The 288,358-nt window shown below is 36.0% G+C and overlaps 3 protein-coding genes and 1 pseudogene across 3 annotated transcripts; 3 read left to right on the top strand and 1 right to left on the bottom strand.

Annotated features, from left to right (window-relative positions):
• Positions 1 to 57,314: 57,314 nt before the first annotated feature.
• On the bottom strand, positions 57,315 to 208,061 carry RPS1 (ribosomal protein S1). Its single transcript, XM_089819690.1, has 7 exons — positions 207,561 to 208,061; positions 127,418 to 127,693; positions 59,096 to 59,176; positions 58,723 to 59,007; positions 58,505 to 58,615; positions 58,327 to 58,413; positions 57,315 to 57,957 (listed from the first exon to the last, which is right to left on the bottom strand). The coding sequence occupies exons 1-7, from the start codon at positions 207,885 to 207,887 to the stop codon at positions 57,853 to 57,855; spliced, it is 1,272 nt and encodes a 423-aa protein (XP_089675816.1). The 5' UTR covers positions 207,888 to 208,061; the 3' UTR covers positions 57,315 to 57,852.
• LOC149566283 (protein THYLAKOID FORMATION1, chloroplastic pseudogene) lies at positions 94,353 to 106,111 on the top strand (annotated as a pseudogene).
• Positions 180,143 to 181,113, top strand: LOC149566282 (uncharacterized). The gene is made up of 2 exons (XM_089823362.1): positions 180,143 to 180,254; positions 180,477 to 181,113. The coding sequence occupies exon 2, from the start codon at positions 180,505 to 180,507 to the stop codon at positions 181,111 to 181,113; it is 609 nt and encodes a 202-aa protein (XP_089679488.1). The 5' UTR covers positions 180,143 to 180,254; positions 180,477 to 180,504.
• Positions 208,062 to 251,412: 43,351 nt separating the features above from the next.
• Positions 251,413 to 253,955, top strand: LOC149566280 (pentatricopeptide repeat-containing protein At5g18475-like). Its single transcript, XM_089819689.1, has one exon. The coding sequence runs from the start codon at positions 251,789 to 251,791 to the stop codon at positions 253,145 to 253,147; it is 1,359 nt and encodes a 452-aa protein (XP_089675815.1). The 5' UTR covers positions 251,413 to 251,788; the 3' UTR covers positions 253,148 to 253,955.
• Positions 253,956 to 288,358: the final 34,403 nt, after the last annotated feature.

Raw genomic sequence — 288,358 nt, 5'->3', positions numbered from 1 at the left:
CATGTGATATAGAAAGCAACTCCCAATATTCAACGTCATTTATGATGAGCCTGCCAAAAAACCTTTGTCAACTAGAGATCATTAAAGATTCTTTACAAATAAAACAAGGATCAGTTGACATGGCAGCTTGGCCACCCATAAGTTCAAGCCCCATTAATGAGTACACTATTGAGTGTAACATCAAGATTATTCTACATCTTTATGTAACATCAGGTTATTCTACAATTACAAATCAGCTGAATTTAATATTCTAATTATATGATAAGATATATCTAAACTAATATTGAAGTTAATCTAAAACTCTAAATCTATTTTTATTACTGATTATTAAATTTATTCTAATGTTTAAGAATATTGAATTTTAACTCTATTCTAAATTATTGTTAGAAAACTGCATCTAATATACTTAAAGAATCAATTTATGATACATCTAATTACAGGGAAGAATCTATCAATTATATACATATAGAAATAAAGAAAAATAAAACAAAGATATGTACTAATTTACTTGAAAGACTTTTCCAATTAATTGACCAAGCTTTGACTTTGGTGAGAGGAGATGCATTAACATAGGCTTAACCTCCCAATCGCAGACCTTTTTACTTATCCCCCACAAGTTCTAAATAAATAGAATGGCCCTCCCTACCCTAAGGTTAGGCTTGGGATGTCCATTGATCCAGTCATCGAAGTACTCAGGTGGGTTGAGGTCCCAACAACTATTCGATTGAATAGTTGAAGTATCAGGACAACAACATGATCATTGTGTTGTGGCATGTTTTCCCTTTTATCGCCCTAGCCAGGGATTTCAGAGGTGGGTTTTTATAACCCGGTCTCCACTGCTCAGCTTCATAATTAATTTTTCAAAGTGGGTTTACATGAGCTAATTAGATTATTTATTTATTAACAATTACTAATAATCTTTCTTATTTTTCTTGTGACAGATTCATCTACACTTTTCACCATCAGCAGATCTTTAGATCGGTGATTCCTCGGTGCCTAAATCCATTACATCTTAATCATAAGATTTTGGTTCTGCCTACTCAAATCTTCCTTAGTATTCATACTTGATCTTTATTACTGGTTTTATGGATTGATACAGAACAGTTTATAACATAACTCCACAAATTTATGTCATGGGTTGATATTGGTATAGTTTCACACAAGAAAGAAATATCATTGAGGTAAAATCAGACAATAAAAGAGATCAAAGGTCTTATTAATTTCTTTATCAACTCTGTCTTAGACACTAATTACTGTTATTGTTGAACAACATTTGCAAAACTCGATTGATATTATACTAACGTGATAAGCACAAGTGTGGAAATATGACTCAATCTGTACATTCATCTTTTTCACAGTGATTTAACTTGGCTCAGAAAAGAAGACAGGAAAAGAGATGGAAATGAAACGTATGCAAAGAAGATATAAACATTTCCAGTTCACCCTTACTTTTCTGTAGTATATTGTGCATCCTGATTGGAGAAGTCTTCAGCCTACACTGAAGTCCGTAGCTTAGACTGTATTCAAGGATGGCTTCACATAATTACAGTTGACTGATTTTGTAATGGAACCAGATTTTCAAGCAAACGTTGGAAGCTGAACAGAGAGGTTGATGGATATTTAGATGGAAGACCTAGGGTCGATTACTTACAGCAGAGAGACTTTCTTTATGCACTAGCTCAGGTTATAGAAGAACGATATCTTAGACCAAGGTAAGAACGTGAATAGGCGGGTTTCTTCTTCTTGTTCCCCGAAAATGACAAAGACAACATATAAATTGATATGCATGGCTTTACAACTTCTGCCGTTACAAGAATACATTGCAATTTGAATTTCCATCGATTGGAATATGAATCGTTGGAACAAGAGGTGGATAAAGGTTTTACTAATATAATTTAATGTTGTATTTTTATTTTGGTTAAATTATAATTAAGTATATATAAGGTGACATTATTGTATTATAGATCTAATATAATAGTGCCACTTTACAAATATTTAATTATGATTTTAATCAAAATAATGATATAATATTAAATGATATTACTATTAAATAAAGGTAAGAATTTTCTTATTTAGTTTTTAAAATCTTATATTATTTTTAGCTCATGTAACTTCCCACTTTGTTATTTGTTGTCAAGCTTTAACAATCCTGCCATGGCAACTTTTGATCAACCTTGATATTCCTGATAACTATATCATATGATCATTCCATTTTCGTATGACCTCATTTCGTAATGCTTCCCCTCCTTCTCGAGTCTTTATCCTGCAACTTTCAAAACAATCATTCTCGCCAAAACATCAATTTCATAATTAAATAATATCATTAGGAATTTCATCATACATAATAACTAATTGAACAATGGTTAAAGAAAAATTATATTTGTTTCAGATATAAACTATATTCATTTCATATGAACACAACGGCTATAAACTATATTCATTTTGCATGAGCACAACAGCTATAAACTATATTCATTTCACACGAACACAACGGCTATAAACTATATTCATTTCACATGAGCACAACGGCTATAAACTATATTCATTTCACATGAACACAACAACTATAAACTATATTCATTTCACATGATCACAACGACTATCATTTAACTAAAAATAAATTAGGGCAAAAATTGGGATGTAGCACTGAGGGTTTGTTTGACATGGCCTTTCCCAATCTTTGTCCAAATGGTGTTGCATTACCCATGCAACCTCAAGCTAGAGAAGTTAAAATGCATGAATATGCAGTGGATCTTATGATTTTCATGATAATAGGTTTGGCCAACATCCACGCTTTACATACTTCCTCTTGAATCTTATGATGCTCATTGTGACCAATCTACTGCAAATATTTTTATGAAATGAAAAGTTGAAGACAATACACCATCCAACATTGAAGACTACTACTCCCACTTAACTAACCTACCTAATAATCAATGAGTAGAAGAACTTATGCACTTTGGGTCTACTTTATGAGGAACAAGAGCATTTTGGAATACATGTTGCACAAAATTGACAAGTTTGATTACCCAAATTGGTCCCCCAATATTTTTATTTACATTGAGTGTGGTAGACACTAAATGGCCTAATTTGCATAGTGTTCTTTCCCCAAATATTGCATCTTTGTTACTTTCCAACAAACAACACATTGACAATGTGAATACAGTGTCACTATATCTACACCAACGATTCACAATTTTCTATTAAGAGATAATTGAGAATCTCATGGGGTCAACTAATTATTGGTATCACTCAAAATGGTAGGTAAGAGGTTCTACACAAATACATGGTGTCATTTTGGTGAAGAATGCCCCAAATATGGACTTCATTGATTGTGATGGCCCTATCACAGTAGAACAAGAAAAAACATTCTTTGAGAAATATGTCATAGCTATGAACCCTCGCTCAAAATTTGAAATAGACAACATGCAACATAGATATCCAATAAAGGATCCATGCCTTCTAAATACATCTGAAATAACTTGTACTTATCCTTTTTTTGTTATGAAGAATTGTTAATTGTGTGCAAAGGCACACTAGATGTACTGAGAGGACATGCATATGTAAGAAAGGTAATAATGTGCAATGTAGGTACAAAGCTCCATGGAAAGAATGTGAATAATCATCATTACATTGTGATAAATCTAGACACACATCCTTTGAACCAGCTAGAAATGATGATAGGTTGAATATCCATAACCCTTAGATGTTAGCGATATGGAGAGAAAATATAGATTACCAACCTACTAGATCTCGAGCTTTGGTTCTCAAATGCATTGCCAAATATGCCTCAAAAGATGAAAATAATATGAAAGTTGTGCTTAGATGTTGGGAAGAATTTTTTTAGATTCAGGACCAGATAACAACATTGTTAGAGAATACCATAAGTTTATAGCTAAGATTGTTGCCAAAAGAGACATTAGTATACAAGAAACATGTCATATGCTTCAAAAATTACCTCTTGTTTATTGAAATCACTAGTTTATGTCATTGAATGTGGAGAGAAAAATGTTGCACTATCTTAAACAAATAATTGATGGTAGTAGAATAGAATCGAGCTACATACAAGCCTACATGGAATGTCCAATTGACCTAGAACTACTTACACTAATTGAATCAACAAGATCTTACACATATATTGCATCTCGAAAATGAGATAAATGGAGAATACAAAAAGAACTAGCAATAGTACAACTATTTCCAAAAAAATTTACTATTCCAGAAGAAGACTCTAAACATTTTGAATCCTTCTATTGGAGTGAACTTCTTCTCTACAAACACTTTCATTAGATCCTCATAGATATAAGCTTGAATAAATAAGATATTATTGGATATTAGAACCAATTGAATATAGAATCATATAATGTTTGGCATGTCAAGCGGACTAGTTAGGTTGAAGATGTCCTAGAAGAGGATAATAAATTAGATGGTAAGATGGATAGGCATGATTCATTACAATATAATGAGGTGGAATTTCTATCATAGTTGGGCATTTCCCATGGTTATAACTTAAATTATCTTGATATGTTGGGCAAACATGAATTTGACAACAACCACCCATTGGAAGAACAGAATGTTCCTTCGAATTTGCATGACCATGCCATTCAATTTATACATAGAAGAAAGATGGCTAGATCAGTTTCTCATTCCACCTCTATCTCTTCCAACAACTATAGTTTATCACATCATCAATAATTTTCACTTTCTATCATTACAAACCACTCTGCATCTAATTTCTCCATGTAACCTTTATACATGGCCATACAAGGAATTGTTGGAACTCAAAAATCATACCTTATTAGTTGCATAAGGAATGCACTACACAATTTAATTCTCAACACACTAAACCCACTCCTTGTTCTTTCACCAACAAGCATTGTGGCTTTTAATATCCATGCATCCACCATACATGCGGCCCTCAAACTTCCAATTTGAGAAATGAAATCACTACAAGGACAATCATTGACAAAATATTTAGAAGGCATGAAAAATATTAAATAAATTTTAATAGATGAGATGAGCTTCATAGGTCCTAAATTAATACTAAAAATTGATTCTAGACTACATGAAGCTATACCCCAAAAACAACACCTTTGCTATGGTGGCATGTCAATGATTCTTGTAGGAGACCTAGCCCAACTTCCACCTATTGTAGATAAACCTATCTATGCATCTCACACCAATGCCAAGAAAATGTTACACAATTTTAATACAGTTGTAACATTGCAAATAATAATTAGACAAATAATTGATGATCCACTTCAAATACAATTTCGTCAAGCACTACAAAACATACACAATGTAGAACCAATGCTACATGACTGGGAGTTGTTAATGACTCGTACAAACAAAAACCTTACACCAAATGAAAAACTTGAGTTTGACAAAGCAACACATTTTTTTGCTACGAATGAGCAAGTTTCACTCCACAACAAAAAAAAAATGCTAAAAGACCTAAATGTCTCAATTGCACTTTGTACTGCGATAAATGCACCTTGTAGTATTGAAGAATTTGTTGATGATGACCAACTACCTAAAGAAATCTTATTATGTAAACACCAACATGATCTGCTTACAACAAACCTCTGGATTTATGTTGGTCTTTTTAATGGATCTCTTGGAGAGGTAAAAGACATAGTGTATGCAATGGGTTGTAAACCTCCTTTGTTTCCTTCCTATGATATGGTAGAGTTCAATAGCTATAGTAGTCCACCATGGGATACTAATAGCCCAAAAACCATTCCAATATAACCCAAATCTCGTGGCACTCATACACAAATACCCCTCACCATAGACTGGGCTATCACTATACACAAATCACAAGGCCTTACCCTATCCAAAGCTATAACTGATATAGGTAGAGCTGAAAGATAGGGCCTCACCTTCACAACAATCTCCACAATAAAATCCATCCAAGGACTTCATATAGATCTTTCCTTCTCTTTTGAACGCTTTTGCAAGATGCAAAAAAATTGATACAATATTATTAGAAAGAAAGAAGAAGCATGTTTGCAATTAATTAATGTCGCATACAAACCACATCTATGAAGCTACTTCTACAGAAGATGGTAATGTTAACATTCTAAAATTCTTCCTTTCTCATTTATTGGTTTATTTTTTTGTTTCTAAAGTAATCCAATTCTCTTATCTACATATTGACATTTATTGAATTTCAAAGAAGATGTTCATCCACACAAAAAAAAAGATCAAAACACTTTGAAGTATGTCAACTTACATATTTAATGCTTTTTCTATTTGACTAATCGTATATTTTTATACAACTAATTTGTATGTACACCTTGTTATTAATTAATATCATTTTCTTTTTACATATAGTCTTTTCTTCCAGCCACAAATATGACTCCAATTAATTTTTTTCGAGACAAAAGAAATTATTCCATAAATTGCATACTTCATCCCAACTCTTGAATTGGAGGGTCTTAGATTAAATAAAATATTAAATTGTACAATTTACATAGTTTTTCATGTGTATATATTAATTAATCTCATTTTCTTTTTACATACAAGTATTTTCTTTCTAGCCACGAACATGACTCCAATTATTTTGTCTTTTTAGACAAAATAAATTATTCCATAAATTGTACACTTCATATCAACTCTTGAATTGGAGGGTCGTAAAACTTTTTTTTTTTTTTTGATAAAGGTGGACAAGCCACCAAATATATTATTAATAAATTGATTCAAAGGGCTCCCCCATGGAAGAACTAGAAAGAAACCCTGGGATCATAGCCCTATGCAAAAAATACAATATAGGATATTTTTACATAATCAGGAATCTTGAAATGATTCTATAAAACCTTGACTTCCCAAAGACCCAATAAAACAGTTAATAAATATTCCTTTAGAATATACCATAATTCAATGTAATACATTTTTGAATGAGCATGTTTTCACATCTTTTGTATCCTTCCCACATATCTACTCTCATCTACACGAAAATCATCCTCTGTCTAATTTTCCTTCTTCTTGATAGCTAAATCACCCAAAAAACCATCAAAACATATGGCAATTATTCCTCCAAATCTACATAGTCAGCAGCACTAGGGAGAATAGGATCACATGAAAATGGAGAACCACTTTCCCAGCTAGAGGTTTGGGGGAGAGGTTTCGCAAACTCCCACCCTGAACCACTATTTCTTCTATCTGTATCCAGATCCCCATTGATTGGTTGAGCATGAAGATTTAGCATATTCTAACCCTGTCCAACCACCTCAGCATCCGGAACAAGTAGCCCAGCCTGTGTGCAATCCTGAACATTAGCACATTCCACCTCATGTATGCCCACAATCACCACACGATATTAACAATGTTGAGCCAAAGACGAGGGACCAAGACTCACATGCTGATTATAGTTTTTATTTGAAAGAGCCAACATATCCAGAAGGGCATACCCTGTGTGCTTCACCCTTTCCTCCAACTGAATACCCAAAACCCACACCATGGCTTTCAGACCAGATTTCATGTGAAGCATGTGAATGGATCAAATCATCATTCCATTAATTCAAACATAATCAATACTTGTAATGCATCATGTTGCTCAATGAATGACACTGGTTGGTGCATATTAACTATGATGCCAACACATCCTAAATTTGAAATGTAATTTGCTACTTTATTTCCTTCTCTTAAAGTATGTGAAATAGTGACCTAAAATTGATCAATCAAATGCCATATCTTCTTTAAGATATAATGTAGATGCCACAAATGAGTCTTTCTTTTGATATATGCATTAATTTACAATTTATATAGTTTTTCGTGTATATATTAATTTATCTCATTTTCTTTTTACATACACATTTTTTCCTGCTAACCATGAATATGACTCCAATTATTTTGTTTTTTCGGACAAAAGAAATTTTTCCATAAATTGTACACTTCATACCAACTCTTCAATTGGAGGATCATAGATTAAATAAAATATTAAGTTCTACAATTTTTATAGTTTTTTGTGTCTATATGCTCCATTCTATATAAAAACTTAAATTTTGTCCTATCAATTTTAAATCCTTCTTTGAATTATACAATCTCTACAATTTTACATTTTTAATAATAGAAACTTAATCCTATGCTATCAAATATAAATATTTCTTTGAATTATACAATACCTTCAATTTACCTTTTTAATAATACCTATCGATGTATCCCTTGCACCTCCTTCTAGTGTAATTGCTAGTTATAAATTTACAAGGAGTGTAGACTCATTGATGACATCATTGCATTGTTTGATAAAATGTCTCTCAAGAAATGAAACCCATGAATACAATAATGTGGATTTTGTAGAAAAGCTTTAATTTCATGAATGAAGTGGTTGGAAATCACAACATTAAAATTGTGAAGAGGATCTACTAATAGAAGTTTATAAATACAACCCACACATATGGAAAGGAACATCTAACAAAAACATCATATTCACATATTTATGGTTTTGAAAGGCTCCATGAATGTAGGGATGGTATAACACAACAAAAAATGAAAATTTAAAATCATGTAATAACGAGAACAATTTTATTGTATTAACAAGGGGATCGATGACATGTTCTGAAAAGTTGAACAAAGTTTTGAGCAAGCATTTATGTATATATCAGATAGTTGTACCCCCTTATTCCTTTCAAGCAAGAAAGATATTGGTAAACATATTGGATAGGATAATAGATGTTGCTTGAAATAATTGTAGGGTTTGTTTGGTTTGTGGAAATGTAGAAATTGAGATTTCTACAAATCTCGATTTAGCCAAATTAACATTTTGTAAATCTTCATTCCTATTTTTTGGGATTTTACTTGAACCATTTGTTTCACTTGGAAGATGAGTGAGAAGATACAATTTTTATGTGTAAGCTTGGAGTTGTACTAGATTCCCAAAAATAGTCAAATCTATTGATTTTGCACTCCTCAAAAAGCATAACTAGGTTTTGATTTTCAATTCATAGTTGCTATTGGGAAGCCTTATCACCTAGTTTTGAGATAAAATTAGAAGTCTAGTATTCTAATTCTATTTTTCCAATTTTGAAACAAGTGCAAAAAAATTCAAATCCAAATTATGAAAAAGCCAATTCTTGTCACCTTCCAAGAACCAAATAGGTTAAGGACATCATAAATTGCTATAAGAACATGGAAAATTTCTCCCCTCCCCAAGACCAATCAGTTGATTGAAGGAAGGATAATCATTTTCTACAATTGAAGGTCATGTTCCTACAAGATAAATTGTCAATTCATGAATGACTTTTAGATTGAAAGAAGACTTAGTCATTATTTCATGAAGATAACCTATGCTTAAAAATGTATAAGATTTCAAGTTGTACTTTTGTAAGTTGCAACTTTTATCACTTTTGGTCAAAGGTTAATCAAAATTGTGAGGTTAATTAACCTCTTCAAAATATGCAAAAATAAGTTAGTTATTAACTTAGGAATCACAATAGTTATTTTTGTAAGTCTATAAATACAAAAAATTGTTATTATAAAATGGGGGAATGAAGGGGAAATGTTGGAGAAATTTGTAAAAGGACTTTTGGATTTGCATTACATACTGATTTTTGTTGAACTTGTAGATTTTCAAGAAAATAATGAAGAACTCATTTAGTTATATGTCTTGAATGTGTTCATTTCATGGTATCTTGTTGTGAATATATCAAAATAGCATATATTTTTGTATGTTAAGTTATGTTATTTATTTATTTTCAGCATCAAGTATTTATCTACTTGAACCCCCTTGTAATCAATTACCCAATGTGGAGTGGCATTCTCTATGCATATGTCCATCGTTGGGATCTTTGTTATTCACTTTGTTTAGCTTTATACTTTCTCCTTTATGTACTTTCAATTAAAAGTGTATAAACATACAAAAACACCCATCATACGAGGGAGTTGCCCCTCTCAAATAGGCAGCTTAAACATCACACACTAGGATTTACTCATAGGCTAAAAGTGTTAAATAGTCAAAACTTACTTTTTTGAAGCTTAATTTTTTCTTTAGTGTACTATTGACCCTCTCCAACATGCAATGGAAAATTGTAATCTGATAATGATTGGATTCAATCTTATCCAAATGTTGACATAATTGTCACTACACACCAGGTGAACAATGTCATTTTCAAAAGAACACTTATTGTCTATTTACCAATAGGATATATTGCACTAATATGTGAAAAAGTTGTTTGCCGCTATGTGAAAAATATTTGCATACACATGCTTTTGGCTAGTCATATCCTCGTGAAATGTACCCCCATACCAATAGTAGCAAATATGTTACAAAATAAACAAAAAACACATTTTAATAATATTTGTCTTATTGGAAATGTAAACTATAACATTTGTCAATTTTATTTTATTTTAGTCATCTAATAATAATGTTATAGATAATTTATTTTCAATATAAAATTTGTTTGTTTCCACCATATACCATCCTCTCCACACTAGCACTAAGTTCTCACTCTCATTGGAATAACAAGTGTGACTCTCAATGTTATTGCAATATAAAATGCTACATAATATAATTTAATAGATATAAGATATGTATATTAATTATAATATAATGAGTAAATATATCATATAAATTAATTTTTCACTAAAGAAAAAAATTAATTAATGAATCTTTTTTTCAAAACTATATTATTGTTCCTATTTTTATTTTTTATTTGTTATTATTCAGAAACCTAATATTTCCAACATATTTGCAAAAGCAATGATTAACAAACATACAATGCCCCTGTTGTAATGCCAAATCTTCAAACAAAATGAGCCATTAATATGTCTTCTTAAGTCAATTTGACACCCCACACAAGAGATATAATTCAATACTTATTAGCATGTGTTATTGAAATTAATGCATCATTAAGCATATGCTTTCAATTTGATAGAGTATCTTGTGTGATTATGGCAAAACATGTCTATTCATATGTGAATTAATCATATTGCAATCCAAATGTGCTACATAGCTCTATGCATCTCCTCCCATTAATTGATCTTTAGATCATTTTTATTATATTCAAAATGAAATGTTAGCTTCAATAATTTTCTCCATGTTAACAATCTGTATCAAATTAGGATAATCTTGAAGGTCAATGAAAGGAATTGAGGAATTCATATGTTCTCATTGCCTAGATTGGTTAACATATGTGCAAGCTTATTGTCCTCCCTATATGTATGAGAAATGTAGCACTCAAAGAGTCTATTAAAGACCAAATTTTAAAAATATATGCAATCTTCCAATTCATTAATTTTCCTAATTATGCATGTATTAACAATCAAGATTGAATTTCTCTCTATATGTATCTATGTGTATTCTAACTTTTTAGCTAATACTAGGCCATTTAGCAGGGGCAATAACTTCAACTATATTATTTGACCCTGGCGACATGTTAGAGGATTTCAAAGCCAACATGTTACCTAAATGATATGTCAATAGACTGTTGATGGTGATAGATTGAACTAGAGAGATACAGGAGCATATACTTTTCCATTCTCTAGTTATGAAACTATTCCATGGGGTAAAGATATGATTATATAATATTACATTTTATTATTAATTTGCATAATGTTGTTTATAATTTATAATTTTTAGTTTTTTGTTTTTCATTTATGTACAATAAAGTAAAATGTATATGAACAGTGTGATGCGTAATAGTTTTCATTATTTAAAGTTAAATACATTTAGATCATAATTTCATGACATGGCTATGAAATTTGTAATGATTCTATTTGATTTAACCCTTGGAATTAATATTTGCATTGAGATTTATTTTTAGGTTATACAATTAAATATTTTTCTTTTGATTTCTTTTTAAATTTCTATAAGATATATAGATTGTAATGTTATATATCTTCTTATCAAGGATGAATCAAATAGGCTAATTTTATTTGTATAAGAATCAATTATAATCAAAACTTAAACCAAAATAAATCTATATACATATATTTGAAATTAATTTATTATAATATTAATAGAAATTATTAATATAATATTTCTATCACATCGTTATATGTAAAATAATTTAACAATAAAATAATACAACAAATAATAATAAGAATAAAAGATAATATATTAATATCAATTAATTATAATTTGATGTTTATAGGTGTATTGTAATATTAATAATTTAAAATATTAGTTGCTAACTAATTTATTGCCTTCTCTTTAATTTTAAATAATTTGCAATTGTCACTTTCTTTCCAATTTTAAACTCTGTAATTCTTATGGCCAATAAAAAAGTGTGGGCAAGTCATGTTTCCAAGGGGCCTCCTGCAGTTGTTGCAAATGTATTTCTCAATGAGGGTCTCATAGACTAGGTACATGATCATGTTTTGGTGGGCATTGATTCCATCCAAGGATGTAATGACAAACTTTGTTAGGGATTTTGAAAAGTCAAAACCTATGCAAATAATGGTTATCAACCCAATTGGTGGAAGCATGCACTTGGTTAGAACCATAGAAACGATGAACAAGATCTATGTCACAAGTGCTCACAAAGAGAGTGAGGAACTTCCATTTTGTAATTCAGCTCTATGGTGGATCATATTATTTCCTATATGAGTAATAAATTGGCCAAGATAATTTTCTACTTTATATGGACCATTGACACGATAAGAAAATGGACATCATAAAAATTTAGGCAAAAAGGGAATGACACAATTTTTTGGATTAAGGAAAAGATAAAAAATAAAACTGCTAACCATCCAACAACCAAGAAAGATAAATACTAGTACACTAATATAGAATAAAACTAGTAGGAACACTGAAATAGAAAAACAATAGAGAAAGCAAAGATAGCCCAAATCTAGACAATCTTCTTAAGAGATTTAGTTGTTTATATCTCCATCACATCAAGTTCATCTTTAGTATTCTTCAAGGCTTTGGAGATGCTAACATTTTTCCAATTGAGCCTAACCCTTGTAATTTTGAGTCCCTCTATAGCCTCTAAATATTTTCCTTTGTTGTTGAGATCAACACTAAGCTCAATACCTTCCTTGTTCACTTTCTCTTTGTCATTCATCAATTTAGGATGGAAGAATGAATTTTTTCATCATTTTCCTTAAGGATTTTTTTAATCTTGTGCTCAAAATCCTTAATTTGATTTGGTATGTCATCATAATTTCCTTTCATCTTCGTCCTTAATTCACTTTCCTCTTACAATTTTTTCTTCGAGATATTAACTTTATTTCTAAGAGAGTGGATTTCATTGTAATTCCAGCTATCAGTAACCAATGATAAATCAAATTTGTCCTTGGATTTGATAAGAAACTCCAAGGAAGAAGGGGTAGTATTAGTCTCATGAGTCAGAAAAACTTCCTTATCATGCCCTGGGTATAAATGCTCAAAATTAGAGATGGGATAATCAACAATCCTAATAGGAGAAGTATCCTTTGATATCATTTTGTTTCACCTTATTCCCTTGTGTATCTTTACCTTTATTTGATTTCTTTTTAGGGGAAGGGGAAGCAATGCCCTTATGAGAGTTGATAGGGGAACGAGTCAGTCTTATTATCATAATTATTAGGGTAGATTTTCTCCTTAGAATCATCGGTTGTTTCCATGTCATCCAAGTTATTTTTCCATCAATCCTCTAAGACCCTTTCTTCTTATGAATCAATAGAGATGGCATTTTTCTCATCACTCATATCCATCCCACTATCATCATGGTCCTTATTGTCCTTAGTTCCTTTGATAATCCATGAGGCTTTCCTTTTTTCTCACTTCCCTCTTCCTTTTTAATGTTTTCCAATGCATATTTAGGGTTTTGGGCCTTATAGTAATCCAAAAATAGAAGGATGAGCCCTTCATGTAGAATGGGCATGGAAGACTTCTTTTTGTGTTTAGCCACACTCGTATTCATAGAGTTTGGACTATTAAAAGGAAAAAATATTTTGTCCCATACAACAAGTGATAAAGGAAAAATATGGACTCTCTACTTCCCACCATCCATGATAAAATAAGCCCTAACACAATTAAGAACATTCCTCCAAATGAGCTTAATTTTTTTATTCTAAAAATAATCATCCACCTTGACCAACACCTCCCTTTCATTTTCTATCTTGGGGTAAAAGCACATATCTGTGTCACCATTCAGGATACCAAAACATGTTTTGGTCAAATCTCATTTTTCTATCAAAATTAATTTTTTTCAAAAACTAAAAATACCCTTTTCTAGATCTTAAATTCAATATCATCATTATATAATTTTTTGAGTGTTTTGATTAGTTATAATATGTTATAGTTTCAAAATATTATAAGTCAATATTTCAACATTTCAGAAGATGCTCCTTCAAAAAAAGGACAAAAATAGTAATCATATAAAAAAATAAAAGAATTATATTTATCTCTAGAGGAGAGAGTCCTCTTCATGAATACGTAATTTTTTTGAAGAAGGTGTAGATTTGATAGAGAAATTTTGACGGGAGGAAAAAATTGTTGGATTCTGATAAGGTCGAGCTTGAGCACTTATAACTAAGAAAATATACATTAATAATAATTATTTCTTTTTTGGTTCCCTAGCTATACATGTCATCTGTAAGATATTTTCAAATTAGAACAAAAAAATATGATTTGCATATACTTGTTTGACAGGAACTACACCCTATATTTTTTACAGTTAAAAAAGGGACTTCAAAATAAAAGAAAATGAACAAATTCTTACTCAAAAAAATTATAAAAATTATAGCCATTAAATTCATACAATTCTACACATTTCATCAGCTAACATCATCTTCAAATTCTAAACACAAATACCATTTTTTTTGGTCATTAATTTTCAATTGTTGCATTTTGATATCTCATTTCTTTATAAAAGGTGACAAAGGTTTGTGCTTTTACCCCTTGGTGAATTTTTCCAAAGCTTTCTTACTGATCTTCCTCTCCTTCAATAAATGTAAGCCTTCACCTAGGAGCCCAAAAATCTCAATAATAAAATATATATTAAGAGGTAAAGAGTTTTCATACATTTTTAAAAAGTTCACCCTCGAAGAACTCCAACATAGCCTCAGGGTTAAAGCCATGGAGCCTCTCAAGATAGGTGGTGTTCCCTCCTTTGTCAAGATGCTCCCAAACCTCTAGGATGTCTCTCTACTTATCGCAAGACTTTGGCTCCTATCTCTTTGGTTAGGCCCCCCATTTCGAGATGCAACTACAATTAGTAATATGTGTGGTGTTCTATTTCTATTTTCATTTACTATAAAGGATGATTTAGTTTTTTTCCTTTCATGGTCTTGGCCTATAGTAATCTCTCTCTCTCTCTCTCTCTTTCTACACACACACACATAAGTGCATGTTGTAAGATCAAGGTACTAATACATTTTAACAAGTGTTTTAGGGTAAATCTCTTAAGGTAGTGATTCTAACAAACCTATGTAAATCTCCTAACAGGGTGCTCACTTAATTGTGTAGTTAAAATTCATTAATCGAGGTAAACCTAAAACTCTTGTAAGCTCTTAACAAGGCCAAGACTCCTCATAGGGTAGATCATCAAAAGTGATCAGATATTGTAGCCTTAATAGGAACACTTTATTTCTATAGTGGTGAAAATTTTGCGGGTGTCATTCTCGCCGCAATTTTACCTTCACCTTTAAGGGTTTTTGTGTTATCAAATCTTTGCTTCAAATGCTTTATGTGTTTGTGAATTTGATTCATGCAATTAGATGTTAGATATTATATTATAATGTAGTGAATGTATGATTTGGTATAAGGTTGAATTAAGATAAAGATTATTGGTGAAGATATCAAATATGGTTCAAGTTTGAAGTATTAAGGTAGTTACTCTGCATGCATAAGAGCCCTTATCCCCAACTCTAAGTAGATAGTTACTTGTCTGAGGACTATCCATCGAATATCATGATCTAGAACCCAATGCTAAATAGATATGTTCAATGCTTCCAAATGTCTCTCTTAATTCCAGGTGAGCCGATGACCCTTTACCCCCTACCCACCCCCCCCCCCCCCCCCCCCCCCCCCACCACAATCCTCCCAATCAATAAGTTGTCACCCATTAGAATGGTAGGGGGAAGGGGCGCCTTAAAAAATCTAGGCTTGTCTAGGGCATGAAGGTGAGGGCTAAGGGTAGGGCCCCGCCCTATAGGGCTAGGGGCATGTGATGTATAGAATCCTCTTTTTCGAGTAGGTGGCACGGCTGCCCCTATGGCAGGAGGAGGCTATGGATAGGGGTGAGCACACATCAGTTGGAGGAGGGAGCACACACACATCTATGGTGGGGACAGAGCACACACATCTATGGGGGAGAGGAATATTCAATTCATTAGTCGAAGGAAGAATCATGCATTGCCTAAACCCATTCCAATTTCTGCCCTACTATTCTAAGTAAGGCATAAGTTTTCCCTTGTTAGAATAGTAGGGCTAGTCAAGTCATGGTATGCGTTGACATTTTTTTTTGAAGCCTGAGAGCCCATTCCTCATCATTTTTGGTAGGGGAGAGAGAAAGGCATAACTCCCATAGAATTGTAGGGGCTACTAAACTAGATCCATAAGCTAAAGCTAGCTGTAGGGGCAATTTGGCAAAAGTGGACCCCAGTTCCAATTCCTTTTGATTCAGTTGATCCAATAATCAATCTATTTTAAGGGGAGGGGCCTAGAATTTTATGGGTTATAGGAAATTCAAGGCCTACAATTCTATAGGTCGATGTCTCAATGGTCGAAAGGATTATGAATCACTTGTCGACAAGCTCACATGGTGAGCAGTAATTTTGTAGATGGACATAGCAAAATCGGGTCAAGTTGAACCAGAAAGAAAAGTTTTGGTGGGAAGTTTTATAGATCGCAACTGAACACCTCCCCCCCCCCCCTCTTAATATCTTACTTTCCCTATTAGGTTTTTAACAATTGATATTAGAGATAGGGTCTCTTAGCAAGGTCTACCCACTTGAGAGTAAAAGATCTTAGAGATGGAATCGTACAAAATGGGAAAGATCGTTGAAAATCATAAGCTTAATGTTCAGCTTACATTTGAACAATTTAAGACTACAAAGGAGACATTGAGGAAATCCTTGAAAATATGTTAGGCCTCGCCCCAACCCTTCGTAGCCTTAGTTGTTACACTATTATTTTGATACTCACGACTCGAGATGTCGAGACATTATCTGATGCTTAGAACATATTATATTATTTCATGCTATGTGATGTTACTTCCAAATATTTGATGTTCATCATTTAAGGTTTTAGGTATAAGTATGTTGATGAATTAAGTAAAATGTAGGATTAACACATTGATTTTGGAATCTTTATGATTAAGGATATAAGTAGGATGAAAGAAACCCTGATTGATGTATGTTTCAATTTATGTGAATTTCTTATATATATATATATATATATATATATATATATATATGTACATGTGATTTTATGGGATGACTGATGTGTGCAATGAGTATGCAGATATTTTAGCTGAGAAAACCGATGGAGGAACAGAACTGATCTCTATGTGCTAATTTTGGAAACCTTGTTGTTTGTAATTTAAGTATTGTATTGTGAGATGTATGTATGTATCTTTCTATGTTCAGTGAATGTCAATGTTCCTAACTATGTTCTTTTAGTGTCACTTGACGCTTGTGAATTGTTTATGTTCTTCAGTGTGTTGATTAGGGTTAGTCGTGTAACCTTTGGACCTAAGTCAGATTAAGTTAGAATCTTTGCTAATTTGGTTCTTAATTGAGTTTAGTCATCCCTAATCTGGATTAGTGCTTAATCTGCTTTGTTAGAGTTGTTAGATGGTCCTATTTAATTCCTAGCTTTTGTTTGGCTTATAACCTATTCCTAAGGATTTAAAACATGAAATATTTATACCCAAGGGGTATGGGTATGGGTTGGGGGTCTTTTCCAACCCCTAAGCCCCTTTTATTGACTTTTGAGGTCACTCAAAAAGTCTCTTTTTGCCTTTGTGCGAAAATTGACTATGGCTACCATGAGTTGCATCACCTCACCTCCATTTAGTGATTAACCATAGTGTGGGTTGAGTTAGGAGCTTCTAGATTTGTAGGTGGGTGGGTGAAGTTATTGATCCCTTTGGTGGTTGAGTTTGAGGCTTATTTAGAGGCCCTTCTTGGTCTAGTGTGGGTTGTTACCCAATCTCTACATTTAGAGAGGAGTCTTGGAAGATTGAAGCAAGGAAGGGAAAAGCTCTACTCAAACTTGTTCATTTGCCATTAACTCTTTGTGAAGGTAGGAATTCTCATCTCCCTTGTTCATATTTTCATGTTTATTTCATGCTTATGCTACCTTGTTGTTGTTTGAATGCTTGTATGTTTGTGGGTATGTTGGGTTGATTTGAAAACCATGTTATTTTGAATGATTTCTTTTCATGTTTATGTTTGCAATTTTGAAGCTTTCTTATATGGGTGTTTTGGTATTACTCACCCTTGGATAGGGTAGAAGTGACCAATTTTGCGAAAGGTCTTTTTAGTTGGACTCCAACCAGTGCAGAGTCTCTTCTCAGGATGAGAAGAGGGAGAGAGGGTAGGGTATTATGGGCCCCTACCTGTCAGCACAAACCACGTATGAGTTTTGGCATGTAAGAATGGAAGAACGGAAGTTCTTGATTTATAGCCCCGATTGAGCACTTGGTTTGGTGTTGTGTCTGACATCTCCTATTGGAAAAATTCACCTTTCCCTAGTTTTGATTCATTTTGAATCCTATTGTGAAAACCTTGTATGAATATGCATGTTTGAATTGTTTCTTGGTCATGCTTGTGGTCACTTGATCAGATTCTGTTCCCTCCATGGTTCTAGAAATGTGTTGCAGAAATTGTTATGAATCCCTTGATGAGGGTCATGAAGAAAATTCAATTAAATTGCTGTAATTTGGGATTGATATCCTATGTAATTTGTATTTCAAACTTTTTTGTAATGGTAATGACATCGAGTTTTCTTCCTGGTTCTTTCCCGGCTGAGCCTTTGAATCAGGTTTGCCTATAAAAATGGTGATTGAGTATAATTTCTTATCATGTGATTTAATCATAATTTTTAGTTAGATGGTTGCACATAAGAAATAAGATGATGTGATGATGGTTTAATTGAGCAAAATTTTCAAATTTCTCTATATGTTCAAAATGAAAATTATGTTAAGGAAAGAAAATAATGGCTAAGGTTGATATATTTCAATTCTAGTTGTATAGGAGATCAAATAAATATGGTGTTAATGTGTCACAAACTATTGTATCAATATTTTAAATCTATTCAATGTATTTTTTTTTAAAAATAATAATAATCCCCCCCTTGGTTATTAACCAACTAAAAATTTCATACTTAGAAACTATAAGACAAAAAAAAAAGTGTATCAAGAGAGCAAAAACTCTCTGGCTTTTGTATGGGGAGCAATTTAAATGCTCCCCTTGAGACAGAGAATATAAGAGATTCTCTTATTATCCTTTTTGCTTTTTGAATATTGTATTTAAAATTAAAAATAGTAATTAAATAAACAAAGAAAAATAAAAAGAAAAAATTTTAACTAAGCTAAATATCCTAATTATCTATTTTCTTACCTAGAAAACTTTATGTGTTTAATGCTTCCATTCCTCCTTGGGCGTCAGATCCCATGATGCTCTTTAAAAAGGTTTGTTGCAAAGTTATGTTTGCAAAGTCTTTTGTCATCAATAGGATGATGTCACCCCCTCCTATCCCCTCCTTAAATTCCGTAGACTTGATCAAGAGTTCAAAATTGGTTTTAATATTTTCTTTTTCCCCCTTGTTTTTCTTGGGTTACCCATCTTTATGGGAAGGTCTATGCTGATTTTTATTTTGGGCCTGCGTGCCATGCACAAGGACGGGGCTCGACCTGCCATCCCTAGGCCTTGGGCAGCGCATGCACAGGTCTAGGGGAAGTTTGAGAGAAGAGTAGGGTGTAGGGGGGAAGTAGAGTGTAGGGGGTAAAGGGTTAGTGTAGGAATGTTAGAGTTAGGTGTTAGGGGTTAGTTAGGTGTTAGGTTAGTATGTAGGTTAGTTTAATATTTAAGTTTTTAAATTGTAGTTTAGTATGTTTTTAAATAAGTTAGTGTTAGATGTTAGTGTTAAAGTTATAATAAGTTTAGTTAGTTTTAATATTGTGTTTTGATTTTGTTAATAGTCTTGTTAGTGTGTAGTTTAGGTTAGTTAAATTTGGTTATATTAAATTATATGTTATTCTTATTATTATTGGTTATCATTTGTTTGTATCATTTGAAGTTTCTTTAATTCAAGATTAGTTTTAGATAAGAGGGATTAAATGTTATAGTATTAATTTAGTTATGTTAATAATTGTTAATATAGGCTTTGATTTAACTTGTTGAGTTAGTATTTCTATAGAAAGTTTAGAATAATGTTAGTAATAAGTTTGGTTTTGTAGGTATGTTAGTTTTGGTGTTAATTTTTAGGATAAGTTTAGTATATGATAAGATGAGTCATATTTAAATTTGGTTTAAGTTTTATGATTTATGTTAGAGTTAGAGTAAGTTTGTATGTTTTAAATTAAGTTCTTAAATTATTTAGTTAGCTTAATTGTTTATGAAAGTTAAGAAATATGTTTTCGTCTAAATATAAGTTATGTAGTATAATTAGTTGTAGTTTAATTTTGTTATAGTTAGTTTTAATTTTAAGTAATTATTATGTGTAATGCCCCGCTCGGGAACCCAAGAGAAATAAACCTAACATGTTACAATGTTTACTGAACTATTTTTTTTTTATAAGTTTAAACAACATCAAGGTAACATTAATGTGGAAGCAATACGAACATACACATCAAATACACATTTGCAATTACAAATTTAGTTTTCAATTCCTCAAGGGTTCCTTTACATTGAGTCACGTTTAATAATTTTAAATTAAATTAGTTTAAGTTACAAGTACAATGTCTCATGATCACAAAGAAATAACAAATTCGTAATCGCATAAGAAAATGCATAAGTATAAACAATACAATGAAAGTACATCCAATCAATAACATCCACTGCACATGTTGCAGGGTATGTGAGAATAGATACAATACATCATAATACATTATAACATATATACATCATCTAAAAAGAAGTCTCTGAGATAAGAAATAAGAATGATAAAGGTACATCTCCTGCAATGAACATCCAACAGCTGGCAATGTGAGGGGGACCCAAATGGTAAGAAGACACTACCTCCCGACCGTGTGGTTACCTAGTCAGGCTTCCACTCCCACCGTGCAGGGAAGATAATGAACAATCCACAAATGGCTATCAAACATAAAACATTCCTAGGCAAGGTACCCCTAATAGCCAAAACTACCTCAAAGGTAACACATGCTACTCAAGAAGATAAAATAATCCAAAAGTAAGAACACTCAATCCAATACCAACTCCACATAACCAAACATCATACACGAACCAAGTATAAACCAAATACCATGATTATAAGATAAAGTCAATGAAAGATAACCACCTCAAGTCAATAACCACATGTCAAAAGTACATCATCCATGAATCACCAATCATCATCAATGAAAGTAATAACCACAATAAACACATCCAAAAATAAGTACACCACCAGAGGCACACAAAATCCATAAAGATCTATAGAGAAGACTCAGGCTACATACTAGGGAGTGTCATCACATGGTTTCTTGAGTTACCCTGGACTGATCTCTTAATAGACCTTGGACCCTCAAGCGTTGAGTTACCTTGGACTGGTTACTCTGAACCTCGGACCCTCAACATCACACATATGGAAACCAGAAAGCCCTCTCAAAAAGACAAGGCACTCGTCCCATTCCCATCCTTAGTCTATACAAGCACTCAAGGCATGGGTGGGTCAAATATCTCTAACTTATCTTTTTTAGTGTGTTTCCCCCCCATAAATTTTAATTACTAGATTATCACTTATTACATAACTTGCATTAGGTTACCCTGGCACTAACCACTTTGGGTCCCGGACCCCTATGTAAGCCACTCCCAAAGTCATGTACCTAGACAACCTCTCCTAAACACATAACTACACAGTTGTGTCTCATACCACAACACCCATAATGATCAAGCTCGGTTCCTTAACGGGCAACCCGAAAATAAGATGGCAAACCCAAGTACACATAAATGCTCCACAAAGTAAATCTCATAAATATAATTTTTAGTTTGAATCACAAGAATATCATGACGTCCAGCCACATAAATGGTATAAAATAAATCTCTCAAAGCCTCTGGTGTACACCCTAATTTGGCCAACTAAACAGGAAGAACCATCATGAAAATAAACTACAACACTTCAAATGAAACACATAAAACATACAAAGTTTCATTTACAAAATAAACTCATATCATGACTTAGAAGTGATAATAATCATTTATTAAATTATTAAAATAATAATAATAATTGATTATTAAATAGAAATATTCCCAATTCCATTTATAATAGAATTTTTTTTAAATGATTTATATTTATTATTGGTTCAACCTACTTTTATTAATTATCTTCATTAATAATTATTAATTACCTAATAATTATTAATTAGTTAATAGTCAAAAGTTATTGACGAAATCTTTTGATAAATGATACTTACTAACATTAATAAATTTATTAATTAATATTTAAACCACAAAATAAATCCCCTTTCTTTTAAAATAACAATTACTAGTTCAAAAATTAATTAAATAATTAATAATAAAATTATTAATTACTTAATATTTAACAAAACTATTTAATAAAAATTATTAATAATTAATTAAAATAAACTATATTAAATTTCATTAACTATTAATTAAATTAACAATTATTAAAAAACATTATTAACAATTTAAATTTAATACATATAATATAATATAAATATTATTTATTATAATAAAACAAAATTAATAATAAAATCAAATAATAAACATGCCCCCCCTTTATATAAGTCATGCGGCTAGCCTTAAAGGCTACCGCAGGCTTTGATGTCATCAGCTATAAAAGCCAGGCTGTGCAATGTGAATCATAGGCACACATAGGCATGGCTTAATCAGCCGCCAAGATAATGGGGTAGCCCCAATTTAATTTTTAATTACACACACACACACACACACACACACACGCACACACACACATATATATGTATGTATATATATATGTGTGTGTATATATGTGTGTATATATGTGTGTGTGTGTGTGTGTGTGTGTGTGTGTGTGTGTGTATAATTTAGTAAAATGTTTTCTTTATAAAATAATTTGTTTAATTTATAAAATTTATATTTATATAAAATTTATTAAATAATTCTTTTCTTTTCTTTTATTATTATTAAAATTAAATAACAGTCATACAACATGAACTCCATCAAACATATATTTAGAATTTTATAATAATATAAATATATATATATATATCATTTGTAAATGTAATCTGATAGAAAAATTACCATCAACCAATCAAATTTCACATTTAAAATTTTCTTTTCTTTCAAACCCTATGTGATTTAAATTAATTTTCTCTATGATTTTCTTTGTAAATATGAATAATGAGAGACTAATTTCAATCAATCAAATCTGGACAACAATCAAGACGACAAATAGAATTTCAACCACCCAAACAAACACGAAGCAAACAGATATTTTCCAATTTGAAAATGCATTCACAGGATTTCAAACCCTACCTCGTACTGATGCTAAACTTTGACAATAAGATGAAAATTCTTATGCAAAATCCTTCAAGCCACGAGAAATTCTTTTCTTTCCCAAACCCTCTGAGTTGCTCTCCAAAACCTATGTGTGTAATAATGACTCCAAAACCCTCTAATATAGAATCTAATTACCTTTTAGGGTTTCTGTCTCCACAACTCTAAAATTATAATTAATTTATTTAATTAATTCTTTCATGCACAATTAATTTCCTTTTTAATTAAGACAAAAGAATTATTAAATTACTTTATTTAATTTTCCACTTGACTTCACTTTAATAAATTTATAACTTTAATCTCATGCACACTTTATTAAAATATCTTAATCAAGTTCACATACCTTTGTTAAATTCACATATTTTATCTTTTAAATTAATTTCTATATTTTAAACTCATTCATGCGAACTTAAATCTTTTTCATAAATTAGTATCTTTTCACTTCTTAATTTATTTTTGAACGTTTAATTTGATAAATATTTATTAACTTAAATAACAATATATTTAGCATTTATTTAAAAATGAACTCTAAATATATTATTATTAAATTAAATAAATATTATGACGTTCTAAATTTAATCTTATAAGTTTTATCTTCAAATTCAATTCTTTTTATTTAATTAATTTCTCAATTAATTAAATATAATTAAATATTAAAATGTTATAATAATTTCCATTAAATTAAGTTATTAATTTAATCTTTTAATTAGACTTAATTAACAGAAAATTCACCAAAGACTCACAAAACAACATACGCACAAAATACTCACGGGTTTAAAAAGGGTAGACAGTCTATTACAAGTCCTCCTTGCAGGACAAGTATTTTAGGCTATGGCTAAGATTGGACCTAATCATAATCTTCTCATTCTCACCATTTGAGTATTTGTAATAGGGCACGCTCATCCTAGCAATTCAGGGAAGTCGATGCCCGGTACTTGCATCCTACATAAAAGACGAGCATGTACATGTATATAATATATCTAAGCTAAATAGACAATGGCGGGGAGTGGTTCATCGTGTAGATCCCGACTAGCAGGTGACTACGACTCCCTCCCTTAACCACACCAAACACGTCAAACAAAAAGATAAAATAAACATGCACACCATACACATGCAAGTATGGGGTAAGTATCGTAAAAAAATCACAAGTCTAACATCAAATGCATACATATAATAATGCATCTCTATCAATACAACATAATCATCATTAAAGACATCATGTTAACATTTTTATGAAAGAAACCACACTTACTAACTAGGAATCATCAAAACATCATTAACGTCATGTGAAATGAAATCAACTAAACAATTATAACCGATATATTTGTAATCAAAGTCATGAAATAATATCATAGTATTGTAAATCCAATATCTCTAAACTAATCAATGCACAAAATCAAACTAAAGCAAATTGACAATGATAACAGAAATGTGAACTAGGGGCAGGCACTGCATTATGTCTTGTAACTTAGTTTTATTTTAAATATATAAATTAGCTAAGTTAAAGTTTTAGACTTAATGATAAGATTAATGAAATTTCTTCTTTAGAATTTATTAAAAGCTTGAGTTAGTATTAGTGTGGAATACTAATTAATTTTGGAATATTAATTAGTTTCAATTCAGATATATGTAAAATTGAATTTAGTATTTAATTTAAGTTAAATCTTGTTTTTTTAGTTAGTGCTTAATCAAAACTTTGTTGTGTTTTAAGTTAATATTTATTTTTAAGATAGTTGTTTGATTAGTATTAAATTAGGTTAGTTTAGTATGAAATTAATATTAAATTTAATTTAGTTTAGATTGAATTTAATTTCAATTAAATTTTGTTTAGATTTAAGTTACGTTTTAGATTTTAGAGATGTTAGTATTAAATAGTATCTTGTTCATTTGGTTTTAGTAAATTGTTTTATTAAATTAACTTAGTTTAAAGATAGTTAGCATTAGATGTAAATATTAATTGATTTAATTAAAGATGGTTAGTTCCATGTATTTTATTTTACTAGCTTAATTAATAATTTGTTTAATTAATGATCTAATATCTAAAGTTATTCGAATAATTTAAAGATATTGTATACAAGTATATAAAATTACCAATGTGATAAAAATTTTAAATTAGAAATTTGATTGTTAAAATAATTAACCGAGTTAATGATGAAAGATAAATTAATGATTAATTCATGCGGGAAGATTATAAACTTAAGATGAAATGTAGAGAACCTTTACTTGAACTGTGATCACAACCTTATCGAACTTAGAGCATTCTAATAATTATAATTTAAAAAAAAAAAAAGATTTGTGTGTTTTGCCTCATAGTTTGGGCATGACAAAAGAAGGAAAGTGATGGCAATTCAACAAAATGACACACAATGCAAAGAAGAAACTATTGAAGAATTAGTTAATGAAGGAAGATCTAGTAAATTTGATGCAGTAATAGTGGATATGTTGGAGAAAAAAAACATTTTGAATGAAGTAGCAAGAGCATTAAAAAGAGAACATGAGATACAAGCAGTAAGACTGTGAAGTTACTAAACAAAATAAAAAAGTTGATGAAGACACAACAAAGGCTAAAGAATACAAAGCAATGGTTGATGGAGATAAAAGATATATGGCTACAAGACTTGATGAAAGGATCAATGAAGTACAAAGACTTACTCATAATCAATTTGACATGGTTAATTAGTTACTAAGTGCAAATCATGAGATTGCAAATCTAAAATTAGAGAATGATAAACTAAAGAATGAATTGAGAGCTAAAAAATAAGTCATTGAAAGGATGAAAAAAACCTAAAGAGGTTATCAGATTACTTAATGAATAGATAAATGCACCAAGGAAACCTCATGACACTTTTGGATTACGCTATGTCAAGTTCCTATCAGATAGTGAGCAAGGAGAGTCGTCAAAGCAAGGAGAACAAAAGAATGCCAAGAACAAGATGTTAGCATATTTAGAATAGCTAAGAGGGGGGGTGAATTAGTTATCCAAGGTCCAAATGTACCAATTGAACAAACAAGCAGTTAAACAATTTCAAATCTTATAATTCCATTTCTTGACCTCTACTATAAACTATTAGCAACATTAACTAGTTGTCCACTATGAATTCAATAAATAACAGACTTACAAAATGTAAACTTAAATCAATAAAGAATCACAATAACATTCACACAAATCTAAGACTGGGATTTTATGTGGAAACTCAATTTGGGAAAAACCATCAACAACATGTCACCAATTTTTACTCTTCTAAAGTGAGACTTATTAGGAGCTAACTCGGTTAAAGGTTACAATACATACTATTAAATGTGACTTTGTTAAAGGATTTAATCACCCCATTAGGAGTGGCCTTGTTAGTGGACTTTAGAACATTCCATTATAATGTCACTCGATTAAAGGATTTGCATAGACTATTAGGCCCTTATGACTACTAGGTCAACCTTGATTAAAGGATTTCAAATATTGTTCACAATGGTTAGAAATTAAAAATAAGTTTGATCTATTTAGTACAACTCACTTTGCATGTTCAGATCTCTAATCAACTCCTAATACTAATCCATTGTCTGACCTCCATTGTCTTTTCAATATCAAATTCTCTTGGAAGCCCTTCAATCAATCTCTCTTCACTTATTCTCAACTCAATTAAGCCTTTTGCTTTGATTTGACAGTCAACAACATCAATAACAACTCCAAATTTTTGGAACTCCTTCAAACACACACAACTCTTCACTTCTCTGTTCCATATGAAAACTCACGCACAACTACAAGTTCTCCTATGTACCTCTTTAAATAGGTAGTTCTTATCTTTTGCCATTTAGTCAACACCATCGATCTTAGGGTTCATGATTCAATCAATCAAATATAATGTATCTAATTGTCATTATGCTTATCTCTTCTTTTCTAGAAAAATCTCTTGGAATTCATCTCTTAGATCATTTACCTAATCCTCTCCTGAAATTAAATGATTCAAATCATCAAATCTTATCTTCAACATGTTTTCCATATCTTAAGAAATCAACTTAGTCGATTGGAAATTATGATTCCTCACAAACAATTAAAACATTGTTCCTTGGCCAACACTAAGTTCTGACACTCAGTCATCACTAAATCACTTGGCCACTATAGAACTTCTTACTCAGTATCAACATTGTCACTCAGTCGATACTGATGCTTGGTCAACACTAAATTTTCTCAGCACTTATTGTGGCTCGATTGATACTAGCATCACTCGGTACATACATCAAAATTCCTTATCTTTTAATCTATTAATTGGTCAAGCCTACATAAGTGATTTATATTTTCTTATACTGTCAAGACGTGAACATTACTATCTTCTCCTCTATCAACATGATTTAAACAATCACTTCATCTTGTCAAAGTCTAACTAATTAAATGTCCATTTGTAGTTTCCTCTTCATAACTCAACCTTTTCTCTAGATATTTTTGTTATGAAAAAATTCTCAAATCCTCTTCATCAATCAAATAGATATGACATTTAGATTAGATAGAAACTTTCTCACCAATAGATTTGACATCAATGACAACACAATAATTGATCCAATTGTAGTTTCCAACAATCTCCCTCTTTGGCATTGATGGAAACACCTCAAAAAAAATATTTGCAAAAATACTTTAGGTTACCATACAATCCAAAATGTATAGAATTCAAGTAATAGTCTCAATGTGTCATATATTTTATTAATATCCTTAGTTTTATTCTTAACTCCCTCTAAGTAATCACTCCCTCTTACTTATCATATCTCTACCAGAATCCAATTTCTCCTTGCTTGAATGAACTCCCTCTTTGAAGATAATCTCTCTTTTCATGTTTATGCAATCTCTCCCTCTTAAATATTTTATCTCTCTTTCTAATATTTGATGTTTATGCAATCTCTCCCTCTTTGACAACAATGCCAAAGACACTAGCTCTTGCTCATACATCTTGATTATGTAGATTGACTGCATGTTAGGTTTGAATTCTTCATCTGTCATCTTCATATGATTGATCTGTTATTTTGTTCTTCTTCTTCACTACTACCTTAGGCAACTCCTAAAGTATAATTGACTGCATTAATGTGTAAGATAGTCTCAACACATATGATGCAATGCTTCTTTGCAGCTTAAGTATCTTTGTCTAGGGAAATCACCCCTAGTTTACCTCTAAGATATTTCTTGAGAATTCTTAGGTAAATATTTAGTGAATATGTTAGCAATTTTCTCTTTTGTGTTCACATATTCCAATTCACTTTTGTCTTGAACTAGCTCTCTCAAGTAATGATACTAGATAGCAATGTGTTTTTTCTTTGTATGCATAACAAGTTTCTTTAATATATTAATAGCACTTGTGTTATCACAATAGATAACCAATGGATCAATAATTTCTTGCTTCATACCTTTCAAAAATTGTTTAATCCAAATGGTATTTGAACAATTTATTGTTTCTTCCTATACTCAGCTTCAACTGTTGATTGGGAAATGCAAATTTGATTCTTGCTTGTCCATGAAACTAGTCTCTTTCCTAGAAAGAATGCACCACCACTTGTTAGTGTCATGTCATCAACATTTCCTGCCCAATCATAATCAATAAATACCTTTAGTTCAAACTTATCATTCTTCTTGTAATACAATCCATAGTATTTTGTTCCTTTTAGATATCTTAGTATTCTCTTTACTACCATCATATGATTGTCCTTAGGACTTGTTGAGAATCTAGAAACTATCCCAAAAACTAATGCAATATTTAGTTTTCTGTAAACAACATATTGCATTTTACCTATCATTGATATGTATTGTGTCTAGTTCACATCAGCTAAATTATCATTCTTAGATAGTTTGTGTATAGTGACCATATGTGTACCCTCTAGTTTGGAATCTTCCATCACAAAAGTTTTTAGTATCTCCTTGATATATTTGGACTAAGTAATAAAAATACCTCATTTCACTGATATGCTTGTAAACCAACAAAGAATTTGATCTCACCAAACATTCACATTTCAAATTCCTTCTTCATTTCATCAACAAAAGTTTTACATAATGATTCCTTTCCTCCAAATATGATACCATCAACAAAAAATTCAGATAACAATACCTCATTGTTCTTTCTAGTCTTCAAAAATAAATTGTTGTTATCATTTGTCCTTGCAAAACCAATCTTCACCAAATAAATATGTAGTACTTCATACCATGCTCTAGGGGCTTATTTCAAACCATATAAAGCTTTGTGTGATTTGCATATCATCTTCTTCTTGTCAAGATGCACAAATCCTTTAGGTTGTTCTATGTATACTTCTTCTTCCATTATCCCATTCAAAAATTAAAATTTGACATCCATTTGATATACCTTGAATCTTTTATAAGAAGAATATGAAAGCAATGTTCTTAATCCTAATCTTTCTATAGGGGAAAAATGTTTCACCATAGTCAACACCTTCCTCTTGTGCATATCCTTTGCATACCAATCTAGCTTTATTCCTTGTGACTTTACCTTTTTTTCATTTAGCGTGTTCTTGAATACTCACTTTTTTCCAATAATATTATTTTTCTTTAGGTCTGGGTACTAGAAACCATGTTTTTTTCTTTTCAATATATTCAATTTCTTCATTCATAGCTTGTATCTGATCTTCATTCTCCAAAGCATCTTTCATATATTTGGGCTCAAACTCACAAAGTAAGCATGTATTACTTCTAAGTCTTTTGCTTGTCATAACACCAAATTCTTTATCTCTAATTATTTTTTCAAGTGCATGATGTCTTCTTTAAAAAAATTCTAATAGAGGCTCTTTCCTTCTTTGTTCTTCAATAGGTTCATGTTGAAAAATGATTTCAAGATCATCATCTCTTTCTTGTTCGGGTTCTAATTCAAGTTCTGCATGTTTGACATTGTCTTTTGGTTTTTTAGCTTCCTATATTTGTAACTTAGCATTATTTATCTATTTCTCAGCATCCACATTCTACTACTCAACAACTAGTTGTTGCAACTCAATGCTCCCAATTTGCTAAGGATCTACAACTTTGATTTCTTGTTCAAGTTGAGTGCCTAGAAAAACTATCATTCACATAAATGAATGAGTTGTAATCTTCAAGTTTTGTCGTACATTCAACTTAATTTTTCTTTGTGTATTCATCAATTTCCACATTTTCACTTTCCTTAAATTTGGTAGTATTATAGTTCAAACACTTATAAGCTTTACTCTTGGTGGAATATCCTAGCAATATACCTTTATCACTTTGAGCATCAAGTTTTTCATTCCTATTGTCTTTAAGTATGTAACGTCTTCTTCCAAAAACTTTGAAATATTTCACATTAGGTGCATAACCATACCATAATTCAAAAGGTGTAGCATTTGTACCTTTCTTGACTTGAACTTTGTTTAGAGTATAAATAGTTGTACTTATAGCTCCTCTCTAGTATTTTTGTGACATTCTTCTCGATGATCATTGTTCTAGCATAATCCATAATTGATATATTTCCTCTTTCAGCTATTCTATTCTGAGGAGGGGTCCTATGTGTAGACATCTTCCTTTTGATTCCTCTATCATTATAGAATATGTTGAACTCATTGGAAATTAATTCACCACCTTTGTCAAATCTCAAACACTTCAGAATCTTTCCTCTCTCCTTTTCAAGTCTGGCCAAATATAAATTAAACAACTGAAAAGCATCAAATCTTTCTTTAAGAAACATCACAGACATTATTCTAGAATAGACATCAACAAATATAATAAAATATTTGTATCTATAGGAGTTGATGAAATCCAACTCCACAGCTCGCCAGGATCACCTGCATGCAAATAACCTATTGAAGGCAAACCAAGAAGGAAGAGGTGGAGCTTGGGAAAACCTTAAATGGACATGAGAGAGAACATAATGCAAAACGATGAAAATGTATTTACAATGAGAATGGAATAGAATACAATGAGAGAGCCCAAATATAAAGGCCTCATGGAAGCTTGTAGAACAAGCTGGAAAGAGGTAGAAGATAAGGTTGACAACTAAGCACACTTCCACAAAAAGGTGGAACATGCTAGAAGGGAACAAACTCCCATGTTGTCAACAACTCATCACTACATGCATAAATACTAAATATTAAATAAATGCATTAATCTAAGTAAGCTTAAGTAAATAGAATAAATAATTAATTATTTAATCTAACACCCCCCCTTAAGTGCAACTTAGGGGAATGCCTTAAGCTCACAAAACTAAAATGAAATGTAGAATAGGTCCCAGCAACAAGGCCATGTTAGGTACCTATGTACAATGCAAAGAGATGCAACCTCTGAAAATGGGGAAAGAGAGAAAACCACGTGAGAAAAACCCTCCCCCAAAAAGAGATAAGAACCTAGTGAAGAACTAAAGAAGTCTCCAACTAGGGGAATGTCCCCTAAAACAAGAAAAAAAAGTGATCATGAAGAGCATCACTGAAGCATGAAGAAATCGCAAAGTCTGCCATCTGAAGGAAACTACTGATTTGAAGAACCTCCATGGAAAAAGAAGGCACAAACCAAGTGTGTCTATACGGTAGATGATCCATCTCACCAAAACGCATAGGTAGCCAGCCACTACAATCACCTCATATATAGGATCAACCACTGAATACATAGTTCACACTATCGAAGCATCAAACCAAGGATGCACTAGAACAATAGCATAACCCCCCCTTAATGTAGATGGGGTGAGATGACAGGAAACTGAGAAAGTGGGCCAAAACTCCTGCAAACAAAACCAAGAACGATGAGAGAGGAAGAGGTACAAATACCTATAAAGACACGATCACAATGATGCTACATGGGGCTAATTTCATGGAAGGGACACTCACTTGACAAAGGGAGAAAGTCTAAAACAACAAACAACTATCCCCCTTATGGTTCTTTATAAAAATAGTGCATGTACAACTGTTTCAAAAAACAAAGTTCATGAACCCGAAATACAAAAGTGACACTTTATCTCAGTGTGTATACAAAAGAGCTTATAGATGATGTCTATAATTGTCAAAATAGGAAAAAAGCTAACACAAAATATAGTACAGCCTAAAACAAAAGAAACCATGCCAAGAAAATGATCTTAGCACCTAAAACACCCAAGATATCCACCATAGAGCAAAAATGCCAAAAATATGATAGAAAGAGCATGGGCTAGAATCTAAGGAAAAAGACTACATTTCTAAAAAGGTGACAAAACTAGCTTTCCAAAAATATAATGTTTTCAAAAAATGACATGGGATGAAAAATATATGCATGCCGGAGTCAAAAATAGAACTTCAAACTTCAACTAACAAAATGAGCAAGTAAACTGCATCAAACCTGAAAATACCTAACCAATGTCTCCATCTTGGAACTAGCTTTTTGGCACTTCTTTCAGATCGGAAAAATACCTTCGTATGCTCAAGTTATGGCCAAAAATTTGAAGGTAGGTCCAAAATGACCCTGAAGGAGAGGTGCAAGAAGGTCTGCTAATATAGTGATGATGTCATGCTGACATCAACATTTCATTTGATTAAAATTGATGACTTGTTAGTTGTCATAGCAAAAAAGAAGGGTGCCATGTGGCAACCACATGGCACATGCTAACATGGCATGGGTGATGTGGCATGTCCACGTAGTAAAGTGCCACATGGCACCTATGCCACATGTCACCCCTGTAATTAGCCAAGTGGTAGTCAAAAGCTGACTCGATGCTGCAAATTACTCCATGCACCCTGCTGACAGTTCAGACGACTATGTTGTGGAAAGGTTGCTGACTCAGGAAAAACTACACACGCAGGCACTAACTTGACAGGAGTGAAGAGGCGGCATAGGAGCTGGAGAATCTGGCAGAGGCGGTGTTAAGAAGTGGTGCCACTGCAGTGGGTGAAGCTAGGGTGGACTGCCAGTGGTGATAGTGCTAGAGCAGACAAAGGGAGGCGCAACCAAGCCCTGGCTAGGCGCGAGTTGTGTGCGGGCGGCCACTGGGTGGTGTGGTGGTGGCTACTTAGCAACCGGCCCAAATTATATTTATTTTTTATTTTTTAAATGCTTTGTGTCTGTATGACTATATGAAAGGGCCTACTACCAAAAAAAAATTTGCCTCCTAGAGCTTTGTCTCCAAAATCGACAAATTTTATATGAATCGTAGCTGAAAAATGTCTTCTAAATCTAATGGTAGAATCCATTGGGCCCAAAGTGCTGCAAAAAAATGCTCTTCCCCCGATTTGAAGAAAAAATCACAAACAAACTAGGGTTTGTGTCTCTGAATCGTGGCTTCAAAAAACCTTCAACGAAGTAGTAGTAGGGAGGCTCTGATACCATGTAAGAGTTGATGAAATCCAACTCCATAGCTTGCCAGGATCACCTACATGCAAATAACATGTCAAAGGGAAACCAAGAAGGAAGAGGTGGAGCTTGGAAAAACCCTCAACGGACATGAGAGAGAACATAATGCAAAACAATAAAAATGTATTTACAATGAGAATGAAATAGAATACAATGAGAGAGCCTAAATATAAAGGCCTCATGGAAGCTTGTAGAACAAGCTGGAAAGAGGTAGAAGATAAGGTTGACAACTAAGCACACTTCCACAAAAATGTGGAACATGCTAGAAGGGAACAAACTCTCGTGTTGTCAACAACTCATCATTACATGCATTAAATACTAAATATTAAATAATGCATCAACCTAAGTAAGCTTAAGTAAATAGAATAAATAATTAATAATTAATTAATTAATTACTCTAACAGCATCCACAATAGCTTTGAACTCCAATAGTTCTGCATAATTCAATATGAACCAATTCCAAAATGTCATCAGATGAATATGTTTTTCTCTTGAAACTAGATTTTGTCATCTTTCCCAATCGACATTGTCTACACATAACATTGATAGGTTTCTTTAGTTTCTTAAAACCTCTTACTTTTTTCATTTTACTAATGCTAACCAAATTGTCAAAATTTTCATGACATAACCTTTTGTCCATAACCAAATATCTTCATATTGTGCAAACAAACATGTCTCGTTAAATAAATCTAAGTAGAACAAGTTACCTCTTGTTTGGTTACTACTTCCAATCAGTTTACCATCAGCATCAAATATTTTTTCCTTTTATGATGGAATTCAACTTTTTAGCCTAATTTGTTAAACTATGAAACATTCAACAGATTATAGTTAAGTCCTTCAACCCAGTAAACATTTATGTCACATTTAATTTTATCATTTAGTTGAATTCTCTCTTTACCTTTCACAAGACATGGAACATCATTACCAAATTCACCAGAGCCACCCTTGTATGGTCCAATGTCCTCAAATTTACTTTTATCACTAGTCACTTGATTAGAGAAACCACTATCAATTATCTATCTATCACTTTTGTTCACATAAGAGATTAAAGAAATTTTATCATCTTCATTAGAATCTTCTTTCATAGCAACATAAACTACATCTTCACCATTAAATTCAGATTTGGTATTAGTTTCTTCTTCAACAATATAGCAAGATTTCTTATTCCTCGTACTCCTTTTTCTTCTTGAAGTCTCAGTCATCTCTTCTTCCTTGGTATTTCCTTTGGTCTACAAGCACCAATGCTCTAATACCAATTGTTAGAATATTTAGAATAACTAAGAGTTTGGATGAATCAATTATGCAAGTTCCAAATGTAATAATTGAATCAGCAAACACTTAAACAATTTCAAATCTTATCATTCCATTGCTTAGCATCTACTATAAACTACTAGCAACATTAATTGATTGTCCATTGTTCAATAAATAACTTACTTAGTAGAATGTAAACTTAAATCAATAAAGCATCATAATAAAATTCACACAAATTTGACACTATGACTTTACATGGAAATCCAATTCAAGAAAAATGACCAACAACATGTCACAAATTTTCACTCTTCTAAATTGAGTCCTGTTAGGAGCCAACCCAGCTATAGGTTACAATACAAATTGTTAAATTTGACATTGTTAAAGGATTTAATCACCCTATTAGGAGTGTCCTTGTTAGACGACTTTAGAACATTCTATTAGAATGCCACCCAGTTAAAGGATTTACATAGACTCCTAGGTCAACCTTGATTAAAGGATTTCAAATATTGTTCACAATGGTTTGAAAGTAACAAGTTTGATTTGTTTAGTACAACTCACTTTGCATGTTCAAATATTTTTCAGCTCCTAATATTGATTCACTTTCTAGCCTCCATTGTCATTTCAATATCAAATTTTCTTGGCAACCCTTCTAGAAATCTCCCTTCACTTCTTCTCAACTCAATTAAGCCTTCTACTCAGATTCGCCAGTCAACAACATTAGTAATAGCTCCAACTTTCTGGAACTTCTTCACACATGCACAACACCCATGCACTTCTCTCTTCCACACGCATGCCTACACACAGCTGCAAGTTCACCTTTCTAGCTCTTTAAAAAGGCAACTCTAATTTTCTAGTGCTTAATCAACATCGTAGAGCCTAGGGTTCATGATTTGATCCATTTGATACAATGTATCTAATTGTCATTTTGTTTATCTCTTCTTTTCTAGAAACTTCTCCTTGAATTCATCTCTTAGATCATTACCTAATCATTTCCTGAAATTAAATGATCCAACCCATTGATCCTTATCTTCAACATTTTTTCCATATCCCAAGAAATCAACTTAGTCCACTAGAAATTATGATTCCTCGCAAACAATTAAAATGTTGTTCCTTGGCCAACAATAAGTTCTAACACTCGATCATCACTGAATTACTTGATCACTATAGAACTTCTGTCTCGGCATCAACACTATCACTTAGTTGATATTGATGCTCAGTCAACATTGAATTTTTTTGACACTTACTGTGGCTCAGTTGACACTAGCACCACTCAGTACATACATCAAAATTCCTTACTCTTTTAATCTGTTACTCAGCCAAGCCTACATAAGTGATTTATCTTTGCTTACACTATCAAGACTTGAACATTACCATCTTATCCTCTATTACCAAGATTTAAACAATCACTTTGTCTTGTCAAAGTCTAACTAATCAAATGTGCATTTGTAGTTTCCTCTTCATAACTCAAACTTTCCTCTAGATGCTTTTATTATGAAAAAAATCTCAAATCCTCTTCATCAATTGAATAGATATCACATTTAGATCACATAGCAAACTGTCTCACCAATAGATTTGACATCAATGACAACATAACAATTGTTCCAATTGTAGTTTCCAACACAAGAAGCCTAAATGCTACCACTATGAAAAACCAAGCCATACTAAACATTTGTAGGAGCAAAACTAGTAAGTCAAATATTAAGCCAAGATTCAATGTTAATAGTTTCAATTGTAATAAGCATGGACACCAGACACATGAATGTAGATCAAAGGTCAGTAAGACACAAGATACATCTAGATTTGAAGGCTATTGTCACACATGTCATAAATATCGTCATAAGGAACAAGATTGCAGATCTGAAGGAAAAGAACAATTGGACACCTAAAGGTCGAGCAAAACAACCTAAGAAATGTAATACTATAAATAGGGATTACAATACTTGGGTTAATTGTCAATTTTGTAGAAAGTATGGACACATTGAAAAAAATTATGGTAGGATACATCTCAAAGGAAGATCAGGAAATTGGAAAAACTTTGGATAGGTGTATTTTGTTAGAAGGTCGATCACCTAAGAAGAGATTGCATAAACTAAGAACCAACACCTAATGTTGAAGAGAAGAATGGAAAAGAAAAAGTCAATAGTGAAGAAATGAGAAGCCAAATGAATCAAACATGGAGAAAGAAAAATGGAGATAATAGTTCAAATGGTGAAGCTGTGATCACCCAATCCAATGGATTAGGTGATTCTCCCACCTAAAACTAAGAAAAGAGGTATTTATGGAACTAAATATAATTTGCTAAATCATACATTTGTTCCTAAGATGTTTGAATAAAAGTCCAAATCAACACAATATTAGATGCATAACGACAGTAATGAGATTTGAAGTTTTTAATGTATTTTAGTGGCAAGTTGAAAATTTGGTAATGACCAAGTGTCAAGTTTGAAATCCTAAAGAGATCAAGCCATAATGTAAGCTATGACCAAACTATGGCATTGACTAAGTAAATGAAAGTTTTGATGTGCGATAATCAAGTTTTATAGAGATGACAGAGATAGACGTATATCATCTACTATGTGTACAAAGCATTGATGAGGCCCTAAATTTGAATTTCTACACTATATAGAGGATTTTATAAGTCATTTTTGTGCACCTTGTATTTGAGTTTTCATTGAATGAAAAGATATGAAGAGTTTCTATTTGGCATGATCATTACATAGAGTTGTCAATATCTTGCACACAAAGAAAAAATACACACTGAGGAACCAAATGTCAAGTGTTGAAATATGCTTCCAGATCCCTAGTAGAGTCATAAAAAATCTATTAGTAAATTGATTTTTTCTTTTACAAATGACTCAAAATTACCCGAATTCAAGGAACAATGTTACTAATAGTTGAGTCACTTGCAATGGCAATATGTAAGTGCTCTCTTCATTTTGATATGAAAACTCAACTCCCTTCTAAAAGATATTCATTGAATTAAATAACTAGATATGTCTTTAACCAAAAGAAACTAAGGCATATTTACACCCACACATAGACATGAAATGAGTGCGATTATCAGATTTATGGATTATAAATAGAGAAAAAGATCAACAAACATCCTTAAGAATTCTTATCAAACCTCTCACATTAAAGAGGAGATGGAAGGAAATAAGTATCTTACTCTGCCATATATGAGTAAGTAAACAAACTTATTCAAACACACACACACACTCACTCACACACACACACGTATTTGACATGATAATGTGGAATAATATTCAAAATAGGAAGGAAAGGTTGTACGACTAATTGCAACTAGAAAATAAATCCTTGGATCTTATAATATAATGTATATAAATTCCTCTTAATCTTAAACACAAAACAAAATAACCATATGATCATTTTGCCCCTACAATTACAATCAAAATTCAGTATATAGAACTAAATCCTTTTCTTTCACTTTGTTATAATTGACATAGATCTATTCTAATCTACTTTCTCAACAGCCACATGAATGCCAACAAGAAGAAGGCCTAGCCTCTCCAATATTTTGCAATAATTAACTTTACAAGCTTACTATTCAATTTCATAACTAAATGTTGGAAAGATGAATAATTAATCTTTCATCCATAGTTCATTCTCTTCCCAATGATTTTTACTCACTTGCAATATATTATAATGTTCTTTGTAGATACTCTTTTAGTAGAAATGCAACATCACAACAAAATTAATGTTAAAGTGACTAAAATTGATTAGTCAATATTACAGGCAATCTAATCAGTCCACTTGAGTAATAAGTCACCAAGTCTTGATGGACGTTCATAATTTGATCTTAGTAGACATCTACACCAAAATTTATAAACATCCAATATATCTCCTGAGGACTCGTTATTGCATATGGAGCACTAGTTCTTTTTATTTTGGCACTCTCATCTATCTTTGTTCTAAAATTTGAATATGTTGGTTGTTGGCCTCCTTTAATAGACTTGCGTACAATCTTCTATAACTTTTTACCCTGGCCATATTTTGAAAATTACATTGGTGAGATTTTAGAGAATTTGATTTTGAAAAACATATCCAAAAATTAAAAAATATCCAACGATGGAGATAAAGTTATTCCCTCCACACTAAGACCCATGTTTTCAATTTTAGAAAATCTATAGTTACAAATTTTTGTTATTAAAACTGAACATGTTGAACTTGCATATTGTTAAGTTGCATATTTTGAACTTGCAAACTTGAACCTACAAACCTAAATTTTGAACATGGGATCTTGAACCATGAGCATTCAAACTTTGAACTTGAACTTTGGGTTGTTGATCTGCATTTTGAACCTTAAAACAAGTCATCACTTTGAACTTTGAACTATTGATTCAAAGTTCAAGTTCAATACTTCTAGCTAATGTTATCCCAAGCATAACTTAACAAAGCCATCATTAGGGAATATCCTTATAAGTCATGAAAGCTTTTGGGAAATTTTCTCCATGGGGCTCAGTTTTCAAAGTTTAAAACATGGGTGATGAAAGCAGACTAACAATATCCATCAAATTTAGTATGGCAAATGATATGTTTCTACCTTGAGAACTACCAATTTTCTCCCCTTCTTGAATTAATAGTTTCTTCTTGAACTTCAATAGGTTGGTTTTGTTTACATTTTGTATGATCTTTCATTTTGTCATCTCTTTCTCAATCATATTTCCTTAATCTACCCCTTTTCTCCCCATTGAATACTTCGATTTACAAAAACATATATAATAATGTTTCAACTTAAAGAAAATAAAGAATAAAAATAACTTGGCAAAAAAAACCATACCTTATTGATGATCCTTTGCAATTGCCTTCCCAAGCTCTTTACAAAAATACGATCAAAACCGCTTGCAAAAATAATTATATATCAAAAATTGGCTAATTTTAGTTACTTTTGGTTAGATTAATTAGATTAAAAGTTAGTTTAAAATAAATTTATTTATATGAACATAAAGGCTTGGTCATCATGCAACCATATTCAAAAACTACTTATGTGGCATCCTATGTGTGAACCAAACAAGCAAAAATTGTAGATTTTTAAACTTCCCATTTCTATGACTCATTTCTCTATCAAAAGTCAAGTTTCTTCAAAAATTAAAAATACCCTTCTATAGATCTTAGATTCAAGATCATTGACATATAAATTTCATAGTGTTAAGATTAGTTATAACATGTTATAATTTTAAAATATCGCAAGTATTTATTTTAACATTTGAGAAGATGCTACTTCAAAGAAGAGAAAAAATGCTAAATCATATCAAAAAAATGAAACTCACTAGAGGAAAGAGTCATCTTCAAGAATATGTAATTTATTTTCAAAAATGAGTAGATTTTAATGGAAAAGTTTGGTAGGATAAAAAAGTTGTCAATTTCTAATATGTTCAACTTCAAGTACTTATAAAACAAGAAAATATACATCGGAAACTAATCTTTCTTTTTTTGTAAAATAGCTATACATGTCAACTATAATATATTTTGAAAGCAAAGCAAAAAAAGATCATTTGCATGTATTTATTTGGCAAAACTAAACCCTATATCTTTAGCATTTTTTAGCAATTAAAAAATGGAATTCAAAATTTGAAAAATGCATGTATTCGTACTTAATTTTTTTTAAAAAAATTAAAAGCATAAACTTCATCCAATTTTACACATTTCATTAGTTTGCATCATCTTCAAATTCTAAACACAAATTATGTCAAGTTAAAATTGAACTATTTGTTTGTTGTCATCATTTTCCCTTTATAAAAGTCTGACACAAGTTTGTGATTTTACCTTTTTGTGCTTTGAGACTAATGCCTCATCAAAATTCTTGACACAAACAATGTCAAATAGTATCCACTAACCAATAATATTGTTTTCCACTCATGTAATGAGTATTGCACCCAAACTCAAAGGGAAATATTATTACCATAATAAACATGTGTATGTCATGATTTTCAAGGTTATAGCAAAAGAAATGTTCATCAAGATAATCACCAAATTCTTTTACAATTTCAACATTGATCAAGTGATTAGCCTTGTATAACTCAATTTACCATTTTCAACTTATCACTTGATCCTTACGAGCCTTGTATCCACTAGATCATGAATAATTTATACATTTTGTATGTAATAAGACATTAATATCTCATCAATGAAACATGGATACAACATTAATGTCTTATAAGAAACAAAAAAATGTAAGAGAGTAACAACTAATGTAAACAAAGATATATATAGTATCAAATAACAAGAATGAATATTAAGTAATCATGAAGAAATGATAATATATAAATCATATACAATTATACGAAAAGAAAAGTATGTGAAAGTGATTTTCCAATTTCTATACTTGTTCACATCATGTCCACTATAATATACCATATATCAATGCATGTATTTGAGATGATGATAAAAAAACCAACTAAATATAGTACTAAGTAACAATGGCTAATCAAATAGACATATTTGAATGTACCATGGTAAGTGAATATACCTATCCAAATGTATCGACCATAGTATCAACCTAAGATGACCAATATCATCATTGTGTATACCTTTAAAGTTGTATCAAAATCTTATGCATATTATAATATCTTCAAAAAGAGAATTTGAATGCTATGATCAATACAAAATAATGTGTGTCAGTATCAAGAAGGAATAATAGACAATAATAGATCAACAACACTAATGAATTTCTATCAACATCAAGCATAACACCAACTACTTGTTAGGGAGAAATGGATGGTTCTACTTCAGCTAGGGTTTCTACTAGTGTTGTGATGATTTTTGGGGCTTCAACTAGAATTATAGCATATGTTGATGTTGTGATGTTTGCTAAGGTTAGTAGTGCTTTGGTCAGGATTTCTCTTCCTATTGGTGTTGTATCAAAGGATGGGGCTTCGATTGGATTTTTTATTGTAGTTGGTGTTGATTCGTCTGCTGAGGCTACTTCATTTTATGTTGGGGCTTCAATTTCTTCTAGTTTCATGCAGTTTGATTTTGGTTGATGATTCTCCTAAAAAAAAAATTGGTTGTTGGAACAACTATGGGTGCAATAGGTAGGGTTTTATTGACTACTAAAGCTTCTAATTTTATTCAAGCTTTGCATGGTTCTCAAGTTAGATCTTTAGCTAGGGCATCATTGTCTATTAGAGCTTCTTTGTCTACTAACACTGTGTTTCTTGATGTGGGGATTCTACCTTGGTCCATTCCTTCGACCAGTGGTGATGGGACCTTGCCATATGTTGGTATGGTCTTGGTTGGTGCTACGGCCAATCTTTCTAGGGCACTTGGGCTTGGTGGTGGATCAAGTTTGAATGCAAAGAAATATTTTCCTAATGCTAGCTCCATTTGGATTTCTTTGGATAGGGAAGTGATGACATAAATTGAGGAGGCTTCTTATGAGTTCTCTTCTCATGGGATTATGTGTCACTTCATGGGTCTATGGCCAAGCTTTCCTAACTTGAATTAGTAGATCTTTGTTCATTGGGAACCTCGTATCTCAGGTATTGTTCACATTTTCCCAATGAATAGGGTTTTTTTGGTTGCTAAATTCAAAAATGTGGAAGATAGGAATTTGATTCTGTTTAATTACTCTATTATTTGGGAAAACCATTTTATGTTGGTTGTGAAACCTTGGTCCCCTAATTTTCCCCCTCTTCAAAAATGTTCAACAAGATTTTGATTTGGCTTAGGCTTCCCTATCATCCTCTTCATCTTTGGGTTGATAAACTTTTTGAATCTATGGGAAAGATTCTTGGAGACATTTTGATGGTGGATAAGTTATTTCATGATATGATGCACTCTACTTATGCACATATTTTAGTAGAGATGGATATCTCAAAGGGGTTAAAAAAAATGATTATATTGGAATATTATGGGGGGGTTCTTAGATTATGTCTTTGGACTATAAATGTATACCCTTTAGGAGTAGGAAGTGCTTTAAAATGGGTCACCTAAAAGCTCAATGTGGTTTACAGAGGGATAGGAATAATTCTATTGAACACTACACTGTTTATAAGTAAAAAAATATTCTTAGAGGTTAATGGTGTTGATCCTAAACATGATTTTATTGTTCCTATACTCAAACCTTTTAAGGCTATGAGCACTACTCATGTTACTAATAATTATAATAGGAAGCCTAGTGGTGTCACCTCTGCTAGAAACTTTGTTGGTGTTTCTATTGTTGTCTAGCATGTTGTCATTTCTTTTGTTGTAATTGGTCTTGTTTCTAATTAAGGTATACTTTCTATTGTTGCTAGTTTTTTTGGACCTCGGACTTTGAAAGTTGGTTTTGTCTAGTCTTCACTTTGTAATCTTGCCCAGAATACTTTTGTTGGTTCTATTGTTGTTAGTTTTGTTACGATTGATATTATTGTTGTTGGTTATGCTAATGGATTTTCTATTGTTGTTGATTCTTCTACAGTTGGTTCTTTTTCTGTAGAATTTGGTTCTAGTACTATCGGCTCTATCACTAGATCTATTATTATTGTTGTTGGCTCTATTATAGATTTTTTTTTTTGTTGGTGCTAGTTTTTCTATTGGATCTATTATTTTTTATCAGTCCTTATGTCATTGGTTCTTCTTCTATTATCTTGGGGTCTCAAGACTTTTTTCCATAAGACTAGAATAAGAAGGCCTCTATGGTGGAGGAGGGGTGGACCCTAATAATTAGAAAACATCATTAAAAAAAACCTTTGCAATTTGATATGGTGTTGTGCTCTCAAATAAGGGAGGTAAAGGAAAAGCCTAATCTTTTATGTGTTCCAATCAATTTGTACACTAAATGGGCTTCATTTGTTGTACATTTCTTCTTTACCAGCTTCTTTTAGTTTGATCTATGGAGCGTTAGGGTCCCTTTAAAAAAATTTATTTGTTAAGGATGTGTATTGGTTGTATCCCTTGTCTTCTTTTTTGTTGTGTCTTGTCTTGGTCCTATTTCTTTGGGTAGATCTTATTGAATATCTTTTGATGTGGGTTTCAGTCCCTTTGTTTAAAATCTGATTTGTTCTAGGTTTCAAGGTCCCTTCAAAACATGTTTTACTTAATCAAAAATGTCAATTACTTGTCACAATAAATGGTAATTGAAGTGCAATGGCATCAAGAATGAAAAATGAACAACACTCAAGTATACATATATCATTTAAGTTTTAAATGTACCCAGAGATTTGTGGCTTTCTCATCAAGGAAAAAAACTAAGAGGGAAACACACTTATGAAACACAAGCTCTCTATAAGAACTCCATCTGGACAAGCATCTAACTGCACATCATATCCCATGTTTCAAGCCTTCACAAATGCTAAACAAAATATTTTATAAACTAGTGTAGGAACACTTAAAGCATAGGGGTCACCATGAGACCCTAATGAATATCTAATAATTCATTGAGTCCATAAGGTCTATAATGACCATTTTATAATATAATCATAGCTAATAAGGATATCTGAAGTGATGGTGAGTCATTGTTAATCAATATTAGTCATATTTCCATGTAAGGAAAACTAAGCCTAATGGGCTATGTATAGGCTTGATGTGATAAAGTTGAAGTTTGTTTTAATGTTTTTGTGTTACATAAGGTATTCTAAGATCATTTTAATGTACTCAAGAGGATAGATAAATATATAAGGAAAAAGAATTAAAATTTTCCACTTGACAACTAATTTTTTTTAAGCTAACAACCATGCTTAATGGTCTATAAATTAACCAAAGTATAAAGTAAGATATCAATAAAGAATAATTTTTTATGATATTTCATGATTCTGTCCAGTATTGAAGTTATTTGGTAGGCCATTTTTTGTGATAATTCTATTGGTAGTTCATCCAAAAAATTAGTTTATCTTTTAAAGATGTTAACCTTCTTGGTTTTGGCCTTTGAATCATCCAATTTGGTTAAGCATTAACAAATTTATGTCATTTTTGGTGTAGGTTGTCCAAACCTTTAGTAGGGTATCCAACAAATTAACAAAATGTAAAACCATTGGATTAAACATGTATAGAGGCCCCAAATTTGAATTAGAGATGGAATAAGACATGTAATTTATGTTGTCAAGTATGTGATCTCCATGCATAAGTCTAGATGTATTTTTTCAAGTGAAGGATGATTGGAAAAGTTATCTCTGACTGGGCTATGATAAAGGCATGGAAGATTGGTTATGTCTTGTGTATTCAGGGATTTTTAGGATGGATTTGTAAATCCATTATCATGTAGTACAAAGTCATTGGTGTAGCCTAGTGTTTAGAAGGTGAAGGGAAACATTACTTTTTTGTTTATAGCAATTGTCTCAATGGTAAGTGTACAACTTTCATAGTTGCACAAAAAATTACTATTGAATGTTTGAGTGATTCAATATTGCATTGGTTGGTCTATGGAAGGAAGACTTAGTGTTGGGATAAGTGTCTCTAAGAATGAAACATTGGGATAATCTCATAGAAATGGATAGGGTCTACTCAAGTGTCAAGAAAGGTGTAAGTTGAAATGGTTGGAGTATGCGCAATGTAGGGATGGTCGTAGTCCAATTGTTTACACATAGTGTTAGTAAGGTTTGAAATGTTGTCAAGGATCTTATAAGGTTGTGGAAAGTGCCTAAGAATTATCAAGTCTCATTAGAGGATTAAAGGTCATCATTACATGGTAAGGGGATAAAAGATGTTAACCTTCTTGGTTTTGGCCTTTGAATCATCCAATTTGGTAAAGCATTAACAAATTTATGTCATTTTTGGTGTAGGTTGTCCAAACCTTTAGTAGGGTATCCAACAAATTAACAAAATGTAAAACCATTGGATTAAACATGTATAGAGGCCCCAAACTTGAATTAGAGATGGAATAAGACATGTAATTTATGTTGTCAAGTATGTGATCTCCATGCATAAGTCTAGATGTATTTTTTCAAGTGAAGGATGATTAGAAAAGTTATCTCTGACTGGGCTATGATAAAGGCATGGAAGATTGGTTATGTCTTGTGTATTCAGGGATTTTTAGGATGAATTTGTAAATCCATTATCATGTAGTACAAAGTCATTGGTGTAGCCTAGTGTTTAGAAGGTGAAGGGAAACATTACTTTTTTGTTTAGAGCAATTGTCTCAACGGTAAGTGTACAATTTTCATAGTTGCACAAAAAATTACTATTGCATGTTTGACTGATTCAATATTGCATTGGTTGGTCTATGGAAGGAAGACTTAGTGTTGGGATAAGTGTTTCTAAGAATGAAACATTGGGATAATCTCATAGAAATGGATAGGGTCTACTCAAGTGTCAAGAAAGGTGTAAGTTGAAATGGTTGGAGTATGTGCAATGTAGGGATGGTCGTAGTCCAATTGTTTACACATAGTGTTAGTAAGGTTTGAAGTGTTGTCAAGGATCTTATAAGGTTGTGGAAAGTGCCTAAGAATTATCAAGTCTCATTAGAGGATTAAAGGTCAGCATTACATGGTAAGGGAATAAAAGATGTGTTGCATTCACAAAGGGCATGTGTGTGGATAATTTTGGAAGGGTAATTGGTCATGGATGTTTGGTGAATCAGAGAACGTTTATTGAATGGATTGGAGTTGTGAAGAGGTTTTTGAAGTCTTTCAAAGGAAAGGTGTTGATGAACAAAAGAGAGACTTGTGAGTAGAGTGGGGGTAAATAACCATAGTTTGAGCTTAACTAAGTGTATACTCTACATCATAGTGCCATCAGAACAAGGGAATAGGTCTTTGTGAGGGAAGAAGATAATGAGGAAGGCATTTGCAAGAAGAGGAAGAAATGAAAAGGGGGATGAGACAAAAGAAATTAGACAAAGAAATAGCAAGATTGAAGCAAGAAATGAGAAGAATGAACTTAGAGTTCTAAGAAATAAAGAAATGATTTGAGAATTTTACAAGAGGCTTTTGAAGAAGCTTTCAATTATGCAAAGGAAGACTTCAAAGATGAAGAAGAGAAAGATATAGAAACCAAGAATGAAGAAGAAATTGAGATGAAAGATACTTCAAATCTTGAAGATGACAAAAATGAATGTGTGCATCAAGTTAGTGATATAAAAATTAGACCTGAAATAAAAGAGAAAAAGGAAGAACTCCATAAGGAGCAAAGTGAGTAGATCGGGTATGAAGAGGAAGAAGTACATATTGTAAGTTGAAAAAAGGTCTCAAAGGTGAATGAGACTAGTGAGGATGAAAAGTTATTAGTATTGGCCATGAGAAGGCTAATGAATATGTGTGGTCTCCAAATGAGATGGAGAGAGGGAATACTAATTTTTTAGCAATAATTTATTTTTGCGTATTGAGTTTGGTTGTGGGACAGATTTATGATTTCCTAATAGAGCTTCAAAGCATGGGGAAGTTGTAAGTTGAAAAAGGTCTCAAAGGTGAATGAGACTAGTGAGGATGAAGAGTTATTAGTATTGGCCATGAGAAGGCTAATGAATATGCATGGTCTCCAAATGAGATGGAGAGAGGGAATACTAATTTTGTAGCAATAATTTATTTTTGGGTATTGAGTTTGGTTGTGGGACAAATTTATGATATCCTAATAGAGCTTCAAAGCATGGGGAAGTTGATAATGAATATGAAGAGGAAAGGTGGAAGGTAGCAAGTCAAGATAATGAGTTATTTATTCTTATTTTTATTGATTTTGTTTGTGAGTAATAAGACAAAGGTGAAAAGGATGCATACAGTCAAAGTTTGCATTTTTTTGGCCTCAAAGGAGTTGACTTATAGGTTGGAAACATGTGGAAGAAGGTAGATCAAATAAAGGCAAGGAAAATCAAGTAAATGGAGAAGAGTAAAGGGTTATTATAGATAAGAAGGGATTGTAGACACCTAAAAACCTTTAGAAAATAAAGTATTTTTATTTTCTAAAAAATTCCTGATGACATCATCTTTTATTAATTAATTAATTATTTTATTTATTTATTTATTTTTATGTCATTAAGTCCCTTTATCTTAATTAAAAATATTTAATTAAGGAATCCCTCCCAAAAAATGTTTAAATCTTATTTAAACATTATTTCCTTATTTATTAATTATTTAATTAATAAATTGACCAAAAAACCCAAAATAAATAAATAAATTATTTTTTGCCCAAAACTTGGCCAATTTCCTTAAGACCACTAACCTCTTCCAAAATCTTCTAATCCTTCTTTAATTTTGATTAAAGGCTAATCCCATCATTTCCTACCCCTAATCCCAACTCAAAATATTTAATTAAGATTAAATATTAATCCTCATGTTTATTAAAAAAGTTTTAATAAATATCTCCTCAACCCAAACCCTTGAAATAAATAAAATTTTATTTATTTCCTAAAAATCTAATTTATCCTCATCCTAAGAAGTTCTAGACTCTTCTAGAAAGTCTTCATCCTCATCCTAGGAAGTTCTAGACTATTCTAGAAAGTCTTTATCCTCATCCAAAGTCTAGACTCTTCTAGAAGATGTCTTTAAACCTAATCCTAATCCCCTCCTAACCTTGTCACATTCTCTAAAAATGGGTTAAGACTTACTAACCCAAGCCAAAGTTAACAAATATCTCCTCCTTCACCCACCCTCATTAAATGCCATCCACTTGCCTATCCCTAAGCTAATCCTAAACCATCCTCTAATCATTTGCACAATCCTAAGCAAGCTTAAAACCCTCCTAATCAAGCCCAAGTCGAAATTGCTCTCGTCTCCCTCAAAATATCTCAACCATAAAACTTTATGAAGCCCACTAGGTCATAAATGACTCTTCCAAGCCCTTTTATTGCTCTTACAAGCCATTATGAGGGTCTTTATGAAGATTTTATCCCTTGAGCCTCCTTTGTTGACTCATCCTTCCCCTTTCCTCCATCCTCTCACCCTGTGACATGTGTCACTCCCTGATTGGCTATAAGGAAGCACAATCCATGTGCTCTCCTCTCATGCAATCTGAGCCCTCCATGAGCTTTTTCCCATCCTTGCATATTAGCCCTCAATCCCTCAAGCCTCTTACCTATAAATTGGATCCTTCCCCTTTGCAAAATAACACAATCCATGAAGTAAAGTCATAATGCCATTTTAAGAAGCCATTTTACATCAAAACCATACACTCACACCCAAATTCCAACTCCATTTGAAGCCCTTTTTGAAGCATAAACTTGAGCATACATCCTATCTATTTAGACAAAGCCACTCAACAAGAGAGCTTCTCATTGAGAGAGTCCATTAATGACTCATATTCTCAATTGAGAGTTCATCTTAGTCTATCTTGAAGTTTATGAATTTTGTTTAGTTTGTAGAAGCTTTATTTAAATTTGGTTTCTATTAGCATACTAACATTGCTCATATACAGGGATGACATGTCAAGATGAAGAAAACACAAAGTTCAAGATGATGGCTATGTTTTCTAAAAATTTGTTTTGCGAGTGTTTCCAAGGAACTTGGAAACTTTTCAAACCCAAAAATATGGTGCAAGACCACCTAGAGCATATGGGTCACCAAGAGACTCTAATAAAGATCCAAGAAGGAATTGAGTCTATAAGGTATATAATGACCATTTTATAGTGTTGCATGGCTAATAAGGCCATTTGAAGACATAGTGAGTCATTGGTAATATATAGCTCATATTTCTATGGGCTTGAGAGGATAAAGTAGGAAGTTTTTTAATATGTTTTTGTAGTGTGTCATAAGGTCGTATTTAACCATTTTTATGTAATAAAGGGGATAATTAAATCTATGATGTAAAAGAATTGAAGTTGTCAAGTTAACAACCATGCTTAATGGTCTATAAACCAACCAAAGATGACTGTGGGGGATAGTTGGTATTGTGTGTCAATTAGTGGGGTGAAGAATGGTTTAAATATACTTGAAAAAATAAATATAGAGATATAGTCAATGTAAGAGGTAAGATTTCAATAAAGAAGTTAGTTGCAATATTTTATGATTTGGTCCACTTTTATAGTCAGTTTGTAGCCTATTTTTGTGATAATTATATTCATATTTTATCCATAAAAATATTGGATCTTATAAAGATGTGAATCTTATGGATTTTGGCCTTTGAATCATTCGATTTGGCTAAGTATTAACAAAGTTATGCCATTTTTTGTGTCGGTTGTCCAAACCCTTACTAGGATAACTAGCAAGTTATCAAAATGTAGTAACTTCATAGAAAACGTTTATGAATGCCCAAAATTGGAATGGTAGATGGGGGAAGACATGTAATTTATGCTCTCAAATATGTATTTCTCCATGCATAAGTCTACACATGTTTTTGGAGTGAAGGGTGACTAGAAAAACTATCTCAAACTGGAATGTGACAAAGAGATAGAAGAAAAGTGATGTCTTCAGTATTTAGGGATGTTTGTGATGGATTTGCAAATGAATTATTATGTAGTAGAAAGTCGCTAATGTGTCCTAATGTTTAGAAGGTGAAGGGACATGTTAGTTTTATTTTTATATAGACTGTATCAAGGGTAATTATAAAACTATCATAGTTGGATAGAAAATACTATTCTATGTTAGAGTGAGTCAAGATTCTGTTGGTTTGTCTCTAGAAGGATGGTAGTGTTGGGATAATTGTATACAAGGGAGAAGCATTAGGATAATCCCTTAGGAAAGGATAAGGTTTATTCAAGTGTTAAGAAGGGTTTAAGTTTAAGTGGTTGGAGTATGTGGGATGTAAGGATAGTCATAATCCAATTGTTTGCACAAAGTATTGGCAGGGTTGGAAATGTTGTCAAGGATCTTATACAAGTATGGGAAGTGCATAAGAAGTCTTGAATCTGATCAAAGGAGGATCAATATTATATGGTAAGGGTCTAAAAGATGCATTACATTCATAAAGGGGATATGTCTAAACAATTTTGAAGGGTAAGCGATCAAGGAAGTTTGATGAATCAAAGAACATGTATTGAATGGATTGGAGTTGTGACTAGGTTTGGGAAGCATTTCAAAGGAAAGGTGTTAATGAAATAAGGAAGAGAATACATTGTGAGTAGGTTGGGGGTAAATAACCCTAGTTGATGGTTAACTGAGTTGATGCTCTACATCATCAACCCTTTAGCCAAAATTACCAATCAACCTTAGACACCTGCCCTTATATTTGGACAGAAGTGTCTACAATGTTTAACAGCTATGTTATTTGCTCTATTTCTTCAAATCTACCTACATTGGATAATGGCTTTGTGTCTAGTTTTGGAGCCCCTCCATTGCTCAAGCTTCTACTAGGTGCATTGTGGCTCCTTAAAGGGTCTATGTTCCTTGCAGTTCACCTTCTGTTGACTTTGTTATATTAGCTAATGTGATATGCAATCCCTTACAAAGTATGGTATCTTCCCAATATGGACATCCTAGCAATGTTTTCACTACCAAGGGCCTCACTCCCTTCTCATCAAGTGGGCCGTCCTATTGGTCATGCTACTTTCATCTCAGTGTGTGTTCGTGTGGTTGTTGGCCTTCCTATGAGTTCACTAGAAGCCTTGCTCGGATCAACCTATGCACTAGTCTTTAGAACAATTGTTATGGGGTCTTCTAGTGCACTGCTCATTCTAGATTGAGGAGCAACAATAGGTGTTTCCTTTGTGACTACTACAGAGTGAGTTCCACCAAAATATATTGTTTCTAGTGGCAAGAGCTATGATTGGGTTACCAAGTCTACTACTACCATCCCCTCTAGGGAGAAACCTCTACCTGTCACCTATGCTAAGGGCCCCCCTATAGTGATCTGCAACCCTCAATGATGCAGAACATGGAATACTACCAGCATCATGATTTGATCTATAGGTTTCTGTGTCTTTGGCCCTCTTTTCTTGGTTTACATTATTGGGTGACTAGTTCTTAAGGACCCTTGACTTATGGTTACATTGATCTTTATCCTTGTGTAAGGGTTTTTTTCTATGGCTATGTTTTCCTATTCTAAATATTTTGATTTGCTCTTGGACAAGTTGTGCATTTGGGAAAAGCATTTCCTTTCTTCAAAACCTTGGATTGTTTCTTAAAACCCTCTTATTGAGCCACTCAATGTGTACTCAATATGTGTGCATCTGCCTAATATCCCACTTGATATTAGGATATGTGTACTTAATGTGTGCATCTTAACAAATTTATTGTTGTAGTAGACCATTTTAGTGTTGCATGTATCTTGATTGATATGGATATCTCCACCCCGCTTCCAAGGGAGGGGATGTTGATGGTTGGTGAAAGGCCATGGACTCAATCACTGGATTATGAGGGCCTTCCCTTCTTCTTCTTTTTTGTGCTTCTCTACGGGTTACGTGACTACTAATTGTGTTCTTCTACATAGGAAAGATGTTGCTAAATGGTAGAGAGATGCAAGTGATGATCATTTGGTTGCTTGTGCTTCTTATTCTATCTCTAGTTCTTATTTTAAAGACTTTTAGACTACTGATAACGATGAAACCCCTATTAAAATTTTGTTGGTTCTCATTTCATTGATTAGATTCAAACCTCTATTGCTTGTTTTCCATTTGCTTATGCTACAAAATCTATTATTGCTCCTGCTACTTCAGATGCAACCCCTTCTTGTTTGGTGGCTCATACAAATACTACTACTTTTTCTCCTATGTTGCAACAAGTTTTTGTTGACAATGCTTTGTATCTTTGGCACTTTCAACCCAATGTTGATAAATGTCATAGTAGGGGTCTCCTTTGTTGGTGAACCTAAGAATAATGTTGTCTATATAGTTTTCTAGCATTGTATGAAGAATTACTCTTGCAACTTTTTCACATCTCCTTATGGGGCATGCACTTGGACTTTTTCTTGAAGGGCCCTAATCTTAGTGTTGTGTCTTTTCTTTCTTGCCAACACCTATTGTGTTGCCTATGTGTTGTTAATGGCTTGTGTTTGTCTTTGGGCCTTGCTCATCTAAAGGACAACCCCTTAAACTACCCCTATATTTTCTTTTATAGAAAAAAAAAAACTCACACAAAACCACTAAATGGTATCACATGAAACTATGTGACTAATATCTTGAAATTAATAAACCATTAACCTGTCATTGTTGGGTTCTAAGTTTTCATTTTAAAAATAATTCTACAACTTTAAATTAGTTATATTTCCCATGTGAAACCCCACATTAAATGTATTTACCAATGTCGCATACAATGCATAAAGTGGCCCCAAGAATGTGACCTCTTAGTTATGCATGTATCAATAGTACCACCTAGATGCACCACACACAATAATAAATTAAACATTATAAATTTATTGTGAGGTATAAAATGCCTAATTCCTAAAAAAATTGTCCCCATGACATACATCGCCAAAACCAAAACACTATTTGTAAGCTACTACAAAAATGGACCCCACTCATCATAACACAAGATGCTTCACCCTCTCACCTAGTGCAAAAGTAGTGCAAATGCATTCAAAAAGACTATAACTAACTTTATCAATATAACACTCCTATAAGTCTCGTCCCACCAATTCAACATTTTTACAACTAATATTCACTTCTGTTAAGAGAAAATAATGAACAAATAATTGGCCCAATCACCCACTAGGTGTCTATGTACGCATCCTAAGGCATTGGAGATACATAAATATATATTAGGATAGAAAATTCAATACCAACTTATCCCCAACATATGATATCTTCAGCATGATATTATTATTATTGTATCTTATTTTCATGAAATATTGGGGATGAGGCAATGTACAAAAGCATTTTGTTCCTTCCTTATATTGGCCTACATTTGTCTTGTCTATTTTAACTCTCTATTATATCACACATTTTTCATTTTATTTCTCCTTTCATGATATTATTCCACTCCAAGTAGAATGATGGCATTTTTTACTAACAATTAACATGTCTTACTAATTTTTTTTTCCTTACCTTGTTTGTAGATTTGCGCATGTCATGGAGATTCCTATACAATGTTATCGATTCTATTTTCCCTCTTCATATATATCATTGTTGCTATCCTAGTATATTTTCCATCTTATAATATATATTTTCTTAGCTAACACTTGTTTTATTCACGAGGAAAACTCTCTATCTAGTTTCCTTAGGGTCATTTTATCTTCTACTAGTTGAGTATATTTTCTCTCATGTCCTCATTTTCATTTAATGTATTTTTTTCATCTTCTATTACAAGTTTTATGGCCCTTTGATATCTAAATCTTTAAATTTATGTTGATCCTGGCATGTTTTTCTCATACTGTGTTATGGTCAACCTTCTCTTGGAAGTATTTCATCCTCCTCTAATCTAAGATTTCAAGGAATCACCTTCCCTAAATTTTTCCCTCTTTGTTAGTCTATTTCATAATTTCTTGTTTGGTACATCAATATATTTACCTAGTCACTTCATTTATCTTTCTCATAAATTATGATTTTAGTCAAAACTAAGTGTTTGAGAAGGGAATCCTTCACCATGACACTATTATTTATCTCATTCACAACATATGCTTCTCATCTCTTTAGTAATCCTTCATGAACCTCTCTCCATTAGTCAAAATGACTTCATTGAGCATAAGTAGAACTAATGATGTGTGTGTCTTATGATCTCACTTCTATGTTATACTTTACTATATTCTACTAGTTTCTTTTATAGTATATTTTTCATCTAATATAAAAATAGTTTTTAATGTATCTTGTAATAAGTGCTTTACAAGAAATGAGCAAATTGAAATGGAGGAGAAAGTTAAGAGTAGCAATGGAATGATCTCATATATGCATACCATTTTTATCACTATGTTTTAAGTTGGTTATTTTCTTTTTAAATTTTGTTATTTACTTTATTGTACATTTTCCTCTAGTTGCTCTAACCAACTAAAGTGGGGACAAAATATAAAGTTAAAAACAACGAAAATTTTAGGTGTATTATAGGATTGCCTTAATCCCTTTGGCATATCTAAAGTTCTCATCTAACATGTAGTAGCCCCCAAGCCTTTTAGAACCAAGAACCTATTCTATATATTTTAGGAAAATCTCAAAATCAAAGAAAAATGTGTTTTAGTGATAAGGGATGAAAAGAAACTAGATGTTAGAATCCAAATTAAATCCAAAGCTTTCCAAATTTTTAGTCCCAAAATCTTAATCCCTTGTTCAAGTTTGTTCTTAATTGGTCAAATTTCAAATTAAGATTGGAATAAAAGACCAAAACTCTCTTAATTTTTAAAACAATACTTGTAGACAACTCGATTACTGATATTTCATTTCTATCTTCTACAACAAGCTAATGAATTCTATAATCTATATTTGAAGCCTACTTTTATGTTTCACTATTGCTTGTGTTACTTTGGCTATTTCTAAAAGTGCCAACTCATGGCAAAGAAAATAATCTAAAAGTGCATTTAGCGCTAACAAAGTTTTAAAGAAAAATCTCCCCAATATATCAAATGTATTTAGTATTGAAATACCTAGCGTCAAACTACAAAGTTGCTTCTATGATGCCAAACACATTTCTTCCTACAGAGGTGTCCTATTTCAGCCCTAGAATCTTGTAGGTTACGATTGCCCTAGCTAGGTGTCGGAGCCTCACACTCCTCTTGCACCTGAGTCCTATAAAGTAAGGGTCCACAATACCTCAAACCACCTTGAACATGTTTAAATTAGATACTCTATGATTTATGTTTACAATTTTTGTACTTTAATCTCGTTTCTCAATTTCTCTTTTGCCTTGTCCCTTCTTTGGACGTGATCCCTATCCCTATGTTAATCGTTCCCATAAAGCATAAAATTAGATAAATTTAAAATCTAAATTAAATATTACATGTCAGCAAATTCATTACTGTTATTATTTAGGTCTAAATATTATATATCTACAAAGTTTGATACAAAATGCTTACGTATCAATGTTAATTAGCTTAAAACTTAAGCACAATATGAACATAATTAATATATATAGACATTCAACAATATGGATATGATTAAAACCAAGCAAATTATATCGTTAATAAATTAACTAAATCAACTCCATCTCATTTATACTAAAAAAAAAAATCTTTAAATAATTAATGAGTTTGTCACACGTAAAACAAAACAAAACAACAGTGATCTTCACATTTGTTAGGCAACCCTAAATCTTTTAGTTTCCTAATGATTTTCTTCGAAAGGTCGAAATCCTACTTTCAACATTAAACAAATCTATATTGTCCATTGTAATTTTGAACCTTTCTATTGTTATTACCAATAACAATTGTGCAAAAAGCGTAAGTGGATAATAATTATATCTCGTACTATTTCTGTCAGGTCTTACAGTGTGCTGAGACTATAATATATAAAATAATGATTTAATTGTTGTGGATTGTTCTAGGATTTAAGCTTAACAATCCTTCAGCCATAAGCAATAGAATCTTTTGGTCTGTTTGGTGCATTGCAAAAAGTGTCTTGTACGCATATCATCTAATTACGAATTAGCATTCTACTAGAACAAAATGATCATTGCTACTATTTTGTCCAATATTTCCTTAGATAATAGACCTGACCTGACAGGCCATCAGAAATCTCCTCTAATGACACCAACGTTCAGAGATGTGAAGTCCAAGAAAAGTAAAGGTGACAGTATTGGATATGAAGAAATCTCAAGCATCTTTATTTCAGCACTTTATGAAGATTTTGTATTGACTATTCAGGTAGTCTGCTACTGTGAAAAAGCCCCGAATACAGAGGCAGCTGTAACATTCTGAGTGCAATTTTTTGATCCTAGTATTCATAGACTCCCTCATATATTAATAATTTTATTAATGTATCAGTCCTGTGATTGTAAAACCCTCGAGCTCTGTATTTGACATATCTTGCTTCATATTTATATACTTTTTATATATTGCCGACTGAAAACAACTGTAAACCAAATAGTTCCAGTACATTATGGAGATGTCTTCTGATCAAGATACCTCACAAAACGATTGTCTGATTACGAAATATCAAAAACAATCAACATGCCATGCAGCACATGTTGTTGCACATGTTTAGTGCTGGAGTAATTAAATACAAAATCCTTTACTTTATTTTACAAAGGAAAAATGCACTGCAGAAACGACCAACCCAGATTTGACCTTATAAAACTTGGGTACCTTAATGTGAATGCCACTCTCCCAAACATAAGCATATAATATAACCCAGATAGAAACACAGAGATCATCTTGATAAAAGTTTCACAGCATGACTAAACAAATACTGATAAAAACCTCACATTCGGACTTAACAGCTACTGATATTAACTTTGCAGAACTGTTAATGAGGGTAATACTCTTTCACCAGATGAAGCCTGCTTGATGAGACAGATTTACCAAACCTCAAATCAAGATAAGGTACAAATTTAATAACCATAATTTATTGAAGCGATTTTTCGACCTCAGATTTATGTGGATTGCATGTGCCGTTTCTAGCCTCTAATCACATTGACATCAGCCACTGAGAAGCATGGGACCATAAAATCTATTTCAGATAGCACAGAAGTGTCGCCACATAAAAATTAAGCTGCCCTTTCCGATTTACTAGAATCAAATATCCTTATTGTGCAACTTTACAGTACATGTATACTACATTTTCAACTCAGTAAATCCAACTTCTCCCACAAACTGACGATAAACAGAAGCCTTGTAAGAATAAAAGAGGAATGTTCTTGGGCAACTTTTCAAACCATTAATGAACAGATAACCTTCACAGCCTCTTAAAATTGGCATCGAAAATAAAACAGGCAAGCAGAAGATGAACTTCCCAACTTGATGTCAACTATACTAGAGTACTTTAATTTCCACAAAGAAATGCATACAAGCAGCTAATGTTTAACATGCATAAAATGAGAACCTTTGTGCATCTGTCATTTCTGGTCTTCTTCTGCAGGAGAAAGATCCTCAAGGCCTAGACTGTCAACATTCAAGGTTGCAGATCCCAAAACCCCATCTGAGCTAAGACTCAATCCCACCTGCAAGTTCAAGGCTAGTTGATCAGCTGTAAACATTATTTAAAATCTATTATTTCCATGTTCAAGGATATTGAGAACTACTTTTAGATAAGGTAGGTATAGATGGATTGTATCTTTCAAAATAAGACCATGTTCAGGCAATAGAAAGAGAAAGGCCAAAAAGTAAAAGAAATCCCTAATATAGAGAGCATAGGAAACAAACAAGAAGTTTATGGTAAAACATCACAACCAAAATTCTTAATATGGTAATATAATGCTTTTAGTTCTTTTTGGATTTTAAAGGGGTTTAAACTTTACGGAAGGCTGGGAAAGCCCTAGAAAAAGCAATCAGAGTCTTTCTTGCATACAAGCTAAAACTATGGTCCATACCTCTTGTTGGAACCGAAGCATATCAGCACGAGCCATGGCTTCAGCTTGAGCTATTCTTTGTCTAAATGTTTGAGCCATCTCATCAGCCTGTGCAAAATTAAGTTGATTTTCAAAAATATGGAATGCATGACTTGATTTTCTTTAATTCTGGAAAGCAAATCATTAGTTAGGCACTTACCTTTTCATACACAAGCTTTGGGTTGCGAACCATATCACCGGGTGTAGGCTCCAATTTCTTTGTTGAGAGGGATACCCTGCCTCTTTCACGATCATGACTGAGTATCATCACCTTCACCAAACCAAAAATATAAATTTAGAGTCTCTTCCAAATAATTCTGAATGGAAAAAGAAAAGTTCAGGACATTTTCTTCCAAAATTCTGAGGGAAAGAAAGTACCTTGAGAGTGTCACCTGGCTGCAACACTGTGCCAACATCTAAAACACGGTCATGGCTTATTTGACTGACATGCAAGAGGCCATTAACGCCTCCTCCAATATCTACAAAGGCACCATAGGGTTTTATAGTTTGAACTGTCCCAACAACAACAGAACCAATTCCCAATGGAGCCTGATTATCTGATACAGCTTTTCGATTACTCAATACAAGGCGATCTTGTTCCTCGTCTGCTTCCATAAATTTCAGAGGTATTTCCAAGTCAATTAGCTCTTCTGAAGGTAAGTTCTGCAAAGACACACAACTTCATATGGTCATAGTCTAGTCTTGGCACCAAGTATAACCTTTTGATTCAATAGTAAGAACAAGAACTCACAGTTGACACTTGTGAAAATGGGACAAACCCATAGAGGCCTTCTACCATTGCAACAAGTCCTCCTTTGTTAGAATCTACCACCTGCAAGTAAAATCTGGCATTAGATTGCAACAATTTTCCAGAAACATTTATAATACATCTAAAGTAGACTACAGAAAGGGATTTGCAGCTTAAAATTTTAAATATAGCCAAGAATTTTGGACAAGTGGACCACTAAATCCTACAAATGTATTACAACTAGCCAGAAAATAGTGAGGTAACTTGTTAACAGATTTTATTAAAACAGATATCAGTCTCCGAGTGTAGTAAAAGTGACAGAATTCTCTATGGTTAATATACAATTTGTTGTTTATTTAAGTTGTTTTTGTTTTTGTTTTTCCTTAAATAGCAAACTCTTGTTTTTAAGTTTTTCATTAAGAGCAAACTATGCCACACAACAGTAGCAAAATCAGCCTTTGGATGATGTTGATGTTGCTCATCTCTCAGCAAACAGTCTGTAACATGTTGTAAACATGAAGTACATAAACAACCAGTGTAAATGCATGTTGGAAGGTAGATTTTAACATATAAAACCTGCAGACTGCAAACAAGGGATGTTCTGATTTTCTATTAAAAGTAGCATTGATGCAGGGGCATCATCTTTCACTGAATTTCGGTTTATTCATGTTTTGCTTCTATTTTTTGGTTTTTAATTAAGCAAGTTTTATTTTGTTTTCTTTTGTATTTGGTCAGTTTTGTCAGTCATGGCAATTAACAGTTACGGGAATAGGTTGGAGATGATAGTTGGAGGAATGTGTAGACACCTAAAAAACCTTTAGAAAATAAAGTATTTTTATTTTCTAAAAAATTCCTGATGACATCATCATTTATTAATTAATTAATTATTTAATTAATTAATTAATTTTTATGCCATTAAATCCCTTTATCTTAATTAAAAATATTTAATTAAGGAATCCCTCCCAAAAATGTTTAAATCTTATTTAAACATTATTTCCTTATTTATTAATTTTTTAATTAATAAATTGACCAAAAATCCTAAAATAAATAAAAAATTTATTTTTTGCCCAAAACTTGGCCAATTTCCTTATGACCAATAACCTCTTCCAAAATCTTCTAATCCTTCTTTAATTTCGATTAAAGGCTAATCCCATCATTTCCTACCCCTAATCCCAACTCAAAATATTTAATCAAGATTAAATATTAATCCTCATGTTTATTAAAAAAGTTTTAATAAATATCTCCTCAACCCAAACCCTTGAAATAAATAAAACTTTATTTATTTCCTAAAAATCTAATTTATCCTCATCCTAAGAAGTTCTAGACTCTTCTAGAAAGTCTTCATCCTCATCCTAGGAAGTTCTAGACTATTCTAGAAAGTCTTTATCCTCATCCAAAGTCTAGACTCTTCTAGAAGATGTCTTTAAACCTAATCCTAATCCATTCCTAACCTTGTCACATTCCCTAAACATGGGTTAAAACTTACTAACTCAAGTCAAAGTTAACAAATATCTCCTCCTTCACCCACCCTCATTAAATGCCATCCACTTGCCTATCCCTAAGCTAATCCTAAACCATCCTAATCCATCCTCTAATCATTTACACAAGCCTAAGCAAGTTTAAAACCTTCCTAATCAAGTCCAAGTCGAAATTGCTCTCATCACCCTCAAAATATCTCAACCATAAAACTTTATGAAGTCCACTAGGTCATAAATGACTCTTCCAAGCCCTTTTATTGCTCTTACAAGCCATTATGAGGGTCTTTATGAAGATTTTATCCCTTGAGCCTCCTTTGTTGACTCATCCTTCCCCTTTCCTCCATCCTCTCACCATGTGACATGTGTCACTCCTTGATTGGCTATAAGGAAGCACAATCCATGTGCTCTCCTCTCATGCAATCTGAGCCCTCCATAAGCTTTTTCCCATCCTTGCATCTTAGCCCTCAATCCCTCAAGCCTCTTGCCTATAAATTGGATCCTTCCCCTTTGCAAAATAATACAATCCATGAAGTAAAGTTATAATGCTATTTTGAGAGCCAAATCCATACTAAAGCCATCTATCCACACCAAAAATCCACAATCATCCATTGAAGCCTTTGGAAGCATATTGAGCATACATCCTATCCATTTAGATAAAGCTACTCAACAAGAGAGCTTCTTATTGAGAGAGTCCATTAATGGCTCATATTCTCAATTGAGAGCTCATCTTAGTCTATCTTGAAGTTTATGAATTTTGTTTAGTTTGTAGAAGCTTTATTTAAATTTGGTTTCTATTAGCATACTAACATTGCTCATATACATTTTGGCACGCCCGGTGGGACCCCGCATGGGGTCATCTTTATTAGCTTTTTTAGTCAAGTTTTGTATGTCATTTGCTGATTTTGGCTAATTTTGCTTGTTTTTGTGATTGGTAGGATTGTATAAATTGGTTTTGTAGCTCCACATGAGCATGAAGAAGACAAAGGAACTCATAGTATATCTCATAGTGTTTGCAGATTTTTCAAGCTTATAGATGGACAAAGAACTTGGAATTCTTCTTCCTCTTCTTGTCTATATTCTTCTTATTCCATCTACTTCTTCTTCTTCTTCTTGTGGGAGATCTTGGCCATTTTTTTTTAAGGAAGCAAAATCATACACACTTCTTTTTAGTGCTTAAAATGAACCCCCAAATCATACTTAAATCCATTAAAAAATTTAAAAAATTGCAAAAAAGAAAAAATCTTTTAACAAGTGAAACTAAACCAATCTAATCATTTGCATCCTTGCAACATCAAGGTTTTAGATGCATTCATGCAAAGTTAGGAACACTTCATTTTTGGGAATTTAAAAAGAACTTCAAGTTTCCATTTCAAAAGGTTCAAAATCAACAATAAGTGCACACTAAAATCTAAATCAAACTCAAAGCATCAATCAAGGATAAAATGAACCTCATTTGAAAATATTTTAAAGCTCTTTTAAAAATCTCATGAAAACTATGAGTCCTAAATGGTTGCCAAAATTGTCCTAAAAAGCTTTGTTATTTGTTTCAAACAAATGTCTTGTTGCAAAATCTTGAATGTTTCTTAGATTTTTCATGCATCAAAACAGTCTAGGAATATCATTTTTGGGCTTAAAACATGCAAACTAGAACACAAAATCTTGAATGAAAAGCAAAGTCCAAAGAGTCATTTTCACTTTTGAGTCCAAAAACAATCTTGAATGATCTAAGGTTAAAACAAAGCACTTCAAAGTTCTTAAAACAACACACAAAATCTCAATCTTGAATGCTCAAAAGAAAAAACTTGAATGTTTAATCACTTGTCTTTGAATGCATGTTGCTAAAATCACTCTTGAGTGCCATGGATTAAAATCTAAGTTTGTTTTTTTATAAATGCATGATTAAAACAACAAATCCAATCTTGAATGCCATAGATCAAATAATCATCTTTTCGAGCATAAAAAGAATCTACATTTTTGTAATCTTTTAAGTTATAAAAACAAATAAAGACGCTTTGAGTAAGTTTGTAGTTGGACTGACCCTCTTTAATCACCCATCAATTTAACCATTGGTTGCAATCTCAGCGCCATCTATGCGGATGGGTCCACCTAAGAGGGTGTTAAGTGCTCCACGCAAATCAAACTCCACTCACTTGGGTTTTTAGTGGTTTTTCTAAGTTAGAAACTTCTTTGAATGCGCATTAATCTCGCTCACACTTCATTTGGGCATAAAAATTGGACTAATCTTCACATGGAGGGCCTCCGGGCGCGCGCTTGAAATCGAATCTCATACACCTTTGTTTTGGGCTTAAAATAAACTCACACTCAATCTTGAATGCCTTAAAGAAAAATCAATCGATACTTGACGTGGAGGGCCTCCGGGCACACGGGTTTACCTTCTTGTTGACCCTAACTCTTCTTCTTGTTCGCATTCTTCGATCAATTTTATTTTTGTCGACGCTTCAAAGTTGGAATAAACATTGTATCTTAAACATGAGTGCTTGCAAAGTCTAGATCAGAAAACTTAAGCGTCAGTTGGTAAAAGAACAAGCGTGTTTTTTAGCCCAAGATCATCCAAGTCTTCTCTCCCCTTGTCGTCTTTCGAGGCCATCTTGGGTGCATAAGATTAGGATCCAAAATCTTGTCTTAGCTTTTTAGGAGGCCTACTTGGGGATTTCATCACCCCTTGGGACGACCTCAACTCCAGCGTTCCGGCGGAGTATAAAGATCGGGAGGTGAATCCAAAGACACCTCTCTTGGGATCAAAATTTTGTCACTCGGGCTAAGCCTCAAGGAACTTTATACCCTTGAGAAGTGAAAGAGGAGAAGTGGGTTACCGCTCCTCTCGGCTGTGTGACATCTTTTTGGTTTCATCTACAGATTTGGGCCTCACGTACCTTGTGTATATCGAGGACTCCCTAGCTAAACCAAATTTCATCCTTGTAGAAAGCTTCCTAGGATGTTGGTGTGTTTGACGTGCTTGCTCAAAACTTTTGTCTGCTTGTTTGTTCATAGCTTTTGAATGAATGTTTGCCAATTTTGGTCGAAATCCCAGAAAAGTAGAAATCTCCCAGCTCAAGGCATACTTAGCGTAGTCACTGCCTCATCAGAAAATCATCCAAGCTCCCCCGCTACAACCAAATCTATCTAGTTCATTGCCTTAGAAAAATCCCAAATCCAAAGTCCATCCAAATCATCCCCCCAGCCAGCTAGCAACCCAATCCAAAATCACACCCAAGCCTTTAGAGAGTTGTTGTCATTCTGCTAGAATTTGCTATCCAATCAATCTGACCAATCCACCAGCCTCACCAAGGTTATCCCTTTGACAGAGCTTTGTCTAGGGTAATCTAGCTTTGTCACTTGTTATCCCTCATCACCTTGAGCTAAAGGTTGGGATCCACAAGTGGTCAATCTCGTGTCATGCCCATAGGATCATTAGTCTATCCTTAAGTTGACACAATCTCCACCAATCCAGCGCATAGGAAAGCAAAACTCTCATTTTTTGATAGCATGCCCTTGAAGTCTTCCACCCACAAGAAAGCCAAAAATCTCTAGCCAATCCTCCTTAGGTCTGTCATGCAACTTTGACTCTCCCTAGGAAATCTTTCATCAGCCAATCCAAAATCTGTGCTTAACCCAAATCCAACCATGAGCTTCCGTGTTCATCCATACGCAAGACCCCATCCCCATCAAACTCATCATCAAAGCATGAAGTACCAATCCTATCATGATGTGTTTGGTCGCATTGTCCTTGCTCCTGCCACCTCCTATTCCAATGATGATGAAAATCTTGTTGACTATGACGGGTATATTGAAAGCCTTAGAAACATTCCCCCAAGCATCCCCCAAAATCCAAGAGTTATTCCAAACTATCTAGTCATGCCATCCGATATTCCAGCTTCCCCTCCATCACCCCATCAACCAAGCTTCCAATCTTCCACCCCCATCACACTAGCTATTCCTGTCAATCCACCTCCACCTTCGACACACGAGTCTCCAAGGAATCTCCTAGAGGAAATACAAGAAAAGTCGCCTCCAACAGTCGATAAGCCATGTCATCTAATCCAACCATGTGAAGTAGTCAGTGATGAAGCTTCCCCATCTATAATATCACCTCCATCTCCCATAGCTATCATCCCCATACCATCCATCAAATTGCTTAAAATCCTTCCACTTCCCGCAAGCATCAAAATCCCACCACCTATCAAATCCCTCCAAATCCTATCCACATCGCCTCCAAGCATTTCCCAAATCTCTTTATGCACCCATCTTCTACTCACCCATCTCCACTACTGAATCTCCCATCTATCCATCTGCTGCCTTTGAAGAATCCATCCCTTCACCTCCTATCGCACCATCCACTCCAAACCAATCCTATCAAGATCCTGCCCAAAAGCATGTTGACATCCCCCAAAGCATAAATGAAGATATCATCGTACCATGTCTTCAATCCATAGTGCAGTCACCATCTCCTCCATCTCCAAAACCTCGAACCATATCTCCTCCACTACAAGATATCTTGTCATCCCACCAGCTACATCAAGATCCTATCCTTCCATCTCCCCCGCTCCATGCTTCCATCTTACCACCTATCCAAGCTATTCCACCATCTATAATCTATCCTCTTGGTTCACTTACATTCATCCACGGTGGCCCTCTCTCAGCAGAAGAATTAAAAACAGTATCTCCCCATTGCAATACACCTAATAAATCACTTCTACCATTTTCTACAAACAAAAAGTTTCCTCAGCTTGTTCAAATGCTCAATCGATGGCATTATCAAGGTCAAGGTTTAGGACCACAAGAGCAAGGAATCAGAGAGCCTATTATTGCACAAAAAAATCTAGGATTTCATGGTCTTGGATATGTATCCAAAGGCTCACCATCTAAAGGTGTTGGTACACCACACCCCCAACCCAAGCCTATCTCCAAGCCCACCATGCCAGCCTCCCATCACTCCTTCAAGAAATCTTATGTCATCCCCCCTCCACCATCTTTGCAACCCAAAACAACCTACCATATCCCCCCTTCATCCGCTAAATCCATTTTGAGTCCCTATGTCCCAAAATCTACCATCCTCCATCCTCCTATCAGCCATCATAAAAATCCTATTCCATCCATTTCTATGCAAGATCAACAAAGGCACATATCAGGGCACATCATCCATCATCATCCCCCTACATGCTCTTTCATATCCTCTCCATCTCACAAAGCTTCTCCTAACCATCTTCCCAAAGCTTACCACAACAATGTAAATTCCAACTTCAAAATGCATAAAGCTAAAAATCCACATCCTAGGCAATCATATGTCTATTCTAAAAGACATACTCCAAAAAGGCAAAATCCAATCAAAGAATGCAAAACAATGCAAAAGCCTATGAAAAGAAAATCCAAAACCATGTGGATCCCCAAGAAAAAAGTTGAAACCCAATGCATAATGGCATCCACCATTGCTAATCCCCCATCTAGTGACTCATGTCCCCCATCTCCTAACTCCATCTTGGGTGCCTATATCCCCAAGCACGCTTCCACAAATCCTCCATCATGCCCACATCTACCATCTATCCCCCATATGCTCTTTTCACACCCGTTCCAACATGTGCCAATGTTGCTCTTGCAAGCATCCCCATCTCATGCTCCTTTCCAGCATTTTCATCCCTCCATCTCCTACCATCAATCCCATCTAATCCGATCTATTGCATAAATCACACATCCGGTGTACCAACAACTAGCAACAAAATTGAACATTCCAACAGCTAGTGAAAAATCGCAAAAAAGCCAAAATAGCTGAAGAAAGCCAAAATCATTCCAGCTAAGTCCAAAGTCAAAAAGTCAAAAAAAGAAAAGAAAAATAATGCATCCACTGGTGAAAACTTGGCAATTCAAGCACCTTGGACAAGTACCATGATGAAAACTTGGCAAACAAGAATCATGCGTAATCCTGCCATCCCCAGCTTAGCCTATCACCCTCATGCTTTTGGTCATCTCTTGACATCCACCTCCATCTTCCAATCTATCCACCTATCCTCCATCCTCCAGCTTCCATCTCACACCATCCACTAATCTTATGCAGCTTCAGCCAATCATCTCAGCTATCATCCATCTCCCTAGCCCCTTCAGCTTTTTCCATCCTAGCTTCAATCCTATCACATCCATCATAAGACCTCCTTCCGCATGTTATCTTCTGATTGGGGGCACTATATTCCTTGGAGATCTTGTCTTGTCCATCCTCCCTTGTCATTGGTATCTAGCTCTAGGCTATCCTCATGCAAACCCAATGTCATCTCTTTATATCCATCATAATCCTAGCTATCTACCATCCTATCCAGCCATCTCATCCTGCTCCTCTAGCTATCCTTGGTCACAAAATCTCTCATCATCATTGGATGCATCCTGCCAAATCCATATCTTTCGCTATCACCCCACCCTTAGCTTTCACATCTTGCACAACATCGAACCATCCCACTGTCCTATCATCCTGAACTTTTGCCTGCTTGTAACTATCTTGGTTTGTTAGCTTGTACCATATCTTGATTAGCCCGCTTGTAAATATCTTGGTCTGTCAGCTTGTACATCCTCTTTAGCTTAGTACCATTGTATCTATCCAGTGTTCGTGTCAGTTTGTCCTTGATCAGCATCTTGCACCCATCGCACATCTTGGTTAGCTATTCCAATGCATCCTTTAGCTAGATTTCCTGTCACCAAAGTGTTATCTTTCTTAGTTCAGCTTGCCAGACGCATCACTCATCCAAATCCACCAGCTTAGGTGCTCTCCGATAGGTCCTTGCAGGATATAGCTTTCCTCATGTCTGATCTTGGTCCGTTAGTACCTCGTCCTACCCATCTCGTTGGCAAATGGTTCTCTTTTGGATTTTTGCTTTCTTTTGATTTGGACTCTTCCCTGTTGGGTCTTGAAATATCTTTTCCAAGCAATCTCCTTGTTCCCTCCTCAAGGTTTCCACAATCTTCCATATCATGGTATACTGTGAATGGGGCAATCAGAGCGTAAGGTCTTGATCATGTCTTTTGCTTCTTTTCTTTTCTGCTTGTGAGTTACCCAGTGTCATTTCCACACTCCTTCCTCTGGGATTCATGTGTGATACTGGGGCAATCCTTGCGTGTTTGTTTTGAGTCAGTCCGTCAGTCCTCTGGACAGTTGGTGAAAAGGCCTTGATGTTCTTGGTAACCTTGGCAATTAACCAATAATCCTATAGCAAATCTAGTGCTCAACTACATGGTGGTACTTCTCTTTGAAGTACCCCCCCCGCTCAAAAAGCTTCAATGGTTTTCGTTCATCTCCATTATCCCCCATCCATATCCAGCATCCGTCTCGCCTACCCCAACTTATGCATCAGTATCTCTTTGAATCACTCCTCACCTTTAGCTTTAGGGATCCACAATCCTAGTCTTAGGGATCCGCCAATCCAAATCAATCCATCAAGCCTCATCTTTCGAGATCCACAATCCTAGCCCTAGGGATCTCCGAAACCCATCTTCCGCCAATCTGACTCTTTGAAATCCTGTTGCATCAGCTTTTTTAATCCCCTCATCCATCTCCCCATCCTAGATTCCTTTTATAGCGCTCCGCTCTTTCATCCTCTGCAATCCCTGAGATCTTAAGCTTGCTTCCTCTTGTGCCTCTGATTCTCCCTTTATCATTCTCCCATAGTGAGAGTTTGAGCTAACCAAACCTCTTCTCTTAAGCAAATCTGAGTCTTCTTGCTCATCTCGGATTCTTGTACTTTTCAAGAAGTCGTCGAGCCTCGCTTTCTCTCCCCACCGCCTTCTTGAAGGGGCATCTCACAGTCCATTCTCTCCTCTTCTGCTCTAGCCTTGGGCATCTTATTTTCTTATCTTTGATGTCATGCCACTTGCGGCATCACATCAAAGAGGGGCAAAATGTAGACACCTAAAAAACCTTTAGAAAATAAAGTATTTTTATTTTCTAAAAAATTCCTGATGACATCATCATTTATTAATTAATTAATTATTTAATTAATTAATTAATTTTTATGTCATTAAATCCCTTTATCTTAATTAAAAATATTTAATTAAGGAATCCCTCCCAAAAATGTTTAAATCTTATTTAAACATTATTTCCTTATTAATTTTTTAATTAATAAATTGACCAAAAATCCTAAAATAAATAAAAAATTTATTTTTTGCCCAAAACTTGGCCAATTTCCTTATGACCAATAACCTCTTCCAAAATCTTCTAATCCTTCTTTAATTTCGATTAAAGGCTAATCCCATCATTTCCTACCCCTAATCCCAACTCAAAATATTTAATCAAGATTAAATATTAATCCTCATGTTTATTAAAAAAGTTTTAATAAATATCTCCTCAACCCAAACCCTTGAAATAAATAAAACTTTATTTATTTCCTAAAAATCTAATTTATCCTCATCCTAAGAAGTTCTAGACTCTTCTAGAAAGTCTTCATCCTCATCCTAGGAAGTTCTAGAATATCCTAGAAAGTCTTTATCCTCATCCAAAGTCTAGACTCTTCTAGAAGATGTCTTTAAACCTAATCCTAATCCATTCCTAACCTTGTCACATTCCCTAAACATGGGTTAAAACTTACTAACTCAAGTCAAAGTTAACAAATATCTCCTCCTTCACCCACCCTCATTAAATGCCATCCACTTGCCTATCCCTAAGCTAATCCTAAACCATCCTAATCCATCCTCTAATCATTTACACAAGCCTAAGCAAGTTTAAAACCTTCCTAATCAAGTCCAAGTCGAAATTGCTCTCATCACCCTCAAAATATCTCAACCATAAAACTTTATGAAGTCCACTAGGTCATAAATGACTCTTCCAAGCCCTTTTATTGCTCTTACAAGCCATTATGAGGGTCTTTATGAAGATTTTATCCCTTGAGCCTCCTTTGTTGACTCATCCTTCCCCTTTCCTCCATCCTCTCACCATGTGACATGTGTCACTCCTTGATTGGCTATAAGGAAGCACAATCCATGTGCTCTCCTCTCATGCAATCTGAGCCCTCCATAAGCTTTTTCCCATCCTTGCATCTTAGCCCTCAATCCCTCAAGCCTCTTGCCTATAAATTGGATCCTTCCCCTTTGCAAAATAATACAATCCATGAAGTAAAGTTATAATGCTATTTTGAGAGCCAAATCCATACTAAAGCCATCTATCCACACCAAAAATCCACAATCATCCATTGAAGCCTTTGGAAGCATATTGAGCATACATCCTATCCATTTAGATAAAGCTACTCAACAAGAGAGCTTCTTATTGAGAGAGTCCATTAATGGCTCATATTCTCAATTGAGAGCTCATCTTAGTCTATCTTGAAGTTTATGAATTTTGTTTAGTTTGTAGAAGCTTTATTTAAATTTGGTTTCTATTAGCATACTAACATTGCTCATATACAGAATGCACCAAGAGGAAGAGGGGACAGGCCAAGTTGGCGGAAGCAGGAACCCAAGAAAACTATCAATTATTGTGCGCGACTGCATACAGAAAGAGAGAGGGGAGTTTGTTAGTTCTATTCTGCAATCCTTAATAGGTTTCGTTCTGCAGTTCTTGCCAATGGAAGGGCCATCACCTTGGACAGACAAAGTTAATGGTGCGCATAGAGCATAGAGGGGGCATCCTCCCACGTGGGATCCTCAACCGGCAAGTCCTTCCACCTAACAAGATACTCCTTGATTGCCTAAGCCTCCTCTCCCCTCAACGCAATGACCTCTACAAGTTCCATCATGAGTTTTCCCTCCACATAAAGTGGTGAAAGCTCCTCTAAAACTGTGACTCTTTGTCCAAGAACCTTCTCTAATCAAAAGACATGGAGTACATTGTGAATTCAACTGCCCTTTGAAAGGTCCAACTCATATGCTACCTCTCTTATTCTCAAAGTCACTCTGTAAGGTCCATAGAGGCAAGGCTTAAACTTCCCTACATAACTCCTCATCAAATAAGGTTGCTTGTAGGGATACCATCGAAGATGATCAAATCTCCAAGCTCAAAACTATTCTCAATCAAGTGCAATCAAGCATACATCTTCCACTGATTTTGGGCTCATTGTAGAGTATCCTTGACTAATCGAAGGATATCTAGACTCTCTTACAGCCTTGGCCTCAAGCACTCTACTGTCTCCAATGTCAGATCTACAAATGAGGCAACCTCATAACCACAAAGTGCCTTGAAAGGTGACATCCCTATCAACATGTGGTGATCTGCAGATGTCGATGTAGATTTAGCATATCCAATAGGGTTCAGAATGCTAATGCTGATGTAAACCTTGATGAGGAATTGATTGTTGTGATTACAAATTCCAAATACTGCCACCTTATGATATCGCTAATCGTTTACTCTATATCTGACTAAATAATTGGCGGTGATTATAGCTCAAGTATTGGACTCTGATGTTGATGGTTGCATGGTCATGGTTAGCGCCAAGACAAATGTGCAGTCCTCAATGAATATTGATACACAGTGGAGAATGACTGCAAATCAATATAAAGATTGTTGATCTAAGTATGATGTATTCGCCAATGTTGGGGGTTGGTATCAAAATGATTCCGCTATTCCTTTGTGTATAAAAATGATTCCACTATCTCTTGTGTGATTGTCGATCAAATGATGTCAATGTTATCGCCATTGCATATGGTTGTTGCCCCAAGTGAATGTGATGTTGTTCTGTTCAAACACATTGGACTGATGTTTGCAAATGCGATTGCGTTCTTCTTGCTAAGTCATTATCATTGTCGATGGTTCGATTTTGAATGGTTATTACTCGCAGGAATGAATTGTTTACCTCAATGAATACGATCGCACATATAATGTCACTGAATGGTTGCAAGCCTAGATTGATCCAAGGAGGAATCGTTGTTCTTGAAGTCAAGATGTTGCTGATCTGCAAATAAGATGTATTGCTAATATTAGTCCAATTAGGTCACAACGTGACTTCACCTAATTGGAGAAATAGTATACTAGAGATGATATTTCACCTTTGAAACTGCACTCCAATTTGAATTACGAAATAGGAATCACAAACACAAGATGTAAAGCTAAATGATAATAATGATGAACAATCAAATGCATTTTGATATGAATCTCTAAAGCATAAAGCTAAAAGGGTTGGCTAATCCAAATGGGCATCCAAAGGACATGAATTTCAAAGAGGCCCTAATTATGCAAAGGTGGTGCAGAAGGGCAACCCCTTAATAGGCTAATCAGCTCTCAAGGGACCAAAAAAGATAACAACAAAAAAGAAATAAGTTTGGCTAAAGAGGGGACATGACAATTTACATGTCTTTGTCTACAATATTGTCATCACTTTGCCCTAATATTACTTGATATTGACTTGTTGCCTAGAAGACAATTTTTTCTTTTGCAGAGGGATGGTATAGTTAGTGTACGTCTATTATTATGTTTCAACAACATTGGTTATCTGATTATGTATTAGGTGTTTGTTAGCTGCAAGTGGTTATACGCATTGGCTGGTCAGTAGTTGTGTTCATCTTAGCAACCATCATGTCTTTTCAATAGATTATGTATCATCTATTAGGATGTAATAACTGCAACCAGTTATAACTTCATCAAACACCAAATTCTTTTATAATTCAGTCGTTTGAAATTTCATCAAACACTTTGCAAGCAAGTTCTGATACCACTGTAATAACCTGACCAACTCTAAAACAATTTGTGCTGAAGAATTGATTTCCTTTTTTTGGTTCTTGAGGTTTTTCAATTTTGATACAACAACATAGCAGCAAACTAGAAGATTTTGCAATAATAATTTCAACATAAATATTTATATATTATATAGGGAATATACAACTGAAAAAATCCAGATTTCAATATCAACTTAGATACTGAGTATTTTCACAAAATACCAACAACCCTGTTGATAAAATATCCCTATTATCTAAGTCAACAATACTCAAAAAAAATAGAAGATACAATCCATGAACTTACAGGTAAGACATGACTTGAAACCCTCTGAAATGAAGACTAGCAGCAACGAAGAATTCTTTGACAAACAATTGCAACTGCAAATTTGGAAAATGTTGCTCCCAAAGTGCAGATAGAAAATAACACCCAGCAACAGATATAAATTGGTGCTTAACCAACTCCAAATTAACCAGCACATGATTTGATATAACAATTCCAGTGAATCCCTTCACAAATTCTAGAACAACCTCCAATAGCAAGAAAAATTAAAATTCTCCTTAGCAACAATTAATACAGTAGGAGAAATGACAAATCATATACCTCGATACAATTTGCCAAGCAATCTCAGAATTGAATCTACAATACTTCAGCTATAGATCCCAAACCCTTATACTGCAGCAAGGGCACAAAATTTTAAACTTCAAAAGTGTCACAAAGACAACAAAGAAAGATAAGATAATCAAATAATTGGATGCTTTACTCATCACATGGGCTCATATTTATAATCTCCAAATGGCACAAAGTTTCCCAAATAAACTTCACTTAAGAAGCTTCTCACACACCATTAAAATATAATAAAGTGTCATTAATATAATTTACTAATTGCTTTTGGCTCCAAAAATGACCTTTTCCACCATAACGTAATATTTTGACACACAAGGCCACTATTTTTTGTTCCCAGGATTTAAAACTTTTCATCCCGGTTCCAACGAGCTATGATACTGAGGTGACCAACCAACAACACCAACAAAAGTAGCAACCTCAACATATTTAGATGACTAATAATAATAATTCAACCATCTTGCGAAAACCACTGAAGAAGCATCAGAATCAAAATCTAACAACACCAAAGTCATCCTGATGATCAAAGACGATGAATGAACCTGATAGGGTGACTTATTATAAATAGACGCTCCCTCCAAGATTCTTGGAGCTCAAACTAGAAGCCCCAAATAAAAACTGAGAGCATCACCCAACTCTTCTAACTCAATTGAGCTCATTGGAACCAACAGAATGACTTGCTATAAATAGTAAGTCTCTCAAACAAAGCCAAAACACACCATAATCTACTGGAAAGCCTATAACCACACAAGTAAGACCCTCAAATCCCATTGTCAGCTCACGAGGGTTGCGATGGTGACCTAACCTAGCCAACTGTAGGAACCTGCGAAAAAAGGGGACATCACATAGGATAATAGAATGTTGCTTTAATGGTCATCTACTCATTTTTAGTTTGTTTAGGAAAGTTTCCTATTCTATCTTTTGTTAATGTTTGTTTCTTTTAGAAACATCTTTGTAAATCTATATAAGGAACTTTTGCTGCTCTGTTTAATATAACATACAACATCAACTTACCCTAACAAGGCATCAAAGAGGATTGATGGGATTTTATAAAATTCGGTGATTTTTTTAAGAAAAATTCAAGCCTCTTCTAATTTGTATTTTTTTCAAAAATATGATTTTCAATTTTTATGAGGTCTTTTATGAAACTTGTATGGTTTGTCTTCAAAGAATTTTTGTTGGAAATTGCAAACCTAGTCGAAATTTTTGATCACACAATTTCTTAGTTTGAGCAAAAGTCTCTAATTTTTTAGTATTGCATGTTGCTTGCATGTGCTTTTTGTGAGCTGCATGTTCTTCACGTGTTGTTTTACCACACAGTCTCATGTTTTCTCACATGATGATTTCTCTAATGGGTTTTCATAAATTTTCCCCTAGAAAATTTTTGATGGACTTTCATGATTTTTTCCTTCAAAAGTTATTTATAGGGTTTTCATAATCTTTCCCTTCAAAAATTATCGATTGGGTTTTTATATTTTTTTCCTAAAAAATATCTATAGGTTTTAACACTTTTTTCCTCAAATATTATCTATTCGGTTTTAATAATAATTATTTCCTCAAAAATTATCTATTGGGTTTTAATCATATTTTCCTCAAACTTTATGACGGATTTTAATATTTTTTCCTTACAAAACAATTGTGTTTATAATTTTTTCTTCAAAATTTATCTCTTTGGCTCTACCATTTTTTCCTCAAAAATGATACTTTGTATGTTGATGTGTGTCTCGGATTTTGTTGTCTGGTTTTGGTCAAGTTTTCACCTCAAAAATAGTGGCTAGTTTTTTCATTATTCTTCTAAAAAATTGTGGCTTCTTGCAATCTGTTTTGAGTTGTAGTGCTCATTTGCAAAAGTTCTTGGTGAATCATCTTGCACTCTATTTTGGGCATAGTGCTCATCTGCAAATGGATTTCTTGATTTTCTTCAAAACTGTGGTTTCACTTTCATCTCAATGTCTTTGGCTATACGGAGTAGTACCTTTGTTTCAACATCAGATTGGATAGCTTCTTTGTCATTAATGTTTTGCAGATCCAAGGAGGCCCAACAACAGCAGAATGTTCTAAAGAATTATGATCGCAAGACATGTAGTCTTATGCAGGGTAGTTAGACAATGACTATTAAGGGAGGGTATATACAACATCGATTTACCATAAAATCATCAAGGAAAGTAATATTGTCTAGATGGATCAACTCTGATCCTTGGCTGATCATCTCTAGCTTGTTCTATAATAATTTCATGTATGAATAAAAATATATTTTAGTCCTAGATCTAGTGTGCAATATCATTTACATGATTGATTTGTGCATTTAGTTGATTAAATAGAGCAGTAAACATTAGTCTTAACATTGTTTTCACATGCATTATAAAAGACAATTGTATTATTGTAATGTGGGGAGAAATGTTTCACTAGCTTATGCATGCAAACTAGTACTCTTGAGTCTACTCCCTTTCTTATTACATTACGAGGGGACTGATCCACTTGGCTCGAGATATTAGGCACAAAGTGGAGTCAACAACCCCCAATAAGAAGTTGAAAATGATACTGCTATTACATAAAATGAATGTTGGCTCTAGGGCTAAAGATTAAAACTGAAGATTTTCAGCATATAGGGGGATATCATAGGTAGATATGCAGACACCAAAAGTAGATCTAGGGATGAAAGGTAAAGAGGAAAAGGGTGCTCAAATTTGGGAGCGAATTAGGCAGGTTACATTGTTTGGCACAGCCATGACCTAAGAGCATTGGATGCAAACATAACTAAAAGATTTAGGGATCGGGATGTTGCTCAAAACGCTCGTGTAAATTTGGTCAAAAATGTTCAGGATGTCACCAGCTGAGGCAACCTAAACCTTGCTTTTCCCAGTCTGCAAAAGGTGGATTTGTAGGTCTCTATCTCAATTTGAATTCAAAATCATGCCTTCATAGCTTGTCACCAGCACATAGAAAAAGGGAAACTTGTTGGGTTGATGTGGGTTTCCCCAAATCAAACCCTAGTTTTGGAATTAACCATGAAACTGAAACAACTTGAATTGGAAATGAAAGCATGCTATGAGGCTAGATCTGAAAATTGAATTTATTATAACTTCAAAAGTCTTCTACGTCAAAATCTTTATGAAGATGTTGATGTTGACTTGTACAGTTGACTTTATGAAGACATGATCATGAATGCATCACCCGACTCCCAGCAAGTCTTTGAGACAGCCCAGGACCCACCCTCACCTAGGCAGTACCCCTCAATTCTTGACTACTTCTCGCTTGTGAGGAATAGTTGGGTGGTTTCTCCTCCTTTGGTTCTTGCTCTTATGCTTTCTTGTCTTGTTCTTTTTGCAGACATTGTTTGATACTCCTGCTGCTGGTCGTTTTCTCTTGTATGGGCTTTAGTCCCTTAGACCGTCGTGCTGTCTTGTTGGACATAAATAAATTTATCTTCTCTTATTTTGTCCTCAATGTCTTGGATGATGCATGATCACTTTCTCTTAGAATGTACTTGAATTGAATTTGAGACTGGGTTATAAAATGGGGAAGGCTAAGCTCATTAAATACCTCTACTCATGATCGGGTTTGTAATTTCGAAACAGGCCAACACAGAAGTTTTCCTTCTCCTACAAGCTAGTTGTTAAGGGCCTGTTTGGTGAGCGGAATAGGAATACGTATTCCTGTTCTCCGTTTGGTTCAGCCAATATTTGATGGGAATTCACGGACCCGAAAATTTATGTTTTCTAAAATAAAATAAAATGGAATAGGCATACGTATTCCAATACCACCTATTTGAATGGAATTGCAAAACCCCATTCTTGGGCCAAAATTGGAATACGTATTCCTATTTTACCTCGTATTCCAATCCCGTTTTGGTGCATCCAAACAAGGAATTCAAATTTTTTGGAATACGTATTCCTATTCCGCTCACCAAACGGGCCCTAAGTGATTTGAATTTGGAACCTTTCTATCAAGACAAAGTCATCTTAGGTCAAGGTTACCCCAAGCAACCCTAAACTCCAATTCAAGCAAGGTCAAGGACCTAAGATCCGAACTACCATGACTATGTCATAGATGCAAGTGTTGAGAAATGTATAGGAATAAATTGTCAACATGTTTGCAGGATTAGAGAAGTGAAGAGCTTTGGCACAATATGAGAAATACCATGCAACACTTCCACACAATACTTCTCATTTTGAGTCATTCTCCTCAATCTTTCAATCAAGGGGATTACCTCTTATTGAAGTATTCTTGACCCATCCATTTTCCAAGCTTATCCAAGTCACTACCAAGCTTTCCCAATTGGTCGGGATATACTTGTATATCATCCTCATCATGAGAAGTGTGGGAAGAATGGTTCTCCACAATGTAAAGTATGTCGTGTAAGCATAGAGGTTTCACCTAAATCCCAATGGAGTATGCATGTTGACTTGGGCTCTATACCCTTGGTATTTAAACAATGGGAAGCCATGAGTCTATAGCTTCTCCTTACAGGCACATTAGATGTAGGACTAAGGGTCATTAAACTCATGGACAAAGCTCGATATAAAATAAATGACTAAACAAAGAAAATCCTTAGTTTATTTATTGATTAACCATTTGCATAAATGAAATATGATTGTTAACATCAAAAAGATAATGCAAGCATATGAAAGCTTCACCAAAATGTAATGGGGGGTAATAAGGTTCACTTGCTTATGCATGCAAACTAGCAATCTCAGGCATATTCTCTCTTTGAATAGATTAAGAGGGCAATCATCCACTTGGCTCAAGATATTAGGCATAAAGTGGATTCATGGGTTCCTTGTGAGGAGTTGAAAATGATATTGCTGTTATGTAAAGTGAATATTGGATCTCAAGCTAAAGAGAAAAGTTAGGGTTTTCAGCATATACAAAGATATAGTCGCCAAATATGAAGACAACAAAAGTTGAGAAACATAGGCAGAGAGGAACTTGTTGCTGAAATCTGGACCGGAATCAACCAGATTATAACAGCTAGGGCGACATTGACCTAAGAGCACCAAATGCAGACATAATTGGAAAACCTGGTATCAAAATGTTGCTCAAAAGGTTCTCTCCAAATTTTGTTTAATAATGTTTGGAACATCATAGGCCAAGGTGACCTAGACCTTGCTTTTCAGGAACTATGAAAGGTGGATTGTCGATCTCTATCTCCTCAATGCGAATTTAAAATTGTGTCTTTGTAACCTATCACTTCCACATAGAAAAGGGGAGACTTGTCGAGATGATGAGGGTTTTCCTAGGTCAAACTCCAGTTTCATAATTAACCATGAAATTGAAATAGCTTGAATTGGAAATGGAAGCATGGTGTAATGTAGTAGAGACCAGACTTGAAATTGAATTGATTATACCTCCACAAGTTTCCTCTGTCAAAATCTTGAAGATGTTGATACTGACTTGTAGGCCTAACTTTGCGAAGATTTGTCTTGGATGATGCTTGACCAACTTGCTCTTAGGATGAACTTGAATTGAATTGAGAATTTGTGTTATTAAATGGGAAATGATATAGTTTTACCCTAACATAAGTCAAGATTCTCCTAGCTGACCCTGACCTCCAAATTCCTGATTTGAGATATTGGTTAGGTCCAACTATGGGCCCAGATAGGGTTTGTGCCACACATGCCTGGTTTGAACCAAACCACGAGTCGGTTGGACCCAGATGGACCACCTCCAAATCAGACGAACTAACATGGAACTCGAGTGAATTGGGGCCAACGAACGACAGCCAAATTGGTTATTTTTGCAAATTTAATTATTTCTAACATCTACAACCCTAAAAAGTGGATTTGAAAGGCTTTTGTTGACTTTTGACTCTCATTTGTGGTGTGCAAATAGGTTATTTTGTCTTAAGTTGGAACAAATAGGTGGTTGAGCAAGAGTTTGGTTGCGCAAGGAGGAGTTGGAAGATTGATTGTGGATCTCCAAATGCTTGTGCGTCATTCCTACACCTTTGCAAGCTTACAATGAGTGGAAAAGGTAAGTTCTTGTTCCATTTACTTCTATTTTTGTTTAGGTTTTTTTATTGTGTTTTTCATTTCTCTTTCACTGTCCATAAGATCTACCTTTTTTAAACTTTTTCTTTTCTTTCTGTTCTATTGAATATGTATACAATTTTTTTGTCGTGAGAAAAGGAACTACAATGGCATCTATCTCTTCCTCTATAGGCAATACTGAACAAGGAATAGAACCTCATTCTAACTCTCTTTTGTGGAAGGATGTTGATATTATAAGACACCTTTCAAGAGGTCATGCATTCCATTGGAGATGTTGGGCACGTGATGTAGAAAGGAATAGTTCATATATTGTGTGGTAGGCTGTTTGTGTGGAACCCTTGGAAGAGGAGTCACAAAATGCCGTAGAAAAAAAATTTGACCTATACTAAATGCAACAATACTAAAATATATTGCAAAGCATGAGGCAAAAGAAGAGAGAGGACGTAGGCAAAATACAACCATTAGCAGTAAAAGTGAAGAAAAAAGAGAAGGGAATGCCACCCTCGTCTACAAACGTTGTGATAGAAGACCGTCCCTTTTAAACTACCTTAGTTTGCCTTGATACTAAAAGTAAAGCACCCCTTACACACAAAGAAAGGGACCATTGGAAGCTGCATTTCAAAATAAAACTCAGGAAATTGCCAATATTGATGTGGCAAGATGCTTATTTGCAAATAGGCTGCCTTTTAGTGTTATTGCTCTCCATACTAGAAGATGTTGAAGTGTGCAAATGAAGCTCCATGGGGGTATAAGGGCCCCAATTATGAGAGTACAAACCACCTAGTTGGATAAAAAGTGTTACATCCCAATTTTGGCTCAATTTAAAATTGTTCATATAGTCATTGAGGTTTCCTATGAAGTCAGTGGACAGGTAAAATTAGTTACGATCATGTGAAATGGTAAGATGGTTAATCATTATAATTTCATATGAAGTTGGCATGCTAGTTAACCGTTATGATGATACTTTAATGTTATCTTGGAAAGTTGGTTATTCATCATGAATTCATGGGAAGCGAAAAGGTGGTTAGCTGTTATGATAGTTTATGATTAATAACTTGTTATGGTAATTATTATTATATTGAAAATATGGTTTAACTGTGGAGAATTTCCTTGTAGGGAGCACGTCAAAGGGGTGGAAGCATTGTTAAAAAAGAATTAGGCATTGGGGCACCACCATCACTAGGCAAGCAAGAGAGTATGTTGGGAAATACCATGAGCTACTTGGTCAATTTTATAACAAGAAAAATATTAAACATTCAATATCATGATAATAACTATTACCTCTCTGTTGTTATGAGACACCGGCAATCTTAACATTAAGAATATATATATATATATATATATAATGTATGATGCCGCCATGATACTAGGATGATATCTATAAATCGTACTTACAAATATGTGTGTATATATATACATGTGCATATACAAAGAGAATATGATGTTAGAAATAAACCATGTTTCTCTAAACTACACATGTATATAGATGTACGTATATTTATAAGTACAATTTTAGATATTAAAAATAGCATGATGAAATCATATATTTAAAATTATTAAAAATTACACACACACACACACACACATATATATATATGCATATATATATATATAATGTTTTGAGAAAAGGAATTTTTAATACTTTAAAACTTATAATCTCTTCACAAGAAGCGACCATGTACAGTTGGCGCCACCTTTCAGATTCGCTGACCTTGAAACTAAAGACCTTTGAAACTATCATCTTGAGCAAAGCGGATGATAAAGGCCGCGGCTTGCTTGAGCCGATGGGAGATATATTTATTGAACGTCTCGCATCAAATGATAAACAATCTTCATCTCACCAGAAACAAATTCTTCTTCTTATTCTTGGACTGCCAAGTTTTTCCTAACTCTTTTGCCACCATCAAGAATCGGCGATCAAGCCATACAACTTGGAAAGCATCAATCTCCTTGGCATAATCATTACCAATCAGGTTACGTTCTAAGTCCTTGTATTTCAATTTTATTATGGCCTGTTTTTGTTTTATATCTCTGCAAATTTTTCAATCGACCATTTAAAGGCTCGATATACAGAGAGCCCGAATTTACTATCCATCTTCTTTCTTCTCTGACATATGAGTTTGTTCTTAGAAGAACACTATAATATAAGTTTGGTAACTGAAACAAAATACATCATCGCACATGTGCTTGTAGTGCATCCATCGATGGATAACAATCCATGATTATTATGAGGTGTTATATCATAATGAAATTACATTCTCCAAGGACTCACCCTGGCTGGTATAGCCAATGGAGGGTGGAGAGGAGGGAATCCCTGCACGGGAAAATTAACAGCAAGTCAAAACTTCCATGTATAAACATTTGAAAACTTTATGATGATTTCTAAAAAGATCCAAGTTAGCGCATGATTGTCCAAGTATACTTATTGTCAAGTCGAGTGGTAAAATTAAGTACCAAGATGCTCAGTGGCTAGGCAAGGTGTTTCCATGTCTATTCCAGGTAGGGAGGGTCTTTCACCGATGGGAATATGTGAGGATATTTTAAGGGTCCGCAGTTGGGATGTTAAGCCCCTGACAATGTCCCCCCTCCACACCAGATGCCAAGACATGCACAAGATAGAGACAAGTTATGCATTCAACATCTATTGGTAACAAGTATTTTACTTTTATGATATTTGAAATTACAAGTAAAAGATATGTTAGATTGATTTATATCGTTGAATTAGTTAATTCCTTCAATGAAATCAGTTTTCCTCATCAATGTATATGGTAACCAGTTCGATCAGTTGATCTTCCATTTTGAACATAAAATGTATCTGTAGGCATGAGATAGGCTTATCTTATGGTTGTTATTTTTTTCTTTCATTTATGTGAATAATGATTATGAACGTATCTTCTAACTATATGTTATTACCATAGCAAAAGAAAGAAAATGGATGATACAGTACTAATTGATGCCCTAAATGGTATTTGTCATCATGATACAGTGGTATTTGATGCCCTAAATGGTATTTGTCATTATGATATAGCGGTATAACTATTTGTGCCCTAAGTGGTGTATGTGGATTAACCTAGGTTTTGCAGATGTTGCCCTGGGCGGATTACGATTTTGGAATTTAAGGTATGTAAAACTCAAATTCTCTATTTAGATTTAATGATGATGCTATCAATTGTTAGTTATGAAATTTTCATTTTAACTGATTGTAACCATTAATCTCATTCACATGAACATAATTGTTATAACTACCTTCTCATGGATATGGACTAGTAACTGTATTTTTATGTCATGCTAGTTATTAGTTAAGACCCGGAAAAAGCGAATGTTACAAAAAAGTCAAGGAAATTGATGATCAATTGAAGCCCATAAGGGATTCATGGATTGAGATAAGGGTATCAATTGTTTTAGATGGGTGAAAAGATCCAAGAAACCATCCCTTGGTCAATGTCATGGTAGTGTCCCCTAAAGGGGCAATGTTTTTGAAATCCATGGATTGTGAGGGGCAAGAAAAGATGGGTCATTTGTTGTTGATATTCTCATATCTGCCTAGAATGTCCAAGTAATAACAGACAACGCAAACAATTGTAAAGTTGTTGGTTTGTTGGTTGAAGAGCAATATCAACGTATCTTTTGAACACTTTGTGCAGTCCATCCACTCAATCTTATGTTACAAAGGACAAATTGGATGGATCAAAGAGGTGGATGAAGAGGTTGAGGACATTCAGACGTTTGTCACAAACCACCACATAACTCAAGGAATATTCAGAATAATCTCAAGTTTGGAGCTATTGAAGGTAAGTGAACTTGAACTCAAGTTAATAATTTAATTTCAAAAAATATTACTATCTTACAATTTCTGATTTTCATATTTTGATTGTGTGATGTGTATTTTTTTTTTAAGTATGTCTAATGGTTGTATTTCTTTTGCTCTAGTTTATGTTGTAGGCTGCTGAGACCCATTTCACATCAAATTTAATTGTCTTGAAACAACTTCTGCAGGTGAAAGAGGCACTCTACAACATGGTAATCAGCAATAATAGGTCTATACAGAAGCAAAGCAACATCAAGAGGGCAACCACAATAAAGCAAAGGATCTTAAATGACTTATGGTAGGAATATGTGGAATATCTCATTTAGTTCACCACTTCCATTATAAGCGTGCTCCAGTACACTGACATGGATATGCCTTGCCTTGGAGAGATCTACGATGGCATAGACTCAATGCATGAGAAGATCAAGAAAACTGTAAATGAAAAAGACTAAGATCCCCAGGAAACCTTCTTCAAACAAATTTACAAGGAATTGTTGTAGAATGATGGAACAAAATGACTTCTACTCTACATTTGCTTGCCATTGCATTGATGCCCGAATACCATAGCACCCAATATACTGATCTACCAAGAAGGATGCCACCATACAGAGATTTTGAAGTGTCTGATGGGTACAAGGCAGAATTTGAAAGAATATTTCCTAATGATGATATACAAGATTTAATTATGGATGAGTTCATAGAGTTGTTAATGCAAGAGGTCTAAGTAATGATGCTCTTTGTTATTAGTTTAGCAAGGATGCTCATTATTGGTGGTACCTCCATGGCCAAAGATTCCAAACACTGCAGCCCCTTGCAATCAAAATTTTATCACAAGTGTTATTTTTTTTAAAATAGCATACTTTATCTTCATGAATTACTACCAATTTTTGTTTTATATGATCAATAATTTTATTTTAATTTACTTTGTCTTGTCTTCATAGGTTGCTAGTTCATCTGCATTATAAAGAAATTGGAGCACAAAATCTTCCATCCACTTAATGAAATGCAATAGGTTGCAATCAAAAAAAGCGAAGAACTTGTTATTCGTGCATTAAAACTTGTGTCTCGTCTCGCACGAGTAAAGAATGCAATGAAGGGAGACAAAGAGGTGAGATATAGATGCAGAGCTTGCGGACTTGGATTCTTCCACTTCTCAGGTTACACTTGATGAATTTGAAGATCTTCACACCAATTATATTATTGGTGCAGCTGATCCCGTTGGGCTTAGCTTTGTTTGTGAGTCAACTAATGGCAATGAAGAAGGAGAAAAAGATGAAGATGATAATGATGATGAAGAAGAATATCAATAAAAAAATTATCTATTAGTTGAACTTGAAACAATGATACTAGAACTTGATGTTATGGTTATCACCTAACAATCAACAATTTACTATGTTGAATCTTTGATGTTGAGCTGGAAGTATATGATGTTATGATGGTATGATCATGTTTCATGATGCTATGATTACAAATTTATGGTGTTTTTGTCATTTAAATGTTTTTATGATACTATGTGGCATTCTAGTCTTACTCATACTTCTAGGCTTCATAAATATGTATACAAAATTCAAATATATAATTTTTACATGTTTTATACAAACAAACTGAAACCCCTTTTTTAAATTTTGTCGTACCGGAAAACCAGTCCTTTGTACCTGAAATTGAACCTGAACCCGAACTAGCATCCCAGTATGTTATGACTTAATAATTGCTTTCTTAAACTAATTTGATTCAATTGCGTAGTAAAGTATATTAAACATTGAAAATTGACAGCCTCCTTGTAAGGGACATTACAATTGGTACCAAAGCCTCTTTCATGTCATCCTATAGAAGATGGTTGATGCAAACAAACCAAATGGCTTAAAGGGTATTGGAGAGAGAAGAAACAAAACATACATCTACCATGAGTGAAAAAATGAGCAATGAGTTGAGAGTTCATGGAACAAGTTGTTTACCACTTCAAGTAACAAGTTAATACATACAAGAATAGATAGTATGCTACATCCCAATTTTTGGCTCAATTTAAAACTGTTCATATAGCCGTTGAGATTTCATGTGAAGTCAGTCGACAGGTAGAATTAGTTATGATCATGTGAAATGGGAAGTTGGTTCTGTTAGGATTATAGTCTCCTTCAAATTGGAGGTTCTGAACATTTATCTTATATATATTTATATATTTATATTGATCTCCTTAAGATACATATATAAGATAAATATTGTAATCTTGATGGTTATCGAATAAGTAATTGGAAGTCACCCTTCGGTGATTATTAGTTATGTAGAGTCAAGCCACGTAGGGCCATGACTCCTCGTGGCATATGCCATGGGAGAGTCATGTCCCTCCATGGACATTGACTCCCATCATAAGTATTAATATGACGTCGATGACTACTGTAGAAGATAATGAATTACAAAGGCATTATCGACAATCAGCAGTCACATAAAGAAATCAAATCAAATACAGTTCAGTCATTGCATAAGTTAAATCAAATCCAGTCTTAGCATATATTCTCAGTCTGAAATAATATGTGACAGTCCTCCAAATATCAAACTTATATACAAGAGTTCTGATTTCCTCTATAAAGATCTAAATATATATTTTAATATGGTATTAGAGCCTTGTTAGAGGAAAATCATTGCAAACAAACTGAAATAAAGTTTTCTCTTATTATATCAGTCAGATTAAACTAAGGCTGTAATGGTGAATGAGATCAAAGTAGAAGATAGATTGGAAGGCGCCGAAACTTCTCTTCATGGAAAATACGAATTATAGCCTTACTTGATGAACTTGAATTAGAAACCTTTGTAGAAAAATATCTAAAGATGCCTGAAGAAGAACCTGAAAGGACAACTTGGAACAGACAAAATAGAAAGGCCAAGAAGATTATAATCGATGCCGTTAGAGATTATATTCTTCCTTCAATAGCAAGATTGAAAACAGCTTATGAAGTATTTAATACCATAAAGGATACATTTGAAATAAACAATGCAAGCAAGATACTTACATTAAAGCAGCAACTCATGAACATGAAAATAAACAAAGGAGAGGCAATAACATCTTACTTCTTAAGAAATTTTGAAATAAAGGATCAACTTGCCACCATTGGAAACAATGTAGATGACTCTGAGTTTTCTCTAATTGCTCTAAGAGGACTACCTATATCATGGGAATCATTCATCCAATGTGTAAGTCGCCCTACACTTCCAAAATTTGATCAACTAAAGAACAAATGCACTCAAGAGGAGTCACAACTAAGATCAAGAGGAATCTGTACAAATAAGGAAGGAGAGATCCAAGCACTACATACAAACTCAAGAAACAAAGGAAAGAAGAGGAAGTTCAAATCAAAGAGAGAAAACAATTCTCAAAATTACAAGGAAAGAGACCTATTCAAAGTGCAGTGCTATCAATGTGATAAGTTTGGTCACATTCGAAGATTTTGTCTAGAAAGGAAGGAAAATCAAGCTACCCTAGCTGAATCTTATGAAGTGGAAAATCCTCTATTCTATTTAGCCTTGTCAAATTAATTAATACAAGTAAAAATACTTGGATAACAGATAGCTGAGCTTCAGGACATATAACTGGATTTAGAAATCAGTTTGAAACCTTCGAAGAGTATTGCACAAAAGAAGTCACAATTGGAGATAATTCTACTTACCTAGTAAAAGGAATCGGGACTTGCTCCTTACAAATAAAAACAAGAGAAACTCTTCAATTAAAAGATGTGTTATTTGTACCCAGGATAAAAAGAAATCTAAACTCCATTTCAGCTCTAGCTGATCAAGGATTTCGTGTCACTTTTAATGAGGATAAAGTGATACTATGACCTAAAAACTCCAACATAAAGAATGCCACTAATATAGGATCAAGAGATGGAAGCTTGTAAAAATTAAGTACTAAAGCAAAACAACAAGCTCTAAATCATGAAGTTCATAAATCAATTGAACTTTGGCATAGAAGATTAAGGCACCTTGGCTTTAGTGCCCTTGCTACCATAGGAAAATTCACTGCAGGTATACCTAATCTCAAATCTGATCACACTAGTATTTGTAAAGAGTGTGCCCTAGGAAAAAATAAAAAAGGGTATTTGCCTTTAAGTAAAGACAAGTCTAAAATGGTACTAGCACTTGTTCATGTTGATTTGTGTGGACCCATGTCAACACCCTCTCCAGGGGGATTGTTGTACTATGTGACCTTCATTGATGATTACTCTAAAAAAACATGGATATACTTACTAAAACTTAAAGAATCTAATGAAGTTTTACGAAAATTCAAAGAATTTAAAGCTCTAGTGGAAAATCATACTGGAAAGAAAATAAAAACATTAAGATCAGATAATGGGGGTGAATACACATCCGACATCTTCAAAGAATTTTGTATTTCTGTTGGAATTAAGAGGGAGACTACATTATCTTATAATCCTCAACAAAATGGGGTTGCAGAAAGAAAAAATAGAACTATTATAGAAGCAACAAAAGCCATGATTCATGACCAAAATCTCCCTATGTCTTTTTGGGCCGAAGCAGCAAGTACAATAGTATACATACAAAACAAAAGTCCTCATGTAACATTAGAAAATGTAACTCCCAAAGGAGCCTTCGTAGGGAACAAACCAGATCTTAGTCATATAAGAATTTTTGGTTGTCCAGTCTATATTCACATTCCGAAAGAGAAAAGGCCTAAATTAGAACCTTCCAGAAAGAAAGGCATATTGGTTGGTTACAGTGAAACAACTAAGGGATACAGAGTACATATTCTAGGACAAAAGGCTATTGAAATTACTAAGGATGTTTAGTTTGATGAAGATATCGCTTTCAAAACATCCTTAAAAAAAGAAGATGAGGAAATTGAGATTCAGAGCGAGTACATCATAGAAGATGATTATAATACTAAAAATCAAAGGGAGAACACTATAGAAGATACTACAACTAGAAATTTGAGGGAGAGTCCTTCAGAAGAACAAAACACATCTGCACCTAATGCTGAGAATGATGAAGTTTTAAATCATAAGAAAAGACCACTATGGGCCAGGAAAATGATTGAAGAGAACAATGTAGAACCAAATGAGATTTCTAAAGAAAATAAGCAAACAAGAAATCAAAAATGTTATGTTTCCTTAGTAACAAAACTCACAAAAACAGAGCCAACTAATGTTAAGGAGGTCTTGAAATGTCAAGCATAGAAAGATGCAATGGTGGAAGAATATCAATCAATTATAAAAAATGATGTCTGGGATATCGTACCCAGACCTAAAGACAAATTAGTTGTATCTTCTAAATGGTTGTTTAAAATCAAGTATGCACTTGACGAAAGCATTGAAAAACACAAGGCCAGATTTGTTGCAAGAGGTTTCTCTCAAAAGGTCAGAATTGACTATGAAGAAACATTTACTCCAGTTGCACGCTACACCTCAGTAAGAATGATTATTGTTATTGTTGCATCCAAAGGATGGAAAATACATCAAATGGATATAAAGACAGTTTTTTTAAATGGCATCATTAAAGAAGTATATATAGAACAACCTGAAGGATTCACCACACATGACAGGAATCTTTATGTATGCAAACTAAAGAAAGCTCTCTATGGCCTTAAGCAAGCTCCCAAGGCTTGGTATGAGAGGATAGACAGCTATCTCTCCAAGTTAGGATACTCTAAAAATGAAGATGATCCTAACATATACTTCAAAATATCTAATAACAACATGTTAATTCTTGTTCTTTATGTTGATGATTTATTGATAACAGGTGCAAACCACCTTATAGTCAAATGCAAACAAGATCTCATAGCTGAATTTGACATGGAAGGATCTTGGACTTCTACATTATTTTTTAGGTTTAGAAGTGAGGCAGAAAGAGAAATATATTTTCCTAAACCAAGGAAAACACACTACTGATAGATTGACCAGATTTGGGATGATGGATTGTAAGCCTCTTTCAACTCCAATGGAAACTAACCTTCATAAGTTTAAAAGTAAAGCAGTAGATTCAAAACCTGTAGACTCTACTCACTACCGTCAAATTGTTGGATCTCTTATGTACCTAGTAAATACACGACCAGATATCTACTATGCTACAAATATGTTAAGTCATTTCATCTATGAACCCAAGAAGATTCATCTAATGGCTGCCAAGCATACTTTAAGATATCTATGAGGAACGATTGGACTCGGACTAAAGTATACAAATACAGAGTTACCACTTCACAAGTATTCTGATTGAGACTGGGCAGTCAACTCTATTGATCATAAGAGTACTACAGGATGTTTTAGTCTTTGGATCAGCTATGGTATCTTGGTTCAGTTGAAAACAGTCAACAGTTGTCTAGAGCTCCACTAAAGCTGAATAGATGGCTGCCTCTATGGAAGCACGTGAAGTAGTGTGGCTAAGGAAACTTTTATTTAAACTATTTGGAAAACCACTAAAACCCACCATAATCTACTGTGACAATCAAAGCTGCATTAAACTATCAATTAACCCAATTTTCCATAATAGGTCCAAGCACATAGAAATTCCTTACCATTATTTAAGGGGCATTGTGGATAGAGATGTTATCAAATTGATCTAAACTAGCATTGAAGAACAAAATGCAAACATTTTCACTAAGCCTCTTGCAAGGTTGAAAATTGAGTACTTCAGGAAGAAACTTGGTATGATAAAATTATAACCTGAGATTAAAATCTCGTATAATGTAAATTATTCATGAATATTTAATAAAATCAATATTGCGATATTGTGGATGTATTGCGGCATAAAAGATGACGAATTTTTATACGGATATGGTTGCTATTATAAGGTGACGATCTTATCAATAGCTTGACCTGTCATCATGTGTCAATAAATTGATTTAAACACTTGATGGCAGATGTATCAAGGTTGACTACATTAAGATGAAGTCCTTGTGTATCTTGACACAAGTGTTATCACTGGATCTAGTTCTAAACTAGTTAAAGATTGCAATAATTGTTTTGTTATAATTGAGGTAGACTGAAGACCTTGTTACCCTCAATTGGTTTTATTGCATTCCTAGGCTTGCACTTTCAATCCTCTAATCATCTAAGAGGGAGTTTAAGATTATAGTCTCCTTCGGATTGAAGGTTCTGAATATTTATCTTATATATATTTATATATTTATAACGATCTCCTTAAGATACATATATAAGATAAATCGGATTAATATTGTAATCTTGATGGTTATCAAATGAATTATTGGAAGTCACCCTTCAGTGATTATTAGTTATGTAGAGTCAAGTCACGGAGGGCCATGATTCCTCGTGGTATATGCCGCAGGAGAGTCATGTCCCTCCATGGACATTGACTCCCATCATAAGTATTAATATGACGTCAATGACTATTGTAGAAGATAATCAATTACAAAGGCATTATCGACTATCAACAGTCAAATAAAGAAATCAAATCAAATATAGTTCAGTCATTACATGAGTTAAATAAAATCTGGTCTTAGCATATATTCTCAGTCTGAAATAATATATGTGACAATCCTCCAAATATCAAACTAATATACAAGAGTTCTAATTTCCTCTATAAAGATTTGAACATATATTTTAATAGGTTCATTGTTATAATTTCATATGAAGATGACATGTTAGTTAATCGTTATTATTGTTATTTTGAGGTCTTGGAAAGATGTAGTAATATGGTGGTTAGCCGATGTGATAATTTATGAAGAGTAATTTGTTATAGTAATTGTAATTATATTGAGAAATATGATATTCTTGTGGAAAATTTCTTTTTTGTAGGAGTAGGTTGAAGGGGGGGAAGCATTGCCAGAAAGGAATTGAGCATAGGGAGCACCCCCATCACTAGGCAAATAGGTACAAGCTGTAAACCACTATGGCTAAGGGAAAACGGCTAGACAAGCAAGAGCCTACGTTGGACGACCATGAGCAAACCAGTTAAATTATATATATCACTTAATAATAAAAGAAATCATTAAGCATAAATCAAACTATGAACAAGTTGGTACCTAGTAATTGAGTTATCTTGGTTGGAGCCTCCTAGTGTATAAGCATGTCCTAACATATCGACAACATGATACCTACTACCTGCACATGTACATACATTTATGTGTATATACGTAAACCAATTAAATATATGTTTAAGAACGTATATGCATACTTGATATTTAACGTATACATAAGAAATATATGGTTGGGGTTTCTGCATGTACATGTATAGGTGTTTATAGATACCATGATGTTCTATGGTAAGATAACACTATTATTTCTTTGACTTTGGCCAAAGTCTTATTTAATTGTCTTGAGTGGCCACTTTGCTTATTTCTTCATTAGGATTTTAAGTCAGATCAGTGGCCAAATTTTTAATATTATAATTCCCACATACGACGATGATTCATTGTTTTGTAACTCTCATTGCCACTTTTTTCTTGCTCGCAACCGAGCATATAAGCATATATGTAGTGGTTTTCTTTGCAAGAGGTCGATTCTCTTGCATTGTCGACCGCAATAGCTCTGCTAATATAATTCTTCAAGATAATGTAGCTCTGTAAGTTCATATCTCAGTCGTTTTCTTGTTTCTTTACATAACCATACTTAAGTATCCATAGCCAAAAGGTGATAAGAAGTTCACTCCATTCTACCCTTGTTGTGGGGTTTGAAATCCTTTTCAATCTCAGTTACATATCTTGGCAAGATCTACTATCTTAGTCGCCTATTTCAGCAACGTGCATCGTTGATGGTGCAACCCATCACACCATGAGTCAAAGCAAGGGTTGTGCTTTATAAGAACTCCATCACGCTATTCATGATTGTTGCAACATAACCTCTGCAAATGTCGACCAGATATCACAATCTCCTCTACCACAGGAAGTCGGTAGTCTTCCAGGTCATGCATTCTTGTTTGGTATTTTATCTTATTGAAGTTCGATATAAGAGGTTCCGAATTTTTAGTTGGAAGAGACGGGAATGTTGTTAAGCATAGAAAGAGTCTAGCTCGGAAGGAATGACATTTACTTACTCATGCTTGATTGAATTATATGCATATGAACTGAAGAACATGTTATAATCAGAAATTGTTTTCTTATTTGAACTTTGTTTAAAACGAATCCAATCAGTGCAAGCTTATATAGAGACATCTTCCATAGGCCTTTGAGAAAAAGAGACAACACACTCAAAAAGAGCCTAATTTATAATTTTCAAACACAACATGATTCCTTTAAAATGCCATGGCCCTAGTTGGGCAGATGCATTGGTGGTGATTACAAATGCCTATGCATCCACTTAGGGATTCATCCAAGAAGACCAGCATGGTCGAGATTAAGTGTGTGAGATGGCAATCATTGAACTATGGTTTATTCATGCATGATAAACAAAAAGAAAGAACAATTAATAACTTAAACAAGTAATAAAACATTTTAAAATCTGAATCAGCTCATGGTAGCCCAAAGTTTAGATCTTATTGTCTAGTTGAACGGTGGGTTGACACTCTAGCACTAGTATGCTTAGTGGTTGGACAAGGTGTTCCATGTCTCTTACAAGTAGGGAGGGCCTTTCTCAAATTAGATTGTGTGGAGGTATTTAAGGGTCCGCAGTGGGAGGTTAAGCCCTTGACAACGCATCTCCTCTCCACCAAATGCCAAGGCTTGCACAAGATAGAGATACAATCTGCATTCAATATCTTATAGCAATGAGTATTTTACTTTTATGATATTTGAATTTACAAGTTGAAGATATGATAGATTGATTAATATCATTGAATCAGTTATTCCCTTCAATGAAATCAGCTTTTCCTCTTAAATGTAAATGGATAAATAGTTAGATCAGTTGATCTCCCACTTGAGCATGAATTGTATCTGTATGCATGAGATAGGCCTACTTGGTGGTTGTTATATCTATCTTACATTTATGTGAATAATAAATATGAACGTATCTTTTAACTATATGTTATTGCCATAGTTAGCAATAGGAAAGAAAAGAGATGAACTAGTTGTATTTGATGCTAAAAATGGTATTAGTTATTATGATAGAATGGTATTGGATGCCCTAAATGGTATTTGTCATTACGATACAATGATATAACTTTTTGTGTACTAAGTGGTATAAGTGAACTAACTTGGGTTTTGCAGATGCTGCCCTAGGCAGATTCTGGACTTGGAATTTAGGGTTCGGAAATCTTAAATCCCTTATCTATATTTATTGATGATACCTTCAATTGTTAGCTATGATATTTGAGTTAAACTATTTGTAACCATTAATCTCTTTCGCTTGAACATAACTGTTATAACTACCTTCTCATGAATGTGAAGTAGTATCTGTAATTCATTGATTTGATAGTTACTAGCTAAGGCTGGGAAAAAGGAGATGTTACATCTTAACAAAACAAAATGCAACGTTACACAATTACCAAAGAACTTGCCAAGCCTTCTTCATTAATATCAAGAAATGCTTAGAGACATGTATTCATCAAACTCACAATGCCAACACAAGATAATTCACAATCACCATCATGACTGGATACAACTACATAGCTTATAAAGTGCCAAAGGGGTGGGACTACCAACCGTCCCAACCAATACAAGCTACCAACCCAAACAACTTATCCTTGTGGACACCCTAACAAATGTTAACAACTAGTTTTACCAACATCATCCCCCCCAAGAGAGTCATCTCCAGACGACATAAAACAAAACTGACACAACCAACCATACAAGGAAAGACATCAAAAAGGGGCTAAGGAAGCATCCATGAAGGAGTCAGTGATGTAGAAGCTTCTAATAGCTCTCTCGACTTATACACCTACTTGCTCTTGATGACATCTGACCCTCCCGTGCTAACTTCATCATATAGGCAGCCTTCAAAATCTCCTTATTGTTAATTCTGTAACTTGTTATCATGTTGGTCTGCTAACAGATCGATTTGATCTGATATAGCATGATAAGAATAGGACAAAGTCTTTGCATTGTTCCCCTTATAAGATCGGCGTCTATCCTTAGGTTTTGGTTTAAGACTAATCTAAACTGCATTGTTTATGTTTGTAATTAAACTTAATTATTCTTGGAAAGTTTCCGACTTCTAGAGGTTGGGCAAATAACTTTGGAAGAGACATGTCCTTTCTAAGGACATGTCCTTTGATTCCTATATTTATAGAGGGTAAGGATGAAGTCTAAGAGCACACAAGAACAAAGACAAGTCTGCTCCTTAGTCATTACTGCCCACATACGAATTGCAGAATTAAAAGAAAAAATTCTGAATTACATTTCTAATTCAATTGAAGGCAATACTTTGAAGTTATTCTCAGCAAATTACAAGGAGAAGAAGAAGAAGATCGAATCTAGTCTATATTCAGTCATAGAAATTGCAGAAACTTTACATGGTATCAGAGCCTAGTTCCTTCATGGGAAGCTTAACCGCTTGAAGGTAAATCCATTCAGATTTATGGGCAATTTATTATTGAATCATATGTTGGGCAAAACGAAAGAATTAAATGATGTTCTCATCGTTTTTTCTGGAGTTGCTCAGAATAGATGCATCACCTTGCGGATTATGATACGACTAAAGAATGAGTGTTGAAGAACTGCAGAAATAGAGAATTGGAAAATTGTAAACGTTAAAACCTGTTAGGAACTCTCGATAACTAGATAAAATAGATGTGAGTGGTGATGGATGTGATGACAAAATTTGACAAGTCCGCCAGTTGAAGAGCAACTGTACGGGGAGTTAATTTTCTTCAACTTGAATCTTCCTCAAACATGGCAGCTGCCTTTGCATTTGTTTCTATTAGCAGATTCACAAAACTAACAAACAGGTTGGCCTCTCGAGCAGTAGTATCTAATAGAAATCGTGGCGGGAGCATTAGATGGCGAATGATCACGGGAATCGATCAAATTGGTGATGTTTCATGGTCATTTGGTCATCCTTTGATCTCTATAATTCATTGTTCCACGGCTATGACGACAAATATACCTATGGTTGGAGATAAAAAGTTGGTTATCATAAAATCATACTTGCGGTCTATTCCAAACATATACAATAATGTTATATAGGAACTAATTATACAACATTTGATGCGATACAAGATGACATATCAATTCGATCCAGTATTTTCCCTTGGCTTTATCACTGTTTATGACCAATTCATGGTTGGATACCCAAGTGACGAGGATAGTGAAGCAATCTTCAGAGCATACATAAATACATTGAGGGAGGATCCTTAACAGTACATGAATGATACTAAAAAGATGGAAGAATGGGCAAGTTCACAGAATGCAAATTCTATTGTTTTATGTCTAGAGATAGTAAAGTTGAGGGGATATTGAAAGATATTTCTGAACAGGCAAAATCTATTTGAATAGGCAAATACAACTGAACCTGCTGTCTTAGAGAAGCTATGTCAAGCCTTGAATATAAGCAATCCCAATGTGGACAGAGAACTTGATATTTACTGCAATATTCTTTCAAAATTGGTTAAGTCAAAGGATCTCTTGAAGGAGTATGTTGAAAGAAAAAGGAGGATTGATATCAAAGTGCACAGAGGCAACCGTCAAATGTCAAAAGGAATCATTTCCAAAAGCATTCGAACATTTCCAGGTGCATTCTAAACATAGCAGAATACTTTTATGTTTAAGGTTGAATGTCAATAGGGATATTACATTATATTCATTTCTGAGTATGAGTTAAAGAACTAAAACTGGTTAAACCATTAATTCTGAGATAAATTTGGACTAAGTGACATAAACAAAAAAATTCTCATGGTTTGATAATGGCTCATAACCCCTTGAGAAGTTATCCGTAAACTTTGGCTAGATAACGGGAGAGGATCTTATAGTGTACATATTGAGAGGGAGTCCTACCAAAAGTAGTTAACCCTAAACTTCAGAGGAAGCAGATAGGAAACTTGTAAACTCTTCACTAAGAGAGTAGATCACATTAAGTGTCATGGACTTCGATTACTTCAATTTGGTTAAATACAGTCATGAATAAATTGAGAACTTACATACGTGGATTGAATCCACCTTAGAGATGCTCGAACTTAAGAGGGAATTTATATATGGGCTTACTTTCACCTAGGTTTGCATTATAAACTCTTTCTTTGAGGATTTATATGTACTAGCATTTCTTTTCAAGACTATATTTAGCCTAGGCTACATTATTGGTTGTGTTTGTTATAATCATTGGCTATGTTATAGAAAAGACTAAACCTCTTTTATTTACTTGAGTCTATTATTGGATATTTTGCATGATCATGTATTTGATATGTGAATATAGCATAGACCATATTTGTTGCATATCTGGCTAAATTTATCTATGTGATTATATTTTTGATTTGTGGATAGTAGCGATCCATGGTTTGAGTCTTCTCAACTCAAGGATTGAGTACTTGGTGGACTTAATGTCTAGATACTAGTACTCGGAGCACTTGGTGAATATCATGTATTTGATATTCAGATACCAGTGCAGGTGACATCATGGATTAGATGTCAGATTTATTACCATCTAACCAAAACCAAAATGAGTGATTTATCCAAAATAGAACCAACCAATCCTTCTGATGCTATTAAACATACAACGTGGAAAGAAGCTATGACAGAAGAACGCCAATCTATTATGAAGAATGATGTTTGGGAAATTGTTCCAAGACCTAAAGGTAAATCTGTTGTTTCTTCCAAGTGAATATTTAAAATAAACCATGTTGTTGACAGTAGCATTGAGAAGTATAAAGCTAGATTTGTAGCCAAAGGATTTTCCTAGAAAGAAGGGATTGATTATGAAGAAAGCTTTGCTCCTATTGCCAAATATACCTCCATACGAGTAGTCTTAGCAATTGCAACATCAAAGGGTTGGAAAGTACATCAGAGGGATGTAAAAACAACATTCTTAAATGGAAAAATTACAGAAGTATATCTGGAGCAACCTAAAGGATTTGAAACTCATGATCCTAACATTTTTGTTTGCAGGCTCAAGAAAACTCTCTATGACCTTAAGTAGGCTCCAAGGCCCTAGTATGAAAGAATTAATAAGTATATCACCGGCTTAGGATTCTCCAAGAATGAAGCCGATCCAAATTTATATTATAAAAGAGATAAAAATGATATGGTAAATCTGATACTGTATGTTGATGATTTACTAATAACAAGTGATGATCATCTTATAGATCAATGCAAGAAAGATCTAACTAGAGAATTCGAGATGAAAGACTTGGGACTCCTTCATTACTTCCTAGGACTAGAAGTACGGCAGGATTCTAATAGTATCATATTTAATCAAGGGAAGTATACATCAGACATTTTGAAGAGATTTGGAATTGCAAGTTTATGTCTTCTCCAATCAAGACTAATCTACATAAACTTAAAGAAGCAGCAGCTGAATCACCTTCCCTAGATTCTACTCTCTACAGACAGATGATTGGGTCCCTTATGTACTTAGTAAATACAAGACCTGATACTTTCTATGTTAATGCCTTAAGCCAGTTTATGTGTAAGCCAAAGGAGATTCACCTAGTTGCAGTTAAACACATTAAGAGATACTTACAAGGCACTCTTAATTTTGGACTCAAATACGAGAAGGTTGACTTAGATTTACATGGATTCACTAACTTAGATTGTGGTGGAAGTGTTAAAAAAAGGAAAAGTACTTTAGGATGTTGTTTCAGTTTAGGATCAGCAATGATATCTTGGATATGCAGAAAGCAATCTTCAGGAGTTCAAAGCTCCACAGAAGCTGAATACATTGCAGTAGCAATGGCCTCTCCAGAAGCAGTTTGGCTAAGGAAGTTACTTGTGGGATTATTTGGGCAAGCCATGAATTCTACAATTATTCATTGTAATAATCAGAGTTCCATCAAGCTTTCAGTGAATCCAGTTTTTCATGACAGGTCCAAGCATGTTGAAATTCCTTACCATTATGTAAGAGATATGGTAGACAGGAATTCTGTAAAATTAGAATACATTTGCACTGCAGATCAGATAGCAGACATACTCACCAAACCTCTACCTAGAGTAAAGATAGACCACTTCAAGAGAAGATTTGGTATGGTTGAATTGTAATTTATTTGTATTCTTTAAATTATTTTATTTGTCAGGCTATTGACTGTTATGGGCTCCACCATTTGTATTCATTATTTAAGAGGTGACGATCTCTGAGATAATGAATACTTGTATAAAAGACATTATGAGAGATGACGATCTCTTAGATAATGCGCTAAACAGTAGAGTTCTACTGTAAGATCTAGACGAGTTCAAGATCGTATTGTGATGTTGACATTGCTATGTCAAAAAGTCACAATTTGGATAAAGGAAGAATTTTATTATTCTTCGGATTTATCCTGTATTCTGGTAGATCTTAAAACTCAGGATCATGTTGTGATATAGAAATACCAGTATCTATAAGTCACAACTTGGATAAATGAAGAAATTAAATTACTCTTCAAATTTATCCTGTACATTGTATTCTTTACAATATTGTTATCACTGGTAGCAATGATTTGTCATACTACAGGTTTAGTAATATGACATTGTATCATGTGTTCTATGATACCACATGCTAAGGAGATTCAGATAGATATTGAGTATCAATTCTTGCTTGTTCATCTTTATTGATCTCTCAGTATGATTATCAAGTTAAGAGGGAGTGTTAATTATATAACTTGTTATCATACTGGTCTAATAACAAATCGATTTGATTTGATATAGTATGATAAGAATAGGACAAAGTCTTTGCATTGTTCCTTTTATAAGATCGGCGCCTATCCTTAGGTTTTGGTTTAAGACTAACCTAAACTGCATTGTTTATGTTTGTAATTAAACTTAATTATTCTTGGAAAGTTGCCGACTTCTAAAGGTTAGGCAAATAACTTTAGAAGAGACATGTCCCTTGATTCCTATACTTATAGAGGGTAAGGATGAAGTCTAAGAGCACACAAGAACAAAGACAAGTCTGCTCCTTAGTCATTATTGCCCACATACGAATTGCAGAATTAAAAGACAAAATTCTGTATTACATTTCTAATTCAATTGAAGGCAATACTTTGAAGTTATTCTCACCCAATCCCAAGGAGAAGAAGAAGATCGAATCTAGTCTATATTCAGTCATAGAAATTGCAGAAACTTTACACTTATCCTTCTTATCTGCCAACTCTATAGATACAACTACATAGCTTACAAAGCGCCAAAAGGGTGGGACTACCAACCGTCCCAACCAATACAAGCTACAAACCCAAACAACTTATCCTTGTGGACACCCTAACAAATGTTAACAACTAGTTTTACCAAAATCATCCCCCACAAAAGAGTCACCTCCGGACGACACAAAACAAAACTAATACAACCAACCATACAAGGAAAGACATCAAAAAGGGGCTAAGGAAACATCCATGAAGGAGTCAATGATGTAGAAGCTTCCAATAGCTCTCTCGACTTATACACCTACTTTACCCAGTATTTCAAATTGCTCTCTATGACCATCTGACCCTCCCGTGCTAACTTCATCATATAGGCAGCCTCCAAAATCTCCTTATCCTTCTTATCCACCAACTCTATAGGGGTAGCAAGATGATTCTCCAACATCGACCGCTCAACACTCTCCTCAACCAATTGTGCCTCTCTAGCTACCAACTGGGCCTCTCTATCTACCAACCTAGCCTCTCTCTTTGCAAGCTAATCTCTGCACTGGGCCAACTCATCCTCTACCTCCTGCAAACATCTAGTTAGCTCCTCCCAAGCTATAATTGATGCCAGTCATTAGGCTTCAGCCCTTAAGACCACATGTTAAGTCTACCTCCACTCATAATATCCTTCGTGGAAATTCACTCAACTCTTCAGAAGGAGGTGTAAGTGTGACTCTCCTGTATGCTCACGCAAAGCCCAATCCTCCAACATCTTGAGGGTCTCAGTAGTAGGCAACCCTCAAGACTCAAAGGACCTAGAAAACTCCTCAGCAAAAGCTTTGCTAACAAACCCCAAGAGGTGCTCCACCTATTGGTCTATCCCCTCCCGACCTCATAGCCAAACTAAAGCCACTACCCTCCTGGAACCTGCCATCATGTCTGCCAAATACTAGTCCAGGTCTAGATCACCAAACTCTCCCTAAGCCTCCTAATGAAATGATATCTATGAAAGGGATGTCTTTATTGTGCCCAGATATCCTTCCTCTCTATCCACAACATAAGCCCTCTCTAGCTTGAGCTCCCTCATATTGGAGCGTCCACCCTCCAAGTCTATGATATCACTAGGTAGGGGTATCTGCCACTATGGTGAACACACTATAGGCCTCACAAGTGCAAGGAGAGCTAGTTAGAAACAATTGAACCAATTGTTTATGTTCAGCTCTCACTCAGTACCGACATTAACTAACATCTCCACCACAAAATCCCCATCAGCACGCTCTGCTACAAGAATCACATCCATCCTCACTGCCTCATTAGTCTACACTAGCTCTCGAACCCACTAGCTTGCACCTCTAACATATTCTATTGCCATCGTTACTGGCTCCAATGGTGGCACTTGCACTATCGCACTTATGTTGACCGATGTCCTCACGTGACCAAACCCTAGCATAGGCATCGTGGGCAGCAATTCAACAGTTGTCGAGGGAAGAGTCAAACAAGATACCTCAAAGTAGTGGTGGAATAAAGAGAACTCGATACTTGCACCACCAACTAGTGCAGATGTGGCCACCAAATCCACAACCTCTACCTTGATTCCCTGACTATCACCTAATTCCTCCAACCTTTTGTTGGCCTCCTCTCTACTATTGTTTATCTCCATCAATGAAATATAGGAGGTTCGCCAAGTGCCAAAGTACCCTTCGGCTTCACTTCTATTCGGCATGTGGGATCTGCATGTGGGTGGCAATCCAAAACCAGCCCAATAGCATAGTGTGGCATATAGAAAGCCTTATGCTAAAACGTGAGAAACTCATGAATCCTCTCTGCGAGTGCAAGTGCCTAGTTGCACACAACGCCCATCGGAATACTGTTCGTCAAAACAATATATGGTAAGGCTATGTTGGATGCTTGATTTGAACCAGCGTGCCAACTCTTCAGTACATCCATGAGAAAACTCCACTCTCCTACTGCAATAAATGATTTCTTCATCCCACTACTTTTAGAAGCACTTGTAACTATATCCATTTTCGCAGGTGTAAGTTCCCTTGACACTAGTTTTATTAAACCCTATTTCTCTTATCTTGTCATTTTCTTTGCTTTCCTATCTATTTTCTTCCCATTATCTCCAAAATACCAAACACTCATAAATTCAATGGCTTCAAATGTGACCTTAAGGTCATACCCAAGATACTTGAGGTGCTGGCGCATGTGAATCTATCAAAGAAGTCAACAAGCATTTGAACGACACCTTTGTAGTCACAGATGTAAAATAGTGGCATTTATAGGGCCCAATTAATTTAAGCCCACCTTATGTGCTGTTTTACCAGGTCTATGTTTGGTGTCTCTTGCCACCATTTCTTACATTCTTACCCTTTCAGCCCTTCGAATACCACATTTTGTGTTTGTGACTTCCTCCACTTGTGTGTGAGATTGTACCAACTTTAACCTACCTTCTTTCTAGAGTCTATGTTTGTTTTCGCTGCAACTCTTACTATCAAGAGCAAAACCTTTGATTCTATGTTCATGCCCGAAGTGTTTGAATATTAATTGCAATTGACATTTGCCCCTGGAGCCAAACGCCCACCTACCACCCCTGACGGATTGCAAAATAGACAGAAAACATGAATGCGGGAGGTGAGTTTTCAAATTTGGAAATGAGGGGGAAATTTTTTGTGGTAGAAGACAAAAGGAATGTCTCACGTTCATTCTAGTAGTAGAAGTTGAAGTTCAGCAGATCAAATCAGAAGTTGCAGAGAAGAAAGAAGAAAGAAGTGATCAGCAGATCCAGTCATCAAAGTGCAGAGCAAGAAGAAAGTTCATTTCGTGCTTGCAAGTGCACGTGTTTCTTCTCTGGTCATTCTGTAAGTTTATTGTTTGTTGAGTTCGTCCTGTTGAACCAGTGATTGCTCCAGGCACTATTGTATGCAGCCATTAGATGCAAGTTTAAAGTTTTGAAGTTTGAAGTTGTTTAAAGTTTTAGGGTTATTTTAGGGTTTTCTGGTTGAAGCCAAATGCTCCCAGATTTTGTAATGATTTAATCAAAGTTGAATAGAAAGCAAGGAGGCATACTAGAATCCATTGTTCTTCTTCTATTCATTGCATTTGAGAAGTTTGTTTGGAAGTTTCAAGCTTTGGTTCTCTGGTTTTAATGGTGGAAAAGTTCATGTTATAATTCTGTCACTCGGTATTGTCTTTGGTAGAAGTCATTTTCTACAGTGGCTACCAAGTTCACTCAGTACCTTCTTCTACCGAGCTCCACCCTCCAGTGGCTACCGAGTTCACTCGGCATCCACACTACCGAGCTCACTCGGCATCCATTGGTGCCGAGTTGTTCTTCATTTGCTAAGCTCACTCAGCACTCTCATGCCACTCAGTTTATTAAAGTGCAGAGCAAAAATGCCACTCAATTTATTAAAGTGCCGAGCAAAACTGGCACTCGGCAATAGTTTGTGCTGAGTGAAAATATTAAAGTTGAGAATTTATTTTTAATATATTTCTCTCACACGAAGAACTACTTGATGTGACTGCTGAAATTCGTTTTTTCAATCTTTCTTCTTTGTGCGGTCTATCAATAACCAACTCTTGTCTTTGGTGAATGATATTTGAAAAACAATTAGGGTAATGGCTAGTTTTTCTCTTTCTTGCCAACTATGCATCGTGTCTTCGATGTGTCCTCCTTTAACCATAGGTGTCGTACAATCAGCTTGTGCCCATGATACCACTTAAGACATCACAATCGATTCTTTAGTAGTTTTGTATGCACTTATGGTTTGAATGAACATGGAATGGATGAGTCTGCCTACCAATCTTGACTAGCTTCAAAATAGACTACCGGACGCAAAATGCATTGTAGGGACTTGACAAATTGTCGTGGGCATATATTATTTCAATCCTCCTAATGTATGACATTCTTTCATCAACTACCCAATGATTATTCACGCTTAATTGGCAATATGTGGGTGCAAGCTATACTCAATGACCCCATCCCTATTAACTTCCAATTTACTCTATGTTGTTTATGATCATCTACATTCCAAATTGATCTATTCTCTTTCCTTATTGAGTGTTGTTGGCCCCCGAATTATTTTCCCAATCTACTCCTTAACAGCATACATTATGCTCTCAAGCCGTACAGTCCTTCCTTGGTTGCTATGTCCAGAATGCGACCACAAGCCATCATGTTCCTCTTTCCCAGTGTTGTCGTGCTCCTTCCTTTTGTGTGCTATCACAATGAGATTGCCACCGCATTACAACTTTATCAAGTCGCACAGCTATTATTTCCTTCCATCCAACAACGCCCTTGTGTTAACATCATATGGAATGCTTCTACCCTCTCTTACATTAATGTACGGTTGACATTCGAGTTTCCAACTATATTGTGGCTTTGTTTCTCTGTTTGTGATTTCAGTCTTCAATCATTTCACCATACGACATACATTGACGTACATGGGTTACGACATAAATTTATCACATGCCCCTTTAACACTACTATACAGTGGATGGCGTCTCACCGCTATCAGTGTCCCTGTAGTATGGTGTCCACCCTCTACAATGGACCATCATGCGGTGGCCTACCTACCATAAAGTGATGAGTTCTCTTGTTAAATTTAATATTATATACCTTATTTGGCACCTTCTATCACTGGCTTGAGTTGCCTTACCGCCCACCTTGGCTTTTTGTTGGTAGGGCTTCAACTTCAACCGATTTACTGCACTCTAAACCTCTCGTCCGTCAATTGTCCATAGCTAAATAGCCTCATTTTATCCTACTTCTCTCACCTTATAGGGACCAAGCCACCTGACTTTGAATTTCCCTAGTTTGATTTCATTCTATCACACTTCAGTACAAGCTACCTTGGGTGAACCACATCTGCCTCAGATGTTTGTTGTGTTATACCTCTCTTTTGTTGGGCTAACTTTGTCACCCACTAAGCCGTCATCCGATGCTCATCCAACTTATTTAAGGCATATAACCTTTCCCTTAGACTTTCCATATCACCCAACCTATTCGCAATTGCTATCTTGAGATTTGGTCAAATAAATCTCCCACAAACAATAATTTGTTGATTGTACATCAATTGAAATGATGTATGTCCAGTGGTTACTTTGTATGTCGTATGATAGGGGCATAATATGGATGATAGCTTCTCTTCCCAATCTTGCTGCTCTAGTATGCATGATTTGTAAATTACTGATACCAAGATTTTGTTTGTGGCTTCAACCTAGCCATTTGCTCGTGGGTAACAGGGACTTGACAAGGAATGAAAGATTTTTTATTCCGTTGTTAACAACTAGATGACATGATTTATGAAGTGGCCCCCTTGATCACTTTTCAATTGTCTTGGAATACCGCGCATTGTTATAATTTGATCATAAATGAGCTTGGTTGTACTCAATGTGGGGTTGTCAGATAGGGCCCGCACCTCCACCCACATGGTAAGGTACTCGGTTAAAACTACAATATATCTACATTATATGACTTTGCTAGCCTTCAATGGCCCAATGAAGTCTAGTCCTCATCTCTCAAATAGCTCTTGCACGAGTAAGGGGTTCAGAGGCATGAAGTCTCGCTTTAATGGTTTCCCAACTCTCTGACATGGGTCACAACCCATGACCCATTCCCTAGCACCATTGTATAGCATAGGCCAGAACCTACAAGCAACATCTTCCTCATCGTAGTGTTCAGTCCCATGTATCCACCCATCAAGCCTTCATGTGCCTCACTAAGGACATTGGAGAACTCTTCTTCCATGACACACCTATATAACACCTAATCTAGTCCCATCTTGTATAGTAGTTCATTAATCAATAGGAACGTCCTACTCTTGAGGACAAGCTTCCTTCTTTCTCTAAGTGGCATATCCCTCTGGAACTAGGATATAGACAAACACTCCCCGATGGTAATTTACCATGTGTGCAATGCGATGATATGGAACAAGTGTGCGTCTGGGAAGTCGTTGCTCACCCCCTCCCGTGGTTCTCCATACTTTATTCAAAAGAGCTGATTTGTGATCACATGGCTTTTCCTCAACCATAATATGATGTTAAAAGAAAACTCCTACAACAAGAGTAACCACTTGCTTACCTTCCCCTAGTAATGGGTTTTTTGACTAGGCACATCAATGTATGGTGGACCACATAGAAGGTGAATGTGTGGCCAGTAGATAGTGTTGAAATTTTCGATCAGCATACCTCATTCTGAGAGCCTCCATTTCTGGTGTGTTGTACTTCATCTTCGCCTTAGACAACAACCTATTGGCGAAGTAGCCTAGGTGGCCGACCCCTTGGTCACCCACCTGCAACAATGTAGCTCAAATTGCAAAGTTGGACGAGTCTACATGTAAATGAAACACTTTGGCCCAATTTGAGTACGCTAGGATTGGCACCTACCAACCTTGTCTTCAATTCTTGAAAAGCTTCTTCTTGTGTCGTCCCCTAGGTGTACGATTCTCCCTTCCGTTTCAACTTATCCAATGAGTCGGATACTTAGGTAAAATTCTTGATAAACCTCCTATAGTACCCAAAGTGCCTGAGGAACAACTTTACCCTTGTCATGTCCGTCAAGGCTCCCATCTCCACAATCACCCATACTATGTCAAGGTTTGTCTTCAATCCTGCTTTACACACAATGAGCCCTACCAACTTTCCTTGCGGCACCATGAATTTGCATTTCTTAGGGTTAAGCGCTAGTCTCGCTCTTTTGCATCTCTCCATGCACTCTTGAAGAGCTACCAAGTGGGTAACATGTGAACTATAGATGGAACAGCCATCCAAGAACACCTTGAGATTTCCTATGGACATTTTGTAAAATATTTCTCCCATTATCCTCTGGAATGTCGTCAACATATTATAGAGTCCAAATGACATCCTATTATAGGCATAGACATCGTCCTCTACCACGAATGTCGTCTTCAATGTATCCTCAGCGATGAACATCTGATTGTACCCTAATAATCCATCCATAAATTAATATATTTTGTTACCAGCCACATCTTCCTCAACGATGGATATCTGATTGTACCCTAATAATCCATCCATAAATTAATATGTTTGTTATCCTCCACATCTTCATGTATGTTGTCCATGAGGGGAATCAGAAAGCGGTCTTTGATCGAGACTGTATTAAGGTATCTGAAGTCTACGCAGATGTGGATTTTGTTTGCCTCCTTCAACAATATGACTATGGGAGACACCCATTCATTTGTTTGCACTCTGAAAATGATACTTATGTCAAGCATGTGTTCTATCTCTTCATTGACTCATGTAGCATAATTCTTGTTCATTCGTACAGTCTCTTCTATACTGGTACAGCTCCAAGTACAAACGAGATGTGATGCTTGCACAACTTCAGAGGGACTCCCTTCTGATCTTTATATCTCCAAGAAAACACGTCTTTATATTCGATGAAGATTTTGAACACTACAGCCTTTAAGATTGGGTTCTAATCATCCCCCACAAGGATGTTTCTTGGATTTGCCTCATTATCAAGGTTTGTAATTTGTAGTGAAGGCTCCTTGTACAAAATTGGTTTCTTCGTGTCAAACCGGTGTGTGGGTGTTTCGTTCACTTGAGCCACCTCTTCAATATACTTTGCATGTACTGGTAGAAACAAGTTCTCCATCCCTTCATCTACCTGCAACATGTTATAATGGAACAATTTGTAGTCTTCCATTTGGTAACGAAAAAGTCCATTGATTGAATCCATATTGTCCTCCGAGTAGCCCTCTAGTTCAAGGATACCATTCTCATTAGGTTCCATTGTAGTGCCTCTCCTATTTGACTTCTGTAAGTCATCCTAATGGATGCAACCTTGTTGATCTCTCCTTGAGAAGGGATCATGATTGTGACCATAAGTGGTCTACACCATTGAGGTAATTGGATTTATGTTCTGTATCAGTTGCTTTGATTATGCTTATGGCTGATTTATGAGATTATGATGTGATTTATGGTTCACTAAGATTTGTGCCAGTGGTTACCAGGATCGATGTGGTATCATGAGGTTATTTCGTGATTACCCTAAAATGTGTGTAGAGATTGCTCAGTGTACTATTACCGTGCTACATTGCACTAGGTTCCTATAGCAATGGTAAGTCATGTTTATGACTGTGTTCGCTTATGTGTTTTAAGTGCCTTTTCATGTTGTGTAAACTACCATTATTAAATGCTTAAGGAATTAGAAATGGATTGACCATGTTGGATTCTTTGGTTTTGTGCTGAGGATATTTACCTTATTATATTCTGATCCGAGAGATATTTGTTACCTGTTTTATGTTTTACATGTGAGATGACCTGAAAGTCAGATGTTATACTTGGATTTCAATATCATAGATGTTAGACTACTATGTTGTTCAGTTGATCATATTTGTATGATGATGCCATTTTAAGATGACAGTGTGTTTTATGATGATATCTAGTTATCTGGTATTTGGATACATCTCTGATTATGTTATGTGATGGATTTAATGTTATGGGCATTTACTTCATTCCTGCGCTGTTATGCTTTATGCGAAAGTGAGTGATGTAAATAGATTATTTAGATATAATTAAATAAATGGTTAAATTAGGTGATTAAATGCATTTATTGCTTCGGCTATGTTATTATATGCAATTGCACTTGATCGTGTTGTTTAGTGTGCAAGATTTATATCCCTAGCAGTGGCACATGGAGTTAGTGATTTAGCCATTCATATTTTACCAATGTCGTCCATATATGGTCGACGTATCCTTATTTAAATTGTTTAATTAAACCTTTTGATGATTATTAAATCCGAACTCATTTGCATTATGTGATTAGACCAATGAGCGTGTCTATGCATTTAGAGTTTCGCATTATTGCGAAAGTAAAGGAAAATTTTTGTGTTTTTGGGTTTTCGAGCTTTTAAATTGATTTATTTTAATTTATGGCAGCTTTGCCATAGATGAATTCCTATTTCTAGGAATAGTTTGTTTTCGTTTGAATCGAATTGGGGTTTAACTAGGTTGGCTGGTTATTTGCCCTAATCGATTATTCACTCGAAAAGTGAATAAATATCCAAAAAGGAATTTAATTTCTCACTTCTCACTTTTGAATTAGAAAGTTTGAGAGTAAAACCCAAAATCCTCTTCATGAGGATTTACTATTTTGTTCATTGTGGGAGCTATAGGCGTGGAATCATCGTGAGGTTGAGCTCATTGGATCTAGCTCAAGGAGACCTTGGATTGCTGCGATTTTCAGCTACTTCTACGAGATTTTTATTTTATGGTTCAGATTCTCGTTTTTGCCCTTTTGGCTGTGAGGTAGGGCTCTCCCGTTTTATTGTTTCTACTCCGTTTCAACTTCTATTTTTGGTAGTTGTTTGTTAGGAGGATGAGAACTAGTGTTCCCCTCCATTTTTGTATGCTAGTTCTACCCGATTGGGCGGGTATGAGCATTTCCCTATTTTTCAGGTTGAGGGTTTGGGGTTTTGCACCGTTATGCTGGTCATTTTTGCATACGATGTCCGAACTCATTTATTCTTGGATTTTCAGGGTTTTTGTACCCAAAGGCCAAATGGGTTTAATTTTGAAATTTTCCAAATTTTGGGAATTTTGCCTCATTTTGCTTGCCACCCTATTTTTTCGAGTTTTCTTGGCACAGTGTGGGTTATGGACCTGGATGATCTGTTTGGATATCAATCAGACCACTATTGTAATTTTATGTTTGCATTGGGATGTGTGTCGCATCTGTACTCCTGACATCATGTTCGGTTGAGTGATTTTATATCTGGTATTTGGTTTCTTTTGGACCTTTATTTTTGTTTCGTGGACACTAGGATTCATGTAGAATCCATGCTCCCGGACTGAGGCCGATTGAGTGAGTTCATGATGTTTGGTCTTTTATCCATGCTCCCGTGTAGAATCCATGCTCCCGGATTGAGGCCGGTTGAGTGAGTTCAACCGCACAATTTTGTGTCACATGTTCAATAGAGATATGATGTACAATCCCTGATTGTATTGTACGTCTCTAAGAGAAATGTCATGCGATACTTTCCAGTATTGCACCCCCATTGAAGAATTGTCGTACGATACTTGAGAAGTATTGCACGCCCTTGAGAGAAGTGTCGCCCAATCCCTGAAAGTGTCGCCTTGCTTCTTTAGAAATGTCACGCAATACTAGAAAGTCTCGCCCAATGCTGATTTGAAGTATCGCCTGGTATTTGCGAAAACCTGTCCGAGCGGATAACAGACATTTTTCGATAAGACTTGAACTTTTCGAGAATTGTTTTGGGTACCCTCTTAGGTGTTCTTCAATCCTTTGGTGTTGCATTTTGAATTCGGAATGTTTTGATTCGAATTCAGTTATGCGTCCCACATTGTCAGTCTTTTTGTTCGGTAGTGGCGTTTGGAGATTTGTTGGTTGCTCGGATTGTTGGTGAAGTCTTCCGTTGCGATCTTTGTGATCCCTGTATGAAGTTGTCATGTGCATTCATACTTGTAAAAAAAAATATCTTGGCTTGAATTGAATCCTTGTTCCAAGGATCTCCGAGCGGGGCATTTCACCCATCTTCTGCTTCCCCTCATCTCTCTCATCCGTACCCCTTTAGACTCTAACTATGGCGAGGATGCTAGATCCTCACCTGCCATCTGTATTTTGAGATCAATGGTGAACTTCCTCCCGCCCCTCTCCATTGATAGGGTGTTCCTTTCTAGTTATAGTTCACTTTTTTGCAACCAACCACCCTCTCTTGAGGATCACATCATAGCCCTTCTTCAATAGGATTATTACCAAGTCTAAGACAAACACGTGTACCAATCATTACCCTATCCGCCATCAACATCCTAATCGGCTTTATGTCATTTTGATTCACACCTACTAAGTGAAAAGTTGGTGACCACGATATAGATTGTCCAACTTCTTTCATGTCTACTTGAGTAGCACATTGACACCAGACCCTCCATCCACAATGGTGTCCGTTACGATGGCGTCAAGAATGCCCATCTCGACCATTACAAGATGTCTACCACTATTGATTGCCAACAACATCGGGTCTGTCTAAGGGTCAAAGAAATCCTCTATATGGTGTGTCGTACAAGTTTGGGAACAGTACGGTGTTAAGAAGAGTTGTGTGTAACTATAGCATCGTTTGCAGGAAGTCATGGAGTTTAATTGGGATTTCCATTTGCATCATTTGCCTCAAAAAATATGCTCGACATCAATTATTTCCATTTCATGTGTCTCGCTCCTTTCGGCCATCATTTCTTTCTCAATGTTGGCCTTGGCTTCCCATACTCTTTGCTCCTTCGTATAAGGGCCCGAGTATGTGGTCGTCATTGCTTGTGCATAGGTGACTACCAACACCTTTGCCTTTGCACCTACCTTCTCAGTATTTAACAAGTTAACAGCAACCTTTGAACAACTAGCGTCCTCTTGGTCCCTGGACTACACCATCTACACAAAAGTTGTGGTGTTTCCTTCCTTAGACAGTACCAGGAAAAATGTCCCGATTGACTACATGCATGGCACTAGGTCATCGATCATCATTTTGCATCATGCTAGATGCAACTCCAACTATTATTACTATTGTTATAATTATTAATCCTTCCTCCATGTCGATTGTTCTAGTAGCCACCAGAGGATGCTATTGGTCTGTGGAGGGTTGGCCATTGTTATAGATGTGAACGACTCCTGTGTGATCAACAATTGATGAGTATGTGCTTTCATGTTATACGGGCATTCGTTAGTGTAATGTCCCATAACTTGGCAAATGTTGCAGAACACCTTTTTCGGGCATATGACCTTAGTGTGTCCCTCCTTGCATTCTATGCACCACAAGTCATCATCATCATTTCTATTGGCGCTACCCTTTATTGCCTTGTATTCTCAATCATGCTCCATTTCCTTCTAAAGGGCATGAACTTTCTTGTTAGATTCCTCGTCACTACACGGATTTGAGATATCATCATCATCGAATGACCCGAGCTTCTTTTTCTTGGCAAATTTCTTTTCGCCCTCCAAGTTCATGGCCATGTTGTACACATCTGCAGAGGGGAACAATCTCCATCATTTTTAAACAGGGTTTCAATCCTTCTATAAAGCATCGTTTCTTCAGCCCATCCCTTTAACCAACAACTATATGCTCTAATAGTCTTATCCTTGGCCTTCTTTGTGTTATATATTTCAGCAACGAACTCGTGGTCATCTCGCAGTAGTCAGAATTCTTTTCTCAAGTCTATCCACATGGTGACTTTAGTTTTGTTGACATCGGAATACAAATCTATGGCCACTCCTCGCAACATCCACTCCTCGTAACATGGTTGGAAATTGTTTAGCCCATTCGTCTTGGTTCATCACCTCATTGGCCAACCAAATAGTTTTGCACATTCTACAATGCCACACTAGGTCTTCCTTCCCATCACCTATAAATTTTGGCAAATTTTCCTTCTGTAACATTGCAACAATTTCGATTGTCACCAGTGTTGTTTCCATTCCCAAAATGGATGTTAGTCAGATGAGGTGCTCTAACTACCGTGCCCATATATCCCTCAGACACTCATGGTCGCACTGATATCTCTTGCACTTTTGTCCTTGACCTCTTCTCCTCCTCCTAGGGCCCTTCTTGCCTCCTCCCTTTGTGTGAGTGTGAGGTTTCCCAACTGGTTTCTAGTTTCTTCTAGTAATTGTCACCATTCACTTCTTTACCATTAGTACAATACCCTTCTTCCTTATCATACCCTACATCTTCGACTTGTTTACTCGTTGTGGTGCCTACTTGGTTCCCCTTAGGCAACCTTCCCTCCATTATCCCTCGACAAGTCTTCTCGGTCTTCTTTGATGCTCTACTTGCTCTTCTAGTCTTAGGGCCCATTGAATGGCCTCAAACTCGTCTATATATATACTCTTCACAACTTTTATCTTCATTGACACCAGTTGGCACTAATTACTCCTCTCTAAAAGGTTCAAGTTGCCTTGTCTTCTTCTGCTCTCGTCTCTCCCTTTGGTCTCCTTATGTCTGTTTTCTTCAAACCTTCAAAAAATTTGTTGTCATCTATTCTCTCGATTGATTTCCTCTCAAGAGTTTTGTAAGGCCAAAAATGTTTGTATCAATAGACAAGGGAGCCCACTCATCAAAAGGTCAACTACAAGGCTTACTCTAAGAGAATTATGCTCTCGAGAGCTTGTTGACTCGCTGTGGTGCCTACTTGGTTCCCCTTAGGCAACCTTCCCTCCAATCATCCCTCAATAAGTCCTCTTTGTCTTCTTTGATGCTCTGCTTTCTCTTCTAGTTTTAGGGCCCTCTGAATGGCCTCAGACTCGTCTATATGCTCCTTATGACTTTTGTCTTTACTGAGAACATTTGGCATTAATAACTCCTTTGAAGAGTTCGAATTGCCTTGTCTTCTTCTGCTCTCATCTCTCCCTTTTGTCTCCTTATGACTGTTTTCTTCAAACCTTGGAAGAATTTCTTGGCCTCTATTCTCCCGATTGATTTCCTCTCAAGAGTTCTACAAGGCCAAAAATGTTTGTGCCAATAGACGTAGCAGACCACTCATCAACTAGACCACTTCAAAGTCTTACTCCAAGAGATTTAAGCTCTCGAGAACTTGTTCTTGTGCAGCTTCTCTCTACAAGTGAGTTTCTATCGACGTATGCAAGAGTAAGAAGTCAGATGTCAATGCCCTTTCCTATTCAAATAACTCTTGGAATGTATTACCTTCACTATGACTACTACCCTTGTTTATTGGTTGTCCCATTATGCATCCATATATTGTACTCCATCACTTGCAAATCCTTTACAGGCACAACACCAAATGTTTACCGCTTTCGGTAACAACTTAATATGTACAAGAATAGATAGTAACAAAACAAAATGCAATGGAACACAATTATCAGAGAACTCATCGAGCCATTTATGTATTAGACTCATAATGCACACAACTTCTTACTTCACAATCGCAATCATGATCAAATAGAAGTACATAGCATATATAGTGTCGAAGGGGTGCGACTACCAACTGTTGCTATAACATCCACTTTTTCCAGGCCTTAGCTAACAAGTAAATCAATGAAATATAGATACTACTTCATGTTCATGAGAAGGCAATTATAATAGTTATGATCATGCTAAAGAGGTTAATGGTTATAATCAGTTTAACTGAATTATCGTAACTAACAATTGAAGGTATCATCAATAATTTTAAATAGAGGATCTGACTTTTCTATACCCTAAATTCAATGATACAAAACAATCTAACATACCTTCAACTTGTAATTTTAAATATCATACAAGTAAATTACCTATTACCAACAGAGGTTTGAATGCATAACTTATCTCTATCTTGTGCATGTCTTGGCATCTGGTGGAGAGGGCAAGAATTGTCAGGTCCTTAACCTCCCATCCGCGGACCCTTAATTATCCCCACACAATCTCATTTGAGAAAGGCTGTCCCTACTTGGAAATAGACAGGGAACACCATGTCCTACCACTGAGTATCCTGGTATTTAAAGTATCAACCCACCGCTCGACTTGACAACCGAGCATACCTGGACAATCATGAGCTTACTCAGTCTTAAGCAATTTCTTTCTTGTTGTGTTCATATAATAAAAGATACTGATTAATCATTTTTTATTTCTTGCATTATATCTTTCCTCTTCACCCATTTATACTTGGCTCTATAGGCCTTGGATGCATCCTAGGATATTGTTGATATGTATCAAGTTTCATAGAAATTAGAGAGAATACTTCAGGCTGTTATAGCCAACCTCATGTAGTGAAAGAATATTATGCATTATCAATTATTGAGAATTTCTTCCTCAAGGGATTATAATAGATCCAATTCCTACAGGTAGATACCCAATATGCATGGATGTGAACTTGTCATTTATAAAGAAAGTGTAGGACTGTATGCATCTCAAATGTAAAATTGAGTATGTGAACATGATACTATGTCAAATATATAGAATAGAGTGCATCGGTTGCTTCTCAGATATACATTCGAGCATATGAACATGATATAATGTAAACTATTAAAAAAAAGCATAACCAATGCTTCTCCGATATGCGAGCATGTAACATGATACTATGACTTTCATATAAGGTAGAGTGGAGTGAGAAAAGATCATATAATAACCAAGAATTCTTCAACCGTGGAGAGAAATATTGTCTCCAGCTCAGTTGGAAGAAAGGAGCTTAGTAACAGTTTCAAGAATTCCGATATAATTTTTAAAAGGTAGGTGTCGATAGAAAAGGTGGCAATGCTCACCACTTGGAGTCATATTTAAACATAAAGATTATATTTTATCATGATTTAAGTTACTATGTTTTTACATATATTTATGTATGTATATATATGAATACAACATCACCAGCTTCTTGAATTCTATCTATATTGTACCTACATATATACATACATCTATATACGTGTGTATTTTTTGAAAGTATGCATAGCTATGATTATATTCTCTCTAGATATGCATGCATATATATGTATATGTATATATACACAGGTGCAATTCTTAGATATTATCAAAGTGTCATGGTTGCGTCATATATATATATATATATATATAATGTTGATCACTTCCATAGACTCAAATAAGAACGAGAGGTAATAGTTCTTTCATGATATTTAGTGTTTTATATTTCTTTTGTTATAAAAATTGACCAAGTAGCTCATGCTATTGTCCAACGTACACTCTTGCTTGCCTAGTCGTTTACCCTTAGCCATGGTGGTTTGGGACATATCTATTTGCCCAGTGATGGTGGTGCCCCCCTGTGCCCAATTCCTCTCTCGCAGTGCTTCCCCCCACTTCGATGTGCTCCAGCAAGGAAATTCTCCACGATTATATCATATTCCTCAATATAATAATAATTACCATAAGTTATCATTCGTAAACCAATTCAATGGCTAACCACTGTATGATTACCCATGAATTCGTAATGAATGGCCATTTTCCAAGTTTTCAAGATAATGATATAATATCATAATGGTTAACATGTCATCTTCACATGAATCGTAACTAACTTGACTTGGGATGTATCAGTCGCGACCAATCCAAACTACCTATTCCTTTGAATACAGTAACAAATGATAACTAGCTTTACCGACAACGCAAACAACTCAAACCACTCAAGATAAAGGAACAAAATGAGAGGACCAACCAACTCCTCCTTTAAGCCATTCAAAATATACACCACAATAGGAGGGATACTAACTCCAACTACTCCATAAATAACAATGGCTCTCTAAGAACTAAACCCTAGACCCACAACAACTCTTTTTCTACCTAGGGAGGAACATAAGGAAGAATAAGAAACAAACACTCCACCTATTGATAATATTGATGATATTTTAGTATCATTATATCATACTATCGAATTAACCCCAAATTTGGGAGGTATATCTCTTTTAAAGATTATTGTGATCCCAAAATGAGGGCTGTCACTAGTAAGAAAAGAAAGGGACAACAAGATAAAGACCTAAAGGAAAGAGAGTAAAATAATCCTTCCTACGTTTGATGGACTGGAAAAAATCACCACTCATTCATAGCTACAAAAATTAGATACCTATCTTTCACTAAGTCACGTGACAAAAGGAAACGCCACTAAATTTGTAAAACTCCATTTGAAGGGAACAACCCACGAGTGGTGGGACCATGGCCTTATCCCCGAAGGCTACCAACAAATAACCATTCATGAGGAGTTTACACCGAAGATTGAAATATTTTATCTGAAACATCCACAATGGTATTTCAAAGGAATAGGCCAAGTTAGGCGACAAGAACAATAGAAGAATTCACCATGGAATTCCAAAAAATTGGTTGGCGCAGTGTTATAGATCACTCAAGAGGGACTCCCTCATCTATTTGTTGAAGGAATAATAGATTATGCCAATAAACCAGCAGGGATTATTAAGTGCCCTTAGACCAATAAACCTAGATTATGCCATTGAAATAGCTTTGAGACTAGACACGCAATCTATAAATGTCAAAATGGCAAATGAACATACAAGAATCTTCCAAAAAAAAAGATAGGCATCATAAGGACTTCCCACACAATGGTGAACTTAAGAAAAAAAACGTGTGCTTTAAATGCCAAAGACCTTGGGGACAAGGGTACATTTTCCATGAAAGATAATTTGCGAGGGAATGCAGTCGACGTACAATGCCTATTGATATGTTTTATAATATCGGTTATCCACAATGTATTATTGTCGTCAATGTACTAATTGTCTCATGGTTGTTACTCTTGGATAGTTGTGTCAGTTGGTTGATGGTTGTCTCTCTTGGCAACCATCGGGTCCTCTAAATATGCTATATGTATCACCAAGGAAGAGGGTGAGGTATCATCAGATGAATTGCAATCCTTGGCTGATCATCTTTGGTCATCTTCTTAGTAATCAATTCATGAGCTAATAAAGACATAATTTACTCCTAAATCTGGTACGCACGTATGTAATTTACCACTTATAGTTGTAAACAAAATAAAGTATGCTACAAATGTAAAGAAAAATGTGAACAAAGACACAAATGCAAAAGCGGAGCTTATAGGATAGAAGCCACCTCGAGGAAGAAAACAAAGAGAATACCCAGCAAGAAGGCAAGCTATGAAGATGAAGATGAAAAACTTGGAATGATAGCCACCACCACTCAAGCTTTCAAACATCGTGTATGAAAAATGAGAAGCACCATTGAAGGACAGAAAGTTAAAAACTCTAGTATATAGTAGTGCAATTTCATTGATTAAAGATTGGTTGCAACAATGACACTAAAAAACAAGAACTTTCCAAGATTTACTACAACCAAGGCACAGGAGCATTGGTAAGATGCACTAAGATAGTTCCAAAACAAAAGGTCACATTAGGGAAACACTCTTCTAAGGGAGATTTATACGTAGAACCATTAGACATTGACATCATTTTAGGATCTCCTTGGATATACTCACTAAGATACTTCAAATTTGATCTTCCTAACAAGAAAATTTATTTCTAGCATGAGAGACAAGAAATTACTTTGGAAATACTACCTATTAGTTCCCCAAAGATGGTTTCCAACAAAAGAATTGAAATAATCTTCAGGCATGGACAAGGAGAGTGAGCTGCCTAGTGCATGATCCTAAACAAATCAACTCAAGGTTCAACTATACACATTGATATACAACCAATCCTAGGAAACATAAAAAAGTGTTTGACAATATTTCACCCGAATTACCTCCTAAGAGAGGATTTGAACACATTATGGAATTGGAAAAAGGGGCAAAGCCAGCAATTACTACCCATTATAGACATCCCAAAAAATATTAAGAGATAGATTATTAAAAAAATCCCAAAGATGGGCCTTATCCAAGCAAGTTCAAGCCCTTTTGCATCACCAGTAGTTTATAAAGGTGCGGTCTACATAATGGAGGAAGTAATCACATGTTTGAATTACTGCCAAGAGGTATGATGATTTTAATTAAATATATTCACTAGTTAACAAGTGGTAATCATTCAAGGGAAAGGATCTGACTCTTCAATGAAACAACCATTCCAAGAATCATGTCTTTTAAAAGATCAGGGTTTGAAGGAGGCTTCAAACACCAAATCAAAGGCATCAATTTGGATCAAAGGAAGAATTAAAGATTACATTCACAGACCAATAAGATATTATTCATTGATTGGCAACAAAGTGTAACAGCAAGGCTACAACTTAGTATCGCTTTACAAAATATAATATTTGAAAGCTAATAATGCTAAGCGCTCAATATATTCCTCACAAGGTGTGTGAATCTCAAGATATGCTAGGGTGTGTGTTTCTAAACTCTTGAGGGCATAGTTCCAGGATGGGTATGATTGTATGGTCTGGAAACTTGAGGGAATTCACTTGTAGATTGGTATACCAATACCCTATGACAAGTACTCTTTGTCCTGTTTACCGTACAGGGTAAACAGTTGGTCATCTCCTCTCGAGCCTTTTCAGCAGCCTCCCGAGCTCCTTGCCCAGCCTCTACCCATCATCTCTCTATGAGCACCAACTCTGCTAGGAACTTGCTTTTCGTTGTGATGTCAATGAGGCATGAATGAATATCCTTTTCCTTTTCCTCTGTTACTGCTATAGGACCCTCCATCTGTACCCTCCTCTCTACTTTCTCTAATGCCACTGTACTCTAATCTCCTAGCTCTGGCAATGCAAGGACCTCAACAACCTCGTTGTTCGACCATATCACCTCTAACAATAGGTCCTCTCTCATGGGAGACTGGATGGTAGGGCCTCTAGCAACAGGGGGAAGTAGTTGTTGTCTCAAATACTCACTCGCACGACTCGATGAGCTAATCTATACGGCTACTGGCACCTGGTGCTCTACTTTCGACATGCTCAAGTCAGCACCCTGATCTACTGCATCATCCAGCAATGTGTCAGCTATCGTGACCACTGCATCCGCCCCAATCACCTCTAATCGGACCTGCCCTTCTCTGACTATCTCCTTCCTTCGTGGCTGTCAACGTTGCTACTAGATGTGGCTGAGGCATACTCGATGCTGCTAACTAGGTTAATCCGTGCTCCTATAGTACGGGGGTCAGTTCTTCCCTCCCCTCCTCTGGTGGAATTGCTGGCTATGGTTGTATTTCCGTGGGTGTGTCTGTGAGTGATGCTGACCCTCAGCTTCTTGATGGTTGGGCAGCCATTGGCTAGAAGCTGCTCCTGCTATTGGCTATGGTCTACGGTTTAGGGTGACTAGGGTCATCACCACTAGTTACCTAAACTGTCCGAACGCTGGAATGTGAACATCTGCCATAGTGTGTACACGCGGTGCTGTAAGAGATGGCATAGTTGTCACTGGTGCAGTCGTCAACTGCCGTGGAAAGTGAAGTAGGGTTGCTATGATCACCCCAACTTCCTCATCTTCCTCCTCATCTTACTCCACCTCCTCCATTTCCTCTAAGTTGTCCTCTTCAAAAGATGTTTCCTGCCAGCCACTATTCATGTTTCTCGATTCATCTATCTCCTACCACATCCTCTTCTGACCAACGCCTTTCTGTCCTCCAGGTGTGTCTAAATGTCTCCACTGCATTATTGGAGGCTCGTCAAGTACTATCGGACTCGGTTGGATTTCCAGCCTTCTGTTCGGTATCATCTTCGCAATTGCCTCCAAAAAGAATCTAATGGCATAGTGTGGCATGTAAAATGTTTTATGCTGCAATGTAATGAACTCATCCATGCGTGCAGCCAATAGAGAAGCCCAATCATAAACCCTCCCATTCATCATACTGACCTACAAAAAGGAGATGTTTAACGCCCCCCTTGACCCTATAAGTCGACTCTTTATTACATCCATGAGGCACCTCCAATGGCCTTCCCTGATGTTTGATTTTCGGAACCCTCTTCCCCTCGAGGTGTCGGTAAGGGCATCTTTCTTATGCTGTACCTGTTCCCCATACACTAATTCCACCAGCTGCAATTTTCTCTCTTTGTCCATCTTTTTTGGCTTGTCAATTTTCTTTCCTCCCTATGTTGCCCCTGGCATGCCGAATACCTTGGTGAAGTCAGTCGGCCAAAATAATATCACTAAGTCATATCCCAAGTATGGAACCGAACTTTTATGGGAATGCCTGTCATATGCCTCAATCATGATACGCAAGACACCTTTGAAATCTCGAATACAAAAAACTAGCATCCAGATTGCCCACTCTACTTGTGCCTTCCGTATGCTTGCTTTGACGAGGTGATCATCGGGATTTCATTCCACCACTTCTTGCAATCCAGCCCATTCAACCCTTCGAATGCTAAGTTCTGTGGTGTTAGCTGTACATCTGGCTGGTTTTGCACTTTGGCCCTTTGTTTTCCCTTGTCTTTTCCGCTTACTCACACTCCTGAAGACAATGTCTACATATTTTGACTCATAGTTGAATCTTGGTCCAGTTTCTTTCTCTAAGCCCTTTTTTCGACTGACTGCATACTTATCACTTCTTTGTCGTTTTGTAGAATAGATTACAAACTATTAGGTCAGTTAATCCTCCATACAAACCTTTTTCAAAATCCCTATCCTATCCATACTGATCTGTATGGCTCTTGCCTCCTCTTGTGACTGTACGGCTATGAAAAGTGTGGCTCTTCCCTTGGTACGGCTACTCTCTTCCAATGTGCAACTACTTTTTCTAGGGGGCTTGTGTTGCCTAAATGCTCTGGTACAGCCTCCAAAGGGTTACTTTATTGCTATGTCTTCTCCGATTCCTTTCTGCACCACTGTAGTGCTTCTCTAGTGTATGTGTTCTCTTTTTGTCCATACAACCTAATCCCTTTCTAGCGAATACTAATTTACAATGCAAGGTATCTTTTATGCTGGCTTTTGCAGCCATAGAGTCCTTTACTCACAACCGTACAACCTTCTTAATGGACTCTAAGTGCATTCGTACAACTATACGTCCATGCTTAAATGTCTTCTCCTTCTATGTCCATACGGACCGTGCAACATACGATGTTACTCTGTGTGATTCTTTCAAGCCATACGATGTTTCACTAGCTTCCCATGTCGTACGGTGTCCTCATGTAGCTATACTGTGTCCTCTTGTAGTCGTACGATATCTCCCAAACCGTACGGTGCCTCTTTCAACCTCTCTTGTTGTCCATATGGTGTATTAATGTCGTACACCGTCTTCCTATCTTAGATGGTGCAACTGTACAATTCACTTTCTTACTTTCTTTCTCCCTTTCAGGACCCTGAGGCCGTACAGTCTTCAATAGTGCTTCTTCCTTTGGCCGTACAGTCAGATATGCATGCCTTTTGAGGACATACGGCCCTATTTTCTTCTATTTCTAGGTCGTACGGACTTTTTTTGACCATTCTATTAATAATGTGTTCTTCAGTAATTGCTTTTATACTACTTAATTTTCAATTCCATATATTTTATCCACATTTATTTATTTTATATATACACTTTTTTTTTTTACTCAATTGTCCGTCAACAGAGGAGCATTTCTCTCATGATATATTTTTAACTTCGACCCATTTACTGCTTTTGGTACTTTTTTCCCATCCAGCGTCCATAGCTTTATTGCCCTGTTGTCGCCCACTTCTCATATCTTGTAGGGTCTGACCCATTTAACTTTGAACTTTCTGGGTTTGGTTTCGTTCCGCCCGTTATATTTCAACACTAACTGGCCTGGTTGGAACTTATTTAATTTTAAGTGTTTATCATGCCATGCTTTGCGCCTATTCTATGTCACCTCTATGGCCCATTGTGCCAATAGTCGCTTTTCCTCAAGTTTATTTAGATTATGCAATCTTTCCCTCAGGCTTTCCATGTCGCCTAACTTATTCTCAATCACAATTTTCAGACTCGGTATCATAAATTCTGCCGGTACCACCGCCTCTTGCCCAAACATCAATTGGAACGGTGTGTGTCCTGTTGTCACTTTGTATGCCGTTTGGTATGCCCATAGTGCAGATGGTAGTTTTTCTTCCCAGTCTTCGCCTTCTACCACAGATGATTTGTAAATTATTGCTACTGAAATCTTGTTTGTGGCCTCCAACTATCTGTTCGCTCTTGGGTAGTCCAGGCTTGATAAAGAGTGATATATTTTGAATTCTGATGTTAATAGCTTGATGACGTGATTAACAAAATGCCCTCCACGGTCACTTGTTATCTGAAGCAAAATTCTATATTGGGTGATTATCTATTCATATATGAATTCCGCCGTATTAACTGCCGAGTTGTCTGGTAGGGCCCATGCCTCTACCCACTTTGTCATGTACTTTGTGGCTGTGGCTATGTATCGACATCGATGTACTCATCTTCCTCTAAGGGGTCCCACAAAATCCAATCCCCATCGCTCAAATAGTTCTTGTGCGTATGAGGGGTTAAGTGGAATAAAATCTCTCTTCAACGGCTTTCTCGCCCTTTGGCAAGTGTCACAACCGACGACCCATTCTTATGCGTCATTGGACACCGTTGGCCACCACAATCCTGCCAGTAGTATCTTTCGTGCCATTGTATCGGGTCACATATGTCCTCCCACTGGACCCTCATGTGCTTCTTTCAATACTTTTGGTATTTCCTCTTCTAATACACATTGCCATAGAATGTGATCAGGGCCCATTTTGTATAGCAATCCATTAATCAATTGAAACGTACGACTTCTTAGTATCAGTTTCCGTCTTTCATTTTATGACATCTCTCTTGGTGGTTGTCCAGTGGAGAGGTATTCCCCGATACTTTTGTACCATTCCGGCAGTACTGCGATCTGAAATAACTATGAATCTGGATAATCATCATTCACCCCTTCAGTCGGCTCTCCTGTTTTAATTCGTGATAGATGGTCTGCACTGACATGACTCTTCCCAGGCCATAATATGATTTTAAATGTGAATTCTTGCAACAAAAAAAGCCACCTACTGATTCTTCCTTGAATGATGGGTTTATTTACAAGATAGAGCAGAGCCTAATGGTCTACATAGAACACGAATGTTGTCGCCAGCAAGTAATGCTGGAACTTTTGTACTACATACACCATTCCTAAGGCCTCTCGTTCTATTGTGCAGTGATTCTTTTCTACTTTTGAGAGTAGTCAATTGGCAAAATACACCGGATGATCTAACCCATGGTTACCCATTTGCACCAATGTTGCTCCTATTGCATAGTTAGATGCATCTACGTGAACATGGAATTCCTTACCCCAGTTTGGGTATGCCAGTGTAGGTGTGGTAGCCAATTGTACCTTTGGTCCTTCAAATGCTTTGCATGTCAGTTTGTCCAGCGGGTATGATACCTTTACAAAGTTCTTGATGAACCTTCTATAATACCTTGTGTCCTAGGAAAGACTTCACTTCCTTTACGTTTGTAGATGGTTGCATTTCCATTATCACTATAACTTTGTCTGGGTTTGTTTTCAATCCTTCTTTACAAACTATATGTCCCAATAATTTTCCTTGCAGAACCATGAATCTACACTTCTTTGGATTTAGAGCTAGTCTCACCCTTCGGGATCTCTCCATACATTCTCCCAACAACGTCAGATGCTTGTCTTCGATGCTGAATACCAACCAGTCATCCAAGAATGCTTTGAAGTTCCCGACGGACATCTTGTCGAATATGTGTAATATGATTCTTTGGAATGTGGCCAGTGCATTGCACAGCCCGAACGACATCCGTTTGTATGCATATACCCCATCTTCTACTACGAACATTGTTTTGAGTTTGTCCTCTTCCGCTATGCAAATTTGATTATATCCTGAGAACCCATCCATAAATGAATAAATCTTGTGTCCAGCAACCTCCTCCAATATACTATTCGTGAATGGTATCAGAAAGGGGTCCTTGATTGTTACTGCATTGAGACATCTGAAGTCAACGCATATCCTAATTTGAGTGGTGTCCTTTTTCAGGGATATCACTATGGGCGACACCCATTTTCTTCTCTGGACCTTATAAATAATACCGGCCTCCGGCATTCAGTTAATTTCGTCTGTAACCCGTGCCGCGCAATTTTTATTCACCCTATTGGGTCACTTTCGTATGGGTAGTGCACCTTCTACCAGCAGAATGCGATGAATGCACAACTCCGATGGAACTCCTTTCAAATCTTTGTATGGCCATGCGAATACACCTTTGTATTCTAAAAATATTTTAAATGCAGTTGCTTTTAATACTAGGTTCCAGTTATCTCCCACCAGTATGTTCTTTGGTTCGGTATCATCTCCCAAATTCATGATTTGTACTGTGGCCTCTTCATATTTTATTGGTTTTTCTTCACTGAATACATGTGTAGGTGTTTCATACTACTGTGCGTTCCCTTCTTTTATTTCCCTAAATTCTTTTGGAAATCCGTCTCCATTGCATTCTTCCTCTATCGTTAGTATGTTGCAGCTTTGGAAGAGTTCATAATCTTCCATCTGCCAGTGAAATAGTCCGTTCACCGAATCTAGATCATCGTCCTTTGATCCACCTTCCAACTGTAGGACTCCTTCATTTGGTTCCATCTACTTCTTCCCTTCATCCTCTCCTTCTAAATCGGACGATCCAACTTCTTCTCCCACCATTTTTGTGTGTAAATCAATAATGAATCTCCATCCTCTGCTCTCCACTGATGGTGTATTCTTTTTCCAGTCGTGTTTAACCTTTGCTTGTACAAGCCATCCTCGTCCCAAAATGGCGTCATATCCCCCTCTTTTTAGTGGTATGACTACAAAGTCGAGCAGGAACGGCTGTGTTCCAATAGTCACTAGTTGTGCCATTAGGATCCCAAGAGGCTTAATGCCATGTTGGTCTGCAGTTAGCAATTGGAACGTGGGTGGCCACAACGCGATGGCCACAACATCGGTTGTCCCAACTTCTTCCAGGTATCTTCTGGTAGGACATTTACCCCTGAACCTCTGTCCACAATTGTCTCTGAGAGGATTGTTCCCAATATAACCATTTCTATGACCGCGGGATGCCTTCTTGATGTGAGGGCTAGCAGCATTGGATCTACTGCACTTGTTCCGCTTTCCTTCTCCTTCCTAGGTTCTTATGGTAGTTTAACATTCAGAGCCATGTTTGTGAGTGTTGTTCATTGTTGGGGCATTATGAGGATCAGATCATTTAATTTTAATGGCACTTTAGTTTGTAATATCCGCCTTATAATATTCTGTTCTGTGCAGTTCCTCATTGAGGTACCCTTAGTATCCCCCTTCTATGTTTGTGATTTCTCTGACTGCATCCCTTTCTCAATTTCTGCCTGTGCTTCTTCCAGTCTCTTCTTTTCTTCTGTTAGGTCTGGGTACAGCTTTTCCTTTTTACGTGTTATTGCCAGGACTTCCTCTTCGTTCGTTCTTGCTTCGATGTTGATCAAATTCACTCCTGTTTTCAATTTCAAGCACTTGGCATCTTCTAGTCTCCAAGACCACACCATTTGCATAACAACTTTGGTGTGTTCATCATTGTACAATTTCGTGCAAAGTGGCCCCACAAGTTGCATGCCCGACACAGAACCATCGGTTGGTTGTTCGCATCATATTGAATCTGACTGTGGCCCCCGTTATTATTGTTGTTGGTGGTGTTGTTGTTCTGTCCCCTTCAGTTATTTCTGTACCCACCCGAGGTGGCACCGTCATTGTTCGTGCTTCTGTTCCCTTCTGATGTGGAAGCTTCATATGTCAAGAGCACTTGTTGATGCCCTCTTGTTTTCATATTGAACGAGCATTCGTTTGTGGAATGCCCTGCAATTTGGCATATATCACAAAATTGATTCTTCGGACAGGATCCCTTCGTGTGACCTTCCATCTTGCATTCTGTGCACCATAGCTCGTTTTCTTTGGTCTGGCTATTCCCCTTCTGCATATTCTTAAATTCTTTCATCATCCTGATCATATCCTTCTGGAGAGCTCAAACCTTCTTACTGCCCTTTTCATCACTGCTGCTATCTTCAGAAGAGGATTCATCCGAGTCAAATGATCTGTTTTTCTTTTTCTTTTTTCTTTTTTGTTCACTTTCTAAGTCCATCGCTCGATTGTATGCTTCACTGTACGACAATGGTGGTACAATCTTCGTTTTCCTTTTTAACTCTAGCTGTAGTCCCTCTATGAACCATCTGTTGGCTTACTTTCCATTCTATTTACTAATTCTTTTAGTTTTCTAGCATATACACGGACTGTTTCATTTTTTCCTTGTTTCATGGTGTAGATTTATGCTACTATCTCATAGTAGTTGAAACTCTGTAATAAATTCCTTCTTTATGTTGTCCCATGTGGTTAACTTTGCCGAATCGGCATCAAAAAACCAATCGATTACTACACCTCGTAAGGTGGCTAGAAATAGCCTTGCCCATTCATCCTGGTCGTTTTCTCCATTCTTTGTCCAAATAGTCTCGCAAGTTTTGCAGTGTCTGATTAGGTCAACCGTGCCATCCCTGTCGAACTTTGGTAACTTTTCCTTTGGACTGCCATCTATACCCTTTCTTCTTTTGTTGTGTCCTACTGTCGGTGCCCGCGTTGTTCTGTACTCCCATACCACTCTGAACACCCATGTTGTTCTGTACTCCCATACCACTCTAAACACCCGCGTTACGGACACCTACGTTCTCAAGTGGCGTGAAGGCTTCCTCAAGGACTTGGTTGTTTCGACCAATCTGTATTTTCTCGTCAGGTGTATCAGAGACAAAGAGTTCACCCCACGCTCGAGTTTCTTCAACACTCCGAGCCGCGCTGGTCCTTTCCCTTCCGTTCAAATTCCCCCTTGGCGTATACCAATTTGCCAATTCTTCCTTTGTTCCTTCAATCACCCTTCGCCTTTCTCAGACTTCTTCCATCAACCTCTGCCTTGATTGACTTGGTGACTATACTTCGTTCATCAGTGCTCCCGTGGTACTGTGGTCACCTCCTGTGACACCACTGTTGTACCCTTCGGCAAGTTGTTGGAGTTTGTGCCGCTGGTCGCTTTGCTATGTGCAGTTTACTATTTCTCATGCCACATGTATGCTGTCATCTTCTGGATTCTTATTTCTATCTTTATTCAATGTGTTTGGCAATCATAGCACCTGGTCCTTATAGGCAATGGCACCAAATGTTTACCGTACAGGGTAAACGGTTTATTAATGCATTCAAACAGTAGACAAGAGCATGTACCACAGAAGTATTCCTTTTATTATTTGCATGTATGCAGAAGATACTACAATATCTGATATGATTGATTACAAAATCCATTCCGGATGGTGTACATATACCTTTCCGAAGGGGTGACTCAACCGTCACGCGCTCATTCGGATACTATTCTACCCATCGACTATGATATAGATTTTACCGACAACATGTCCTCCTTAGGGTTGAGTTTGGAGAGAAGTAAGAAAGTGAGTTTGAACATGGTAAATGTCAAATATATTATCAATTTTCATTGGTTTACTAAAACTTTGATTAAGTTGCATAATAATAGACAGCCTCGGAAGGGGGCATTACAGTATCAGACATATTTGCATACACATTCCCCAAGTTAGTGTTGATTGTAAACTAAATGGCTTGCAGCCAGGGATTCTGAAATTAATTGTTTATTGTCCACATTACAGTTTCCATATGCTCTCACCCTGCCCAAGTCAAGATCTTGGTGATCAAAGAGTGCTTGGTGCGAAATTTATTTGTTTTTAATTGGTTAAATCAGGATAACATTCCTGGCAGTAACATTATATTAGCAGTTCTCATGCACATACTTAATCTGTTCATTAGTTAATTTGTTTGTGGCTTTCTGTCTCTTCTCAAATGTAGTCATGTTTCTAACAACCACCATTCTGATCACATCTTGGCTGCCTGTTCTTATTAGCTCTCTGCTCTCTTGTAATCCTCCGTTGTATCTCTCAAAAGCTCAATTTATAGCTGTATAATAACTTCTTGAAGCTGATACTATTTCAAACTTAGGCCCCTACTCTGAAAAAAAATTTCACTGTAACTATATATTTTGTTTATCAAAATACCGAACAAACATTGGATCTCAAAGAGTTACAGAATTCTTGGAAAATAATAAGGTGGCAGATGCATAAAAGAACTACACTAAGGCAGTGCCATAATCAAATTAACAAAGAAATTATAGGATTTCCATTGGCATGATTAGCACTTACCCAAAATACGTATTAATCGACTTCTCACCTTCTGGTCAATTTTTTGCCCCTGATTACTAAGTTTAATCAAAAAATAGTGTGAAGAATTGTTTTGAAACCATAGCAGCAACAATTATGGAGATTTTGCTTTAGACATAACTTGAACATCCAATTAAAACATTGTTGTAAAACAATCTTACAAACATAAATTTGCACGTACCTTGCCCATGACAATAACATCCTCAGCCTGCAATTGTCTGACTCTTTCCCAGGCAAGATCATTCTGAAGTTCTGCCAAACTTAGAATCAACGTGCTATCTTCATCATCATAATCATAGATCAGAAAATCTTCTTCCACGCCAGCAAAAAGACCTATTTCTTCTGGGGTCCTAACATCAAAAAGACATGATTCTTCAACAGGCAAAAATGCAGGTCCCTTTCCATTGATGTCAACCAAGACCCCACTTGGATCTGCCATAATTATCATTCCTCTAACCTGTACAGAATAACATTCATATCTGAGCATTCATCCACTGTCTGTGCCTTTGTTTGGAAGGCAACCAAAGATCAAAGAGCAAGAAAATAAAAGGTCACCTATGCAGATCACTACAAAAATGGCATTAAACAAATTATCAACCCTAAATAAAAAAGTGTAAGAAAAATGCAATAATGTCCATCTTTTGTGAAGTACAGTTGTACAAGTTTCAAAATTTCTATAAACAAAAGAGTTCCAAAAAAATTGCCAACACAAGCAATGGTACCATTTTATTGAAAAAGAAAAAGCCTAAGGTTCCCTAGTCTCTGTCAAGCATTAACACATAATTCAATTTTTTCAACAAAAGACAAAACGTGCCTGTGTACACAACTCTCTGTCTTCTGCATATCTATAAAAATTAGGATTTCACACTTGCACTAATATTAATATTGGCATACATTAACAACTACACTCATCCCTCCACAAAACTACCCACGAAATCCTTCCCTTCCATCCATCCATAAAACCCCCATTTTCCATCTACCCAGGCCTGTCAATCATCTATTGTAGAAACACAACCATTTGATTGCAATTCCAGAAAACCTATTGAAGGCATTCTTGGAATTTAATTAAAATTAAAGAGTCATTTTACACCTGTTATAGACTTGATAAACAAGAAAATTATTCCAAAAAATCATATTTACAACTAACCCGAATACTGCGAAAGAGAAGTTTTGTCTTGTCAGGATGTATGGAGCACATGATAAGTATTCAGTCCAGCACAGCACCCAAGCTAGCCATCTAGAAGATTTTACAGCAATTGTATCACAAAAATCAAATCACAAAGTTTGAAAAGAAATTGTTTGAATGTTGATCAATTTGCAAAGAAATTCTTTAAATGTTTATCTTTGAGGAAAAGTTCTTTTGGAGATACTATGTATATTATGACACTTGTTCCACAAAATGCATTCAAGGAGCGGCTGCAAATTACTTTGTCAAAAAGAATAGGAATCCTCTCAGCAACTATTTGAGTGATTTGCATGTGCATGAACAGAGTTAGAAACACAAAGTGGCGTGATTAGTCAAAACTTGGAAGAGACAATAGTAAATACTTCCATCTTCACCTTGTAAAGACAGGAATCAAGAATGTGCAACTGAAAATATTTCTTGAGACTGTTTTCTCTGTCCCATAATACTTCACCATTATCTGTCTAAGTTTGGTCAAACAACCATAAAACTTACAATTTGGCAATTGAGAAGTTAGTTTTGAAAGGGCAAAATGGCAGAGCGTGGCACCATTATGAGGCTCAATTATCTCAAGCATCACATTCTACTGCCATTAATCCTGTTGGCAATTGAGAAGTTAGTTTTGAAAGGGCAAAATGGCAGAGCGTGGCACCATTATGAGGCTCAATTATCTCAAGCATCACATTCTACTGCCATTAATCCTGTTTCCAGAGCTGCACACATTATAGCTAAGATAGTGCGGTTGAGAATTAAAAACATCTCATCTTTGAAGCATACTATGTTGGACAAGGGAAAGGCCAAGGGCAAGCGAATTTTCCTGACTACTCCCACTAAGCACCACAAAGTAATGTATAGCATTGCCATTAGAGATCTTGAAGAAGAGGATGAAGCAGGAAGCTAGGCAGGTTGTGCAATCCAAACATAAGAAATAAAAGCAATTTTTTTAAGAAAAAGAATAAAGAAGAAAAGAAGGTTAAGGTTAATCATTCCCAGAGCAGATGCAACAGTACCGTCATCTTGGAAATCTAATATATCAATGCTGGAACGAGAATCAGGATAAGCCATCAGTGGAAAAAGTTTATGAGAGCTCAAGTTCCTTGTGTTGTAGCTACATACATTTATGACAAGAATAGAAAATTTCAAAAGCATGTCCTCATTAAAATGTATCTACTATCAAGTATATCAATGTGAGTACAGATAAATCAAGTGTTCATTGCAAGGTCAGACCATTGAAGTTTCTTATGAGCATGAAGACAATTGAGAGGGCTCTTCAACTTCCCAATGAAGAGAAAAAGGTTAAGTGACAGATGCTCCTGCAGTGCAAAATGAAGAATTTATAATGGAATTTTTTTCAGACGGACCTTATGGAAGGCAGTTGCACATACATTATTAGTGCAGAGGCACCCACATGAGACTTTGCTTATTGCAGTGCTTTTCCAAATGTACATATGCCCATCATGCATATTAGGATAGGCCACGTCATGTTATTAAGTCATTTGTTTCATCTTGTTGTAGTAAAGGCCTATTTTGTAAGGCGTTGTCATGAATTGGCATCCTTATAAGCCACATGACCAAATTGCCAAGTTTGCCCTATGAGCATGTAAATGAATTAATTAGCTTGCATTTAAGGCATAGTTACACCGCCCTGGGGGACAGCAGAATGGGGGGTCAAGTTTCTGGGATAGGGGTATAGAGGGGCCTTAATTTGGGGATGGTGGGGGAACGGCGGGGGGACGGTGGTGGGGTATAGAAGGGGGTGTGTATATATATACATATGGTACTTTAAATGCTAGTTATGAAAAGATGTATTGCAATATAAGATATAAAGATGTAAAAGAGTAAATACTTGAACATTGGACGGAACTGGAACATCGAACATTGAACATAAATAGTTGAATCAGCAAATAGTCAATATTGGGACGTCCCCCATCCTCGGTGGATGTGGTAGAATCTGGTGGCGCCACTAGGGACGAGGGGACGGAGTCCCCAAGTCCCCAGTGCATCCAAGTCTCTGGGACGTGGGGCAAAAAGCGGGGGGGGGGGGGGGGGCGGCGTCTCCATGTTACTATGATTTAAGGTTAATCAGGTGTTTTTAGAAGGGTCTTATTGTTAGGGAGTCATATTTGTTTCAATAATTCAAATATTGTCAAAGTTGCAAAAAGTGCAACTTGACAACTTTTTGCTTAAGTTGCAAAATGCCAACTTTTGGTTTGCAAGTTGGAGAGCCAATAGTCTTGGTGCCTTACCAAGCATACCAAGCATCGAATCATTTATATTTTGATGTAAATACATTGCATATAGTTTTTTGAGAAGAATTTTTGAAGGTTGGATCAGTTTGAGTGAAAACAATAAACAAAAACTTCGTTTTCCTATGAATATGCCTATACCTTAGCTTTGTATGGCGCTGTAAGGAATAGCTAGGGGTGGAGACCAACCTGCATGCATAGAGGGGAGAGATAGGTCTCATTTGCAACAAGTTTGAGCTTCTAAGATGCCCGTATGTGTGAGAAAGACTAAAACCTTTGTAATAGGGTCCAGAATTGGCTGTTCAACAAGGGTTTTGTAAAGAAATACATATAAATCATTCTTCCACCCACCAAATTCTACGACCCTTAGGATTCTTGTAGCTCAGAGGGTTCCCTTGAAGATTCTACAATCCATTTTTGTGCATTTGTTGGTATTGAATTTCGTCAGTAGGTCCTAGCGGGTTATTCCACCTATTTTTCAATAAAACAGTACTAGAAGTCGCCATATCTCTCATGCATGGTTGAGCCAGAGGCTGGAACTCTAGATTTAGGATTTTTTAGGATTCTCTAACTAGTCCAAGAATTAATTTGATAAAACCAAACTATTTGTTTGTAATTCCTTTGTAAAGTGGGCACAATTAGGCCTATTAGACCCACTAAGAATGTAATGTCCCCACTTTAACAGTTGTCCAGTTGTGTGACCGTTAGCCTTTTATTTTCTTTTATTTTATTTATCCCACATTGCTTGTGAAAAGTGGTCGACCCTATGAAGTAGAACTAAAAGGAAAGCCTGTGGCTATTGTTAGGCAATGTTGGATATGAGAAAAAAATGGATGTGTGAGTTACAGATCTGTTCTTGGCATTAGAGGGCATCTATCCTCTCTTGTGACATTCTAGACATCATTCCCTTGGGGTTTGGCCTTTGGAATTCATCGCTATCAGCTTCATTAACAGGCAGCTTGGGCACATTTCCAGCTATAGGTAGATTGGGTGTTGCTCATATCATTCTCACTCCTTGTCCGATACTTATGCCATTGTGGATGGATGATTTTATGAGAGTCTTGGACTGATTGAAGGAAGATTTTACTATAGCAGCACTGTAGCACGACACTATTCATATTACTATAGCAGAAAGATAGGAAGTCATTACGAGAATATCATGTTATAATGCTGGAGTAATTAGTGAGCTGAAGAGTTTGCTATGTATTTGATTTTATTAGTTTGAAAACTAATATTATTTCAACAGTAGCTCAATCTTCAATTTGCATAAATTCCTTCTTGTTCATGTTATGTGGTTTCAAATCTATGCAAAGACATTAAAATCTATATCAGCAGTTGGTTCAATTTTTAGGCATTTCCAGGGTGCCTATTACAGTGGTATCAAAGCTACAAGTCCTGCCATCCTTTGGAGGTCTTATGGAACAACCAAATAGAGGGAAAAGTATTTGGCAAAATGTCAAAACGCTAAAAGCAAAAATTAAAACGGCTAAGCATTTATGTTTGAGCATGCAACAGGGGCTTTATAATTTTCGCAATACCAGAGCAAGACAAAGTAGGAGTTCAGACTTGCAGAGCGAACAGTCTAGTTCATCAGTGCAGAGGGACATACAATCCAGTCATACAGGCACAGAGGAGATATTCTTTGAGCAAGACAGCAGTATGGGTGACCAAGATGACAAGAACATAGGATTAGGTGGAGGCAGGAATACCAATTCAGATCAGGAGGTAATGTTCAGATGATTACTGGGTACATTAGAGGAGGGACAGTGTGTGCAACAGGAGCAGAATAGGCGAATGGATATGATGTTGCAGCTTATGGCTAAACAAATAGGCATCAATACTAATCCAAGCGATGCCAACAATGGAAACAATAACAATGGGGGAAACGACAACAATAGGGGCAATGATAATAATGAAGGTCGATGCAACAACGATGGTCCTAAGAATAATATTAATGGTAATAATGGACATGGAAACAATGGGAATGAGGCTGATAAATTTAGACATGTTGCACGCCCAGCTCAAACAACGAGCTCGAGACCTCTTCTACCCACCTTCCCACCCAAAGATCCGGTTCAACCAATAAATGAACCACAGATTACCAAGTTATAGGATCAGTTCAGGAGGGACTGGAAGGCTAGTGGACTGAAGTTTCAGGCGGATATTTCCCTCTAAGATTACATGGACTTGAGGATGAGACACATGCCCAGATCAGGAGGGAGAAATCAAAAATTTGAGCTGAGAAAGAAAGTTGGGAAACTTTCTTTACCTTATTACGATGCTTCAGGGAAGATAACTGCACGAACTTGAGTGCAGAGGGTAGATACATACTTCAAGCTGAATCCTATGCCTAAGGAGGAGGCTATCAAGTATGCGGCTATTCATTTGGATCGTCCAACGCATGAATCATGGCACCATGGCATGGTAACCCTGAGACATAATCAGATCACATCTTACGAGTTCATTAAGAGACTCGCAGAGAGATTTGATATCAAAGATCCCGAGTTACAATTTAAGGAGCTGGCACAACTCAAGCAGTGGGGATCAGTTGAGAGTCGAGACGTATATTAGTGAATTTCAGAGGTTAGCTATGTTGGTCACAAATATTTCAGAGAGGAGGTTAGTAGTGTTGTTTATGAACGGACTCTCAAATCCCTTGAGGGGTTGGGTAAAGGGGCATGACCCAGCTACGTTACAAGAGGCCACTAAAAAGGCTCGTAACTTAGCACCTTCTTCTTTTAGGAGCAGATTTCAGCACAAGGATCCATATATGAAAAAGGACAAGAAGGACAAAAAATCTTTTCACAAGGATGCTCAGCCAAAAAGGGATAATAAGTTGGATAATGACACCTTGAATGAGTTGAGAAGGAAGAAGCTATGTTATCATTGCAGAGAGCCTTGTGCCTTATCTCATAAGTGTCCTCTCAAGGCTAAGGCAAATCAAATGGAGTATTTCTCAGTAGAGGAGTCACAATCAGAGAGGGAGGATCAGCACTCTAATTCAGACGAGGATAGCACTACAGAGGAGAGTAGCATTCCTAAGGATGAGAAGTCATTGGCATGATTAAATGGGGCTCAGAAGGCAATCACATTTAAGGTTAGGGGTACTATCCAGGGGCAGAAAGTGATCTCACTCATTGACACTGGGGCTACACATAATTTCATAGATGCACAATTGGTAGCCAAGAGAGGTTTACAAACCGAGGACCACGCCGGGTTTAGAGTCATGATAGCTAATGATGACAAATTATTATGCACTTGGAAGATATCAAATCTTCACATCAGGTTTGGAGGTGGCTATGAGTTAAAGGATGAGTTCTATGTAGTAGAAATGGGAGACTGTGATGTCGGCATGACATGGATGGCCTCGCTAGTCGAGTTCACACTCAACCTAGCAAAGTTGGAGATGAGGTTTCAGCATGAGGGCAGAACTATTCTACTTAGAGGACTTTCAGATGGGAGCTGCAAAGTAATCTCTTTGAAGAGAATGCAAAAACTGTTTTGGCATGATCATGTAGAGTAGGCGACAGAATGTTTTACTATGCCAGCCTCACAGGAACCACAAGTGAAGAGTCATCCACTAGATATCCAAGAGATACTTGATAGGCATGCTAAAGTTTTTGGCGAGATTCCGCATAGGGTTCCTCCTGACAGAGGGATGGAGCATGTTATTGAATTTCAGGAGAGAGCCAAAACAGTTATGATTACTCTCTATCATCACCCTAAGAAACACAAGGATGAGATAGAAAAGGCAATAAGGATTTATTGGAGATGGGGCATATCAAGCCTAGTAAGAGCCCCTTTGCTTCAGCAGTAGTGTTGGTAAAGAAGGATGGGACGATACAAATGTGCATCAATTACAAGTCATTATATAAGATGACCATTAAGAATAGATATCCCATCCCACGGATAGATGAGTTTCATGGTGCATTTTTTTTACGAAGATTGATTTATGATTAAGGTATCATTAGATCAAGATGAGGGAGAAAGACATTAAGGCGACAACTTTTCGATGTCACTATGACCACTTTGAGGTTTTGGTTATGCCATTTGGGCTAACCAATGCCCCTGCTATGTTCCAGAGTTGCATGAATCAGGTATTCAAGGGGCAACTTAGGAGATTTGTCCTGATTTTCTTTGATGACATTTTGATCTTCAATAAGACTTGGGAGGAGCATTTACAACATCTTGAGATGGTGTTGTCCATTTTGCAGAAAGAGTCACTATATGCCAAGGAATCTAAGTGCGAGTTTGGGTTGACTGAGTTAATATACCTTGGGCATATCATCAACGCAAATGGAGTTCAGGTAGATCTTGAAAAGATTAGAGCTACTGTTGATTGGCCTACTCGGCCTACTCCTACGAACCTTACACATCTTAAGGGATTCTTTGGTCTCTGCAGGTTTTATAGGAGATTTGTTAACGGATTTTCATAGATCGTTGCACCCTTGACAGACCTTACCAAGAAAGGGGCCTTCGCATGGGCAAGGGAAACTCAGAGATGCTTCGATCATTTCAAGAAGGTGATGTCATCATGTCCATTATTAGCTCTACCAGACCTCACAAAGTCATTTGAGCTTCATTGTGATGCGTCAGGTGATGGGATTGGAGCAGTCTTGATGAAGGAGAAGCATCCCATTGCTTTTGAGAGTAGGAAGCTTTGTGGAGTGGAGACGAGCTATTCCATCTATGATCGGAAGATGTTGGCTATTATGCATGCATTGGCCAAGTTTCGATCCTACCTAGTTGGGGGGAAGTTTGTTATCAAGACTGATCACAACAGCATCAAATACTTCATGAGCCAACATAATTTGAATGATAGACAACATAAGTGGATTATGAAGTTGCATGCCTATGACTTTGATATTGAGTTTGTCAAAGGTAAGAAGAATGTGTTGGTAGATGCTTTATCCCAAAGACCTCATATTTGTGCTCTAGCTGTGATTATCGGAGATTGGAGAAATAGGATTGCCCCAGAGTATGCAAGGGACACTTGGACTTCTGAAGTGATTGTAGGCACCATACAGGCTGATAGTTATGAGGTGGTGGACGGATTGATCAAGTTCCAAGGTAGGATATATTTAATTCCTTCATCACAGTTTAGGGAGGTAATACTGAAGGCATTTCACGATGCACCTACAGTTGGACATCCAAGGGTCTTTAAGACCTACAGGCAGATCTATGAGCGGTTTACATGGAAAGGGCTCAAGAATGATGTTTAGAAGCATGTTAGGGAGTGTGCAGTTTTTCAACAGAATAAGGGAGAGCACACATATCCTACAGAGTTGTTACAACCTTTACCCATTCCGGATAGGAAATGGGAAAGTATTTCTATGGACTTCATCATTGGGTTACCACAAGTATAGGGGGGAGATTGCATCTATGTGATAGTTGATCGGCTGATGAATTTTGCTCACTTCTTTGCTATTCTATCCACCTACACAGCAGCGCAAGTGGCCGATCTTTTTTTCAGAGAGATATTCAGGTTACATGGGCTACCTAGTTTCATTGTCAGTGATTAGGATAGTAAATTTATGAGTGTTTTTTGGCAGGAATTGTTTGGATTGTGTGGCACAGATCTTACACCTAGCACTAGTTATCATCCACAAACAGATGGGCAGACGGAGATTGTAAATAAATGTGTGGAAGGATATCTGACGAACTATGTGATTGTACAACAGAGAGCTTGGGTCAAATGGCTACATATGGGAAAGTACTGCTATAACACCACTTATCATATGTCCATCAAGATGACTCCATTCATGGCATTGTACGGTTATGAAGCACCTAGTTTCATGGATCTGGTTTTGGGGGATAGTAGAGTGCCCAAAGCCAAAGACTTCTTGTAGGATAGTCAAGATATTTTGAGGGTGCTCAAGGAGAATATACAGCAAGCCCAAAATTAGTAGAAATTGTATGCTGACCAGCACCAAATAGAGCATAGCTTTGAGGTTGGGGATATGGTTTACTTTAGGCTACAACCATACAGATAGTCATCACTCAAGAAGAGTGGAGCAAAGAAGTTGAAGCCTAGGTTTTATGGTCCCTACAGAGTGATTCGCATGGTGGGCGAGGCTGCCTACAAGATTGAGCTTCCAGAATGTGTTTCATGTGTCGAGGCTTAAGAAAGCCATCAGTCAAAGAGTTGTGCCTTCTGCAAATTTTCCACCATTAGATGAGGAGGGTAAGCTTGTATTGATTCCTGAGGCTATTCTAGATACCAGGGAAAGGACTTTGCAGAACAGGGTGATTAAAGAATACTTAGTCAGATGGAGAGACTTGCCAGAGGAAGATGCTACTTGGGAGAGTGAGATTGCTTGAGGACAAGCAATTTCAAGGGGGGCAAACTATAATGTCCTCACTTTAGTAGTTGTCTAGTTGTGTGTCTGTTAGCCTTTTCTTTTTTTTCTTTTTCTTTTTTATTTATCCCACATTGCTTGTGAAAACTGGTCGACCCTATGAAGTAGAAATAAAAGGAGAGCTTGTGGCTATTGTTAGGCAAGGTTGGATATGAGAAGAAAATGGATGTGTGAGTTACAAAGCTGTTTTTGGTATTAGAGGATGTCTATCCTCTCTTGTGACATTCTAGATGTCATTCCCTTGGGGTTTGGCCTTTGGAATTCATCGCTATCAGTTTCATTAACAGGCAGCTTGGGCACATTTTCAACTACAGGCAGATTGGGTGTTGCCCATATCATTCTCACTCCTTGTCCGATACTTATGCCACTGTGGAGGGATGATTTTATGAGGGTCTTGGACTGATTGAAGGCAGTTTTTACTCTCGCACAGCACTATTCATATTACTATAGAAGCAAGATGGGAAGTCATTATTGGAATATCATGTTATAATACTAGAGTAATTAGTGAGTTGAAGAGTTAGCTATGTATTTGATTTTATTAGTTTGAAAACTAATAGTATTTCAACAGTAGTTCAATCTTCAATTTGCATAAATTCCTTCTTGTTCATGTTATGTGGTTTCAAATCTATGCAAAGACATTAAAATCTATATCAGCAGTTGGTTCAGTTTTTGGGCATTTCCAGGGTGCCCATTACAGAGAAAGTCAAGTTTTCCTTCACCAGTAAATGAACTAATCCTAACCATTTTGAGGAGTTAAATAACTTCAAAAAAGGTACTAAAAACCCTAATTTATTTGAAATGTTCAATGGAAAGAATGAGAGTTAAGCCTTGAAAACCCTTTTAGCAGGGCTACTAAGCTAGACTGGCCTAATTGGCGAAATAGGTGTAATAAGATTGAATGAAATAAATGATTTGAACAAGTCATCTTAAGTCCCAATAGAAGGATTCTAAGTCAGAGAAGGGTGTGTAAGTTGTAGAGCGAATTTTGGAGAGTTGGGTAAAATCCACTATTCTTAAAGCTTGAGAAGCAAGGTCTTAATCATATCTCTGCATCATTATTGGTATCAGAGCTTAGAGAAAGCTCCTTTAACAATTTGATTTTATGTCAATGTCAGAGTTTGAAAGTGAAAATTCCACCATGGTCACCAATGTTGAATTGGCAAAGAAGATGTAAGAACAAGAAAAAACCAATCAATGGTTCAGAGATCAACTAGAGAAGTTGAAGGGCCAGATGGAGAAGGGAGTAAAGGTTTCCACAGAATAGGAGGAAAAAGGGGAAGAAGAAAATACCCCTAAGAAGGAGGTTGTGAAATTACCTGTAGACCAGAGATACTTCATAGAAGCCCTTGCAAGAGTAGGCAAAAAGGATGTCAAAGGTGACATACCCATCCTTTCAGGCAAGATGGATTCTGATGTTGTTGTGGATTGGATAGAATTCCTAACCAACCACTTTGAATGTGAAAATGTAGCAGAGAAGGACAAGGTAAAGACTGCCAAGTCAAAGTTAAATGGAGAAGCTCTCACTTGGTGGAATTTCGCCCAAGGAGAGAGAATTAAAGAAGGTAAGAATATTATAAATTCATTGGGAAAAATAAGTGCCAAGGAAAGGAAAACCTACCTACCTAAGGACTATGAAGTCCAATTACATAGAAGGAGAGAAAATTTGAAACAAAAGGATTTAGATTTCACATCCTATACTAAAGAATTCCAAAGAATTGAGTATAAGAAGCAAGTAAAATGAATGTGAAAGCAAGAGTTTCTAGATAGCTCAATGGATTGTGAATGAGCATTTACGAAGAGCTTAACTTTTTATGCCCTAATACAATTCAGGAATGTTATCAATTAGCCTTGAAAGTGGAAGCAAATTTGAAGAGAAGACGAGCAAAACAGCAAAGGAAGAGGCAAAAACCAAAGGGGAAGAGTAAACTTCCAAGGAAGAGGACAAAACCATGAAGATCATAAGGAGATCAAGCAAGAAACCAATCAGAATGAAGGTAATTTCAGAGGTAGGAGGAGTAATTCAAGAGGCAGATTTGGTGGTAGAAGGGCAAGTCCAATAACATGCTTTAATTGCAACAAAAGACACTATGCATCTAGGTACCCGGATAGAGCTAGCACAAGCTCACATGGTGAAAGAAGAACACATTTAGTACAATATGATGAATACCAAGAGAAGGAGATACCTGATCTAGATAGTTTGCCTGAAAGAAGAGAAAATTTGATGATGAGTTAAACACTTTTGAAGGTGCCTACAATAATGGAGCCCTCACAAATAAAGACAATCTTTCGACTGCCTGCAAATGAGGAGGGAAGGTATGTAAAGTGATCTTTGACTTAAGGACTACTGAAAATATAGTTTCTCTTGAGATGGTTCAGAAGTTGAAGCTTAAACGAGTACCCCACCCATTTCCTTACAAGGTATCATGGCTAACAAAGGGTCAACAAACTCTTGTAAACGAGCAAGCATGGGTTGATTTTCAGATTAGCAAGTATAAGGACAGGATTTTGTTTGATCTAGTTGACATGGATGCATGCCGCCTATTTCCTTGGCAATTTGACTTGCATGCACGACATTGTAATAACCCCAACTAGTTATAACTTCAACAAACCCAAATTCTTTTATAATTCAGTTGTTTCACATTTCCTCAAACACTTTGCAAGCAAGCTCTAATACCATTGTAATGAGCCCTGCTGGCTCTCAAACAAGTTGTGATGAAGAATTCATTTCTTTGTTTTTCATGTTTTGTAATTTTTGATACAACAATATAGCAGCAAAATAGAAGATATTGCAATAATAATTTGAACTCAAACATTTGGAAATTATATAGGGAATATATAGCTGAAAATTCCAGATTTTAATATCAATTTAGATACTGAATATTTTCACAATATATCAACAACCCAATTGATAAAATATCCCCTATTATCTTAATCAACAATACCCAAAAAAATTAGAAATTACAGTCCATGAACTTATATGTAGACATGCCTTAAAAACCCTCCGAAATGAAGACTAACAGCAGCAAAAGAATTCTCCAAAAAATAAATGCAACTACAAATATGTTGCTCCCAAAGTGTATAAGAAAATAATGCCCAACAATAGATATAAATGGCACTCCGCCACCTCCAAATTAACCAGCAAACAATTTCTTATAACAATTCCAGCGAATCTCTTCACAAATTCAAGACCAACCTCCAACAACAAGAAAAATTAAACTTCTCCTTTGCAACAGTTAATACAGTAGGAGAAATGACAAATTGTATACCTTAGCACAATTTAGTAACAAATCTCAGAATTGAATCTACAATACTTCAGTTGCAGATCCCAAACTCTTATACTTCAGCAAGGGCACAAAAAAATCAGAACTTTACAAACATCACAAAGACGACAAAGCAAAATAAGATTATCAAATAATTGGATGCTTTACTCATTAAATGGGCTCATATTTATAATCTCCAAATGGCACAAAGTTTCCCAGATGAACTTCATTTAAGAAACTTCCCACACACAACATTAAAATATAATAAAGTGTCATTATAATTTAATTTATTAATTGCTTTGGGCTCCGAAAATGATCTTTCCCACCATAACTTAATATTCTAACACGTAAGGCCACTGTTTCTTGTTCCCACAATTTAAAACTTTTCATCCCGGTTCCAACGAGCTATGATACTGAGGTGTCCAACCAACAACACTAACAAAAATAGCAACCTCAATGTATTTAGATGAATAATAATAATCTATGTTCCCTCGAGTTTCTCAGACGAGGACAGCAGGGGACTGCGAGACGGGTTTCTAGGACAGCAAAAAAAAATTGTCAATTTGGGGGAGGGTGGGGAAGGGGGGGGGGGGGGGGGTGTGCAACGGCAAAAGTGACTTTTTTTTTGTGCGTTAAAAAATTGGGGACGGATGCAAGTCCTCAATGAAGTCCCTAGGAAACCCTGGCTTTTTTGGAGCGGATGCGTCCTCAGGGAACATAAATAATAATAAATCACTCATCTTGCGAAAACAACTAGAGAGGCATCAAAATTGAAATCTGACAACTCCAAAGTGATTCTAATAATGAAAGACAATAGAGGAACTTGATAGCGTCACTTACTATAAATAGACACTCCCTCCAAGATTCTTGAAGCCCAAACTGGAAGCCCAAAATAAAAATTGAGAGCATCACACAACTCCTCTAACTCAACTGAGCTCATCAAAACCAATAGTTTAAATTAATATAAATAGTAAGTCCCTCAAATTAGGCCAAAACACACCATATGCTACTAGAAAGCCTATAACCACATAACATAGACCCTCACATCCTACTGCCAGTTCACAACAATCACAATGGTGAACTGACCTAGCCAACTGCAAGAACCTGCTAAAAAATGGGGACATTATAGACATGATTGAAAAGGTTGAATGTGTACACCACCAAGAATGATAGAATAATGATTAAATTGATTCCATTTGCAGACCATGAAGAAGTGGACGAGAACAAAGAGAGGGAAGCCAAAATCATGATGGTTGATAACAAGGAGTTCTTACAAGACATGAAGGATGAACCTAAGCCTTTTTTTCTTTTGATACCTAAACCACAACCAGAAGGACCAACTGAAGATGACAAGAAGGCTGAAACCAATAAGGCAATTCCTAGTGAGGTGAAAGCACTTTTGGACAAGTATAAAAGACTGATTTCAGAAGGTATGCCTAAGTCTTTACCACCTATAAGAGACATCAGACATTGCATTGATTTCATTTCCGGGGCTACCTTGCCAAATAAGGCTGCATACAGGATGATACCTCAGCAAAATGAGGAGATAGCTAGACAAGAAAAGGAGTTACTAGATTCTAGTCTAATTGCCAAAAGCTTAAGTCCATGTGATGTAACTATTGTTTTGGCACCAAAGGAAAAAGGGACATGGAGGTTGTGCACTGATTCAAGGGCTATAAACAAGATTACAATCAGATATAGATTTACAATTCCAAGAATTGAAGATCTGCTTGACTGCTTAGGGGGTGGAAAGTACTTTTCCAATATTGATTTGAAGAGTGGCTACCATCAAATAAGGATAAGGGTGGGAGATCAATGGAAGACAACATTTAAAACAAATGATGGTTTGTATGAGTGGAAGGTAATGTCATTTGAGCTCTCTAATGACCCTAGTACCTTCATGAGACTTATGAATGAAGTACTCAAAGACTTCAATGATAAGTTCGTCATAATATATTTGGATGACATATTAGTTTTCAGCAAGATAAAGGAGGAACTCCTCAAACACATTGACATGGTTTTGAGAAGACTTCATGAGAAGTTGGTGATAATATTAAGATATTATCTTACACTTTCTATAATGGTCAACTACTTGTCTATAGTTTGTCTTTCAGTCTAGATAGGAATGTTTCCTATCCTGTCTCTTTTGTCTTCAATCCAAATAGGAATGTTTCCTATCCTGACTTCAAATTTGTTTCTAAATTCATCTTTTGTCTACGTTGTTTCTTTTAGAAACAACATCCTTAATTCTTTATAAGGAACACATTTGTTCCTCTGTTAATCAATCAATCATCCGAAAACCCATTAATTTGCCAATTCTTGAATCTTGTAACATGGTATCAGAGCCATTATAAGGAATTTTTCGAAAAATTTACAATTTCTTTCAAAATTAGTTGCTAGATTTTTTGAAATTATTTCTAAAGATTTCTCTATAGTCCGTCCAAGATTTCTACTTCTTTGAGAAATTTATATGTGCACATCTGAGTTTCGGCTAGGGTTTATGAATCTGCAAATCGCATCCATGCAAAATGAAAGTCGCTTTTATCTGCTCACGACTGGTAGAAATCGTGCCCTGCAAATCACATCTGATATTGTTTTGCTTGTAGTCTGGAGTTTTTGTTCGGTCTGTAAGTCGTGTCCACAATAGTTAGGGGCTCTTTTTTTCTTGCAAATCACGACATTCAATCTGGTATTCAACTCACGTTTTTGCTCTGCAACTTGCGATCCAGTGTTCATTTTTCATGGCATTTTGAAAGCCCTGAATGTCGTGTTTTTTCCTACCAAAAACGTTGCGCCCTTTGCCCAATCTTGACATCTCTATAGTTGCAAGACCTCTGGTTCGACTTTGAAACCAAAATCAGCCATTTTCTCTACTTATTTGACCTCCCTGGCCGCCAATTGTTATTCTACTCAAAACCCTAGTTTTTTGACCTCAGAGAAATTTTTTGTTTTCAAATTCTTGGTGGGTTTTTCAAGACGTCATCTGGGTCTTCGTCAAAATTTTCTGGGTGCCTCATTTTTCGTGCCTTGATTTTCCGGCCGGTGGATTTACATTGACTGCAGATTCCTTCTGGGTTTTCCGTCTACTCTTCTGGGCACTTGTCATTTTTTTTCTGGATCAGCCTCAACATTGCTTCGAACTTCATGCAAATGGCATCTTTGACTAATCTGATGTTGGAGGGCAATCTACGATTCAATGGCCACAATTATAATCACTAGAAGCAGCGCATGTTAACCATCTTTGGATGAGCTTGTTCTAGGCACAAAGACTCGTCCGACCTTCGACCAAGCAGAACAAGACAAGTTTGATGATCGCAATCGAGAGGCTATTATGCTTCTTAAGCTCTCTATTATTGATGATCAGCTACCACAGATTCCTTTCGGCAAGTCAGCTGCAGAAATCTGGAAATATCTGAAGGAGCTACATGAAACATCTGGCAAAAGTTGAGCATTCTTTCTAAAGAATTAGTTGTTCTCCATTATGATGGATGAACATATGTCCTTACAAGAGCATCTGACAAAGATTAAGGATATCCGCGATCAGCTCGAAGCTATTGGTCGGAAAATGGAGGAAGAGGATATGGTAGTCATCAGTCTGAAAAGTCTACCATCATCCTATGAGCAATTCATAGAAACACTCAACATTACGTCAACTAATCTTGATCTAAAGTTTCCAAAATTATGTATCAAACTTCTGCAGCAGGATCGTTGGAAACAACAATTTGGCAGCAGTGCTTCTACAGCCTCCTTAGAGTAGGCATTTGCTGCAAAATCCTTTCAACAGAACATCGGCAACAATCAGTCTTCTCAGCATCAACCCTCTGCTCAATCCCTAGATGGCTCTACGAAGCAAAATGTACAGTGTAATTACTGTCACAAGTTTGGCCATATGAAGTTCGAGTGCCGAAAATGTTCGGCTGCCCAAGCAAGGCAAAATGCTTCCCAGCCAACAACACAAATTGTCGAGCTTCTTGATCAAGGCAAAGCTGCATTTTTCACCTTTTGAATTTGTTTCTATTTTTCTGGGTTTGTTGATTTCCTCCTAAAAAATCATTTCATGTTGTCTATAATACGCAAGGTTGCGTGAGATTCTGGATTTTACCATTTTTTCCACAAAAACGAAGTTTTGTAATTGCACCCTATTTTGAGTCATAGCACTCTTCTGGCAAAGCTTCTTGGTTTCAACATTCTGTAGATACAGGGAGGGTCTCAGTTATCAAAGAATGTTCCAACATCTGTATGTTGACCATTAAGGGAGGGTATTAAGATATTATCTTATGCTTTCTATAATGGTCAACTACTTGTCTGTAGTTCGTCTTTCAGTCTAGATAGGAATGTTTCCTATCCTATCTCTTTTGTCTTCAATCCAGATAGGAATGTTTCCTATCCTATCTTTAGATTTGTTTCTAAATTCGTCTTCAGTCTACATTGTTTCTTTTATAAACAACGTCTTTGTAATTCTTTATAAGGAACACATTTGTTCCTCTGTTAATCAATCAATCATCTGGAAATCCATTAATCTTCCAATTCTTGAATCTTGTAACAGATAAACTTGGAAAAGTGTATGTTCATGCAAGAGGAGCTGATCTATCTTGGTTTTGTGATCTCCCAAGGCATCTTGAAGATGGGTAAAGACAAGGTAAGTGCTATACTCTCTTGTCGTACAAAGCAATTGGTAAAATACTTGCTTAATATAAACAAAGACCGAGATGTCAATATATACAAAAGAATAAAATAATGCTTCCATAGGAAATGAGCGTAAAGAATAGAAATATTTTATTCTAGGTAAAAGAAAGCTAATAGATAACTACAAACTAATTGATATTAGAAACAATCTAATATTTACAATAGATTACAAATAGATAACCCTTAACTAATAATAGAAGTTTATCTATTATCGTAATACCCTCCCTTAATGGTTAATTTATCCACAACACCAAGCTATCCTATGAATTTAACAAATTTATCAGGACCAAGAAGCTTGGTGAGAATGTTTGCAGTCTGATCCGTGGTACGAACACTGCAAGTCTATTGTCTTGTCTTTCACCAATTGTCGTATGTAGTGACAATGAACATCCACATGCTAGGTTCATTCATGGAAGACTGGATTTTGTGCTAACTTGATAACACCTTCGTTATCAACAAAATGGTCGGCTGGTGACATCTACATATCCCCAAGCATCTGACGAAGCCAAATAGCTTCACAACCTGCCTTGACTATCCCTTTGTATTCAGCCTCTATAGAGGAGAGAGAGAAACTGCTTGTTGCTTCTTACTAGTCCATGTGATGGCACTGGATCCCAAACTAAGCACATATCCAAAATTTGACATTTTTATTTTCAACAAAGCCTGCCCAATCTGAATATGTGAACCCACAGTGTCTAGGAGTAGAATTTCAAGGGTAAAGAAGTCCAAAATTTGTAGTGCCCTTCACATAACAAAGCACACACTTTGCTGCCATCCAATGATCAGCCTTAGGAGCTGTCATAAAACGTGAGATGTAGCTAACTATGAAGTTTATATTAGGCCTAGTAGTAGAGAGGTGGATGAGCTTGCCTATTAGAAGCTTGTATGTAGTATCATCAACCAAATAAGAACCAGACTTGGCTGATAACTTGAGAACTTTCTCCATAGGTGTAGATGCAAGCTTGCAATCTTGCATACGGAATTTGTCTGACAGAGCCCTGACATATTTAGACTAAGAACTGAATATACCAGAAGATTGTTGCCAAACCTCAACACCGAGGCAATAGTGCATAAGCCTAAGGTCAGTCATATCAAAAGACTAACATAAATTTTGTTTGATTCTCTAAATCAAAGATGTCGAACTGCCAATGATGATCAAATCATCCACATAAATAACCAGAAGGATGATGTCACTGTCAGTCATAGGAACGAGAATTGCCATGAAATCGCCAGAACCATCTGTTTTGAGATTCAATTCATGGTTCTCGATTTTTTTGGAACCAGTGAATCAGTTCAGTGACTTCAAGGCATGAATTGCATGAATAGCCGATTTCTGCAAAAAGTCGCATAAATCACCTCTGTGAATCACGAAAAATCAGTCGAGCAGGTAGGGAAAAAGTCAAGTAAAATTTTAATAAAAACACATCTTTTTTTAATGTTTTTTTTTTCCTTTCCTCTTTGTTTTAATTCTAAAGGGCCTTCTAATTGTTTAGCATGAGTAGAAGAGAGGAAAAGTGAGAGAAGAAAATAAAATAAAAACTACAGGTTTGCAACCAGCAAGAAGGAACAGCACCCAAAAAAAATACGTTTACAGATACTACTAGACATATGTTTCATGGATCTTGATTCATCTCACATACATTTATGATTTGATGTCTTATGGAAATTCCTCTTACATACATTCTATGATTTGACACAATATGATCGTATAAATTCTATTTACTTCAACTACGATTTACATTTTATGTGTAATGTAGTTACGTATGTAATGGATTTATCATTTATGTTCCATGTTTATGTATGTTAGCATCTATTTGATGATGTTATAGTGTGTTTAAATTATATTTAATAAAAGGTGCATAAAATAAGTTTTAAATTGTTAAAATCTCTAAATTTCAAAGATTTTTTAATTTGCCGATTCAATTTCAATTCATGACCGATTAGCGATTTGATTTGGCTTGGCCAATTCCAATCCGATTCTGACTCTCGTTACTTTGTTGCAATAGTCTTGATATACAAATTTGAGTCTGAAGAACTATGGAAACCTTGATCACTAAGGTACTTGTCAATTTTCAAATACCATGCCCTAAGGGCCTACTTCAAGCCATAGAGAGCTTTGACTAATCTAAAAACCTGATGTTCTTTATCAGCAACCTTGAAATCATGAGGTTGCCTCATGTAGACTTCTTCGTGGAGATCACCATCAAGGAAAGCACTCTTGATGTCCATCTGATGGACCTTCCAGCCAAACTGTGTTGTCATAGCTACAACTAATCTAATTGTGCTCATCTTTGAGGTAGGGGCAAAGGTCTCCTCATAATCAATACCCTGACGCTGAGAAAATCTCTTTGCATCTAAACGAGATTTGTAATTAACCAAAGTACTATCAGATTTGTAATTAATTTTGTAAACCCATTTGCAGCCAATGGGTTTCTTCCCTGGTGGAAGATAAAAAAGGACCTAGGTATTATTCTTCAACAAGCTCTAGTGTTCAAATGTCATGGCTTGTTCCCACTCTGGAAATTCCTTTAGCCTCGGAATATGTATGAGGTTCAAACACAATATGAATGTTGGCCATGAGAGTAAAGTTAACAGACTCTACAGGTTTGCTCTTTTTCTGAGCAGTTCTCCCATCAATGAGCTCATCATCACGAAGATCAGCAAGTGTCTTGCCCACCAGTTAAGTCGAAGAAGAGAATGATCAACATTAGTATCAGGACATGCTCTATGATCAGGTTCCTCATCTAAAGAATCTGGATCAAACTCTGGTGAAGCATCTACAAATCTGGGTGATCCTGTAGGAGAAGCTGAAGGTGTTTGTACAGGGATCATTGGTATAACTAAAGCTGCAGGAGCTATTGGAGACCTCCCATCAGGTAGACCTAATGGAAGTCTAACTCCCAAATCATGAGCCTTCATAGACTAGTCTATTGGATCAGGAATAGGAAAAATAGACATGAATGGTCCTCGCTACTCATCAAAAACTACATCACAACTATACAACAGACGAGATGTCTCAATGTAAATCAAGTGATAGGCTTTGTGAAGACTATTGTATCCAGCAAGCATGAGTTTCTGACTTTTGGCATCCAACTTGGTGTGTAACACATAAGGGACCCAAACAAAAGTAAGGGAACCAAAAACTTTCAGATGACGGATTCTGGGCTTGCGACCTGACTAAGCCTCTTCCAAAGTCTTATCTTTAATCGCCACTATGGGTGACCAGTTCAAAAGATAAACTGTAGTATTTACAACTTTTGCCCAGAATTTCTTCGGAACATGTCTATGTTCGAACATGGAGCAACCCATCTCGATGATTGTTTTGTTCTGACGTTCAACTACATTGTTCTATTATGGTGTGTGGGGTGCGGGGTGTGGTTAGCTAGCGTTTGATGCCATGAGTATCCAAGAAGCTAGAGAATTCATTAGAACAAACTTCTCCCCATTGTCTGACCTAAGAGTAATAATCGATTTCCCAAACTCTTTTTCAACTAAAGGTTTAAATTTCTGAAAGATAGGAAATGCATCTGATTTGTTTTTAAGAAAATATACCCACATTTTTCTGCTAAAATCATCAACAAACAACAAAAAATACCTGGACCCAAGAACAAAAGGAGTGGTCATAGGGCCGCAAATGTTGTCATGAACAAGCTGAAGTACATGAGAAGCTCGCTATGAATCACCACTGGTGAAAGGTGTGGGATGTTGCTTTCCATCCTAGCATGCTTCACAAACTCCAAGTTGAGTCTGAATCTCTGGCAAATCAATGACAAGCTCTTCTCGAGCAAGCTGAGAGAGATAATGCGCATTTAAGTGTCCATACCTCTGATGCCAATGTGTGCTAACAAAAGACCGTCAAGCAGCCATAGCTAAGTCCTGAGAATCACCAAAAGTAGTAAGTCAACAAAGACCATGATCCTCAAGACCCACTGCAACAATAGACTGGGTTGCCCTATCAATGATGGTATACTGATGTGAACTGAATGTGACATCCACTGTGGAGAATGTCGCAACAACTGACTGACTGAGAGTAGATTTAGTTCCATCCCTGGAACGTAGTACACATTGAGGAAAATGAAATTCCTCCCAATAGACTGAATCTAAATGTTGCCTTTGCCAATGGTGTACTCTTCTCTGCCACCAAAAATAACAGAATTTGAATAAGGCTAGTAGTCAATGAACCAATCTCTACAATGGGTGAGACCTAAATTAATGTACTAGGCAGACAACTTCACATGATCTGTAGGTCTTTTAGCAATGAAGGTATAAAGAGTAGATTTTGTTTGTTCAGTGTGCCCTACACTGTTTGCTTTGGCCTGCGAACCTGATTGTTTAGATTGGGCATCTAAGCATTTCCAACATTCAACCTTCATGTGTGTAATGTCCCCGTCATAAAATAAATGTATTTAGTTAAACCTTGTTAATGGGCCGATTGATTTAATATATCTTGGACCCATTTTTAATTTAATTGTTTCCATGGGTAGGTGTGTTTGTCGGCTATCTGTGTACACCCTCGGAAGGTTTACCCGACGAGTATTTAAGCACGGCATATAGGTAGTTGTTAGGTATGCAATTTGGATTATTTCTTTATACTGCAAATTCCTGTTGGAGTTCTCTATTGTTCGCCATTTCGGAAGTGAAAGACCTTCCCTACTTGGCTCTTACAATTTCGGTGGGATTCAACCCTCACCCTATTCTGTCACTTGTAATGCTTTGCTCGGCTCTGGGAAATCAGAGTGCCATCATATTGCAAATCGCAGAACTCATTGTGTTTAATTTCATCAATTATCTGTTGTGTAATTGGGTAATTCAATCTCTTTGTTATCTACATTTTAACTCTTTGTATCACCATCCTTACCCCTTCTCCATTGCCTTCAATCCCGTCCATCACCCGTACGGCCCAGGCATTTCCCCTTCCAAACATATCGTACAGCCTGGAGTTCCACCCTATGCACGACCTTCATTAAACAATTTGTACGACCAACTCACCCAACCAGTGTAAGGCCTAGCTGGTCTGCCACCATATGGCCCACTGCATCACCATGCGACCATACAACAACACAGCATTGACCTCCCTCACCGCACACCAATTCATCCATACTTAATGGTCCTGCTTTTTTATCATAGAGCCTCTCCTAACTGCATCCTGTAGTCACCATATAGTACCTCTTTGCCATCAAATACTAGCGTACGGTCATCAGTGACTGTCAAAAGGTTAATAGTCTCCATGTAGGGCCACGACAGAAGGGCAACGAAACATTACAATAGTATCAGAGCTTTTGATTCTGCCAGCCTATGGAAGTGAATGCAAATTTATTCTTAAAGGAGAAGGCAAAATAACCCTATTGGTAGAATGGCAGATCATCATGATCCTACAGCAGAACTCATGAATCTTTTAAGAGAGCTTCACAGAAACCAAATACAAATCAACAAAACCCAAAGGCTGATGCAGGAAACACTACAAAAATTATCCAAGGGAAAGACAAAGGGAGAACAAAATGGGCATAGCGACAACTCGGTTTCGAGGAGGACAAATTTTCCACCCTCTCGCTCTCGACCCTCAATACCCATCTTCCTTCCAAGGTCGAAAGCACTACGAAAAGAAAGAGAGCACACCTTTTAGGAAATGCATGAAAAACTTCGAGAAGATTGGCAAAACGCAAATATGGAAGGTGATATATCTTACGGAATATGTTGATGTAAGAGTGGGATATTTTGGCGGGGGCATTCGCAGTTATTTTAATGATGATCTCAGGAGAAGGATCAAAAAGGTAAACCTATTGCCATTTGATGGATCTGCAACCATTACCACACAATCATGGGTTTTGAAGGCAGATACCTACTTCCAACTCAATCCGATGCCCGAAGAGGAAGCAATCAAGTTTGCAACACTTCGTCTCGAAGGAGTAGCGCATGAGTAGTGGCATCATGGATTGGTCACTTTCAGTCATGACCAAGTAACCTCTTATGTCGAGTTCACTGAGAGACTTGTTGACCGTTTCAATGGGAAGGATCCTGAGCTAAACTTCAAAGATCTAGCTCAGCTAAAGCAAACAGGCACGGTAGACAACTACATCACTGAGTTCCAAAGGCTATCAATATTAGTCACAAACATCTCTGAAAGACGTCGAATTGTGTTATTCATGGATCGGCTAAGAGAGCCTTTGAGAGGCTGGATCAAAGGATTCAACCTGTGTGCACTCAATGAAGCTATTAAGAAGGTGCGTGACATAGTCGCATCTTCTTCCAAAACTCACGCAACTACACCAACACCATCCCCCCAAGAAGACAAAGACAAGGAGCCAATTCAGAAAAACTTCAGTTTGATGAAGATTCTCGGCAAGAGCTCCAGAGGAAAAAACTTTGTTTCACATGCAAAGAACCATGGGGACTTAGTCATTGCTTCCTTGGGAAGGGAAAGATTCATTATATTGAAGTGATTCTTAATGACGATGAAGGACAAATTCTTGTTGCGATTGAGGAAGAAATTACCCAGTAGAAGAGAATAAATGCCCTGATACAAAAAGGGGGTTCCATTGCTACCCTTACTACAACGACTAGAAGTGGTATCTTCAAGGTTCGTGGCTCACTTCACGGAAAATGAGTCCCAATCATGATTGATAGTGGCACGACACTCAATTTCATCAATTCATCTTTGGTCACTAGCGAAGGCTTGTGCGCCATTGAGCATGGAGGATTGGAGGTTAAGGTTGCAGGAGGAAACTTGTTACCTTGTACTCATGTGATCCAATGGCTACAAATTTCCATGGGAAACTATACCTTGACAGATGATTTATTTGTCATAGATTTGGTTGAAACTAATATCATCTTGGGCATCCAATGGTTGGAAACTCTTGACCAGTACACCCAAAGTTTCAAAAGGATGGACTTTTCATTCGAGACGGATAGCAAAAGGTGCTGCTAAGAGGAATGTCAAATAAAGGATCGAGGGAAGTCACAATCAAGAAGGTGGAGGCCATTTTTAAACATGATTTGATCCCAGATGCTGCAAGTAAAAACATGACAGTCAACACCTTACCCCATTCCTTGGATAATTGGCGGGCCCATCTATTGGTCAAGTACTCCAAGAACAATTTTGCATGTCAGTTAATGGATGGCTATGTACGTGATGAAAGATACAAAGCTATTGATGACATCATTTACTTGGGTGGTAAGATCTACTTAGTACTTGACTTGGAACTAAAGAAGTTGATTATAGAGGGTTTCCTACAACCGGATTCGCATTTGCTTGAGGACAAGCAAATTTTAGGACTGGAGGACTGTAATGTCCCCGTCATAAAATAAATGTATTTAATTAAACCATGTTAACGAGCCGATTAATTTAATGTATCTCGGACTCATTTTTAATGTAATTGTTTCCATAGGTAAGTGTGGTCGTCACCTATCTTTGTACACCCTCGGAAGGTTTACTCGAGGGGTATTTAAGCACGGCATGTATGTAGTTGTTAGGTATGCACTTTGGATTATTTCTTTGTATTGTGAATTCCTGTTGGAGTTCTTCGTTGTTTTCCATTTTGGAAGTGAAAGACCTTCTCTACTTGGCTCTCGCGATTTCGGTGGGATTCAACCCTCACCCTATTCCGTCGCCTGTAATGCTTCGCTTGGATCTGGCAAATCGAAGCACCATCATATAGCGAATTGAAGAAATCACTATGTTTAATTTGATAAATTATCTGTTGTGTAATTGGGTAATTCAATCTCTTTGTTATCTGCATTTTAACTCTTTTTGTATCACCATCCTTACCCATTCTCCACTACTTTTAATCCCGTCCATCACCCATACAACCCAGGCATTTCCCCTTTCAAGCATACCGCACTGCCTTGAGTTCCACCCTACGCACGATCTTCATTAAACATAATATATGGCCAACTAACCCAGCCACCATACGGCCTAGTTAGTCTCCCACCGTACAGCCCACTGCATCACCGTACGACCATACAGCACCATGACATCAACCTCCCTCACCGTACACCAGTTCATCCATACCGTATGGTCCTACTTTTATACCATATGGCCTCTCCTAATTACATCCTGTAGTCACCATACAGTAGCTCTTTGCCATCAGATACTAGTGTATGGTCATCATTGACTGTCAAAAGGTTGATAGTCTCCATGTAGGGTTGTGACAGAAGAGCAATAGAACATTACAATGTAACCAAACTTATGGCAATAGTTGCATTGAATGTTCTTCTGAGAGCCTTCTAAAGCTAGAGCAGAGGACTTCTTCTAAGAAGACTATTGAGACTTCCCTTTATCCTTCTGAAAGGATTTAGCAACAAAGGCTTGCTCTGTGGAGGTGAGCTAGAACTGCTATCGAACTGTTGTTTTCACCGATCTTGCTGAAGTGTAGAGATTTATGAATTTCATATCAACACCAGAAGTAGTGATGTTGAGAATCTCAATGAAATGCTCATAGCACTTGGGTAAACTCCTGAGAGTGATGAACACAATGTCCTCTTCCTCTATCTTGCGACCAATGGCAACCAACTAATCATGGATATCCTGAATCCTATTCAAGTGATCCTGGAGCAATGTTCGCTCATCCATGACAATAGAAGACAGAGTGTTCTTCAAAAAGAAAGATCTACTTTTGTCAGAAGTCTCATAAAGATTTTTGAGATGTTCGCACTTCTCGACAGTTGTCTTGCCAAATAGAATATAAGAGAGCTAATCATCAACTACAGATAATTTAAGAAGCATCACTGCCTCCCGATTATTCAAATCCCATGTATCCTATGTTAGTTTTCTTAGATCACTACAAACGTACGAAGCACTGCCATTGTATTTTGGTATGTGTTTTCCAAATGGCAGCATCTTGTATTTGTCTAAGGAATAAACCAAGTGAAGAGACGTGTCCCTTCATGGGACATGTGTATTCATGAATATGATTAATATAATAGAAAATTTAATTATAGTTATATATATGAATCATTGTAATCATATTAATTTCTCTTTGATTTCACAAGTTTATCCTACTAAAGCTACCAAAACATCAACACTCCCTCTTAGCTAGGGAGGATAAACACACGTATTAACTCAAAGTAATATCAGTTTAGCAAGATTAAGGATATCTTTGATAAGAAGATATCCATCATTTTGATATCACATTTGATACCAAGAGTATTGGTCTCTCAAAATATCAACATATGATATTCACCAAGTACTCAAAAATTGTTTGATATCTCATCTGATATCATAAGTATTGGCCTCCCAGAATATCAATGATATTCACCAAGTACTCAAAAAGGTTTTAATATCACATATGATATCAAGAGTATTGGCCTCCCAGAATATCAATGCTATTCACCAAGTACTCAAAAGGTTTTGATATCACATTTAATATCAAGAGTATTGGCCTCCCAGAATATCAATGATATTCACCAAATACTCAAAAGGTTTTGATATCACATCTAATATCAAGAGTATTGGCCTCCCAGAATATCCATGATATTCACCAAATACTCTAAGTAATGGCCTTTTAGAATGTTGAGATGCAAGACATTTGTTTAATCTCGTAATACAAGTTATTGTAAGATCGTCACCTTACAGTAACTACTGCAAATACAAGTGACATCATTTGGAAGTCATCACTTCCTCATGATGTACACAGGGGGTAGGCCCATTAGTAACAGAGTCATGAGGTATATTCATGAATGACAGTCCTCTCGAATTCTACAATTTATTAATCACTAGGGACTCCATCTCAACATGGTTTACTCCCTTTGAATCGATATGATGGAGATCACCAAAGGTTGACGGAATCATATCCTCCATCTGCTCCATCAAAGATGGATATGTTAGACTCCCTCTAAACATCAATCTTTTGGGCTCCTTTACCTTTGAAGAAATCTCAAACTCCTAAATTTGATATTAGTCCTCCATTTTCCTACAAGATCATTCTCGGAGGTAAAGATCAAGGAACATAATTATTATGTATAATAAATAAGAGAGAAACTATAATGAACATAAAAATTGTAATGCGCAAAGAAAATAAACACTTATCGACATCCTTGATTGTCCTCATCATCACTCTAATGTGGTAATTATACATATAACACCAAATTTCTTTCACCCTTATGAGATTATATTGCTCTCATAAAATATCAATCATTTCTTAAATAAACATTATTAGTCCCTGCCTATTTATAGGGAGGGAACTAATGTTTTCAGTAGACCCCCCTCTATTAATTTGTCTAGTTTGAAAAAATCAGATTCAAAAGTTTGATAAAGTTTTTATTATTAAATTAATTTAGATTGATTTATTCTTGTCTTTCTATTGGTCCTTCCCAATTTTACTAGGGTTTATATTATTTTTCCAAATCAAAAAATCAGAAAAATATGAACAAACATTTAATAGCTGTCACGTCCACCAGACTCTAAGTTGTCGAATGAAATCTACAAATCATTAATGATGGAGAAGTGACTATGCAAGCGAGGCTTTATCTTAATCTCATAAAATAATAATTTAATCTAAATGAATTAAGTTTTTTTGGCTTTTATTAACGCTTGACTCATAACATGTCTTCTGACAAACATTCTAGTATTTGAACTATATTCTTCTCTGTGTTGCATGAAATTGTATACGGGTGATTTCTGTACAATGATATTGTGAAACACTTTGCACAAAAAAAAACTCTCAAAACTTACATTTACAGAGAGATCCCGCAAGCGCAAACAACAAAAACCAACTCAATTAACGACACAAGATTTCGGAAACAAGAAATGCCTAAGCTCATCTCCTGCGCATCGCCCCTTAGAAAAACTGAAAGCAATGCGGTTGGGTTTCGAACTTGAGACCTCCTCCTAAACTAGTTGTCATCTCACTTCATCGTTAACATGTTGGATTTCCATGTTTACTATTGATGCCGTATGAAACAATGGGTCAATATATGTAGTTTCGTAAAATTATAACGTTATATAATGTAATCATAAAAATAGTAAAATAAAAATATTTGAAACTTAATTTTTTTAAGCTTTTAAAGAGTAAATCAAAATAACATAATTTTTTTAAATTATTTTCATGTAGTGTATAGTTTAAAATAGATTTAATAAGTAAAAATGTTAAAAAATCTAATTAAACTTTTTTTATTTGATTCTTTTTATACTAAGTTTTTAAAATAGTTTTTGAATTCAGTCAAATAACAAATGAAAATATCAATAAAATTTAAATTATAATAATATTTATGTAATTAGTTCTTTTAAATTATATTAATTATTGCATGAAATTGTATACGGGTGATTTCTGTACAATGATATTGTGAAACACTTTGCACAAAAAAAAACTCTCAAAACTTACATTTACAGAGAGATCCCGCAAGCGCAAACAACAAAAACCAACTCAATTAACGACACAAGATTTCGGAAACAAGAAATGCCTAAGCTCATCTCCTGCGCATCGCCCCTTAGAAAAACTGAAAGCAATGCGGTTGGGTTTCGAACTTGAGACCTCCTCCTAAACTAGTTGTCATCTCACTTCATCGTTAACATGTTGGATTTCCATGTTTACTATTGATGCCGTATGAAACAATGGGTCAATATATGTAGTTTCGTAAAATTATAACGTTATATAATGTAATCATAAAAATAGTAAAATAAAAATATTTGAAACTTAATTTTTTTAAGCTTTTAAAGAGTAAATCAAAATAACATAATTTTTTTAAATTATTTTCATGTAGTGTATAGTTTAAAATAGATTTAATAAGTAAAAATGTTAAAAAATCTAATTAAACTTTTTTTATTTGATTCTTTTTATACTAAGTTTTTAAAATAGTTTTTGAATTCAGTCAAATAACAAATGAAAATATCAATAAAATTTAAATTATAATAATATTTATGTAATTAGTTCTTTTAAATTATATTAATTATTATTATATTAAACATGTAAATTAGTAATTTTAAAAGTAATATTATATTGAGTATTTAGCACGGACTTCTTTTTTTTTTTTTAAATATACATATATAAATAAAATAATTAAATTATATATATATACACATTTTATAAAATCTTTTTCCCAATATCACAATAGTTAATAGTAGCATATATCTTTAAAAATGATTTTTAGTTTAGTAAAATATAATCTTCATTTAGAGTCCTATAACTCATTCAACGATCTTTCTCTTTTTAGACACTTATTTGTTACATACTTATTTTCCATAATGCATATGTATGGGTTTTAATAATACTTTACCTATGTGTTATAAAATCTATATGTTTAACATTAGTTTATTCTATGATATTGCTATTCAATAACTACTTTTTAACATTATTTTTTAATAATTTCTTTCCTTCTATTTCCTCCAATAGGTAGGGACTTAAGCTCCAAAAGAGCTCTTGTTTATATAACTTTGAGAAATTCACAATCTTCTACACATCTATTTATATAGGGATGGGATAAGTCCCTACACTCATTCTCAATTAATTTCTTCCAATAAGTAATCATATTGATTACTTATAACATATATCAATTAACTCCATTTAATTTTCATAATATTTTAAATTAATAATATTAAAAGTTATTTGACTCTACATTATATATATATATATATATATATATATATATTTGATACCATATTATAATATAAATGAAACTCAATGTCCATTGTGATATCCCCATTTTAGTATATAAATTAATTATACATAAAGAGTATATAATATTAATAATCGATAATATTATAATTATATTAAGATATAATTTATAATATTATAATAATCATATATTATATTATATAATTTATAATTATATATGAATATGATTATATATTAGATATTTATATGCCATAGATAATTAGTACATATCAGTATGACAATAATATATGATATTATATCTTTGTTATATATTAAAGTAATATTTAATTATGATTCATATATAACATATAATCATATATAATATAATAATATATAATATATAATCATATATTATTATTGTAATATATAATCATATATTATTAATATTAATATATATTATTAATATACAATTATATATAACTATTATAAAAATATAATATAACTACTTTATTAAATATATTAATATTAATGAAAAGACACAACCCTATGAAGTGTTGGATATATATATGAGAATATCAATCGAAAAAGGATATGAGATATGAATTATCATGAAAGCTTTTGGGAATAAAGAAGTAAATCAGATGAAAATCTAATGAAATCTATACAAACCGGAGAAAAACAGAAAATGTCCTAAACGGGACATTACATCCATCTCCATTCGCACAATAATGTAAGAAAAGATTTGAATGTGCATTACCTTAACTTACCTTATTATAAGTGGGGGCTACGATGTTTATAAGGTTACGAGGAAAACCAACCTTGTGCTTCAAATTTCATAAAAATTCAAAAAGATTGAACAATACTTACTTCGATGGGATATATCATGTATCTTCCTCTCACAGTATATCATCCATGTGGCTGCGACAAACACATCTCCTGCAGTTTCCATAATCACAATCTTTGATTGCGCGGGTCAAAACATATTATCCTTCCATGCTTCTTTGGTCGGATGATGCTTTAGTCTAGGAGTCCAAACCATTCTGTTAGGAAACTGTACATTCTCTTTGCATCATTCACGCATCCCTTCAATTCTGCCTTGGTTCCCGAGTAATTTCATCCAACCTTTTGACGTCCCTTTCCTTTGGCAGACCGTTACTATTATGTTAGCACGTCAAATGTTACATCCCAAACTTTGCCCTAATTTTTTTATTTGATCATAACTGTTGGTTTAACGAATTATTTCTTTTCATGATCATGTGAAATGAGTTAGTTATTTATATACGTTGTACCAACTGTTAACGAATTATTTCTTTTCGTGATCATGTGAAATGAGTTAGTTATTTATATACGTTGTACTAACTGTTGATGAAATGGTCGGTAACCTATAACGGTGATTTGAATTAAAGATTAATATATTTTATTTTGATTTACTATGGAATTAATATTTTAGCGAGAATGTTTTACATGGGTAATTGCAAGAGAAGACTAAAGAGAGAGGAAGCATTGCTAAATGGGATCATCGAAATGGGATGTTTGTTTGGTTCAGTCATCAGGATCGACAGGTATGACCTAAGACTTCTTTGGAAAGGATATGAAGACTTGTCCATAGGGTACATTATGGGACCGCATGAGCTATTAAGGAAACAATATAAAAAAAAACATAAAATAATCTAAATTAAAATATAATTCATACCTTTGGAGATTGTTTATTATTTTTTATCATATCATTAAAATAAACACTTATATACGAACGCAAATATAAAAATGAAATGGCACCAATAAATTATAATAATATAATCTAATGATGTCACTTCATCAATATACTTATGTGAACGTATGTAAGAACGTATTATAATAATAATATAAAAATTATAACTTTTCAACTCCTCCTTTTTCCTTATTTCTTTTCCCTCTTTATTTTCTTCTTTTTCTTCTTTTTCAAAATCGAATTTATGTTTTAGAAATTCGAATAGACATCTTGGAAACTGATAGAAGCCGAGGAGTCTCGACAAGCCTCTCAAGAAGTCGTGAATTGACCAAGGCAAACATCATTCCTTCTCCTATCTGATACTTCTACTTTTTCAAGCCGAGTATAACCATTTCTAGCTGAACAATCATCCCGATTTCATAAACCAATATTTCCTTGTTTTCTCGTTGATCCGCCAGTGAAAGAAATCTGCAAACAAGTCTCAACTAGCAGGTGAAACAACTACCTGACAAGAGTTCCGGCCAAAGACAAGAGGAGCCACGCCAAACAAACCTCAAGCCGCTCTCAGGTCATGCTTTGTGTTTCTTTATTCCTTTCTTTCCCGAGTTTAAGACCGACTGTAGCCGGCTTCACAGTGCTAGGATTTTGATTGATACACTATATGTTTTCGTATTCCTTCTTCTCTAAAGTTTAAGTCCGATTGTAGTCGGATATGCATTACAAGGACTATGAATAAGATATTACATGCATTTGTATGTCATAAGTTTTCTTACAACTGACTATACTTTGTTTGAAATCAAATACTTTGCTATTAATCTCTTGCAATCCCATGGAGTCATCGAGATCTTCTTAGTATTATCTCTGTGGAATGTAATATCATTTCGAATTGAAATGGTAGCTGTAGCAATTTAATGATTATATGAACCAGCATCAAAAACCATGCTATCACAATTTCTGAACAAGAATCAGAATACTATAGATTCTCTAGCACCTAGGATTCATCGGCAAAAGATGTCATGAAATGGTAAAGAGGTGTAAACAATATCAGAATGCTCATAATCTTACAAACACCGAAGAATTCACTGGCAAAGAAGCCATGAAATGGTGAAGAGGTGTAAATTAAACAGAATGATCATAATCTTTCAGGCACCTAGGATTAACTGGCAAAGAAGCCATGAATGGTGAAGAGGTGGAGTTAAACTGCAAGAACCAAGAATGAAATCAGATATGAATAACTATGTAATGAAAATACTTAATAGCTCATGCATGTGTCGGTGATGGAATCTTTTGTCAAGTCGAGTGGTGGTGATCAGGTCCATGCACCCATCTGAAATCCTTGGCCAAGATAGTTATAGGCATATGTGCCAATCTTAAGATCAGTTGTTTGTCCGTAGACATCAATTATATAGGTATAACTGATTGGGCACTCAAACCACCCGATAGCTTGGATGGCTGCACTGAAGAACATCCCAAACCCGATCTCAAGGTAGGGAGGGCCATTCTAATAAGTTAAGATGTGTGGGGATAAGTATGGTTCGAGGTTGGGAGGCTAAGCCTATGTCAATGCTTCTCCTCTCACCAATGCCAAAACTTGAACAACCAGATAAAGAATCCTCCATTATTACTGTATGTTTTTCCACACTTTTACTTGTAAATCTTTTTAGCATGAATAATTAGATGGTCTTTTATTTCAAATAGAGTAGTTAATTGCCATTTAAATTGAATAAGAAATTGTATGTTATCAGTTAGGTGTGAATTCAATTAAGAAAGATAGTCGTTACTTTATTTTTCAGCTGAATATGTTTTTCAATTACGAACGGTTAAATTGTTAACAATGTATATATTTATTTCTCGTTCTCATTATATCAGCTAAATATGAAATACAGTTAGGTTAGAAATAGTTACTTTTATCATGGTTATATTCTGTTAATGTTAAAAGAAGTCATTGTTATGTGAAATGAAACCAAAATTTTATAGAATTGGATTGTTAGGAGACTTAAAATTGGTTATGAAAATTCATTTGTTACATATGGTATAAGAACGTTGGGTTCGACACTGAACCTAGCGCACACTACCTTCTATGAAAACCTGAAAGTTCTAGACTGATTGCACAAGATGCAAGTACGTAAAACACCCTGCAAGAAGACTCAACATCTCATTTTTCCTTATTTAATTAAAAACATGCCTAAATATGACTACACCTGCTGCTCCATACCCCAAGACAACGAAGCTCTAAACTAGGCAATACAATGGATGAAGAAAGAAAGAGTCAAATGGACTCCTGCTAGTAAAGAAGCATATAGGAACAAGTTGATTCAAAACTGGAACGCTCGGCAGGGCAATTCTCTTTTACAATTCCACAGATCTTGGATGGTGCGGGATGTACCAATCTGATCCAAAATTAAGTGTTGTAAAGCAAGACAATATTTTGATGTAAACATTCTCAATAGAGGAAATTTTGTAAATAAGGTTGCTCTAAGTGAAGCAACAAAGTATTAAGTTAATTAAAGTTATTAGTTCATGCGTTTCATGCATTCGCAAGCCTTTTTTCTTTTGTGTGTGTGGAAATTTTTAAAACATGTATAAATCCACTTAATTGACACAAATTTGTAAATTAACAAGTGAAAACAGTAAACATAAAATGAACAACAACGAGAATGTTGCAAACCAAGGCATAATTTGTGAAAACACTCAATCTTATAATGACTTGTTACTTCAGATCTTGCAAGAAATGCAACTAAAGTTGGAAAATATGCAAAGAAGAATGAATGAAATGGCAGCCCAAATGGGGTAGAACCGCAAGGAAACTCAATCCTCACCTTCTCCTAGAGCAGAGAGAGAAGTCTCCAAGCATAACAAGAAAACTTCCTCACCCAAACAATCAGAAAAACTAAAGAAACAAGAAATAGTGGCTGATATGTCAGCAAACATTAAGAAAATCAAACCACCCAAGTTTTCTAACTCTGAGTCCGAGGAGGAAGCAGAAGCTTGGTTTACTAAAATGGAACAATATTTTAAGAGTAGGAATTTCTCTGAAACCTCAAAAGCAGTTTGGGAAATATATCATTTTACTGGAGAAGTTGCAACCTGGTGGGGAAACACCAAAGTTGAACAAAACATAAAAACCACTAAGATCAGTTGGGAAAAATTTGTAAACATTTTTAGGAACCACTCATTGCCTCAAACCTTTTATGATCAGAAACTTTTAGACTTCCAAAACTTGAAGCAAGGAGATATGTCAATACATAAGTACTGGGAGAAATTCACTCGACTGTTAAAGCATGTACCACCGTATCAGCAGGATACCAATCTAAAAGTGAGAAAATTCATTATGGTTTTGAACAATAGAATAGGTGGAGTTGTTGATGTTCTCTCTCTTCGAACCATGGAGGAAGCTCTAGAGAAGGCTATTCGGCAAGAGCACAAAATTAGGAAGGATGACTCCATCCGACACAATAAGAGGAAAACAACCTAGAATTCATATGGTGCTGATTTTGGACCCCAGAAAAGACAATTTAAGGACTTCAAGTACAGCAAACCAGACTCAAAAGGGAAATGGGGTTAAGGATGTTAAAGGTAATTTCAATGCAAATAAGAATAACAAGAGTATTGAAAAGAAAGGACCACTTCTAGGATGTTTCACCTGTGGAGGAGATCATTATGCTAGTAAGTGCCCTAGTAAACCCAACACCAACTAGCCACAACAACCACCTCTTCCGCAACAACAACAAGTTTTTCAGTGAAGGATTCATGCAGCCCTGGATAATAGGCAAGCGAAACAGCAGATAGGCCCTATTGAAACTCCGGGTAAGATCTACGCAAACCTAGTATCCATTTTAATTGATACTGGAGCTTCTAAATGTTTTATATCACCTAGACAATTAAGTAGGATTCCAAAAAGATCTAGCTTTATGGCAAAACTATGGATGGTCAAATATGCAAACCAGTCAAGGGCTAAGGTAGAGCAGTGCTTGTTTGAAGCTCAGGTTAATTGTCCAAATTTTTCAACAGAATTAAACTTATATGTAGCCCCTCTTAGGTCTTACGACATTATCATAGGAATCAATTGGCTCAATGAACATAAGGCCAAGGTGGATTGTCTTACCAAAACTGTAAACTGTGTAGATGATCGAGGTAGACCAACAAGCATTACAGGGATTAAACATGAAATTAAATCAAAACAGATTTCTGCAATGCAACTTAAAAGATATGGAAGAAAAGGCTGTGAGATTTTTGCAGTCAAGATTGAGGACACGAGAGAACCTAAAACCACCACTTATGGAGATGACTATATTTACGAGGGTGGGGAAATCAGAGAAAAGTTAAAAGAATCTTTCGAGGAAAAATACCCCTATTTAAAGAATTATCAAGATGTGTTTCCCGAAGAACTCCCTGGACTGCCCCCTTCTCGAGCCTCTAATTTCACCATAGATTTGATACCAGGAGCAGAACCCATATCTCGGGCACCATATAGGATGACAACTACAGAATTAATGGAATTACAAATCCAACTTCAGGACATGTTAGATAAGAAACTGATCTGGCCCAGTGTCTCACCATGGGGAGCTCCGGTATTGTTTCCTAGAAAGAAGGATGGAACCATGAGATTATGCATAGATTACAAAATGCTCAATAAAGTTACTATCAAAAACTAGTACTCACTACCTAGAATAGATGATCTCTTTGATCAAATGAACGGCGCGACAGTGTTTTCAAAAATTGATTTGAGGTCAGGTTACCACCAGCTTCATATAAAGGACCAAGATATATATAAAACTGCATTCAGAACTAGGTATGGACATTACAAGTTTACAATATTGTCATTCGGGTTAACCAATACTCCAGCAGCTTTTATGAACTTAATGAACAGCATATTTCAAGACTGCCTGGATAAGTTTGTGTTGGTCTTTATAGATGATATTCTAATCTATTCTAAGAACGAGGAAGAACATCAAAGGCATTTGGAAATAGTTTTGCAAAGATTAAGAGAACATAAACTGTATGGAAAATTATCTAAGTGCACCTTTTATCAAAAGAAAATTTAATATTTAGGGCACATTATATCAGCTCGGGTCATAGTCATAGATCCATCAAAAATAAAAGCAATTAAGGAATGGCCTATACCTAGAAATGTATTAGAGGTTAGAAGCTTTATGGGATTAGCAGGATTTTATAGAAAATTTGTCACAAATTTCTCAAGGACAGCCTATCCGATCACATCGCTTCAGAAGAAGGGAAAGAAATTCATCTGGATAGAAAATTGTCAATCAGCTTTTGAGTTTTCTAAAGAAAAACTAAGTACATCACCCATAATAAAAGTACCTGATCCACAACAGCAATTTGTAGTTATAACAGATGCATCCGGAGAAGGATTAGGAGGCATGTTATTGCAAGATGAACAGGTTATTGCTTATGAATCTAGAAAACTGAAAAACTATGAACAGAATTACGCACCCCATGATCTTGAATTAGCTGCTATTTTGCACGCCTTGCAAATATGGAGACATTACTTAATCGGAAAACCTTTTGAACTTAGATCCGATCATCACGCTTTGAAATATATCTTCACCCAACCACACCTAAATGCTAGACAAAGAAGGTAGCCAGAATTTTTAGCAAATTACGAGTTTGACATAAGTTATATTAAAGGCAAGGAAAACAAGGTGGCATATGCCCTAAGTAGGAGAAGACACATCTCTACAATGGCTACCATAAACTTCAGGTTAAGGGACCAGATTTTACAACACTTAGAACATGATGAGTTTTATGTAGAAATCAGCCTAGCTCTTATCAGAGACCCACAGGATCCTAGGTAATCAGAGTTTAGTTTAGAGGAGGATGGATTGCTAAAATATCACGACAAGATTTATGTACCCAGCAACCCTGAACTCCGAAGACTGATTTTAGGAGAATTCCATTCAGCCCCATATTCTGGACACTCGGGAGTAACAAAAATGCTATCTGATATAAAACCCCTATATTTTGGAAAGGGATGAAAAGGGAGATAACAGAGTTTGTCGCAAGTTGCTTGGAATGCCAGAGAGTAAAAGCAAAACATCGATACCCAACAGGCCTTTTGCACCCTAATGAGGTACCCGAACGGAAATGGTAGATAATATCCATGGATTTCACACAAGGATTACCTATGACACGAAATCGACACAATACCATTTTGGTCGTAGTTGATAGATTGACAAAGGTTGCTCATTTTATACCAGGGAATTTAACTGATGGAGCACCAGAGATTGCTCATAAATTCATAAAAGAAATTTTCAAATTGCATGGAATTCCAAAGAAAATTATTTCAGATAGGGATGCTAGGATAACTTCTAGATTCTAGCAAACATTATTTTCAGCTTTGGGCACTAAATTAAACATCAGTTCAGCTTATCACCCTGAGCTAGATGGTCAAACAGAAAGAGTGAATCAGGTATTAGAAGATCTTCTGAGAGTATATTGTATGGACCGGCAATACCAATGGGAAACATACTTACCCTTGGTAGAATTTGCGTATAACAGCTCCTATCAGTCCACCATTAAAATGGCTCCCTTTGAGGCCTTGTATGGCCGTAAATGTAGAACTCTTGTGAGTTGGAATGGGTTGGAAGATAGAATCATTGTTGGATCCGAAATGCTTAAAGAAATGGAAGAACAGATAATCCAAATTCATCAAAGATTAAAGGAAGCTAATGACAGACAAAAAAGTTATGTTGATGCCAGACAAAAAAGTTATGTTGATGCCAGAAGAACACCTAGAGAATTCTCAGTGGGGAAAAGGTATTGTTAAGAGTTAAAACTCAGAAGAGTACCATCAAGTTTGGTAAGAATGCTAAATTAGCCCCGAGGCATGTGGGACCCTTTGAGATACTGGAAGTTGTAAATCCAGTAGCTTACAGAATTGCCTTACCACCAACCCTTGCCAGGATGCATGACGTCTTCCATGTGTCGTATCTTTAAAAGTATGTTACCCACCATGATCATATGATTGATTGGAAATTATTACGGATGCGAGAACCAGGGGTGGTAGAGGTAGGACCACTCAGAATACTCGAGGTGCATAAGCTACGCTTACGCAATCGAGAGGTGACTCAATGCAAGGTCCAATGAGACCAGTAAGCAAAAGATAATGCCACTTGGGAGGATTATCATGAAATTGCCCAAAAATACCCTCATCTTTTTTCTGGAACTAGAAACTGAGCATTTCTTTTCTTCCTGTATAACTGATTAAGTATTGTTTTAAAATTTTGTTGTTATGTTCATCGAGGACAATGAAAAATCTAAGGGGGAGGGTATGTTACAACCCAAATTTTGCCCTAATTTTTTTATTTGATCATAACTGTTGATTTAATGAATTATTTTTTTTCATGATCATGTGAAATGAGTTAGTTATTTATATACATTGTACCAACTATTGACGAATTATTTCTTTTCATGATCATGTGAAATGAGTTAGTTATTTATTTATGTTGTACTAATTATTGATGAAATGGTCGGTAACCTATAATTGTTATTAGATGATTAACAGTTGTTTGATTTGAATTAAAGATTAATATATTTATTTTGAATTACTGTGGGATTAAATATTTTGGCGAGAATGTTTTACATGGGTGTTTGCAGGAGAAGACTGAAGAGAGGGGAAGAATTGGTAAACAGGATCATCGGAATGGGATGTTTGTTTGGTTTAGTCATCAGGATCGGCAGGTATGACCTAAGACTTCCATGGAAAGGATACGAAGACTTGTCCATAGGTTACATTATGGGACCCGCATGAGCTATTAAGGAAATAATATAAGAAAACCATAAAATAATCTAAATTAAAATATAATTCATACCTTTGGAGATTGTTTATTAATTTTTATCATATCATTATAATAAACATTTACATACGAACACATAAATATAAAAATGAAATAGCACCAATAAATTATAATAATATAATCTAATGATGTCACCTCATCAATATACTTATGTGAACGTATTATAATAATAATATAAAAATTATAACTCTTCAACTCCTTTTTCCTTATTTCTTTTCCCTCTTTATTTTCTTCTTTTTCAAAATTGAATGTATGTTTTAGAAATTCAAATAGACATCTTGGAAACCAATAGAAGCTGAGGAGTCTCGGCAAGCCTTTAAAGAAGCAGTGAATCAACCAAGGTAAACATCATTCCTTCTCCTATCTGATACTTCTACTTTTTCAAGCCGAGTATAACCATTTCTAGCTAAACAATCATCCCGATTTCATAAACCAATATTTCCTTGTTTTCTCGTTGATCCGCCAGTGAAAGAAATCTGCAAACAAGTCTCAACTAGCAGGTGAAACAACTACCTGACAAGAGTTTCGGCCAAAGACAAGAGGAGCCATGCCAAACAAACCTCAAGCCGCTCTCAGGTCATGCTTTGTGTTTCTTTATTCCTTTCTTTCCCGAGTTTAAGACCGACTGTAGCCGGCTTCACAGTGCTAGGATTTTGATTGATACACTATATGTTTTCGTATTCCTTCTTCTCTGAAGTTTAAGTCCGATTGCAGTCGGATATGCATTACAAGGACTATGAATAAGATATTACATGCATTTATATGTCATAAGTTTTCTTACAACTGACTATACTTTGTTTGAAATCAAATACTTTGCTATTAATCTCTTGCAATCCCATGGAGTCATCGAGATCTTCTTAGTATTATCTCTGTGGAATGTAATATCATTTCGAATTGAAATGGTAGCTGTAGCAATTTAATGATTATATGAACCAGCATCAAAAACCATGCTATCACAATTTCTGAACAAGAATTAGAATACTATAGATTCTCTAGCACCTAGGATTCACTGGCAAAAGATGCCATGAAATGGTAAAGAGGTGTAAACAATATCAGAATGCTCATAATCTTACAAACATTGAGGAATTCACCGGCAAAGAAGCCATGAAATGGTGAAGAGGTGTAAATTAAACAGAATGATCATAATCTTTCAGGCACTGAGGATTAATCGGCAAAGAAGCCATGAATGGTGAAGAGGTGGAGTTAAACTGCAAGAACCAAGAATGAAATCAGATATGAATAACTATGTAATGAAAATACTTAATAGCTCATGCATGTGTCGGTGATGGAATCTGTTGTCAAGTCGAGTGGTGGTGATCAGGTCCCTGCACCCATCTGAAATCCTTGGACAAAGTAGTTATAGGCATATGTGCCAATCTTAAGATCACTTGTTTGTCCATAGACGTCAGCTATATAGGTATAACTGATTGGGCACTCAAACCACCTGGTAGCTTAGATGGTTGGACTAAAGATCATCCCAAGCCCGATCTCGGGGTAGGGAGGGTCATTTTAATAAGTTAGGATGTGTGGGGATAAGTATGGTCCAAAGTTGGGAGGTTAAGCCTATGCCAATGTTTTTCCTCTCACCAATGCCAAAGCTTGAACAACCAAATAAAGAATCCTCCATTATTACTATATGTTTTTCTACACTTTTACTTGTAAATCTTTTTAGCATGAATAATTAGATAGTCTTTTATTTCAAATAGAGTAGTTAATTGCCATTTAAATTGAATAAGAAATCGTCTGTTATTAGTTAGGTGTAAATTCAGTTAAGAAAGATAGTCGTTACTTTATTTTTCAGCTAAATATGTTTTCCAGTTAGGAACAGTTAAATTGTTAGCAATGTATATATTATTTCTCGTTCTCGTTATATCAACTAAATGTGAAGTACAGTTAGGTTTAAAATAGTTACTTTTATCATAGTTATATTCTATTAATGTTAAAAGAAGTCATTGTTATGTGAAATTGAATCAATTACTTATAGAATTGGACCCTTAGGAGACTTAAAATTGGTTATGAAAATCCGTTTGTTACATCAAAGTTATTTTGCTTGCTACAAGATCATTGTTAGTTATGCGGATGATATGCGGGAAGGATTGGTGAATGGATGTATATCTATATCGACCCCTTTTATGATTGGATGTAAATTTGTATCGACCCCTCCTATCCTTGGTTGTGATTTTCCAAAATTTCTATTTATATGGTCTTCCAGCTATGCACGATCCTTTCCATTCAATGGTGCCTGTCGTCAACAAATTCTTGCAGTCGACAATGATCCAAGGTTCAAGCACAATGCTCTCATCCTATGATATTACTGCCTGTCGTGCTAAGATGTAAAATAGGGCCTGCCTGAGTATAACTAATAACTATAAGAAAGTTAAATTAGATGCCATAATAACTATAGAAATGCAAAATGGAATCTTGAAGAGATTTCCACTTATTGTAGGCTCTTCTTGATGAGTACAAGGAAATGAATCTACCAGCATGGTACCTCCTTCATCACCTAAGCTAAGATTTTCAACCATTAATTCATTTAGCCTGAAGAGGCTTTTATCTACGAAGTTAGCGCCAAAGCACAGTTGAGAAAGAAAACTCAGTGTCATCATTTTCAATGCATGCAAAGGCTTCACCACACCATCATTTGCCTTTATCTATTTTTCTAACATGTTGAAGAGATCGGTGATACATGCCTGATAAGAAGAGCTTCTGTCGGCGATACATGCCTAATGAATTCAGAGTCCTTCCTTCCAAGTGAGATTTCATCAAACACATCACGTTCTTTTTAATAAAATTGTATTTTCTATAGGGGTATTCCTCATGTTGCATGAATCTTCATAAATTACATTTGCAGTTGGCTTTGATAACCTGTTAGTTTTCTTAGATCGCTACAAATGTACTAATCACTTCCATTGTATTTTGATATGTGTTTTCCAAATGGCAACATCTTGTATTTGTATGAGGAATAAACCAAGAGAAGATACATGTCCCTTCATGGCACATGTCTATTCATGAATATGATTAATATAATGAAAAATTTAATTATAGTTCTATATATATATGAATCATTTTAATCATTATAGTTATATATATATATATATATATATATGAATCATCTTGTGCTACTGGCATACTTGTACTTGTTATTCCATGGACTTTCCCCTTGTACCACCTTCTTGCCAGTAGGTTGAACCAACAGGGAAAATGGTTGAACCACCTCAATGCCTTTTGGTGTCACCAATCTAACACTATATGAAGCTTTCCTGTGGCCCCAAAGATCTATCATCTTAGTGTTAGGCAAATGACTCAGAGAAACGAAGTTCACTGGAATGGAAATGTGTTTTGCACCCCATTGAGGAAGTAGTTGTCCACCTTCTTGCATCCCTCTTTTGTACCCGCCTGCTCACTATGGACTCCTTTAGCAACCTCCATATTCCCTTTTGTACCAGCACCAACAATATTTGCACCAAGCATACAGACTTCTCCAGAATGGGCAATCGTACAGCCTCCCTCCACCGTACGACCTCCTCCTTCCATGGTATTGACAATTGTACGGCCTCATTTTTCACTCCCTCTTCCATCATATGGCCTCCTTCCTCCACCATACGGTCCCCTTCATGCAAGATCTCCTCCATATGACCTAGCAATGTACAAGTATCTCTAGTTGGCCCCCCATGGACTTTTGTGAATTCTGGAACTGCCCGTGGTAATGGTCCTCCATCTAATGGTAAGAATGTGACTTCACCAGGTGTGCCCTTGAGATGGCTCAGCTGAAATTCCTCTTTCTCTGATTCATCTAAGATGATGTTCCTGTAATGTTTTCTTCTCCATCCAAACTCTCATCTTCTCCATCTATAGTTTGTGCTTGAACAGAAAAGTCAGGTATTGTCATTTGTCGTAGTTTCTTTTTCCTCGGCTCTCCCCCTCCAGGCCCTATTCCAAAGACATCAAGATGAAACTAGTAGGCCATGGTTGGTTTATAGGGTTCCACTCGGCTTGCTGGTGCGAACATCCTCTTATGCTCAGGGGCTACCTATGTTTGAACTACTTCCAAGAACAATGCTATGGCATGATGGGACATATAGAAAACCTTATGTTGTAACTACAAAAATTCTTACAAACTTTCTGACTGAACTTGTGCCCAGTTGTAAACCCTTCCCATATTAAGTCCATTCACTATGGGTAACATCTAGATGGCAATATCAAATTGCAACTTACATTAGTACATTTGCTCTTCACTAGGTCTACAATTCATCTCCAGTCATCATTGACAATGAATTTTTTTTTTCAACCCGCAGTGGTTATTCTTACTCAAAATGTTGTACCATTCTTGTTCTAAAAGATCATCCTTGCACATCTGGCCAAGCCATTTCTACTTTTCATCCGTTGTCACTTTTGTCGTTTTTGTTGCATTGTGCCCTTTGTTGGGAACCCCAAGCACTTTATTTATGTCCTTTGGAGAATATGAGATAGTGAGAGTTCGCTGAAAATATTGAATTACAAACTTGTGCCCCTTCTTGTCATATCCAGCAACCATGGTGCACAACACCGGGTCAATTCCTTTTAAGTCAAAAATAGGCATAAAAATTATTTTATCTACCTCTGCTTTCATAATGCCTCTTTGAGTAAATGGTTCTCATCCGTATTCCAACACCACATCTGGCACTCGCTCCCTGCTACACTTTCAAATGTGATACTGGCAGTCATAATCTCTTCTGTGTTTTTCCCTTTGTCCTTCTTGGTGGTTATTTTTGATACCTTTTTCACTTGCAAGACTTTGTCTTTCTACGAATCAATGTCTTTCCCTCTACTTGGGTTCCCAATGCTAGTCTTCACCATTTTATGGTAGTGCGCCTCTCCAAGTGGCTTTACTCCTTTCATTGTTGCAACGGTTTGTCTTCTCCACATGTTGGCCAACTATTCATTGGTGTGGGTTCTCCTCCAGGAACTACTCGTACCACTTCTCTAGCCATTGCAAAGAGCACTCCTCATTGCATCCGCCCTAATAATTTATCCACGTACTCCTCTAGCGTGTGAAGTCCTCTCAACCTATGGTGTTAGCTTGTATGCTACTACTTCCACTTGATGTCTCTCGTCTCTGACTTTGCCCATATGCTTCTTGATTTGTGATCTCATACGCTACTCTGTGTGCTTCTTATCCAAGGGTTAACTCGTACACTACCTTGTATGCTACTTGCACTCTTTGCCTATACGCTTGCTAAGCTCAGTCGTACATGGTATCCCTAGCATATGCAGTATTCCTTGAACCTATACGCGATATCCCTCCTCGTGGCTTTCACGTGTACTTGGACCCTCTATGTTGCCCTTACTTGTATGCAGTCTTCTCCCCCTCCGAGAACCCTTTATTTATGCTTTGTTTCTCTTTTTATGCCTTGCACTTGTACGTTGCTTATAGCAGCTCGTATGTGCCCTTCTACTCCTTCCCATACATCCACCCTCCTTGTCTCCATGCCGCTTGGAGCTGCTCACACAATCTCTTCCTCTTGAAAGATATTCCACCGTTTTGTATATAAAGGAATGTTAATCAGTGTGCTTTTGCTTTTTGATTTTATTATTTGTGCTTTATTCCATCCCTCCTTTATTTTCATTGTCTTCTTTTACTAGCTCTTTATGTTCTTCTCCTTTAATGTCTAAAGAGTAAATACAAAAATCTCCCCCCCTCTTTCTAAGGTTTCAATTTAGACCCATTGACTAGGTCCTTCACAGGGTTATTATCTGTGGTAGACAACTTTACTGCTCTATTTTCCCTTACCTCCATTATTGTGTATGGTCCCAACCACCTTATTTTGAACTTACCTGGCTTTATTTCATTTTTTCCATTATACTTGAGTACCAATTGCCCCTGTTTAAAATCCATTCTCTTCAAATGTTTAGCATGCCAAAAATTTCGTCTCCTTTGTGCCACTTCAATAGCCCATTGAGCCATAGTCCTCCTTTCATCCAATTTTATTAAGGCATTTAGTCGCTCTTTTAAACTCTCCATATCCCCTAGCCTGTGTTCAATAGCTACTCTTAGACTGGGTGTTGCATATTCCATTGGCATCACAGCCTCTTGTCCATACATTAAGTCAAAGGGGGTCTGCCTAGTGGTGGCCTTGTAAGTAGTCCTAAAAGCCCATAAAATTGTTGGGAGCCTTTCCTCCCAATCTCCTTTTTTCCACTCAAGTCTTACACAAAATGGTAAACAGAATCTTATTTGTGGCCTCTGCTTGACCATTGGCTCCAAGATAATATGGGCTAGAAAAAGAATCAAAAATGTTGTACTTGTCATTGTCAAGATTGTCTTGTTAACAAAGTACACTCCTCTGTCACTTGTTAATTGCAAAGGTAGGCCAAATCGAGTCACTATTTGTTCATAGAAGAATTTGGTTGTACTTATCGTCGTATTGTCTCGGAGCGCCCTTGCTTCCACCCATTGAGGTACTCTGTCACCACCACTATGTATCTGCATTTGTAAGTGTTGCTAGTCAACAGAGGGCCCACAAAGTCTAAACCCCAACACTCAAATAGCTCGTATGGCTGTGAGGGAAAGAGTGGCATGAAGTCTCTTTTGAGTGGTTTCCCTGCCCTCTAATAGGTATATCACAACTCAGGACCCATTTCCAGGCATCTACACGAAGTGTAGGTCACCAAAGTCCTGCTAAAAGTATCTTCCAAACTATAGCATCTAGTTCCATATGCCCTCCTGCCAAGCCTTCATGGGACTCCCTAAGAACCCCAAGGATCTCCTCCATCACACATCTCCTTAGCACCTTAACTGGCCCCATCTTATACAATAACCCATTAATCAACTGGAATATCTTGCTCTTCAATACAATCTTTCTCCTTTCAGCCACTGGCATGTCCCTCAGAAAGGTAGCAGTAGATAGATATTGGCCAATACCTTTGTGTCATTGTAGGAGTATGGCGATTTGGAACAAGTGGGCATCAAGCAAGTCTTCGTTTACCCCATTTCCAGCAAGTTCTCCTAACTTTCTTCTAGATAACTAGTCTACAATCACATGACTTTTCCCTGACCAAACTATGATCTTAAAGGTAAATTCTTGAAGGAAGATTAGCCACCTGCTAACTCTTCCTTAGATAATAGGTTTGTTAACCAGTTAAGTAAGAGCTTGATGGTCTAAAAAAAATGTAAGAATGGCTAATAAATAATGTCTAATCTTGTGAACTACATAGACCATACCTAGAGCTTCTCTCTCTATGGTACTGTAATTTTGTTCTGCTTTTGAAAGTAACCTGCTAGCAAAGTACACTAGTTGGTCCAGTCGCTCCTTTCCTATCTATGCCAGAGTGGAGCCTATTACATAGTTGGATGCTTCCATATGGACATGAAATTCCTTTTTCCAGTCCGCATATTTGAGCATTGGGGCTCCTACCAGTCTCCTCGTCAATTCTTGAAAAGCCTCCTCTTGGTTCCTTCCCCATACAAATTTTTCTCTTTTCTCATTAATTTTTGCAAGGTTAGGAATACTTTTGCAAACCCCTTTATAAATCTCCTATAGTATCCAACATGCCCTAGAAATGACTTGAAACCAGTCACATCCGTGGGAGCCTCCATATCAACAATGACTCTGATTTTGTCAAGGTCCGTCTTCAAGCCTCCCTTGCATATTGTATGTCAGAGGAGTCTGCCTTGGGGAACCACGAATCAACATTTCTTTGGGATTAAAGCCAAATTCGCCCTTCTACATCATTCCATGCATTCTCTTATAACCTTCGGGTGCTGCTCCTTTCCACAAGAGATAGACCAATCATCCGAAAAGGCCTTGAAATTTCCTACTAACATCCCATCAAATATTTGAAATAATTCTTTGAAATATGGCGGGTGCACTACACAACCCAAATAGCATCTTGTTGTAAGCATATACTCCATCTTCCACTATGAAGGTGGTTTCAGTTTATCCTCCTTTGCAATGCTGATTTGGTTGTATCCCAAAAAATTGTCCATGAAGGAACATCTCTTGTCCAACTACTTCTTCCAAGACACTATCCGCAAAGGGGATCGGGAAGGGATCTTTTATAGTCACTACATTTAGGTACCTCAAGTCCACACAAATCATCTGAAAAGGCCTTGAAATTTCCTACTAACATCCCATCAAATATTTGAAATAATTCTTTGAAATATGGCGGGTGCACTACACAACCCAAATAGCATCTTGTTGTAAGCATATACTCCATCTTCCACTATGAAGGTGGTTTCAGTTTATCCTCCTTTGCAATGCTGATTTGGTTGTATCCCAAAAAATTGTCCATGAAGGAACATCTCTTGTCCAACTACTTCTTCCAAGACACTATCCGCAAAGGGGATCGGGAAGGGATCTTTTATAGTCACTACATTTAGGTACCTCAAGTCCACACAAATTTGATTCCCATCTTTTTTCAAGGATATAACTATTGGCAACACCCACTCACTGGTCTATACCTTGAATATTATGCCTGCCTCAAGCATCTTCGTAATCTCCTCCTAAACCTTGGCCGCACAGTTCTTATTCATTTGATAAGGTCTCCTTCGTACTGGTCTTGCTCCTAGTACCAAAGGTATCCAATGGATGCTGAGTTCAACTGGCACTCCTTTTAAGTCCTTGTACGTCTAGGAAAACAAGCCCTTATACTCAAGAAATATTCTGAATGTCGCTGCTTTTAAAATAGGATCCGAGTCGTTTCCTATAAAAATCTCCATAGGCCGGTCCTTTTTGCCTAAATTTAACTTCTCCAACTTATCCTCTTCGTACTCTATCATTTCTCCTTATAGGATGTGTGTGTTGGGGCATCATCGATTGAAGTTATACCTTCTATGTGCTCCTTGTAACACCTTGGATAATTGTCCTCAAATTCCATCTCCTGAACCTACAACATATTAAACTCTTGTTGAAATACTTCATAATCCCTCATTTGCCAATGAAACGGATCGTTAAGGGAACTTATTTCATCCTCTGAACATTCTCCAGTTACAGAATGCCTTCTTCATCTGGCTCAACTCCATTACCATACTCTCCCTCAACTTCTGAATTAGAGGCGAGTTTCTGACTTACCGACTGCCTCCTTAAGTCAATTGTATATTTCCTATCATCAAATTCAATAGAAAGGGTATTTTTCTTCTAGTTGCGATAAGACTTTGTTGAGATTAACCATCCTCTCCCTAATAATGCATCATACCCCTTCTTCTCTAAGGCAATTACTACAAATTTGAGGAAGAACTGTTGAGTCCCAATCACCACTTTTTGTCCCATTAAGGTTCCAATGGGCTTGATCCCATGTTGATCTGCTCTAACTGGAAGGTGGGTGGCCACAAGGTTGGTTTCCCAAGAGCCTTCCAAGTTTCTTCAAGGAGGACATTCACACCCGAGCCTCCATCTACAATAGTTTTGGTCAATTTGCACCTCATGATCTCCATCTCCACCACCGTCAGAGTTCTTCCCATTCCTATGGTAAATACAGAGTTACTGTCTTTACCCATTTTTCCTTCCTCCTTCAATGACTCCTCCTTAGTACTATTTCCATGTACTATTGCCACCCTTAATTGCGGTATGGTCTCCAACAGATCCCCAATCTTTACTGGTATTGTGGTCTCAACAACTTGTTTCATGAAGTTAGTTTCCATAATGGACTTGGTGGACGAGATTTTAGGAATACTTACCTTCACTACCTTACCCATCATCTCTTGGATCTTCCTAGCTTTGTCCAACCTCGCCTTTTCCATACTTACATCCGGATGAGTGAGTTTTTTGGCCTACATCCAAGTAATAGCTAAGACTTCCCTTTTTGGTTTTGCCACCTCCAGCATGTTCATGCTCTTTTGTTTGGGGTAGTTAGCATCCTCGTGATTTTCAACCCCACACCATTTGTAGAGCATCCCCCCACCTTGTCCTCCATTCTAACAATCACGTGCAAAGTACCCCTACTCATTACTATTAGAATATATAGTCCACCAATATAACTGGGGGGGGGGTGTGAATCGTTATCCAACTAATATCACAATTATCAACCTTATTAAACTTTAACCATATGAGCAATATAATCAGAAACCACAAGATACTCATGCACAATAACACCAAATATGTTAACTGGGGAAACCCTTGATCAGAGGGAAAACTCCAATGGGGATGATACCCACAAGATGATGTACTAATATGAATATTCGTTGTTAGAGGGTGGACCCTGTTAGGAGTCTATAACAACATTCATTACATATCAGTCCTTGTTAGGAGACTTTGAATCCCTTTTAGGAGATTCCAACCCTGTTAAGAGTTGCAGAAGACAGATGGACCCACTATCCAAACAGCTTCAAGGGCAAGACCAATGAACGCATTGTCCAAATGATCTCTGTATTATTCCTTGCAAAAAATAGAAATCAATAGTACTTCCTTCCTCTTTTTCTGTCCTGTCAACCAGACTTCTGCTCATTTTGATCTTGTAACCAGATCACAAATCTTGCATCCAATAATTACTTTGAATCGCTTACTCGCTATCACCAAACACTACTCATTTTCGCACTTCACATTCAATACAATGATCACTTCTCTTTTTCTTGCATTACAAACAAGGAAAACGTCTTTCCTTTATACAATATCTTCAAAATTATTCCTTGAGTCGCCCTTGTGGCTTTCCCAATTGATTATAATAAGAATTAATTAATTTATAATTACAATAGCACTGTTAGCTCACAGTCTATAGAACTTCTCACACATGCGACACTAGGGTTTGCACATTTGCTAATGTCATCATCAGACTGTCTTCTGTCAATGGCTAACCGCGCATCTCGAGATTACATCTCTGTTAAAAGATATAATACACATCAAAAACCGCTTCTTAGGTACTCTGTCTCTATACTACTCTCTGTAAATCAGGCATATCTTCCTTACATCTTCGATTCAAACACTGCGTATTGAACATTAACATCAGGACACCATATAGAACATATCCATCATCACTCATCACCAGAGAATCAAAACATTATCCGTACAACTAAGATCTATGTTTGTTGCTCTGTCAGTCTGCACGGACTTACTACTATGTTGACATCAATGACAAATACAGTCATGAATGCAACATGTCAAACATGCTAACAATCTTCTGAAGTGTTCTAGCAATGCTTAGGATACTCCTCCAAAGGAATACCATCAGCATTCATGCTAACAATCTCCTCCTTTGGCATTGATGGCAACATAGATGAAAAACATCCAAGTTCCAGGAATACCAAATAGTACTCTGTTGTTGTTGCTATTGTCATCTTTTCAAATCCTCTTCATCAATCAAATCTGAAAATCTCTGGAACACTGCTATGTTTTGCATCTTCATGAATCTTTCTAAATCTCCCTAATAGAAATATGCAACTGTCTCTCCCCCATTCAACTAAAGGATTTTTTCATGTACTCTCTCCCCCATTAGCATCAATGACAAAGGCCACATTATGTCAATTTACTACTTTAGTTTATAACTAGCTTGAGTGTCGAAAGACACTATTCAATACCAAATACCAAGAGTCCTTAATTACTCGGCTCATCACAGATACTCCCCCATATAGGAAGTATCAGCATCCAATCCAATCTAACAATAGTGCTCTGTGCCACTGGACTAATGCACTCTCTGCATCATCTACTCAAAAGTAGGTAGCGGCATAACCCCAAGTATACCTCTTAAGTAATCAAATGTATCTTTAGGTAAGGGCTTCGTAAAGACATCTGCAATCTGATCTTTAGTACTCACATATTCCAATATAATCTCCTTTTTTGCTGCCTTCTCTCTCAAGACATGGTACTTATTAGATATATGCTTAGTCTTAGAATGCAACACAGGATTCTTAGACATACTTACTGTACTTGTGTTATCACTGTATATGATAACAAGTTTTGTAAACTCAATCTCAATATCCTTCAGCATCTATTTCATCCACATAACTTGATTACAATTATTTGTTTCTGCCACATACTCTGCCTCAGCTGTACTCTGTGAAATACAATCTTATTTCCTGCTCAACCAAGAAACCAAACTTCCTCCAAGAAAAAATGCTCCGCCACTGGTGCTATTTCTGTCATCCATATTGCCTGCCCAATCCACATCAATATATGCACATAGAGTGAAATCGCTCGATCTATCATACAATATTCCATAGTTAGATTTTCCTTTCAAATACTTGAATATCCTCTTTACTGCTGCATAATGATACTCCTTAGGATTAGCTTGAAATCTAGCTACAATCCCAACTGCATTTGCTATATCCGATTTGGTGTGAGTCAAATACTTCAAACCTCCAATCATGGATCTATATTTCTTCTACTCAGTTGTAGGTGTCTCATCCTTGCTAGATAACTTGTGACCAGCTACCATGGGTGTACTAACAGACTCACAACTTTCTAATCCAAATCTTTTCAACAAATCTTTCAAGTACTTAGCTTGTGAAATGAAAATGCTATCACTATTCTGCACAACTTGCAACCCTAGGAAAAGCTTCATTTCTCCTATCATGCTCATCTCAAACTCATTCTTCATTTCTTCAGCAAACTTATTACTTGATTCATCATCACCTCCAAATATTATGTCATCAACAAATATTACTATTATCAACTGTTAATGTTTGATAGCTTTTGTTGATGAAAATATGTATAATTATATAATTGAGTTATATATATGATTAAATATATTATTTATGATCTTATTAACAAATAGACATGTCCCACGAAGGGACATGTCTATTCATTTACCTATTCTCAATATATATATATATCTAAAGAGGATGTTGCATTTGGAACCATAGTAACGAGAATCGCCCAAAAATCGCCTAAATCGGCGATTCTGCGACCCGATTCATCCTGTGCAATTTTTTTTGAATCGTGAATCGGTATCGCCGATTTCTGGGCCATGAATCGCCTGAATCGCCGATTCAGGCGATTCATGTAAAAATCGTCAAAATCGCCTTAAAAAATCGGCTATGAATCGCCCGCGGCATGTAAAAAGGGAAGTTGAAATTTTTTTTTAAATCACTTGTTTTTTTCACTTTGTTTTTGACCTATTCTCTTTGTTATAACCCTAAAGAGCCTTCTATTTGTGAAGCATGAGTAGAAGAGAGGAAAAGTGAGAGAGAAGAAGAGCCATAGGTTTCCAACCGGCAAGAAGGAGGAGCACCAAAGAGATCAGCAGGCCATTTGGGGAGCCCATCAATTGCTTTGGGAGCATTAAGGAGCCAATATCAACACTCCTCAACTCATTTGCAAGAGGTAAGTGCTTATTTTTTTCTTGCATGTTAGTGTATTATGCATTTTTTGTTTAATTTTTAGTGTATTATGCGTTTTTTGTTAAATTTCTATAATTTTCAAGAATTTTAGTATAAATCTTGAATGTTCTTTATTTTTACTAAGTTGCAAGCTAGGGTTTGTTGTTTTCTAATTTTTATTAGCTTCAAACTTTGATATTTTACATTAAAAAAATTATTGCAGCAGCCTTTGCTCTCATTTTTCGCAAATTCCAATGGGTAAAAAAGATGAATGTTGGAAATATAATGAAGAGTTTCCTAGAAGAACCAAATATCAAACAAAATGCATGTTTTGTAAAGAAAAAATAACTTCCGGGGGTATTTATAGATTGAAATTCCACATTGCTGCTATACCTGGACATGATGTTACAGTTTGCACTCACCAAACTCCTGAGGCAAAACGCACTTGCTTAATGGCATTAGAAAAATTTGAAAAAGACAAAGCAAATAGGAAAATGCAAGTTGAAGGGTTAAGGGGTATTGGCTCCCATGTTCCTGCATCCGTAGCCGCATCCACATCTGCATCTGCATCAGCGTCCGCATCCGTAGGTTGTCTTGGAGAGGGTTCTTCTAGGCCTCCTTTTTATCCTAGTTCTTCTGCTCGTGCTAGTAGGTCACATACTGAGACAGAGTCCCACACCAACCTATTGCAGCCTAGAGTGCGGAAAAACAGAATGGATAGTTACTTTGTGCCCCGCACTACTCCTGGTTCCCAACCCACGCTTGAGGGCATGGGTTTGAACAAGGAGATTCACGATGCTGCCAGAAAAGAGATCTGCAAATTTTGGTACTTTTGCAACATTCCATTTATTGCAGCCAGGTAATTGATTCTTTTTTCTTTGTTTCCTTTAAAGCTAAAATTAAAAGTAAAAGTAAAACTTTAATTATATCTACTTGTTTTATAATTTGAGTCTTTGACATCTAAACTTTTATTTGTGACAGGGCTCCATATTGGCAGAATATGATAGATGCGGTTGTTATTTGTGGTCCGGGGTTTAAAGCCCCAACTGAGGCTGAGTTGAGTGGATACCTCCTGGATGAGATGGTAGAGGACATGAGGGTTGACCTCAAGGAGAACCGAAAAGAATGGATTGCAAAGGGTTGCACCATCATGACTGATGATTGGACCGATAGGAGGAATAGAACACTCCTCAATTTTCTTGTATCCTGTGGAGGTGATTGATCATTCTACTTTCCTACATACATTGTAAATTTTGATTTGTTGAATGCTAATTCGTTAATGATCCATTTAATATTATAATTCGTTGTTTTGTTACTTGTAGGATATACCATGTTCATAAAATCCATTGATGCTTCCGCACATGTGAAAAATGCCACATATTTATGTGAGGCTATTGAGGAAGTTATAGCAGAGGTGGGAGAACAAAATGTGATCCAGGTGGTGACGGATAGGTAAACTTTTAACTTTGCAAATTTTGAAAATAAATTTATTTGAATTTTGAAATTTGAGTTTCTAATTGACTTAAAATTGTTGTAGGTAAACTTTTGATGGAGAGGCACCCCACTATATTTTGGTCCCCTTGTGTGGCACACTGCATTGACCTCATGTTGGAGGAAATTGGCAAACTTGAGTTTGTCAAGTCATGTGTGGAAAGGGCAAAAAACATATGCAAATTCATTTATAATCATGCATTTGTCCTTAGCACAATGAGGAAGTACACAAAAGGCAAGGAGTTAGCTCGCCCAGGTATCACGAGGTTTGCCTCGAATTTCATCACCTTGCAGTCCTTGTTGACATCAAGGGATGGATTGAGGAGCATGTTTGTTGGGCAGGAGTGGATTTGCTCTTCCTATGCTACGACCACTATAGGGTTAGATGTGGCGGATTGCATATTTGATGAGTATGGTTTTTGGAAACCCGCTAGAGAAATCCTTAAGGTAAATTTATTGCAATTTAACATTTAGTATTTTTCTTTTACTTTAAGTTATATTATTTTATATGTAAGTTTTGACTCAAATTTTTTGTTTTACTTTATATGTAGGTCACTAAGCCCCTTGTAGCTTTGCTACGAACTACTGATGGGGAGAAGCCCTCTATGGGCTACATTTATGAGGGCATGGATAGGGCCAAGGAGGCCATCAGAGCCCAATATGCAGGAATGCACGAGAGGTATGGCCCTATTTGGGACATCATCGATAAGAGATGGCAGAATCAGCTCCATCGACCCGTCCACGTAGCAGCTTACTATCTAAATCCGGCATTTTGTTCCCGTCCTGAGTTCAAGGCGAATGCGGAGGTTCTCACTGGCTTATACACAGTGATTCAGAGATTGAGTAGCGATGAAAATAACGTTGCTGCGATTGTTGAGCTAGACCAGTTCAACAATAAGGAGGGGCCACTTTTCTCTGGCAGGATGGCCATAAATGCTCAGACAACACTACAACCAGGTAAAAATTAAATAATATATTCAATGTTCATGAATTTAGATTCTAAACTTAAAGTTGATTATATAATGCATTAATTTTAGAGTTGTAATCTATAAATGAGACTAATTGTTTTTGTTTTTTCCTTATTTCAGATAGATGGTGGCAAATGTTTGGGGCCACAACCCCAAACCTTCAAAAAATTGCCATCCACATTCTGAGTCAGCTGAGCAGCGCTTCTGGATGTGAGCGCAGTTGGTCCATGTTCGAGCACATCCACTCGAAGAGAAGAAACAGGTTGACAGTGCAGAGGTTGAATGATCTTGTCTTTGTTCATTACAACCTTCGTCTTAGGATCAGACAGATTTTGGGCGCTGACTCCTCTCCGATCATTCTAGAGGAGATTGATCCAGAATCAGAGTGGATCACAGAGACCGTGGACCCAGTCTTCACTGAGGAAGACCGCGCGTGGGTTGACCAGGTGGATGTAGAGGCTGAGGCTGTGGCCAGGGCAGAGGAGGCAGCTAGAGCACGTTCAGGCATTGGTAGACGCACACGCGCACACACAGACGTAGGCCCTAGCGACGTTATTCATGAGCCCATTGCCCATGCAGGGGACATGGCTCGGCGGTCCTCTAGGACCTACCTTACACGCCTTTCTCATAGGCAAACTAGATACTCAGAGGCTGAGGTTGAGGCTGCAGCAGAGCTAGAGGATGATGATGAGGATGATGAGGCTTGAGCTGGAGCCTTGTTTTTATATTTTGTTTACACTGTATAGATATTGATAATTTGATAGTGATACTGAATCACTGATAGACATATGTTTCAAACTTTCATGGATCTTCATCTTAGATTTATACATACATTTATGATTTGATGTCTTATAGATCTTCATGATTTCATCTTACTGATTCTATGATTTGAATCATTATGATCATTTGATTTTTATTTACTTCAGCTAACATACAATTTACATTTTAGTACATAATGATAACATAGTTACGTATGTGATGGATTTTATGTTTCATGTTTATGTATGTTAGATTCTATTTGATGATGTTATAGTGTTTTTAAGTTATGTTCAATAAAGGGTGCATGAAATAAGTCTTAAATTGTTAAAATCTTTACATTTAAAGGGTTTTTTCAAATTTGCCGATTCATCGCTGATTCACCCCCGATTCACCCTCGATTCACGATTCAATTCGGCCATGCTGATTCCGATACGATTCCGATTCACATTACTATGTTTGGAACACACATACAAAATACACCGGTAGTGCTATTACACTTGCAGCGATCCTAAGAAAACTAACATGGTATCAGAGCCAGGTTGGAAGTGTAAGATAAACAAAATATGACAATAGAAATTACAAGTCATTCTGAAAATTATGATATATTATTGGACCTCACCATGGATTTGCTAAGCTATTGATGGAAACCTATAGTTGAATCATATATGCACTATAGAATAATAAGACATGGATTGGATAAATAATAGAATGAGCTTGGTTGCCCGTCACTCTGATTTTTTTAGTAGATTGAATGACTGGTGAAAAACAATGGTTGCATTTTAATACATTTCTGTTCAATATTATTGTACATAGATGATTGTTGGGTGTCTCAGGCTGTGGTAACTCAATTTCATGTAAACTTCAATCCTCCAATATATTGTAGGAGTAAAGTTTAAGAAAATGAGAAATCTTATCACTTCTTTAAATATATCTGGAGAAGTATTATGCTTGCTGACATGCTGCAGTATATGAAGAGTTTTACATAATATCTATGAGAAATTGATGAATATCTCAGATTGACTTCACGTGCCACATGGGAATAAAGAAGGAACCCTGTATACATTAAACAAGACTACGAGATAATCGGAGGAGTTGTCCTATGCATAAAACTACTTGGTTGTGTCACTGATAACAAGACATGCGTACAATTATGTAAAAGGAGTCTCAGCAGAAATTGGTGACTTTTCTAAGTCAGGAGATTAAAGGAGACATACTTATGCTAAATAAAAATATGAACATATATTGTGAAGGGAAAGGCATGATTAATCATGAGCATCCAAAAACAAGTGTATGCCAAACATGAATAGCATGTTGGAGAAGTATCGTCCAATTTAGACAATACTGCTGACAAAGAGGAAAATACCAAGCAATATATATATATCCCAGGTTTATGGTGGTATGCAGTTACACAGAGATGTTAGAAGAGAAGTATTAACGTATATAAAGTGGTTGTCATAATTTTGACATATAACGCAGAGGTTAAAGGGATCGGGCACCGACTGGCCCTAAAGTGGGGGAAGGAAAGTTGAGAGCTTAAAAAGAAAACGGAATCCCTTAAATGTAATACAAAGACTAGCGGAAGTTGATAGCATGAGAAAGGTGATGTGGATGCCACCATATAAGCCTTGGACAAGTGAAAGTACATAGCTGACAACTTATATGTTTGTATATTACCATGGAAAACAAGCCAAGCCTATTCATCGTGCATTGAAAGGTAATTTATATGGATGATTTGTCAAGTCCTATAAAAAGAGAAAACAAAACAAAGGTAAGATTTTCAAATAAAACAAAAAGGAGACATAAAGGTAAGTTCATAATATATTATGATTCTATGATATTTATAATTGTCTTGCACTAATCAATATGTTAATGTATATGATTGGTCTTACTAAGGAAACAAAATGTTAAAATATCTATATTTCATTATAATGGTATTATTATGGAGAACCATTTATTATTCTTGAGTATTATGTTTGTCTCTCTTATTTTAGTAATTCATTATGTACTATAAAAGCTATGTGCCTTGATCATTTTCTCCAAGAATGTTATGTCAGGAAGAGGGATATTGAGATTCAGAGGAACCTGACATGTTATTAGAGGCAACCTTGAAAGAGAGGAAGAATATTGAGGATGTTATTAACCATCAGTGACCTCGATGTTATTGATTAAGAGGGACTGATCCATGATGAGATGGATTCTCCATTGATCAATAAATTCTCACAGTCAAGAGGACCTTGGTTCATACATTGCGACCATGCGATTTTAATGGGCCTACCCCCCGTGTATATCATGAGGAAGTGACAACTTCCAAATGATCATTAGTTGTATTTGGAGAAGTTGTTGTAAGGTGATGATCTTACAATAAGTTGTATTATGAGATTTAACAATGAGTATATGGTGAATGTTTTGCATCATTGACATTCTTGGAGGCCAATACTCTTGATATCAGATGTGATATCAAACCTTATTTTGAGTAATTGGTGAATATCGTATGATATTCTGGGAGGCCAATGCTCATGATATCAAATGTGATATCAAAACCTTTTGAGTACTTGGTGAATATCATTGATATTCTAGGAGGCCAATACTCATGATGCCAAATGCAATATCAAATGGGGGAAAACTTTTGAGGTATCAACTGATATATCCTTAAAATTTGTAGTTTTACCAATGGTGTAATATTCGTCTTTTGTTCATCCTCCCTAGCTAAGAGGGAGTGTTAATGTTTGATAGCTTTTGTTGATGAACATATGTAAAATTATATAATTGAGTTATATATATATATGATTAAATATATTATTAATTATCTTATTAACAAATAGACATGTCCCATGAAGGGGCGTGTCTATTCATTTACCTATTCTCAATATATATATCTAAAGAGGATGTTGCATTTGGAACACACATACAAAATACATCGGCAATGCTATTACACTTGCAACGATCCTAAGAAAACTAACATCAACAAACCATCCTCAATTTCTCTCAAATACAAATTACTATCTATCGTACCTTTAACAAATCCAAGTATTGTTAAATACTTATCCAACCTTGCGTACCAAGTTCTAGGAGCTTGCTTTAGTCCATATAGAGTTTTCTTTAGTCTGTATATCATTTCTTTGTCTTCTATCAGAGGGAAACCATCAGGCTTCTCAATGTATACCTCTTCTTCAAGTTCTCCATTCAGGAAAGCTGATTTAACATCCATTTGATATACTTTGAACTTCTTATTTGCTGCATAAGCCAAGAACATTCTTACTGCTTCCATTCTGGCTACAAGGGCATATGTCTCCTCATAGTCTATTCCTTCTTGCCATGAATATTCTTTGCACACAAGTCTAGCCTTGTTTCTTACAACTTCGCCTTCCTCATTCATCTTGTTTTTGAATACCCATTTGGTTCCAATAACATTCTTGTCTTTAGGCATTGGAACTAACTCCCATGTTTCATTCTTCACAATTTGATCTAATTCTCTCTTCATTGCTTGAATCCATTGATCATCTTTACAGACTTCATCCACACTCTTAGGTTCAACTTGAGAAACCAAACATAATTCACTTCTTCATTTACCTGATTATTGTTTTTGCTCCCAATGATCTATTCAAGAGGATGATTCTTTGATATACTTCTACTAGGAGTTGTCAACTCAACTCTTTCTTCTACTCTAGGCTCAGATTTATGTTCTTCATTTTGATTCCCATTCTGCAAATTATTGTTAGTCTCAATGATAACTTTCACATTTTCATGGTTAGCCTTTGGATCAACAATAGTTACCAAAGCTATTACTACTTCCTCTTCCTTAACTAATTCAGTCTCATAACCTTTATCATCACAGTCATTCAAGAATCTTTTCATACTTGCTTTAAATTCTTCATCTTCATCATAAAGTGAATTCTTTCTAGCTTTTCTTACTCTCTTAGGACATGTGGACGAAAAATGACCAAACTCTTTACATGTCCAAGAAACAAGAATTTTCATACCTTTCGACTCTCTTTCCATAAGCAGATCAATACTTTCCTTGATCTTCTTGTCTTCTTTGGATCTAAATTTTTCTTTACTTCTATTCTTTTGCATGCAACAAAAGAATTCTAGATCTAGAAACTCAATGGTCAGTTCTTTACACATTTCTAATGTCTCACCAAAAATCTCCATCTTCTGGTTGTCAAAATTTCTTCCATCAAACTTAGGACTATCCTTTCTGAAATGACTCGCCATTGATCTCCCAAAGCTGTTAAGCTTTCTCTTCAAGGACCTAATGCTCTGATACCAATTGTTATAATATAAAGTCCACCAATATAATTGGGGGGGGGGGGGTGGGAATCAGTTATCCAATTAATATCACAATTATCAAACTTATTAAACTTTAACCATATGAGCAATATAATCAGAAACCACAACAAGATACTCATCCACAATAACACCAGATATGTTAACTAGGGAAACCCTTGATCAGAGGGAAAACCCCGATGAGGATGATACCCACAAGATGATTTACTAATATAAATATTCTTTGTTAGAGGATGGACCCTATTAGGAGTGTATAACAACATTCAATACATATCAGTCCCTATTAGGAGACTTTGAATCCCTGTTACGAGTTATGCCAACCCTATTAGGAGTTGTAGAAGACAGATGGACCCACTGTCCAAACAGCTTCAGGGGCAAGACCAATGAACCCACTATCCAAATGATCTCTATATTATTCCTTGCAGAATAATAGAAATGACTAGTACTTCCTTCCTCTCTCTCTACCCTGTCAACCAGACTTTTGCTCCTTCTGATCTTGTAACCAGATCACAAATCTCGCATCCAATAATCTCTTGGATCGCTTACTCGCATTCACCAAACACTCTGCTTCTTTTCACATTTTGCATTCAATACAATGATCACTTCTCTTTTTCTTGCATTACAAACAAGGAAAATGTCTTTCCTTTATACCGTATCTTCAAAATAATTCCTTGAGTCAGCCTTGAGGCTTTTCCATTTAATTATAATAAGATAATTTATTAATTCACAATTACAATAGCATTGTTGGCTCACAATCTATACAACTTCTCACACATGCGAGACTAGGGCTTGCGCATTTGTTGATGTCATCATTAGACTGTCTTTTGTCATTGGTTGACCGCACATCTTCACATTATATCTTTGTTAGAGGATATAATACACATCAGAAACCACTTCTTAGGTACTCCATCTTTGTACTGCTCTCTATAAATCAGGCATATCTTCTATTCATCTTTGACTCAAACACTGTGCATTGAACCTTAACATCAAGACACCGTATAGAACATGTGCATGAACGCACATCACCAAACAATCAAAATATTGTTCGTATAACTAAAATCTTTGTCTATTGCTCTGTTAGTCTACACAGACTTACTGCTATGTTGACATCAATGACAAACACAGTCATGAATGCAACATGTCAAACATGCTAACCATCTCCTTAAGTGTTCTAGCAATGCTTAGGTTACTCCCCCAAAGGAATACCATCAGCATTCATGCTAATAGTTACATCTCCTACATTGTATCATGGGTCGTCCTCTGGAGTCGTACTGCATTCGACTCCTTGGTGTGTTGTTATATTTGTTGTTGTTGTTGCTAACAGTTACATCTCCTACATGGTATCATGGGCCATCCTCTAGAGTCGTATTGTATTCAGCTCCTTGGTGTGTTGTTATATTTGTTGGGTACCCTCCTATTATTTCGGTACCCTCCAGGCAATGCTTCAGAGTTAATGTTGCATAGGGGAGTAAAGGGAGGGGTGGATGGTTCTCCTTGAGAAATAATACTTAGGTATTACGTGTTGTCAAATTGTAGGGACAGTCCTTGATAGAATGCCCCATTACTTAACATATGTCGCAAAATGTCTTCCTAGGGCAAGTGCTCTTCATGTGTCCCTCCTTTTCACAGTCTGTACACCATAGTTTTTTTCCTTCACTTTCTCCTCTTTGCATCTTGTTATTTCCGTCATCATCCTCATCATATCTTTCCGCAATGCTTGTGTGGTTTTAGATTCACCCCCACTTTCTTTGGAACTCTCGCTTCCACTTCCATGCCTCCTTCCTTTAGAAGTCTTGCTTTCACTCTCTATATCCATCGCGCGCGTACATGCCTCAGCAAATGATGATGGTGGGGCAATTTTCATTTTCCTTCATAGGGACAGGGTTAACCCCTCAATAAACCACCTTTTCTTTAGCCTATCTGCGGGTTTCTTACCCAATTTCCCTATCAACTCCTTCAATCACCTACTATATGCTCTTACAGGTTCATTTTTTCTTGTCTTGTGTTGTATACCTCCGTTACAATCTCACTGTCATTCCGTAAGAGACAAAATCTCTCCTCAAAGGCAATACGTGGGTCCTTCCATGTAGCCTTCTTCCCAACCTCCAAGTCTATGTACCAATCAATAGCCATTCCCCGTAGAGTGGCAGGAAATGCCTTTAGCCATTCATTTGTGTTATTTTCTCAATTTGCCTACCATTTAGTTATGCAAGTTTTACAATGCCTTGGAGGGGCTTTTGTCCCATCTCCTATAAACCATCTCCTCAAAGGCAAGTGTTCTTCATGTGTCCCTCATTTTCACAGTCTGTACACCATAGTTTTTTTACTTCACTTTTCTCCTCTTTGCTTCTTGTTATTTCTGTCATCATCCTCATCATATCTTTCCACTATGCTTGTGTGGTTTTAAATTCACCCCCACTTTCTTTGGAACTCTCGCTTTTGCTTCTGTGCCTCCTTTAGAAGTCTTTCTTTCACTCTCTATATCCATCGCATGCATACATGCCTCAGCAAATGATGGTGAGGCAATTTTCATTTTCCTTCATAGGGACTGGGTTAACCCCTTAATAAACCACCTTTTCTTTAGCCTATCCGCTGTTTTGTTACCCAATTTCCCTATCAACTCCTTCAGTCGCCTACTATATGCTCTTACAGATTCATTTTTTCTTGTCTTGTGTTGTATATCTATGTTATAATCTTGTCGTCGTTCTGTAAGAGCCAAAATCTCTCCTCAAAGACAGTATGTGGGTCCCTCTATGTAGCCTTCTTCCCAACCCCAAGTCTATGTACTAATCAATAGCCATTCCCCGTAGAGAGGCAGGAAATGCCTTTAGCCATTCGTTCATGTTATTTTCTCCATTTGCTTGCAATATAGTTATGCAAGTTTTACAATGCCTTGGAGGGTCTTTTGTCCCGTCTCCTATAACGGCCATCCTTTTCCCCCCTGTCAGGATTGTGTTCCCTCCTATCGGGATTATGTTCCCTCTTGATGGGAGGGTTTCTTGGGTGCTTGTTCCAAAGGCTTCTCCTTCTTATAACAGTGTTCCCTATGTGTCAGGGTTTCAGGATCCGTCAAACCTTCTTTCCTTCACCAACCTTCTGAGATTGCCAAATTGGCAATGCCCTTTATTATATTTTCAATTAGATTGTCTTCTTCTCGATTTGGCTCCTAGGATCAATTTACAAGTTCTCTTAAGTGGCAGCATCTTTCTTCCTATTCCCTATTCTGTAGGAGTCGCCATAAGATAGTTTCCCCCTCGGCTTCTTCTTGTACTCACCTTGGCCCCTTGTTTGGAAGTAGGGGCATGAATTATTTTATTGTCTGCTTGTCTTCCTTGGATATTCTCTCTTGAAGTTCCTGTGTACTTTTTTCAGTGAATTATTGGAGCACTCGTTGCCTTCTTCACTCTCATTGTTCTTTAGCTCTTTCTTCCTCCACATGTACCAAGTTTCTTGCCAGTTGTAATGACCCCATTTTTGTTAATATTAGAATTTCAGGGATTAGCCTATTATTGTAATCCTCGTAGGCTAATTATTGTGGATAAAGGATCTTTTGAGGCAGTGGCTTGGCTTGAGAGGGTCTTATCTTCTCCACAATTCAATAAGCTACAGGTTAGTCTTCGTTTGGCTCAGATTGGACTTCGTTTGGGCTCAGTTTTGTGTACTTACTATTTGTGGTAAGTTGGGTGTTGATAGAGATGGACCCTTTCTATTTTTGGAAAGTGTATTTGGTCACATGGAGAAATATAGGTATGACTCCTATTTCAAACGGCATATTTAAATGACAGAGTATTTTGGGAATTATTATATTTTTAGCGGCCAAATTATTATTAATTATTAAATGGCTTATTATAAAGTTATAATTTAACTTTATAATTTCACTTAAGTTGAGAGTTGAGTTATCATTGGAAAGTGTCATTTATTAATTAGTTAAGTCAAATCAAGTGAGAGAATCTAATGGAAGTTTCTAATTAATGTTGTGGGGTGAAACTTCTTGAGTGAAGTAACATTTTGGCAACAAAAAGGGCATCTGAAGGTTATAAATACAAGCTCATTTGTTGAGAAAAGCATGCTTGAATATTTATTTTCTTTTGTTGCCTTTGTGGCTTTTTCTGAGTTTTGATTTTTGTGCCCTTGCTGAAGTATAAGGGTTTGAATTCTAAGTTGTTCCATCAAATCTACAACTAAAGTATTATAGATTCAAATCTGATATTTTGTTTTGAGTTGGCATTGGCAATTGTGCTGAGGTATACAATTGGTCATTTCTCCTACTGTTTTACTATAGCTAAGGAGAGGCTTGTTTTGAAGAATTTCACTAGCATTGGGAAAAATTATTAAATTTGTACTTGCATTTTTTGTTCAAAGGGATTGGTTGATTATTGAAGTCTACAAGCAGTGTTTGGTTAGATGAGTTTCAAATGTGCAAAATTGGGAGGCAACGATTCATTTGGTTGTGCTAGGATAAAAATTTGAAGAGATTAGCATCCATCTTGGCATTACATTGCAAGCTACGTTTGATGAGGAAGTTGGTTAGTTGTTGTATATTTCATTTCCAGATTTATTATGCCTACCTGCAACACTATTGTGTCATATCCAATATATGAAATTGTGCTAAGGCATTTAATAAAGTGGGGAGTTGTTCATTAATTGTTTGCCAATATTATGATATTAATTTCTAGTCAATTTGTGAATGTATCAAATTATTGGAAGAGTGAAGAATCAATTCTCATATTGGTATTATATATAGTTATGTGCATCTATCCATCTCCAATTCATTTGCTTGAGTTTCGAGTTCACTTGCCAAGTGTTTGACGAATTGTCAAATATCTGAATAATTGATGTAGTTTGGAGTTATAACCAACTAGGGTTATTACACCAATAATTGAGGGATTTGTCCAAGAAGGTCGTACACCGCTAGTGGCACCAAAAGTTTGTCCTGTACCATGCTCTCTGGAACTGCTCTCTCTTGGGCTTCCCTTTGCACATATTGGTCAACAGAGACTTCCCAAGGTACCACCAGATTTCGTGTTAGTCGATTCTCCTTTGTCATTTCCTCCTCTTCTTTGTCACTATTTGTTACTTGTATTCATGGAAGGAATGGTCTACCCATTACTTCATTCTATCTAATATATGACCTCTAGGATCGAACTTAGGCAACGACACTAAAATGTAGAATGGACATCAACCAATATAACATACATTCAAATGTTTAGAAAATCAAAAGAACATTTAATACAATTATCATTTGTACCAATGTATGCAAGGGAAACCATATATATTTTATTGATTACCAAAAAGAATAGTAAATTATTCATATTCCAAAGTTCTTAAATAGAGGTTGGTTGGTTAGGAAGACCAACCAACACATCCCCTCACTTACAACCACCCAACCCCAAACAAACTATCTTTAATTACAATGTTGTATTATTAGGCCCTACACTAACACCATTCAAAGAAGTTAATGGAGATATTGATACAGGACAAATTGTAGATGTGGAAGACAACAAAGATCTACCAGGTACCGAAGTTAAAAAAGATACTTGACACCAAAGTTGTGAAGAAGACCAAAGGAAATGGAGTATAAGTAGTAATTGTTCAAAATCAAAGGATATTTAGATGAAGATGTTGTATGGATGATAGAGGAGGACATCAAGAAGCAGGGTACAACTCTACAAGAGCTCATCTCAAGTGGGCTTGAGATAAACTTGCCCAAGGTGTATGGTGCAAGGGCAGCCACATGAAGAATTTTCTTATTTCAGTCCTTTTCCACATGTACATACATCCATCATGCATATTAGAATAGGTTATCTCATGATATTAAGTCATTTGATTCATCTTGTTGTAATAAAGTGCAATGTTCCTTTCCCAGAGTGACCAAGGGTGTCCTTTCCGTTACCAAATGGGCACTTCAAAATCAATTACCACGGCACCCAAGGATGACTTCTAGAGTCCGTACGGTGAGGAAACAATGGAGACCGTATGGTGTAGCAAGTTATAGGAGATTAACAAGGTCGTACAAGAGAGATGGGTGTGTAGCCGTACAGTAGGCAAGGTTGTATGGTGAGAGCAAGGTGTTGGGTTGTATGGTATGAAGGTCGTATGATGAAGGTAGGAAAAGGTCGTACGGTCAAATGTGCAGGCCATACGGCTGTACTGGGAAGATGTATGGTGGGATGAGGGAGTCTATGCGGTGATGAGGTGGGGTACAGAATGAAGGCAGACACATTTGTATGGTAGGAAGGAGGAAGCCGGGGATAATTGGTCGTACAGTAGGGTAAAGTTGCAGTACGGTAAGATGCACTTAATGTTGTGGGAAGTGGATGGTGTACGAATGGAGGGGGGGAATGCTCAGTCATGCAACCATAAACTTATAGACCCGAATTCATTAGATAACACCAAACAAGAATGGAGATTGAATACATATAACCTTTAATTAATATTTGCCACAAGATGGTGCTCCGATTTGCCAGATCCGAGTGAAGTATTACAAGCAATGGAATAAGGTGAGGGTAGAATCCCACCGAAACCGGAATAGCCAAGTAAGGAAGATCTTTCACTTCCGAAATGGCGAACAACAAAAAATTCCAACGGGAATTCGCAGTACAAAGAAATAATCCAAATCGCATACCAACTACTACCTACAAGTCGTGCTTAAATACCCGTCGGGCAAACCTTTCCGAGGGTGTACAAAGATAGTAGATAGCCACACTTACCAATGGAAACAATTAAATAAAAATGGGTCCGAGATATACTAAATCAATCAGAACCACAAATACAAATATTATTAACTTGGGCTCCATATTAATTAATTAAAGTAACTAAAGGTCCTTTTGTTATATTATTTAAATTATGGGATCAGTTAATTAATTTAATTTAATTATTACATTCAAATTTGGGGACATGACAAATCCACGTTGCCCAAAGATTGTTTGCCCTCAAGCAATCCATCATCAGACGAAACGCCAACAACTCTAGGGTTCCAAATCAAACGTGCAAGCGAGATGAGTGAAATGACATCAATCTTTCGCAACACCACATTGTCGTCAAACTTTTGTTGCACCACTCCAATATAAATATTGTCATGTCCTAAGTCACCAGGATCCCAAACCAAATACGCAAGCGAAAAGAGTGAACTATCATCAAACCTCCCTTGCACCACACTGTTGTTAAGCATCCACTGTGCCACTCTTATATAAATATTGTCTCGTCTCGAGTCACCAAGATCCCAAACTTGAAATTCATCTATGTAATCCATCATGATTGCCACTAGGGAATAGACTTCATAATCAACCAACTGTAAAGATTGCTCCTGCAAATAATCCTCGATCGAATCTACATCACTGTGAGGCTGAACAACTACCGGTAGAGCTTGCTTATTCAGAGGGTCAGGTAGAACCCAAATTTCCATCAAGTTGATCGTCCAGCATTGGTTCAATGATATTTGTGCAAGTACCTTCTTCCAGAATCATTTCCTTCATCTTGGACTCGGGTACCAAGTAGATTTTGTCTTTGTGGTAAATGATTTCACCATCTCGTAGTTGGCACACAAAAGTATTTTTGGAGTATTCGACTAACAAATGTGCCCTCTAATCGGCTCAAAACTGAGCCATAGTGTAATCCAAGTCAAAGCTCTCCATTCTCCCAACAGGCTCACAGAATCACCAACTCTGATACCACTGTACTATTCCTTTCCCAGAGTGACCGAGGGTGTCCTTTTTGTATACCAACTGGCACTTCAAAATCGATTACCTGGGCGCCTAATGATGACTTCCAAAGTCTGTACAGTGAAGGAACAATGGAGGCTGTACGGTGTAGCAGGTTATAGGAGATTAACAGGGTCGTAAGGTAGAGATGGGTGTGTAGCCATACAATAGGCAAGGTTGTACGATGAGAGCAGGGTGTTGGGTCATGCAATATGAAGGTCGTACTATGGAGGTAGGAAAAGGCCGTACAATCAAATGTACAAGTTGTACGGCTGTACTGAGAAGATGTACGATGGGATGAGGGAGTCTATGCGGTGATGAGGTGGGGTACGGAATGAAGGCAAAGACGTCCGTACGGTAGGAGGGAGGAAGCCGAGGGTAATTGGCCATACAATAGGGTAAAGTCGTAGTACGGTAAGATGCACTTCATGTTGTGGGAAGCGGATGGTGTACGGATGGAGGGGGGGAATGCTCAGTCATGCAACCATAAACTTATAGACCCAGATTCATTAGATAGCACCAAACAAAAATGGAGATTGAACACGTATAACCTTCAATTAATATTTGCCACAAGATGGTGCTCCGATTTGCCAGATCCAAGCGAAGTATTACAGGTGATGGAAAGGGTGAGGGTTAAATCCCACCAAAATCAAAATAGCCAAGTAAGGAAGATCTTTCACTTCTGAAATGGCGAACAACAGAGAATTCACAGTACAAAGAAATAATCCAAATTGCATACCAACTACTACCTACAAGCCGTGCTTAAATACCTGTTGCAGAAACCTTTCCGAGGGTGTACAAAGATAGCTGACAGCCACACCTACCAACGGAAACAATTAAATAAAAATGGGTTTGAGATATACTAAATCAATCGGAACCACAAATACAAATATTATTAACATGGGCCCCATATTAATTAATTAAAGTAACTAATAAAAGGTCCTTTTGTTATATTATGTAAATTCTAGGACTAGTTAATTAATTAATTTAATTTAATTATTACATTCAAATTTGGGGACATAACATAAAGGCTTAATTTGTAAGGTATTGGCATGAATTGGCATCCTTATAAGCCATCATGACCAACTTGCCAAGTTTGGCCTATGAGCATGTAAATAGACTAGTTCTCTTGCATTTATGGTGAATCAAGTGTTTTTAGAAGGGTCTTAGTACTAGGGAATCATATTCTCAATATTTCAAATATTGTCAAAGCAGCAAAAAGTGCAACTTGACAACTTTTTGCTCAAATTGCAAAATGGCAACTTTTGGTTTGCATGTTGGAAATCCAGCAGTCTTGGTGCCTTACCAGCAATACCAAGCATCGAGTCATTTATATTTTGATGTAAAAACATTGCATACTGTTTTCGGAGAAGTTTAAAGGTTGGATAAGTTTGAGTGAAAACAATAGAGAGAAACTCTGTTTTTCCTATGAAATCTGCTGTTCATTTGATTTGTATGGGGCTGTACGGAATAGCTGGGGGTGGAGACCAACCTGCATGCATAGAGGGGAGAGATAGCTCCCATTTGCAACAAGTTTGAGCTTCTAAGATGCCCTTATGTGTGAGAAAGACTAAAACCTCTGTAACAGGGTCCAGAATTGGTTGTTCAGCAAGGGTTTTGTAAAGAAATATATATAACTCATTCTTCCACCGTCCAAATTCTATGGCCCTTGGGATTCTGGTAGCTCAGAGGGTTCCCTTGAAGATTTTACAATCCATTTTTGTCAATTCATCGGTATTGAATTTTGCTAATAGGCCTTCACGGGCTATTCTTCCTCTTTTGCAGGAAAACAGCACTATAAGTCACCATGTCTCTTATGCATGGTTGAACCAGAGGCTGAAACTCTGGATTTAGGATATTTTTAGGATTCTCTAACTAGTCCAAGAATTAATTTGACAAAACCAAACCATTTGTTAGTAGTTCATTTGTAATGTGGGCACAATTAGGCCTATTAGACCCACTAAGAAAGTCAAATTTTCCTTCACCAGTAAATGAATCAATCATAACCATTTTGAGGAGTTAAATAACTTCAAAAAAGGTACTCAAAACCCTAATTTTTTTGGAAAGTTCAGTGGAAAGTCCGAGAGTTCAGCCTTGAAAACCCTTCTGGCAGGGCCACTAGGCTAGACTGGCCTAATTGGGGAAATGGGTGTAATAAGAGTGATTGAATGAAATAAATGATTTGAACAAGTCATCTTAGGTCCCAATAGCAGGATTCTAAGTCAGGGAGGGGTGTGTAAGTTGTAGAGAAAATTTTGGAGAGTTGAGTAAAATCCACCAATCCTAAAGCTTGAGAAGCAAGGTTACTATATCTGCATCAATTATCCAAGGCAACCACAGACTGAAGGCCATTCATACGAACAAGTCAAGTTGGAGAAATGGTGTTTCTTGAATTTGTTACATTGTTGATTGATGGTTGTTTGGATCTTGCATTGTGGCTAAATTCCTTTTAGAGTGAGGAGTTTGAGGTGAAAGCCATTTTTCCACCCTCTAGGAGTAGCCACAGTGGATCCACCATCTAGGAGTAGCCATAGTGGATTTCTGTGAGAGAATGAATGACTTACCACTTGTGTTTATTCACCCTCTAGGAGTAGCTATGGTTAGTGTCATGATGAGATGATGACATCACATTGAGTGATTCCATAATGGGCACTTGTGCTCATTTATATTTCCATTCATGGGAGTAGCCATGATGGACCCACTCTCTAGGAGTAGCCATGGTGGAAATCATGTGAGTGACTCCATGACTAAACACTTTTGTCACTTCACCCTCTGGGAGTGGCCATGGTGAATGTCATAATGAGATGACGAAGTCACATTAAGTGATTCTGCAATGAACACTTGTGTTTGTTTGCATTACCATTCATGGGAGCAGCCACGATGGAGCCACCCTCTAGGAGTAACCAAGTGGACATTGTAACTCAGATGTCTGAGTAGATCCTCCCTAGCTAAAAGAGAGTGTTGAAGTTAGCATCTGGAGGACGAATATGAAGACATTGATTGTCTCAAGTGATGCATTGCATCACTTGAGACAATGATCAATTATCTATTGACTTGTTAAGAGTTCAATAAACAATGCTTCATGAGAACTAATTACTAACAATCGGTTATGTCTATAATACATCAACTTAATAAAGTGATAAGGCACGATATAAAGAATAAACTTAATTATGTTTAGCATTAACAAGTCTGTGGTTATCTCAAATGACGAGGTTCAAGTTAATGGGCATGATAACCTTCTAAAATGAATGGATGCGATCCATTCATCCGCACAGGTATAAGGCGGCAATCAATATGTCTTCTTAACACACCAAAGGTAATACAGCATTCAGAGTGATAGCTATATCGAAGACAGTAATATACACACAAAGAACCATAAAATATATCGTAGAGGATATACATACTACAGAAGTCATAACATACATATTGCAGAGGATATACACATTGCAGAGTAATATTCGTATTCAAAGGCACTTGTGATTACAGTTGAAACATTAAAAGTAAATCAATATTCAAGGAATTGACTATAATCGCCATGAGATCAAAGAGATGGATCAATATCAATATCTGGTGGATCTCATACAGAGGCATATCAATTATTGAGGTGATTGATATCATTCATCTACATTAATCCAATATATATTGTATTCAGCAATATCACTACTGGAACAGAGCAAACTTTTAAATGCTCTTGAATCACACTATATTATAATCAATTACTTCTATACATAAGTAAAGATTCTTTGCTGGGTTTTTCATCTTCAAAGTCGAAGGTTTTCCCAAGGTACTTATGTGCATTGTGTGAATTATTTTTAAAAATCTGCTCCCTTGATTAATCTGATCGAAAAACAACATTTGCTAGCAATGGTGATCCCAGGGAAGGGTATAAGAACTAAGGACAGTTTTTGGAGACTAGTAGGGACCAAGGATGATGGGCTTATGCCCTTCGTCATTTGGAGTAATAATGGATCCTGCAAGATTGAAGGTTTGAGGCTGAGGTTGGTTGGGAATGCCTACTGGAGTAGCTTCAAGAGCGTTAAGCCATTAAAAGGGCTAAAAAGGAGGCTAAATGATAGGTGACTTCGGCTCCCATCTTTGCACTTAGCAACTACTGGATCAACAGTCCTGTGCATGTGGAAACAGAGGACAGCAAGAGGAGCCACCTAAGTCTTTCGGCCAAAGTCTCTTTTCTTTCATTGTTTATTTTTTAAATTTATGTGTTATCTGGTGGTGAATGGTTCTCGCCATGTGGATCACAATTTTATAAGTCTTTGCACGTACTTAGTGGGCTTTTAAAAGCCATTTTGTTACAATACTTAGGGTTCTTAGGGATGGGAATGTATAGGTCACTGATTCAATAATAGGTGGTTTGCAGCCATTTTGAGATAGGCTCGGATATGGAATGAAGGTTCTAGATCTTTTTGCGACAAATGCCCATGGCATGTGAAGCCATATTACAAGAGTTGGCAGAAAATATTCAAAATACACTTGTAACTATCTATTAGATTATATATTAAATATAGTATTTTCACTAAGCAAAAATAAACTGTGGAGAAATATCAAGTATCAAATAATCACATAGTGAGTCCTGGAGAAGGAAAAGCCTCTTTTTAAAGACTTCTCTAACCACTTGTGGAACTCAAATTCCATTTAATGATTTTTAATAAATTTTCCCTCTCCAAGAGGGTTCATCCAGCCTCTAGAAGGAAAATAAATTAAATTAAATTACTTATCTTTTATTTCCTCCTAATAAAGGCACTCTGACTTCATTAGAATTGTTATAATTTAATTCACTTTAATTTATTAATAATTTCATTTTATAACATAAAGTGTCTCTACCCTCCAAATTCAATATTAATCCAATAAAATAATATTTCACCATGTTATTTCTCTACCAATAAAAATACCATTCTTTATGTCTCCAATGTGAAAGGGCAAACAGCCAGTGATCATGATAGATATAAACTACAAGCAAGGAGAATCAATCGAAAAAAAGATGAAAGTGGCTAGTGCAGAATAAGACAAAGGAAACGGCATAGAAATAATTGACATTAAGGAAGAGGTTCAAATAGTTATACATAAACTTTTAGAGCCCCCATCATCCCCTCAGATTCCTAATACACCTCCTCCTCCATCTTATCCTTCAAATGATACATGATAATGATTGTCCCCACTATGCCTCACTATAGGAGATTAGAAAATTTTAAGATAGCAAAGGATTACAATAGAAATATAAGAACTTTGGCTTGTAACTAGTTCATGGATGATGACAATTTTGTTAATACCCAACAGTTCAAGGATTTTGTTATCTCCTTAAAGACGAAGGCAAGAAATAAAGCACTAGCAACTAAGTGGGATAGGAATATAAGGGAAATAATCAACAATTTTAATTTCAAGGTGGGCAACACAATTCTACAACAAGGAAGGAAGATGGTGTATGAAAGAATTAGTGTTCACCAAGATTCATAACAAACTAGGAAGTTTAGGCCTATCTCCTCTTAGATTAAAAGGATGATGATCCACTAGACTCGAAGAGACTCAAGCATTGAGTGGAAGTAGTGATTCGTCATTGTTGTGGAAAATGACTATGCAAACAAAATGGAAAAATGCAAGATCTAGGGCAAGATAGAGAGAGAAATCATTTTATGCATATACAGACAGATTATAGACTAAGAACTCAATTTTCAGACTAAATCTAGGTTGCAAAAACAATGATTGACCTGTAATCCATATATCAGCCCAAGACAAGCGGTCAAGGGCAACCGGGAGGCTCAAGGGGGACCAGGAGGCTAGAGGCGAGTCAACTCACCTTTGACCTTGCACTTTTTGATGAAGCAATCATCAAACTATAGCTCTCGATCAAAACTTTATGCGAGTCAACTCACCTTTGACCTTGCACTTTTTGATGAAACAATCATCAAACTATAGCTCTCAATCAAAACATTCTATATCACCTTCCACTTGAACACCACATGTCTCCTAAACCAAAAAAAAAAAGGGAAAATGGTTGAGGAAAGGGGTTTGCCTGAGTCAAACCCTAGTTTCGAAATCAACCATGAAATTGAATTGAAATGTACTTAAAAGGAAAGTGTAATTATATGTAGTAAATGCTAGATCCAAGAAACAAGATGTCTTGTACCTTGATGATGAAATGCTATTTGAATATGATCACAAGTGTTGATGCAATAACATGAAATGTTATTTAAATATAATCAAAAGTGTTGATGCAATAACAAGACTCCACAAAGACCTAAGAGGAAATCACAAAAGACATACTTGCATGAAGGTCGTTGAAAGCTCGCTACAATGAAGAAAATGATGGAAAAAAAATGCCTTGAATATTTGAAAGCTCAAAATGCTTCATCTTGCTCCTCAAATGCTTGAGATCATGAATGTTTGGATTTAAAATGCTTACTTGCGATTACTAAAAGGTAGCCTTGCTTATATACCTCACCTAGCCATTTTTGGGTACAGAACTCAAATAAGGCCAGCATGGGTTTGAATATCCCATTTAAATCAAAGGATCATTTCCCAATTCAAATTCAGGCCCAATTCTTGGGATCAGGTGTGACTCTTAGGTCAAGGCTGACCCAACTCACCCCATACCCACCCAGTCACCCCATATTGAACCAATACAGGCTCAAATTTGGATCAGGGATCTAACTTGATATGGAAATTCCCTAAATATGCAAGAAATTGAGGTTTGATAAGTGAAAACTTATCCAAGAGGTCACATATGATAAAATATGACCTATGAAGCAAGTGGTAATTAAATGGATGAAATAATTGAAGAAGAGCAAACCTATAATTAAGGGCTTGTTTAGAATTTTGACTAAGTTGTCGATTCAAATACGAGTACAAGAACCTAACATGTGGGTATGTGCAATCTTTTTGGGGTGTGTTTGGGTACGTTCAGGTACACATGTGTGTATATATATTGTATAGATAGAAAACAATTAAAGAAATATACAGAAATGTAAAACTAAATCATTTGATAGCATGATCCTTCATCATTGATCAATGCCAAATGCCAAAGATAAATATTAAATATCAATTAAAAAAACATTAGAGACGCAATAACTTCATCAAATACACATACTTTGCAAACTCAAAGTTGTAGTGTACTTCAAAAATCAAATGCGGGTTTGGGGGCAGCACTCCAAATGGTGTAAAGGAGCAGCACCCCCAATGAGATCAAGAGGTAGTGAGGTCCCATAGCAATGCTCCTCACAAGGCCCTGAGCAGTTGATATTAAAATTCTTTCTTTTCTAGTTAATCTTTGGCTCATTTGCTGCAAAAGTGGTTATGAGGCTTGGATTTCGCACGCTGATTTTTTGACTTAGACTCAAATTTGGCTCTTAGTCTTGTTAAGGAATGTAAAACTTTTAAAAACCATGAAATCAGAGAATTTTTAGGATTTCATGCTTTTATTGTGTATAATATATAAACTTTTAAAGAATATAAACTAATCAAATAGAATCTACTTTGATCTCATACATAACTATACATCATTCTAAAGATTATAAAAGAATATCTTAATTGAAGGTATATAATCTTACATATCTACTGAAATATATAATCTTATAAAAAATTCATGTGTATACAAAACTCATGGTATTAAGACAAAATATGAAAATAAAAGAATAATTATGGCGTGAAGGAGCCTACATTACTTGTTCCAACATCCACGGTTGTACAAAAATGTAAGTGTAACTAAAAAATTAAGTGTAACTAGGCATCTAAGATAGGTCCTTAATGATTATGTAACCATGATATTCACTATTATATTTGCCATGACATCTTGCACATTAATGATAATTATAGTTCAAGATTCTCCTTTGGGAAAAAAGAAATGTAGAAAGTTGTGTGAAGGAGAATATCTTTGTTGGTGTTTTCAATTTTATTTCCCTAAAACCCTCTTAAGATTAACCACATCTTATCAACAAGTGGTTTATATCAATTGCCAATGAACAACATTTAACCCTAGGTCAATATCTTTTGCACTTTAGTTCTGCAAGACCAAGGTGGTGGCCCTATCCCAATATGTCTTAATTCTTCTAACTCTTTTTGGTTTTGTCTAATATAAAGCATTCTCCACTAAATTACCACGGAGGAGTATAATTATCCATTTGTGGCCATATTTTGGAATTTTAGCCTTATGATTAAGAGAGTGTGCAACCTAATCCTACAAACATAAAATTAAATTTGAGTTTTTTTTTTTAAATACTTCATTGGTTTTAAAGATCAAAACCCTAGACCAGTGCCTTGTTTGGGGAATAGAGTCGGATCAAAACCTGATATTCACACTTGTTCAACAATGGAACTCCATATTACTTGGGCTGATAAAACTAATGCATTACACTAATTTTCCCATGATGTACTTTGCTACGATTCTTCTTGAGATCCCTGATGCCAAATTCAAAACACTTATGTTTAAGTCACTGCGGTTTAATCTTTTCCTTTTAAAAAAACCTCAAATTAAACATGCATGATGATCTTCCCTACGAAATTGAAATAAAAGAAACTTGTTAATGATATTTCGAAGGATTTTAAAGCATGCACAATGGAGACAACCAAACAAAAGTTGGTAGAAACTTCATTGTATTCATTGATTCTGAAAATTGCTACACAAAGTGCAGTACATTAATTTTTGTTTTTTTGGTATGACTCCAATCTATGACACTCTACAAATGTCTGATCTCAAAACCTTAGAGGCTGAAGAAAAAGGTACAATGGCTCGGAATTCCCAATTGTAAGAACAAGGGAGTAGACAAGCTCAAGGCGAATTGTACACTTGTTACAATTTCATTGGATGACTCACACAAATCATGCCCAAAATTATAGCATGTCAGAAATTTGTAGAAAATAGAAATAGAAACATAAGAGAATAGTATGGAGAAGATTCTGTCGTTATGATAAAATTAACAAGTCTGACTTGCTTCTATTTGTAAGTATGACGAAAAGCAAAGTTGTAGGAGTTGACTGCTGCAGGGAGAACCTTCAAAACCTAGTCATCTGCCCATTTAATCATGTCTGTCAAAAACCTGATGACTAATTGAAATGGCACATGCGCCCCTATTCATCGTCTTCTTCACATCTAGTTTCCCAAGCTCCATCTAGATTCCCAAGCTCCAAATGTTTTGTCATCAGGCCCCTGGAACCCTTCAATTTTGGCAACATTTTCATTATGCTCTGTATATCTTGCATCAAGGACTGTCTTGCATCCCTCTGATAAGTTTTGCATCCATTTTAAAAAGCATATATATCATCCAAAATTGAGTTCAATTGATCAATGTTCAGATCTTCATTGCATAAACCCAAGACAATGCTCGTCCACTAGCAGCCTTGGAATCTTCTTTCTACAGTCAGAATTATTTGCTTTACCCTGACCATCTTTTATGTGTGGCAAGACTCTGCACTCCATTTGGTCAACGTCTTTCAACTTCTTTTTAAGCTCCTTTTTCAACTTTATCATACATGAAACCATCTTTTCCAATAGCAACTCTGGTGGTTTTCATTATAAGACTTAGCTCTTTTCACAATATCTCTCAAAGCTTGAGTCCTTGGAAGCCATTTCTCCCTTATTGGCTTCAAAGTGTCAGCATCATGCTCGGATTTGATCTTTACTTATATCATATCGAAGTATCATTTGTATGCTTCATCCACTTTAGAATTATTCTAGTCAATCTATGGTTAATGAGATCAGTCACCACTCTGCTTTGTGCCTGCATTTTATTTCCTTTCTCTTTTTCAACTTCAGCTTTCAATTCTTTTATTTCCCCAAGCAATAAATCTCTATCAGCTTGGAATGGTGGGGCAGAAGTTGATGGAGCTAATGAGATGTGGACAGGCACTATTTAGGACTTGAATTTTGAGTTTCTAAATCTTTCACATTAACTAACAACTGCATTAATCCTTTTTTGAAGGTTTCATGTTTTGATTACAACTTGTTTGTTGCAGCCATGCTAAATATTGCAATAATTACAGACAAATCTGCAGCCTCCAGTGCAGGGGTATGTGACTCTCTTTATTAATTTATTGCCCTTCAGATCTTCCATGTCCAGAATCCAGTGATTAGGGGCCGGTGCCTGCATTGCCAAGGTTTCATGCTGATAACTGGAAACAGAACCAGAGAAAGCTTTCCGAACTTGATTCTCAGAATTATAAACTTGTCTATTGTACTTTTTGGCTGTAACCAAAGCCGAAGCAGTACAAAGATCCCACAGTGGCGAAAATAAAATACCATTTTTTCTTACCATTTGTAGCATTATAAATTGCATATCTTTGTAAGGTTTTCAACTCCATGCTTGCTTAGCGCTCAGTGTGTTTCATTCTAGTATGCATTATACGACTTCATTACGTATTTAATTAATAATAGATTTAAAATGTAAGTACTCTGTTAATTAAATATCACCAAGTATCTAAGTTACCAGATGCACACCTTGCTGGTGCGCATTGGATCTGGATGAGCATCCCAGACTGCGGATGCACCCTGGATGTGCAACCAGTGCATTTGAGTGCACTTACAGCCCGGGATGTGGATCCAGAGTGCATCTAGGGCACGCCTAGGTGCATGAACGGGCCAGTCACTTTTTATGACTTCAAAAACTCATTAAAAAGTGTTTATTTATTTCGCTCTCTTTTTTTGTTAAAACCCTAAAATGCCCCCCCATTCAACCTAAAAACATGACATTTTGTTTTCTCTTTTTTCTCTCAACTCATTTTTTCTCCCTTTTGGCCTTCCAAAAGGCATGTGTTTTTTTAAGGGCTCGTTCATGGACCTAAAATGGCTCTTTTTGAAGCACAACATGGAGTCATGCCGTTTTAAAGGTCTTTATTTGGTCTCCTCCAACAAAAGGGTTGTAGCAACTAAGCCAAAGTTTACCCCAAAACTGAAAGGCTTCAATAGCACTCCTACGGGTTGATATGATATGATATGATAGATTTTAATGATGTCCACGAGGCTAAAGTAGCCTATGGGACCCACACAATCACCCCCCCAAGGCAGGAGCGGAACTAATCTAGCTGCAAAGTTTTCGTTAACTTGTCTCTCCTTCTCTGAAGTTTGATAATCAGAGCCACTGTTCTCTTCACTTGATCTTCCTCGAATAAGTAGTTGAAGTCCTTGTTCTGCAATATCTCTGTGTAACCAAATCTAATGTCACTGCATGCTAGGCAATCTTTGACAAAGTGTTGCTCCATCTCTACTGCTCCCATATTACAGAATAAACATGTTCTGCCAGCCCACTCTTCCTTTGGAACTTGCCATCTACCAGTTTCACATCACAGCCGGTGTGAACTAGTTCTAAGTTGTGCCATCAGCATTTTTGCTTTCCAATTAATAGGTGCTCTTATATAGGCCTTTTCATCATGACTAGAAGTGGGATTGAATTCTAATATTGTGAAATTTTTCCATGAAAAACTTCTTTATTTCTTTAATGTTATCCGGGCAAGTATGGATGTTGATATCCCACTTTCTCATCCATTTGTCATTTTGCTTCATTCATGTACCTTTCCGCCTAACAAGTTTTTCCTCTACGACTAGCTTGGGCCAGCGATGTGTTTCTAGATCTTGGGTTTTCTTTAAATAGCTTAGCATCCGAACCAATGCAACGGCTTCTAAGGGAAAGGAACCCACCTCCGCCAATAAGATCTCATACAGCACCGTGGACTTGACTTTAAAATTACATGTGATGAAGTGTTTTTGAATTCTTTCTACTTGTCTCCATTTCTGTTCAGACATACTACCGTTGTGTTAACAAAACTGAATGTCATCCCAAAAAGGGAAAGCATTAAGTCTGGGAAGCTCCCATCCTTAAAAAGGAGCATATACTAGTGGAAACAGAGCCAAATACCACCCAGAAAGGGAATAAAGCTATAATAACTATTCAAAAGTTATTCCCAAATTAGATAATTTGCTGCATAAAAAATTAGGAAAGAAATTTTAATAACGCACAGTCAAAGATAGCACAATACAAGAAGAATGTACGTAGTAGTAATCCAAAACAATTGAGTTTAATTGGGGTTTCTAAGGTAAGTATGCCCGAAAACAAAAGAAAAGAGAATTTACTACACAGAAACTTGACAAAAAAAAAATTTGCGCACCTTAGTACCGATTTCGAGATTGATGTCCACTTCATCAATAGCAGCGGCAAACTCTTCGAGAGTGAATTCCACACCTTCCATTGGATTTTTCTCTACTCTTTGCCTCATCAATTCAATTTCTTGCATCATTATCTCTCTATCTTTCGTCTCTGCATTGGAAATAGCAATTCTGCAAGAGATGTCTCTACCCCTGCCTCTGATATTTATTTTATTCTTTCCCAAGCATTGGCGTGGGGTTGAGCAATGCAACTTGCTATGAGTTCTTCTGCTAGAAAAACCCCATGAATGACTTATTTGGTGAGTTACTACTGCCGCTGTTGCTGCCATCCCCACAGCTACGAGAAGTAGGCTTGTTCTGGTACTGGATAAGGAATTGAATTAAAGCTCAATGCAAAAATGTGTTAAAATACATGGACAAAAATTGTGAGATAAACTTGTAGCCACACATTTGGTTTTTTCTTCGTATTTTTTGGTTTGTAACACAAAGCGAACTCTGTGATTGTTGTGATGAGGCACCAATCTGTCGGTTTATAATTTAATTTGAAAGAGCCCATCCTCCGAGATAGGAAATATGATAATGTTTATTAGAATTAGTTCATTAATTTTTTAATCAACCTAATAACAAAGATTTTCTAAGGAGGGTGTATCATTTTATTATTTTTATTATTTTATGTAGTAATAGTAAAATAATTTTACATTTAAAATGTTTTAACATGTATGCTATTATGAAAACTGTAAATATTTGAAAGCATTTTAAGCTTAAATTTTTTAATGATTTTTAGATTAAATGTTGTATGTATTTAAATGTTGTATGTATGTATATATGTTAATATTAATAATTTTTTATTGTTTAAAAAAAATTGTTTTCAAAATGTGAATTAGGAAATTCTCATGCAATCTGAAATCTTCACATTTGTCTCCTCTTCAATATCACTAAGAGGGGTGGAACCTAGTGGTAAGCAAAAATAGATGGACGAAACAAATCCAAGTGTCCACATTAAAAAGATTAAATTAGGAATCCTTTTTAAAAAATGCAAAAAGCAAAGCTCGTTAAGGTTTCTTGGCAAAGCAGTCGTCGTTCAAACCCTTCATCCAAGGATTTCAAGCAAATTGGTTTCTAATCTGTCTCTAATGCATATAAGCCCAAGTGAGTTGAAGGAATGTGGGTTATCCCACTCACCACCCCAGTTATTGTTGTATACACTAAAAAATTATCAAGTTGATTAATTAAATATTTTAATATTTAATTAATGTCCTATTTCTATTAGCTCTAATAAATTTATTTATTTATTAAGATTAGTTCACCTAGGTTAGGTCTCACTATCCTAAGTCCACTAATTAGTCATGTTAAGTGATTTATTAAATTACTTAATTTTGCACTCATTGAGGTGACTAAGTTTCCTAGTCCACATTCCTAGTCCATGTCACATGACACCTCACATTTTCACAAATAATTAATTTTAATTAATTATTATTTAAGCCTATTTGTCATCATCCATGTGTCTTATTCCTAAGGGGTCAAGGAGGGATATGTGACCTCAAAGGAATGAGTCAATGGGACACTTGCCCTCACATGACTTGGTCTTTGGGACACTTGTATCCTTATGAAAAAGTCCTTTCCACCTCCCCTATATTCTAGTGGTTGGTCAAGCCACCTCACTAGGTCAAGGGTGATGCATAGGACACTTGTACAAAGAGTCATCATTGAGAGTATTGTCTCGCTATTCTTCTCTTAATGGTCTTTGTGAGACAAAAGGTATGTGACTTCCCTCTCCCTATCAGACACCTTTGTATCAAGGTGAGAGGAACATGTTCCCTATTCTTCCTCTCATACCCCAACCAATCCCTCCTTTCTTTCAACTCTCTCAACCAAGTCAATCCTAACCCTACACTTGTCCAATTTTCACTCTTTACCACTGGATGGTGCAACATAAGCTAGGGTCTCCCAAAACTCTATAAAGGAACCTTCATCCCTATTTGCAAGTTAATTAGCAATCATTAGCAATATTGAGCATTTGAGCATTCTAGTATCCTTTAATCAATTATCAAGCAATTTAAGAATATTCATTAGCATTTTAGCCACATTCTCATAGCATTTTTATATGGCATTATTATGATCCTAGTTCATCTATCACTTTCCATCATATCATATAGTTTTTAGAAGCATTCTAGGATCATTTTCATAGAATTGCATTGAATTCATAAATCTCCAAAGCTTTGAAGCATATCTTGAAGAAGGAGCAGATTTGAAGACTTTGAGAGCTCAACTACTAAAGCACTGAAACCTAAGAGGACAATGGAGGCACATTTCATTTGGTAAGTAGAGCTAAAGGTCTCATTTTTAGTTTATTTCATTTGTAATTATTCATTGTGTGTGTGCTTAATTAGATTAGATTCATTTGTTTATAGTCTATTTTACATTTACACTTAATTTAGCATACATTTTTTGTACCCACTATGGGGCCGGGTACCCAAATCTCAATTTTTATTTTTATTTTTTATGTGTGTAGGTTGTTATAGGTTAATATGACTCATGTGTATTAATTGTGTGCACAGATCCATTTTTGCGGTGCTTCTACTTTCTAAAAAACTTTTTGTTGCATACTTGCACATATATCTTGCATAGTTGCACTTTCATCCATTTACATTGCACTTTTATTTTATTTACCATATATCAGTTGGCATAGTTTCCCTTGTGTTCATTTTCTAACAAAATTTTCATTTATGCACATTTGACATGTCTTTGTGCACTTATGTTGCATCCTACAAGTGCATCCATCATTTCAACAATTTTACTATTCATCATTGCCCTTTACCTTTTCTTGTTGCATCTATCTAACATCTACACATTGACATTATGTTTTTGTTCTTTAATTATATATTCTTGTGCTTTTATTAGAATTAGTTTTTTCTTAATATTTTTCATATTTTCTTTTGATTTATAACTATTTAAGTAGCTAATGTTTCTATTGGTAGTACTATAGGTTGTTTGTAGGTCATGTATAGAAGGCCCCTAAAAATTTGGCAAACTAGTGCAAAGAAGGAACTTATTCAAAACTATTTGTAAGTATGGAGGTAAATGTTGCAAGGTTATTGTGGATGGAGGTAGTACTGATGATATTGTATTTGAAGAAATGGTTAGGAAACTTTGATTGCAGAGGTTCAAACATCCCACTCCTTGAGGTATCAATTGGTTTTAAGATGATCACTGGGTACAGGTTAGAGAACAATGCTTAGTTAATTTTAATATTGGACCATTTAAGGATGAAGTTTTGTGTCATGTCATTGACATGAGTGCTTGTCATGTTTTACTTGGTAGACCTCGACAATTTAATAGAGGAGCTATACATAATTGCAGAAAGAATATTATTATTGTTGAGAAATTTGGCAAAAAGTTTATTTTAGTCCCTTTAAAGAATGAGGAAGGAGGAAAGGGAAAAAAAACTTGAGTGTTTTTGAGACTTCCAATTTGAGAACCATGGAACTTGTAATTAAGGCTATTACTCTTAAAGTATATCCTAACTTGAAGAAGTTACCCGATCACTTGATTAACTATAAAGGAAAAGGTAGGAAGACTTCTAATTAGATGAAGGCATGTTGAAGGTATGATTCTTTTGGTCCAAGAAGTAGAAAAACTAGTAGATTTAAGACATATGATGGAACAGTTGGTTGTCACAATAAGTTTGGGCAGAATTATGTGTTGATTGATGAAGAAGATTTATGAGTTAAAACTAAGCATGGAATTTTTTTTTGAATTATTTCAAATGTTCATAAGTCCTTATGTAACATTTTTTGTCACCTTGGGTGTCTCATGCAAGAGCATCCTTGGGCTATTGGAAATCCTTGTGATGTTGGCAATCTCGCACCACAAAAAATACATATGTTTGGTTTCTATTTTCCAATTATCTATCTGATAGTTTGATATGATGAACACTTGTTTTTCCTTTCTAGATTATATGGGCTTGGCTTCTTATTGAGGATCTAATAAGGATCATTATGATATGTTCACATAATTTAATGTTAAGCTCAGTTAGAGTTATGCTTCCTCTTCTTGGGTGTTGATTTCCCATGTTGATCTTCATACAATGTGTGGTATTTGTTTCAGTAAGGTTCTATATTTAAGAGTTAGATTATGTGCTTGTGGGTCTAGGTAGGTGAATAATGTGTGGACCTATATTTAAGGCCATATAATATATTATAATTTTTTATGTATTTGGTCATTAATTCATTAAAGACCAATCCTATATTGTATAACATGTTTCCTATTATTAGAGATTGTGAACTCAAATTTGACCTTTATGTCTTGATGGCTATATGTGTAATGTATTTTGTTCTTGTTAAGTAGTATGGATAGTAGCACTAGAGGATAATTCGTGAGATAAGAGTTTGTTCTGTAATTTGGAATGTATTGGTTGTAACCTAGAAGGCCTTACACCTGACATGTATATGATTTATCTAATGCAATTCAAGATCTATTATTAATAAAAGAGTTTATTTCAGTTGTATCTTTTTGTCTTCTTATGTGTTATTATTTGTTGGGAGCTTGGTCATCTCCCTTATGGATACACCTTCTTTCTATTACATCAACACACATTAATAAATAAAAATGTCAGATAGGAGAGTAGGAACAGGCACTGGCACTGGCGCAGGTGCAGTTGCTGGTGCATGTGTAGGGGTAGGCACAGGAACAATACAGACACAGGCCCTGGTGCAAGTGCAGTTGCAGGCACAGGTGTAGGTGTTGGAATCAATGCATGAGCAAGTGAGGGGGATTGATAAGGAGCAGGTGCTAATGTTGTTCCAGATAAATGTTCACGAGGTAATGTTGGGCCTCCACCAAATGGTTGGTTGGGATCAAGAAATCATAAGGTATTTTTGTTAGAGAAAAAGGTTAATTTAATTTCATTAATTAAATTACCTTTTCTCCCTTCTTAAGATTTTGCTTTTTGCATTCTCCATTTAATAATTAATAAGTAATTATTGAATAGCTTTTACCTTTTAGGTTACCCTTTGTAACTAATTAGGTTACCCTTTTCGGGTTTCAATCTCCCTTAATAAGGATTGATCTCTTTGTAATTCTACATCTTTTCTTTATCTAAGAATATAATTTTGCATGTTCTCAAAGTAAACTCTTGCCTCCTCTTGTCTTTTTCTTCTCTGTGATAGGTTTTCTACATGCAGGTATTTGAGGGTTTTGTGGATTTGATTTGTGTATTTTCTCAGATCCTTCATGGTATTAGAGTTAGATCTGTTGTAGCTTGTTCGGTATTTGGAGAAAAAGGGAGAACAAGGGTTTGACGGATCAGATTTGGAGATTTTTGGGTATTTTTTGTGAAAACAAGGGGGTCTCTAAAATTTGGAGCACTTTAAGGCCAAATGGACATCATGGTTGGATCCAGAAGGCATCAAAACCCTATTTTGATATAACATTCATCTGTTTTGGATAACGTTGATCCAAGAGGCAAAAAATTTCACCTAACAAGGTTATACGACCTCTGCACACACTCCAATGCAAGATTTTTCTTTAAAAATTTGCAAAAAAAACAAATTTGGCAGTTTTTGAGCTATTGAAATCAACTAACTATTGCGATCACCACTGGTGGTCATCACTTAGCAGATCCACCAGTAGTTTCGCCAGCGATTCCGTAGTGGCTCCACTAATGGCTTGCTCTTGCCCTCCACCCCATCACTATTACTTGAGCAGTGGTTTTTAAAAAAAAATTATTATTAATTTTTTAAATAAATCTTTTTCTTGCTCATATAGGGGTCTTGTCAATTTTTTCATCATAACTTGAGAATACAAACGTCTTTTTTCAATCTGAAAGAAATGTCGAAAAGTTGGTTCCAAGACGAAGATGATGGATTAGGACTTTTTTGGTTTTGATGTAGTTTGGTTTCCTATTTGGGCAGTCAAAGTTGAATGTTTAGTTTTTCACTCCAAAGGGCATATCTTGAGCGTCCCATCTTCGTTTCTCAAAAATGTTATATTTTTAGAAAGCTGATTTAGTCCTCTTTTCAGAAATGCTATTTTTTCTTCTAGATTTTGCTCCATGCTCTTTCTATTATATTTATTATTCTATGGTGGATATCTTGGATGTTTCAGGTTTGAGGATAATTTTCATGGCATGGGATCTTATTTTTTGGATTGTACTATATGTTCTATCAGCTCTTTGCCCTTTCTAATCATTGTTGATATCATTTTAAGCATATTTATGCAAACACATTGAGATAAAGTCCCACTCCTTGCATTTTTGAAATATTTTTCATCATTGTGACTTATTGTACTCACACTACATTATAAAGTTCCATGGGGGGATAGTTGTTTGCCTTTTAGTGCCCTCTTCCTTTGCCAAGTGAGTTGTTAGGAACCTGTGTGTTCCTTCTGTTTATTTTGTTAGAGTAGAGTTGTTGGACGCATATGCTTTGTAAGTCGTCCCGTGAGTTTATTTTATTATCCCACATGCATAGGTAGTATTACTTTTCTAGATCGTACCCAGTATATAAGAATAGGTTGAGGCCCTTGATGGGCACGGACGAATTTATTGTATTGAGCTTGCTCAAAGGAGGTTACCCCCTCGAAGTGGCCTGCGATCAGTAGATTTATTCTGAGTTCTGCTATCACTTTGTATTCTGTTATTTCGAGCATTCTCACGATATTGCTATAAGGAGGTTCTTCTCATCTGGTATCAGAGCACTCTCTTGGGCTCGCTGGGTGGAAATTACATCAAATTTTTTTCTGTCGTGGCCTTCAGGTTCCTCTCACTTCTAATATCTCTTGTTATTGCAATAACTCTTTTCAGTTGTTCTGTCTGTGAGTGAATTTTTCTAAGTCGACTGTTCAGAAAAAAAAAAAAAAAAAAAAGAGTAAAATTTTTTCTGTTTTTTAGTCGTAGCTTCCTTGTTTGCTTTCTGTTTCTGCTCATACTTTCGCAAAACGTCTGCAATATCATTTCGCATACTTCCTTCCTTGGCGACCCAACCCCAAATTTTACATATCAAAGCCCTAAATCCCTCATTTATCTAATTTTAGGGTTTGCCCTATCTTTTTCACCTCTCATCCAATCGCCACCAAACTGAGCCACAAGATTCAATTCCTCATTTTTCTCCCTTATCCCTCTTGGACTGTTCGCCTCATTTCGCCTCCCTACCCTTGAAACCCTCATTTTTCTTTTTCCCTTGTCCCCAGATAGTCTCCCACCACCCGTCGAACACCCATTTCCTATATGAGTTTTACCCAAATCCAAGTTTGCCATAACTAAAAAAGTTTTTGTTTCTCATCTTCTACCCATTTCAAAAAAAAAAAAAAAAAAAAAAAAAAAAAAAAAAAAAAAAAAAAAAAAAACCTTGTTTTATGGTTGTTACGCGTACAGGAGCAAAAATCATGGAAGAGGAAATTGCATCCCTCAAAACCAGCCTTCAAGATCTGGATGACAAAATTCTGGGTCTTAACTTTCAGCAGTCAGCCATGAGCCGAAACCATTCAGGAGATACTGGGTCCTCTTCTGGCAATTTCCGTGGACCAAAGCTTGATTTTCCACGCTTCGATGGTTCTGATCCGACTGGATGGATCTATAGGGCAGAGCAGTATTTCAGCTTGCATAATACTTTGGATAACCACAAAGTCTCCCTTGCATCTTTTCATTTGGAACATGAAGCTCTTCAATGGTTCCGTTGGTACATCAAGGCTAATGTAGGCCCAACGTGGAGCGAATTGTGCACCCTCATTTTGGAGCGCTTTGGCCCTAGTTCCTTTGATGATTTCACAGGAGCACTCACTAAACTGCGTCAAACAGGCACTGTAAGAGAATACCAGACAGAGTTTGAAAAATTAGCTAATCACACAGAGGGCTTGTCTGATGAATTCTTCCGTAGTTGTTTTGTCAGTGGTCTGAAGGATGCACTTCGCTCAGAAGTCAAAATGTTTCGACCTACTACAATGATGGAAGCCCTTGGGTTGGCTAAGTTAGCGGAAGACAAGATTAGTGCTCTACAACGCTCCAGATCTAATTTTGTTCCATTCAGAAATACAGGTTCTCACAACCCTCCAGTCATACCAGCTCCCAGAACTACTCCGATCAAGCACTTGTCTGAAACAGAGATGCGAGTTAGGCGAGACAAAGGGCTTTGTTATAATTGTGATGAGAAATGGTCTCGGGGCCATAGATGTGTTCAGCAAAAGCTCTATCTCTTGGATGTGGATTCTCCACCGGAACTGGAAGAATATGTAGATGCTCAGGAAACAGTGGATGCTGAGGTTGAGCCTCACCAGCCTGAACCTCCTTCCCCAGAAGCTCCACCAGAGATATCTGTCCATGCTTTGGCAGGAGTCACTACTCCACAAACCATGCGGGTCCAGGGTTTCTTCAAGAAGATCCCTCTTACTATACTCATTGATTCTGGTAGCACTCATAACTTCATTGATCCACGAATAGCCAAACAGGCTGATTGCTTTATCCATCCCTGCTCTAGCTTTGAAGTCATGATTGCCAATGGGGGAACTTTACCTTGTAAAGGGAAATGTCGCAATGTGCGTCTCTCTATTGGAGATTATAACATGCGCTCTGACATGTTTGCCTTACCCTTAGGTGGCTGTGATGTGGTTTTGGGTGCCCAATGGTTACGCACTCTTGGCCCCATTCTCTGGGATTTTGCTGAACTTTGGATGTAGTTTTCAGCCGAGGGGCACCAACACACTTTGAAAGGCTTACAACCAGGGTCTCTCAGCATCATCAGTTCACACCGTATGGAAAAACTTCTTAAGAAGAACTCACATGGTGTCATCGCTCAGCTCCATTCCATTCAGATGCAGCCATCAGCAGTCTCTAGCACTCCTACCGATCTCCAACACATTTTGGACAAGTATTCTGGTATATTTGCTGAACCTGTGGGATTACCTCCTTCTCGTCCAAAGGACCACCGTATTCAGCTCCTTCCTGGCAGTGTTCCGCCCAACATCAGGCCCTACCGCTACCCATTTCATCAGAAGATCGAAATCGAGATACTTGTCCGTGACTTACTGAAGCAAGGTATTATTCGCCCTAGTACCAGTTCCTTTTCTTCTCCAGTTCTGCTTGTTCGCAAAAAAGATGGGTCATGGCGACTCTGCATTGATTTTCGAGCACTTAATCATCTCACTATAAAGGACAAGTTTCCCATTCCAGCTGTTGATGAACTTCTTGATGAACTTCATGGGGCTCATTTTTTCTCCAAGTTAGATCTTCATTCTGGGTATCATCAAATTCGGGTTAATGAGGAGGATATACCTAAAACTGCCTTCCGCACACATGATGGTCACTATGAATTTTTAGTCATGCCCTTTGGCCTCACGAATGCTCCTTCAACATTTCAGGCAGTGATGAATAACATATTTCGACCATATCTCCGGAAATTCATTCTGGTCTTCTTTGATGATATCCTCATATATAGCAAAACTTGGGCTGAGCATCTCCATCATCTGGAGCTTGTCTTGCAACTTCTCTCTGATCATCAACTCTGTGCAAAACTATCTAAATGTGTGTTTGGCCAGGAGGAAGTGGAGTATCTCGGGCATATTGTTGCACACCATGGAGTGCGGGTGGATCCTACAAAAATAGATGCCATGAAAACTTGGCCGCATCCTAAAACTCTCAAGAGCCTTCGGGGTTTTTTGGGGTTGACTGGCTACTACCGCAAGTTTGTCACAGATTACGGGAAAATTGCAGCACCATTGACAGCTCTGTTAAAAAAGGATGCCTTCTCCTGGACCCCTGTTGCTGAGACTGCATTTGAACAACTGAAACAGGCTATGTGCAGTACACCTGTTCTCGCGATGCCAGATTTTTCCAAACCCTTCACTATTGAGAGTGATGCTTGCGGCAATGGATTGGGTGCTGTTCTCCTGCAAGATGACCATCCTATTGCGTTCACTAGCAAAGCCCTCTCTGGTAAGAATCTAGCCCTCTCTACTTATGAAAAAGAAATGATGGCTATTTTGCATGCTGTACAGAAGTGGCGGCCATACCTCTTAGGGAGTCATTTTTGCATCAGAACCGATCACCAAAGTCTGAAATACTTCCTAGAACAACGGGTATCCTCTCCTACACAACAGAAATGGGTCAGCAAACTCATGGGGTATGATTATGAGATCACCTACAAGAAGGGTAAGGAGAATATTGTGGCAGATGCTCTTTCTCGCACATTTGATAATCAAGCTTCCCTTTCCGCTATTTCTAAGCCCATTCCCAATTGGTTAGTGTCTGTTCAGCAGGGCTATGACAGTGACTCTTCTTTATCTCAAATCATTCACCAGCTAGCCAATAATCCTTCTGCTATACCACATTACTCTTGGGATGGTGCTTCTCTTCGATACAAGGGTCGGCTAGTGCTTCCTCAGAACCCAGCTCTACATCAGGCTATTTTTTATGAACTCCATGCTTCTCCTTCAGCAGGGCACTCAGGCTTCCTCAAAACTTATGAGCGAGCAAGGAGAAACTTCTTTTGGAAAGGAATGAAACAGACGATTCAACAGATGGTGGCTGAATGTGATACTTGCCAACGCCACAAGGGTGAAACGACCCTCCTTCCTGGCTTGCTCGAACCATTGCCCATCCCTACACGGATTTGGACTGATATTTCTATGGATTTCATTGAAGGGCTTCCTAAATCCGGTGGCAAGACAGTGATCTTGGTTGTGGTTGATCGTCTCTCGAAATATAGTCATTTTTGTGCCCTCAGCCACCCCTATACTGCCTCCTCTGTTGCACAAATCTTCATGGACCAGATATTTCGTCTTCATGGACTCCCTTCTTCCATTGTCTCTGATCGTGATGCAACTTTTACCAGTCATTTTTGGACTGAACTGTTTCAGAAAATTGGCACCAAACTGAAGATGAGTTCGGGCTATCACCCACAAACTGATGGTCAAACGGAAATTGTCAATAAATGCTTGGAAACTTATCTTCGTTGCTTCACTTCCGAACAGCAACATCAGTGGGCCAAGTGGCTCCCTTTAGCTGAATGGTGGTACAATACCTCTTACCACACTGCCTCTAAAATGACTCCATATGAAGCAGTCTATGGTCAGGCACCTCCAGTGCTCCTTCCCTACACTCCCAACAGCTCACCAGTCCAGGCAGTTGACATAGTTCTCCGCAGCAAGGATCAGATTCTTCGTACCTTACAGGATAATCTTCACATGGCCCGTAATCGGATGAAACAGCAAGCAGATCAACACCGTTCTGAGTGCTCATTTCAAGTTGGGGATATGGTTTTTCTTCGTCTACAGCCATACAAACAATCCTCCCTAAAGCTGAAAGGGCGTCATAAGCTGGCCCCAAAATTTTATGGGCCTTATCAGGTTCTGCAGAAGATTGGTTCAGTTGCTTATAAACTGGAACTTCCTCCTTCTTCCCGCATTCATCCAGTTTTTCATGTTTCTTGTCTAAAGAAAGTTCTGGGTACCACTGTCAGAGCACAAACTACTCTCCCTGAAATGGATACGGAAGGATCCATTATCCTAGAGCCGGTGGCAATCATTGACCAGCGCACTCGCCAGCTTCGCTCTCGCTCCATCTCTGAGGTCTTGATTCAGTGGCATGGCATGCAACCAGAGGATGCTACCTGGGAACCCCTTCTTCAGATTCAACAAAAATTTCCACACCTTAAGCTTTGAGGACAAAGCTTTTTTCTAAGGGAGAGGGGATGTTAGGAACCTGTGTGTTCCTTCTGTTTATTTTGTTAGAGTAGAGTTGTTGGACGCATATGCTTTGTAAGTCGTCCCGTGAGTTTATTTTATTATCCCACATGCATAGGTAGTATTACTTTTCTAGATCGTACCCAGTATATAAGAATAGGTTGAGGCCCTTGATGGGCACGGACGAATTTATTGTATTGAGCTTGCTCAAAGGAGGTTACCCCCTCGAAGTGGCCTGCGATCAGTAGATTTATTCTGAGCTCTGCTATCACTTTGTATTCTGTTATTTCGAGCATTCTCACGATATTGCTATAAGGAGGTTCTTCTCATGAGTGTCCCTTCTACGATATTAGCCCGACAATGTGTCAATGACATATGCTTTTATAGGTGTCTGTACATCTTCCTCACTATTGATGTTCTTGGTTCTTTCTGCTTTGTAAGTGATATTGGCCCACTTTCTTAGTTGCCTATCACCTCACCCTTGTTTGCATTAGGGGGGGTGTTCTTCTTATGTTTCTCATGCTTCCTTGGTTCAATTAATTAGCTCTTCAGGCTTTGGTGTTTTATGCCATCTGTATTTTTGAGTCCAGTTGTTTACCTTTGTTTGCCTCCTGATTCGATGAAGATTACAATCTTCTCTACCTAGCCAAGTTCTATTTCAGAGGAGGTTTATAGATCAACAATTTCTTTTTGACAAAGTTTGCAACTTCTACATGCTTCAGTGGTTTTCTTCATGATCACTCTTTGTTCATATTTTTTGGAACATTCCTCTAGTTAGAGGCTTCTACAGTCCTTCACTAAGCTTTCAACTATCTCTTTTTGGAATAGAGTTTTTCCCACTGAGTTTTCTCTATTTCTTTGTTTCATAGAGATTTGGTTGTGATTGGGTACCTCATCGGGCCTTGTTGTCGAGATCCAAGTTTTCTTTCAACATTGCATTGTAGTTTCCTTGCTCTTTCTACATTGTTTGTAACTACATTATTGCTCATCTTAAGGGGGGGTGTTAGAGAAAAAGGTTAATTTAATTTCATTAATTAAATTACCTTTTCTCCTTTCTTAAGATTTCATTTTTTGAACTTTTTGCATTCTCCATTTAATAATTAATTAGTAATTATTAAATAGCTTTTACCTTTTAGGTTACCCTTTGTAACTTAATAGGTTACCCTTTTCGGGTTTTGATCTCCTTTTATAAGGATTGATCTCTTTGTAATTCTATATCTTTTCTTTATTTGAGAATATAATTTTGCATCTTTTCAAAGCAAACTCTTGCCTCCTCTTGTCTTTTTCTTCTTTGTGACAGGTTTTCTACATGCAGGTATTCGAGGGCTTCGTGGATTTGATTTGTGTATTTGCTCAAATCCTTTATTTTTTAGCCTGTGCAAAAGTACCTACCATTGCAAGAATATTTCACACACATATTTTTGTCAGCGCCCTTTGTTCAACCTACAAAGAATGTGCATCATGAGTTTGGTCTTCAGAGCTACCCATTTATGGAAGACATTGGCATAAAGGCTCCCTGGATAACAAAATTTTGGAGTCAATCTTTAGAGGTAAAGTAGTGATACAACTTGCAAAGCCTTTCTTTGTAAACCCACGATTCCATGACCATTGCAACTTTGCAAAACTGTCAGGGAATCTCTAGATAATAGGCTCTCCAAATCTAAACCTCCATTGGTTTCTAGCATGGGAGCAGTGGAAAAACTAAGGCCCAAGAATGGTTCACCCACATTTGAAATTGGAGAATCTTCAAAACAAGCTTTTGATCACTCTCTACATGCCTCACATTTAAAAAATGATTTTGGGCAAGTTACTAAAAATTTCAAACAACCATTTCATGCATTGGAGCAGAGATATAGAGGTGTAAATCATTTTTATAGGAACATGAAATGTGGTCATTTCACCAATCATCCTCATCAAGATCCCCAAAAGCAGTCCATCTTTAACATTTGTGAGGGTACTCCTCTTGGGTCTCTGGTCCCTAAAGCGGAGAAGGAGATAATAAATTTCCTTATCGATGCAATTTATATTATTGATGGATCAAAATCAAAGCAAGTGACTAATGCTTTTAATTCTAAAGAAAATATACCATATCACTCTATGGGCCCCTTCAACCCAAGAAAAACTTCTTAAGTTTGGCAAAAGAAAAAGCCCTCAGTGCTAGAGCTCAAGGTATCAAATTAGTTGATTGTCACACTTCCAGGCCATTTGTTACAGCATTCCATTGGCCTTCTCCATCAATCTGCTCACATATGTAAGTTTTCTTTCTCTTCATTGTCATTTTTTGGTATCAAGGAATGGGCATTTTCTTCTTGGCCAGGCTTACAACATATTTTTTTCATAGACCTGGGTTCCAAATTCTTTGTGGCCATATTTAAGTCTAAAGAGGATAGATTCTATCCATAGACAAAAAGGATGGTTTTATCAGGGATCAGGGCTTTTCACCATGATTTGGTCTCCAAAATTTAAGCCACAGTCTTTAGAAGTTCATTTCCTACCAGAGATCCAAAAATCATTGAAATCTTGGCTAATAAAATGGGTATCTTTCTTAAGCATGATCTCATCCCTTTTGACTGGCTGCATTTGGAGGTTAGATTATGCTTGCTTCTTGATATGCGTAAACCACTTCCTATTGAACTTTCTATCAACTCCTAGTGGGATTCATGGATTTAGTCCATCAAAATTTAGGATGAAGTTACTATTCACAAATTTCAACATAGAACTAGTCACCTCAACACTCAATGTCAAGATGATATATAGGAATCTCTTGAGGTTTGCTCATATCACAACTCTGATTCGACTTTATGCACTCAAAAAATCACTTCTCGTATTCAAGCTGATCATATGCCCCATTGCATTTTATGAAATTGCATGAAGGCCTTCAACCGGTGAACACAAATAAGTTCCCAAATACAAAGTTTTCACATATTTTGAAATTGGTAATGTTTTTCATTTAGAACTTCTCACTCGGACCACAATTGTGTTTGTCATCAATTCTTGAATCCTCTCACCCTCGTCAATAGTTTCAACTGTATCAGTCTTTAATGCAATGCTTTTGAATTCTCTAAATAGGGGAGTTAAGTATTACCTTTCTATCCTAGAGGATTTGTCTATCAAAATTCCACTTGTAGAATGGAAGATTCATCATATTGTCTCAGCGATAGCTTCCAATGTCATTTTTGGAATTGCAAGGGAAGAAGATGTTTTCTTGAATGATCAAAAATCTTCAGCACTGGATGACTTGCTTAAAGAATATCAATATTGGAACAATCAGGCCTCTCCAAACCCCTTGTATGCATGCAATATTTCAAATCTTGGGGAAGCTATTCCTAATAATATCCATTAAGAACCTACACAACTAAATGTCAGTCAATGGGTAACCATGACAATCAAATAATGATTGATCCTCTTTCTATTGAGGATTCACTAGGTGTAGAGGAGTGTATATATCATCAGGTGCAAAATCTGATTGGGAATATAGATACTCAATGGTCTCCCTTTCCTTCTAATGAGAGTGACCACAACACTACACAATCCTCCACAAAATCTGAGAACAACTCCTTTGTGGGGCTCTTTGACCATCATCAAATCTTATCAATTGTGCAATCTCCATCCTAAAGCCTGCATGTTCCCAAGACATTGAAATCTAGAGATAGGCCAAAAGGCTCCAAGACTAAGATAGAAATAGTAGCTGGTATTTAGACTACCTTGGATGATAGGTTTTTTGTTACTAAAAGATTGACAAGGAGAACAAAAGGTTATCCTTGTCAACAATGAAGACAATTTCATGGAATGTTAGAAGCATTAATGCCTCTAATAAAAGGTATAGGATCAAACAAACTATTGATTCTTTGAAGGTAGATATAATCATGCTTCAAGAAACCAAACTTTCTCGAGACAATTTTGAAAAGACAATTTCCAAATGGTCAAAGTGGTCCTCTTTACATTCCCCAAGGATAGGAAGTCCTTTGGAACCCCCAATTTATCCAGGGACACCTCATTCAACAATAAATTAATTAGCAAATGATGATGATGTCAACATTTGATACCTCTTTCATTTCGGTTAATGTGTATGGTCCCACTTCAATGCAAGATAAACTTAGAGTATGGGACAACCTTACTCATATGATTCAGTTGCAAGATTCCTAGAATGTCATCCTTGGGGGTGATTTTACTGCAATTTTGTGTCAATCAGAGAAAACAAAAGGAAATAGCCCACCCCTTAAAAATATTCAATATTTTTTTTAGTTTGTGAATAATAACAACCTTATGGATATTCAACCTACTCAAGGGTCTTTTACATGGACAAATAAGAAGGCTGGATTTGCACAAATTGTTGTTCGGCTGGACAAATTTCTTTTATCACCAGATTGGAAAATTCAAAACTTGGATATAAGGTCAAAGATTCTCTTTACCTAGATCTGACCATTTCCCAATTTCATTTAGTATCTCCCAATCTGATAATGGTGACAACATTCAGTATGATTCATCTTTCAAATTTGAAAGGATATGGCTTTGTCATCCTCAATTTCTACAACTTTTAAAACAATGGTGGGTAAATGCACCCTATGTAAATGGATTTAAGATGCATTAAATTGCCATAAAATTGAACAATACTAAAAACCTCATCAGAAAATGGAATCAACAAGTCTTCAAGAATGTATTTACACAAAAAGAAGAGGTCAAATTGCAATTAGATGAAGTCCATAACAACATCATTCCAAATGACATGAATGGAGATACCTATGTAAAACAAAAAATTCTTTAGCAAGAGTGGGATGAATTGTGTAGTAGAGAAGAACTATATTGGAGACAAAAAATCAAGAGAATTATGGTTACAAGAAGGTAATAAAAATACATCATATTTCCATGCTTAAGCTAAACAGAAGAGAGCTACTAAGACAATCTTTGAAATCAAGGATGCAATTATAGGGAATCTCATTTTAAATGCACAATAGATTCGAGAAGAAGGGGTAATTTTTTTTTAAGAACCTCCTCACCCCATCCCCTTCACCTTCAGATTCCCAAGTGAATGAGATCTTAGAATCCATTCCAAATATGTTGTCACCTTGAGAGAATCCCATGCTTATGGCCCCATTTACTATCCAAGAAATTTGAAATGTGGTTTTTTCTTCCCCCCAAATAAAGCTCCAGGCCCAGATGGATTTATTGTACTCTTTCTCCAAACCCGTTGGAATACTATTGGTTGGGACTTATTAGCTATAGTTGAGGAGTCAAGTAAAAATAAGAATATGCTCAAGTATTTCAACACCCAAATATTACAATAATACCAAAAGTTAAGGATCCAAAGACATTTGTTGATTTCAAGTCAATATCCTTATATAATTTAACATACAAGATCATAACTAAGGCTATTTATTTAAGGATGCAACACCTCATTCCCTCCATTATTTCAATTGAACAAGGTGGTTTTGTCTTGGATAATGAAACCATGGAAGGGGCATCGGTGGCTCATTAGTCCTTCATTCTATCAACACTAATCAAACTTCAAATTTTGTGATCAAATTAGATATGATGAATGCTTATGACAGAGTCTATTGGAAGTTCTTATTTCAAGTCTTTCTTAAAATGGGATTTTCAACAATTTGGTGTTATTGGATAAAAGCATGTATATCAAGAGCTTGGTTTTTGGTTATAGTAAATGGTAAATTAGTAGGATTCTTCTCTTCAACACAAGGAGTTAGATAGGGGGATCCTTTATCTCTAGTATTGTTCATCATCATGGCTAAAGCATTCAGTAGAACTATCAAATTTCAACACGGGCTAGGTAAGTGGCAAGGTGCACATATCAATGACACAAATGTCTCTATCACACACTCCTTATTTATTGATGACACCTTATTATTTGGTCTATCACAAGTCCAAGAGGCTCGACAAATGAAGCATTCTCCACAACTATATTCTGATGTATCAAGGCTAAAGATAAATCCACAAAGGTAAAAATATATACCTTTTCAACACTAACAAAGTTATATCTGATAAGATAGTTCGAATATTGGGATTTTCAATGGACTTCTTACCATCTATATATTTGGGTATACCATTCTTCATGGGATCAAATAAAACAAGCTATTAGTGTTCAGTTCTTCAACGTATATAGAGCAGAATTGTGGCTTGGAAAGCTAGGTGGCTATTATTATCAGGAAGAATCCTTCTTATCAAATTGTTCCTTTTAGCAATTCCAAATTATTATCTAGCTATTTTTACTACAAATCCAAAAGCTAATCAAAGGTTTCCTTTGGACAGGAAATATGAATGAGGTAAAGAAAATACACCTCATGTCCCTCCAAGATATGACACACATTCCTACAGTTGGAGGAGCAGGTGTACATGACTTAACAAAAATAAATAAGGCTTTCAGTGGCAAACTAGTACAACAAATGTAAAGTAAACCTCAATCCACATGGTGTTAGATTATGCAGCAAAAGTATTTGGATAATAATGACCTGTCAAGAATCTTGTCAATGTTGGACCCCTAAAAGGGCTTGGTCATTTGGGACTTTATGATATCCTCAAGAGACATTGTCTTTAAATACTGTTGGTCATTTTTGCCTTCCCACTAGAATCACCACATTTGAATTCAACGTAGTAATGTTCACAAGTTTTAAATATCCAAATATTCAAAAGGAGGCACAAATACCTTATGCTAACCTTATGATATTTCTTCCCTACGCATTTTAATGTTTTTGCGAACCCGCAAGTCCCCATCGTTAGATCAAAAGATATTTACGATTGGTGATATCTCCCTATGGGAAGTTGCACATTGTTTTTCCATAGCGACATAGCGCCTTTTGGCTGCGTGGCCGGTGGGTCCTCCCTTTTTCTTGTTGTTTCTCCGGTGCCGAGTTTTGATAGATCCTCGGAGGGTGCTATAGCGCTATCAAAAAATTTGTGTTCCTCGCCGTTAGCGACATAGCGCCCAGACAGAAAGTGATACTGCAACACCATCAAAAGGAAGGTGGGTCCCAAGTATGCCCCATCGGATATCAGTGATGAAATTTGGCACGCATTGGCAATTGGTCAATTTTTTTTATTGGCTAAGGTATGACTGTGTAGAATGTGGGTCTTGCTTCACTTGGCGGGCTGCAAACAAGGATTTGTTAGACAGGTTGGCACATGGCTAGTTTCTTATTGGTTGGTATACTGATAGGTCGAATCCATCTTGCTCACCGCCAGATCTCAGAAAATCAACAGTGGGTGTTATCTCGCTATGGAAAGTTGCGAGGATATTACCCATAGTGACATAGCGCCATTGTGCCACGTGGATCAGTGGGGCCAAGTCATGCCAAGATGAAGATGCCAGGTGTGCTGAGTGGTTCATGGGCCCAGGTTTTCAAGTTTTTTTTTAAGGAGATAGCACAGTAATACGACGAGTCTTCACGATCATCAGATCAATCTGGATCCATGGTGGGTGCTATCTCGCTATGGGAAATTGCTCGAAGGATACGCATAGCGACATAGTGCCTCGACGATGCATGGTAGGGTGGGGCCAAGTATTATGAAACCACCGGTTGGTGCCAGTTAGGATCACGGGGTTCGGCTAAGGTATAAACAGAAGTTAAAGCATTGACGGTTAGTGGTTGGCGATTAGTATAACATTGCAGTAAGGATTTTTTAAAGAAGATGGCGTGGTTAGTAATGAAAGAGGTGGTCAACTCGGGAAGACCTTGTGAGGTGGCAGAAAGGAAAGAAATTATTGGCCCACATGGCTCATCCTACTTGCAATTTCAGTTTGACTCATTGACTTGTTGATTCACGAGCCAAAATGATGGAAAACTGGGATTATCTTGCGAATCTAATCTCTGTAATCAATCCCAACCAACCCAGAATGAATGCAAGATAAGGAAGAACACTCCACCTCTGATCCAATCCATCTACCTGGTTAGAGTGGCTTAATGGCATCGTTTTTGTCTTCTCAAGGCATTATTTGACACAGAGGATCAGATATCATTGCGTCTGGATCTATACCCAAACCAGACTTTCTCCTTGATTACTCTCTATGGGACTTCAATGCAGTGGTTGTGGAGTAATTGCAAGGAGAGGACATCTCAGTTATGCCTGAAGTATAAAGGCAAATTTTGTGGGGGTCGATCCTTCTCTGACTTCTCTGATATTGCTCTACAATCTCATGTGTAAATTCCCTTTGCCTCTGAACTATATGACATTCTATTTTATCTCCTTCAACCATTAATGTGCAAGTGCAAGAATTATTTGCCTCTCATTGGTGTTTTGTAGTGATCTACAATCTGCACGATCGCGTCCCTTTGGTCTATGAGTGATATATAAGTGAATCTTTCATTCCTTGTGTTATTCATTTGGCTTTCTGATCTGCATGTGGTTGTTAGATTAATACAGGTCTGAATGTGTATATTTTTGGTGTCATCATAATTCAAAAGTGCATATATGGGTAGAGATTGGTCTGAACACTCTATTTTGGTGCATCACCTCTTTAGATTAGATTAGGTAGATCTGCTTTCATGCCCTTCTTCTCCCTTTTCCTCTCCAAGAGTAGTTAGGTGCATCTTGATAGTAAGAGGAAGTCAACCTTCTCCAGAGACTCAACCTCATAGTTCAAGTCCCACATCTTGGAGGTTGTTTCCATGTTTCACGAGGTCATCCTTAGGTAGCAACTTTGGACAAGGGTGCAGACTTCAGAGACAACAGTTTTTGGCACGCCCGGTGGGACAACTTTTCAAAAAAATTCAAGCCTACTGGTGTCAAAAGGAAGATTTCAAGATCAATACCGAGGAGATAGTACTAGCTTCGGTGTTCAAGCCTGAAAGAGGCTCATTCTTCAAAGTACTTGGCGACTCTGAGATTCAAATACATATCTGGTTCCAGACCAAAGTTGCAATGATTTATGCCCAGAGCTTAAACAAGAGCATCTTCTAGAGGTAAGTTTCAGTATCAAGAGCTTTCATTTTCAAACCCTAGAAGAAGGAAGACTAGAATATCTTTATCACCAGTTAGGAGTGCAATAGTAACGAATACACCTACAAGATCTATCTCTACTCCTCCTGATGTTAGATCTCAGCCTAGACTACCATCAATACATATCAATAGATCACTTGTCTATATGGCATTGCCTAGAGCTTATACTTTTGCCACCTTTAATGGTGGGAGCCCTCTCCTATTAGCCCAAAGACATGACATACAGTAGCTACCCTCAAAAGTATACCAGAGTTTACTGGTGAAACTTCTATCTCTCCCTCAGAACACATTCAAGAGGTTGCAAATGTCTGCAATATCCATGGTATTACAGAGGATGATGTTGTAGTTAGGCTCCTAGCCTCATCCTTGAAAGGAAAAGCACTACAATGGTATAGAGGTTTAGCTCATGGTTCTATAACAGATTGTGATGGATTAGGAGCAGGATTACGCAAACATTTTGAAAATAAAAGTGAGTATTTGTCACTTTTAGAGCAGTTGACTACTATAAAAAGAGCCCCCCCATGAATGTATGACTGATTTTAATTATAGATTTCAAAAGACATGGGATAAAATACCTACTTCAATGAAGCCTACCCCTGGTAATGCCTTCTTTCATTACCTTAGAGCTTTTAACAGTGATATTGCCACTACAATCCAAGCTATGGGAGGAGATACCTTGCCTAATGCTTATGACATAGCAATAAAATCAGAGAACATCCTAATACAAGGAGGTAAACTAGCTCCAAGGTCTCTTATGCCTTTCTTCCCTGATGTTCCAAATCATCAACCAACAATGGCTCCTCTTCCCACAACTTCAACATCACAATCCCTTGTCCCAGTCCCTCAAGCTTCCACATCTTCAAATGGGATAGATGAAATCAAAGAGATGATGCAATCTCTGATGCGGAACATGAATAAAAGAGAAAAGAACCTAGAGAAAAGATTGCAAGATTATGGGAAGAAGCTGGAGGATAACTCCTCTATGATGCAGAAAGTAAGCAACAACGTGGTGACTTTAGAAAGACAGCAAGCTCAAGGTAGTAAGCCTCATCAATTGCAATATCAAACTCCAAACAGTGGTAGGCCTCCAAATCCTAATCATTGGAACAATTCTTTTGATCAGAGTAGGCAGGGTGGCCATGCTTCAACCTCAAATGTAAACCAAAGTAGGGTCATAGTCCCTCAAAATAATATGGCTCAAGATCAAGATTTTTGTCCCTCCTGTAACTACTCCTATGCCTATTGTATGTGTCAGAAGGCTGAATCTTTTATGGCTTTGATAGTCCAAGAACTTGCAGCAGAACAATCATACAAGGAGGACCAATTTAAAGATGCCTCAGATATGCAAAGACAGGGCGATTGCTCTTTTATGAATCATCAGATGGAGGAGCATTGTAATGTAAACCAGGATTCCATTGCTCATAACACTAGAAGCAAAAGAAGAGCTATGGAAGATGTTGTCCCTTCTCCTCCCAATTAGGCCTCAACTTCAAATGTGATATCTCATGAGCAAGCAGCAAATAATCAATCAAGTACCTTTCAACAGCAAAGGCAAAATCATGGTAGAAAGGATGCAAGTGATCCTCAGGTTATTCCATCTCAACCTCATACAATTGCAGCTCTCAAGGGTTCTACCAAAACACCTTCTATGTCATTCAGTGTGGTAGAGAAAATGAAGAAGACAAATGTGAATATCTCCACGTGGGATGCTGTTGCTACTATACTTGTGCAAAAGAGGTTGCTGCAACAAGAATTGGAAAGAATTGAACCAAAGGATCAACCACCTAGTATGGAAAGTGCCACAAGCCTAGTACAACCATCAAGGGAGGTAGAAACAAGTAAAAAGGTTAGACCTCCTTCATTCTATGTTTCTCTAATTATAGGGGGCAAACTAGTCCATAATTGCATGATTGATTCAGGGGCTAGTAGTTCAGTGATGCCTAGGTGTGTAGCTGATGCTTTAGGAATGAAATATGAGCCCATTGTTAGGGATGTATTACAGTTAGATTGTAGTACTGTCAAGACTATAGGGATCCTTAGGAATGTGGAGATGGCCTTACATGCGTGCCCTGGTTGTACTGTAACCCAAGATATCTTTGTTGCTGAGGTTAGGCCATATTTTGCCATCTGTTTGTCAAGAGACTTCACTGCCCAAATAGGTGGTTTCATATCTTATGATTGGTCATATATGTCTTTCAAGATGAGATATGGAGCCAATGCTTCAATCATAGCAGAGCCTCAAACCCTCCATCATACTGAATCTTACACCCCTAATTCCATCAACATGAATTGCCCTATCCTAGAGATGGATGAGAATGACATAGTGAATGAGCCCACCACTTCCCTACACAGATACCTAATTTTTTCTTGGATGAGTGGGCTAAGACATATCAATTTGATCTTATGTCAGAAACCCTTGAGACAGGTCTCAGTACATATTGTATATTGGAGAAAGATGCTCTAGTTCCCAATCTTGTGGAGACTAAAGAAGATATGAGTGGGATATGGAGTATGTACTTTGATGGATCAAGGAATAAAAATAGATTAGGGGCTGGTGTGATGTTAATTTCTCCTACACAAGTAAGGTACTATTTCTCCTTTAGACTCTAGTTTAGTTGCACTAATAATGTGGCCGAGTATGAATCCTTGATTCAAGGTCTCCTACTTGCTCAAAAAAGACGAATTCAAGCTTTAAGAGTTTATGGAGACAGTGAGTTGGTAGTCAATCAAGTGAGAAATCATAATATCACCAAGAATGGTTTGCTCAAGTCTTATAAACATAGGGTATGGGATTTTCTTGAGGGTTTCAATGCATTTAATATTCAAATCATCCCTAGAAAGGAAAACAGATACGCTGATAGACTTGCAGCAATAGGTGCATCTTATGATGTACCAAGGAATCTTGAAGAAAAGAAGGAGCAACAAATAAGAGTGTTAGTAAGGCCTTCTATCCCTAATAACATCATCCATTGGCAGGTGTTTGAATCTGATGAGCAAATTGTCAGCTTCTTGCAGAATGAAGCAGAATTTTCAGGTAAAAACCAGTTAAGATTGTAGGATCAGTCTGGTGATCAGATCACTAATCTCAGTTCTAACAAATTGCCTAAGGGTGTCATTACCTTAGAGAGTGTTTTCAATCCTGATGACCAAGCAAGAGGCAGAGACATGAACCTAGCTGCTGATGAAGGTCACTACACTCCAGTCATGATTGCTGATGGAAAGTCCTTAAACATGGGGAAGGTATGTTCTGAAATTGAACAAGAAAATTTTATTCATCTATGTCAAGAATTTAATGATGTATTTGCTTGGACATATGATGACTTAAAGGGCTTTGAACCAAGGTTGTTTCAGCATACCATAGATTTAATTAATGATGTAAAACTAGTAAGACAAAAATAGAGACCAATGAATCCTAAAATTGAGCCCTTAATGAGAAAGGAGCTATCCAAATTGATTGAGGCCCACATAATTTTCCCTATCAAACACTCATCATGGGTAGCAAACCTTGTCCCTGTTAGGAAGAAGAAAGGAGAAATTAGATTGTGTGTGGACTTTAGGGACCTTAACCAAGCTTCCCTTAAAGATCACCATCCTCTCCCTTCTATGGAGCAGATTTTGTCCAAGGTCAGTGGTTCAAAGAGATTTTCATTCCCTGATGGATTTTCTGGCTACAATCAAGTGTTGGTTAAAGAGTCTGATAGATACAAGACTGCATTCACCACTAAATGGGGTACCTATGCTTATTGTAAGATGCCATTTGGGCTAACCAATGCAGGTGCTACATTTCAGAAGGCAATGGAGATGGCCTTCAAAGGATTGATTGACAAGTTTGTCTTAGTTTACCTTGATGATATCACTATGTATTCAAAGGATGTAGAAGATCATTTTGATCATCTAAGAAAGGTATTCCTAAGATGTAGAGAGTTTGGGGTTTCCCTTAACCCAAGCAAGTGTGTCTTTGCTACTAACAAAGGAAAATTATTAGGACATATTATATCTAAGGATGGCTTAACCATTGATCTAGAGAGAACAAAAGCAATACTCGCCCTCCCTCTTCCTAAACACAAGAAAGGGTTGCAAAGTTTCCTAGGCAGGATAAATTTTGTGAGAAGATTTATTCCAAATCTAGCTACCATGGTGAAACCTCTTATAGCTATGCTCAAGAAAGGTATGGTCTTTGTATGGACCAAGGAAGGGAAGGAAATTTTTGAAGAGATCAAGGCAGCCATAGCCTTGGCCCCTACCCTCATGAATCCAAATTTTGAGAAATATTTCATCCTTTATACCCTAGGTGGTGAGTTAAGCATTTCTGCTGTCATGACTCAAAGAAATGATAAAGGTGACGAGCAGCCCATAGCTTTCTTTAGTTAAGGGCTTAAAGAATGTGAAGATAAATACAACTATGTAGAGAAGCAAGCCCTTGCAGTCATCAGAGCTTTAAAGAAATTTAGACACCTCCTATCTCATAATAAAATTCATTTGTTAGTACCCCATGCCAGTGTGAAGGATTTCCTTTTGAGCAAAGATATTAGTGAGAAAAGAGCTGGTTGGATTACTATAGTGATGGAATATGATATTGACATTCAAATTACCAAGCTGGTAAGAGGGAGGGGGTTGTGTAAACAGATGTTATCATCTCAAGAACCTGATGAGGAAGCTGCTATGATACTGACAGAGCAACAAGAGGTAAGAAATAGTGACCTAAGGAGTTGGATGGACGATATGATGAATGTCTTATTAGGCAATGGATACCCTCAAGGATTAGATAGAACTAAAAGGAGAGAGTATAGATTATAGTCAATTCCTTATGTCATAGTTGACAGTGTCCTCTTTAGAAAAGATTTTAATGGAACCCTATTAAGATGCCTTGATACAGACTAGGCTGAAAGAATGATCAAAGAGCTTCATGATGGTCCTGATGGTGGTCATTTCTCAGCAAGGACAACAACAATGAAGATCATGAGGGCTGGTTATTATTGGCCATCCCTATTTCATGATTGTCATAGGTATGTGAGGAAGTGTGAGAAATGTGCTTTCTTCTCTGGTAAATAGAAGCTTGCAGCTCATCCCCTTCATCCTATTCAGGTGGACCAGCCTTTTGCTCAATGGGGATTGGATTTCATAGGCCCTATCAATCCTCCTTCTAATTTAGGTCACAAATGGATTTTAGTTGCTACAGATTACTTCACCAGATGGACAGATGCAGTTGTATTGAAGGATGCCACTGAATCTTTAGTTGTTGAGTTCCTTGATGGAATTGTGACTAGGTTTGGTGCCCCTTCAACCATTATTTTAGATAATGCAAAGTCTTTTGTTGGAACTCAGATTTATGCATGGGCAGTGGACCATAATATCTATTTGAGCACATCCTCAAATTATTACCCCCAGGGTAATGGTTTGGCTAAGTCCTCCAACAAGAACCTGATCAAGATCATGAAAAGGACAATAGAAGATAACCAGAGGTGTTGGCAAAAAAAATTGAAGACTGCACTGTGGGCTGACAGAATAATGCCTAAAAAATCAATAGGGAATTCACCATTCGTGTTAGTTTATGGCAGAGAAGCAAGGCTTCCAATTTCATTAGAGTTCCCATCCCTAGAGCTAGCTCATCATCTGGAGTTGATTGAAGATGATGCCATGACAGTAAGAATGGCAGAGCTGATGGAGCTAGAAGAGAAGAGAAATAAAGCCATGTAGACCCTAGAGACACACCAACAGCAAGTAAAAAAGAGTTTTGACAGGAAGGCTAGGGTCAGAATCTTCAGGGAGGGAGATTTGGTTCTGAAATGGGATGCAGATAGGGCAAAACCAGGAAGACACTCAAAGTTTGATGCATTGTGGAGTGGCCCCTATTTGATTATCAGTTGCAAACAGGCCAATGCTTTTCAGGTAAGTAGGCCTAGTGGTGAAATTTTGCCCATCCCAGTCAATGGGATTTATCTCAAACCATGCTTCTGATGAAGGTTGAAGGTTTCATGTATATAAGTAGAGTAGTTTCTTTTTTTCAGCTCTCTTGTTTTCCAAGAAGTACATGAGCACAGCTATCTCTCTATGAGATAGCCAATTTTCTCAAAGTTTTGTGGTTGTAGAAAGAAGGTTTCATCTCTTGTTCTAGTTGCAGAGACAAGGGTTTCAGGTTTTTCCTCTAAGAGGTAGGGTTAGGGTTTCACAGTATACACAGGATCCACATCTTTTTGACTTTGTAGCCCAATGGATGCATGAGGTCGTTGGTCTACGCATAGTTGGCTTGCGTCCCCTCTAAGTCACCAGATTTGTTGGTCATTTTTGCCTTCCCACCAGAATCACCACATTTGAATTCAACGTAGTAATATTCACAAGTTTTAAATATCCAAATATTCAAAAGGGGGCACAAATACCTTATGCTAACCTTATGATATTTCTTCCCTGCGCATTTTAATATTTTTGCGAGCCCGCAAGTCCCCATTGTCAGATCAAAAGATATCTACGATTGGTGATATCTCCCTATGGGAAGTTGCACGTTATTTTGCCATAGCGACATAGCGCCTTTTCGCTGCGTGGCCGGTAGGTCCTCCCTTTTTCTTGTTGTTTCTCCGGCGCTGAGTTTTGATAGATCCCCGGAGGGCGCTATGGCACTATCGAAAAATTTGTGTTCCTTGTTGTTAGTAACATAACGCTCAGACGAAAAGTGATACTGCAATAACATCAAAAGGAAGGTGGGTCCCAAGTATGCCCCGTCGGATATCAATGATGAAATTTGGCACGCATTGGCAGGTGATCAATTTTTTTTATTGGCTAAGGTATGATTGTGTAGAATGTGGGTCTTGCTTCACTTGGCGGGCCACAAACGAGGATTTGTCAGACAGGTTGGCACATGGCTAGTTTCTTATTGATTGGTATACTGATAGGTCAGTCCATCTTGCTTGTCGCTAGATCTCAAAAAATCAACGGTGGGCGCTATCTCGCTATGGAAAGCTGCGAGGATATTACCCATAGTGACATAGCACCATTATGCCACGTGGATCAGTGGGGCCAGGTCATGCCAAGATGAAGATGCCAGGTGTGCTGAGTGGTTCGTGGGCCCAGGTTTTCAATTTTTTTTTAAAGGAGATAGCGCAGTAATACAGTGAGTCTTCACGATCATCAGATTAGTCTAGATCCACGGTGGGTGCTATCTTGCTATGAGAAATTGCTTAGAGGATACACATAGCGACATAGCGCCTCAGCGACGCGTGGCAGGGTGGGGCCAAGTATTATGAAACCACCGATTGGTGCCAGTTAGGATCACGTGGTCCAGCTAAGGTATAAACAGGAGTTAAGGCATTGACGATTATTGGTCGACGGTTAGTATAACGTTGCAGTCAGGATTTTTTAAAGAAGATGGCACAGTTAGTAATGAAAGAGGTGGTCAACTCGGGAAGACCTTATGAGGTGGTAGAAAGGAAATAAATTATTGGCTCACGTGGCTCGTCCTGCTTGCAATTTCAGTTTGACTCATTGACTTGTTGATTCACGAGCCAAAATGATGGAAAACCAGGATTATCTTGCGAATCTGATCTCTGTAATCAATCCCAACCAACCCAGAATGAATGCGAGACAAGGAAGAACACCCCACCTCTGATCCAATCCATCTACCTGGTTAGAGTGGCTTAATGGCACCATTTTTGTCTTCTCAAGGCATTATTTGACATAGAGGATCAGATATCATTGCATCTGGATCTATACCCAAATCAGACTTTCTCCTTGATTACTCTCTATGGGACTTCAATGCAGTGGTTGTGGAGTAATTGCAGGGAGAGGACATCTCAGTTATGCCTAAACTATAAAGGCAAATTTTGTAAAATTTTGTGGGGGTCGATCCTTCTCTGATTTCTCTGATATTGCTTTGCAATCTCATGTGTAAATTCCCTTTGCCTCTGAACTGTATGACATTCTGTTTTATCTCCTTCAACCATTAATGTGCAAGTGCAAGAATTATTTGCCTCTCATTGGTGTTTTGTAGTGATCTGCAATCTGCATGATCGTGTCCCTTTGGTCTGTGAGTGATATATAAGTGAATCTTTCATTCCTTGTGTTATTCATCTGGCTTTCTGATTTGCATGTGGTTGTTAGATTAATACAGGTCTGAATGTGTATATTTTTGGTGTCATCATAATTCAAAAGTCCATATATGGGCAAAGATTGGTCTGAACACTCTATTTTGGTGCATCACCTCTTTAGATTAGATTAGGTAGATCTACTTTCATGCCATCCTTCTCCCTTTTCCTCTCCTAGAGTAGTTAGGTGCATCCTGATAGTAAGAGGAAGCCGGCCTTCTCCGGAGACTCAACCTCATAGTTCAAGTCCCACAGCTTGGAGGTTGTTTCCATGTTTCACGAGGTCGTCCTTAGGTAGCAACTTTGGACAAGGGTACAGACTTCAGTGACAACAAATACATCACATGGGGAGTTTATAATGAGAATATGGTTACATATTGGAGAGATTCATTGAATGGTCAACCTCCATTATCTAATTTCCAAACTTTAGAAGATATCATAGCAATTTTAGAAACTCAATGGACACATGTTAGTCATTATGTACTAGCAATCAACATTTTCTTAGGGAAAGTCATCAAGAAGGATCCAGATCAATTACCATTAGCACAACAAGACATAGATTCTCTTCGCAACATCTTGGCAAATAAGCATGCCTTTTTCTCGGGTAGGGAAGATAAACTAATATGGGTCCCAACTAAAGATGGTAACTACTCAATTAAAGAGGGTTATAAACTACTACATCAAATAGGATCGAATAAAGTTCCATCTAGAACGTTTTAATTTTGTTGGAATCATGTTGTTTTACCAGAGGCAGACTGCTTTGCATGACTTGCAATTAAATATAGAATATTGACAAGTGATAGATTTGTTAGATTGCATATTGCCCCACCATTCAATTGTCTACTATGTAATGCATGCTAGGAATTGGTGGATCATCTTCTTGTGACTTGCCCTTTTGCTCATCAGTGTTGGACCTTCGTCTTGAAAAAAATTTAACTATAGTACTCCACTTTAGGATAATATATGGGACCTTTTCCAAGCATGGCCAGTTCTTTACTTGAATTCTCTATTTGCTAACTTACGGAAATGTGTCTTGGCTCTAGTCATATGGGCCATTTGGTGGAAAAAAAATAAACATTATTTAGGAAAGAAATTTCTCCTATTGACAGGATTATAGAAGGCATTGAAAGATCAAATTTAGAAGTGACTAATGCAAGTTCAAGTAGATGCAAATTTAACCCTATTGTTAGTCCATAAGATGGTAGGGTGATGTAAGAATGGAAAAAGTTATTTATCACATTTGGATGGGGTGCTAGTAAGTCAGCCACAATGCTAGTAGATCAATCTGATGTTCATTGGTGTCCACCTATAGAGGGATGTATGGAGCTAAATTTTGATGGAGCATCAAGAGGAAATCCAGGAATATCAGGTTTGGGGGCATGTATTCGAGACTACCAGGGCAATGTAATTGCTCTCACTACCTCACCTTACTTCTTGGTACTAATAACATTGTTGAAGCACAGGCTCTTTTTGCAGGATTAATTCTAGCTAAATAGAGAAATCACTATTGCTTTTATATTGAAGGAGACTCTTCGGTCATCACTAATGCTTGCATCAACATGCAAAAAAACTCTTGGAAACTTAAATACATTCTAAATCAAATTTGGTAGCTATTATATTCATGTCAAGAGGTGTATATTTCACACACACTCTGGGAAGGAAATAAAGTTGCAGATTTTCTTTTGAACTTGGGATGTGATGGATTGGTGATATCTTCTATAAATCCGATGAATATGATTGATCATCATGATGATCTTAAAAGATTGATTGTGGTAGATAAGGAGGCTTATCCTTATGAAATCCCTTAGCTCAACCATGATGTGGCAATGATTGGAAATGTTGAGCTCATTAAAGTGACAACATTGGGTCCTTTTGCCCACATCATTTTCCTATGTGATCAATGGTATTACTTACGCATGATATTATAGGTATGCTTTGTAGGGACATTGATAGTCATTACAAAGATTTCACATGACACTTCCCACTTCTCATGTGCCAAACTATCCATTTTGTGCCACTTCATTATTCACAATTACTGGCATTGATTTTGCATATCAAAAAATATTATTGCCCAATTGCCCAAGTACACTCTATGCTTCTAAAATAATCTACCTATTACATTTTGGTAATAATCTATAAAAATGTCGACGCTTGTGGATGTCTATGCTATATGCGAGACTTGCCACAAATTGCATAGGTTGATCTTGCCAATGAATTATCGAATATGAATTCCAACAAGCCCTGAAGAAAATTTGCTACCAGTGCAAGTTGATGATGTAGCTCTAGAAATGATGTTTTTCATCCACTCTCCCTCTATCCGTCGGGTGATAAAGTAGGTAATTGGGGAGGAAATTCTTTGTCCATCTTCGAGGCATTTCATATACCCTTCAAACATGGTGTCAATCTTTCTATCCAATGTTATGGATATAATGCAATCACCCCAACTTCTGTTGTCATTAGCCACCAAGGTCATCAGGCCTCCTCCTTTTGCTGATAACAAGCTTAAAATTGCCATACAACATTATGATTTATGGGCAGGGTAGGCTTTATTTGGCGGCTTGTTCTTACATTCTCAATTGTTTTAAAAACATGAAGTTTTGGTTACATATGAAGTGCTTAAAAGAGCCATCAAGAAATAAATCCCTTCACATATGAGTCTACATTCCAAGTCACAGCACAAGTTCTTAGATTTCAGTTGGAAGATTGAGTCAGAAAGTATGCTATTTTGGACTTGTTAAGGTTTTCAAATGCCCCATCCATCCAATGCTCACAACAAATATTTTCAATTAGGCCGACTGATGCTCCGTGTTCAGAATGGAATGTTTGGCATGATCCTCATCTGGAATGTGGGCATGGGGATTTTGGGTTCCACAATCATCCTCAAAGTAATGCAATGGCTGGGACGAGATGGTCTCCATAAATGCTAGTTGAACACTGCAGCGGTTGGGATTCGGTTGTTTCATCACAGAGAGCTTCTGGTCGGGATTCGACTACAGGTTTGGGGCGAGACTCACACATTCTGGTCGCCAATACTATTGGTTGGATATCAGATGCGGGTGATGATGTTCACACAATGTAGGTCACTTGAGATTTTTTTGTGATGAAAGAATGAAAGTTGAAGAATTGATTTTTTTGTTTTGGTTCTTTGCTTAGTTATATAACTAAGCAAAGAATTAATGAACTATACTTAGCAAAGATACTCCATAATGAAAACCAACTTCTTTTTTTCACCTATGAACTATACTTAGCATGTAATATTCAATGAATCAAATTTTTTGCATCGAGCGACGATGTCAGGTTTTCTTCCTGATTCTTTCCTAATTGAGCCTTTGAATCAACTTTATTAATATAATCTTATAGTGGCTCGCCCACTTTTTCCTTAAAACAAAAACATCATAGGTTTTCAAAGGGAAGGTGTCTTATAACCAATTTTGAAGATTCTAAATTATTTGAGAGATCCCATAGGATTGGGATAAAATGAGTGAGTCCAAGGGAAAACAAAGGCACACTTGAATTTTTCAACCAAATCAAAGATAAACAAGATGATAATGATGATGAAGATTATGAGTCTAATTTATATGAATGAGATGAGATGTTAGTTATCTCTAAAGACAAACAAATAGATTTTGTTAAGGCCTATAGTATCTTTTATCATGAGGGGGAGAGTTTAAAGATAAAACCATTAGAGTTAGTCCCATACTATGCTAATTGTGACAATCATGAGGAAAGAGAGATTCATCATGAATGAGACATTTTTAATGAGAATATGGAAATAGATCTTGTTGATATATTCATAAATATTGACAAATTTTATATCAATTCCATCACAACCTTTGAAGATTACCAAAATGATCCATTACCCCTTGCACATCCTCATTGTATAGATTGGGATTCACCTCATATTGTTTAATTAGATATTTTCCATAAGGATGATGCAATCATTAATTATCTTGGTATCAGAGATCACTTACCATTGGAAGATCAAAAGATAGGATTCCCTATTAAACTCAATGACATGGCTTACTTTGGTAAGGGTGCCAATCCTTTCAATTGTAAAAATATAAAAAATAAAAAATAGATCTAATGGTGAAAACCACTCTAAGAATATTAGATCCAAAAATAGTGAAAAGAAAATATGTATGTGAGGGTGAAAATCTCAATGAGGAGCCTAGAGATGAAAGGATTTACAATCTTCTTGATTACTTTAATCAAGAGGAGTCAACAATACTCATTAAGCCAACAATGTTTATCAACATTCGAATTGAGGCAGGGATAACTTTAGTGGCGAATATTTTCCAAATGACAAATTTTACTCATTAGGGACCCTGAGTTTGATGGAAAAAATTGCACTTTCGAGGTGGTCATGTCACCTACACTTTATGAAAATTTGGTCCCATGCTTAGACCAATCACCAATAATGATAATTATTTATATTTTGGTGATGACTTCACTAATGTCATTTAATCTTTCCACATGGTGAATCAAATATTTTTGCCTACAATTTTTGAGACTTGTCTTATTCGATTGACACATTCACCAATATGTGGTAAATATTTAAGTTAGGTTATATGTTAAGTACATATAACTAACACGCGTTTCTATTCCAGAGACATTCCAAGTAACTTTTTATCCTTTTCATCTTTGGCCTGAATAGGTTTGATAATGGAAAAGTGTCATTATTTCGAAGACTTTCTTTAGAACTTCGTCTCCTTTAACATTTTGGCCCAAAATAGGATTTATACCATTAGTTTATAATCATCTGACGATTATTAAATATGGTTAATGTGTTTAGATGACATAAAATTATGATTTCTAGGTATTTGCACTTTTGGTCGTGTGTTTCTTCAATAATTAAAAATTCACCAAGGTTTTGCATAATTTTCATGTGATGAAAATAAAATTGCCAATATATTTTTATTTTTTTCTAGTTTGAAAAAAAATCGCCAATAGAAATTATTTTTTTCCTCCTAAAATAATGTTGTATTTGCCATGATTTTATATTTTTTTCCAAGGGGGTTTCTTAAAGTTATCCCTCAATTGAGGAATTTCAATGTATTCTAGAAGTAGTTGCATCTTTGAAATAATAAAAAAAGGGGAAGAGTTTTTGCAGTTTTCAAAGCTAAACAAATCAACTTTTCATGGTAATATGATGCTTAGTTTGGACCCTAATCTCACAATGAATCATTTATCTATAGCCTTGGGGGTTAAACCAGTGAAACAAAAGCTTAGAAAAATGCATCCACATGTTGCACTACTAGAGAAAAAAGAAATGAATAAATTATTAGATATAGGCTTTATTAGAGAAAATGATTATGGAAAGTGGATATTGAATATTGTTCCAATTTCAAAACTAGAAAAGTCTTTCAATGTATGTATAGATTTTAGAGATCTTAAGAAGGTTTGTCCCAAGGGAAGACACATGTATTTCGTCTTGCAAAGACCATTGAGAGAAGGGTGGTGACACCCTGCTCTCGATAAAGACTCTTTGTACAAGTGTCTTATGAGACATCCTTGAACTAGTGAGGTGACTTGACCAACTACTCATATAGGCCGAGAGGTGGAAAGGACTTTGTCACAAGGAGGAAAATATCCCAAAGACCAAATCATGTGAGGAAAAGTGTCCCTATGACTCACAATTTTGAGGACACATATCCATCCTTGGCTCCTTAAGAAGAGGACATATGGATGATGACAATAGGCTTAAATAATAGTTAATTAAAATTAATTATTTGTGCAAATATGAGGTGTCATGTGACATGGAATAGGGATGTGGACTAGGAAACTTAATCACATAAATGAGTTTGTAATTAAGTAATTTAATAAAATATTTACCTTTCCTTCTTAGATTACTATAATGAAGACACTAATAGAAAAATAAAGAAAGATGAAACAATGGAAAATGTTTAGCCAGCTAATACAATATTTCTTGAAGAAAGAAGGTGATTTCACTTCACCATGCTTATTGAAGAAATTAAGATCTTGGAATTAATTAGTGCATTGCACTTGGTCTTCCTCATCAATATCTACATATTTAGGAGTTGATCTAAACAAGGCCTTGTCACCTATCTCTAACTGGGTCAAATGTTTAATTGGGCATCCTCTAGAGAGTATGGAATTTGAGCTAGCTTTTCTCATTTCTTTATATTACTTCTTTATTTTCTCATTTCATCATGGTTGTCTTTTATTATTGATAGCCATATCAATTCTTCCTCCATGCTCAGAGGAATTTCATCTTCCATTAAGACATTTAGGATTTTATCACAACTATAAACCTGCTAAAAGTCCTTAGAAATGGATGTAGCTTGATTAGAGCCACACAATCCTTAGGAATAATGGTTTTAAAAATAGCGAGTCCTTCGATATGCATTCCAACAATAACATTATCACAAAAAACCTAGATAATATTGTTAAAACAATTATCTTGTAGGCTTTGGTTAACTTCATACCATGAAAATCTTGCTTCTATGTTAATGTGATTAGAATCACATATTCCTCATCTTGGTCAACAAAAAAGGGAAGCTCATAAAAGAAGAGTATAGCCATCTCTTCCTACTCAACCTTCTCTCTTACAACTAATGAAGTTTTTTCACCATCCTACTCAAAATATGCAAGTAACTCATCAAACCAATTTGATTCTCCTTCTCCTATTTTTATTTTCTCTTGAGCCTCTTCCACTAGTTTTAACAACTTAGAACCAACAAAATCAACCTCTTTTTCAACTCTTCGACCTTGTACTAGCTTATATGCGAACAACCTTGATAAGATTTGGCATTTAATAGTCAGGGTAATCACTCATGAAGGTTTCCATGTTAGCTTGGTATCTTGATCATTTGGTTCAAATCTAATTGGAGGATGTAAGTGGTGATTTTTCTAATCATTCGTATTCATAAGCTCTTGTAAGGGTTGTCCCATTTTCTTTGGAGGTTTATAACTCCTAAAACTTAGAATATTAAGCTTTAAAACCTCTTAAATTGTAAGATAATTTGGGGCACAAGAATTTGATTAAACCTTATCTCTTGTACTCATGCAATAACATCCTCATTTGCTCCTACTTCATTGCAACCTCTTTGGCAAGTAACTCATGCTCATATCTTTGAGCCTCCACCTCTAGCTAAGAAATGTGAGATTGATGAGCAAGCTCCTATTGTTGCATGTTGGACTCTTGTTCTCTTTCCACAACCCTCATTTTGATATTGAAATTTATTTAAAATGTCATCAAGGCTCGTGTTAGACACATGTTGAGAATGGATTTGAGAATCATAAAAAAAACATTTATTGTGATTGTTGATAAACATGCTGCCATGAAACGTGACCAAGGGTGGGAGGGTGGTGAGCATATAGATCTTTTTGATTGGGTTGATGAGGAGGTATACAAACCAAAATTTCATGAAATGAGAATGATAGTGTGTAGGGTGAAATTTGAAGCAATCAGAAAAGGTTTTAATTATTTCTTATTTCACAGGGCTTGATAACGCTACACCTCGAGAAAAAGTTAAGGAGATCAATCCTTACAATTCCAATTATAAGGTAATTAGATCTAAGAATATTAATGCAAACTAAATAATTAAGGAGCGCTAATGCAAACAAAAATCTAATGATTATAGAGTTAGAAAAAGAATGCAAGATCCTTAAAAAACCCTAATAAAATACAATTAAAACTATGAGTATGAAAATTAGATGTGCTAAAACAAAGAATGCAATTAAATGACTTAGAAAAAGTGAGATAGAATATTGGATAAGGTATTTTGATTTCTTCAAAAATCCAAATAGTGACCGAATCTAGTTTCAAACCTAAAACAACAAGATCTTTAAAGCACAAAAATATTTGGGCTCCTAGTTAGGGCTGATCTGGAAGGCCAGGGTTAACTTGGAGAGTTAGAGTTGCACTAAATCATTGATCTTCAATATCCAATTGTGAAATAAGTTTTGAGCCTCAACAGTTTTGTGAAAAGGGTATTTGAACCCATGCTCAATTTTTTCTTCCAAAATCTTCAATCTGTAAGCAAAATGTTTTTTTTTTTTGAATGGCAATCTACCTTGGTCAAACCCTGGGTTAGGAATTAACCTTGAAATTGAAATATTGGAAATGCAAAGTAAATACCAGAATTCACCTTACAATAGTAGGATTTCTCAAATAAAATGCAATGAACTCACTTTTCGAATTGAAAAAATCAAGAAGATGTGAAAATAGAAGAAGAATGAATGTAGTAACCCTCTCTTGATGACAAGATTCACTATCACTAATCCATGAAGCTAGATCTTGAAAGGTTGTGGCATAAACATGAAAGATATGATAAAGTCATCAAATGAAATCCTTGAAGGTCCTTGAAAGCACATTGAATGAAAGAGATCTCCACTCCAATGGATTGCAAAAAGATCTCCTTGAATTTACTTGAAGATGGGTTGAATGCTTATAATATTGAACACTTGAATGCTTGAGTGCTTATTAATGATGTATTGCTTTCTTGTGTGTGTGGATATGACCTATGGATGCTTAGAATTTTGGATTCTTGCTTGTGTGTGTGGATATATTGTGGATGTTTGGAATAAAAAATGAGGCAAATGGATGTGATTATAAAGGGCTTAGAATAAACTTTCTCCTAATGGTCTACCAAATACAAAATTAATGCCTCATATCAACCCAATACAAGGCCCAAGAAGGGGACCCAAAAATAGGTCCCAATCAAGGATGTATTACATCATCAATGACACACTACATCTTTGATTCCCAAGTACAAAAACCCTTGAGATTCACTCAGGGTGATTAAAAGGTCTCAATTTCAAGAAATTAGGCACAAATCTTAAGAAAACCCAATTTTGGTTAAGAAAATAGATTCTAAGTGATTTAAGGAGGTCCTACCTTGAGCATTACACCATGAAACATAATTGCCAAGGAGGATCTATTAGGTTCTACCCTAATTGCATTTGGGAGGAGTACAAAGAGATAAGAAGAAATGGGAGAATGCAAATTAAATAAAATGATAACATTAAATACACTAAATAGGTGCTAAATCATCATTAAATTGAAACACTTCCAATTCAAGATGGTACATTTAGCCCCCAATTTAGCAAGAGTATGGGCCTAACCCAAACTTTTGGCAAAGCAAAGCACGAGACATGAGATAATATTATCACAATCAAGGATAAAAATATTCCATCAAGTCCCTAAAGGATTGAGTCTTTGTTAACTCCAAGATCATAATAAGAGAGAAATAATTAACTAAGAGAAGCAAAATAATAAGTTGTATGATTAGTTCTCCCAATGAGAAGTGTACATTGTGAACCACACAAAAGTAAAAAATAAAAAATGTGTTACCCATGTATGGGACTTAGCATATGTATTTGAATGCATTACATGTGTAAATAGGATATAACATCTTGTATTTGAATGCATTACTCATGTATGGGATTTATCATATTGAATGTGCAAAAAGAAAGATAGACCTCATCATAAGGATGCTCATTTCTTTAAAGAATGTGCATGGAGAATCCTTTCTTTAGGATTGTCCATAATCCATAAAGGGATTCACAATTTATGTATAATATGTTAAGTAAGTGCGTATGTGCAAAAAGTTAGTAGAACATATTCCCCAATCTTAAAGTCATTGCTAACACTTTAATAGGATTGATGGATTTAATAGAGTATACATACATCCACTTAAAGATGTTTCCACTATGAAATATCCCCAAGAGAAGATAATTCAAGGTAAATAATCACATTAAATATAGAGAGCACAAAAGGGATCTACTAACTTTAGGGTGATTATGGTCATGAGATAATATATGTACATTAATTTATCATTCCTCAAAGGAAGTAGAACTACAACACAATGGAAGAATTATCAACATACAAAGCATTGGAATCAATTCCTAAATTTTATGTTTCAAGGTATAACACTTTTCAGTATTAGGGCCATAATGATGATGATATTGACAAAATGATTTAGAATCAAAGTGTGGACTTGAGGTTGTAGAGGGAAGAGGTGGTCTTAAAAAGGGAGTGTAATAATATTAGCAGTCACTAAACATCCCATAATTGAGTTCAAAGACTTAGAGAAAGGAGAAAACTTATGGTTGATCCAAAAAATACACAAATAAGTAAATACACCTTTGGATGCAACAACTACTTGTTCATCTACTATATTCATGACTTTTTTTATATGAAATCATCGTTAGATTTTTTCAATTTGTTTCTATTAGGTGCAACAACACTCATATCGATAGGTATAGGGGTCATTGGAGTAGTTCTCTCAAAATAGATAATGATGAAACGTTGCACAAAGTTATGAAAAAGAGGTAAATTTAGTAAGCAAACTCTTATCCCTAATTTGTCTTTTTGTAAATTAGCAATAAAGATATATTGAATATCAATATCATGCATAGCATGAGAAATCTAATCATGCAAATGCTTAAATCTACAAATAAAATCAACCTCTTTTTCCTTAGGGCCTTGCTTATAATGCATTAAATCAATCAAAGACACTTGAGGACCAACATTGTTATGAAATTATTGGATAAAAGTATTAGCAACTTTGTGAAAGGGATCAATTTAATAAGGTGGAAAGGAATAATACCATTGTAAGGCCTTTTCATGAAATGTGTAGGCAAACAACTTGGATAAAATCTTATAGTCATGGGCATAATCACTACATAGGAATTGATTTATTTTAAGACGATTCACGAGGTCACCCTTACCATTATAAGTATCAAGGTGAATCATATCAGATTGTTGAGGGAAAATGACAAAGATAGTGTCTAAGGATAAAGGACTACCCATGTCACATATAGGCACATCAAAATTAGATTGAGTTAAGGAAGCAAGTTCTTGCAAGGAAGAAATGGTTTGAGAAAGGCTAATGATAATGAAATTATTAGAGAAAATATTTAGCCCTAGAATAGTCGACACACTATGAAGAGTGTACTAATTAGTTAGAATAAAAGGTGCTTTGGGTGGAACACTAGAAACCAACATATTAGGAAGATCAAGATAAGTGTAAGGAACAATATTGTATGAAGGTTGTGAGGTAGGAAATAAAGCAAGCATAACTCTTACGGGTAGAGAAGGGACAAGAAGACTAATAATATGAGGATTGGAAGATTGGATAGATGTAGCCACAATAGGAGGAACATATGTATGAATTCTAGATATAGGAGTGGAAATAGGCAAGGAAGGATCAACACTAGCGACATGTAGAACTATGCCCATTTTAGATACATCTTGAGATAAAGACTTAACATGTGGATGGACGAGGTGAGTAAGAATACAAAAAATATTAAAATCACTTTCATCATTTTCTGTCACTTTATTAGAGAATCAAAATAAACAATAGCATCAATATTGTGATTCTCTTGAATAAGCCAATTATGCAGCTTGTTAATCTCAGTAAAAATCTTATGAGCTTGTTCAAGAGGAAATCGTAAAGCCTCATCTTCATCATGAGATGAATGAGAAGAGTCATTCTCCTTGGAAGGACTAGGATCATGGGAAATCAAAGTGTCATTGGTTTCTAAAGAGAAGAGAAGAAGATTCAAGATAAAAGGAAGCCATGGGTCTAAAGATTCTCCAAGTAGGAATCTCATAGGTGGAAGTTAATTTAATGAAGCTCATACACAAAGCAAGGCAAAAGGAAGAGCACAAAAAGGGAATCTAACCTTGAGGTACAAGCTAAATCACAAATCACACAATGTAATCTAATGGAAGTAAATACATACAACATTGAAATAGAAATAAAAAGAGATGTATTTAATTAAATAACACAATCTAACTTCAAACTCTAATAGAAAGAGGTAAGAAGTTGTGTTCACCAAAATTTGTAGGGTGAAATGTGAAGTAATTAGAAAAGTTCTCAATTTCTCCACATGTTGGGGGGTTTGATAACCCTAAACCTCAAAGGGAAGTTAAGGAGATCGATCCCTTCAATTCCAAATCTAAGGTAATTAGATATAAGAAGATTTGTGCAAACTAAATGATGAAGGAACACTAATGCAAACAAAGATTTGATGATTATAAAATTAGAGAAAGAATGCAAGATCCTTAAAACCCTAATCTATCAAGAGATATGAAATGTGATTAAAACTATGATTATGTAGAGTACATGTGTTGAAACAAAGAAAATAATTAAATTACTTACCTTGAGAAGTGAGATGGAATATTGGATCTGATTTTTTGATTTCTATGCAACTCCAAACAAAAAGAAAATCTAGTTCTAAACTTCAAACAATGAGATCTCCAAAACCCAAAAATATCTAGGCTCATGTTTAGGGTCAATCTAGAAGGTTAGGGGTCAACCTAGAGGGTCATGAAGGTCACACTATGTCCTTTCTTTAGTATTTGATTTCAAAACAATCTTTGAATATTTGAAGTTATACCAAAAAGTTATCTAAATCTACACATTATTTTTCCTTTTGAAAGTTGCAACCTACAAGAGAAATGGTTTAGTTTTTTTTGATGGGGTTTTTTCCTTGGCTAGCCCCCAACTTAGGAATTAACGTTAAAAGTAAAATGATTAAAATATTGGGAATGTAAAGTAAACACAACAATTCACCTTACAATAGTAACATTTCTCAAATCAAAAGTAGTGAGCTCACCTTACTGATTGAATAGACCGAGAGGATGTGAATGTAGAAGAAGAATGAATGTAGAAACCATCTCTTGATGAGAAGATCCGCTATAAGCAATGAAGGAAGCTAAATCTTGAAAGGTTGTGGCATGAACATGGAAGATATGATGAAACCCACAAATGAACTCCATGAATCTTCTTGAAAGCACCTTGAATTCAAGACATCTCTCTAATGGCTTGCAAAAGTATCTCCTTGAATGTACTTGAAGATTGCTTGAATGCTTGTATGCTTGAAAACTTGAATGCTTGAGTGCTTTTGAGTGATGGATTGCTTGCTTGTGTGTGTGGATATGAATTGTAGATGCTTAGAATTGTGGATGCTTTCTTATGCGCGTGTATGGATTATGGATGCTTGGAATGCAAAATGAGGTGAATGGATGTATTTATAAAAGGATAAAAATTAACTTCCTCATGTCAGCTGACTAGACACAAAATTAATGCCTTAGATCAACCTTGACACATGGCCTAAGATGGCGACCCAAAAATAGACCATGATCAAGAATCCACTGCATCATCAATGGTGTACTATATTATGGATGATGCATTACATCATCAATGACACCTTTCATCCTTGATTCCCAGGTATAGAAACCACTAGGATTCCCTAAAGGTCCTAGAATAAGTCCTAGTTTTGGGAGATCATGTACAGATCTAAAAAAACCTAGTTTTAGTGCAAAAAAGAGATTCCAAGTGATTGAAGGAAGGGAAGGGAGGACCCAAGTGGATGTCCTACCTTGATCTTTTCACCATAAAACAAGAATACACAGAGGATCTATTAGGTCCAACCCTAATTCCATCTACAAGGAATGAAAAGAGATGAAAAGAAATGGGAGAATGTGAATTAAATGTAATTCTAGCATCAAATATCACTAAATAGGTGCCAAACCATAATTAAATTAAAGTCATTCCAATTTAAGATGGTACATATAGGCCATGTACTTGTGAATATAAATGAATACAAGAAACAATCATGTAAGATGGAAAAACATGATAAACTTTGAGAATCAATAAAAATAGTCTTTACTTTTCTTATACCAAAAACTAGTTCTACTTGAAACTGACAAATATTTGCTCTAGACTCACCAGGTGTGTGATTTTCTTGCCTCCAAAGGAAAAACCTATTATTGTACACACTAGGAAATAGTAACATAAAGCTTGAAATGAGTGAAAAGAAAGCTCTCAGTCACAATGGGCATGCCAAAATTGTTAGGTGCAAAAATTGCACCCTAGCCAAGTTTCATTAAAGTTTTGCATTCTAGGGTAATATGGGAACTTCCTTAGGCAATGAGTCACCTAATTTTTTTGAGGACCTTTGGGTTCTAGGTCATCTACTATATGATGCTTCCCCTATAGGACTTACTAAAGCTACTTTCTTGATGGGGAAAAAAGCTAGAAAGATTGCATGAGTTTAAACTTTGAATTAAAAACTAAAGGTGATGCACCAAAATCTTATTTAAGGACATGAAACTATAAAACAACACACAATAGCTAACAAGAAAAAAATTTACTTGTATGACTCATTACATTATATTCCCTACTTCAGTATTTCATGAAGAAGCCCAAACATATTTGACCCACAAAATGAGGATACCTTCACTATTGTCAAATCACTTATACTTCCTAAACACAGTTAATTACATGTATATAACACACTAATTGCATACAAAGGTGATAATTTCCAAGAAAAAAAAATTCATAAGAAGCTTGACCAATTAGATAACTAGTTAGAACACACTAAACTTGCAAAAATAAGATGACAATAATTTTGAGTCAAAAAATGGCATCCAAGATGTAATGCACTTTCCATTTCTATTGAGTTACAAAGCAAATACAAAATTTTCCAAAAGGAATTAAAACAATCACAAAAAATGCAAAAAAATACATAGAGAAGAACTCCCCAAAAATGAGTTGCCAATACGCAAGAAGTACAATGCCTACTCCAACCAACTAGGTTGGATGCAATAAAGAAAACTACAATAGAGAACTTGTAACTCCAAAAGTGACATGCTTGATGAAAAAGTCAAGCCACTTCACCCCTCTACCATTAAAGCTCTAAAAACTACTCCAACTTCCCTAAAAAAGATTTTATGAAGTAAAAAACAATCTCCTATATTCTTGGCACATGCATACAAAACTAATTCAACCTATCCTAAATGCTTCGTCAAACCATGAATAAGAGTGTTATCACCTCCAATGTCTAGCTCATTCATTGAAGCACATTTATTCGTTGGACTTCTTCTTTTATGCACAATTTCCTTCATTCCTAACTTCTTTAACATCCATAACATGTAGATTACAATTCAACATATAATAAATATTCACTAAAATTAATAATATGTAAAATAATTTAATAATATATACTTCTTAATATAATATATAATATTTGATAAATACTAAAATTTCAAATAATATTTATTAAATAATGCATATAATATTATTTAATAATATCAACGAATATATAACTAAATTATTCCATTGAGGCATAAAGCCTTTCATAAAGCCCATGACATTTATAGTCAAAACACTCTTTACAAAACATAACAATGAAAATGGTTCTCCTTGAGCAGTAATATTAGGGTTTCAAAATCCCAATTGTAAACTCTCTGAGCACTTCTCATGCTTTTTCTAATATCGTTGGTCTTTAGCATTGCTAAGGGGTTTTTTCATTGCACCTTGCCACCATAATAGACTTTCCACGGTTCGATGGATATTTGAAAGGAATCTAAATAATTTTTACAGATATTTGCACATTCAATTCACACATCATTGGAATATCAACACATCAACTTGTAGGTAATTGGCTTTTTGGCAAGCTCTAGCTCCATTTGTGACTTTTGTGACCATGAGCCAAGGAAGAGTGAAATAGGAAGGGAAAAAACATCCAGAAAATTCAGAGCACTCGTGGATTGGACTATGATCATGGCGAAGGTGAAACCGAGAACAACTGCGTATGATGAATGGACACACACGTTGGTCCAAGAAAAAAAGCCAGCACGAGCCCTGCAAATTTTCAATAACCGAAAGTCAAAAATTAGTGGCTTTGCCTATGATGTTATCATTCAAAAGCTCGGAAGTGCAAAAATGTTTGAAGAAATAGAAAATGTTTTAGATCAAATGCGGAAAGAAGACGGCCTCAAATGCAAAGAAGGCCTTCTGTGCAGTGTCATCAAACTTTACGGAAGAGCCAGAAAACCCGAAGCAGCCATGGAACTGTTTGACAAAATGCCTAAATTCGGTTACCCAAAACCCTCAATCAGGTTTTTCAATACACTTTTCAATGCTCTTCTTAATTCCAAGCGTTTTGATCTGCTTCAATCCTTGTATAAAACAATGTCCATTTCACCAGACACATGCACATATAACATTCTTCTGAAAGCACACTGTAATGGCAATCGTTTAGAGGATGCACGCGAACTGTTTGATAAAATGCCTGAGCCAAGTTTAGTTACTTATGGTACACTTATAAATGCTTTGTGCGAAAACATGGATGTAAACCAGGCTTTTCAGTTGTTTAATGATATGACCAAGAAAAAGGGATTGTGTCCGAATGTGCATATTTATACGGCCTTGATGGGGGGGCTCTGTAATTTGGGTAAGGTGGATGAGGCCTTGAAGCTGAAGACGGAGATGGAACGAAATGGGATGAAACCGGACACTGTAACTTACACTACTCTTATCAATGGTCTATTCAAGGTGGGTCGTTCTGAAGAGGTGGGGAAGATGTTGGAAGAGATGAATGACAATGGGTGTGTACTACATGTTGCTACATATAATACTTTTATAACCTATTTGTGCAAAGATGGCAATTTTGAAGGCGCTTTTGGGTTTTTGGATACCATGAAGTGTATCTTTGGCAAGCAGGATATTGTTAGCTGTAATATAATTGTAAGCGGTCTCTGTAGAGAAGGGAAAATCAAAGAAGCCTATGATTTTTTTGAAAACATGCCAAGCAGAGGTTGTGAGCCTACTGTGGTTACCTACAGACTAATGCTTGATGGATTCTGTGGGGCTGGGAAGTTTAAGGAGGCTGCCATGTTTTTGGAATCAATGGTACCGAAGGGATTTATTCCACGAAGAATCAGCGTTTCTGAAGTGATTTCTGGTCTCTGCAAGGAAGGAAAGATTGATTGGGCTTCATCAGTTTTGAGGAATATGGCAAAGGAGTGCCTTGTTGAATTATCAGCTTGGGATGCAGTGGTACCTTATGTTTGTAGTAAAACAGAGCAGCAAAAGGCCTCAGAACTTTTGAATCGTATAGTATGCATTCCCTGAAATGAATTCATGACATGCCAAAAGTCTTGTTTTTATCTTTGTGATCACCATTACCCGTTGCAGAAGCATCGTTTCTGTTTGAGGGATCATCGCAACTGCAATGTAGCTTGAGATTGTGTCAGCTGTATCAGACATGGTGTTCTTCAACGTATATTGCATATATACTTCCCTAGAAGATTATTAGAGAAGTGACACTGTTGTTGTTGCTACAAAAAGCATATCCTAATGTCAGCGCCTAAAATAAAAGATACTTGCACTAAGGGCAAAAGGCAAGGGATGACATTCTAGAAAATCCCACGGGTACCATGTTTGTTATTGATGGTATCTTGTAAATTATCCTTGTAAGTTGAGAGCCAATCCAAAACCAGTGCCCATTAGGTACTACAGCATATCTACTTCTATAGAAAGTAACAAGAGGGATGTGACTGGGGTTCTACGTGGTGGACTTGAAAGTTATGTTTTGAAAGTTATGTTGATAATGGTGAGATTTTTTTAAAGAGGGAAGATATTAAATTTTGCAGCAAAAGATGTTCATACATGTCTATTGTTTTAGTCATCACTCTGATGATGTACCAGGATGTGCATGGACATTGGATACTAATGAAGTATGTAACGGAGATCTTTATAGGGAGGAAACTGTAAAGAGTGATGCAAGCCGCCCTTGCAGCCAAATTTGAGCTAACCTTTAGTTTTGGTTTTCATCATTTGGCCCGTCTCCTACTTCGTATTGTTTTGTAACTTGGCACTCTTCTCTTTTGTTTTGTAAAGCATCCTCTTTCGATATAATTTGATTTTGAACATTTTTAAATTATTATTATTTCATATTGGAGCCATTTAAGTTTTCTTCAGCGTTCAAAAAAGATCTGATTACTCTTCACTCTAACATTGCTTATGCAATCGCATTTACCAGTTCATAGTCTCCGATTGTTTCTAAAATCTATGGCTAGATATATCATTTTTTTAGAAAGGTACAAAGAAAAAAAAATACACATCATAATTAAGAGCAAAACACCATTAATGTTCTTATTTAAGTTTCGCATAATTTGGGTTTTAACTGCAGGGAAGAGTGACAGCTATCAAACAGAATTTTAAGCATGTAATTTTATCTACGCATGCGCGATGATTCTCATATAAACCCCTTGTCAGCAGTGTTAATTTACTCATTGATCCGAAATGATAAACATTTTGGAGTGCTATAATGTAAAGTCTTTTCTTGATTTATTATCTCGTAACAATGCACTAAACATAGAATTTCATCAAGTTTTCAGTAAACATGTCAACTTTGTCAACTTTTGGTTCATGTAATTTTGCTATAAGGTTGGTCTCGTGAATTTGAAAATAGGTGATCTTAGCTACGGATGAATTAAATGTATATTCGGAGCTTTTGATCGTAAATATAGCAGGAAAAATTATGTTTTCTTGTCTAAATGAGAATACTTGAGTCACAGTTAAAGAATCGAAGAGATATACATAGCCTAGAATATGTGGACTTTGAAATATTAAGAGGCTTCATATTAGGATGACGTGTTTGTATTTCTTTTTATTTTGTAAAATTTTGAAGAACGCGTAAATAAAATCATATATTAAGGTATATAGCAAAGAAAATCACAAGCTATGATTATGTGTTCTTTGTTTGAGGCTGATACCGATTCTTGTGGTTAAGCTTTATCTCTACTTCAAAGCTCTTTGGTGAGGTTTGCTTTGTTGTGTGTTTGATGTGAGTTTTTTTGGTTTCAAACATTGTTTTATATTGTTTCTAATTTCATGTTTGTCTTATCTTTTTGGTTGTTCAAAGTTTTGGAGTTATTTCAAAAACTTTCTTCTAATTCATAGCTTCAGTAAAAAAGATTTTGTAATGTTCCCATTTTAGTTGTTGTCTAATTGTGTGACCGTTAGCCTTTTATTTCATTTTATTTATCTCGTATTGCTTGTGAAAAGTGGTTGACCTTATAAAGGAGAGCTTGTAGCTATTGTTAGGCAGGTTGGATATGAGAAGAAAATGGATGTGTGAGTTATAGATATGTTCTTGGCATTAGATGATGTCTATCCTCTCTTGTGACATTCTAGATGTCATTCCCTTGGGGTTTGGCCTTTGGAATTCATTGATATCAGCTTCATTAACAAGTAGCTTGGGTGCATTTCTAGCTACAGACAAATTGGATGTTTGCTCATATCATTCTCACTCCTTGTCCGATACTTATGCCATTGTGGAGGGATGATTTTATGAGGGTCTTGGATTGATTGAAGACAGTTTTTACTATAGTAGCATTGTAGCACGACATTGTTCATATTACTATAGCAACAAGATGGAAAGTCATTACTGGAAGATCATGTTATAATGTTGGAGTAATTAGTGAGTTGAAGAGTTTGCTATGTATTTGATTTTATTAATTTGAAAACTAATATTATTTCAACAATAATTACATCTTTAGTTTGCATAAATTCCTTCTTGTCATGTTATGTGGTTTCAAATCTATGCAAAGACATTAAAATCTCTATCAGCAGTTGGTTCAATTTTTGGGCATTTTCAGGGTGCCTGTTACAGTGGTATCAGAGCTATAAGTCCTGCCATCCCGTGGAGGTCTTATAGGGAATTTGGAACAACTAGATAGAGTGAAAAGTGTTTAACAATATGTCAAAACACTAAAAGCAAAAATTAAAAAGGCTAAGCATTTATGTTTGAGTATGTAACAGGGGCTTTATAATTTCCGCAATACCAGAGCAAGTCAAAGTAGGAGTTCAGACTTGCAAAGTGAACAATTTAGTTGATCCGTGCAAAGGGACATACAATCTAGTCATACAGACACAGAGGAGATATTCTTTGAACAAGACAACAGTATGGGTGACTGAGATGATAGGAATATAAGATTAGGTGGAGGCAGGAATACTGGTCTAGATCAGGAGGAGATAATGTTCAAACGGTTACTAGGTAAGTTAGAGGAGGGGCAACGTATGCAACAGGAGCAGAATAGACGAATGGATATGATGTTGCAGCTTATGGCTAGACAGATGGGCATCAATATTAATCCAGGTGATGCCAACAATGGAAACAATAATAATGGGGGAAACAATAACAATAGGGGCAATGATAATGGAGGTCGAGGCAACAACGACGGTCATGAGAATAACATTAATGGTAATAATGGACATGGCAACAATGAGAATGAGGTTGATATCTTTAGACATGTTGCATGCCCAGCTCAAACAGAGAGCTCAAGACCTCTTCTACCCACCTTCCCACCCAAAGATCTGGTTCAGCCAGTTAATGAACCACAGATTACTGAGTTATAGGATCAGAGGAGGGATTGGGAGGCTAGTGGACCAGAGTTTTAGGTAGATATTTCCCTCAGAGATCATATAGACTTGAGGATGAGACACATGCCTAGATTGGGAGGGAGAAATCAAAACTTTGAGGTGAGAAAGAAAGTTGGGAAACTTTCTTTACCTTATTATGATGCTTTAGGGAAGATGACTGCACAAGCTTGGGTGTAGAAGGTAGATGCATACTTCCAACTAAATCTTATGCTTGAGAAGGAGGCTATCAAGTATGCGACTATTCATTTGGATGGTCCAGCGCATGAGTGGTGGCACCATCGCATAGTAACCCTAGGACATAATCGGATCACATCTTACGAGGAGTACACTAAGAGACTCATAAAGAGATTTGATACCAAAGATCTCGAGTTATAGTTGAAGGAGTTGGCACAACTCAAGTAGTGGGGATCAATCGAGACATATATTAGTGAATTTTAGAGGTTAGCTATGTTGGTCACATATATTTCAGAGAGGAGGTTAGTAGTGTTCTTTATGGACAGACTCTCAGATCCCTTGAGGGGTTGGGTCAAGGGGCATGACCTAACTACGTTACAGAAGGCCACTAAAAAGGCTCATGACTTAGCATCTTCTTCTTTTAGGAGCATATTTCAGCACAAGGATTCATATATGAAAAAGGACAAGGAGAAGGACAAAAAATCTTTTCACAAGGATGCTCAGCCAAATGGGGATAATAAGTTGGATAATGACACCTTGAATGAGTTGAGGAGGAAGAAGCTATGTTTTCACTGTAGAGAGCCTTGGGACTTATCCCATAAGTGTCCTTTCAAGGCTAGGCCAAATCAAATGGAGTATTTCTTAACAGAGGAGTCACAGTTAGAGAGGAAGGATCAACACTTCGATTCAGACAAGGATAACACTACAGAGGAGAACAACATTCCTGAGGATGAGAAGTCATTGGCATGATTAACGGGGGCTGAGAAGGCTATCATATTTAAGGTTAGGGGTACTATCCAGGGGCAGAAAGTGATCTCACTCATTGACATTGGGGCTACACATAATTTAATAGATGCATGATTGGTAGCCAAGAGAGGTTTATAATCTAAGGAGCATGTCGGGTTTAGAGTCATGGTAGATAATGGTGACAAATTATTATGCACTCAAAAGATATCTAATCTTCAGATTAGGTTTGGAGATGGTTATGAGTTGGAGGATGAGTTCTATGTAGTAGACACAAGAGACTATGATGTCATCCTCGACATGACATGGATGGCCTCGCTAGTTGAGTTCATACTCAACCTAGCAAAATTGGAGATGAGGTTTCAGCATGAGGGCAAAACTATTATAATTAGAGGACTTTTAGATAGGAGCTGCAAAGTAATCTCCTTGAGGAGAATGTAGAGACTATTTTGGCATGATGATGTAGAGTGGGCGATAGAATGTTTTACTATACCAACCTCACAGGAACCACAGGTGAAGAGTTATCCACTAGATATCCAGGAGATACTTGATAGACATGCTAAAGATTTTGGTGAGATTCTACATGGGGTTCCTCTTGACAAAGGGATGGAGCATGTTATTGAACTCGAGAAGGGACCCAAACCAGTTATGGTTACTCCCTATCATCACCCTAAGAAATACAAGGATGAGATAGAAAAGTTGATTAAGGATTTATTGGAGATGGGGCATATCAGGCCTAGTAAGAGCCCCTTTGCTTCAGCAGTAGCATTGGTAAAGAAGAGGGATGGTATGATATGCATATGCATTGATTATAGGGCATTAAATAAGAAGACCATTAAGAACAGATATCCCATCCCGCAGATAGATGAGCTGATTGATGAGTTGCATGGTGCATTTTTTTTACGAAGATTGATTTATGATCAAGGTATCATCAGATTAGGATGAGGGAGAAGGACATTAAGGCAATAGCTTTTCGATGTCACTATGACCACTTTGAGGTTTTGATTATGCCATTTGGGCTAACCAATGCCCCTACTATGTTCCAGAGTTGCATGAATAAGGTATTCAGGGGGCAGCTTAGGAGATTTTTCTTGATTTTCTTTGATGACATTTTGGTCTTCAATAAGACTTGGGAGGAGCATTTACAACATCTTGAGATGGTGTTGTCCATTTTGGAGAAAGAGTCACTGTATGCCAAGGAATCTAAGTGCAATATTTTTTTGATTGAGTTACTATACCTTGGGCATATCATCAGCATAGATGGAGTTCGGGTAGATCTCGAAAAGATTAGAGCTATTGTTGATTTGCCTACTCCTATGAACCTTACACAACTTAAGGGGTTCCTTGGTCTTTGCGGGTTTTATAGGAGATTTGTTAAGGGATTTTCACAGACTGTTGCACCCTTGACAGACCTTACTAGGAAAGGGACCTTCGCATGGATAGGGGTAGCTTAGAGATGCTTCGATCATTTCAGGAAGGTGATGTCATGTCTAGTATTAGCTCTACCAAACTTCACAAAACCATTTGAGCTTCATTGTGATGCATCAGGTGATGGGATTAAGGGTAGTCTTGATGTAGGAGAAGCATCCCATTACTTTTCAGAGTAGGAAGCTCCGTGGAGTGGAGAGGAGCTATTCCATCTATGATCAGGAGATGTTGGCTATTATGCATACATTGGCCAAGTTTTGGTCTTACATAGTTGGGGGAAAGTTTGTTATCAATACTGATTACAATAATATCAAATGCTTCATGAGCCAACGTGATTTGAATGATAGACAACAAAAGTGAATTACGAAGTTGCAGGCCTATGACTTTGACATTGAGTTTGTCAAAGGTAAGAAGAATGTGGTGGTAGATGCTTTATCCTAGAGACCTCATATTTGTGCTCTAGCTGAGATTATCAAAGATTGGAGAGATAGGATTACCGTAGAGTATGTGAGGGACACTTGGGCTTCTGAAGTGATTGTAGGCACCATACAGGATGATCGTTATGTGGTGGTGGATGGATTGATCAATTTCCAAGGTAGGATATATTTGATTCCCTCATCACAGTTTAGGGAGGTAATATTGAAGGCATTTCATGATGCACCTACAGCTAGACATCCAAGGGTCTTTATGACCTACATGTAGATCCATGAGCAGTTCACATGGAAAGAGCTCAAGGATGATGTTCAAAAGCATGTTAGGGAGTGTCCAGTTTGTTAGCAAAATAAGGGAGAGCACACATATCCTGTAGGGTTGTTACAACCTTTACCCATTCCAAATAGGAAATGAGAAAGTATTTCTATGGACTTCATCACCCGGTTACCACAAGTATAGGGGAGAGATTGCATCTATGTGATAGTTGACCGACTGATGAAGTTTGCTCACTTCTTTGCTATTCCATCCACCTATACAGTAGTACAGATGGCCAATCTTTTCTTTAGAGAGACATTCAAATTAAATGGGCTACCTAGTTTCATTGGTAGTGATCGGGATAGTAAATTTATGAGTGTTTTTTGGCAAGAATTGCTTGGATTGTGTGGCACAGATCTTACATCTAGCACTAGTTATCATCCACAGACAGATGGGCAGATGAAAATTGTGAATAAATGGGTGGAAGGATATATGAGGAACTATGTGATTGTACAACAAAGAGCTTGGGTCAAATGGCTATATTTGGGAGAATACTGTTATAACACCACTTATCATATGTCCATCAAGATGACTCCATTCATGGCATTGTACGATTATGAAACACTTAGTTTCATGGATATGGTTTTGGGGGATAGTAGAGTGCCCAAAGCCAAAGACTTCTTGCAAGATAGTTAGGATATTTTAAGGGTGCTCAAGGAGAATATATAGCAAGCCCAAAATCAGCAAAAAATGTATACTGACCAGCACTGGATAGAGTGCAGCTTTGAGGTTGGGGATATGGTTTACTTGAGGCTACAACCATACAAACAATCATCACTCAAAAAGAGTGCAGTAGAAAATTTGAAGCCTAGGTTTTACGGTCCCTACAGAGTGATTCACAGGGTGGGCGAGGTTGCCTATGAGATTGAGCTTCCAGAGGGCAGTTGGGAGCATAATGTGTTTCATGTGTTGAAGGTTAAGAAAGCCATCATTTAGAGAGTTGTGCCTTCTTCAGATTTTTCACCATTAGATGAGGAGAGGAAGCTCATATTGATTCCTGAGGCTATTTTGGATACCAGGAAAATGACCCTATAGAACAGGGTGATTAAAGAATATTTAGTCAGATGGAGAGACCTGCCAGAGGAAGATGCTACTTAGGAGAGTGAGTAGGTGTTACAACAAATATGACTGAGATTGCTTGAGGACAAACAATTTCAAGGGGGGTAGACTGTAGTGTTCCCCACCTTAGCAATTGTCTAGTTGTGTGACCGTTAGCCTTCTATTTTATTTTATTTATCGCACATTGCTTGTGAAAAGTGGTCGACCCTATAAAGTAGAAATAAAAGGAGAGCTTGTGGCTATTGTTAGGCAAGTTGGATATGAGAAGAAAATGGATGTGTGAGTTATAGATCTGTTCTTGGCATTAGAGGACGTCTATCATCTCTTGTACATTCTAGATGTCATTCCTTTGGGGTTTGGCCTTTGGAATTCATTGCTATTAGCTTCATTAATAGGTAGCTTGGGTGCATTTCTAGCTATAGGCAGATTGGGTGTTTACTCATATCATTCTCACTTCTTGCCCAATACTTTATGCCATTGTGGAGGGATGTCTTTATGAGGGTCCGGTACTGATTGAAGGCAATTTTTAATATAGCAGCACTGTAGTGTGATACTATTCATATTATTATAGTAGCAAGATGGGAAGTCATTATTGGAATATTATGTTATAATGTTGGAGTAATTAGTGAGTTGAAGAGTTTGCAATGTATTTGATTTTATTAGTTTGAAAACTAATATTATTTGAACAGTAGTTCAATCTTCAGTTTGCATAAATTCCTTCTTGTGCATGTTATGATGTTTCAAATCTATGCAAAGACATTAAAATCTCTATTAGTAGTTGGTTCAGTTTTTGGACATTTTTAGGGTGCCCATTACAAATTAATTGTAGCAAAAGAAAAAGAAATCTAAATACTAATTGTCTCTTTGTGTGGACAATTGAATATCTCCTTTAAATTCAAAAGAACAATTTACTAAATTTCAAACTTTCCTGTATTTTATTTTGCATATTAATGTCAACAAAATAACAACCATTTAATTATTAATTTGCTCCATTTCATATTTTTCTTGTGTACTTTACTAATATCTACAATGTTAAACTATGATATGAAAAACCTCAAAAACATATTCCAAATTTTATGTTATTCTATTATATAGTTTGTTGTATGAAAATGAACTTCTAAAATAATGATTCTTTAAACATCTAAAATAAATAATATATAATAAGGAAATACATATCATCACATTTCATCATACTTCCAAGTATCTCTATATTTCAAACATCTCACAATTTCTAATATTAAGTACATCATCAGCTCTCATACCAAATATAAAATTATCTCAACATTATACAGATCTAAGTATCAAATAACAATTATTATAAAAGAATATTACTCATCACTATTATTATCTCACATAAAAATTAAAATTAAGGACAATTTCAATTTGACTCTAAAGTTTTGTTTACATTTTAAATTATTTTTCACTTGTATGATGTGATGGGATCCCAATGTTTTGAGGAATAACCTGATAACTAGTGTTACAGATTATCTATGGGAAAACAAAAAGAAAAGTGACCTAATACATAATTGGTTGCATGCGAGTCTTTTAGAGATAATGTACTTGCATTAAAATGTATAAATAAATATGATACATAGGATATTAAAATAGCAAGGTGATTGACACTCATTCATGTGGCTGGAAAGAGACAAGCACATTGGATTGGTTTGTCTACATTATACAATATTTGTCATTGCTCCCCAATGCATAGGATCAGGCAAATATTTGTACGATAATGTTATTAAACAAAAGAAGAATATGGAATTTTTCATTTTCTTAAATCACTAAATCTTTCACCCTTTCAACTTCCCTAGTAGTTAGAATTCCATCTTTGTGGTTGAAGTTTGTATGAAAGAGTGGATTTTTGTAATGTATGCTATGAGTTGCACAAAGATATACTAAGTCATGCATAGTGGTGTGAAATAATGTAGTGTTATTGTGCATTCTTTTTGTTTTTATAGCATGGAGTGATTTTGGGTTTTGCATATTAATGTGAAAGGTTGTTAAAGACAAACAAGGTTTCTTGAGGCTTTTGTGTCATGCACTAGTCATTCAAAGTAATGGTCCTCATTGACAATTTGCTAAGTTGTGAAAACTAAGCACGCAACATCTTAAAATATTGTACCACTTGCTTAATATGCTTATTGCCTTTCCTTAGTCACATTAAACATGTGATGTGAATTTTGGTGAAGGTGTGTTGTGGTTGTCTCTATGATCTCATCTTGCATAATTGTGCAAAAGTGTTTGAAATCCATGTTCAAATGGTGTTTAGTTGATGTTAACTCAAGAAGATGAAATAAAGTACTTTCACTTTGAATATTGGATGTAATATTAGTATTGTAAATAGAGATGTTCTTATTAGTAGCACACATAATGGTCTATGGAATATTTGTAGAAATTTAATTTTCTAGTAGACGCTCAAAATACTCTTTTTGAAAATATGATTACACTTTGCAACCGACCTAAAATGAGTGGGGTGTGGTGTACATGTCATAACACTCTTTGTTATTTTTTACCATACAAGAAATTATCATACCTATTCGTCAATAGTTTGAAGGTGTTGTAGAATCTTGTATACTTTACTTCTTAGTCTTGTGCAACTCTGCATAAGGTGGTTAAAACTACAATACACCCAAATGTATTGCAAGTTGGACTCCAAGGCACACGTGGAAAGGACTATGTTGTAGTATAAATTTATAAATTTCTATTATAGACACACTAGATACAAAGAAAGTTGTCATCCCAAGTAAACAAGTATATGTAGTTCTACATGCATAAAATATGCAACAATGTATAGTTGACCATATATTCATTAAATTGTTTGTCAGTGGATGAAAGATTGTGGGCTGATCTAACTATATATCTAATCCCTCTCCATAAAAATTTCTCAAAAGCACTAACAAACCTTGTGTCAAACTTAAGTACAATGGATTTGAGCAACCCAAAATGAACCTAGACACAATTGAAGAATATATGTATTTTTTTCTTATGTTGTGATGCTTTTCCTTTTATGTGGAGGACCTTTATGGTACCAATAAGGTTGTGTACGCCTAGGCTTCCTTTTTGTGGGTTTGGTAATTGAAAGGGAATGTAATAATAGATATGGAATAAGTGTGTTTATAATATTACTTATGTCTTGATAATGTGAATGTATAAAATTGTTTTGGCATAATGCACCTAAAATGATCCCACATGATCATTGAAAGGAAGATATTATCATTCAATTGCATAGACCCAAGGGTTCTACCAAACAATTAGTTTAGTAGTATTGATGAAAGAAAAAGAAATGGAGATTATTGTTGTCCAAGAAATATTGCTAAAATATTATTTCTTTATCACCACTAGGAAGAAATGATATACAATCTAAACATTTACTAACAATGTTTTTATTATTAGGAAAATAGGTTTTGAAGGGAGCCTGAAACCCTTTACAAATCATAAAATTTTCAATGAAGCCCAAACCAAACAAAACTATAGACCAAAGGTGAAATAGGTCACCTAGCAAGACACAGTGATCAGGGTGGCATCACAGATAATATAGTACTCATCAACCACACAAATAGGTTTTGAATAGGCACCTAAAGCCTCATGGTAAAAAAAGAGGAATAGACAATAAGTCCCTTACCATGTCGGACAACAAAGAAACAATAGGCCAAAAGAGCTAGGAAAACCAACGAAAGGAACAACCACAACTCAAGCTTTCCCTTTTGGTCCCAACTTTTGAGATCATAAAGCCATATCAAAGGGAGTGGAGGGCTTGAACTTTTTTCCTTTAACTATGGTCCATCCATCCTCCACCAAACTAGTTGCCTTCTACCAAGAAAAGTCAACAACACCACAACCATCCCCTAAAACCCTCACAGCTAGGGAACAAACTACAACAGAAGAATGATCAATAATATCTAGAGATGGGGTAGCAATATCTAGAGATGAAGCCGTAGGTGGGACAATAGTTGAATCGCTAGAGACAGAGTCATTGGAAGCCAGAGTTGCCACCATAAAGCTAGACACTGAAGTTGAGCCAAATGCAGAAGCTAGAGCTGTTGCCATAAAGCCAGACGTGAGAGTTGAGCCAGACGCAGAATCTGGACAAGGGTGATTAGAAGATGTCTCCACTGATAGGATAGTCTATGTTGTTACTTAGATGAAAGAGGTGCAAATTTAGTTATTTACAAGGGCCATAAAAATTGGGATAATGCTCCAATTTTAAATTTAAATATGATTTTCTTGAGCCTCTTTGTCTGCCACCCACCCATCAAAAATTAAATGTGGCTCCAAAAAATTTGTGTAGTCAATCCCCAATTGCCTCCTAATGTGCAATTCCTATTTGTAGTAGGAATTAATATGGTAGGTCATTTTGAATTTAAATTTGTGGGAGAACTTAATGAATATAAAAAGACAAAAAAAGAATATTTCCAAAATTTTTGGAAGACTAGAAGTTGAATTTTTTATGAACAATAGTTTTAGGTGAAAGAATATTGCAATAGCAGTCATGTTTGCCATTTTTTGCAAAATGAATATTATTTCTCAAGATATTTTATAGCTACAAGTGAGAAGATTGTAAGATCTCCACAAAGCTCCATATTTTTAAGTTGCAACTAAATCCCTTGATGTCATTGTCCAGCCATGTGTCCTAATGTTCATTATAAATACTAGTGAGTCTAAAACAATTACATGCAAATATAACCAATAGTGCAAAGGAATAAAGCACACATAAGCAAATGTAAGTCAAAAATATTTAATGTGGTTCACCTAATCATTGGGCCATGTCCACCAAACAATAAGTCCAATATTATTATCCTATGATTTCAACCTGCTTACAATCTAAAATCCATTGCACCTTAATACCACTACAGGAAGCTACTAAATCATCATACATCATAAAATCCATAAGCCATTTTATACAAGACTTATTATGGTTACACAATTAGATCTAGAATATGTCATCTAATAGAAAAAATAACTCTCCATGCCTTTTGCAATAGTAAATTTAGGACCCCCTAAGGGGCACTTCCCCTTGATTCCTATCATGAGACTATTGCCCCCAAAACCCCATAGAAGAAATCTGGGGGGAAACCACGCCAAAGGAAGTGGAAATAATTAGCTTCTAAGTCTGATGAGGGTTCACATAACAACAATCCATTCTTCCTAAGTCCTAGTTAATGGCATATCTTTAGAAGGTGGGCCCACTTTTTTTTCTAATGCACACTTTCAATTAATCAAAATGAATTTAACTAAATTTAAGGAATTGTAGATGTTAGATTTCCATAATCCATAGTGAATTTATTTTGGGTTTATGGATTCATCTGTATAGATTTATTTTGCATAAATATTTTAGATCGTGTTTAATGATCCATCATCAAGATAAAGAGATTTATAGCAAGATAATGAAAAAAATGTAGCCCTTGTTAGCATGAATGCCTTAGTGAGAGTGATGTATGCTTATGGGAGATCGTAAGGACTGTTGTAGAGATGATTGAGTGCTCATGTGTTGCATTCATGACTTCATTTGTCATTGATGTCAACATATATGCTTTCCTATTAAGTCTATCCAATTTGTAGAGGAAGTTTTTTTCAACTAGGTCAAATGTCAGAGAGTTATGTTATGTAGGATTATATTAGAATTCAAGGATATTTTCTAATGTTGTGTCTAACTGCATAGTGAGTTTCATGAAGATTTGTGGAAGTTATCAAAGATTTGTTGAAAAGTGTTCTTAGAGAATGTTGCAGGAAATAGAGTAATGGTATTTGAGTTATATATTTTTGGCAAGGTAAAAGCTTATTCAACATGCTTGGATTTTGATTGAAGACATGTTCATGATTCTATGTTCGAGATGATGGAATCTAGTGTTCATTTTGTGAAGACTTGTAAAGGATAATTGTGTGTGTTATTACCTAGAAGTTGAATTTTGTTAATATTCTTTTGAAAAGTGTAAAGAGTAATGTAATATATTTTTGTGATCCTATACTAATTATTATACATTTTGGAAGCCTTAAGGATGACTCAACTAATAATTTTAGGACTTAGTATAAAGGAAAGATATTTTCCTTGGTTGTAAGTTATCATATGCGCTATAATGTATGATCATTATTGTATGCAAATAGTGGATGTGAATTTGATGAGATTAGAGTAGAGGATGATGAGGAAGCCTTGTAATAGGGACTATATGTACTAATTGTACACAATTGGCTCCTAAAAGGGTTACATCCTTTATCAAGGAATATTTGTATTAGTACATCATCTTGTGGGCATAATTCTCACCAGGTTTTTCCTTCTAATCAAGGGTTTTCCTAGTCAACACATATTATGTCATTGTGCATGATTATTATCTTATTGTTATTGCATCTATGGTTACATGTTTTGGATTTGATAAAGTTTATAAAATTTATTTAAAGAACAAAACTGATTCACTACCACCCCTCAGTTCTGTTGGTGGACTTTACTTTCTAATAATTGGTATTAGAGCTTTAGGTCCATGAAGAGAAAGTTTAACAACCAAAGGAGATCCATGGCTATATTTAGGAAAGAAAGTCTAAAATTTGATGGAGTGAAGTGTGATAGATGAAAGGATGGGATGAAGAATCACTTGCTATGCATGGAAGTAGATTACTAGTTGACTACAAGAAAAAGTTCGGAAATGATAGAAGAAAAGGATCTAGAATCATGTTCTCAAGAGGATAAAGATATATTCATGTATGATACATATGCCAAAGAAGCGTTGTTATCATCTCTTGTAGAATTATAACATGTTGAAGTAAAAATCTTACAACTTGCACATCAAATTTGGATAAAGTTACAAAATTTATTTGAAGGTGATACATATGCAAAGAAATGTAGACTTCAGTATTAATCTTTGCAACCCAACAAGGATATTCTGCTCATCCTTCCAATTCACTTCCTCTAAGCATCTTCTTATCTTCTACACATTATCACACTTTAAATCCTCAACTTGACCTTATACTTATATCATATACATTGTCAAGTCGGTTTGAATACAACCTATAACAATAATTCTTCATTTCTTTAGTCAGCTAGAACTAACAAACAAATCCATTAAACTCAATATGCCAAAACAAAAAAATCCTTTGTTAGCTGACCCAACTCGGTAGACACTAACTCTAAAATAATTTTCTTATGTTAACCAAGTGAACTTAGTTAACACTGCAACATCATAAACTTCCTTTCATAACCAAGTGAGATTAGTTAACATTGGTTCCATCCAACTTTTCCTTTGTTAACCAAGTGAGCTTGGTTAGCATTGAACTTCTGTGAACTTCTCTTAGGTGCCTAAGTGAACTTGGTAGACACTATCTTCTAAACTTGGCAAAGACTAGAATGTTTAGTAGACACAAGAAATTGTATTCATCACCCAAGTGAGCTTGACATACATTGACTGGAAAAGATATGACATTTTGTGTAACATCAAAGAAAATATACAATTGGTCAATTGTTTTCAACAATCTCCCTCTTTGGAATTGATGGAAACACAACATGTCTACAATGAAATTTTAGAGAAAAAAAGAGAGTAAGGATAATATCCTTACTTTCATTCTAATTCTCATCTATGAGAACTTCCTCTATCAGTGTGAACTCCCTCTTACATCAATCTCTCCCTTTGATTTTAGTTTCTCTCTCTATCAATAAACTCTCCAAGTTTATTCTTCATTAGACTCTTCCTCATTGACATCTTCAAACATTTAGAAAATTTTCTCTGATATAGCAAACTCTTTTACACAATTTTTGTGATATGACAACAAACTCTCTCTCTTTGACATCTTATGCCAAAGACAGTATTTAGTGAATTTCAATGTACCTGATGTGCTAAATCATATGCAATCTACCCTTTCATTATTGCATCAATTTGACTGATCTTCAAGAATACTTAGTTGATGCATCACTAAATTTTGTTTAATGAGCTTTAGATAGGGGAATAACCCCTAGCTTACCTCTTAGATACAAAAATGCATCCTTAGGCGATGGCTTGGTGAATATGTCTATAATTTGTTCTTTAGTATTCACATATTCCAATCTCACTTCTTTGTCTTGCATGGATTGTCTTAGAAAATGATATTTCATTGCAATATGCTTGGTCTTGCTGTGCATCACATGATTCTTTGATATATTGATTGCACTGGTGTTATCACAGAAGATAACCACTGGATCCTTGATTTCTACCTTCATACCTACCAACAGTTGTTTGAACCAGAGAATATTGGAACAATTGACTATTACTGCAACATATTCTGCCTCTATTGTAGACTGAGAGATGCAATTTTGCATCTTACTTGTCCAAGACACTAGTCTCTTACTAAGAAATAATGCTTCACCATTGGTGCTTTTCTTGTCATCAACACTTCCTGCCCAATCTATATCAATGAAGGCTTTCAAATCTAACTTGCCTCCTTTCTTGTACCATAATCCATAATCTTTAGAACCCTTTAGATACCTCACGGTTCTCTTTATTGCCATCATATGATTTTATTTAGGATTAGCTAATAATCTTGCCACCATACCATCTGCAAGAGCAATATTGGGCCTAGTATGTACTACATACTAAAGTTCTCCAATCATAGATCTACATGTGGTCTGATCTACATCCTTGGAATCATCATTTTTGGAAAGCTTATGTCTAGTAGACATAGATGTTCCAATTGGTCTTGAATCCTCCAATCCAAACTTCTTCAGTATCTCCTTGATATACTTAGATTGAGTAATGTAGATACCATCTTTCTTCTATTGAATCTACATGCCAAAAAAGAATTTGATTTCTCCAAACATTGACATCTCAAATTCCTTATTCATTTCCTCTAAAAAAGATTTGCACAAATCATCATTCCAAGTAAACAATGTATCATCCACAAAGATTTCTACCAACACAATCTTCTTGTCTAGTCCTTCTTTGATGTATAGATAGCTATTATCATTTGTCCTTTGAAAAGAAATCTTCATTAAATAATTATGAAGTCTTTCATACCCAGCTCTGGAGCTTGTTTGAGACCATATAACACTTTGTGAAATTTACAAACCATATCCTTTTTTCTAGGATCTACAAAAAATTTAGTTTCTCTATGTAGACTTTTTCTTCTATAATTCCATTAAAGAATACAAATTTCACATCCATTTGATAAACTTTCTATCCTTTATGTGCATCATAATCAAGTAGAGTCCTAACACCTTATAATATTACAATAGGAGAAAAAGTTTCACCACAATCAATACCTTCCTCTTGAGAATAACGTTTGTGATGCAATGGAGCTGAGTTAGATTGATCACCTTGGTGATCAACTAGTCCAAAAACCCTCTTCACTAAAGTCCTTCAACCAAATCTCTTGGTAAAGATTAAAATGTGCAAGCACCAATCACAAGTGCTACAAGGATGATACCAGGTTATCACAACCCTACACCCAAACAAGGAAAAGCCTAATCACTAGGGAACCCTATGAACAAGACAACTTATCACAAGTTGCTCATAATGCACAAATTGACCAATTTTAGGAAAAGAACCTTAAACTTCTTCAAAAGACCAAGGAAGACCCCAAAACATTGGAAGAGTCTATTTAGGTCACCAATTACATGAAACAATGGTTAAAACCAAACTATGTAAGTTTTTCCACATAGTTGTTGTGTTAAACAATCCAAAAGGACTAGTAGCCCTTTTTGATGAAAATTAGGTTTTAAAGGAAATATCTCCACACAACCTAGGGAAAAAAATTTAGTTTAGGACACCCTTTTGGGACTTACAAAACATACCAAGGCACCAAGGTTTTATGACATAAATACATAGGCTTTTGTTCACTTGCTCGCTTAGGAAATTGGGACAATTAGGCCTCCATTTACAAAGGAAGTACATGTTCCAGAACTCCATCCTGAAAAAAAATGATGGGAACTTATGAGGACAACCCTAAACAAGTTTAAAACTTGATTTCAAGCCTTGATGCCAAGTCTAGTTGGATTTGTGTGAGATGTTGCATCCTTTTCCTAGCATGCACATGGGAAATGCATGCCTAGGGCATCAAATTTCCCAATGAACCTTGCAAATACAAAATTAAATTCACTTGCATATTAAAATAAATATCCAACACTAGGATTTCACCAGAGACCATTAAATTTCCATGGTGAAATCTTCCTCTATGCTTGAAAATGCTTCAAAACCTAGGTTAGCAAGAAATTTGGACCTACTTATACAAAAATATGAGTATTTTGAGTTAGGGAATAGATGGAGACTTCAAACTAGAAGCATTGGAAATTTCCTTTATCCAACTATCTAGAAATGTAGGTCTTAAACTTTAGAAGAATTTGTATGAATTGATATGACACAGAACAACAGGTTGATTGTAGTAAAAAAAATAGGGTATCTTTATTGATTAAAAATTGAAAGTGGATCATATCTTCTTATCACCCAATTGAAAGGGATTATTATAGGCATTCCATTGGTCACAACAAAATTTCAAACTTGCTATAGCCATTGGGGAATTTTTTGCTTTGATTTACAAAAAGTTGCTTGACAAATTTTCAAGCAATTTTGCAAGCAATTTTGCATTTTTTTGCACTTTATAAGCAAGAGTTATGAAAAATTAAACCTAATAACCCAAATAGGTCCTAAACATGATAAAACATGAAAAGATTCAAAATCCTAAGATTCTAGACCCTTTGACCATCTTTAACCATAGTTGACCAAGGGCTTATAATAATGCCAATCTTGGAACTAGGTCATATAATTTTGGTCTAGATGCCTATTAATTAATCTTTCCAAGGTTTTATATTGAGATCTAAGATTTTATATATCTGGATCCGAGGTTTGATATTGATTTATTATGGGTGCTCCTACACCATACTCCCCTTATGTTTCAAAACTCAAGTTCCTACTTGAGGGAAATTGCTCCACAAAAGTACCATGTTGTTTTATTTGGACTTTTGTCATCCAAGTTGCATCAATATTGGGGATCCCGTCTCACTTGAATAAGTACTGCATGTATTTTTTGGTTCTGGTTTGTTTTGGCAACTTGGTGTCCAAAATTTCTTCTAAATCCACTAGTTTTCTTTAAGGGAGATTAGTTACATAGTCTTCACTATGGTTGTCTACTTTTTCACCTTGTTTACTTGTTGAATCTACTATGCCTTTGTATGGGGTGAGGTCTACAACATTGATGATTAGAGAAATTTGCAAGGAAGGGGGAAGAGATATCTTATATGCATTTTCACCCATCTTGTTGAGTATACTACATGGTCCAACTTTCTTCATCTGAATTTTGGAATATCTATCTTTAGGTAGTCTCTCTTTTCTCAAATATGCCCAAACCTTGTCTCCAACTTTGAAGTGGACATCCCTTCTTTTCTTATCATCATGTTCCTTGTATTTTAGTATTGATCTCTGTAATGCTTCCTTAACTTCATGTTGCACTTTTCTAATGAGTCGGCTAACTCTTCTCCTTGAGCACTAATTTTGAAATCAAATGATAGTTCTACCAGGTCCAATGGTCCCTTGGAATGAAGTCCATACATTGCTTGGAAAGGATTCTTTCTTGTTGATCTATTCATGGAGTCATTAAATGCAAACTCTACTTGGGAAAGAGTAGATCCCAACTCTGAGCATACTGTTTTGTGATACATCTTAGGAGATTTCCTAAATATCTGTTTACCACCTCAGTCTAGCCATCAGTTTGTGGATGGTAGGTAGAACTGTAGGTTAGGTTAGTACCAAGTTTCTTAAAAAGTGTTCTCCAAAAATGGCCTTGAGATTTTACATCCTTGTCAGATATAATAGTTTGTGGTAAACCATGGATCCTAACCACTTCCTTAAACAAAATATGTTCAATATGAGAAGTATCATTTGTCCTTTTACATGGTATAAAGTAGACCATTTTATTGAATCTATCCACTACCAAAAAAACACTATCAAAACCTTGCTTAGTTCTAAGTAGCCCCATGAAAAAATCCATTGAGATTGATTCCCAAGGTCTTGTGGGGATCGGTAAGGGTTGATATAACCCTTGATTTGTTGAAACACCTTTGGCTTGTTGATAGATGGTACGATAATCAATGAACTTCTTTACCTCATTGTTCTTCTTTGGCCAATAATAGCTTCTTTTCACCATGTCTGTTGTCTTGTCAATGCCAAAATGTCCTCCTAGACCACCACAATGTTTATCCCTAATGATATTTGTCCTCATTGAGCATTTGGGAATGCATAAATGAGCTTCTTTGAATAGGAGTCCATTCTGAATCAAATATTCAAAAAAATCTATATCATATCTTCCAACCATCTCTGTGTAATCTTGAAAAATTCATGCAAAATTAGGATCATTAGCATATAAGTGCTTGAGGGAATCAATTCCGACAATTTCTAGTTGTACTTCTTTAACCAGAACAACCCTTCTGCTAAGGGCATCTACAAATTTGTTTGAAACACCTTTCTTATGTTTGATGTTGAAGGTATAAGCCTAAAACTGCTCCATCCATTTCAAATGTTTGATAGATAGCTTTTCTTGGAATTGAGGAAACTTAATGCATGGTTGTTAGTTTATACTACAAACTCCTTTGGAATTAGATAGTGCTTCCATTTCATGAGGGATTGTACCATGGCATAAAGCTCCAAGTCATAAGTTGAAAACATTTTCTTAGAATCATTTAATTTCTCAGAAAAGAAAGCTATTGCCTTACCTTCATGACTTAGGACTACACCTATGGCCAAATTACTTGAATCAATTTTGAATTAGGATATATGAGATTGTTGTAGGAATCAGGAGTTGTGATGGAACCATGGTAGAAGATGAAGTAGTATGGAAGATATTGAAATTATTAACCCCTGATTATTCACACAAAGTTAAAATCATTGAAGAAATTATTTTTGTGACACCAATTTTTACTAGAGAAATATTACTTGGGAAGCTGCAAGTATTTGAATAGAAGTTAAAAGGAGAACCAAGGAGTAACTAGAAAAAAGATTGCTTTTAGTACAATCAAAGATAGAGCTACACTAACCATAAGTGCAAGCACAAGTGGAGACTATGCTAGAGAGTGGACAACCAAGAAAGAGGAAAGTAGAAAGATTGATCAAGTACTTGCATTACTTGCAAAGTGTGAACCTAAAGGTAGGAAAGTTTTTTCTTTTTGGGCTTGTAAAGAACTTGGTCATTTTTCATTTCAATGTCCCAAAAGAGTAAGGAAGACAAAACCTAAGAAACCTTATAAGTCAGTAGGAAAGCTTTTTCTTTTTGGGCTTGTAAAGAACTTAGTCATTTTTCATTTCAATGTCCCAAAAGAGTAAGGAAGACAAAACCTAAGAAACCTTATAAGTCAACTATTACAAAAAATTGCTTCATTGTTGATGAATATGATGGAATTTATTTTAAGATGATAAATTTACTAGAAAGTGATGACAAGGATGATGAATTTGGATTTGTTGCTATTAAAGAAGAAAGTCCTGAAAAATAAGTAATAGAAGAGAAATCATTAGTAAAACATGTAGAAAAGAAAATTCTAATTGGATAATAAATAGTGGATGTTCTCATCATATGATGGGAAATATGAACAAATTTATTGTTTTTAATAGTTATGATGGAGGAGTTGTTAGAGTTGGAAATAAGGCACTATGTCAAATTTAAGGAAAAGGATCTTTACACTTGATGGGAAAGCTAATATTGAATATGTTTATTTTGTTGATGGATTGAAATATATTATTTTGAATGTTGGACAACTTGTTGACAAGGGATGTCAATTGCAATTCATAGAGAAGATGTGTATAGTCAAAGCCAGAGATGGTAAATTGATTGGAATAGTTACAAAGACTAAACACAATGTTTTCTAATTAAATCCTACTAAGATGACTTAGTTGCCAAAATGGATGACAATTGGTTATGGCATAAGATATTTCACCACATTAGCTTTGATAACATTATGAAGACCAGTACAAAACATGTAGTAAGATATTTTCCTAAGATTTTGAAACCTTCTAACATGATTTGCAAGGAATGTGTGGTTGAAAAAATAAAAGAAGAAATCTTTTCCAAGCATGATATTTGCTGCATCAGTCAAGTTAGAAATTGTGCATACATAATTGTGTTGTCCTACAATAATAAGAGAATTCTATGGTGAAAGGTATTTTATTATTTTTATTGATGATTTTACAAGGATGATGTGGGTAACATTTCTTAGAGAAAGGTACGAACTTTTGATAAATTCAAGTTATTCAAAAGTAGAGTAGAGAATGAATTAGGAATGAAGATAAAATGCTTAATTAAGATCAAATAGAGGAGGTGAGTTTATTTTAAATGAGTTTAACATCTTTTGTGAGGATAATGGAATTAAGAGACAATTTTTAGCCCCTAAGACACCACAATAGAATGGCATAGCAGGAAGAAGGAACAAATCAGCTAGTGAAGCAAGTAGATTTGTGATGCTTGAAGATAATGTGTCACATAACTTTTGGAGAGATGAATTAAACAAAACAATATATATATAATGAACACAATTTAGATCAAACAAGGAGCTAGTAAGATGCCTTACAAACTTTGGTTTGGGCTTACACCCATTGTTAAATACTTTAGAATCTTTGGAAGAAAATGTTACAAAATAGAAGATGATATTAGCAAGTTTTATTCTAGAAGTGATGAAGCAAGGCCTATAGATGTTTTTATCAAAGATTGAGAACTATTATTGAAAGTGCTAATGTGAAAATTGACGAGAAATTCATAATTCAAGAAAGGATACTTGACTATGATTCAGATGAGAGTATCAATCAAAGAGCTAACAATCAAAATGAAGTATTTTTGCAAGAAGAAGAACCAAGATCAGAACCTAGAGTGGGAGTCATAATAGAGAAAGGAAGACCTCAAAATATTGCAAGAAATAAAATTGTGAATCAAATCATTGGAAGTAAAAATAAAGGAATGATAACAATGAACAAGTTATCATCCAAAATGAGTTAAAAATATAGATGAAGATAATGACAAGTTCAGGTGTAGGCATAGGTGCAGGCATAGTTTCACGATCACGAGAAAGCACAGGAGCTCGACCCAATGCCTAATTGGGAACCACAACTCATAAGCTTCAACTTCCTACATAAAGGCTCCCACCATGGCAAGACAACTTTGATAATATCTTTTCTTCAACACCTATTGTGCAACCTAAAAATGTGCATCATAATATCAGGTTTTAGAGTTGCCCATTTTTGAAGAAAAATAAATAAGGATACTCGAAATGAAAGGATGTGAAGTTAATCTTTCCTGTTAAGGCAGTGGTACAACCTGTAAAACCCTTCTTTGTTAACCCACAATTCCAGTACTTTCACAAATCTATAATACCATTAGGGAACCTGCTAGACAATAGGTTTCCCCAAACAAAAAATACATTGGGCACTATCATGGGAGGTGTAGAAAAAATGAGGCCTTGGAAACAATCATCTTCATTTAAAATAGGAGAGTCTTTGAAACAAACTCTGGGGCACCATCTACATGCTTTGCATTACAAAACGAGTTTGCGCGGGTTGTCAAAAACTTCAAAAACCTGCATCATTCACTAGAATGGAAAAATAGAGATGTAAATCATCTTTACAGGAATAGGAAGCTTGGATCAATTGGTATTCATCCTCGTTAGGGTTACCAAAAGCATCCCATATTTGATATTTACAAGGATACCCCTCCTGGGTCCCTAGTTCAAATCCCTACTAACACCCCAAAGACATAGGCAATGGCTATTGGATAAGAGTAGGAGATAGTGACTTCTCCCTCTAATGTTGTTTGTGCTACTAATGGAGTAAATTCACAACAAGAGACTAATGTTCCCATTTCTAGAGCAACTCTATTAGATCCACCTAGGGCCCCTTCCAATCTAAAAAACTAGTTCAAATTTAGCAAAAGAAAAAGATTATGGCTTTAGATTTTAAGGAGCCAAATAAGCATGTTTCAAATTAGTTTAATATTACACTTATGAGACATTTGCTACAACATTCTATTAGCCTCCTTCATTAATCTTCCCTCATACATAAGTTTTCTTGCTCTTCACTATCATTTTCTGATATCAAGGAAAGGACATTTTCTTTTTGGACAAGGTTGAAAGATATTTTTTTCATAGGTTTATCTTCCAAATATTTTGTTGTTATCTTTAAATCAAAAGAGAACAAGGATTCAACCCATAAGCAAAAAGGATGGTTTTGCTAGGGGTTGGGACTCTTCACCATGATTTGGACCCCAAATTTTAAACCACAGCCTTCAGATGCTCATTATTTTACCTTTTTGGATCTCATTCGCCCTCTTTCCACTTGAATATAGAAAGTCACAAATTATTGAAATATTTTCTAATAAACTGGGTATTTTTCTCAAGCATGATCTTATCCCTTTCGACTGTTTGAACTTGAAAGTTAGAGTATGCCTAATTCTAGATATGTGTAAAGCCTTTCCAAGTCAACTTACCATCAAATCTCAGTGAGGTTCATGGATTTAGTCCATCATGATTTAGGATGAAGCTACAGTGCACAAATTCCAGCATAGACTTGTTCACTTCAATATCTAATGTCAAGATAGAACACAAGGATCAACCAAAGTATGCTCAGACCACAACTCTAATATGACATTATGTACTCAAAAGATACTTCAAACATTCACAATGTGCATAATTCCCTAACATAATCTGATAACTCATCCAGAGGCCCTCAAGTGGTGAACAAAACTAAGAATTCAAATGCAAAGTTCTCACAACTTCTAAAATTGGTAATGCTTTTCATCTAGAATATCTCAGTTGGACCAAAATTATGCTCGCCACCAATTTTTGAAGCATCTCCATCCTCTTCAACCTTCTCAATAATTTTAGTTTTCAATGCCTTGAGGGTGAAGTCCTTAAATAGGGGATCTACTTCTTCCCCCTTTATCTCAGGGTATTTTCTTAACAAAACTCCAACTGTAGAATGGAAGGTTCATCAGATTGGGGATCAAATTGTTTCAGAGATAACATATAGCAAAAGAAGAAGGTGTTATCTCAAGTGAGCAAAAATCTATGACACTTGATGACCTGCTCAAAGAATTCCAATATTGGAACAACTAGGCTTCTGTAAACCCCTTGTGTGCATACATGATTTATGATCTCAAGGAAGCTGCTTGGGGTAATAATCAAGAAAAACCCACATAGCTAAATGACAGTCATTGGGTTCGACATGAAAATCAAATAATGACTGGATATTTCTCTAATGAGGATTCACTGGGTGTTGAGGAGTGTATATATCAACAGGTTCAAAAGATGAATTAGAACCTAAAACTTCAATGATTAAATGTTACTAATAATGAGATAAAGCATAACATTACACAATCCTCCATGGATTATGAGGACTTTAATCCTATGGGGCTCTTTGACCACCATCAAATTCTTTCAATTGTTCAATCTCCATCCCAGAGCCAATATGTCCCCAAGACACCAAAATATAGAGGTAGAGCAAAAGGGTCCAAGACTAAATCTAAAATAGTGGCAGGGATTCAAACTACATTGGATGATAGGTTTGTCATTTCCAAAAGATTGACAAGGAGAAAAAAAGGTTTTCCTTGTAAAAAATGAAGATAAACTCATGGAATGTTAGAGGCATTAATGCTTCTGACAAGAGAGGTAGGATCAAACAAATAGTTGATTCTATGAAGGCAGATATTATCATGCTATAGGAAACCCAACTTTCTCAAAACACATGTGAAAAGAAAATTGCCAAATGACCAAAGTGGTCTACTTTGTACTCTCCTAGGATATAAGCTTGAGGAGGTCTCACTGTCCTCTAGAATCCCCAAAAAATTCAGGGACTACTCATTCAACAACATAATAATTGGCAGATGTTGAAGATGATAGTGTTTGATATTTCTTTCATTTTGATAAATGTTTTTGGACCCACCTCAATGCAAGACAAACTTAGAGTTTGGGAAAACCTCACTCATATGAATCAGCTTCAAGATTCCCAGAATGTCATCCTAGGGGGTGATTTTAATGTAGTTCTGAGCCAATTAGATAAAATAGAAGGTATTAGTCCAACCATCAAAATCATCCAGGCTTTTCTCACTTTGTGGAAAACAATAATCTTATGGATATTCACCCTACTCAAGGTTCATTCACTTGGACAAATAAGAGAGTTGGATTTGCACAAATAGTAATTCACTTGGACATATTTCTTCTATCTGAAGAATGGAAACTCTATAATTTGCATATAAATTAGAGATCATATCTCTACCAGGATCTGACCATTTCCCAACTTCACTTACCATTTGCCATTTTGAAAATGTTGACAATATTTAGAATCATTCATCTTTCCAATTTGAAATGATGTGGCTTTGTCATCCTCATTTTCTCCACCTTACAAAGCAATGGTGAGTCTGTGCGCCCTGTGTTAATGAATCTAAGATGCACCAATTTTCCATGAAGCTGAAACATACTAAAAATCTCATCAAAAAATGGAAGCAACAAGTCTTTAAGAATGTATTTAAACAAAAAGTGGAGGTTAAATTGAAATTGGATGAAGTGTACAACAAGATTATTCAAAATGGCATGAATGAAGATACCTATGTAAAAAAAAAAAATTCATCAGCAAGAGTGGGAAGAATTATGTAGTAGAGAAGAAGAATATTAGAGGAAAAAATCAAGAGAAATGTGGCTACAAGAAGGCAACAAAAATACAAAATATTTCTATGCTTTAGCTAAATAGAAGAGAGCAGCTAGACAATTTTTGAAATCAAGGATGTAGTTTTAGGAAGCCTCATCTCAAATGCACAATAGATTCATGAAGAAGGCATTAAATTCTTTAAGAATCTTCTTTCCCTAGCCACATTTCCATCACCCTTAGACTCTCAAGTGAATGAGATCTTAGAAACCATGGAAGGGGCACTGGCGGCTGACAAGGTCCTTCATTCTATCTAAACTAATAAAACTTCAAATCTTGAGATCAAATTAGACATGATGAAAGCCTATGACAAAGTATGTTGGAATTTCCTATTCCAAGTCTTACTCAAAATGGGATTTTCAAAGGGCTGGTGCAAGTGGATAAAAGCATGTATATTAGGCACTTGGTTCTTGGTAATAGTTAATGGTAAACCAACATGCTTCTTCTCCTCTATAGAAGGAATTAGATAGGGAGATTATTTATCCCCAATATTATTCATCATTATGGTTGAAACATTCAATAGAACTATCAAACTTCAACATGGGTTAGGTAAGTGGCAGGGTGCACACATCAATGGCACAAATATATCCATCACCCATTCTTTATTTTCTAACGATACCCTATTATTTGGTTTGTCACAAGTTCAAGAAGCTCAACAAATAAAGAACACACTACAATTATATTTTGATGTATTAAGGTAGAAAATAAATGCTCAAAAATAATAATAAAATACCTTATCAACACCAATAAAGATAAATATGATAGAATAGTTCAGATTTTGGGATTCTTAGTGGACTTCTTGCCATCTATATATCTTGGTATTCCACTCTTTATGGGATCACATAAAACAAGTTATTGGTCTTCAATTATTTAGTGTATTAAGAGAAGAGTTGTGGCTTTGAAGCTAGATGAATTTCATTATCAGGAAGAATACTCCCTATCTAATCAGTGCTTTTAGTGATTCCAAACTATTATTTAGTTGTTCTTAAGGTCCCTTTTCAATCCTTTTACAAATCCAAAAGTTGACCAGAGACTTCCTTTGGATAGGGAACATGAATGACAAGAAGAAAATATCCCTCATATCTCTCCAAGATATAGAACATAGCCCTGCAGTAGGAGGTGTGGGTGCCCATGACTTAACAAAAAGAAATGGGGCTTTTAGTGGCAATATAATTTAGTAAATGTATGGTAAACCATAGTCCGCATGGTGCTAGATCATGTAGCAAAAGTATTTGGATAATAATGATCCTTCAAGATTTTTTTCGATCTTGGACCACCTAAAGGGATCAGTCATATGGGACCTCATGCTATCTTCAACAGACATTGTCCTTAAATATGTGACTTGGGAAATAAATAGTGGGAGAGAGACTCATGGAATGGTTAACCTTTGTTATCCAATTGGTAGAACTCAATAGATACCATAACAATATCAGAAGCTAATTGGGGAACACATTTAAGTCAATATGTATCAATAGTCTACATACATTCAAGGAAAGTCATTTGGAAGGATATGGATCAATTACTATTGGCACAATAGGATAGAGATAGTCTTCACAACATTTTGGAAAATAAACATGTCATCCTCTCAAATAGAAAAAATAAACTAATATGGACCCCTGCTAATGATGGTAAGTACTCAATTAAAGAGGGTTATAGACTGCTACAAAAAGTTGAATTGGACAAAATTTCATCTCGGGCATACTCATTTTGTTGGAACCATGTTGTTCTACTAAAAGTTGGTTTCTTTGCATGGCTTGCAACTAAACACATGATTCTGTTTAGTGATAGATTGAACATATTGCATATTGCCCCACCATTTCATTACTTACTATGTAATGTGTGTCAGGAAATGGTTGATCATCTCCTTGTGAATTGCCATTTTGTACAACAATGTTAGACTTTTATACTGAGAAAATTAAAATATAGCACTCCACTTTAGAATAATATATGGGATCTTTTCCACGCATGGCCAGTTCTCTATCCAAATTCTCTATTTGCTAACATCTAGAAATGTGTCCCAACATTAGTCATATGGGCCATTTGGTGGGAAAAAAATGATTGTATCTTTTGAAAAGAAATCTCCTCTATTAGTAGCATTTTAGAAGGCATTGAAAGATCAATTTCAGAAGTGACTAATGTGAGCCTAAATAGATGCAAGCTTAATCCTATCATTATCCCATGGGATGGTGTTGGAAATATAAGAGGAGTAATTGAGAGGGGATGGATGAATTAGTTACTACAAAAAATAAATCCCAGATCCCTTATATGTTAGTACAAAACATAAATTTTGCAGAAACTATTGTCACTCGGTTAACACATAAATACTTGGTTAACACTATCAATATGCTAAAACTCAACAAGCACTATAATATCAACTGTTACTCGGTAGATATTGAACATGAAAATCTTAAGATGTTAAGTGTGATTAACCTTAATTAACTTAGTTTCATACACATAAACGAAACAACATGAATGCAAGTGACACCAAGATTTAATGTGGAAACCCAATTTGGGAAAATCCACCTATTGCAACTAGTTACTATTTTTTACTCTTCTAAAGTGAGCCCTATAAGGATCCAACCCTAAAGGTTACAAAAAACATTGTTAGGTGTGACCCTGTTAGAGGATTTAATCACCCTATTAAGAGTGGCCTTGTTAGAGGTCTTTAGAAACTTCAATCTACAAATGCCAACTTGTTAGAGGATTTATAGATAACTGTTAGGCTAACTCTATTAAGAGATCTGATTTAATGCTACAATGGTTAAAGAGTAATAATGAAATGACTTGAATGTTGATGCAATTGTATTACTGATTTTAGATCTCAATTTTGGCTCAAATACTTGATCCTTCCTAATCAGATTAATCTTTGTAGCCCAACAAGGATATTCTACTCATCCTTCCAATTCACTTTCTCTAACAATCTTCTTATCTTCTACACATTATCACACATTAAATCCTCAACTTAACCTTATAATTATATCATATACATCATCAAGTCAGCTTGAATACAACTTATAACAATAATTCTTCATCTTTTTAGTCGGCTAGAACCAATAAACAAATCCATTAAACTCAATATGCCAAAACAAGAAAAATCTTTGTTAGCTGACCTTACTCGGTAGACACCAACTCTAAAATGATTTTCTTGTGTTAACCAAGTGAACTTGGTTAACACGGCAACATCATAAACTTCCTTTGATAACCAAGTGAGATCGGTTAACATTGGTTCCATCCAACTTTTTCTTTGTTAACCAAGTGAACTCGGTTAACATTGAACTTCTATTAACTTCTCTTAGGTGCCTAAGTGAACTTGGTAGACACTATCTTCTAAACTTGGCAAACACTGGAATGTTTAGCAGACATAAGAAATTGTCTTCATCACCAAAGTGAGCTTGAAACACATTGACTGGAAAAGATATGACATTTTGTGTAACATCAAAGACAATATACAAATTGTCAATCATTTTCAACAATCTCCCTCTTTGGAATTGATGGAAACACAACATGTCTATAATGAGATTTTTGAGAAAAAAAAGAAGTAAGGATAATATCCTTAGTTTCATTATGATTCTCATCCATGAGAACTTCCTCTATTAGTGTGAACTCCCTCTTACATTAATCTCTCCCTCGGATTTTAGTTTCTCCCTTTGTCAACACACTCTCCAAGTTTATTCTTCATCAGAGTCTTCCTCCCTGACATCTTCAAACATTTAGAAATTTTTCTCTGATATAGCAAACTCTTTTACAAATTTTTTGTGATATGAAAAAAAACTCTCTCTCTTTGACATCTTATGCTAAAGACAATATTTAGTGAATTTCAATGTACCTAATGTGTTGATTCATATGCAATCTGCCCTTTCATTATTGCATCAATTTGATAGATCTTCAAGAATACTCAGTTGATGCATCACTAAATGTTGTTTAATGAGATTTAGATAGGGGCATAACCCCTACCTTACCTCTTAGATATAAAAATGCATCCTTAGGTAATGGGTTGGTGAATATGTCTATAATTTGTTCTTTAGTATTCACATATTCCAATCTCACCTCTTTGTCTTGCACCGGTTCTCTTAGAAAATGATATTTTATTGCAATATGTTTGGTCTTGGTATGCATCACATGATTGTTTGATATATTGATTGCACTGGTGTTATCATAGAAGATAACCACTGGATCCTTGATTTCTACCTTCATACCTACCAACAGTTGTTTGAACTAGAGAATATTGGAACAATTGACTATTGCTGCAACATATTATGCCTCTGTTGTAGATTAAGAGATGCAATTTTGTATCTTACTTGTCCAAGACACTAGTCTCTTACCAAGAAAGAATTCTCCACCACTGGTGCTCTTGCTGTCATCAATGCTTCCTCCCCAACCTATATTAGTGAAGGCTTTCAAATCTAAGTTGCCTCCTTTCTTGTAACATAATCCATAATCTTTACTATCATTTAAATACCTCATTATTCTCTTTATTTCCATCATATGATTTAATTTAGGATTAGCTGAAAATCTTGCCACCATACCATCTACAAGAACAATATCAGGCCTAGTATGTACTACATACTAAAATTTTCCAATCATAGATCTATATGTGGTCCGATCTACCTCCTTGGAATCATGATTTTTGGAAAGCTTATGTCTAGTAGACATAGGTTTTCCAACTAGTCTTTAATCCTCCAATCCAAACTTCTTCAATATCTCCTTGATATACTTAGACTGAGTAATGTAGATGCCATCTTTCTTCTGTTGAATCTACAAGCCAACAAAGAATTTGATTTCTCCTAACATTGACATCTCAAATTCCTTATTCATTTCCTCTGAAAAAGATTAGCACAAATAATTATTTCTAGTAAACAATGTATCATCCTCAAAGATTTCTACCAACACGATCTTCTTTTCTAGTCCTTCTTTGATGTATAGACTGCTATTATCATTTGTCCTTTGAAAAGAAATCTTCATTAAATAATTATGAAGTATTTCATACCCAACTCTGGAGCTTGTTTGAGACCATATAACACTTTGTGCAATTTACAAACCATATCCTTTTTTATAGAATCTACAAAACCTTCAAGTTTCTCTATGTAGATTTTTCCTTCTATAATTCCATTAAAGAATATAGATTTCACATCCATTTGATACACTTTAAATCCTTTATGTGCATCATAATCAAGTAGAGTCCTAACACCCTCTAATATTGTAATAAGAGAAAAATTTCACCATAATCAATACCTTCCTCTTGAGAATAACCTTTTTGATGCAATGGAACTGAGTCAGACTGATCCCCTTGGTGATCAACTGGTCCAAAAATTGTCTTCATTGAATTCCTTCAACCAAATCTCTTGGTAAAGAAGATCAAATGTGCAAGCACCAATCAAAAGTGCTACAAGGATGATACCAGGTTATCACAACCCTACACCCAAACAAGGAAAACCCATATCACTAGGGAACCCTTTGAACAAGACAACTTATCACAAGTTGCTTACAATGCACAAATTGACCAACTTTAGGAAAACAACCTTAAACTTCTTCAAAAGACCAAGGAAGACCCCAACACATTGTAATAGTCTATTTAGGTCACCAACTACATGAAATAATGGTTAGAACCAAACTATGTAAGTTTTTCCACATAGTTGTTGTGTTAAACCATTCAAAAGGACTAATAGCCCTTTTTGATGAAAATTAGATTTTAAAGGAAATATCTCCACACAACCTAGGGGAAAAAATTTAGTTTAGGACACCCTTTTGGGACTTACAAAACTTTCCAAGGCACCAAGGTTTTATGACACAAACAAATAGGCTTTTGTTCACTTTCTCGCTTAGGAAATGTCATGTCCCCTTTTCAAATAATTAAAAAATAATAATCTTTGCTAAGGCAGGCAAGCCCAAGAAAGTGAAGTTTCGGAAAAAGGGGGTTAATCTTTGGAAACCGTTGGACTAATAAATGAAAATTATTATTAAAATATGTTTCATTAACCTCTCTTGGATGTGAGTTACAGTTATGCCCTCTTTTAAGGGGTTTTGGAGGCATTTTGGGCTCATTACAGAACTTGATTTTTGCTCATTCTTTGTTATTCTTCAGAGGCTGCCAAACCTGTGGAGGAGACCCAAGAACGGGAGTTTGCAAGTTTCCAGGGAGACCCAAGAATGGGAGTTTGCAGGTTTCCAGGAATGCTAAGGATAGGAGTTTGAAGCCATTCCATGTGCATGCTCATACAGAGTTTTCCTTTGTGCTGAACAGTGCAGATTTGTGGGTTTTCGGGTGTGTTTTTGGTATGAGTTTGGTGTTTCCAATTGAGTATTTCATATCAGTTTGGGCTGCTGCTTCATTTCAGAATTTAAGGCATTAAAATAGATCTGAATATATGTATTGGGACGTGATTAAAATTTTGAGATAGATTGTTAGTGTTTTTGTGGTGTTTTCGGGTATTTTTGTGTTAATTTCGGGAGCCCGATGAGCATAGTTTTGTCCTACATTTGTGAACTGTTGTGTACAGGCTATACAGATCTGGAAATGTCATTTTGTAGGCTGTTATGCTGCTGAAATTTATGTAAAAATGTCCATTTTTAGATTTATTAATAATTTGTGAAGTTGTGAAGCTTTTGGCACTATTTTCAGCATTCCCGATTTGGGGTTTCTGGAGAAATTTGGTGGATCTTTGTGATATTAGTTGTTTGATCTTAAAGATCTGATTAAAGGTTGGAAATATCATATAAAATTAGAAAAGGGACATTTCAGTGGTATCAGAGCCATGATCTTGCCAGCCTGAGGGTTTGTAGAAGTTTGCAGGTCAGTTTTGACAACTACCCAGATCTTGCATTTCAGTTTTTAGAACTACCCAAATCTTGCATGTCATAATCTATGGTTGCATGTTGCTTCTAATCAGCTGCATGTCAAAATTTATGGTTGCATGATACTTCTAATCATTTTCATGATTAGTTCTTGGTGAATTTGGTGGTTGTAGAAGTTTGCATGTCAGTTTTGACAACTACCCAGATCTTGCATGTCAGTTTTGACAACTACCCAGATCTTGCATTTTTGACAACTACCCAGCTCTTGCATGTCATAATTGATGATTACATGTTGCTTCTAATCAGCTGCATGAAAAATTTATGGTTGCATGCTACTTCTAATCATTTGCATGTTAGTTCTTGGTGAATTTGGTGGTTGTAGAAGTTTGCACGTCAGTTTTGACAACTACCCAGATCTTGCATGTCAGTTTTGACAACTACCCAGATCTTGCATTTTTGACAACTACCTAGATCTTGCATGTTGCTTCTAATCAGCTGCATGAGAAAATTTATGGTTGCATGCTACTTCTAATCATTTGCATGTTAGTTCTTGGTGTTTGAAGAAGTTATATCCTATTGGGGTTACACTCTACTTTATCCAGAATGGACAGGTATAGTACAGAGTCTCAGAGGACACAATCTTGGACAATTGATATCCAGAGTCAAAATCGTAGAAAGGATGGTTATTTAGACATTCGAGATAAACTTATGAAAATAAGCCATGACATGTCTGAACAGTTGATTGAGCACCACCGTATAATGAATGACATGTTGTCCGACCCAGCTAAGGTGGATAAGTTGACTGGATTTCTATTTGGAAGATTTTTTCATAGGGCAGATGACACAATTACCAAGAACTTGCATGAAGAGTTTGAGAAACTAGCTGATAGCCAGGTAGAGGTCTCAGATTCTACTCTGCCACAAGAGGTGGTGGGAAAGGATATTACATAGATTGATAGTAATGGTCAACTTGATACTCAAATTGAGACAATTGTTTACAGGTCGTCAAAGGGTGATGCCATAGGTATTCAGGATGGTATAGTTACAATAGGTAGTGACTACAGTGTAGTGGGTTCAGATGATGATTATGAGGATGTTGTTGTGCAGGATGGTGAGATACCTGGTAGAGATGAGCAGACATTGAGCATTCATGATTTTGCTGAGAAAGAGTACCAGGCACAGTTAGATGCTTCACCACATGAGGTTGAGGCTGGTAGTACTTCACATGATTTGTCCAGCCAGTTGAAGGTGAATAAAGATAGTATTGTGAATTCATTATCTCATCATGACAGGTATGTGAAGTTAGTTGGTATTGGTCATATTACTCAGGTGAGGAGTTTTCTTGAGTTACCAGTTGATTCTAGTTTACGAATATGGACTTGAGATTGTTATATTGGCATTTGGGATTCAGTTGACTGGAGATCTTTAACACTTTTTGGTAGCAGTGTTTGTTTGGGTGCTATCATGGATTTGATTAGCAGATTGCATGGTGTTTTCTTTTCTTGTGCCAGTATCTTGTCTGATGTTGGTATTAGTTTTTATACACTGATGTTGGGCTTTGTTCATATATCCAGTCGACCCTATTTGCTGGAATGTGTTGATGATCTTTCATATTTGGCAGTGTGTACAGATGAGTCCCAGGATCATATTGGCATTGATGACATCTAGGAGGCTATAGTGGGCAGTTTTGAAAACTTAGTTTCCTTGGGTGCAGAGGAGTTGGACAGCAGTGCTAATGTATTTGATACTTCGTATGTTGATATGAGCTTTAGATTTGATTCACAGGATATGGATTGTAATACTCTAGAGACTAGTGACTTTGATTATACTCCTTTAGACAGTGCATCAGAGGAGGTTTGTAGGAGACAGTCAAGCCAGTACCATCATGTGTCTAATCAGTTGAGAGTTAGTGACCGAGACATTGCTATCACTTGCAAACATTTTGATGCTGCTCGTCAGTTGTTAGCAGTTTATGGACGGGGTTCTCCTACTAGTGATGAGCAGGAAGGAAGTTATCTTTCCTTGACAAAGATCCACTCTTTATGGGAGGCTATTCAGATTTTGAGACAGAATTATATGCAGTTGGTAGCCGACAGAGATTATCTTATGGAGTGGGGTAGTACAGCATATGATGCATTGTTGGCCAAGGAAGATGAGGTGAGTGAGCTTACTGAGCAGCTTGAGGTGACTTCTGAGATTCTTGAGAGTACACATTTTGCTTTCAAGGAGTCACAGTTTCATTTGGCTAAGGTAAACATGGAGTTAGAGTGACTACAGTCTTTACCTGATTCTATACAATCACAAGCTATGGTGTTTGGTGATTCAAGGATTT

This window comes from Cupressus sempervirens, chromosome 3 (genome assembly GCF_028749045.1).
Source record: "Cupressus sempervirens isolate cs-2001-9-10 chromosome 3, ASM2874904v1, whole genome shotgun sequence".
Classification (NCBI taxonomy): Eukaryota; Viridiplantae; Streptophyta; class Pinopsida; order Cupressales; family Cupressaceae; genus Cupressus; species Cupressus sempervirens.
Note: the sequence above shows the minus strand (reverse complement) of the source record. Positions and strands in the feature narration are given on the sequence as shown.

What these genes read in the sequence shown, in the direction of transcription:
- LOC149566282 (XM_089823362.1), top strand. Translation starts at nt 180,505, where the DNA reads ATGGGTAAAAAAGATGAATGTTGGAAATATAATGAAGAGTTTCCTAGA.
- RPS1 (XM_089819690.1), bottom strand. Translation starts at nt 207,887, where the DNA reads ATGGCAGCAACAGCGGCAGTAGTAACTCACCAAATAAGTCATTCATGG. An exon ending in AGCCAGGTGACACTCTCAAG is followed by an intron (nt 58,616 to 58,722) that starts GTACTTTCTTTC and finishes GGTTTGGTGAAG; the next exon opens with GTGATGATACTCAGTCATGA. An exon ending in TGCTTCGGTTCCAACAAGAG is followed by an intron (nt 57,958 to 58,326) that starts GTATGGACCATA and finishes TTGAACTTGCAG; the next exon opens with GTGGGATTGAGTCTTAGCTC.
- LOC149566280 (XM_089819689.1), top strand. Translation starts at nt 251,789, where the DNA reads ATGATCATGGCGAAGGTGAAACCGAGAACAACTGCGTATGATGAATGG.